Genomic DNA, 235,400 nt, shown 5'->3' with positions numbered 1-235,400 from the left:
ACTCTTTTTCCTCCACTCCTCCAACACCTCTGTACTTTGGTAAGAAAACAGGAAACACATTTAATTTTTAAATGACCTGGACAGATAGGACAGTGTTAGGATTTCCAGAGTTAAACTCCATGGAACTTCAGAACAAGCAGGACAATACATCAATCTTCTTCGCAAATAACCATTTATGATCCCAAAATGCGGAAGAAATAATATGCAGCCTTCAAACGTAGTAGCTACCAACCAGGTAATCAAACTGCTAGGAACAGTACTGTGAATACGGCAGATACACATATATTTGCATGAGTGCAGTATGTCTGCTTTACAGTCATCTACAGTAAAAGCAAAAACGTCAAAATTGGGACACAAAGTTGGGTTGTCAAAGAATAGCCATTAACACAATAATGGTGGAAGAGACTAAAAGCTCTGCCCTTTACATGTTTAGGGGTGCTTTTTGATGGTGTTTTGACATGGTATTAGTGGAGCAGCTTTGCCATCCTGATAAGTCTCTACCTGCTTGATATGTCATAAAAAAAAGTTTTAGTCCGCATTCGAACAGTGCCTCACTGAGGACTTCTTTCACCTGAGCACCAAATGCACCTGCACTTTCCAGCATACGGCATAATGTCTTAGTGTCTTCCAGCTCACATAATGTCTTAATCTCCCAAGACACACAGTTCTAATGTCAAATTAGGCACACTCAGCAAACAGTGCTGTCACCACACTGAAATGAGAATTTGCAACTGTGAAGTGAAAGAATAATGGGTTTGGTATCATTTTCAGAACTATTTTCTAGGTTTTAAAATTCTCAAAATATTGTAAGATCACATTAGCTCATTTTCTGAGGGGAGAATGTGAGTTATTTAGCTAATTCAATACCAACACAGACTAGCTCAACGTTATGACTGAATATAGCACTCTGCTGCATACAGAGTTTAATTGCATGATGTGTATTCATGGTTGGAGGCACACAAGGAAGGAAAGGCTTTCAAATAGAACAGAAGGCAGAGAAACCAGGAAGGAATGCATGTTGTCTGTATGCGTGTGTTTGCAAGTAAATTCAGTGCCAATTACAAGAATTACTATTAAACTGATGTAAAGAGCTAGTTGTAGCAAATACGTCTGTAGTGCAAGACATAAATCAAGAGCATACAATGCCTAACAGGTGAACACAGTTCACAGTTTGTATAAGCTACTTCCTTGGCAAGAAGCTTCTCTGGATTTCTGCCCAGGGGCCAGGTGCTCCTCACTGATTGACAGGGCTAACCTCACAGCACTTCCCCCACTGGCATATTCCTACATATTTTGCATTAGGAAGGAAACCTCACCCTAAAAAAAGATGCAGAATGGACAGGAAAATTCTTGGGAAAACAGCACTGGTCTGTACAGCAGCTCAGTTCCCAGTCCAGCATAAGCAGAAGTTCCTTGTAGATCGTCTTTTCCCTTCTGCTGTCCATTTTTAATAATTTCCATAGGGACTGGTTATATTTATTCTGCTTGGCTTCCAGCTGTTTTCTTTGCTGTCTAGTAATGTACTTACTAGTGGATTTCCCAGGGGATTCCACATTTGATTCACTATCTCAGCTCTTTAAATTTTTTCAAGTTCAACACTGCATGCCCTAAAATCAATAAATCCAGATGGTAAAAAGTTCTCCCACTGCTAACAGAAAATTGAGGTAACAGAAGGATTACTAAAAGAAATTATTAAGTGGGTATTTATATGAGTATTCAGGTGGTATTAGCAAGACATTTCATCATGATGTTTATATACAATTCTCTCCCTCTCATTCCCACTATTTTCTTCAAATCCAGATCTCAGACCTTCTGTATCTTTCTGACCAACTTACTACCAGCAGCGTCACATGAACTTGCATCCCTACCCAAGAACGCTCTGTAATCTGAGAAAAGGACACTGACAATATGTATAAACAGCACTGGGCAATGCCGTGATACGAAAAAAAATCCTTTGGCAGGAGAGGCAATATAGCTGTATTTACACAGTGCTGTGCCAGGGAAATCAGGCCAGCTGTTTCTGTAATAAGTCCACATACAGCACTCCCCTAATGCAATGACACTCTTCTACCTCCACAGTCTGGCCTCTGAAAATTACATCCGTATTTCTGTACAGTGCTGATATTTTACCTTTTACCTTAATATTTTACCTTGAGGTAATTTACCAAGGATATTAGCAATGTATGGAATATGTGAGATTTATACAATTCTAAGTCAATAAAAATTAAATTCTTCCTTCCTTATAAAGCCAACAGGACTGCACAGATTTTCAGCTGTCTCTCTCACAAGGGAACTTGGACTTTTTAATAAAAAGATCTGAAAAACTAATACTTTGGCTAAACCCAAACCCTGCAGTTTTCATATTTTTCACATTTCAAAGGATCAGCAACACGTCCAAAGAAAGTAGACACTTCTCCCACAGAACAATTTTGTTAAAATCACACATTTCAATCAAAACAAAGTTAGAGATATATAATTTTTTTTTAACAGTAGTCCTGGCAGAAGGAGCTCCTTACTGAAATCAGTAGTGGTTTGGTACCTATTGAGTGGAATACAAGACTCACGTGACTTAGTATTGTAAACTACGTCTTCAGGTGTGATATACAGAAGCAGATAAAGACCCCTCAGTCCTGAACTGCAGTCTCTTTTCATTACATATAGCAATAACATATTGTTATTTGGCTCAATAACATATTTGTTATTATGCTATAATAACAAATAATACATAACAACAATAGCATCTGCTAGGAACATAACAGTGTTCAGACAACCAGAGATGCAATAGAATCTGAATATCAGATTTTAAATCTAATTTTTCACGTATCCAAATACGATTATCTTCATGACCTGTTTTACTGAACACCCACTGCTCCCACTGACCGACGTCAGTATGTGCTATCAGAGATAGCAGCCTTAAAACCAGTCATTTTAGGAAGCTTAACATACTCAGGCTTGAAAATTTGAGACTGTTTTCCTTTTATAGTCTTTAGAACCATATCTAGGCCAGAAAAGCCTACAATTACATAAATATATATAAACATTAGAAATCACTTGTCTTTAAAAAAAAAAAAAGGAAAAGAAAAAAAAAAAGAGCGTATTTATTTTTAAAAACCAGCAGCCAAAGTGAGAGATCAGATGGGAAAAATATTTTTGGCAGTCACTGCTTTTGACTACAGAGTGAGAAGTCTAATTGAGTGGAAAGACGCAAATGAAATTGAGTAGCTCCCACAGCCTGACGTGCCTGAGAGGTGGAAGACACAGGGCTGGGTAATCACTCGCAATTTTTCCTGTCTGAGAGGTGATAATGAGACTTTATTTGCCACGGAAGCGCTAGTTAGGCTTGCATGTATCTGAATGCCACAGGCTGACTCGTTACGCATTTTATCTTGTGCACAGAAAAGCCCCTTTTGCATTGTATTTTGCTCTTCACATAGGTAATAGTGTAACTATTCAGATGTTGTTAGCAGAAACCTTGTATTCAGTAAAAATGAAGGAAACAGAAAGCTAAGCTACCTAAGATCCTGGTTTACCATGTAACAAAATCCTGTCAGAATTTCTTAAACTGAAAGGGCTTGGACAATGCAGGTTTATAGGGTTTTAGCAATTGCTCTCCACCTCTGACACACACGCCTGTGTATCAGCCCTGATTTTTCTTACTAGTGGGGTGACTTCAGTCACACTGAGAGCTATTAGTAGTGCCAGGAATTAAGTTGATAAATTACCTTCTCTCTGACCTTTTATCTGACCTTTATATCTCATAATTTCTTGTAAGAAACTCAGAGTCATCAAGAAATGTCCCTGGCTTTTAGCATACAGTATGGCTTTTATTCATGCATGTGCAGAACTCTTCATGTTTTCCACAAAGCCAGTTCAAGACAGTTCCTTGGCTCCTTGATTCAGATTTAAGAAGACTTGTTTCCTTTCTCTCAGCAGGAAAGACTTCCCCTCTCTGCTCATTACTGTATTCATTTATTCTCAATTTGCTTTTAGGTATTCTTTAGAGGAATCTTCATTTAGACAAAAGGAGCTTTGTTCTGGTTTCCTCTCTCGTATCTTCTGCCTCCTGGGCCAGAATTAACACGTGTAGTAACCCAACAGGTCTAGGGAGCTCTCCAGTGACCCTTAATTATTTAAGCTTCATTTGCTCTGTCCTTTCAGTGTTTCCCAAATACTTTATGAGACTAAATATTACTGGAACAAAAGAAACATATTGACAAAACTGAAGAGAGTGTGTGTGTAGAAACTGGGGGTATGGGACTGATTCTTTCACTTTCCTGCCGGACTGGTTCCGTTATAAAGTGCAAAATAATTTTTCTGTGCTGTTGTCACTGGAAACTTTTCCACAACCTTCTTGGAAGTCTCTGTCTCATCATTATGTTGGCTCTTTTGGCCTTCTTTTTAAAACCAGTATTTTAGTGCTCTAGTTTTCTCCTGTATCTCTGTGCTTCATTACTTAAATCATGGCTACCATTTTAAGGAAACTTCCTATACAGATTTTAGTTGCAATATGTTGTACTGACACAGAAGAGAGAAGCTGTTAACTGTCTTGGTCTGGTGTTATTAGGAAGCATGCTCAAGTTGAAACTGAAATGGTTCTATAATTTTGTCAGCCAGTAGAGCGGAAAAATAATTTCCATATCAGAGGTCATTCAAATGACATGTGGAGACTCAGATTTACTGAACCCACCCTCCTCCACCCTTATGCATATGGGTGTTGTCAATGACTTCAGCTGGCCTATTTGTCTGATTACCTTGCACAAGCTTTGTTTGTTGCTGTAACCTGGTGCATACCAAACACAGATCTAGCCAAAGCCTAAAATTCACAAAAAAACCACTGACTTCTACCCCTCTAGAGGAGCACAAGAAAAATGGGGCTCTGCGGGGATTTTGGTGCTGGAACAATTACAATATAGCTCTAGTGCAAGCCATGCCCAAAGCACCAGCCATTGAAAGAGAAAGCTTTGTCTGCACACAAGGTGTTTCCTCTCCTTGTGCTTAGGAGAAAGCAAACATAAAAGGCGTTTTGCCTTCTTCCCCAGGGACTGGCAGAGCTCAGGGCTGCTGTCTGAAGACTGCAAGGACTTCCAGAAAAGCCTGGATTATGGATGTCCATTTCAGGGCTTGGTAGTACTTACATTAGTAAATCAAGGAGATCTGCAATGCGTGTAAAGGCGCAAAATTGGCTGCACAATCTAGTTCAAGTCAACATCCTGAGAAAGGGAAAGAGAAAACATGCGTAGCATTTTATACTTCATAGTCACTTAACACCAGGGTGCACCTATGAGAAGTAAAATCCAAACACCGTGCATGCTGAAGACAAACAGCGTAGACTTCGGTAAGTACTTTTTGTTTAAACAAAGCATTCTGTAGTACGTTAGCTACACTCAGTTCAAAATAACTTTTTTTTTCCCCTGAAAAGCAATTCCAGCATAGCATTATGTCTACATGGTGATATTTTTTCTTCAGTTTTGAGAAGGAAAGAGTATTTTTTCACTTCTGCTCCAGTCAAGCATTCTGAACAAAACTTTATATTTTTTACCTCTGAGCTTAGACTAGAAGGTTTAGGCCAAAATGAGGATTTCTCAAAAGTACCGAGCTTCTGAAAGCAAAGGAGTTATAACTGACACGTTTGCCATCATTAAAGCAATTTGGTTGTTAAGAAAAGCTGCAAGAAATACAGATCTACCTCATTTCCTTCCATCTTCAGCCTAAGACCTTCTGCATGCTGTGTTCTGGGCCATTAGTGTTTACACCAAGTTCCATCTTCTGTGGCAAAGCATATAGGCCTCCTCCTAACTTTAATCTGCTATCACTGGCTTCCTGTTATGACTTGTACAGCATTTACCCTGTAACTCAAATGAAAGCGTTCTGTGATTTCATGAGCGATATTGTCAGTTTAACAGCATTTTAATTGCTACACCTACTTCTAGTGTTTCTGCACAAAATCAGCAAGAGAAAAAAATGCCTCCTTTGAAAAGATCAATAAGGCAAAAAAAGTCCGTTCTCTAGTGGGACTGCTGTACTCAGCATTCTGTTAGAGCTGGGTGATGATTTCCCAGAATGTCTTTCTACTCCCACACTGTGAGCTCACAGCCCATGCACTGACCTTGTATAAGTGGTTATAACGCCATGGATTGCATCCGGCATTGATGCACGCAGCAGTGTAAGGCTATAGTTTCACAAAGAGCTTTAAACTGACCTACATGTGAGTTACTGCCAAAGGACGCAGTCCCATCTCCCAGCCCTGCCCTTACCACAAGACCTGATGCCTCCTCTCTTGCCAGCAGTAGCTCTTGGGGGTTGCACACTGCCCCACTCAGCGAGCAAATCTGACTAAAAAAGGACCTTTGTTTGCCTTCCGGTTAATTTTCAGCTGAAGCAGCTGATCAGTTCCTGATCCTGTTCACCACAGTGTCACAAAGGAGGTGGTGAAAACATGAAGCAATGTAGAAAGGGGAAAAAGGGTAGCTCACACTGACTGACTCAAGTCCAACCATAAATCCACAGCCTGAGCTACATACAGGACTAAGTTTTTCCCAATTATATTAATTCAGCCCTATGGATATAAAATTTGTGCACTACAATATCCATGGAGAGAGTTCTACCCCAAATACAAGATGGCCAGGAGACTGTAAATGGCAAAGTTATGTATTATGACAAAGCTATCTACTTTGTGCTAATGTGGTATCTAACTGGTTCAGCCCATCCTCAGTAAAAGATCTTAAGTTTATCAAATGCAGACCTCCCTTACCCTTAGTATTTACTGGAGAAGACTTCATACATCATCTCACAAAAGCATATTAGGTTACTCATGTCCCCCGGTATTAAAAAAAAAATTTCTACCTGACCAAAATTGCAGGTGCAGGCAAAAAAAACAGAAACCACATCTCTGTCCAAATACATCTGGAGCACTGAGTGCCAAAGAAGCAGCTGTTGCAGCATCATGTTATGTGATGTCTTGCTCTTTTCCCTCACACCAGCACAGGGAGTAGGCCCCAGCGGAGACAATCACTTAAGCATGATCTGAGTGATCCATCAAACGTCTTACACACATGTTGCAGCTGAAAGCCAGCAGACTAGAGATTGCTGAGCTATTGCCAATCCCTAGCCCCCAAAATCAAGATCTACATCCTCCAAACCAGTGAGGCACAGGAAAGAAAGCAGAGAATAGAACTGGAGAAGAGGATGGATGGATGGATGGACGGACAGATGCATGGATGGATGGATGGATGGATGGATGGACAGACAGATGCCTGCTGGATAGCATGTACTTCATAAAATATGTTTTCTCTGATCTTCAAATCTGTGTTGCATGAGGGAGACTGTTTCTGGCTCTAGTTATGAAAACCACATGAGTTTAGAAGTGGCTGCATAATTCTAGTCTCTCTACTTTTTTTTTTTATACACGTTGGTTGTGCTGACACGAAGGTAGGTGGCTTTTCCTGTAAGATGTAGATGTCAGAAAATAACACACATGCAGTTAGGAAGAATTTATAAAGAAAATTAAGCACCATCATTTGTGTTATTTTTTCTTCATGTACTTACAGGGGAAAAAAATACAAAATCTGACATTTGCTTGGTTGTGTTAGCTCAGGGCAGATACTTATTGCAATACAATCTGCAAAACTTCCAGCAGCTTCTCTCAGTACTCTTCCAAAACAATAAATTTCATAAGATTGTTAATTTGTCAGCAAAAAATGTAAGGAATTGCAAACTTGTCAATGGTCTCATATGGGGGGAAAAAAAAAATCACTTTGAACAACCCCAGTTTTATTGACTATTTCACCAAAATCTGACAAACTTCCAATTTGCAGAATTAAAAAAAAAAAAATCATCCTACTTCAAGCATACTGAATTTTGATGCATCTTCTTTTCCCCACCCCTAGTTCTGGTGCTTTAGATAAAAGTACCTAAGCCTGCTCTCAAGACAATGTTTCTCTATTGTTGACTTTAGAGGGTAAAGGGCATATCACATAACATTATATGTCTGGAGCTACAAAAATGCTTTCTGCATATTGCTTAAAACCAAAACTGCTTAAAAATACCCTGAATTGAGCAAGACCTTTGATTAATTTAAATAAAAATCTTCTCTCAGTTCAAGAGCCCAATGAGAACACTTAATTACATAATCAAAAATTATGTCAGGAAAGAGCACCATGAAAATCTAATTATGCACTTTTTAGTACATGATTAGCTTTAAGTGGGTGGGGATGATTGAGGAAGAGCAAAAGAGGAGAAATATGATAAAAGGTAAATCAGGCAGTGTAAAGAAAAGAGCTATCAGAGAAGCGAATAATAAATACAACCTCCTCCCAGTGTGTCTTCAAAAATTGTATGTCTTCACTTGATTATAGAATATATGAAGTAAGACATGCTTCTCCTCAATTATATGCATTTAGGATTTGACCAAAGCTCACTGAAAAGGGAATAGCCTGCATTTCCAATTAATTAGTGAGTTCATTAGCAGCATATGTTAAAAACGTTTTATCCATCTCACCTGACCTTATGATGGAAACAACTGTCCGCTCTCACTGCGCTGTCCCTCTGCTAAGTGAAACTGCGATACAACGTTTTACAAAATGCTGTGTGCAGGTCCCATGATAGAGTTTATAGTGTCTCCCTCTTTATTCTCAAATCCTGCATCCTTCTTGTCATAAAGTTGTGTTACTCTTCGGTTTTCTCTGCGGTATTAGAATTATCAAGTAAGTACGTACACTGGGAAGCCAATGAGAAGCACAAGCTTCAGGCACTGCTGTCTCATCGCACTCACCGATGGCCTGAATAATACCATGGTTAAAATCTGAGCTGTTGACTGGAAACCTGTCTGACATTGTGGGGGCCCCTTGGTGTGGGCTCTGTAAGTCAAAGCTGGGAACCGTGAATTCCTGAATTCCAGTTTTGCACACATTGATACTGTGTTCTTGGGCAGCCACTTCAGCTGTCTCTATCTCAGTTTCCCCATTTTCAAATGGACATAATAATACTTACCTCCTTCTGCCACACACCATGAGCCTAATTAAGTGCTTTCAGAGTTTAACTGAATGTGTGTACAATATTATCCTCTAATCAAAGAGAATTCTACCCAACCCTATCAAGCAATTCTGTTTCTTTGTTCTCCATGCTCACTCTAAGCCTCTCTGTATTTGCTCCAAGTCACTCTGCAGTCAAGTTACCTGAGCATTTTTATTCTAAAGTTATTTTTATGCTGAAGTTGAAAAGGAAATGCAAATGCTCCACTAGCAGTCTAGGTTCCCGCAGAGTAAGAACCTGAGAAATTATTTCTGCAAAGCTCACTGCGAACAATCGCTATCTATCTTGCTTGAAGATAAATTACTTGTAGAAATAAAAGGGATTAATTCTTAGCTAGAATAAATCAGTAGTGGCTTTAGTGAACCAGTAAGCTGCAATGCATTATATAGGGATAGGTGAAAGGTGATTCATGCCCACTACACACAAGCCCGAATCTGATTTCAGTTACGCTGATGGAAATCTCTATTAATGACACTATTTTGGCGGAAGTTTCTAGAATTACACTGCATATCTACAAGTAAAATGACAGGTTTTAAAATCAGCTACTGCCATTCACTGAACAGTTCCTGGAGTCGGGGTTTATTCTCTGCTCAGCAGCAGCCATGAAAACAAGCAGCATTTCAGAACCTTTATGGAAACAGCACACCGAACATCATGGTACCACTGAGCAAACCCCTGAGACACATACATCTTGGATGTATTACGTATTGCAGAAATCCACTACTACTATCTCTAAAAGGATATAGTAGAACAGCTATAGGTAGAGAGAAGGGCAATAAAGATGGTGAACCATCTTTATTTATAAAATGGCTTCAATATGAGAAGGGTCTGACAGATGAAGGCATTTTACCTTTATGTGGATACCACTGAAAGGAAATATACTCAAGGTCTACAAAATCTTAAATGGTGATTAAAGCGTGGACAGGGATTAAGCTCTATCTCTTGCAATACTAAAGTTAAGGTGCAACCAATTAAATTACCAGGTCTGAAGCTAAAGAAAAGACTATTTTCATACAGTGCATCATTAATGTGGAACCAGTTGCTAAAGAGTGCTGGAAAAGCCAAAAGTTTAAATGTGTGCAAAAGGCTTTAGGAGCATTCACTGGGAAATAGGCCTATTGGTGGTATTACAAACAACGGTCCAGGGACAACCTCTAGCTCAGGAAATCCTTAAACTGCCTCGAGCCAGGTATGTCATACACAGGGCATCAGTATCAAAATTGTTTTGAGGTACCACATTTCAACAGACCTATCGATTTCCCATGAGTCCTTGGGCATTTCTAGACTGCTCAGTGAAATGGGCTGTGGATTAGTAAATGCTGAACCGAGATGGTAAATTCAGGGTGCCCCATGAACATCACGTACCAGATCTGGAGACAGTGTAACTGTGATCATGTGAGCAACAGCTCTGTGGCACCTGCCTTTCTGCAGCGCTTACTTGCTCGTATGCAGCTCCACACAAAGCTCACTCCCAGCTTTAAGCTTCTCTTAAAGTTATCATCTTGCCATACGTGGACTGTTCGAGAGCCATATTCACTGAGAGACCCAGACAAACCACCTTGTACACTAACGTACAGGAACCTATAATTCAGTGGCTCTTTTAACACAACAATAAGAACATTCACTCAAAGACCCAGGGAGATCAATACGGGAAAGTAACGTTCAGATACCTCATGTCTTAGATGAACGCTGTACCCAACACTCCTTATTGTTCACATGCTTTTCACCACAGAGAGGTTCAATAAACTGTGAAATTGTGGTGTACTAAATTCCACTGAAAAGCTGTATAAACATTGTCATAAATCAAAGCATGTGAGGCTGGAGTTTATTTAGCACCACAGAAATAAATAAATAAATAAATCGGATTGGTTCATGTGAATTATCTACACAGTGTGTGCACAGACAAGGGGTCGTGCAGACCGTGTGATGTACTTGAGCATCTGCCTTTGTCATCAAGTCACTTTGACGCTAAGCATGTGTGGTGATTTTTTGATAAACCCAAAACAGGGATTCGATCCAAAATTTCCTAAAGTTAGGAAAAAGAACACCTGTTAACTTCATCAAACTTCAGAACGGCTTTTGGGAAGCCTGACAAACGGACGTTCCTTTCAGAAGGGAATAACAATGGTTAAAGGAAAATAATAATAATAATAACAAAAAAAAGACAGTGGGGAAGAGGCAGGTGGGTAGTTAATCACATCTCCCTTGCTGAGGCTAAAGTGTATACAAGTATATACTAACAAATTCTACAATCATTCTGCATTTCTAAATCTTATTCTACTGCAAATAGGACCCCAATCACATTCCACACAACTGCCTGGCAGCTTTCCTAGAGCCTTCTGCAGGCAACAGTGAATCACATTTTCTCCTATATGAGCGGATACAGCTAGTACGCAGACAAGCACGTAAGTGATGTCTATTTTCTTTGGTATTGTGATACCACGTAGAGACCTCACCACCTTGGTGTTACTGAGGTAGACAACGTACAAATATAACAGCTCCAAACAACTCACAAGCACGTGTAAATTAATTACATCTTCAGGAAAGATGGTGAATTTCATTGTAATTGATATGTCAGCCTCCTGATCATTGACTCCCTGACTGTTTTACAAAGTAGCAGCATATTTTGCTTTTGAAATACTCACTTGAAAAAATGGTGGCAGTGAAGATTCTCTTCAAAACTGAACAGTAGTTGTAAACTACATCCTTTTTAAAAATATAAAAAATGGAAAAGAAGCAAAAACAAAACAAGCTAGAAGGAACATATATTCAGCTGAAGCTTCATTCAGTTAACACAAAATATCCTTTCAAAATAAAAAAGCTTGCCGGCTAATTACAGATTTTTGCCTTTAAAGTGAAAAGACGTGCTAGCAACTAAGAAAATATCCATTCTGAAGTAAGATTATGTGTATGTCTGAGATAATTTGGAAGGACATAAATGGTAATTGAAAAAAAACCTCCACACTTCATCAAAATTATCCTACAGCTAAATGAAAACCATTTCTAAAAAGAGTGGAGACTCTCCCTTTAATTTTATTTTAAACTTTTTTCTTACCATTTCAATCTTTCCAGTTACAAGTAACATCCTTTTAAAAATCCTTACATAGCGATGCTTCTAATGCTGACAGTAAAGCTAGAAAAGTGTTTTGAAGTAATGCGCTCATACACAACGCCACGGAAAAGGCACGCACACCGCAGAGGTTCAGGCGTTGCTCAGCCAGCGTCCTACTGAGCCTGTGTTCTTCCCCCGCCTCAGCATTTGCTATGGAAATGAAATTAGTGTAAGACTTCTGAGCCAAACACAGCAGACAGAGTTAACAAATTAACAACTTTAAAGCTAACAACTTTCTCATTTGGCCACAGGGTGGGGGCATAGCTTTGGGGATGCTGATCTTTCCCTGCAGTGTATTGTTATTTAAACCGTTAGGATCTTTCAGAAGAGAGTTTTGCCACTTGCCCCAAACTGAAAAAAACGTTTGATGATTCTTAAAAAAACATCAGCTGGAGACATACTAACAAAATAAAGGAAAATGCCGTAGTGACTTTCAGAAGGAAACAAGAATTGAAACATAATCAGCTTGAAAGAAAACCAGTGAATTTAGAGTCTAACTTGACCTTCTGAAGACTCTGCTTCCCGGTCCTTGTCTCAGGCCTGCGCCGTGGTGCTCTTCCATCTCCCATAGCGCTCCTCAGTACAGCCGAGATCTGTATAAAACCCAGAATTACCCCTCGCCATTCCCTTCCCCTCGGTGCTTTTCCCTCAGACCCCCCATTTTTAGGGAGACAAGAGCTTTCCCACATTTTTCTTCCCATTTCGAGCAATCACGTTTCAGACTGATCTAAGAGCAAAGGAAACGTTTCTCATTGATGAGGTCGCAGAAAGTGGCATTACAGCATATCACGAGGGTCATGTCTGTGAAGGCGCATGCTGCACACCTTGACCCAAGGCTACATCAGGAGATATGACAAAGTAATATACTGTTGTTACTTGATAACGGCAATTCCCGCACCTAGCTCTGAAAGCATCTTAAGATATTTTCTTTATATTGCAGACCCGCAGCAACTGTATCTTGACTAAAAAGCTGTTTTCTCATTTCATATAGTATGATATCCATGAAGCCTCAATCAGATTTTAAGATGACAATCGTGTACGCTAGACTGCCATAATTTTCTCCTGAATAGAAAACTTAACAACTAGAATAAAGATCAGTCAAGACAGAAGAGTCACCGTTAAGGTAAAATATCCAAAGAGGTATTTTGGTTTAGCCTGAGGAATATGATGATTTATTACATTATTTGTGTGTTTAAGGTAATAGATTCAATAATTGTCTCTATCCTTATGCCACTTAAAAGCTCGCATTATTAATGTTTTTAGAATTTCCTCTTGAAACTTCTTTTCTTAAAATAAATAAATAAATACGTACTGGTAGTCTGACAAAAGCCTGGCAGCTTTCTTATCCCATAATGAAGATGTTTGGAAAGAATCTCCACTGGTACGAACCAAGTTAGCTCATTGGAAGTCAGTGGGAGCGGCGCGGAATTGCGGGACTCGGTCTGGTTTTGTGTGCAGTTTGCCCCGTTCACCCCTGCCCGTGTTTACGCCTGGACCCTCTTGGCACGAGCAGTTACAACCGACGTGAAGGACACCACATTGGAGGTTCACCGCCCCGAAGCACTTACGTTTGCCGTATATTATCCCCTGCTGCCACAGAAGCCTGCGGTAGTTTGTTTCTGCACATGGTCCGCACCGTGGCGCGCGCGGTCCCGCAGGTCCCTGCGGGTGCGAGCGGCGTCCGCGCGGCCCCCTGAGCACCGGGGGGGCAGGGCCGCGGGCCGGGGCGCGAGTCGCGTGGGTGCAGGGCGCCGCGGCGCGTGCACCTCCCCGTGCTGCGGCGGCGGGCGCGCGGGGTGCGCGCGGGGCCGTGCGAGGGAGCGGGGGGCGGGGGGGTGCGGGTGCGCGGCGTGGGACAGCGCGAGCGTGCAGACTGTGAGGTGTGGGGGGGGTGCGCGGAGGGTCGAGGCCGCGCCGCGCCCCGCCACGCCGCCGCCGCCGCCGCCTGCCCGCCACGCCCTGCCCTGCCCTGCCCTCCCCTCCCCGCGCCCTCCCGCCAGGCCGCTGCCCGCCGCCGGCCCGGCCAGACCCCCGGGGCCGGGCTCCGCCGCTTTCGCCCCTCCCCGTCCCGCCCCCTCCGCCCGCCTCTCGCTCCCCCCCGCCTCTTCCCCACTGCCGGGGCTTCCCTTCCCTCCCCTCCCCTCCTCATTCAGCGCCGCCCCCCTCCCGCGGCATGTCCCGCGGCCGGGCTCCCCTCAGCGACCGGCCCCTGTAGCGCCTCCAGCCGCGGGCGAAGCAGGGCCGAGGGGCGCCAGGCGGTGCCGTCGCCCAGCCGCGCCGGGCGCTGCGCGGCCATGGGGGGCTCCTGAGGCGGCCGGGGAGAGCGGCGGGGAAGCGGAACGCCTCGCCCCGTGGCCGCCACCATGGAGGCGCCGCCGCCGCCCGGCGCCCCGAGCGCCGCGGAGCCCGCCGGCTGCCCCAAGGACACCGACCGCCAACTGCGGCTCCGCCTCTGCGTCCTCAACGAGATCCTCAGCACCGAGCGGGACTATGTGGGGACCCTCCGCTTCCTGCAGTCGGTGAGCGGCGCCGGGGGCGCGAGCGAAGCCCCCTCAGGGGCACTGGTGGGGCCGAGCGGGCGGCGCGGAGCGGCTCCTCCCGGCGGGCCGGGGGCTGCGAGCGCGTCTCGGCGCCGCGGCAGCCCTTGGCACAACTTGTGGGAAGTGCGTGGGGCCGGGCCCGCTCCGCGGAGGGGGGTCTCCTGTGCCCGAGGGGCGGAGGGGGAGGATGGGCGAGGGTCCGCCGTGGTCAGAGCGGGCCCGCTCCGCGGAGGGGGGTCTCCTGTGCCCGAGGGGCGGAGGGGGAGGATGGGCGAGGGTCCGCCGTGGTCAGAGCGGGCCCGCTCCGCGGAGGGGGGTCTCCTGTGCCCGAGAGGCGGAGGGGGAGGATGGGCGAGGGTCCGCCGTGGTCAGAGCGGGCCCGCTCCGCGGAGGGGGGTCTCCTGTGCCCGAGAGGCGGAGGGGGAGGATGGGCGAGGGTCCGCCGTGGGCCCGTCAGCGACCGCGCTCTCGCCTCCGGGGCGGCGGAGGGCGGCTCTCGCTGCGCCCGGCCGTGCGGCGGCCGCCGGGGCGGGAACGCGAGTGTCTCCGGCTCGCCGGGAGGTGACGGGGACCGGTCCAGAAATGCCTCGTCCCTTCAGTTGTTGCCGTTCAGAAGTTGCTGTTCCGCCCACTTGGAAACTACCTTTACTGTCTGTTATTTATAAATAAATATTATATGTGTTTTGCTTTAGTGGTAAACATAAATATGTGATTGGGTCGGGTGTGTCTGTGCATGTGGAGACAATTATACCCGCCCTCTGAAATTATCCACGGGCTAGTTCAGAAGTAAAACTCCATCTGGATATTTCCTTTTTTCCTATAAGGCCTCTAGATGTGGAATTCATCAGCATACCACCACACTCCTGCGAATAACTAGAAGAGCCTGCAGTAAAAGTTACTAGATAACAGATATGCCATAAAAAAGAAGAAGAATAAACTGTTTGATCACACAGAGATCAAGAATCAAAGCAAGGGAAGTCTCTGCAGAGATTTCCAAAAGAGTGGACAGGGCAGAAGTTCCTTCTGGTGTTTTGCTAGATGAGTACTAAACCCTGATTTCATCTAAATTGACTTAGATTCTGGACTCTTTTTGACTTGTCTTTCTGGCAAAGTGTGTGTTTGTTTTTTAAAATCAGTTTGTCTTTAGTGTTTTTCAGATTCACCCAAGTGGCAAACTCTCTAGCATAAAAGATGAATGAAAAGGATGTGGTTTCCTTATGAACTTGTTTCTACTTAAATCTTCCTTTTCTCTCTCAATTAGTTGAACTCAGAGTCTTTAATTTCAGGCTTCTGACTGAAGTACCAGTTAGCTTACTTTAGAACCGGGATTCTGTCTCAGTGTGAGGAGATTCTTAAAAAAGCTGCAAGTGGTAGAAGTGCCCCACCCTACAGACAAAACAAAACAAAAAACCCTCAGAAAACTCCTCTGTCCTAAGTACTGAATTTGAGATTTTGTCAGCTGCAGGCTGGAATGTAGATTCAAGCTGCATTTATTTTTAGCTTCAGTTCTTACAGCTAAATACGTTCACAGTGTTAACTAATGGGAATTTCATATATTAAAAAAAACCCAAACAAATCTTTATTTGTATTCATTAGCTTGGCAGTTTTCATGAGAGCGGTAGAGAGTAATATGCTTTATGTAGTGGCAGGAGAAGATACTGACAGAGTACGCTTGGCTGTGGTCTCAGGATGGCACTGCAGCCAGTGAGAAAGCCCTTCTCAGTCAACTTTGTTACTAGATGCTAGGTGTAGATTGCCTGTAGTGTTATCTTCAGGGGTTGATTCTGACAGTGCAGCTTCCCCCCCACCCCGGAGTTTGTGTTTTGGTGATTACATTTGAATAAAGCACTGAGGGATAGGTAGGATCTTTCCTATCTCTAGGCTTTGGTCTAGAAGAGCATTCACACACAGGCTTAACTGTAAGCATGTGTCAAATGTTCAAGTGGTGTCCTAACATAATGACAGTTTCTGCAATTATTGACCTAGTTCTCATGGGCTGAACCTCTATACAACTGCATTCAGATAGCTGAATGGTGTTAGCACCAAAGAAAGGAGAATGAGGCTCTACTGCGGTATGTGAGAGTAAAAAGAGCAGTAGTGGGTTGAAATTTTTAAAAATAAAATTTGGAGTAAGAAATACTTTCTGCCTAAATTTGGTGGATGGCCATAACTTAATACCTTCTAATAAGATATCACAAAGGAAAGAATTCTGCCCTGCTTCCCACGTTGGACAGCTGACATGACATGCAAGGATAGTATCATCTATATGGTCATGGAATTACAGGCAGTCATAGGGTAAAAGCTTTGCCTTATGACACTAATAAAAGGAATGCTGTAGCACTGGGACCCTGAATTCTCAAATCTACTTGGGTCTCACAAGTGAAGTCCACTTCACTCCCATTAATCTGTTTTTGAGTGCTCTGATGTTACTGCGTAGGAGCTGCTCCTCCTGCCCCATGGGTCTCTTTCTTACCATCTCACGTTCTGTGTGAGTAGCACTTAGCCAGTGCAAAATAAATGAGAACTATTACACTTTCTGGGGTAAGGCAGCTAGTTAACACTCAAATGTGGTTGGGTGATGTTAGGGGGGTGGTTTTATATTGTGAATGGTACTGAAATTGATTATACATCCATATGTTGCAGAAGCAATTTTGACCGTAGTAGAGAAAAGACTGCAGTTCCTCTGTGCAGGGCAGCTGCAGTTGCCAGATCTTATGGAAACTTGTTCCTGTCAAACATGAGAGGAGAGATCTGCAGGGTACGAGTTCCTTTGCTTAAGAAATTTCAGTAGCTTTGGTAAATAAAGGAACGCTAAATCTCATCTCTATTGTCAGAGTGAGTTTTCTCGAAGAGGAATGGGACAGTTGTACTTTAGAAAAAGGTTAGGGAATTTGTGCTCTTTGTTAAATATTAGCCATTGAAGCCCTAGTCCTCATTAAGTATTCTCAATAAACAGTGTTATAAAAAGCAAACAACTGAATTCTATGGGTTTATTCACAGCACTGAGGTTGCTTGCTAGCAGCAGCTTCCTGTCTTGCCTGGTAAAGTAAAAGAATTCAGTATTTGGTGTTATAGATTTGCAAATAAATCAAACTAACTTTGATTTATTAAGAGTATTTTGGTCTTCTTTAGAAGGCTAAGAGGTGACCATGTTAAAGGAAAGGTTTCCTTTTCTTTACTGTATGCTTAGAAACCGTCTCTCATTAAGCTGCAGGGAAAGTAGGTTTGGTATAAACATAAGAACTCAATCCTAATTTGCTTTGCCTAAAAGATTGTGGTCCTTATTTTGCTTCCATAGATGAACAAAGTGGGTATCATTAAAGTTACAGAACGTGGAGTACTCTTTTCTCACAATAAAAACTGTGTTAGTCACCGTGAAGAACAACATCTGGCTGTGAGTTTTGTACTCATTTAATAAAAATGCTCCAGGTGTTTACCTATTTAAATAAAATTCAGTCTCCATAATCTGTTATGTTTCATACCTCAAGTAATTCTGACAACAAGAGTTATATCTGCAAATTTAACTTAGGTGTCCCGTGCCACTACAGCTCAATTAGTCTGTTAGGTTCAATACATACAGTTAATTTTTCACTGTGGATGTTTGTAACATTTTCATTCCATTGAATTTTGGACACAAGAAGGCATTCCTAGTCAGTTTTGCTCCTGTTTAGTTTCTGGTAATCTGGCTGATAGGTCGTGTTACAGTATTATGTGTCAGAACTGGGGAGAGAATGAAACCCAGTAGCTTTTCTGTGGTTTGTTCCAGGTCTCACAAGAAGAGATGATCAATTCCAAGGGATATAACCATTTATTTTTTTTTAACAGTCTGGATTTTATATTAAGTGGTAATACAATACAGATATGATACCCATATAATTATTTTGATAGTCATACTTTTCCTAGATTAAGACTCAAAATGAGGAGTTACCATGCTGAGAGAGGGCAAACTCTTTTCTACCAGCTCACAGCTGATGATGTGACGTTATTGATTTAATTATGAATATGCGCATGCTGTATTGTGTCCTATCTTATCTGACGTTTTATTAGGCAGGTATGATGTTGCAAAATATGGAATCCTCCTTGAAGAAATGCTGTGTAAATCAGGAGCATTAATAGAAAATACTGCAGTTATGCAGTTATATTAATAACTTTAGTAATAAAGGCTCACTACACCACCAAACCTTTTAAGCAGCACGGAAAACTACAGGGAATGGATGAAAATACACTGCTGCCAACGTCATTAAAGAACTACTGATCAAATAAGAAGCAAAGTGGAAAATTGTCAGAAGCTAATTGAACTTTACTAAAAGTTACTGATGGAGTAAGATAAACTTCAAAGAGATAAAGGCAGATAATTCTGTTCTAAGTCTCTGGTGAGATCATAAACCATAAGGATTTTCAGTCTCCAGACTTCAAGATTCAATTAATCCTTTGCCTGCCTTTGGCCTCTTTTAACTCTCTGCAACATATGCAGAAATGTTTACATTTTATATGTGATCTTGTAAATATTTCTTTTCTATGTGACAAAATTAAACCAGGTGATAATTTATTTTGAGTGACCAGTCAGGTAAATTCAAAGCATCTGTCTGGTGGCATGCGGTCTTGCACACGAACATGTGGCTGACAGCAGAGTCTTTGGGTACTGAGATGCAATACGTGCACGTTGCAGCCCTTAGGCTTACCCATTCTCTATGTATCTGTTCTTGCCTGTGTTGCCAACCTGTAAGGAAAAGTCACAGAGAATTCATTGAGAAAAACGTTGTGGTTGGTTTGAATGCTGCATGGTCATTCCACAGAATCCCAGTCAAATCTGTGATACTAATACTGCAGTAGGTGAAGACAACCCATCAGGTAAGGAGACACAGGAGCCCTGAGCAATTTCAGACATACTCATTCTAAAAATAGATGGACTGTTGGGTAGACAACAGTTAGATGTCAGTATTTAAAGGTTTGGTTTACCAGTTTGTAGATATAATCATACAAATTACATGTGAAAGTGTAGTAATTATCCAATATACTAGATTGCAAAGATATGTGTTTTCTTGCATGCGTGGGTTTTTTTTTGCCATCCTGATTTTGCATCCAGTTCATTTTACTGAATGCGTATCTCTAACCTGCACATGCTGCTCCCATAACTTAGGTAATGGCGAGTATATAAAGCCAAATTGTTCTCCGCATTGTGTTCCCATCTTTCCAAAGACAAACCACTAACTCGTAAATTTTAGCGTCAGAATGACAGGATGTACTTTTAGCTTGAGCAATTGCTGTGTTCTCTGTGTAGGCATGCAAACAGTATGGAAGTTGAACTGTCCTTATCAGATAGGTATCAAGTTGGATAAGTAGTTGTACCAGGACTATTTTTAGGTTTTAATATTATGCCATCCTTTATTTTTATATGAAGACATCAAATGTATAAATACATTACGTTAGGACACATGCCATCAGATAAATTAACCCACATCCTACAGACTGAAAATATTTATGTTATGCTCCCTTTTCTTGCTTGCTTTGTAGCTGTAATTGATCTAGTATCTCTGGATTTTGCACTCCACCCAACTTGAAATATGATAAGCATCACAGACCTTTTTTTTTTTCCTTTTCATATTTCACAATCTTGTTTGCATCTAAGATTAGGGCTCTGGTGCTCAGATAGAGTAGCAAACAGACCATTTGTCTCAGCTGTGAGGTGTGGTTTCCTGTCCTACCCTGTTTTCTGCATGTTTCATCTTCAGTAGATACAGATAAACTCTGATTCTGGAAGGTGAACCATATGGTTTGGGTAATGTTGCTCCTTTATTATGAGACAGCGAAAAGAGCAATTAGGGAGAGGAAGGAGATGGAAAAGGAAATTTGTTTGGAAGTAATCTAAATTAGCTTTGCTGTTCTGTTGTTTTGGTCAATTAGTCACATGCGCTCACCTATAGCCAGTTGTATGATTGCGAATGATCAAGATTTTCGACTGTTAAGTCTTAAAAACACGGGGCATTTTTCTTAAAAGCCAAGTTCCTGACACTGAGGAAGATCAAAGCTTTCATTTTAAATAGCATGTTTGTAGCCCTCCTGGTTGTAAAGCAAAGTTTGAAGATATAAGATGAGCAAAACATAAATGCTTATGAGTTCTTAGGGGCTTGTGTTATGACTCTTAAATATTTGGGGCTGGCAATTCTGCCAGTAGAGTTTTCTATTCCAACTAAATGTAGTGCAAAATTAGGTGCTAAAGGCTGAAATGCAAACAGATTAAAAAGTTCTTTTGCTCTGGATACAAAGAGAGAATGTGAAGAAAACAGTCTGGATGTAAAAAGTGAAGCAGAAGTGAAAAACAGTAAAGCAAAACAAAGTGAAGGCTCTGAAAATATGTATTCATATGAGCCTGTGGTCTGCAGAGCCCTGTTTACAAGCTACAGGTCTAAGAGCAGGGATGGAGGATACAGAATTGCCAGATTCTCTTCTGCTCTGAGATGCGTGTCTGAGCTTAATTTTTCACTTGGAAGATTGTGTGACCAGCCCATGCCTTTTGCAGTGAGGCTTTACAAATCAAAGGTATAGAGGAGTACAGCAGATTTTTCATATGAGTGAAGCTCTGTAGTTCTTTTTGCACTCTCACAGATTCTCCACAATGAGAAAATATCAATAAATCCCCTATGTAGTTTCACCAGTTTATTGCCACACAGGTGAGATCTAAAACTCCTTTCTCTATGCTTCCCTTAGCTTGTTCCAGCTTGGTGTGCATCCAACCCTTGTTATCCTTCATCTCAGACCTACTTTGGTCTTATTACACCCTTCAGGATGAGGTGTTTGACCTGACTCTGGCTCTGTATCTCTCCCTCCTCTCAATTGCACTGATATCATCAATCAGCCCTTTTGCCATTTGTCCCTCCCTCTCACTTCAGGGATGCCAGTTGTTGTCTGAGCATGTGTCATGATCTCTGGGGCGGGGGGAGAGGTTGGCTGCCCTGTGCTTTCCCAGAGCCACGCTGGTGCCTCTGCAACAAAACTCACTTGCAATAGCAGTCTGGGAGCTGAGTAAGTATACGGGAGGGGCAGAGACGCTGGGCTTCAGTGGGAAAGGGCAAGTGGATCAAAAAGTGAAATAAGTGTCACAGATAGCAGAAATTGAATGAGTTGCTCCACCCACAGCTGAATGGATGTTTGATATTACAATTTTTGGCTGTTTTTTGCAGGAATCAGACTGATACCCATTGCGGGAGCTCCTTCGTCCCTAAATATAGGAAGAGAAAAAGTTTGAAAGCTTTGCTAACTTTTCACTTCCTAGGTCGCACAGTGTTTGTGCCGTAGGCAGGAGTACTGCTTTGTAGGAATAGGAAGTGTGGTTCTGCAATTTTACATTGTATCATAGGATCATGAAAAATAGTCTTGGAGAGGATCTTGACAAACCGTCCCATCGTGTTCTGATCTGAAAGGAGTTAATTTCTGATGGTTTATCCTGATGTTTAGACGTCCTTATTATTGGAAGTGTCTTACTAATGCCTAACATAACATCTAATCTTTTTTGTGGCATGCACAGAGGTGATCTCTTTCTCTTTGCATCAGTCCCTTAAGTATTTTATGCATGTTTTCACATTTTGTTTCAGACTAAATTGTCAAATTAGTTAACTTTTTCCTCAAAAACTATTTAAGTTTACCTCTGATAATTCCTGTGCTATTATCTGAATTCTTAAATCTATCCGTTTCTTGAACCTTGTGCCCAAAACGCAGGCATGAGACACTCCCAAGGCTTTAGCAGGACAGTGAGGGAATGATTACTTCACCCTTTCTTCTTTTTTTTTTTTTTTGTTTTCTTACATTGTAAGAAGTGTTATCATAGCACGGGAGCCTTAAGAAAGCAACCTAGTATTTAGACTTCTGGGAGGCACCTTGGAAGGGCAACACTGAACCCTCCGTAAGGGGAAGAGTGACGTGTTTTCAAGCCAGCTTTCCTGTGTTCGGATCCTGGCAGTCCCAGAGGCATCCCGCTCTGAGAGGGTAGCTGAGCCCTGAAAAAGCAGCATCTCCCAAGTGCCGTGTCTGCCTGCAGGCATCCAGATGAGCCCATGCCAGATGAAGCTTTTGAGAAATTACTTATTTCTGTTGCCTGCCTATTGTTTCCTTCAGGCACCTGCAAGAAAATATAAGGGGCTATGTGTGGAATTCCCTCTTCTTTCCAGCTGTAGAATCCCTTCTCTGTTGTTTTTGTTTTCAGCCTGCAATGGGTGTTTTCTCGGTAAAGGCCTTGCACAGTTGTAGTGTGTTTTAGGATGTAAATGGTAATGTATGTTTTAACTTTGGTGATGCTTGAAATTACTGTGCAATGGTAGTCTATACTGGTCACCACCAGAGAAAGTACTGCTGACCAGCATATATCTGCTTATCCCCTAGGCCTTCATTATCTGCAAAGACTACTGTCAGTTTTCTTGCACAAAATGGGGATTTAATGATAAAGCTTTGCAGAAACCTTCTTTGACCTCTCAGATCATGTTGGACCAGGCCTTCCGTGTGGCAAGATTTTCAAGTCTCTTGCATTTAATCTCCTTTTTTGAGATACTCTTGAAATTAGGAAATAGAAATATATTCTGTAGACTCAGCTAGTTTGTGGACATTTTTCTTCATTTGCAAATAGCAATTTCCATGATTGCAGAAACCTGTTTGTGGATGAAATCTTCGAAATGGTCCTGAATGGTTATCTCCCCATTTGTCTGGCTACATGGCAAGGTTTCTTTGCAGATGTCTTGCAGCCAGGCCCTTTTGTTTTGTGCTTTAGACGGCATGAAACCGTGTGTTGTTCACTAATGCTGCTGCTTATTACCATTGTCTTTGTATTGTGGTGGAACACTTAATCCATGTTTACGCAGCAGTATTTCCATTAAATGCTCTGAATTGACAGATGATCCCTTGATTAGTGCAACCAAAGGTGATGCTGTTTCAAAGTGCATTAAGGCTGTTTGAATTAAGGACATAAAAAGTAGGGTCGGACTTGTGGCGTAGGGAGGCTGCTGTTTCCTCCTTTGTTAGGGTGGCTTCAATCCACTCCTCCCTTGCCTCCCTTTTTGTCTCCGTTTCTGTCTCAATATTTTGCGTTCTGTTTTCAACTTGTGCTGAAGCGGCTGGTTCTGTCTCTTTGAAGGATGGACTGGAAGCATCACTATCTTATCAAAATTACCTATTTTGAAGAGTTCCCGTTTAGCAGTGGGAATGACTGCAGCATTCTCAGCCTTTAACAGCTAGAGGCAAGAGAAAGATTTGAAATATGCAACAATGTAATTTCTTAGTCAGCTACAGAGACTTCATTGCGGAGCAACGCAATTCATGCAAAGCCATCTCTCATACAGAGATTGAATGCTACCTTTCACTGCTTTTCCCTGCTGGATCACAAACTGCGCCTTGGACTGAGGTTTGCACTAACAGAGTGCCTGAGACCTGAGCAAAGTCTTAGATTTAAATGTTGTTGTAGATGAAGACTTCTGTTTGATTGCCTAGCCAAACCTGGTTAAAGCTTTAACACTGCTTTCTGCACATACGATTGAGTCAAGCTGTAGCAGATATTCAGAACTGAAGTAGATCTGTACTGGAAGAGAACCTCAGGGTAGTTATCTGGACTGAAATGCCTGACTCCTGTATATGCGCTCTCCTTCACCCTTCTGTAGAAGCCACTCGTCTGAACATCTGAAGAGGCCTTGGCTCCCTTTGAACTGCAGATCTCGAGACCAGAGTAAGAAAAACCAGCTCTGTGGTGAGAAAACAATTCCTTCACTCTTCCTAATGAGCCCTCCTCCTTAGAAGAATAACTCTTTGCTTACACAGCTGATAGCCATATGTCAAGCCATGAGATAGTGATTGCCCAAAGCTGAATGGGAGCTCTGAGTGGCTCCTTGAAACCTAGTGACAGAAAGACAGGTATTGACCATTATGGGTATCATGGTGCTTATGTATGAAAGCCCACCTGCTTTTTCACCCAGTGCTGTTAGCATGAGAATTTGTCACAAACTGGCTGGAAATATGACTTCCTACAGTTCTGGTAAGAGCTGCAATTTCATGTCAGATATCTCTGAGTTGCAGAGAGGGCAATAGATTTTGACACCTTCATTATTTAAAGATTAGGGTGATTACTGAGGTGATGGGACTGCGGAACTGAGATAAGGGTACCTTTATGTTCATGTAAAGATATTGGATAAATCTCATTACTATTCCATTGCCATAATTATTTTTATTGAAGCATATCAGCCATACAATAATACCTTGCTGCAACTTATCTGATGTTTCATGACTCATGGGGTAAATTTTGTGACCATTCTCAGCCTGACTTTCATTTCATACTTCTGGTTTTGCTTGTGGTCAGTTCTTGTGCCAACAGGTTAATCTGTTGGTTCCCAAACCACTTTTTTTTTTAACAAGCACTGTCTTTTAGTCAGTAAAAATCTTTGTGGACTAGTCATAATTTAGTTGGTCCAGTAATACACTTCCAGGTTTTTTTTCTTAAAAAAAAAAAAGTAGCAAACACACTAAGATGCAGGATGCTGATTATATATTCCCTGTGGATTTGTCAGTTGTTTAGTTGTCATTGCCTAAGTGTTAGGGCCAACATTTTCAGGGTTCCTTCAAGCATATATTAGGAACTGCTTGGCTCTGTTTTGGGTGTGAAACTTGATTTGATTGGGCTAGGAGTTCAACTTGCACAAATTAGGCTGCTGATTTAATTGTGAAGCAGTGTCACTACCAGTGATAACCAGAACCACGTTCTTTCTGCTAATGTGTCTTTTCCTGATGTGTCAGAATGAGCAAATATTGATTGCGGAAAGGTCATACTGCTCACCCCTGAGTGGACCACTTTTAAAGAGAGAGGCTAGCCTAGTCCTTTGCAACTGGTGACCCTGGCTGCTGAGGTTGCCACCAAGGAGTGCTGCTTGTCTTTGTGATCTGAGCAATTTATTAAACAGCTTTGAACCCGGGAGACTCATTTTACTGGATAGCTGTCAGATGTTAACCGCCTTTGTATGTGATAGAATGGGCTTAGATTTTAAAAAGCCTAACAACATCATCCACATCTTATGCATTTTCTTATCTACAGTAAATCACTTCAGTGATAACACTTTTGTCTTGAAAGTTTTGCCTGCTCATGCTTCTGGCATCCTAGCGTGGTTTGAGTAACTTGGGTCAACCCAGCATGGGATACATGGGGGAAATACATGTCAGGAAAGAGGGGAGGACATAAAAGGTTGTGTTTGGGGATTATTCTGGAGGCTGAGGAAGCTGACGATGAGACGAGGTCCCTGATATTCAGTGTCCTGTGTCACTGGTGGAGGGCTCTGCTTTGGGGACAGACTCCTGATAAGAACTTGCATTTTAGTGAGTTCTTATCTCAGATAGGTGGGCGGGTTTTAGCTACACAGCAAAGTTTCTGGTCCCATGGGACTTTCTGTCTAATCTGATGACTGCTTTGAATTCATCACCTCGCAGGGAGCCATTTGCTGTTAACCTCATCACTAGGTGGCTAAAGAAGCCCCTTTCATTTTGTTTGAAGGGGCAATAACAGAAGGTTGTAAAACTTTTGACCTGTTAAAATGTTTGACTCTGAAACCTGATTCTTAAACAGAATCCAGGTGGTTGTGGGAACAATGGAGAAGCCTAATGTAGGTATATATGAGTAGGCTGTGTGCTATTTAATATGTAGGTCACAGAGGAGAAGGCATGGAGGCAAAAGTTTGTCTTTTTAGATCTGATCAGTGTTTAATGCCCTGTATTGCTAAGCAAGAGGCTTAGGCTACAAATGCTGTAAGCAAAACAGTGCCAGGCTTCATTCTCTGGCCCCGCGGCCAATTGGCATGAGCTGGTCTTGTCTTGTGCCGCTGAACTCTTGAGTCTCAGAATAGGATGGCTGCGTTGTGGCTGCCTGTTGGGAACGGTCCTTGGCCCATCCTAACTCTGCCACCTTGTCTAAGAATAGTTTAGGAGAATGGTAGTAGGCCTGGGCCAAGGGGTGCCAGGCAATATTCTAACAGTTCTCTAACAGACTTGCAAGGCTCAGGCCTGTGTCCTGGCACTGTTAGCTTACTAATGTAGGCATAGCCTGAGGTCGCACCCCAGGCTGTGGCACACGCCAGGATCTGGCTCTGGTAGAACAGCGATGCCTGTGGCAGAGCGGGCACCCAGACCCAGTGCTAGCTTTCCTGTGTTGGTGGCTGGTGCAGATGGGTTTCTTTGCGATGCTTTATGTGAAATTTCTAGGTGCCAGGCCAGACTGTTGGAAACATGTTTTGTCAGCCTTCCTTCAATTTTTTGTTATTACTGACTCTGTTGTCCTCATTACTTGAAGTTGTCTAGTTTCTTGATCTGTGGAGGAGGAGACAGAAAGGAAACACAGTTTGAATGGGTGGGGACTATTTGATGACAGTGTGAAAGGAACCGGATGTTAATTACCTAATTCTGAGTGTCATTGCTAACAGTTGTGAGCTGAGATATTGTAGACTGAAAGCCCTTTGGTCCTTTACATGAAGTGCTGCTTGCTCATTTCTGTTTTACTTCTCTTTTTATTGTGGAAAATCAAAGGCTTCAAATGATAATCACTGGACACTTGCATGTAATTTTTTAGCTCGTATCCCTCTGGGTGCTGGAGGTTCTGTGTCTGTTGTGTTGCTGGCTTAGATGGGAAGCATCTGTTTGTGAGGAGAAGGTGTTGACAAGACACAGAAAAGGGGAGAACAGCGGGGGAAGACTTCCAAAGGGAGGTGCAGAAGTGAGTTGGCTATGAGCATTCACTTATCAGAGGCATGATCCCCCAACAGGAAAAAAAGAGAGATATTGGGAAGACACATTTCCCAGAGTTTGGCTCCTTTGTCAGCTCTTAAAGCTTTACATGTGAAACTATCCCTGTTGAAAATGCATGCCTCCTTCTTTGCATTGGCACAAGTGTTTCGCTCACATGGGAGGAGAATGTGTTCTGAGAACTTGTCAGTAAAGAATAATCTTCAGGCTACATGGACCAAAGAGTATTGTTTTGCGTGGTACAGTTGAAAAGTGAGATTTACCAATTAAGCTATTTATACAAGACAAAAGTACCACTGGAGTTTTTAACTGAGTCATTAAATGTTACAGGGCGCACAAAATCCAGTGCATCTAGTGTTGTGGTCTGTTTTGCTGGGCTTTTTGCCGAGTCAGACCTCCAGCTTTGCCACTGCTGAATTTCTAGAATTCTGCTGCATTCAGTCCTCTGGCCTTTGCATTGCACCCACATTCTTGATTTACCATTGCTTTCCCTTGCAGTGGATGGCAAAGCCATTGCACAAGGACAGAATCCTACTGCATGCATGGCTTGTTGTTTTTTTTTTTTTTTTACTTCTGTGCATTCCTCTTCCTCTGTTCAGTACTTACAAGTAGTATTTGCCAGAGTAACTGCACTTAAAAGTTAGGGAACAAGAGTAAAAAGCATTTAGAAATAAAAACGTACCAATAAATTTAAGGTATAGTCAAGGCTTTTGAACTAGATGCAATTGGAAAGAGTGTTGGTTCTAGATGAATGGAAGAAGTAAAAAAGAATGACATATCAGTACTCCTGGAATTAGAACAGGTCATTGCAGACATACTACATTGCTACATAGTCTTTCACTATTTACCAACTATGGTGGTTCTCTGAAAAAATCAGCTGGGGGCAGTTCCTGTTATAGATGAAAAACTGCACCGCTTTTATTACTTTGCTTTGGTTTTCATTGTTGATTGGGTTTGGGTTTTTTGTATGTTTGCCAAATGGGGCAAAGCTTTCTTACTTTTTACTCAGTGAGCAAAACATTCCCTGGAGAAATTCATATTTCCCTCTTTATTTCAAGTGGTAAGCCTCTCTTTCTTTAAATATTTAATGTACTCAGCTGCATTTTGATTCTGATGTGGTGAGCAGATCAAGCTGATTAAACTTTGCTTTATGGATGTATTGGCTGGTGAAGGGTGCTGGAAGTTTTTTTATAGTTACACTGGGTAGCAGAGGAAAAGGGAAAATGAAAAATTACTTGGGATGACATTCTGTTTTGCATTACGTCTGCTAGAGTGCTTTGTGAGGATTCTGCTGTATCTATGGACTTTATCCTGTGGGCTGTTGAAACCAGGAGGAGCTGGGAAAGTTCAGCCTGTTCTAGCAGGTGCCTATCACCTTGCAGTATCAGCATTTTCTCTGTATAGAACATGAACATCATAAACAGTAAGGTACATCTGGGAATTTTACTCTGACCTCTGTTTCCTTCCCCATTTAAAAACAGCTTAATATGCATTTTGACATAAAATAAAGCTAGGAGGAACAGCCAGCCTCTTGATTGGTTTCATCTGTTATACTGTGTCTGCAGTGTATATGCATGTGTCATAAGAAATCCTTTTGCACAATAGAGGCCAATGCATCTTTCCTAAGCAGTTGCACAAGAAAAGCCACAATATTTGGAAAGTAAAGTATGAATCAAAATTTTGACAGCACACAACCAGAGGAACTGAAATTTGCAATCAGCAAGCAAGAATTAAATTGCAGTGGCAGCAGTTGCTATGTCCAGGTGGTGTGTGTTTGGAGGCAAGGCTGCATGACATCAGTTCTCTTTTAATGTGGTTCTGGGTGAGCTGCTGGAGTAGCACAGTAACAAAAACCATCTTAACCCAGTGGAAAGAAAAGTGTCAGGCTGTTTTACTTAGAAAATACAATTTTGCTTTGAAGTGCATTAAGAATAAAGGTACTAGTCTGTGTTTATGCAGCACTTGTTTTGGTTGTATTATCTCAAAACAAACTTTTATCTATATTTAGCAGATGAAGAAACTGAGGCAAAGAAAGGCAAAATGACTTGTCCAAACATTGCAGGGGAAGTAACTAATAGAGCCAGCAACTGAAGCTAAATATCTGCTCTTCCTTCCTTACCTCTTTTAGGAGAAAAAGCAGAATAAAAGATGTCATACAAGCGCTACATCTTTTTTTGTGGAGAAAGTGCAACAAAAAATTTAATTTAGTTCAGTCTCTGGAAGCCAGCTGATAGATGCTTGGCAGTGAGTGCTTGATGAATTGGTGGTCTTAGATCAGTTCCAGGGGGACTCCTGGGCATAGCCAGAAGCAGTATTGACAATCTCTGTGCACAGACCAAGAATCAATGGGGATGGGAGGCATTAACACCTTTCCATTCTGGGAGTACCTCTACTGGATGCAAGAGCCTACGGTATGAGAGTTTTTTCCTGCTGTAGTCCTATATGAACATACGATGTAGCATCTAAGTCTTGGCTCTTCGGGAATTGCTAGTCAGCAGCTTCCCATTTCTCTCAGTGAGTAATAAAAATGTAAATAAAGAAGCTATGTTATGTCTCGGAATTACTCAGTGTCAGTTGTCTGAACAGTTGTGCTTATGCTAGAATCTCAGCAAGTGCAAGTGCAAACACTCAGACATCTGGTTGTTTCACACTTGCCTAGTCTGCTTGTGTATGTGTTAGCTGCTGAAACTAACTCTTCTCAACACTATGCAGAAGTACTTTTTAAAGCAGCAAGTACAAGCCTGAGTTCCGCAATCAAGCACACATTGAACACAAAGGGTGTAAAAGACAGAAATGAAAATGCCAGTGGTTTGAACCTACTGCTGGTGCTGCCCCTGTGTTCACTAGGAAAAGCCAGTCTGTTGCAGTGACATAAAACTAAGGCCAAACTGAATCCAAGGAATGATTTAGAAAAAGTTTGGTTACAAAAGTCAGTATATAGAACGTGTCACTTGTGTGGCTTCCCTGCACTTCTTGATTTTTTGGTGAGGAGCTGGAACTTTGGAGGTGACACAGAAGGGAAGTTTATTCCTCTGTAATTTTTTAGCTCCAAGATTCAGACTTGAAGTTTGAAGGCAAATTAAGGAAGTAGTTGAATCCTGAAATTCACTGCACAAACCTGTCCTTTGGGACAGGAGGGTTTATTTTTGTTTTCCACCTCTCGGCACACTTCCGATCTTCCAAGGCTTCAGCTGCCTGCTCATCATTAATTTTGAAGATGTATCTCCAGTCAGCACCCTTGTTGGGTGTTGTCCTTATTCTCCTTATTTTCACATAAAAACTTTTGTTCACTAGTTTTGACTGTCAGAGACCGCTACTGACTTGTTCAAACTAACACAGTATCGAAATAAGAACAGTAGCATATCTCTGCAAATCATGATACTGTTGAACCTTTTGAATAAGAGATTGGTGAGATTTTGAGGGAGAGTGGTTTGGGGAGAGGTGGAGTAATGCCCTCATAGGAACACTACTTTCCTTTTCTCTTTCCCCCTTTCTACTTTCCCCAGCTGATGTGATCTTTCTAGAAAGCCAAGACTTATGCTTGAGACACCTAGAATGATGGGTACTGTAGTCCAAGGTGGTGTTAGACTGTTTTTTTCCATTCCACTCATTTCAGTGTCCCTTCACCTCCTGCACCTCCTGTTTCCCACATCACAAATTCTTGGTTGTCCCCACATATATTTCTATTCTGCCCCACTCCAGCAGTTTGAGATGGGGTGGAGGTACATATGTCCAAGGGGAAGGAGAGGAAAGAACGTAGTGTTTTCAGCCTCCTTAGACCTCCTGCTGGAGCAGGGAAGTGACACTGTTGCATCGCTCAAAGGAGGTGGACACACGAAGGTTCACTGGCACTGGCTGATGCAGAGCAGAACACAACATTAATACTGTGGATACTTTGGGATTATAATTTCAGTATTTTCTGGCCATTGGAAACAATTTGAAACACCACTGTATATGATATGCCATTGTCTTGGAATCCCTGCTTCATAATCCTCCAATTGGTGGAAATCAGTCAGATTTGCTGCTCTTAGGGCTTTGATTTATGTTTGTAAGCATGTTTAAGTGGGGTGACCTTGACAGTTATCACCATGTCTGTTCACTCTGTCACATTGGTAGAAGTTGAAGCCCCATGGTATGAATGGATGTCTGGGGTTTCTGTCCTCAGCTGCTATAGTTTACAGCTTAATGTATAGATGCAGACAAAAGGCTGCAGTGGCTTGTTAAAATGCTTAAATGCTGAGTTGTGGAAGGCAGTGCTTAAGCAAGAAATGCACATTCTGTGTGGCCTTGTCTCAGATAGAGGTGTAAACTTCAGGAGAGGAAGGAACAGAGTGTAGAGGACAATAATTGCTTCGGCTGTCTCATTTAAATCAGTTTGCAAATGAGAGTCATGGTCCTTAGCTCAAATGCATGTTAATTAACAGTTTATAGATGGCAGCTAGAGTGGCTGAGGATTAGGCATTTGCCTGTTTTGCCACATATGCTTTAGACATAGTGAACACTAGGAAAGTGGTGGGGGAGATACCTGGGTGCTTTCAAACACAGTATTTGCCAGAGCTCTGTTGGAGGTATGAGCTGGTGCTGTGTACCTGGGCTGGCTGACAGTATGCTATGGATATTGGTTTTATTTGAACTGTGTGAGGGTAGAAGAGCTCAGGCATGGCCTTGCTGTGTAGAACTGCTTGCATCTAGACTGATCTCTGATGGCTCTTCCAACCCTTTGCTGGTCACCTAAGTCATCTGCAATAAACCTCCACCATAAGACTAGAGTTTGATTTTTGGAGTAAAGAAGTGTTAAATACAGATGATATCCAAGTGACAGTTTCAGAGGAGGAAGAGAAACATGTGCTGTCTTAATCTGCTTCTGTTTTCTAGGCTTAGGTTATTTTCTTATATTTGCTGTGTAAGCAAGTTTCAGCTGAGCTGGTGGAATTGGACAAAAGGATTGAGACTTTCAGTTGAAGTGAAAACAAATTCCCTAGGGGTTGGGTTTTTCCTTTTTTGTATGTGGGGAGTAATTTGGGCTTGAGTGTACTTCTTTCTGACTAACAATACACCAGCTGTGGCACTAGTGACAGAAACCTCACGATCTTTTCATTGCAAAGCTTCTCATTTAGAGATGTATGACCTGTCTGTTCTAATGTGCATTTAAGTGGAATTTGGCTAAATTAATAATTTCTGTCTTCACTCATCATTATAAAAATCTTTTTGTAAAGGAAAAAAAGTCTCTCTTTCCCAGCAGTCTAAACACCAGGCAGTGACATGAACTACTTACAAATCTCCCTGTATGTTGTGTGTCTTGGTAACATGATGTTCTGTTGTCAAACCTCCCTGTTTTTCTGGGGCAACTCTGCTGCCCTAAGAAGCTTTTGGATAGGATGCACAACACCATCCACCAGGAATGTCCCTCCGATTTAGAGACATCCAGCGTTATTTCTAGCACAAACTACTTCATATGAGGTTCTGTGATGCTGTCAGGATTCTGGGATGCCTCTCCACAGGGGTGACTGACTTAGGAGTACCTGGAAGAAAAAGGTTTGATGCTTCATGATATGTGGATCTCCTTAACAGCACTCTTCTAAAAATGGGACTTTGTACCCAGTGAGGCAATCCTTTTCTCACACTTTGCCCTTGGTGGTGGAGTTTGCAGGAGTGTATATCAATTTCAGATTAGTTTCAAATGTAGAGCGAAGTCCCAATATGCAATGAAATCGTATAGCAAGTTCTCTCTCCGTGTCTTCCTTTAATCAGCACTGAAGTGAGGTCTATGTGAGGAGCGCATGTTGTGCGTACCAGAATTTCATATCCAATGAAGAAGTTCTCATTGGTTTCAGGCAGAACATATTTCAGGAGAGAGATGGAGAGTAACCATGCCATGCCAGTTCTTCATGTGTTCTATCTCTTCTTGTAGAGATATGGGTATGGGCAGGGAAGGCTTAGTATGAGACAAAGATAGAAAAGTTTTCAATCTCAGATACCATCAATTAGGAAAGTTTTCATGGGTCCAGAACTTGAGGAAAGTAACTGTATAGAGGTCTCCTGATTCAAGATCATGGGATAATGCTGAAAAGTTAACTTAATTTTCAGAGCTATGGGGCAGGTATTTTGTTATTTTTGGTGTTATTTGCACAAACCCCTGCTTTTTCTTGGGTTCTTCTGCCTTTATTGTTCACTTGCCAGCTCTCCTTGGAGGTGTCCTTATGGCGATGATAGTACAAAATAATTATTTTCAAAGTGACTTTAGTACTTTACATTAACCTTCAAGATGATATACAGAAGGGTGTGAACTGCTGAGAAATAAAGTATCATTTTTCTTCCTTCATGTAAAGGTTCTCAGTCATTTTACTCATAAAGGAACTACATATGCAAAAATGTAAAGATGGTAAGAGAACAGATTAGAAAAATGTCTCTGACGTATTTCAGATTCAGCTGAATTCATAGTCTGTGTGTATGTGTAAAAACTTAATTTCGCAGGCAGTATTACAAAAATAGGAGTGGTAATATTTATAAAACACCTCTGAAATTGGTTTTCTGTGCAGTAAGCAGTGAATACACAACAGAAGAGGGAAGAGATTGTTAGGTTCAGTAAGGTTTGTACCTGCACAAAATGAGGTGTTGTGTGCAAGTCCCAGGGCCTGGGGTTTGCACACCCGGCAGCATGAAGGTACTGCAACCTGCTTACTACCTAGGAAGAGTGAAAGATGGGATCTGGCTGGAATACTAGTACCATCCCGCCTAAACATCTCATTTGGCAGTAAACTGCTGCTAGTTTGGAGCAGTTTCCTACTTCCTATATGGTTTTGGTTTTAGTTTCTAAAACGTGTGTCAGGATAGTTCCTCCCACACCACATACACACTTTGCCTATTTGTTATGGGATGTACCTTCTAGACTATAGCAGAATTATGGAATTCTTGTTTCTTGGTGGTGAATTCTTGGCTATTACTGTTTCAAGTGGAGTCTTGATGAGTTTACGCAGCAGTCATAACTCCAAATGTATAACCTATTGATGTGTGGTACCAACTGTTAAAGCATGCATGAGCTGGCAATCTTGGCAGAGTCTGGAGTGAGTTATGGAGGATATTCATGCATAAAGAGTGTGGTGCTAAATATTAGATGATGATGCTTCTCCTCAGCAGCTCATATCTTCTTTCCAGGTCTTGAATTCTCCAGTTGCAGTGGCTGTTTCTTCAACAAAACAAATGAAAATTAAAAAAAAAAAAGATTTGCTATTCTTTCATATATGACTATGTAAATCTTCCATTAAATAAAAGGTCAGAGAGGTACAGAATCACTTCAATCCCTGCTGCTCTGAATTTTAAAATGAAAAAATGGAATCTACAAATGGGTGGAGGAAACGGAGGCCAGCAGTTCTTCAGAGGCAGAAATAACTCAAACAGAATAACATGATTGCTCCAAGGGCTGGGTATGAGGGAGCAACAAGAAAGCATTTCTCTTCATTTCTGGGTGATAGCTTGCTTTGTTGAAGAACAGATGAGCTTACAGCAAAGCCAAGAGTAGGCATGCCCTGGAAGAGAAGTAGAAGAAAGGATTTTTTTTAAAAGGGACGGAAAAGACTAAAAAATCTGATCAGAAGACTCAGGAACTGAGATCTACTTTTTTCCTTAAAAAGCAACTGAAGAGCCGTTAGCATGAGAAGAAACTGAAATGCCATTTGTCCGACATACTAATTCATACCCTTTCCTGTGTGCAAACCCCAAGTGTTCGTATACAAGAGCAGGGAGCCAATCTGTGTTTCCCTGTCTGGATTTGCCACCCAGAATGTACTGCTTGGACATTGTGCTAGTTGGGGTATGCAGCCTTGGCTCTGCTCCTTAGAAAATTAGCATGGTGATCATAATGTTTACTGAATAAACAGCTGAGTAACATACTCTTCTTTTTTTGTTTATCTGTATTCGTGACAGTCATCGTCATATGAGGATGAGGAAGGCTATGAGGGGCAGTGTGGACATGGGAAAAAGATTAATGGGCTATAAAGCAAGAATGACCAAATTCTTGAAAGCTCTTTGAATTAATCTGGTACTGTTAAAAATCAGGCATAACTAATAAATGTATGGCTAAAATTGAAAGAAATTTTAAATTATTCATTTTATTATTGAAGTTCTTTCCTTAACAGGACAATGTCTAGTTTTGTGTACAAGCTTCCCAAGTTGTTGTTATCCAGAAAAGAACAACAGGAATGTTCTAAATCAAAATTTGAATGAATTTGGATTGCTCGGGCTGAAATGGTTGCTGAGAAGAAAGGAGTAAACTCTTCTCTGTATCCATAGTTGATAGGAGAAATAGTAACAGGTTTAAATTGCAGCAACTGAGAAAATTAGGGGACGCTTTCAAAAAGTCAGGATAATGAAGCAGTGGAATAGATAAAGGGAATGTTGTGAAATGTCTGAAACTAGTTCTTGTTGAGAATGAATGAGACAGCTGTCAGAGGTGTAAAAGATACTGTGCGCCTGCCTTGGTGTGCAGGATGGAATTCCGGTCTCTCGTAGTCCTGATTTCCTTCATGCTTTGACTTTAAGTAGTGGAGAAGAATTAGTCAAAGGCTTTTTAAGTTGCTTTGGGGCAACTTTCCTGTCTGATTATTTCCTCTAACCTTACTTTGTCTATTCATAACCCTTATCCTTTTGGTTTTACTGAAATTTGTGAGGGCTCTTTAATATATCTTAGTGAAAAGTTAGGGAGTTTAGTTTGAAGTGTTCGTTTGGTGCCTCGAATGAACCTGGCTGACGCTATGCTGAATCGAAGGGGTACCTCCCACTGGCTAAGAGCAGGCACAGTAACTTCCAGCAGCGAAGTGGTAACCAAGCAGAAGGGGTAGTGCAGTCCTAAATCACTCCAGTCCTTTGCAAGGTAAATGTGACTTAGGGTAACTTGTTTAGAGTGGCTTACTAAGCTAACGTCTCCAAAAGCCAACCATACTTAAAAGCGGAACAAATCCCAAAAGACACATAAAAAGTGTGGATTTTTTTAAAAATAGTAAAACAAGTGAAACAAAAGTAATCTCGGAACTGCAAATTTACCCAAAGTCAGAACGTGGAATCCAGTTCTATGATGCTGTTACCAGGGGTATGAAGGGGTACCGTAGACGACATCCTGTGACACTGGGTGGATGTTTCACATTCGGCTAGATTAATCATGTGGAATTATTGCCTAGATCATCCATTTTGCCAGGTAATTTTTTTTCTTTCTGATTTCAAATATGTCCTGCAAATACGGTGACCAGAAGATGTTGTGGCAACCCATATATCATGTTTTGAAGCTCTCACCTTGTATATCATTAGCCAAAATCTCTTTAATTGAGCTGGCTTACATATTAAATTCAGAATGTTTCCTAAAACTCCCTCCCTTTTTCTATTTCATTCTTACCTGAAAAAAACCCAGCTGGATTTAAACCATCTTAGTATCCAAAAGACAGCAACATAAATTTGTGACATGACTGTCAGACTACTGATACCTGATATATACGAGGAACACAGGGGTTTTTTCACCTCTTTGTATATTGTAGATATGCAAAATCACCTAACTTGATTAAGAATTTTCTCCTTCTACTGAGAACAATGTGCAAAACCCTCATGTTTCTGGCTAGTCACTTGGGTCAAAAGAATAACAGCATGTTTTTTCTGCCTGGATTCTCAAAGGTATAAATCACCAGACCATTTTCAATTGTACGCTGAAATTCTCTTTCCAGGTTCTCCTGGGGGAACTAGGCACTGCCTGTCAGCTTTCCCTACACGCCTGGCTCGGCTATCTCTGCACAGAGGAGCACCATAGTAGAATGGAGGTTGGCTGTGCAGATGAAAGAATTCTGCCCATTGTTCCTAAGTCACAGTTTAGCGCCGGAACCTGGCTGGTTTCACCTCTTTTGAATGTTCTTGGCATCCAGCTGCCTCATTTCCAGTCATCTTTGTCCTGCCTAGTTTTGTGTTCCTGTGTAGTGGCTTCCTCACACCACTTCCTTAGTGGTACAGCTGCATTTTTCACTCTTGTAGACAGCATTTTGCCCTTAGCACTCTTGCCTCTCAGCCCAGTATTCCCACACTTTATAAATATGCTTGCAGTGGTCCTATAAGCTGTCCCTCCTTATTTATGGGTAGAATTGCAAATTTGATCCAGACGGTGGTGTTTCTAAAGTCTGCTTCTGAAATCTGTTCGCAGGATACGATCTGCCTGAGCATCTGCATGATTGGCTGGTTTCAAGAGATCTCCCTTCAAGACTCCTGGTTATTTTTGCAGCTGCAAAGTTGTGCTTCCTTAAATGCTTGAGTCAGTGGGATTGGATCCCTTTTTTTTTTTTGCCACAGCAGTACAGGTGGTGTCTAAAAGCCGCTTAGACCTAATTGTTATTTTGTTTTAATAATTTCCAAGAGACTTTGTGCTCTTTGAACTTAGAGAACAAAATATTATTTTGATATGTAGTAAAATGATGATTAATGATACTGTTAGTAATAATTACTAACTCTGTATCAAGAGACATTTGACAGTAGCTCTAGCTATATAATAGGGCTTCTCAGAATGCGTAGCAGAGTGCCAGTCACACTTAATGGTGCATTGACTGGGTGTGCCCAAGCTACCCAAGACTATTCAGGGCTTGCACACTGTCCTTCTTGGTTTCTCTTGTGGACTTAATCTCATACAATTCATGTTGCCTCTTTTTCTTTTCTCTCCTTCTGTTATCTCTTTATGTGCTTACATTCCTTTGTTCTCAAAACTGGAAAAAAAAAAACACCCAAACAACACCAACAAAAAAACCTACCACCCAACCCCAAACCCATCTTTGGAATGTAGTGTGCCTTAGCATTTATTGTTAAGTACGCAAATTATCACAAAAGGCCTCGAGGCCCGATAGCTTTAGTTTTACAAAGCTGTATCTCTGGAGAACAGAATAAAAAAAAACCCCACAGCTGTACAGCAGAGGTGTATAATGAAGTATGGTAAAGTCTGTGCTTCAGTCAAATTGAGACCAGCTTGTGGAATAAGAGTGTACCAGCACTGAAAGGCTCAGAACTCAATAGGCAAAGAATTAAAATACAACTCTCCCCACCCCCTACTCCAAGAAAAAAAAAAAACCCTACCAAAAAACCCTTTTGATTTTAAAGTTGTCTAAACTTTTGTGGTTGGTTAGCCTCTGCTCTGTATCATTTGCCATGTAGTTCTTTTGCAGGTCAGTAATTGTCAGTTTACACATTCAGCTCCTTGTTCCTCTAGGTAGAAATCACGTTGGCAGTTCAGCAGGAAGAGCGTGGGTGGCATTGTCTTCTTCCATGGTAGGCCTGAACTGCGCCTCTTCATGGGACAAAGCTCTGGTTTGTCCACATGTTTAAGTTCATTAGTAGCTGGTTTGTGAGGAGACTGAATAACTAATGATGGGACGGGGGGGAGGGGGTGTGTGTGCGGGGAATAATGCAAATGGCTTTTGTCCTGAGCTTTCAGATCACAGTGGTTGCATTGTGGAAAAAGAGACTTGCAAAACGGAAATGTTCTACCATCACCTTCCACAAATTCAGGGTCAGGGAACTTGGCAAAACCTGCTTTTGAGTGTTAGTGTCACATGCGCAAAACATGTAAGACGGTGACACAAAGCCTCTTTCAGGGCAACCTCTAGCTGCTGTTGACAACTACGGAACAGATACATGCTTTGATGTGTAGAATTGTTGAAGCAATTTGACTTCTCTGTTTCAATGGATATAAAACCTCAACAGTGTGTTAAGTGCTTGATAAAAGAGAGGCTGGAGGTCTCTCCTGCAGCAGAAGGGCAGTTGTTCTGTTGCCTGGCATTGGCATTGCAGTTTTTTGATAGATCTGTTTCCATAACCTTCCAAAACAGAAACAATGCATAGATCCTTACACAACATGTTAAAAAGACTAGCCTCTGGAAGAAGTAGTGACACCAGAAACCATTGGTGTTTGGACCGCCACTTGATTATTTGGCAAAATTGGTATGTAGGACTGGGAGAAGAGTTACTTCTCCCTCCTCTATCTTACCAAGAGTCACCATCCCAGCAGTAACAAACTGTAAAATTCACTCTTCCAACAGGAAAATAATGTTAACTGAGGACAGTCTTGAAGTTTGTTACTTAGAGTAGTTTGACTTCGCTGTTGTCACTGCCCCTCTGTGTGCACCTCTGGAAGCATTACGAAGAGTCGTACACACATCATGAACACTCCCAGTCAGAGAGGTGAGTGTATAGCACAGGGAGAGAGAGGATATGAACAAAGATGCAAACTGGTTAGGCTGCCTTCTGGTGTTACCCTGTTATTCTTGCAGCTCTGCAAAGAGACCCCTCTACTGCTCCAAGTCATCTTCATGTTAGTGGAGTGCTGAGGCAGCTTGTTTGGAATATGGACTTGTCTTTTCTTTACACCTCGTACAGTGTGCTGCAGAGCAAACTTTGTAAATGCTTGTTTTAAATCACATAGATCACCAAAACTGGGGAGAGTTTTCTAATTCCACGTCAATATTGGCTCAAATAGCCACATTAAAAATATAGACAGCTATGTTTTCTCACTGCAGAATGCTTAGTATTGTGTTAACCCCTGCTGAGAAGGCCCCCTTCCTTCTGCACTGCTTTTTGCCTAATTGGAATAAAATACAACTTTTTGTTATGTCCTCAAATCAGATTTGCATATAGCTTGTATAATTTTTGTTGCTATTACCAGGGAAGTCCATAACCAGCTTCCACATGCTGTGTCTTTTCTTATCAAGCTGCTTGGGCAAGGGCTGGGTTTCTGGGGTCTTGAGGACATGAAAGAAGGAAGGGGGTCAGAGAGAGGTGCCCAGCTTGCCCTATTTTAGCTGATTTGAAAGGATAAGTTGTCTTGATTTCATTAATATTTTTAAAAACTTTCTGAAGGTCCTGAAAGAAAAAATGGATTAATTTTCTCTGCTTCCCTTCCCTCCCTCCCCCCTTTAGATTTTCTTTTGGGCAAATATTCATCCATATGCCCATGAAGTGGATTCTTCAGTTGTTCCTTCCAAGTAAGATATTTGAAAGGAAACATCCTTTCATCATATGTATAGCTTGGTTGAAAACTAAGTTGTTTCCTGAATTTTTATTTTTTTTTTCCCTGCAGATCATAACATTCCTTTCTTTATATGAAAATTTTCATCCAAACCCCAGGAATTTCCTACAACACAATTCATTTAATTTCAGACTTCTGGTTCAAAGCTTTGGTTTTTTACATTTTTGTGTTGAAAGTATATTGTGAGTAGAAGACAGCATATTCTTGGTGAATTTTTAAACTTCAGTAAATCCAGTGTTCTCAGTGGGGAAAGTGTTTAATCCCAAATTTGTGAGACAACTCTTGTGTCAAGTGACTGTCTCGAACACTGGCAGGTGATGATTTGGAAGTCCTTTCCAATAGCTGATGCTGCTGTTGAATGTCCTCTCAACAACAGCTGAGGCAGGAGCCTAGAGTTTCAGATGCTGGGAGCTAGGGTGGGCGGGCTGTGCCTCCTGATCTTATAGAGGTTAAAAGCAGTTTTGTCACTGACTTAGCAGACTGAGTTTCATGATCAGATTCTCTTCCTGCCCTTGCAGTGGTTCAGTGGATTAATTAGGCTAGGCAGCTTACTCTTCTGTGCCTGCTTCTGTAAAACTAGATAATAACTATTATACAGAGTGGTTATGAAGCCTACTTAACCATTATCTGTAATATACTTTTGTATCTTTGGAACTCCTGCAGGAGGGTAAGTTTCAACATTAGTGTTGAGTTTTGTGAGCCAGAGATGCAGTGAACAAGGATCATTGTGAGCAGAATGACAGTAGATAAGAGCACTACAATGGTAAATGTATGTACACCATGAATTTGCCTTTTATGATGTTTTTGGGTGGATCCTTTAGTAAGGATTTCCATTTTCACATAAAATCATGGCATTGTAGGTGTTTGGAGAACTTGGAAAGAGGGGAGATGGAAGAAGTAAAATTTTGGTTATTGTACGGCACAATTAACAAATTATTTCTGGGGGTTTGTGTCTCGGGTTTCACTGGACAATGGTTGTTTTACTATGGCTCTTCATTTCAGCACCAGATTTTCTCCTTTTTGACGTAGCAACTGTCAAAAAAGTCCAGTGTGGACTCTAGGTCCTTTCAAGCTGACACCTGTTGCCATATTAACTTCCTGTTTTTCATTTTTGTTACACACTACAGACAGTGTTAATAAACTAGTTTTGTACAGTGAGAGAGCAGAAAGTGACATCACTGCAGTCAGAATTCATGTTGCAATAGGGATTTGCAGCGCGTTGTTTATCCTTACTGCTACTTCTCCATAGTTAACTGTTGCAGAAATTACAACTTCAGTTTATATATTTTTCTTTGAAACTTGCTGTACAACACAAAGGCTATCCCACCTTCGCAAAGGTTTAGTTACCAGTGAACTGTTGTTCGGATGTGTTAACGCAAAGCAGTGTGCCCACACGTTTAGCATGAGGGATAGCAGTGGGTTGTTTTGTTGTGTTCTGGCACGGACTTTGATGCAGAGTAGAAATTTCTGTGGAAGCCTGGGAGCCATTTTAAGAACAGGTGCCAGCATTTGAGAGCTTTGCCTTCCCTTCCCTACACACATCTTAACCTCTGAGAAGTGTGGATTTGATTTGTAGGAGACAGAGAAAGAAATGCAAGATGGGAAAGGGAACAGGAAAGAGAAAAATTGGAGAGGAGGGGAGGGCAAAGGGGAGAAGTGGCCAAGGAAAGGGAAATGGAGAGAGACAGACAGAAAGACAGAGAAAGAACTGTTTCCCCTTTTATGAGGAAAGGGAGCCTTCAGATCAGGATGACTTAGTTCAGCTGTGCAGGCCTCTTAATACCCATGAACTCGCAATTAAATGCGGAAGTGGCAGACAAGAGGCAAGCTGAAAGAAGATATTGTTTAATACTGGGCATTGGAAGATGCAGGGAAAACTCAGAAGATGGGCAGAGCCCAAGTCATGAATAAGCACTCGGTTTCCTGGGTTTCTGTTGCTGGTGGGAGGAGTGCTGGAGGCCTCTGTCATTCAGAAACACTGCAGTGGCAGAGGCCCTTTGTCCTTCTCCCCTGGATGCTGCCACAAAAAGAGGTTTTATTCAATTTCATGGTGCTGAGTCGACAGGCCTCTTTCTACTAAGCGAAGGGTTTCTTCCCCAGGCCAAGATCTGAGGGCTTTGCAGAAAGGCTTTGCAAACCTCGATTGTTGTTTGGCTTGGAAGTACATTGTTTGCTGATTGAATTTTTCTTGATCATTTGCCCAGATAACCTCAACTGGTTCCTATTTTGCTTTGGAAAATTACATGTGCCTGATCAGTTTTTCCTGGATTATTTTACAGTATGGAGACGCCCAAAAGGAGTCAGGACTTGTTACTTTGTGGGCTGGCCATAAGGTTCTAAAGTGTTTCTGTTTTCTTTTGGGTTACAGGGTAAAAGCTTACCTACTCTCCCAGTGACAGTTTGCACGTAATTGTGTGTTTCTAGTAACCTCTGCTGGCTGTGGAAAGGTAATCCCCAATCATTCCTGTAAGCCCATTTTACCTGTTGATTCTGGCCAGAAGGTAAATTATTTTAGTCGAAACATCAGTTAAAGCTTTGAAAGCATTTTGGAATTCTTTAGGCTGGAAGATGCTGTGTGTGTGAGGTTCCTGGGAACCAGGGGCAGAGTGTGTTTTGACAGGATAGGATAAAGCGATCACATTTATTCCCATCGCATACCTTTTGAGTACTGGAATGGGAAAAGGTTTTCTTAATGTTTATGAAGACCTTAGTGGAACACAGAGGATGCTTTGCTGACTTTAACAACATCTAATCTACAAAATTCGTAACCTGTGAGAGCAGAGTGAGGCTTCTCATGCTATGATCTGCTAAACTCACCGAAGTAAAGGAGATTTAAGTTCAATAAGGACTCAACAGAAAGTGCACGCATTCCTTGGGATCAAACCTTATCTCACGAATCTGTGGCAGGCATCTGAAATGCTCATGTATTAAAGATGTTTCTGTAAACTATATTTCTGGGGTTTTTTATTACTCTAAGGATTAAAGCAATATTCAGATTATAGCATGATTTAAACAGAAGTGTGTGTATTATTAATGGGGACTAGGATGAGTCCCAGCTTGCAGAGTGTGAAAGTAGGTCGTTCTGACTCCGCTGTAGCATTACAGCTCCAACTCCAATTTGCCTGAGCATCTAAAACTGGGCTGAGGAGAGCTCTTGAATGGGGTGGTTATTTTGATAGCCTCTCTGACTGGTACTGTCATAACATTCTGCCAGTTCCTTTTAACTTGGTTCTCTTCCCAAGGTTGTATCTGTTTGGTGGTTTGGAATTGTTTAGAAGGTTATTTTATTTCTTTCACGTGTACAGGGTTGGATTCGAGAGGCTGACCTGTGTTGGTCCTGCTGTGGAAGGGACCACAAGCAGTTTTTCCTGCTATCATTTGGCAGGGAAGAGATCCAGAAAGCTGGTGCAAAGCTAGTAGTTCTTTCTGTTACTACAGTGATGTGTGGATTAGGCATTGTTGTAAAGGAGATATTTGGCTGCCTGACACCAGTTGTCTGCAAATTGTCTCTACAATGTGAATGGAGCTGGTAACTCTGCATTTATAACTTCTCCCAGTCAAGTATACTGGCACTGGATAACACACTGCACTACGCACTATCACATATAGATTCCTAGTAATTTCAAACGTTTGGTGGGACCAGCTTTTTTGAGTTTCTGATTATGTGCCCAACATACCTTGCTGTGCATTATAACATGCTCTCTCACACCAGCAAGGTACACGCAGGCATGACTGGGAAAACCTGTTGAAAACTTCACCTCTTGGATCAATATGAGCTTTAATCGCAAACTATGAAATGATTTGAAGCCTGGGAATGATGTGCAGTATTAAGCGTGACATTTTCTTTGGATTGGAGGTGCCCCTAAAAGTTTTATGGAACATTTCAGGTCTGCAGAACTGGATCAGTAATCACAGAACACTGTGTTTTAAATCATTATTGCTATCAATATATGCCTATTGCTTGTAGTCAACACTGTTAGACTTGGATGGAATGTGAAATAAAGCAGCTCCTGACATTGAGACTGCTTGTGTCTCCCAAATTTTTGTTTCTGGTTAGGGGAAGCATTGCTGGGAATCTTAGAGCAGTTCATCTCTCCCATCATTTCCAGCTCTCAGTACTCCTGGATAATTTGGTGATTTGGCCCTTGTGCAAAGATTCCTGTTCAAGGGAAGAAGCGTCTGTTTATAATGTTTATTCCTTTTTTTGTTTTCAAGCATATGGAAAGAATGTGGAATAAATAATGTTGAATAAATTTACTCTGCACTGTCATCTCTATGATTTAATCATGAACTACTGGGGCTGCATTGTGCTTTGCTGGCACGAATGTTTTATCCCATGAGGCCTTTCAGGCTCCTGCATGAGTTTGCTGCCTAAACCAAATCCCTGGAAAGGATTATTGCCCCATGGTATGCAGCCATTTTACTGTTTCTCGAAACATTCAATTCCAGTGGCTAGTTCTAGTTCTGGTACTGTGACCAACTGGCCAGCACGTAACCTGTGATTCTCTGAGCAGAAAGAGACTGGTGGGAACAGACAGCAGATTCATGTGAGGACAGGACAAAATGGGAAAAAGGACAAGACTTTAGATTCAGGTGGGAATCAAAGACAGGTAGAGGAAAAACCCATTTTTTTTTCCTAGCAAGATTGATTGCACATTGGCAACTGGAGTTGACATGTGACAAAGATCTGTCTTGTGGCAGTCCTGCACCAACAGCCACATGGTAGCACGGTAAAGGAGTTACAAATCAGACAAATTCCAGCTCTCCTACCTTCAGTTGGACTCTGTCTTTTACACTAATGTAAACAGATGCCCTTTCCTCTTTTATTATTGTTTCACTGGGATGTCAAAATAAGGAGACAGGAATTCTTTTCTTGGTTTGGGTAATATTTCTTTTTCTTTGTAGACAATAAAGCTGGTAAGAGCCCAGTGTAAAGAAAAATAGTATCACAGTAACGACGTGCATTGTGTCCTAGCAGGACTGAGTAGCATAGTGTAGAATACAAACAGATGCATTATCTAAAACGCCCCTGGTAACAGCACCAGCATTTTAAAAACATATACACGTAGGCATGTTTAAATGGGGAAGTAGGGAAAGATGGCAAGGAAAGCTGATTAGTATCAGCTGACATCTTGGTAGAGGCTAGGGCAAGCTCTCAGAGTTGGGCTGAGTGAAGTGGTGTAATGGATACAGATTGTCCTCTACTGTAAATTGGCTGAATTCTCTGTTGGATTCAGTGCAGAGAGATGATTCTGGCCCACACTTTTCAGGAAGGAACTATTTCTGTCAGAGGCCAAAGCACAGTCATAGTATACAAGGAGAGAGATCCAGCACTGCAAGTTAGTGGGACTGAGTGTTCTGTAGCCTGGACAGGCAGTGTTAAAGAGGAAATGTTGCCTGTTCATGGAACACTGAGTAAGGGGCGCATCTGCATCCTAACTCCGCGTATCTAGGTGGGATAGGGTACGTGATAGACTTTGCGTGTAGCTCAAGTGCAGATTCAGTGGAGCTTAGTAATGTCGCACCATAGTGCACGTTATCTTTCCTGCATTCTTTGTTTCATGACTGTAGCAACTCCCTCATTTTCTCCTGGGAGTTTGCATCCTTTTGAATATGTAGACCTGACCAGCCTCACGTATATGGGATGTGTGAATAAAATCTTCCAGTTGAAACACCTTACCCCAATTCTCTCTGGAAAGGTGATCGCCTTCAGTGATTCCTCAAAATGGCCCTGACTTAGTAGTCCTGTTGGCATTTGTACAAAAAATTCAGGCTACTGTGAGAACAGATACATCCATCTTTATCTCTGCCTGAAGAATACAGGGCTGCTGTGTATTGGATGGGTAGTCGTGAGATCTCAGGTGTAAGTGGAATGAATCTTGTGTTCCCCTTTTGATGGATTTAATTTTCTAAAGTGTGAATGATCTTTTTTATCAACATTTGAATCCTCTCAAAAAAAAATTTAATAAATCTATGAAATCTGTTGCCGAACAGACTTTTCTCTAAGGATTAAGTAACTAGGGCAGTAGAGTGGGATATAAAGGGTCAAGAAAACACATTTTTCACTTTGTAATGTCTGGTACAAGTTCTGGAGTCACCTGGGTTTTAGCTGGGAAAACTCTGAGCAGAATGTGATTTGGTAATTTTGTTTAAGTCCTGAGCGAACTATCAGGTGTTCTTTGTTCTTGTGGCACATGTATTTTTTAACAATCTGATTCTTTCTTGATTAAATCTGTGTTGTTTTGATACCCCTATAATGCCTTTGAAAGCTGAAGCACAGCAATGGGCTCACTTAGCTGCTGTTGGCTGGAGCTCCCTTGGCATTCACTGTCGCTCATCTGTTGTCGTACATTATTCAGAGGCAGTCGAGTGGAGACAGTTTTATACAAGTTCACAGGAAGAAAATGAGGGCAAATCTCCAGGAGATGGTTCTGGCTGATACTAAGTTCTCCCAGATGAGACCACTGCAGAGAAGAGCTGCTCAAAATGATTGCATTTCCTTCTCATAAGTTACTTGTTAAAGGACACCAAATCAAAGTTAGCTCAAGAATAATGCAGAGAAGTTTTTAAACCCTCATATATTCCTTGCATCTTAAAGACTTTTTGTCATTGTTCTAATGCAGTATTTACAAGGTTTAAAATTGTGTCTGCAAAGGTAATGATAAATAATAAAAATACTTAGCAAGACCCCAGGGTTTGGAACTGAATCACAGCTGCTCACAGGATTTATCTATCTAAAGTCTAAAGAAGTGTCTAAGTCTAGAGAAGAAAGGGAAAAACTAGAGAGTTAACCCTGATCACAACCTGAGATAGATCACCATGAAGTTTTGGCACTGATTCTAAGGGCAGCCAGAGGAAGTCTTAAGGTGATATGTAAGTTACAACCTGGTCTAAAAACATCACGGGTGGAATGTATCTCCTTATGTGATGTTGTTTCAGTATTTTTTTAGTGCATTGTCTTTGCTAATACTTTTGGGTTGTGGGGGGTTTTTTGGCAAGGTGCCACAGCCTCGCCAGCAACTATTTTTCCGGGGGAAAAAAAGAGATAATTTTGGCTTAGTAGTCTTCCTGAAGAAGCTTTGTCAAGTATTGAATTAAATAAAATTTCATAATTAGCCCTGTCTGTAAAAGGAATATGGCACCTGAGTCGAGTCAGTGACCTAAAGATCTCATCTAACAGCCACTAGTACTGATGGGGATATTTTGCATAATAGACTGGCTCTGACCTTTAGCTAACATTCCCCAGGTATACTGCTTTCTCTTGGAGTCACTTGGGCTGGAGGATGGTTTCATATCTGCAGCCTTGTTCTGCATCCAAGACAGCATAGGTGCTGAGTATTTAATGATAACATTGGCATATGCAAACAGATCTAACCTGTATCATTGTTATTTTATTATGTAGCCCTATATTTTACATTTTTATTGCTTGCAATTGAATTAATTCCAGTGAATGTCATTTCACTGGGTCAAATGAAATCAAACAAATAGGATGCTGCCCACAGACATTTTGGAGCCTTCTTCAGTCTTCCCTTATTCCCTTTTCCTCCATCCATGTATCTTGCTAGAATAACTTCTGGATCAACTGTGTGTTTCCAGGGGAAAAATTAAAAAAGGTGTTTTGAATTCTAAATCATATTGTGGCCAGCAGGCTGCTTTTGTTAGATAGCTTTGATTTCACGTGTGGTGATGTTCAGCACTCAGTTGACCGCTGTATGTTGCTGCTAGAGATGAGTAAGAGGTGTTCTTTGCAGCCTAGTAGCCAGGAGAGAGGGAGACAGACACAGGCCCTTCTCATCTGTGATCTTTAGCAGAGAGCTATCAGTTACTGGAAAGGGGATGTGATCTTGTAGTTACTGCAACAGAAGAAGCTGGACTTCCTGTGCTCTGTAGTTCAGCAAGAGAATTATGCTGTAGTTTGGATCACTTTTCTGTGCAGAAAAGGGTTTTTTGCACTCCTTGGGGTTTCATAATTTCTGCATAAAAGCTTATTTTTTCCCATTTTTCTATATTCTTTTCATTGGATCAGAGTGGGTTCCCAGGAAGACTGCAAGTAATTCCTTTAGAAGGAGCTTCGAGCAGCAGTCTTGAGGGAAAATTCAGCACATTGTGTGTAACCAAATGGTCTGCTTTATAGTACTGACTGACTTTCAATGTTCCCCTCTGCAGCACAGATACGTGCTTGCAAAGGGCTGGAATGATGGTGAAACTGCACTGAGGTATTAGGAGAAAGAAGCAAGTCAGGAATGAAGCAATAGAGAAGGCAAACCAGTGGGAAATGGAGTGGGAACACTCTCCCCTTTTCATACACACTGTTAGGAATACTGGAAGTGACAGAAAAGGAAAGGAGCTGAAGGGAATACACACACAGCCTTGACTTTTGCTCATGGTCTACATATTTTTGCCTTTTCTTCTGAACTAGCCTTTCTTAACGTGCAAGCCAAGAAATGTGGCTACCCAGAAGCATCAGGTTTTCTGTACACAGGCAACATAGTCACTACTTCCCAGGAAGTAAAACTCTTATATGCTATTCCAATTTGGCTTTGTAAAGGAAATCATATGCTTCCAAACACAGAAAGAAGATATTCAACCTGATGGATAGGTAGGCTATGTCTGGCTTAGGGCATCAAAAAGTGCAAGACTTTTCCAGCCAACCCCCTCAGGACCTGCTCCCAGCTACTGACCAGCTGGAGGTCTTTCTGTTGTCACAACAGTCTTGGAACCGGTTTCTCATACCGTTTCCTCCTGTTTTGTATGACTGATTACTGTGGTAAATCTAAATCCTCTCACCCTGAAGGGTTAAAAGGGATTTCTCAAGAAGTGCTTTGTACCGCATCTCTGCTTGGAGGAGTCCTTCCTAGTGATTTCTTACAACTAGTAACTCAATTCAAATGGAAAGAGGTCTGAAATCCGGGGCCCCCACACCTATCAGGTAAGTACTAGGTCTCCCCCACTGAGCTCTGTATCTGAAATTATTCACAGCTTGGCCAGACTCTGCATACAGCGAATAACATTATCTCTGAATTGGTGTCTAGGCAGTGTCTCGCAGTCTAGCTCTCTCTTTGTCACCTCTGCTGGTAGATTCAAACGTCCTTGTAAATACTTATCACTTCATTGGCATTGCAGATTTGCTACTGAGGCTTGTACATCACTTCAGCAGGGGGAGGAGTAGGTGGGGGGTGGGTGTGTGTGTGGTCCAACGACAGGAGGAGTGCCCATCAGACGGCTTGGTACCTTTGCCTCTTTTTCCTTCTGTTATCCTGTAGGAGATATCACAGCACCTAATTGCTGAAGCAGATGTCTGGGTGGAACTGGCCTCTGAGTGCCAGCCTTTAGACCTACATGCGTAGGTTCAAAGCCACATCGTAGACTGTGGTGTAAATAAGAGTTGTGATGCTGGAGTATCCTGAGAAGCTAACCCTAAATTAGAGGTGTGGTTCTGAAGCTGTTCCCGTGGATGGAAAAGATAGGGGGAGGAGAGACTCGCATAACATGTACATTCCTGTTTAACCCCAACACTACTGGTTACTGTGTTACACTGGAGGAACTAGAGTGCAGAGTTAAAGTAATTTAGTAACCTCAGTGAGGAGGAAAAGAGAAAGACTTAGATGACATTGATCAGTGGTCTATAGATCACAGCTATCTGTAGTCTCCACTTACGAAGGTGAAAGGAACAGCACAGTGCTATCTCCTGGGGTGTACAACTGACTGCATGGCTTGGGCATCTTTGAAAGGAGTCAGACTGAAGCAATGCTGTATCCTTTTGCGAAAGAAGCTAAACTTTAAAGAGCCCAGATCAATTCCTCTAGTGTGTTGTGGAAAAATCCAGAGTAGTTATACTGACTGGGTAGAAATTATCTTCAGGGAAGTCAAGAGCAGAAGTTAGCTCAATGTTTTGCCCAGAGAGATTTGATCCCCCCCCCCGCCCCCCTGTAGGGGCAAATCCAGGTTACTATTGCATTCTGTACTTTGGCAAAAGAGAAGCTGACATGACTGCCATTTGTTTGTGTCTGTGCCGGCAGATGCACACACAGTGGGCAGGATAGACCATACATTTTTTCCTGTGGAACCCCCTTGGGATCCTTGAAGACTCCATGGGCAGAATGGAGTGACATAGAAGAATCAGGCCTTGTGATTTGCTGAATATTATGTGAAAATTGAATGCTCCCTGTCTTGCTTGGTTCAGAGGAACGATTGTGGCTGCAGTGAAGAAAGTTGAGGCGTGTTGCAGTGAGTGCAGGCATGTTACTCATTTTGGGAGGCCTTTAGACTCTCTGTTCTCTGCTAATGCATTTAGGGCTGTGATGCATTACAGGCTGAACATCTGGCTTGGTTTTTACAGGCATCACTGGAGTGTCATCTTCTCCTGAAGTGTTAAATTCCACAAAATACTGTAATCCAAGCCAAGCCAAGAACATTAACCTCTACAGCATCATGAAGCTTGAGCTTCACATGGCTGCTTGTGTAAGTCTGGAAAGCAAACACCACATTGTGATGCCATTAGGAATTGTAGAGGACTTAATAAGTCAGGTAGATAGTAACTCTCTCACTTCCTTCCATAGTAATGTTTTAGAAGTGTCTGAAAAGTACACCTCCAATCAGACGTTGTTGTTGGTATCTTATTTGTTTCGCTTCCATGCAGTTTTAGTGAGGCTGATGAGCTTTAACCTTGAGTGAGTACACCTGCATTTGAAAGGAAAGTTAAATTTCTCTCTACTTTGACCACCAACAAGATTGCAGATGAGTGCCTACAGCAGTAGTGGTTTTGGAAGAACTAATTTGTGATCCATGAAACTTCTTTCACGCAGTTGCCAAATGAGAAAAACATTAGGGCATTAATAGAGTGAGCTAAATTCAACTTGATGAGCAAATTTTTATATAATAATATAAAAATATGTAGACGAACAGATTTTAAATATTCTTTGCCTGCTCCAAGCCCTTGAAGTACCCAGTCTTCTCTTCCCTGTATTGTATTTGATTAACAGCCATACACAGCAGCAGGATGTAGCAGCTTGTGTCTTCTATTCACACGTGTCTTGTCCCAGGTGAGAACTACAACTGGTTTGCTGCTGAGATGGTAAATAACCAAATTACAGAACGAGTCCCCTATTCCAAAAGGAGTAGGGAGATCAAAGTAAAATGTTGGACAAATGATCCTAAAAAGTATCACTGAAGGTTTACTGTACTCGGATAATGCTGAGGTGATCAGCTCATTGTTCTGGTACAAAGCTTCTTGTCTTGGCTACCAGAACGTGGCAGTCATTGAGAAAAGATGGCACTTCTGAGGTATGAAGGCCATTAGTTTTACAGGAAAATCTTGAAATTATTTTGCCCACGGTATTAATGGAATTCTAATCCTCACTGAGGCAACTCATGATGTCATCTTACTTTTTCATAGATAACCTTGATTTTTTTTCCTCCCAGCTAAAGAAAAGGGAAGTCTCATTTTCTTAGGAGTATGAAGTCAGTTTGAGCAGTTCTGTATGTGCAGCCCTTGCGAATGTGTGATTATGTACATAATAGGATCTCTGGGCCTCTCTAATTTCCTCTGGAAGTGATTTCCCATGAGCTGAGATGGATTTTAGTAAAGCAGAGAGAATGCTTGCAACAGGGAGCCTCTTGAATGGGAGCTTTTGTACAGGTACAACATGAACAAAGGAAAATGGTAAATTGACATAAGCATGTCTCTCTTCATCAAAGGATGATTTGGTGTTGTATTTACCAACAGATTCTGAGGTCAATTCTTTGCTAGAAACAATGGATCTGTTACTCAAAAGCCAATTCTATAAACAAAATTTAATTAGCAGCTACAAATGACAGAAAGATGTTAAATAGATATATGTTTAAACCAGTGAATTAAGGAACTTAAAGCTGATCACAAGAAACGCATGGATCCTTCACTTGTAAGCCAGAGGAGCCATCTGAAGAGAAAAGACAAGCAAAGAAAGAAGGAGGTTTAGCTCAGTCAGTCAGACCCCAAGGGCCCTTCTAAGAACTAACGTAACATTGGATGAAGCCGTATGAATCTGTACTGGCTGCGAGAGTCTGGATCTCGCCACAGCCCTCACCGTTCTGTCCTGTCCAAGGCAGCATCTGCTTCCATTTTGTTTAAAAATAAGCCACAACTTGTCTTCTGTAGGACGAAAAAAAAAAGAACATCACAGCATATAGTTTGGAGATGTCTGTATGAGAGTCTGCCTAGAGCGTGATCAACTTGAGTAGCGCAAAAAATAGTTTATAAGCTATTATATATTGCAACTAGACTGCTGATGATTGCACTAGTTAGTTCAGCTTGCACAGGTACTCATACATTGCTAAACGCAGCATAGATGTACTACTGAGTCTGCAGAGAGCCTGAAAGGGTAGATCTGAGGATGAGAAGTGCTGCACTAACTGTGGGGACGCTGTTGATAATGGCAACTGCGTTAACATGTTCCCTGAGATGTGAAAGAAGGGGAGGACTAATCTGCAAAGTTTTTTGTGAGCAACATCTCCTTGGTACCATGAGTAGATGACATGTGGAGATGCCACTATTTGTTTCTAAACAAAGTATGGTCCAGTTATTTGGATGGTGTATTCCAATGTAGCCCTTTAAGAGAGAGAGGCATGCTTTCACTCCCCAGGCAGTAGGAGGTGGTGAAGGTAGCTTATGTTTTGCACTGGTTTCCTCGCCCTCCCAGCAAACATGTCCCTAGAGCCACAGCTGTTCAGGAGGCAGTGGACAGTGGGGATAGATCGTATAACCAAGGTCATTGAAAGCAGTCATACAAAGTGTTCTGTATTAGAAAGGAAAAACATCCAAGTAGCTACCTGAGTTTCAGAGCAGTTTGGTGTCCAGCAGGTATCGCTGGTGTCACTGAGCAAATGCATACTCAGGGTGTTGGAAAATTAGATGGATTTCTGAAGTTGATTGGAGCAAGTGAAAGTTAGTTTTCTATTTTGGAAACTGCTGGCTGGCCTAAACCCTTGCTTCTATGTTATTATTTGTTTCTTTATTAGTACAACTTTTTATTCTTTAATACTCAATTTACAGGTCATCATTAATACTGACTTTCAGTATTTTTGTTACCATGGGAAAAAGGTTTGCATCTTGAAAACAGTCTTCACTTCCTAAGTGTGTAGTGAATATGTATCTATTGAAGAGCGGAGTCTCATTGTTGTCCAGTGAAGTCCCTCTTAGTGTAAAAAATATGTAATAGAAAAGTCTGTACCAGTTTCATATTTATTAAAAAATGTATCATCTTGTGAAACGTGTATACATTAGGGCCTGACAATGTTTTTAATTATGAAAGCAATACTATAGAATATAGTATTTACTGAGAGATGAGAGACTGTATATGCTTTCATGCGGATCCTCTACAAAACGCTGTGTCCTCCACTGCTTGTTTTACAGAATTCAAGTTTAATTCTACACTAACCTCATTAACTTCATTATGCAATGCTCATCTCTTCCCGAGAGACCTGTCCATTGTCAAGGGCAGCTGCATTTGCTTATTACAAGAACCTCTGTCATTAGTAGTATCAATCCAAAGCAAAGCTCTTAACAGAACCCCAGTTTACAATCATAAATCAATCCAAGTTTCTTTTGTAAGTGCAGTAGCAATATATAGCTTTGGATGCCGTGGTGGGCGGGACTATATGGGAGACAGTCCTCCACGAACTTCCCCAACGTGAGTCCTTCCCACGGGCTGCAGCTCCTCACGAACTGCTCCAGAGTGGGCCCCTTCCAGTGGGTGCAGCCCTTCAACAGCGGGCTGCTCCGGCGCGGGTCCCCGCGGGGTCGGAGCCCTGCCGGCAGCCTGCCCCGGCGTGGGCTCCTCTCTGCGCGGGGCCGCAGGTCCTGCCAGGAGCCTGCTCCGGCGCGGGTCCCCGCGGGGTCACAGCCTCCTTCAGGGACACCTGCCTGCTCCGGCGTGGGGTCCCCCACGGGCTGCCGGGGGATACCTGCTCCACCGCCGACCTCCCTGGGCTGCAGGGGCACAGCCTGCCTCACCGTGGGCTTCCCCGCGGGCTGCAGGGGAACCTCCGCTCCGGCGCCTGGAGCACCTCCTCCCCTCCCTCGCTGACCTTGGTGTCTGCAGGGCTGTTTCTTTCACACGTTCTCGCTCGTCTTCGGCTCCAGTTGTGCGGGGTTTTGTTTTTGTTTTCCCTTCTTAAATATGCTGTCCCGGAGGCGCTACCGCCGTCGCTGACGGGCTGGGCCTTGGCCAGCAGCGGGTCCCTCTTGGAGCCGGCTGGCACTGGCTGTGTCGGGCACGGGGGAAGCTGCTCGCAGAAGCCGCCCCTGTAGCCCCACTGCTTGCCAAGCAATCTTGCCATGCAAACACAATACAGATGCTTTTACCCTAAGGGCTGCTACTTATATATATTTTAAATTGGTTTTCCCCCACAATTGGCTTCTCTACTAGGTGGAACAATACATAGAGTTTTGACTTGACAAATCAGATCTTATTTATATTCAAGATGAATGGATAAAACTGAGAATCCTACCTCTGTGGAAATTTGCGTGTGTCTCAAATATTCTAGTACATTGCTATGAAGCAGACTGAGTGTCCTACATGCAGAGCTAGTTGAAACTCAGATCCTGCAATTCAGATAGATCCTTTTATGTTAATTTCTAATATTTCAGAAATATTAGAAGTCCCAAATCAGGACTAACTGGCTAGCTCTAATTATGAGAGTAGTGGGTTCTAACATGGAGGATGAACCCACATTTCTTTTGCTTGTTGTGGAGATGGGTTACAAGTTGCAGCTGTACAGGAGCTACAGCTCTTAATGACAGACTGGCTTTTGCAACATGATTCCATATCTGTCTAGGCCACGGCTTCTTTTTTAATCATAGAATTTATATTTTGCCAAATCAGAGTTATTGCTACAGGTAATTGATGGACAGAACTAATACCTTTTAATGCTTACGTAGTAACTAGGACAACAGAATGTGAGAAGTAAGCAATGCAACGTAAGACCTTGGTCTCAGTCCGGGACAGTTAATTGTTGTGTTGAGGGGAAAGCCTAAAGTGTCTTGCTATTACACCATCCTTCTGGGTCAAAGGAACTTTGCTTCTTGCCCGCTGCGGAGAGGGGTGATATAATTTCACCAGTCCTCTCCTTCTGGTACCATATACTACCAGTGCACTGGAATTTCTCACGTACAAGCCAATCTAAAATCTCTGGGGAAGGAGACCCCTCACATCAGAGATGGATTCAACTTTCTAGGCATGTTTCCAAGACTCAAGTGTTACTGAATGCTTTGGTAAGAACTCAGAGCTGACATTTCTCTGGGAGATGGTAATGAAAGGAAGGGGGTGAGAGGCGGCTGGTTTCCTTAGGAACACAAAGGCTTTAATCATTCCCATTCTGCATTCTTGTCTTGGTTGCCTGTAACATTTTATATTGATTTCAGGATTCTTTTGCATTCACTGTACTGCGATAAAGAGATTTGTGAGCATTTGACTAATGTTCTGTCATCTGATGTATGTTATGATTAAAAATCCCTGGATTGTTTTGAACGTCTCAGTTTGATTATCAGAACAATTTATAACGCTGCTTCTTGAAAGTAGAATTGATTTTTCTAGGGACATCTGTGCTGATCTTACTTATAACAAAATTTAAATAGTATGCACACTTCTCCTTTTAAGTACTCTGAGCACTGTTAATTTTGCTTGCATTTAATAGTCAGATTTCCTGTGGCTTCTTTTGTGGGTACTGAAGTTGTAAGTGCATTTTTGTTGATAAGACTTCAGAAATAGCAAGAAATGCAACCCATCAGTGAAAAAGTCTGCTGTGGAATATCTATTAATTCCTACTACTAGGAATATCACTGGCAATTGGGAGACTTACCTCAGTTTTCTGTAGTTACTGCAATGTAAAACTGATGCTTCTGGGTCAGTGACAGCTTATGTTGCCATGTGACACTTTGGTAACTGAGCCTGTCTTTCTTTGTGAGGGAGGCTTTCAGCTCCTCATATTTCTTCTTAGTGGGTGAATACTGAAGAGAGCACTGAGGAAGTAAGTTTTCATCGCGCTGTTTAATGTGGCAACAACTTTGGAGACTCTAGGGAATCCTGAAGTTACAGTCTGATCATGTCACAATTCTTCTAGCTCCCAGAAGGGAGAGTTGCTGAACTACCAAGTGCACTGTCGAGACGTTAACTTCGGTATATTCTGCTGCCAGATAAATGTCCAAAGCCAGTCAGGCATGTCTGATGCTTTCATTTTTGTTAGTTACATGCCCCGAATCCTGGGAGTGCCGGAGATTCACGAGGGAGAGCTTAATGAACTTCACGAATCCTCAAATTTTAGAAATAACATCCTTTTTCACCATCTGTATATGTGGTCCTTAATGAATAACAGAAGAGCTTTGGAACAAGAGATGTATCTTTTGTGAGAGGGTTTGTAGGTAGCGTAGATTATGGTTGCTATGTGAGAGTGAGGGCTGGAATCCATCTCTGTGTTGCTATGTGACAAGTGTCACACTACACCCGAGCAGTAAAGTCGCATATCCTATTCAAAACGGCTTTCCAGATTCCACCCCATAAATAGAACCTTTATGGAGCCTTTCATAACTGGAACTCCTCAGGAGCCAGCACCATTGCAATCAGCACATGCTAGTAGGTTACCTCAAGCTATGCAACTGGGCCTTGAGCAGGACCTTGAATCAAAGGAACGGTTGGCAGTGTTATGCAAATGTCAGCCGGACAGAGGCTCATGCTTTTTGGTGCTCTCATTGTGACTTGAAGCGGATATTGAAAGGCTGAATAGAGCTGAACTGTGACTTCTTGTATTATTTTCACATAACCCTTATGAAAAAGTATTAATTTCTTCCTTTTTCTCCCAACCTCTGCCACTCTTTCTCCTTACGTACAGACTGTCACTTTAATCCTTGTTTGCACAAGCAGATGTGTTCCTGTAACATGAGAAGTGATTTTAAACCAAACCACTACTCTTATGCAAACCTCTTTTAGCAGCGGTTGTTTGCAGTTTAGCTTAGACCAACTGGGAATGGTTTAATCTGATGTAAGATACTTCCACAGAAATCAAAGCATCTACGTAGATGTTTGCACCTGCTTAACTAAATTCCTTTAAATCAACAAGAACAAAATACTGGCCTTTCTCCACATTTGAAAAATATCATACTACTTCATTGCCATTTAATGTCTAGGTATGAGTGAATGCTTCAGCTCAGTTATTGTAGCTGCCTCATTTCTGGCCTCAGTGATAACTATGTTATTTTCTGTCAATTGTCCAGTATTTGCCAAAGTCAGGTCAATGTATCAGTTGATTGTTGCATCTTTGCCAACCATTAGCCTTAGCTTCCTCAGCAACCCTAGCAGTGAAACGCTAGTTTTGGCTCTGTGAAGGACTCTTACTAATTTAATTAAACCAGTGTAGACTTGTGTACATACAATTCTTTACAGGTACTGGATGAGCTAAGGAGGTTTAGGGTTTTGATAAGTACGCAAGAGTTCAGTGGCTTCTAGCTAAAGCCTCTTTGGACGTTTCTCAGTTGCAAAATTTGGCTAGAAGTTGCATGAATTATTATTTGGCTTTTTGTGATGTTGCCATGTTTCTGTAGTTACATTTTCAGCACTGGAGCTCAGATATGTGAACTTAAGGAGTAAAGAGGGAAAAAATAACTGAACATCATGCAATCAAAAATAATATTGACCACAGTCTCCATCTTGAAGATTACGTCTGGTGGCTTTTTTGGTCATCAGGCCTTAAATTAATTCTCTCACTGCTTTTGGCTCCTGAGCAAGCTGTCCTGTATCTGCTTGTTGAAGGTGCAGCTGTTCACAAAACTGGCTTCACTGGGATGCAAGTTCCTCTCTGGCATTGTTAGTGTAATTTTTTCTGGATTTGTATACTTAAAAACCTTATTCACAGAGATACTATGAAAATTCACTGCTGGAGGAAAATACACTGCAGAGGGTGCAAAATTGTGTTCTGTGTCTGATTCTTCTTTCTTTTTAAAAAGTAACTTCTATTTAGAACTTTTGTTGGCGATTTTATCTGTCCATCAGATCTTCCTACAGGAGATGCATTTCTCTGAGCAGAATTTTGATCAAATCATTTCAGCTACTTTTGCTTCATTCTGGAAATGCTAAAGTTCATGTTCACCCCCTTCTCTCCCTTTCTGCCTGAAGGGACATTTGATACTTTCCTTGAAGTTTTGTTTTTGTCAAATAACTAAGCATTTTGCTGTATTTGATTTAAAGGGAAATGTTAGTAAGCTGCAAGGCTGGTGGTGGTGGACCAGAATTCATACAGATATCTACATAAGCTTAATAATAAATGTTAAATTTATTTACATAATAAAGAATTGTAATAAATGCTGAATCAGGATTCTGCCAATTTATTGAGGAGCAAAATAAATCTCTCTTAGAAGAATCATTTCCCCTTAACACGAACACATAATGCCAGGTATACCAGAGTATTGTGTTGCAGAACATCGTACTGAGGATAGATTTCACCATTGGAGAGCAGTCCCTGTGTTTTCCCGTAACAAACTTAGTATGGAACCACTTGCAGCAAAAAAACCCAACTCCTATAGTAGAGCCATGAAGGATGAATAACAGAAATAGCAGCCCAGAAGAGCTGATAGTTCAGTGATGTGCTAACCAATAAAATGTCTTGCAACTATTCAGACTAGAGGGTCTGAGTTCTTAACAAAGAAAATAGTTTCACTGGTTTTCTGCACAGGACCAATTATGGAAAGAATAGGCTAGGAGGTTATCGCTTATTCGTCTTACATATTTTGTAATTGTCAGGCCAATAGTGTCCATGCTGATCTCTGTAATTGACTTAATCGTGTTCATGTTGGCAAACTGTTTTAATTTTCTATACCTTATGTGAAGAGCAACATGTTTCTATTGTTATTATTTTGTTTTTATTATTGTGTTTTTGCTTTGAAAACTCTTTGCAGAGGGCTGGGGGCTGTAAAAAATATGATCACTGCTTTTATAAAATGCTATGAGTACCTCTGAGGACAGACTCAAAAGAAAAGGAACATTTTTGTTTTTTCCTATTGTCATGGAATTTAATTCCATACAAATTCAATACAAAGCACAGAATCATTCCAGCAGCTGGTATTACTTCTGAGTAATAATACCTGTTTTTATCTCTTCTGTTCATAGATAAATATTTCCATCTTCATTACAGTGGAACAAGACGCGAACGCAGCTCAGTACTGCATTATCCTACCACTGGTACACTTTATGGAGAAAAGAATATAGTTGGCTCATGGTTTTAGCAACCAGCACGTTGATTGTATCAATAAGAGCCCAGAGATATTGTAGGACAAGGGATTTTAAGAGCACCTGCTTTATACAGAGAAGCTGTAAATCTCTGCGAGAGGCTTATCATTTCTGGTGTACATTGTGTAGAGGGTTTGGCTGTTCCGCAGGAAAAAATGCCACTTCCTTGTCCATGCAGCCAGTTCAGAAGCAACCTGTCATTCCTGAAGGATGATTTACAAGAGCCAATTGTGAGTGCATGTCCTACAAAAACTATCAAAACCACACCATGATAGAGTACAGGACATGGAAGGAATAACTTGTGAGATACTCAGCCAGTCACAGAATTGTCTCTGGCACATGCTTAGATGGGACAGGAGATTCCATGGTAATTGAAGTTTTATCTGGTGAGCCTGAGCATTTAAAACATCCTTGCATGACTCACTGGTACTGCCTGCCATAAACCTTCCGATAGTTAATGGTCACTGTAATGAGCCTTTGGACAACAGAGTATGTCTTTTAACCATTTATTCTGTGGTATATGTGATTGAGGCTAGTATATGTGAATGAATCTTATAAATTATGTTAACATTAAGGTTTTTTTGAAGGAAAAGGGCTGAAAAATGTTATTCCTACATTACTACTTTTTTGCTGAATTTGAACGGTATCAGTAGCTGCTGTGATGACTCAAAAGAAAGTGGCACATGGGAGATTTTTTTTGTATAAACTGTCCTTTTAGTTCTTGAATGCCAGGTGCGAGTCAGCAAAGGTTCCCCTTAAGGAAAGCAGCGTTTCCCTGCACATTTTGGGCAGATAACTTCCATTGCCTTGCAGTTCAGCCAGAGCAGCTTCTAACTCTATCTTGTTCAGTCATATCATTTTTACCTTTAAGAGCTTTGCTTTCCAGCCTGAAGATACTACAATGGAAAAATTATAATGCACTTAACTTAATTGTTCTTGGTGAGCAGAATGAGAAGAAGAAAGTATTTAAGTGTATTTGCCAGTGTCTTCAGATGCTTCTGTGGTATATACCTCAGTGATATATCATAAGGGATAAGCTGATTGATTTAATCTTCCGCTGATTGTGGAAGAGTTTTGAGGAGCTCAACTTCCACATTGTGATCAAGCAGCTTTCTGGAACCTGCTTTCTTAAGGACTACTTAAGCTACTCCATGAAAAATTGATGGTGACTGTCATGAATAGAAGGTACTTCATGTGCAAGACAGCTTCATTAGTAGGGGATGTATATTTTTGTGTCCATTTGTGAAGTGAAGAGTAGCTCTGTTTTGCCCTTGATTTGGTTCCCTTGTGTTATCCTGGAAGCACATTTTTTGAACCCCACCCCCTAACTCAAAGCTGATGCTTGATCCATTGCTAGGATGTGAGTTTTCTATTCTTTCTTCTTGGATCCTGTTTTCGTGTTCTCTTACTGGGTTTCCTTTATGCCTGGGTGCCGGAAGATATTAAAACTAGAGGGACCTCTATTTATATCTACTCCAAAATCTGTGTCTTAAACCAGTCCCTTAAGAATATAAGTAACTGAAAACAAAAGCTACTAACTGGAGACTGGAATGGCTCTGTGATTAGAGTGGCTGGACTGTAATTCCAGTCTTGCTGCTTGATTGTAGTTTGACTTTGTAATCCTGTCAGTGGCCTGCATTCCATGACAAGCTTGCTTCTAGTTTTAATTGTCCAGCCTTTATAGCCAGTGTCCAGTTTTCACAGGTGGTCACTGTTATGGCTTGTGTTCAAGGCAGTATGACTTTTGTCACAAGATTGGTGTCTCTTCTGCTTTGTTTCCCTATTGATCATGATTTAAGGGCAGCTCTGCACAAGGATGTTTCTGTCAGGATGGTTTCTGTGAAGGCTTTACCTTATTCATATCCTGTTTCTCTAATGACTCTCAGCTTACCATATAGTGTAGTTCCTACAACTTTGACATAGTTTAAAAGCAGATATCCAAGTATGTGTTCTTTTAAAATTTGTATATACAAAATGGGTCAAATGTGGAAAAACAAGATGGTAATGCAGTAAATAGATTTCCATGGACACTTTTCTAATATTTATTAGAAAAGAAAACATGTAAAGACCCCAATGGGGACCAGGACATAGATGCAATGGGTAATGGAAACAGAATAATAGAGACTTAGAGTTTAGGCTTTCTTTGGATTAATTTTTCACTTCAGTAACATATCAAGTCAATGGAGCACTAGGTAGGATTTCACCTATATTTCACACATGAAAGCAACTACCCTACCACCCAAAATTGGATGCTGAGTACATGGAGAAGAGGCGCCCTGGTGTTTGTTAAACATTACGATGTGAATGTCATATCTGGAAATTACCAGAAACTAGGAGAGTATACTGGTGGAATGAGCAGTTTGTACTTCCTGTCTTATACTTCTTCCTTCAGCAATTGCTCCTTGCTACTGTAAGAGATAGGATGGATAGGCTTTGTCTAAATCTGTGTAACGTGTATATGCTGTCACTGTGGGTGCAGAGAAATTATGCCATTTCCATTTTAGAAATGAGGAAATACAAATGGAGTAGTTGAAGTGATTTACTGCAGGTTGTAGGTGGCTTTTTCCACGTTATAAGTGGCAACGTTTTATTGGTGAGATTTAAATTTAGGCATTACTAGTTTGTCATTCTGTATTTAAATTTAACAGTACTGAACAGATTGTGACTAGAGAACAGTAAAAATTAACCCTTGACACTGAAGGACGGTGACTTTTTCGTCCGTGCAAAAATATTTTTCTCTGAACAATCGTATGTATTCTGGCAGAGGGTGAAGTAATTCCCTTCTATTGTGCTAGTCATGTTGATTTAAGAAGCTGAAGTAAAAACAAAGGGTAAGAATAAGCTGGACTCTCAGGAGAGAAGCAAATGAGAAAAAAGTCTCTTGAGACTTCCTGTGAAATTCTATACCCGAACAACAGTCTCGGACAACTGGAGAGAGGGAAAGTGTAGAGTGGGTTAGAGGAACTGAAGATGTATATCTGTTTATATACTTGTTAGTACAAAAACCCGTAAGCCTTCATACAAGCCATAAGTATTCTGGTTTCTGTTAAGTCAACATCCTTTTTAACCAGTTGTAAGTTGCATTGATGGTCTGACATGCAAGTCGTGTCTCATGATGTCTTACTGACAGGGAGTTCCCATGTTAAATGTCCTTCTGGGAAAGAGGTAGGTGGTGAATGCTTAGCTTGAAATTTGGAGATTCAAATGCAGAGAATGAAGCAAGAGGAACACATCCTGCCAGATCTTAAACCCAAGAGCATATCTTGGAGTAATGTGAACCAAAAGGCATAGAGCAGTCAAGTGCGTCTGCTGTCTTTAAAGAGACCTCCATGAACTGACCACATGGAGCCAGTGTGGGTTGTGTTTCCCGTCGTCATGAGGCCTGGGAGGAGACTGTCCCATCAGGAGAGCAGCTACCTTCTGATATAGAAGTGATGCATTTGCTTTCCTCTTGCCACTAAACTAGAACAAAACATCCTATCACATATTGTAAACCCAAAAGTAAGGATGTTATAACTGGGTTTATCAAAGAGCGAGAAAAGAAACAATGGAGCATAGAAATCTTGGCAGGGTATGTGAGTATGTTCCTGGACAGTGCTCATATTGCCACCATAACTTTTTTATCATGTCAAAGACAGCATTTAATTATGGCTTAGGACAAAATTAATTAATAATTTCTAGGAAAACGTTTAGGCATGTTCAAAATTTTAAGCAAAGGTTCTCTGGAGTCACCCTCTGAGATGTGGACTCAGTAGTTCAAACTCCAGTGCTGTCTCATGCCGGGGCAGTATGTGAAACTTTCAGGAAGAGTTGGCCTTCTATTCATGTCCCTCACTTCCTTACAGGTCTGCCTTTCTCCTTCACCCATATTCTCTATTGTTCCTTCTGCTGTTTCTAGAAAAGGCTGAAGGAAAGAAGTTTGAATTCTGGGAAGGAAATTGTCACTTGTGCTGTACCTCCTTTTAACAGGCCCTTCTGGATAATTGTGATTTCAGTGTGAAACACATACAGGTATCATGAAGCTATTTTGATGAGAACAGTGGGCTTCAGTATCTATAACATGTCTGTGTACATGCTGTGCTATGATTTTTTTTTTTTCTTTTACCTTTATCTACTTTTGGATGAAAGTTCCTCTCAATTACCTGAAAAGATTTAGTGTCTACCTATTTTAATATGATCAATGTTCTATTTGTTTTACAGATGCTTTGCATAGAGTTTGCTTGAAGCACACTATCCCTCACTTGCAAATTAATGGTGATTTATTAAGCTTTTGTAGGAAAGATGATAAAACCAAGAAGCACTTAAAAACAGATTTTCCTATAATAACCCTGTGGTTGTTTTGTGGCTTCAGCATTCAGATCTCAAAAATTAAATCGTTGAACTAAATGGAAATGTTTATTAAATAAAATACTTAGAAAATAAATGTCAGCATCTTCTGTGATGGAAGAAAGGCATTTCCTAGAAATTCATCTACTTCATTTGGGGAATAAGGCTTAATAATATTTGTTATAATGCTACCCTTAAAGTTATAATGTTATTTAATTAAAAGCAATGGATTTTGAAGGGAATACTAGGATAATGGGGAGATTTTTAAAGTATGGGACTATAATTAATCGTCTCAATTCTGAACAGTCATTAGCTTCCTGCCTTCTTTATAAAGTGCCAGCAGCACTATAATGCACAGGAGGACCTTGGATCCAGGGCCATGGGTTACATCTCAGAAGATTTCTAGCATCCTCACATGCATGGTTCATTCCTTTGAGTTCTGCCCTGAAGATAAAGTTTGGCTTGTGACAGTTCTTCTGTAATTAGAAGCATTGCTGGCAGCTCCAGGGCAAGGTGTAAGATAAAGGTGAGGTACCAGCCTGCCTCTCATTCAGTAATTGACAAGGCATCAGGAGTGATATGATGAAGGTGCTAGGTAAACTAGCACTAGGATAACGAGCCAGAAATCCCATCAGTAGGAAAGGGCTTGTCACCTTTAAGGCTGAGGTCAACACTTCTTAATTCTGTAGAATTATGCAAGTTCAGTCAGCGTGTGCATTTGAAACAGACTGATCCTTTGCTACGCGGTGCCAAGGAGGGAAGAGCAACCAATTAAGTGAGAGTCAATACAGTGAGCGTAGAGTAATTCACCTTGTCTGTGGTGTCTCACTCTGTGTGTCTGTATTGAAAATTACCCTTAATGTGTCCTTCCATGTGACCAATGCAGCTTTTCAAACTAACAAATAGTTAGTTTGAAAATATTTTGGTGACACTTTTGCATGCCCAAATGGCATTTCAGACTTGTGTTTTTGTGCTACTGGCATTTAGACACAGCAGAGTTAGGAGAGCACCAAGCCCTTTGTCAGAACAGGGAGAGGAAGTAAACCAGAAGGGGAAGGAGAGGGAAGCTGCAAGACTCTTCCTCTTAAGAATGTCTTAGGATCTCTCGAATATGTACATCACAGGCTGAGCCTTGTTTTTATGTTACTGGAGAGAAATGCCCATGTAGGAAGTGATGCGCTGCCCTCTTAATCTGTTTGTAGTGCTGAAGGGCTCAAGCAGCATGGCTGAGATACAGTGCTGGCATGCTGAGGAATTATAGAGTCTTTCTTTGAGGGAGAGTTCACTTTTGACCAATATGATGGGTGACCTCTCCTTGTCTTTCACTCAGGAAGGTCTCTCATTCTGATGGAGTTACGTGGAAGTAACAGTGTCTTCTTCATGTCACCCAGTTTTCTTGTTTGTAGCTCACCCAAACTTGTGGGATGGACACTTGCTGAAGATCCCCCAGTGCAACCAGTCCACCCGCACTGACCTTTGAAACTATATGGTAATGCATATATTTACAGTAGTATTTAATAAAGAGGCTCTGTACAGTTTCTATATCTAGCAAGCAATAGCAAAATCCTTTGCTTTTACTGTTTTCTGCTCCAGTTGCTAGAAGTCATAACACAAGAAATAACCATATAGACTTTTGTGGGTAGTCACATCTTGCCTTATGTTGCTTTCCAGAGCAGTAAGTGATTCCTAGCTGGACCGAGCCTAGAGTCACTGGAAAAGTATGAGAGCAGGCAGCAGCCTTTTCCTGTTGAGGTGTCTTGCATGGCCTTGAGGACAGTACTACTGGGCTGGAGGGGAAGTCAAAGGGAAAAAAACCAGCCACCTTGCCAGGTGTATACAAAGCAATTGCAATGCTGACTTCTTATGGGTTCCACTCAAATCTAGAGGCACTCATAGCATGACAGGCCATATTTTCCATCAAAACTGAAAAGATAGCAAGGATCAGAATCAGATTGTACTGAGGCAACTAGCTATAATGGTGATGTGTTTCCAGTTGTGAGACTTTTTCAGTACAGCATCCAGGCATGTGCATTGCCCTGAAGGAGGTTTTAGGTTTTTTGGAGGGGAATTAAAGAATAAGTAAAATAAATATCAAGACTTCGTGTAACATCCTATGCTTCTTACTTCCTGCTGTGGTTTCTTGGTGTTTTACACAGGTGTTTTCTATCACCTACTTTCTGTCTTTAGTTGGTGGCTGACAGCAAGGGCAAGCCCCTGTTCTTTGGCATGGCTGTTTTTATGTTGTCAGAAGTGTTGGTGTCAGAGCTGTGCATTGGTTTTTCAAGGTTCAGTTGAGAGCCCTGAAGATTATTTTGGTTATTTCTTGATTTGTTTCCCTTCTGCTTTCTATCTGGGAGACTAGCAGGGAATATTTTCCCTCTGGCTGAGCTTTCCTCCAAAGATATCCAGCAGAAGTTATGCCTTTGGCCACACCAAGGCCCTGACTTTGCCTGGCTCATAGCCCTTGTTGAGCAGACACAAAGCTGCATAAGTGCAAACCTTTTGCAGAGTGGGACAAGTTTATATCTGCACTGGCTTCCCTAACAAAACCAGCATAAGCAGCTCCAGTGCCAACTGGGGCTGCCAGCAGTTTGTCGTGTACATGTTAGGATAAAGCAAGAGGAATGACTTGGGTCTCACTGCTGATGGTCATGATCAAAACCAATCCCTCAGCGTAGGCAAGACCTGAGTTATGTCTCCAAGTCTTTCCTGTGCTTAATTGTGGAAAGCAGGAGCCATGCATCAGGAGTTGTGGGGCAGTTCCCTCCTGTCTCTGCTCTTTGCCCCTTGTTTTGTGCTCCAGTTTAACAAAGTGAGGAATGTCCCAAAGTTGAGAAGCCTAATGTACTATTGGGGGAGGGGGGGGGAACCCAAACCAAAAAACAACAGGGAAAATGAAACAGCGCTTTATAAAATAAAATGGAGAAATTTTATTAAGTACAGGGAAGGTCCTTAGATTGCTGAGAGGCAGATACTGTGTTTTGTTTGTAGCTTCATCACTGCTGAACTGCCTGTTACTTGTTTTAGTTTAAGGACAAGCAGGCTGCCATTTTAACAGGAAGAAAGCCACAGTGCTGAAATGAAAGGTGCTCCCTGTACTTGAGTGGATGGATGGAGAAGGCTTGACACTGAAGGCACGCATCTTTGCTTTTGAAAATTTTTGAGAAAACCCTGTGCCCTCCCCCTGCCTGAATGTCAAGCCATGCTGCTCTCTTACATGTACTTGCCACTGAATTACCATTTCTTCTTACGTACACACAAGCAGAGGGTTAGCCACAGGATGTTACAGTGAAACCCTTAAGCCTCTGTAATTTACTCTATAGTCTGAAAGTGTACACAATAGTAGAATAGTGTAGCAAATTCTCCTGTCAATTTGGGCTTGATGCATGCAGAACGGTCAACTGTCCTGCTCTACTGGGCTTCAAAGACAAAATGCAAATCTAAACTCCAGTTTAGACCAAGCATTGCAGCCGTGTCCTCACTGTCTCCCCAGTTTAACTTGAGTAGCTTAGTATGTCCTGGTGGAAGATGGGTGTGCTCTCCAGGGTTAGTAGTAGAACACATGAAGAGAGCTGTGGGTGCAGTAGCTTAAACAGCTCTAATTTGTGTCTAACTTGCTTATGTATATTAGCAGTAATGCTCAGGTGAGTGGGCGACAAGGCAGTTCAGGAAGCTAAGGTGGCTGTAAGGGACTGACTTAATTTTTGTGTGGTTAATGTTTGGCTGTTTGAGTTACCTCAGCCGCTGCAGTCAGGCTCCAATTGCCTAATTGCATAAACAGCAATGTTGGTACAAGGCAGAGGATAGGAACGTGCAGCCAAGGGCTGGTTGCAAAGCGGGGTTGTTTGTTGTAATTGCCTGTGGAATCACACCCTTTTTCCATCTTGCATTGCTTCTTTAATACCTAGGCTGGAGAAAACCACAGGACAGCTTTCAGTGTCAGTAGATTGAAATGGGAAGATGGGCTCTTTCCACGTCAGAGAAGAGTGATTTCCCCAGAGTACAGAGAGCAGGCAACTCTGCTTGGGCTGTTAGCAGAGAAGGAAGAATTGCAGTCCCACTTTTCCTCCTGTCTCTGCTTTATCCACCTTCTGTAGTGCATTTAAACACAGTTCCTTAACTTGCTACGTGGCTCAAATAAAAACAAAGAAGGTTTTAATAAAGGATCCTGTATTGAGGTGTTAGCTGTGGAGCATCCAGAACTCTTTTCATGGGGTCTTCACTGACAAAGAGGCTGAAACAAACCCTCTAGAAAAGATGTTGCCTTTCTAAGCTTTCAGGGTAATTTTTATATAGACTTATTCCTAAAAAGGTTTTATATCTATTGTATTTTCTTTGGGAGTGACCAACACTTTAAAACTCAAATGTCTAGATGCAATTTTGTATGTGCGTTTTGCCTTTAAGTTGGCTTATGCAGTTGTGCTTAGGTATGCAAATTGGATGTGTTTTTTCCTCTGAACAGTCAGCTATTTAGGCAAAGTGACTGTGTGAAAATACATCCACAAATGGAGCCTATTTGCAATTCAGGACCTCACACTTTATTTTGTATAAGTAAAATTGGTTACTGTTTTAATACAAAACTGAGTTAAAACAGGCATTTGTTTAATTGGCAGAACTTGAAAGTCCAGCTTTATTTATGTAGGGAATTCTGAGCATCTGAATAGATACACCACAAGTCATTGGCAATCTGAGACTGTTGCTTTTATTAAATTCTGGGGTGTTTTTCCACTCTAAATATTTTATTACAAATAAAAGCCTTGCTATATGTGAGCACTCAGTAACTGGCAATCAGTTGGGCTCACAGATGCAGTTAGGACTCTTGCAAAGGCTAAATTCAATCCAGTGTGTAAACATGGTGGATGAAGTGTTAAATAAGCTATTTGCTTTGGCCCAGCATGGACCTGAGCTTTGGCAGCATATTTAGAGGTTTGTTCTTTGGACTGGTAGAGATGGGTCACTGGGGGAAGTAGTGCCAGAGGTGACTGACGATGGACTTGGATGGGGAGCCACTGCACTGATGGATAGGATGAATGGCTGGAATCTCGGCTCCAAAGGGAACTCCTTGTGTGAATTTCTTGGCTAGACAGTAGGTGCTACTATTAAGCCTCTAATGAAAATGCAGCTGAGGGGAAAATATTTGGGAAGAGAAAATGGCAGCCTGAATGAATGGACTGCTAAATGCACCAGTCAGCGCACTGGTGCGTAGGTGGTGTGGTCAATGTCCTTTTCTTAGCAGGGACAATTCCTATGGCTGGATGGGAGTGGTGGGCAAAGCTGTATCTAATCCTAGCTCCAGGTCTGCAGCTATGAAGTACCTGCATTAATAATGGTTGCTCCAATTTTCAGAGGACTTTCCTGGTGATATGTCCCTGAGCTGCTTTAATCATTCTTTTTACAATGCAAGGGAGAAACCTGTGGTGTTATTGAGAAAAGGGCAGGCTGCAGAAACATAAGTTGGATTGGAGAGGTGTGCTTCTCATCTGCCACCAATGTAACTTGTTCCCTTCATCTGAAGTCAACCTCAAATTTTATGTTTTTCATTTAGAAACACCAGAATACTTTGAACAAACAGGTTTTTGATCACAAAGCTACTTATAGTAAAATTAAAATTTTCATAATTCCTTTTAAGTTATTCCATCTATTTGCACCTCTGTAAAGAAAGAGCAAATGGATACCAAAGCTACATTTTTAGCTTTGCTCTAGAATATACATAAACTAGAAACATGACTGCTACCTTACTTTCGACACCGCCCTCCTAACACAGCATAAAATATTTGACCTGTCACTTCTAAATAGTTGCAAGTGAAGATGACCTTTTAATATAGCCTATGGTTAAGGGAGCCCTGAGCATCCTCATAGTACCCAGGCAGTACCAGTATGTCCTTGCAATGTTTCAAAACAAATCAGAAGCCATGGGAATGCTGGGGAGGGCAGTCTGCTTGCTGGAGCCATTCAGTTCAGGGTCTGCTAGCAAGCTGCTCGCTCTCTCTCTCAACTTCCCGTTTATGTTTAAAATATAATGGTCTAATTCTTTGCTCTGATTCAGAGGAAGCTGGGTTTTAAGACTGTGTGTGACATGATTTTTGTTCTGCAAGAACATGTGTGCAGAGAAGAAATGCCACAATGAGAAGGAGCTTTTCTTTAGTCTGTCACAGCAAAATAAGTGTACATGAAAGGGAACTATGAAACCCAGCTCTTTGGCTGGCTTGGGGCAGTAGAACAGGCTATAGTTTTAGACTGTGCTCTTGCCTAGCTCTTTGACCTGGCAAAATGGCATAATTTTTCCCTTGTTTGAGAAGGAATGGGACAGGTTACTGTTGAATATTGGATGCAGTGAGGAATTTAGGTCTGCCTAGGCACCCCAGAATGGTGCTTTCTTGAATAGCCTACATATTTTAAGTCTGTAGAGCTGGGCAAGAACCCCGACATGAATAAGCACTCTGAGGATGTTTCTGAGGTGCTCTGTGGACAGAGGTTGGCTCCAGACCACTCTGCAGTGGGCTTGTGCCTCTCTGTAGAGGTTAGGGGTGTAGTGATATTTGGGAAAGAGAAGGGGAAAAAAAAAAAAAAGAGCAAGGCCCATAAATGAGATTGTGTGCCTTCAGGGAGATATCTGGTTTGGTTAAAATTTTGGCATCATATTTAATGACTAATTGAGGATTTTCTCCTGCGTGTTCAGTTCAGTCTTTGCTTACTACTTTACTCCAGCATAGGAAAGATAGCTGGAAAACACTGTGTGCAATCACCATGAAGAGCTGCAGTCAGATGGTGCACACTTGAAAACCATGCAGACATTGTTAGATTGGGCTCAGTTAGGAAAACTAGCTCAGATCAGCTACTGTACTTTCAGCAAGCAGCTTGTCATCAGCTAAACTGTTTGTTCCTGCTCAGGGCTAGTGATGAAAAATGTGCTTGTGAGGTTAATTTTTTTAATTCCTCTTTTAAACCAACATGTGAAACATTCTTTCTCTTTTTTCCTCTTTTTTTTCTAATGTGTAAATAATTGCAAATATATCAAAGCAGATTTTGCAAGGTGCTGTTCCGTGTGCAACCCATATTTCTCTGGTGCAAACATAATCAGCAGTTGTGTGTGAGCACCGACTGAGGGTGAAGCACATGCAAAGCGGCAGCTCTGAAGCTATGTTTGTTTCTTTTCTGTGGTAGGAAGTATAACTGCATTGTGTTTCTTTAAAAAAAAACACAAAACAACCAACCCCTAACTCTAAATTAACAGCTTTTTTGACTAGTTAGATTTAGTCAAATGTTGAAACATTTCCTGCCATGTTGCCTGGAAATACCTCTCCTGAGGTGAAATCATGGTGTAGCTGAAACCAGACAAAACTCCCTGTGGTGTGGTTTTTTTTTTTTGTTTGGTTTTTGGGTTGCTTTTTGATTAAAAAAAAGTTACAAAGCCTGAGTGCTTGGATAGAAAAGGTGTGTTAAGTTTGCAAAAACTACCCAGCACTTTGTACCTACTTACAGAGGGGTTGGTGGTCTGATCAGAGACCAAGCACCTTTCATTGTTATTTACAACATTATTCTTTACTGCATTATGAAATTGTAATACAGACAAGCATTTACTATGTAGTCAAAATAGAGAAATTGATATCTTTGTAAACACTTTCTTTTCTCAGAAGATACATAGCAGGGCCTAACCAGCAGTTTGTATAAAGACAATAAACTGGAGACTAAACTTTGCTTTCATTGATTTTGGGGGGTGTGATGTGTCACATTGCCTTGTGGCCTTTGCGTGGGGAAGATGAAAATTCAGATCAGCATCCTTCTTGAGATTGATTTTCCTTTCCATTTACCTGCAGAAGGTTAATCCTTTAGCTCACAAACACCCCCCCCCCCCAACTACTGTTTTTATGAGGTGGGAGAATTCATAGCAGAGCTTGACATGCTGTTAGCTTCTTGAAAGCAGCCCAAGCTACGTGAACCACACATTATCTGGTGTGCTCTGGTTGGAGGGGAGAGAGCCAAACCCATCCCGCCTTTAACAGAAGAGGCTTGGGGCAGTCTGAGTTCTGTCTTTTTTTCCCCTTCTGGGATTCTACTCCTTTTCACCAGATCACATATTTTTCCATGCATTAAAGTTCTTGGAAACCTTTCACAGGCTACAGAGAAACAGCCGCTCTCCTTAGGCTCCAGTGGTGAGAATCCCAGAATGTCGTGGCCTTTTCTGGAGTTTGTACTGCCTCCACAGAAAGCTGTGTTCCTCATTGTCACACCACAGGCACTTAAGCAGATTTTTCCCAGCAGGAAATTTCAAGCTCCAAGGGCCAGGAATGCTAACGCTTGTGTGCTGCACCAGAGCCCCAGTTGCTGGTTATGAAGGAGGAAAAGTTCCAGAAGGATTCACAGCCCCAGCCAGGAAGCCCATAAGGACACGGCTGCTTGTAAGAAGCCGGAGGGGAGCTGACTGCAGTTGCTGCACCAGCAAATACCAAGAGAGTCTCCTAAACTAGAAATAACTCTGGAATTTAAGTGCCTTGACCCATGACTTCACCTGTGTCTAGTATACCTGTGTGGAGATTCTCAAACATAGTTGCTGCCTAAAATCTGCTGACCAATATACCTGAAATCAGGACAGTTTCACTGCGATTTCTCATAGTTGCTGCCAATTCCAATACTAGTTTTCTGGATGAGGCACCTACAGATTTCAATGCTTCCCATTTTACTTCAGCTATGAAGACTGATTAATAGGAAACCTGTGAGTGCATGAACGTATTTGCATCAGATCTTTCTGAGGACCTCTCTAAGGTGAAATATCTAGCTTTGACATTTTGATTGGTTCATTTGTAGCTCTGAGTTTTATCAGTTGAGAAGATACAGTTCTGTTCAGTCAGCTTGCACTCTTGGGTCCTTTTAAACTTAAGAATGAAGCACAAATACTTATACATTATACGTGCGCTTGAGAGTTTGATTCAATACGCAACCTCATAGAAATGCAGCATGTATAAGTCAGTGCATGGAATACTCTTCCTTCAGCTTGTTAGCCACTTGTATACACATGGAATGAGGTCAGATAGACAAGTCCTTGAGAAGATACACGTAGAAGCAATCTCAATATTTAGATTCAAAGTCTGATGCTAAACTGGCTTACAAGACTCTAAGTACATATCAGCTGGACATAGACAAAATGTTCCTAGTGAAAAAGAATCCTGGGATTTTGTTATACGTTTGCAGATCAAGTCTGTGGGTCACCTGAGATCATGGTACTTGGACTCAGTGTAGCTCCACAATGTAATTTAGAACAAGTGTCAGCAAATCTGATGGCAGTAGGCTGAACTGGGCTGCTTCAGTTAGCTCAAAGATTCAGTCTAAGCTTGAAAATGGACATTATTCAATATCATCACATAAACTTAGGTGGAAGACTAAGGGCCAGGTTGTCAGGTGGGTCTACTCACATGCAAATTGGTGAAATTGTCAGGAATACTAATTAAGTTTGCTGATGACATAAAATTGGGAGGACCTGTTGACACTCTCAAGGCCAGAGAGGCCCTGCAGAGAGATCTGGACAGACTGGAGAGCTGGGCAATCACCAACCATATGAAGTTTAACAATGGCAAGTGCCAGATTTTGCCCCTGGGCCACAGCAACCCTGGCTGTACGGACAGCCTGGGGAGCAGCTCTGCAGAGGGACCTGGGGGTTCTGGCCAATGGCACGTTGAACACAAGCCAACAGCATGCCCTGGCAGCCAAGAGGGCCAACCGTGCCCTGGGGGGCATCAAGCCCTGCATCGCAGCCGGGCGAGGGAGGGGATTGTCCCGCTCTGCCCCACGCTGGGGCAGTCTCACCTCGAGCGCTGTGGGCAGCGTTGGGTGCCACAGGATATTGAGGGTATAAAGCTACTGGAGAGTGTCTAGAGGAGGGCCATGGAGTTGGTGAAGGGTTTAGAGGAGAAACTGTATTGGGAGGGACTGAAGTCACTTGGTTTGTTCAGCCTGGAGAAGAGGAGGCTGAGAGGAGATCTCATTATGGTCTGTAGCTTCCTCACAAGGGGAGGAGGAGAGGCAGGCGCTGATCTCTTTTCTCTGGTGACCAATGCCAGGATTCGAGGGAATGGCAGGGACATGTGCCAGGGGAGGTTTAGGTTGGATAATAGAAAAAGTTTCTTCCCCCAGAGGGTGGTGGAGAACTGGAACAGGCTCCCCAGGGAGGCATTGCGGCACCAGCCTGGCGATATTCAAGAAGCACTTGGACAAAGCCCTCAGAGACATGGTGAGAATTTTAGGGTTGTCCTGTGCAGGGATGGGAGTTGGACTCGATGCTTGTGGGTCCCTTCCAGCTCAGGACATTCTGTGATTCTAAGTTTATGTGGATTTCACTAGGGGCAAGTCCTGCCTGAGCAACCTAGTGGCCTTCTCTGATAGAGTGACTGCCATCAGTGGACAAGGGAAGAGCAACGGATATCATCTGTCTGGAATTCTGTAAACTCTTTGACACGGTCCCCCACAGCATCCTTCTCTCTAAACTGGGGAGATACGGATTTGATGAGTGGACTGTTTGGTGGATAAGGAATTGGTTGGATGGTTGCTTCCAGAGGGTAGTGGTCAACGGCTCGATGTCCAGATGGAGACTAACCGGTGACGAGTAGTGTCCCTCAGGGGTCCCATACTGGGACCAGTGCTGTTTAATATCTTCATCAATGACATAGGCAGCGGGATCAAGTGCACCCTCAGCAAGTTTGCAGATGACACCAAGCTGAGCAGTGCAGCTGATGCACCAGAAGGACGGGATGTCATCCAAAGAGACCTGGACAAGCTGGAGAGGCGGGCCTGTGAGAACCTCATGAGGTTCAACAAGGCCAAGCGCAAGGTCCTACACGTGGGTCGGGGCAACCCCCAACATCAATACAGGCTGGGGGATAAAGGGATTGAGAACAGCCCTGCTGAGAAGGACTTGGGCATACCGGTGGACAAAATGCTACACATGAGCCAACAATGTGCGCTGGCAGCCCAGAAAGCCAACAATGCCCTGGGCTGCATCCCCAGCAGCGCGGGCAGCAGGGCGAGGGAGGGGATCCTGCCCCTCTGCTCTGCTCTGTGAGACCCCCCTGCAGCGCCCACCGTGTCCAGCTCGGGGCTCCTCAGCACGGGACAGACACGGGGCTGTTGGAGCGGGGCCAGAGGGGGCACAGAAATGCTCCGAGGGCTGGAGCCCCTCTGCTGTGAGGCCGGGCTGGGAGAGTTGGGGTTGTTCAGCCTGGGGAAGAGAAGGCTGCGGGGGACCTTCTTGCAGCCTTTCAGTGCTTAAAGGGGGACAAGAGAAAAGATGGGGGCAACCTCTTTAGCCAGGCCTGTTGTGACAGGACAAGGGGTGATGGTTTTAAACTAAAGGAGGGCAGATTTAGACTGGATATAAGGAAAAAAGTTTTTACTATGAGGGTGGTGAAACCCTGGCACAGGTTGCCCAGAGAGGTGGTAGATGCCCCATCCCTAGGACCATTCAAGGCCAGGCTGGACGGGGCTCTGAGGCACCTGATCTAGTTGAAGATGTCCCTGCTCACTGGAGGAGGGTTGGACTAGATGGCCTCTAAAGATCCCTTCCAACCCAAACCATTCTATGATTCACTTGAAGTAAAATTGCTAACACTGTGGCTCTGAAATTACTAGCTTGTTACACATATTCAGAAACTGAGTATGCAAGAGAATATTCAAAGCTTTTTTCTATTCTCTATGATTCTTACCTGCTGAGGGGGTAACACTGGTGAAGTCCTGGACCATGTTGCCACTAATGTGAAACATTCCATGGATTTTAATGCTCCTGGGTTTCATTTTAAAGTTTTTCTCTGTCTTGTCTAGTGTATTACACACCATCTAATGTAATTAGACACCATCTAATGTATTAAGACACCATTACTGGAAGGAGAAAGAATAGAAAAGGGAGGTAATTTCTTTCTGATATCAAAGTCCTTTCATTTAAATTGGAATCTTGGAATATTAATTGAAGACATTCCTATTTTTGCTACAATTACATTCAACATATAGACTTTACTGTGTTGGGGGTATACTTGGTATTTCTAGTCACTCTGATGCTTCTCTCCCTCTTGAAAAAGGAATAGCTGTGTAGAGCCTGAAACGTAATTAAACACTCCCTGGTACTGGTAAGATGTTAATAGTTGGAGACATCACTAATCTAGACCTGGTGTAGTCTGCTGGCTTCTCTCTGTTATGGGCATAGTGAATGTAGGTATTACTGCAGGATTTGACCCATATTTTTGGGCCCTTATTCCTTGTTACAGTACATAAAGGTTAAGCAGACACAGACTTGTCAGGATTTATTCCTCTACATAAAAGAGGAATGAAGTAAAACACACCATTCAAACAAACTACGTCCTGAAAGCATTTTGAAGAGTTCCATATTGCAGTAAGATGTTCAAAATGATCTTACGATTGTACAACAGGGAGAAAGACATGAAGAGGCCAATTAAAGGGAGAATATTGCAAAGGCTTGATAGAATTAGTCACATAACTTTCTTAAGCTCCTTTAAAAATCCAAACAAATACATTTTCTGTTGGTATTAATAATGGGCTGGAGTCACATAGGGATAGATATACACAGAAGGGCGTGCTTAAACTGTGCGTCTGCAAAGGAGAAGAGGTGTTTTTTAAACATCTGCAGTAATGGGAATATTCAAAGGGATTTAGGGGTAGTGTTGGAGAGGAGGGAGAGCATGAAAAGGAGTCGAGAGACAGGGTTTGGGAGATATGAAGAAATTGGTAGGAATGAGTCCTGAAGGATTTCAAAGGTGAAAAAAATGCAGCTTTTGCTAGGTCCTGAAATGAACTGGGATCTTCTGACCAGCCTGAGGATGACAATATTAGTAACTGAGGGGAGGAGGGGATAGCAGAGGTCAGGGAAATGGTAGAGAAGAGTCAATGGGCCCCTCTGCAGCACCAGCCTCTCTCTCACTTCACAAAAAGTTTTTTGTAATTCAAATGAAAACAACCCTCCCTTAAGAAAGGGATCTCTCTTTGGAGTGAGAAAGACTGCAACATATTTCACTCTCACTTCCCTTTGGTTTCACCTTCCTTCATCAGTCAATGCATGAGTGAATTTGGTCTGACCGTTTGTTGTTGCAGAATTCTGGTGTAAACATCAGTACACTGGAAATACAGATATAGTCTGGGATCTTTTTGGAGCTTTCCTTGTGAATTACTTTTTTTGGGAAGTGCTGCTAGACTAATTCACTTGTTACGAGTCCCAGAACACTACTGTGCTTAGAATGTCTGCGTACACTAATTCTGCATGTGTCAACTTGCAATGCCCCCATGATTGTAGCATCCATGTTGAGAGACATAGTCACTGGTTCACTTTTAGAAACGACTCAGTAACACTCATTGCCCTGGAACTTTGTACTTGCAGATGCTGTGAAACTGTTACAGGCAAGGAGGGTGGTCTAATGTAGACTTGTCACCCAGGTACTCTCTTGATGGAAAGTGAAAGGCATTTCTAGAGCTGTAACTCAGCCTTTCTTCTTAAACATCACTCCTAGAGTGCAGTGACTCATCCTCTGAAGTTGCCTGCCCATTGCTTTCTTTTGTAGAGGGAATGTGTATCACTAACTTAGGGTAGGCTTCAACTTTTAGGTGGGTGCAGTTAGAGGGATTGAATCCTAGCCACAGTGGTTTGCTCACAGAAACCATTTTGTGGTGGACCCATGTCAAGAGATTCAAAGTAAGTAAAAAGGAATTGGAATGTCTGACTCCCTCAAGCACCACTGAAAATCCCATTGCAAATCCCAATGCCAGTATTTTGCAGCTGATCATTATTTCTGATGTTATAGACAGTATAACACTCAATGGCAAGACAGATATAAGATGAACCAGCCAAGTGTGCTCATAACTACATGGGACTTAATGCAGGCTTGGTTAAAGACAAATCAGTTTGAGTTTTTGGAAATATCTCAGCCATATAGCTTACATAAGCAGTGGTTATTTCTCTTATATAGTATATAAAGAAATAATCCAGTTTATTCAAGTATTTTATTCATACATACACTTGCATAATTTTAAACAGCTGAGTTTGAGTGGTTCCCTGTATTTCATTTGGTATTTGTAAGGATTCACCATATGTTAGACTAAGTAGTAGGGAAGAGGTTGCAGATTGCCATGATCAGTGCTTAGTTGATGTTTATTAAATTGTCGGTACCAGTGGAGGTTTTGTAATGTATTTATTGTTTGCATATCTATACAATTATAAAAAAATATCTGTTGAAAAGTATGCTTCAGGTAAAAAGATCTCTCCCCTGTGATACATCTGGATTTTTCAACTGAAGCTGCATTTGTTTTCTGATGGTCTTTGCAGTTTCACCTGAGATGGAGTCTACTTTTTTTGCAAATGGTCATGCAGTCTTCTGTGGGAAGAGATGATTCATGCTGTAACGTCCATGCTTTTGTGTGTGAAATGATTCTTATTCTAAATGACAACACTGGAATGAAAAATATGTTCTTAAAAGAAGGAAGTGTGAGTGTGGGGGGTACAGCTGGGACATTTGAGCAAGAAAGACGTTGTCCCCAGGGATATGGGAGTAATAGTTCTGAAGACAGAGATCTCCATATTTGCTTTCAAAAATAGTGAAATGAGTATTGTAGAGCATAGGTGACTCAGTATAAGAAGTTTACCTCATTTTATGTCTAACATAATCCAAGATTACACACGGGCTGTAACCTTTGGAAAAGAAGTGTCATTTTAAAAGCTGCACAGAAGATTCTTATTTGACCTTCTGCTTAGCAGTAGACAATGATGCAAGCTTACAGCTCAGACTGCCTGAAGTGTTTGCAGAGAATGTGTTTTGATATTCCATAATATACATGACATTTTTTTAAATAATCTTTGTTAGCTAATAGTTTAGTTCCTTTTCAGGGGATAGATCAAAAAATAAGTATGTACCAATAAGCTTTGAGGCTTTAAAGCCAATTTGATACACAGGAAGCCTGAAATTAGGGCAATAAGAGACATTTCTGATGCTATTTCCTCTTACTAAACACCTCTGCCTACCCGGGAAGTCCCTGTTCAGCTGTTTGCTGGTGAATTAATTTGGCAGTAGTTCTGAGCTACTCTTTGCAGAGTTGCTCTGTCTCACAGCTATGGCTCTTTATTGTTTTAAGAGGATCTGGAGAAAAATATTCTTCATAGGTGAAATACTATGCAGGAATTTCAGTATAATGCACTCACCTGATGCTTAAGTTTTTTTCTTCCTTTACCAGACACCGATAACTTAATGTGTTTTTATAGAAATCTTAATATAGCAGCAGGTAATTGAGCAATGGGTGAATACGTGATTGCCAGTTTACAGTGTAAGAGGTATAGTAATACTCCTTAAAAGTACTAGAGTTGCTTCAGTCTTGCTCCATTTTACATGTGTAATGCTAGTGATGTCAAAGGAGTTGCTTCTGATTTCCAATATTCTATCTGAAATTTCACAACTGAAAAACCTGAATCAGGCCCAGTATTCCACATGTATATGCTGGCTTTTGTCCAGGAAGGTGAGAGATGTTTGAAAACCAATTGCCTGAATTTACACAAGAATGACTTAATCTGTCTTAAAAATCCAGCTCTCTGTAGGATAGAAGTCAGATGATCTTGGTTAACAGTGCACAGTGCTGCAGACCACTCTAGGAACAGTAGAACTGAAGTAAGTTCACCTCCAATTGAAATTACTTGATTCCCCATTTGTTGGTAAACCTAAGCTATGCTAGCATTCAGGTATTTACGGTATGCTTAAAGGCAAATGCTGAAAGACTTAGTTTTTCATAGAAATGCATGCTTAGTTGTTATGGGGGGGGAAATAGTTGTAATGGGATTTATTTTGTATAAATATCCCTGTGCAGTCACTGTTACATTATTTTGAGTCTATTTGTCTTTCATACTTCAGTGCAGGTGAGAACTGCAGTTCACATGTAGGATGCAGGATGTTTCCTGTCATCTGTGTGGAGCTTTAGCTTATAAACTGCATATCTGATAGAAAGCCAAAAAACGTGATCGGGATGACAAGGTTCAAAGCTAACAATTGAGTAACATGAGCAAGGATGCACCTGCTCTTAAAACACAAACTTCAGCAAACATTCATTTTAAATCATAGAACTATTTCAGTAGAGCCGTGTTCCCACAGGACTTTAAGTGGCTTTGCTAAGGACAATGGAGTTTTTTGGTATCTCACTTGTACTGCAGTGGAGGCAAAGGCTTATCTGACAGCCACACTTAGTGGCAATGCTTATTCGAGTAATGGGAAAAAAAAGTTACACCTGCAAGTTCTTGGTCAAATCTTTATGACAAGTTTTACTGTGTATTGTCAGAGACAGATTAATGCATAGGTCCTGTGCTGTAGTCTCAAGGTGAATGTGCTAGTGATGGTCAAATGATGAAATTCATTGTCCATGTCACCTATTCCTTTTTCACTGTGAGCATATTTTCTTGGAATCAAAATGTCTGCACTTGCGAGAAGCTTTAAACAATTTATTGCACACGTGTAAAGCAGTTTAACACCAAAAATGGTAGGCTCATCTGCGTCTCTGCATTGTTCTGAATCAGTCCTGATCACTGATGAGTTTAACCAAATTGTCTCACTTGTCTCTTAAGCATAATATGAAATTCCAATCACCTGTTCAGAAAACAGGTTTCACAGGATTGTGCTTTCAGATATTGCCCCTTCTGGAGAAGGTAGCCAGTTGCCTCATGGTTGTTTATCTGTTTCTGTTCTCCCTTTCGTTTCCCTCAGGGTTATGCACAGTTTGTCTGCCTTGCTGTTTAATCAGAAACCTCTTGCTATTTCTGAACATTTGAGGAAGTATCTGCCTTAGATGTGAATTTTGAGAAGGGGCATGAGCCAACTATCACTGCCTTGTCCCTAGTATTTGCCATGTATTACTTATGCTGCATGGAAGGTGGTAAACACTGATTTTCCCTAATGAAATTAAGGCTACAAGTCAAAGTTCAACAAGGTCCATTTGAAAAGCAATTGAGAGAAATCCCCGTTGCTTCAGTCTGTTTCATGTGAGAAAAACTCAACGTTAGCAGATCTTTTCCTTAAAGCGTGCTTCGTGCTTTTGTGGTTCAGAGGTGCAGCAAAGACACTCAAGGCAACAAGGTTTCATTGCAACAGTAGATTGTAAGGATAGTGAACTGTAGAACAAAGCATCTTCATGAAAAAGGAGCCATTAAAAGATACTTTTTACTGAAATGAACTTTATACCTAAATTGCATTCTAGATTTGTAACGTGTTTGTCTTAGTGTTTATTGGAAGAAACTCACCCAGTGTGACATGGTGCAGAAAGGAAGCATTTCATTCTGCTCATTGTAATTTGTCATAGATTTTTCTTGAATCCTGCAAGTCATTTGTACCATAAGACAAACTATAAACTGAGTTTATGCGTATCACGAGCATCAGGCATGGCATGTGGCCTGCTGAGTTTGGAAGAGGCAGACCTCTAAGGCAACAAATCACAGTGCACAAATAAATGTTATGTTGATGCAGCAGCAGAATTCTGAACAAAAGCAAATCCTTTGTGGGCTGTTTTCCTAATGACTAGTGCACACGCATGGAAGACGAGACCTTCGCAGACCTTTATGAGGAGAATGAAAATTTATTGGTCTGGTTTCAGGTATTTTCCCTACATTGTGCTGTGACCTGTTTAGGTTCCGGACCCATGGATTCTACCAGTCCCTCTCCCCTCTTCTATTGTGCAAGCAGTAGTCCACCATACAGCCTGGGTTGCTCAGAGGCTTGGCCCAGTGTGAGCACAGCAAAATATGGTGAATGGCAAGAAAGCAAACGCAGCATCTGTGGGGATAAGAATGAAAGATGTCATGTCATTTGCCATCTTTTTATCTCTGTTTCTAGTGACATTTTTAACCTTGTATTGGTCCTGACCAGCATATAACAAGCAGATAGAAGGGAACAGAGTCTACTTCTGTTGTCTGGTCATATCTCTCTAGCTCTTCAACAGTGTCTCTCTGATCTGATGTGTGATTGCTGTTTCAGTATAGCGTGTATCATAAGCTTCTGTTCTTCCCTGAATCCCCTGATAGTTTTTAAGTGTAGGAAAAAAACAACATGCCACAGTAGAGAGTTACACTTTTGATTGTGGTGGAGAGGTGATCATGATTATTCTCTTGTGTCCTAGAAATTATTTTCAGAGTCCCTAAGTCCTAGGAATGTTTTTCAAGAGCTCCCAAGGAAGGTGACCCCTACGCTTCCACGTATTCCTGCAGAATAGTGAGTTCATTTTTGCAGACATTGAAAGTGTGGCAGGTAAAGAAGGTTATACTGAGGGGTCCCTGAAGTTCCTCATGGAAAACGTCAAGGACTAGACCCCTTGAATTCATATGAGTTATGTAGAGTATGAAGAGGTTGGAGCAGCCAGAGAGAGCATTTGCCTCAGTAAGTTTTTAGGTGGCCACAAAACCTATGACCACTTCAGCGGCTTCCTCTTTAACAGTATGTTTTGGAATATTAAAAGATGTGGGCATGGCAGGTTTTCCAATATTCACCACCGCCACCACTGTCTCTCTTTTCGTCACATTTGTCATGTCCTGGCCCAAATACATGTCTGATTTTCCAGGTAAATCAATTGGTCTAATAAAAGACCATATCACTCCCTGTAGCTATGTTTCCCTAAGAGAGTTGCATTCCACTCCTGTAATGGATCTTAGAGTCTGTGTCACCAGGTGAATAGAGAGATGGTGTTGCTACAGATGCGCGTAGAGCCTCATAAAACCGGTAGCACAAAAACTCACTTGAGAAGGTTGGAAAACACTGGCATGAATGTCTGAACAACGTCTCTGGGAAAAGGGCTGCCTTTTCCAGGCTAAAAGTGGTTTGGAAGGAAAGTGGTGTCATGTGAACAGAGCATGCAAAGGTAGCTCTATGAGCTGCTGTTTAATAGCTTGTGTTTATCATGCTTTTTAATTTGAACGACTGTTGCAAAAGATTCTGCTTGCACATGAGAAGATACTGAAAAGTGGGGAACAAGTAGTACTGAATCCACTAGGTTTTGATATTTTGGGGGGTTGCATTTTGGAAAGTAGACTACTGAATTTCTAAGACCAAAATCTCTTGTAACTGTCTTGTTTTATTATTATTGGAGAGACTGCTGTTCATGCGCATCAAGACAAATCAGAGGCTGTAGGAGATTTGACAAACTATCTACAAAGTTGACTGCCTCTTTCCCTCTTAGGTCTTTCATCCTTTCTACTCTCTCCCTGCTTCTGTGCCTTTCTCATTCTTTGGTTTTTTTCTCCTTTTTTTTTCTGCCTTTCTCATGCTTACATTAAATTGTCTTTTCAGACAGGTGTCACAGAAAAGCTGGTTTTTTAGATTAACACAGACTCTGCCTTTTTACTGACTAGCCTGTAACAGCTAATGTGATTTGCACTTCTGTTTACCAGCTTTCTAATATTAGACCCGCCACACTTGGCTTAATATGCTGGTAACTGTTAGTCACCAGTGGAGCTGCTAATTGTGTAGATTAATTAATTGTTCCAATTGGATTTGTTGTCTCCAAACAGAGGTGTGATTAAAGTAAGGAAAAGTCTCTGCCAGGCTTATCTTTTGGGAATGAGTGACTTTAATATGATGTGCTACTTCATATAAACCATATGACTGATTATTAATGCTCAGATATCACACCCAGCATTGAAGTAGGAGGGCAACATCTATTCCTGTCAATCCTCCTGCCGTTAGTCATCATGCTGAACACTTCATCTCAGACAGTTCCCTGACTGTTGCCAAGGTGCTGGGCAGTACATTAACATTGCAGCAGTTTCTGGCCAGATTATTGGCAAGGTGGACTGGCTGGTTCTTATAAAATGCCTCTTCTGCTGCTGGCACACATGTCCCCTTTCTTTAACGCAGGAGTCTGTTCTTCAGGCTTCTTAGTCCACGCAACCTGCTCCAAGCTCTCCAAGTCTAGCTGGAATCTAGCCAGGATCGCCTTCCTGTTCAGCAATACAAGAGGAGCAATGTGGTTATAGTCCTTGAAATTTGTTCAAAAGCAGGTTGAGAATCCAAGGGCCAAAAACAAGTGTAGGGTCTGTGTGCCTCATTAATTATTTTTTTTTTTTTTATTGGTGTCTGTCCTGTAAAGTGTGACTGGCTGACAAGTGACAGAGAGTCATGGCTAAGCAGAAATAGAGATGTGCCCCTTTTAGTGCTGGAAGTCAGAGAAAGGGACATGTTCACTGTCTTCCAACCAAAATACCAAAAGCAAAGGCATTCTATAAGCTCTGAGTTTGGTTCAGTGACATTGCTTCTGATCACATTGTAAGCTGCTGCCAATCCCAACAGGCAAAAGGGAAAAAAGAAAAAGCTGAATGTGCATCAGCTGACATGGGCATTCCTCAGGAACAGTTCACCTTTTTAAAGCCTTATTATCAAGCTGTAACAAAGCTGCTTTTACCATAAATACAAAGAAATGACCTGCTTCCCCTCTCTGTCTCAGGTGGGTAAGTAAAGCTCCATTCTTCCCTGTGCGCTCCCCAGGGCTCACTCCTTTGTGTAGGTGGCAAGTTAGATACCACTAAGAAGGGCAGAGAGGAAAGCTCTCTACCCTTCTGTGCATGGGTCATGTAGTTTATCATAGCAGATTCTGTCCTCACTAGCTTCCCCTCAGTCTCACCTGTGGGTATTTGCATCTCTCTTTGCTGATGCCTGTGGAAGGTAAAATTCCCTACTCTTAGTTCAGAAGTGCTCTTTAGCCAATAGTTGCTAAAACAGTGGAGATTTGAGGTAGAAATCCCACACAGTGCGTTTTGCTAAACCCTTCCCACTGGATCAAATATGTTGTAGGTATGTTCAGTCCAAATGCAAGTCGGTCTTGACTCCCAGTAGCCAGAATTACGCTTTGAAGGCTGATACTTGGATCTCACTGTCCATTTGTCTCTGGTCTGGAGCTTTTTGTTGATGTGCCTGTTGAAGCCAAAGTTTTGCAGAGCTGAGGGAAGGGGAAACCTGGCTAGGTGTAAAGTTCCAGCATTGTTTTGTCTGGTTTTAACCCAATGAAATACAGTGAAGAGGATAGTGTGTCCCAGGGGCTGTCTGGTGATTTCCATTTCCCTTTCCCAAGCATTGAGTCTGTTGAGCTTGTCCATAACCCTAGCTCATATCTCTGACATGCCTCAGCTTCAGCAGCATGAATGTCCTTTTGTAATTTCTTACAGTCCTTTCTACTGACCTATATATTGATGTGCATCAGGCATGCTGTCTTCCAAAGTCAAAACAGCGGCATCTTGGAGAGAGAGAAAATCTTCAAATTAAAAACAAACAGACCCTCGCTGTGGTCTATTGGTAGTAACAGATAATTAAGTCTAAAAGTTTCAACAGAGGGAAGACATTTATGGCCAGGCAAAACCCAGCAACATTGTAGGAAATGTCTTTTGTGTTACCCTGAATGCAACTCTGAGCCTAAGAACTGTGGTGGTGACTTGGTAAATGTTTACATTCTTTCAGTCTTAAAGGTGATCTGCTGCACTGTGTTGATGGGAAATAAAAGATACAAAAGAGCGAAATCAAACTGCATCAACCCATTTGAACATTATCTTTTTTATCTCTGCAGGCATTTCTTCACCGGATCCGCCAGAATGCTGTGGACAAAGCTGAGAAGTATATAACAGAGGAGAATGTTAAGGTATTTCTTCAATCTTTCTCATTTTCTTGGTAGGGAAAATTATATGTAATGAAAGGTTAGATTCAGGGATATGGATATCAAATATCTTCATGTCATATTGATGCTTATGATTAAACTGCTTCCCTAAGGAAAAGAGGCTCATGTTGACAGTTTATCTGTCAATCTGTTTGCCCATTCATATAGCTGTCATCTTCCAGCAAATTTTCATCCTGCCAGATAATTGCAGTAAAACTTGACAACAGTGTAGTGTTGTCAGACATACAAACTTGTGGCAAGATCTGTGAAATGGTGGGTAGAGGACAGAGAGGCCTTTTCAGTGTCTTTGAGAGGAAAGGCAGGGAATGCGCAGCCCTTGTCTATTTTGCTTGACAGTATTCAGTCAGCCAGTTTGCATCTGCTGACTTTTACAAATCTGAAATTTACAGGGCTTCTGAGAAGGAAGCAGGAATATTTCTTTGTGTTATAGTGGGAGGGAATTTGGGTTCTTGTGGAGGACTAAGTAATGGGAAACCCTTGCATGAGGAGGTTCCTGAATGAATTGTGCACTGGATAGAGATATGGGACATAGAACACAGATCTGTGAGGTACTAGCTTCTCTAGTGCCTATGGTTGCAGGAGGTCTCGCTGGCTATTTTCATAGATATAAGCAACACTTTCTTGTAGTAATTTGGCTTTAAAACCCTCCTTGTACACATACGCACATGAAACCAAACCCCTCTTTGTACACGTACACAAGTGAAACCTGGTGATTAGTGGGACAGGGTGCAGCTTGTTTGCCATTAGAGGCTTACTTATTTGGCTTGCGTTTGATCCTGCAGCTCCTAAATCAGCAGAAACTTTGCCCTTCACACTTGTGGGAGAAGGACACAGCAATAATACGTGTATCGCACCAGTTGGTGCTACTGCAGCTGGCATGTGTTTCCCCAAGGCTGGTTCCTTCATTTCACATGCTAGTACTAACTGAATGTGTAGAGATCCTATCAGGGCTCAGCCCCTGTTTCGCTATTCATTCTACGGGCTAGCAGTACTGTAGTATTGACTAACGTCAGCAAGACAGCTTGGGAGCTTTGTGGCACTAAGCCTCTTGTTAGCTTCAAATTTGGAAGTCCCTGTTTCCTAGAAGCTCACCGTCTAGACTCTAAAGTAAGTTTGGGGGTGGCTGAAGAAAAAGAAGTAGACAAGTGATTAGTGACAATAGATCTACTGTGCAGAGAAGTGTGCAAAAAGTAAGCTCTGTGTGGGAAATAAACCTACGCAACCATTTGTCAATTTGATGAACAGCCACAGATGTTGGCAAAAGTTATTATTCCATCATTATTCATCAAATGAATATTAATTATGACTGCCAGATAATCAGATGCAGTGTCCACAAAGGCTGTGCAGGAGAATCTGTATTTTTCTCTGCTGATTTAAATGTATTTGTATTTGAAGTTTCATCACATTCCTTTAGGGAAATACCACTTCATTTTTGTGTCATTCTTGAAGTGCCTGGGGGGGTGTGTCTTTTTGAGGCCGCAGTTGAGACCTCATTTATTCTTATTATTACAGTACCCAGCTTTCAATAACAGAGCTTCTCTTCAGTAATAAAGGGCCTACGCCTATTGCTGGTGAAATAGAATCACAAAGGCACAGTTTTCCTGATCAGAGTCAACATTACCTCCCCTGTCCCCCTCCTGCCCCCCTTTCTCTCCTACCCCAAATAATTTCATTGTCTTTCCTGCAGTTGAAAGGTATTTGTTCTTTCTTTCCCTCTCCTTTCTCCCTCCTTGCTGGTAGAGGCAGGACAAGCAAGGTCGTGTTGGGACTTCTGATAACCCTCCTTGCTAATATTATGTACCTTGAGTCACCGGTCACCAGAGAGCTGTGAGGTAGCTGGCAGTAGCAAGGATGGTAGCAGAGACTGTATAAATGGTTTGGCAGTTTATGTAAGGAGAAGCCTGCCTTTTCCTCTCTGTCTTCATGCAGCAGAAATGTCTAGAGGAAAATACAGGGTATTCTGGCAGTCACTCGCCTCTGAGCAAAAGGAGAAAGTGCTTTTTAGGATAATCTGCATTATTGCTCCCAGTATTATTGTTGCAGGTTTCTCCTACAGCTGGCACGAAGCACTGGAGATTGCAGTAACCTTTGGCCACTGTATCCCCTTCCAGAAAGGCCACATGGGGTTCTGTGCCAGGCCCAGAGTTTACAAGTACTCCAGTGACTAACAGCTGCAACAACATCATGAAAAATGTTTTCAGTTTATTCACTGCCTCATGTGGTAGTAACTCCATTGATATGTTAGTATTATGCTAACAGCAGGGCACTGATGTCATTTGACTGATACGGTAAATTGAAGGCAGTACAACTTGAGGGTGTACACAAACTGCCAGACATAGATACTCACATGGGGACTGTAAACGGTAACTGTGTCTTAGATATGGAAGTCTGTGCAGTCAAGGTCTATCTGCTGCCTTGATGCAAGCAGAGCTCTACTGACCACCATGGAATTCATTAGATTACACAGATATTCCTTGGATCAAAAAGTACCCCCTGAAGACTGCTTCTGAAGGATAAAACCATCCCTGACAGGTGTTTCTCTCTTCCTTGTTAATCCCCTTTTGGCACAGCTTTTGGCCAAGCCATGCAGACAGAGACTACCATGCCGTCACATCATTGTCAGCCATGTCACAGAACCATCGTATGCTCTGCTTAACTAGCACGGGAAGTTTTCTGGGAGCAATCAAGTGGTCCTAGATCCCTGTCCTTTATTTTGGTTCAGAGCCCATACTTGCAAATTCAGTGTGCTTGAATCTTCTAGTTTATTCAGAGCTAGAAAAGAGCTATGAGGCACAAGTATGCATTGATGATGGGACATGCTACCATATCTCAGTATTTCTGAAGTGTGAGGGGAGCAAAGACAAGGAAGATGCAACAGGCTCTGCTCTGCACACACAGCCAGCTTGCAGGAGGAGTTTGAGAGAAATACTCTGCCCGTCCTTGAGTAACAGAAGGTATAGAGTTGAACCTGGCTACATGCAGAGAGGAAGGCTCTTTGAATTCCTGATCTTGTCTACTCCTGCAAAACCAGAGAAACTGGTTTTAAACCAGGAATTGAGATTTCATTCCTGTCTTTAATGACTAGACTTAATTTACAGATTATTGTTTTCCTGAATTACTGCCACGTCACCAGCCACCAGTCTGAATCAGTGTCACATCTGGTGAATTAATTCTACTGCATGAAGTTGAAAAGCTTAGTGTTACGATCAGGTGCTTTGGGAAGTGTTGGAAGATGTTAGGCTTGGCCGCTTCCCACACCGAATACCAGGAAGATGAGGGCTGGCTCTGTCAGGCTGTACACTTTGGGGTTCAGAGGAGTGTCACCCACTCACGGTGCAAGACCTGGGAGGTTGCTTGCAGTATGAAAACTGTTTTGACTGCACTGCAGGTCTTCTCTTTGCAAGTGGCATAGTTAAACCAAAGTGATAGAAAATGTTGTCTGTGATATGTATGTCACTGCAGACTCCGGCATTTACTCTGCCCATTCAGGCTTTCCTCTGGTGGCTCTCAATACTGATAGCTGTGTCACCATGCATCAGGACTTCTCCCCCTGTGTAGGTAACATTCCATGTCCTATATTTGTATTCACACTTTATTATCATGTTTTATATGAAAATGATTAAGACTTACAAAGCTGTGTTGGGTTGACCCTGGCTGGATGCCAGGTGCCCACCAAAGCTGCTCTATCATTCCCACAGCTGGACAGGGGAGAGAAAATATAACAAAAGGCTCATGGCTTTGAGATAAGGACAGGGAGAGATCGCTCACCAATTACTGTCACAGGTGACACAGACTCGACTTGAGGAAATTAGTTTACAAACAAAAAGGACTGGTGGGAGATGTGGTGGTTGGACGCCTTCTTGGGTTTAGCAACCATGATATGATAGAGTTCTCGGTTCTTGGCGAAGAAAGAAGCGGGGGGCCAGGAAAACCACTACCGTGGACTTCCAGAGGGCAGACTTTGGCCTGTTTAGGTCACTGGTTGGGAGAGTCTGTTGGGATGCAGTCCTGAAGGGCAAAGGTGCCCAGGAAGGCTGGGCTTTCTTCAAGAAGGAAGTCTTAAAGGTGCAGGAGCAGGCTGTCCCCAAGTGCCGCAAGACGAGCTGACAGGGAAGATGACCAGCCTGGCTGAACAGGGAGCTTTTGCTGGCATTCAGGAAAAAACCAAGATGTTGCCACTTTTGGAAGAAGGCACAGGCAACTCAAGAAGAATACAGGGATCTCGTTAGGTCATGCTGAGAGAAAATTAGGCAAAAGCCCAGCTAGAACTCAGTCTGGCCACTGTTGTACGGGATAATAAAAAACGTATTTACAAATACATTAACAACAAAAAGAGAGCCAAGTTGAATCTCCATCCTCTATTGGAAGGAGAGGGGAACATTGCCACTGAGGATGAGGAAAAGGCAGAGGTACTAAATGCCGTCTTTGCCTCAGTCTTTAATAGTCAGACCAGTTATCCCCAGGGTATTCACCCCCCTGAGCTGGAAGGCAGGGACAGAGCAGAACAAACACCCCAAAATCCAGGAGGAAGCAGTTTACAAGCTGCTGCTCCACCTGGACACTCATAAATCTATGGGGCCTGATGGGATCCACCTAAGACCACTGAGGGAGCTGGCAGAGGAGTTCGTCAAGCCACTCTCCATCATTTATCAGCAGTCTTGGTTAACGGGGGAGGGCCCACATGACTGGAGGCTAGCCAATGTGATGCCCATCTACAAGAAGGGCTGTAAAGAGGATCTAGGGAACTACAGGGCTATCTGCCTGACCTCGGTACTGGGGAAGATTATGGAGCGGCTCATCTTGAGTGAGCTCACCAAGCACATGCAGGACAACCAGGGGGTCAGGCCCAGTCAGCATGGCTTCATGAAAGACAGGTCCTGCCTGACCAACCTGATCTCCTTCTATGACAGGGTGACCCACCTGGTGGGTGAGGGAAAGGCTGTGGTCTTTGTCTACCTGGACTTTAGCACAGCCTTTGACACTGTCTCCCACAGAATCCTCCTAGAGAAGCTGGAGGCACATGGCTTAAACAGGTGTACTCTTCACTGGGAAAAAAATGGCTGGATGGGTGAACCCAAGAGTTGTGGTGAGTGGAGCTAAACGCAGTTGGTGGCCAGTCACAAGTGGGATTCTCCAGGGCTCAGTTTTAGGGCCAGTCTTGTTTAATATCTTTATCAATGATCTGGATGAGAGGATTGAGTGCACCCTCAGTAAGTTGCAGATGACACCAAATTGGGCAGGAGTGTCTATTTGCTTGAGGGCAGGAAGGCTCTGCAGAGGGACCTAGACAGGCTGGACCTATAGCCTGAGGTCAGCTGTGTGGGGGTTAACAAAGCCAGGTGCCAGGTCCTGCACAACAACCCCAGGCAACGCTCCAGACTTGGGGCAGAGGGGCTGGAAAGTGCCCGGCGGAGAAGGCCCTGGGGGTGCTGGCTGACAGCCGGCTGGGCATGAGCCAGCAGTGCCCGGGTGGCCAAGGAGGCCACCAGCCCCCGGGCTTGTGTCAGCACTGGTGTGGCCAGCAGGAGCCGGGCAGGGATGGGGCCCCTGTGCTCGGCACTGGTGAGGCCCCACCTCGAATGCTGGGCTCAGGTTTGGGCCCCTCGGGACAAGAAGGCCCCTGAGGGGCTGGAGCGTGTCCAGAGAAGGGCAGCGGGGCTGGGGCAGGGTCTGGAGCACAAGTGTGCTGGGGGGCGGCTGAGGGAGCTGGGGGAGGTTTAGCCTGGAGAAGAGGAGACTGAGGGGGGACCTTTATTGCTCTCTACAGCTTCCTAAAAGGAGGTTGTAGTGAGGTGGGGGTTGGTCTCTTCTCCGTAGTTACTAGCGATAGGATGAGATGAAATGGCCTCAAGCTGCATCAGGGGAGGTTTAGATTGGATGTTAGGAAAAATATCTTCATTGAAAGTGTGGTCGGGCATTGGAACAGGCTGCGCAGAGAGGTGGTGGAGTCACCACCCCCGGAGGTGTTAAAAAAACATGTAGACATGGCACTAAAGGCATGGTTTAGGAGGCATGGTGGTGTTGGGTTGACGTTTGGACTTGATGATCTTAGAGGTCTTTTTCAGCCTTAATGATTCTATGATTCTGTAATTTACTACCAATCAAATCAGAGTAGAATAATGAGAAATAAAGCCAAATCTTAAAAACACCTTTCTCCCACCTCTCCCTTCTTCCCAGGCTCAGCTTTACTCTTGAGTTGTCTATCTCCTCCTCCCCAGTGGCGCAGGGGCACGGGGATTGGGGGTTGCAGCCAGTTCATCGCACGTTGTCTCTGCTGCTCTTTCCTTCGCAGTGGGAGGACTCCTCACATTCTTCCCTGGCTCCAGCATGGGTTTCCTCCCATAGGAGACAGTTCTCCACTAACTTCTCTAATGTGAGTCCTTCCCATAGGCTACAGTTCTTTATGAACTTCTCTTGTGTGGGCCCTTTCTACCAGGTGCAGTCCTTCAGGAACAGACTGCTCCAGCTTGGGTCCCCACGGCCTGCAGGGCAATCTCTGCTTCGGCACCTGGAGCACTTCCTCCTTTACTGACCCTAGTGTCCACAGATTTGTTTCTTTCACGTATTCTCACTCCTCTCTCTGGCAGCAGTTGCCATTGCTCCATTTCCCCCTCCCCTCCTTCTTAATACGCTGTCCCGGAGGCGCTACCGCCGTCGCTGACGGGCTGGGCCTTGGCCAGCAGCGGGTCCCTCTCGGAGCCGGCTGGCACTGGCTGTGTCGGGCACGGGGGAAGCTTCTCGCAGAAGCCGCCCCTGCGGCATCCCCAGTACCAAAACCTTGGCACGCAATCCCAGAACAAATGCTTATGTGTTTATAGCAGCTTTCACCCCGGCAGTTTATTCCCCTTAGCACGCGTATATTCAATTCACTAGGGATCATTTAGCTGTGAGATTGCACAATTACCTTTTAGCACACATCTAAACTAGGGGCATCTATCCCATTACATACGCCTTTTAGAACCACTGAAAGGGAACTAAAATACTGCTTTTGTGGTCTGTAAGCATTTTACACTATTCTGTACTCCTGTCAGTGAAATGCTAGATCCCACGTGGCAGAGATTTGGTCTCTTGTTTACAGGTACATCTTTGTGTGTGATAGCTTCAACTCCCTTTCTTCTAGAAAGTGATTTCTAATGCATGGGAAGGAAAGGCAAATGACTTCCTGCTTTTATCTCTTGCCAAGTGAGTTTGGTCCTTGTGATTCCATTCACCTGGTTGGTCTCAGAGGAAATCTTTTCTAGACTGGAAAGAGGTTGCGCACTTTCATCACGCTCAGGTATCTGGAAAGATAACTTTCATTTACAGCAGGTACTTCAGTAGCAATAAAGGTTTCTATAGGGGGCCCGGAAAGGGGTAAATAAAGTATAATTAATTCTGTATGAGTCCCTGTCTGTGCTTTAGATCCTATCATAGCAAGTCTAGAGCCACAATATTTTGGTGCTACTACTTTAACAAAATGCTCTCAGATATATTCACAGCTAGCAATGTTTTTCTCTATATTTCAGATCTTATTTTCTAACATCGAAGACATTCTTGGTGTTCACAAGGAGTTCCTGGCTGCCCTGGAATTTTGTTTACAACCAGAACCTCAGTCTCAGCATGAACTGGGAAATGTTTTCTTAAAATTTGTAAGTACAATGACTTAACACTATCTGAAAACGCAGTTTCCTGTCATAAGCTCCCATGCCCCCTAGCTAGCCCTAATCTCTAAGGCTTGTGACAATACTATGTCAATGTGTCTTGTATGAAAGTTGTAGGTAGGGTGGGAAAAAACTTGTGAATGAGGTTAGAACAATGGAAACCACATAAAATTCAGCTAAACAATGAGGTATTTTTAGAAACTCTTTCTTTTCCCATTGAATTTTTTTTTTTCATTTTTTCCCCTTGTCGTGATTTAGCCCCGGTCAGCAACTAAGTACCATGCAGCGGCTCACTCACTGCCCCCACCCCTGTGGGATGGGGAGAGAATTGGAAAGGCAAAAGTAAGAAAACTTGTGGCTTGAGATAAGAACAATTTAATAAATAAAATAAAGCAGCAATAGTTATAATAATAATTATAGTAATATAATGAAAAGGAAAATAGAGATAGAGAGATATGAAACCTTGGGAGGGGGGGAAAGAACCAAACAAACAAGTGATGCAACCCCTCACCACCCGCCAACTGATGCTGCTAGTCCCCAAGCTGCGATTGCTGCTTCCCCCGGCCAACTCCCCACTGTTAATATACAGGGCATGACATCATATGATATGGAATATCCCTTTGGCCAGTTTGGATCAGCTGTCTTGGCTGTGCCCCCTCCCCTCCCAGACCCTTGTGCACCTGGCAGAGCATGGGAAGCTGGAAAAGTCCTTGACTAGCGTACGCACTACTTAACACACTGATGTTTTAGTTGTTGCTATCAACCTTGTTTTCATACTAAACCCAAAACACAACACTGTACCAGCTACAGTGAAGAAAATTAAATCTAGCCTAGCTAAAACCATGGCAGCCTCTACCCAGATGATCACATTTTATTGCTGAGAATTTGCCTGCTTTGGTTCCAAATGTTTCAAAAAAGCAGCATAATGTCACGTAAATGAATAATATGTGTGTGTTTTAAAATTTAAAAAACTTGAAACCCTCAAAGACCAAACTTAAAAACAAAGGGCAATGCATCATTTAGAGTAGTTAGCATCTGTGCATACATTTTTCCTTCAGTAAATGAAGGGTAGCGTGAGACAGCTTATCTTGCTGAAATACAGCACAAGTTACAACATGCAGCCTTTTACCACAGAATAAATGAGTACCTGCATTCTGTAGCTCAAAAGTAAATAAAATTTGGCTTTTGGACTCATAATGCTTGCTCAAGAATGCCAGAGATATGAAATGCATGGTTGTCATATGATGCAAATTTACTCTGCCAGTTCCAGGTGGTTTAGAACATTTTGACTAGTTACTTTTGTGTCATCTAACTTTATGCCTGATAGCTGTATTATTTGTTCTCCTACTCCATTCATAATATGATCATATGTGCCAACCTGATCCAGTCAGATTGGTCTGCTAGGTGATTCAGGAAAGCACAGACCCATGCTTAAGGACCATGTAATTACAGCTTTTGATTATCTTCCTGTGGTAGATTTTTGTTTCTTTTTGTCTTTAACTTGGCCCAATTTTCAGTCACATATGTGTACTATCCTCTGACTAAGATTTTATATATATATGTAGAGAGAGAGAGAGACAGCATACTGTATAGGCAAGATCAGTTATTATGTACACCTAGTTACAAGCTGGAGTAATTTAAATGCAAACTTACCTAATTTACATGTATAATATTTTGAAGCTGCACATCTTTTTCACTTGGAGCAGCCCTCTGGAGATGTTTGAAAATTAGAAAGCACATATATAATAACCATTTCTTCAAATTCTTATTAACTGCATTAAGCCACAGGCCAACTTCCTATAAAAATGTGTTCTATTATGCTTTCATAATCAAAATTCTTGCTTTCACAGTTCATCAGGTTTGAATGGACAGCAATTATACAGCCATTTGTTACTCATGGAGCCTTACCAGCTACTGCACCTTGTTTAGTTTTTATTTGACATGACCATTGCTAAAATAGTGTCAAAAAAGTGTTATATTGAGACCATGCCCAAAAATTCTATCAGATGTGAGAACTGACTGTCAGCTGCTGAAAAACATATTGTTGCCTACCAACAAGATGTGCTGTACTAATATATTAGTATTCATTAGCAAGGGTATTGAAATTAGAGGGCTTTTGAGTGATGCTGTCAAATTGTCTACTGTGTTTGAGTGGCGCTGTGTAACCAGAAATGTTAACCTGTCGTGTGACTGAATTCAAGCCTGGTATATGTAGTCATTGGTAGTGTTCTCTTGTATATGAACGTATAATTCTGTAACTTTATTGCTGTTGAATTTAATAATTGTGTCCCTTATTTATCAAACATGCAACAATACAGGAATTATGAAATTGTAAAGCACAGGGATGAGTGTTGGTGAGAATTTGCCTTCTCATAGACAGTTTGACCGAGAGTAGCTTACATTGCTCTCTGTGAAGTGCACTGCAAATAATGTATACATCAACAGTTTCATGATCCCCTAGGGAAGAAGCAGCTTTTGCAGAGGGAAGTAAAACATATATTTGATTCAAAATATATAGAAAAAGCTGATCTCATCCATAATTACCTTAGTGAAGTGTAGGAATACCATTAGGAGCATTGTTGTACCTCAAGCCTGAGTAAGGAATAGTGAACATAAGATTATCAAGAGAGAAGAAAATAAGGTGCCTGCATGCTGATAGTGCCTAGGTTTTAGAAGAAAAGCTTCAGTGTGGGCGTTTGGGAGTGAGGGAGTTGGGAATTGTGCCCTGTCAGAGTAAAGGCTTCCATAGTGAGTCTCCAGCAAGTGACAGGGAGATGCCAGTGGCAACTGTGGTTCAGGCTGAGTCCTCTGTTCCCTTCTGCTCAGGCTTTCAAAGCTCCATTTTCCTAAATGAAATTGTTCTGATGAGACAGAAGCACTCATGAAGAACCCTGTGCCTCAGAAACAGTACTCCTGAAAGTGTTTCCATGGTGCTGAAACCAGTTGTTTGGTTTTTGGTTTTTTGTTGTTTTTTTTTTATTTTTTAAATGGTGTACATTATTTTGCCACCACAAGAAGCCCTTGCAGGACTTTAGGTTTCCTGGAGAAAAAGGCAGCCGTTCTCTTCCAGTGATGCACTCCTGCAGCATGGCTGAAGAGGTTTTTTTTAGAGTTCATGTTGCTAGCCAGTTTACCCAGGGAAAACAGGGGTAACATATTTCTTTGGTCTTTCATTCTGGGTAAGGTTCTCTTGTGGTTGCAATACACAGAAGTGCTAGGAAGAACATCCTTAGTGCTGCCTTTTCATTATCATCAAATCACGGTGTATCCTCAGGGGAGTTTGCAGTGAGGAAGTGACATAAAGCCTGTGAATCTTGACAGTATCATTGTATCTTCTATCATGATCACCTGGCAAGTTCGTTCTTAGTCCTGGTTATGAACCCAGTCCCTGTCAGCAGCCACATGTTAGCACAGGTGCTTTTCTTCAGAAGCTCAGTGTTAAAAATGCTCATAAATTTGGTGAATAGCTTGAGAATTCTTGAAGCACTGTTTCTTCCAGATACTGCGTTTCTTAGTGGTGCATGTTTTCCGTAAGTTTCCCTGTGTCATATATCCTTGATAGAGATCCCCAGATTCCCCACGTGGAGTTCCACCAGACCATAGTGTTTTTCGTCCTCTTCATGAGACCTATGGATCCTCAATTTCCTCTAATCTATGTAGGCCTGACTCTTTTCCTGGTTTACCTTGGCCAAGAAGAGCCTCACTCAATAGCAGTTCACTGATCTTCAGAAACAGGATGCTGCTTTCAGTTGTTATGAGCCTCTAGGATCAATTATAATTATGCTAGGACATTCTTACCTGGAACTCCAGTCCAGAAGGCTTCAGATCTTGAGTAACACCTGAAGCAAGCAAGTAGATTTTGCAAGGGTTCCAAAAGAGCAATTATTGCACATTGACTTTTGGAAGTATTTTAACAGATGATGAAATACACTTGCTCTGATATTTAGGTGTGAAAATTTGTTTGACTTCAGGATACAGATATTGTTTCCCCTAGTGTACTCCTTTTGATCAGATGATCATGAGAAGTTCATTGTCTCATGCTAGGTGCTAAAATTTCTTCAGGAGTTGTAGTTCAGTATGACTATAACAGACAGTAAAGAACATACTTAAACATTCATTCAAAATCAAATCTGCAGCCTTAAAAAAACACGGCATGTAGAACAAGTCTTTAACATCAAAGAGAACACATACACTGCACTTGGAGTAATCACACCTCATCAGCATAGGCTCTTTTGTGCAGGTCATGAAAACATGTCTGTGGAGCAGAAGGGCAGAGAATGGACAGATGCTTCATTTCTGATATTGCTTATTGCTAGAGGTTTGGTGACATCATGGCTAGAAACTTGTTTGAGGGAAATGTGGTGGTGGTCTCATTTTTAGGAGCAATGTTGCATGAGTGATTAGTTTTACTGTCTAAGTCATCAGGGACCTTGATTTATTGAGAATTACCTCTTTTGTTTTGTTTAGGTTTTTCATGTTAACATAATTGGTTTAAGTCTGCTTTGAAACAAGAAAATGCTATGCCTTGTTAAAAATATGTCCAAATAAATAAGTTTCCAAATTTCTTACTTGCTTTTTCTAGTCAAAAATATTTTCAAATTTGCACTAATTTGTGGCCAGTTCTAACAGACCCAGAATAACATATTTGAAGAATAGACTATTGGTTAAAGATTTATTTTCACAAAACTAAGAGTAGTGTAGACTTATTTCTGTCACCAAAACCAGAAGGTCTAGCTGTGTATCCAGCAGATTTGCTGAGTAAGAAGGTGCCACTTTTACGTGGACCATAATTGCACTTTAATATAGAGTAACTGCAGGCTCAGAATTCCTGGGCTAACATCTGTAATTACATAACTGATGATTTCCTCACCAGGAGATGGGAGAGTCCAGGACTGAATGTCACCCAGAGAGGAAATTAAACACTTCAGACACCGAGTAATTTAAAGCATAGTTCTCATATTTGTGGGTCTCATGCATGAAGGACAGCTGGAAAAGACTTGATGAAAGTACTCTGGTGTGTGTATAATTATTGTACTGACTTGAGCTTTAGCAAAGGGATCTTGTCATGATCTAAATATAACCTCCAAAACTCTAGGCACTCAAAGCTGCAGTCAGAAACCTGACTAATTGCATTTTGTGTGCTCTGATGTAACAGATGCTGTTGTGTTAATGGTTACTATTTTTAGTTTCAAGCATGCTGCTTGTGTGCATCCAGGTAGTTGAGGAGAGGTGAGAGGAGGAAGTGTAGGAGAAACTCATATATGTCTTCTCATTCTGTGACTCTCTAGTTTTTATGGTTGAAAACAATCCCAAGCCTCTCAATTGCCTCTTTTCTATTGTGCTATGGACCCAGCCCTGCCTTTTCCTGCATCTGGTGGTCAAAAGCCTTTGTTTCTTTTCAGCTTCCCAGTATTAAACCCCAGTACTAATATGAACAGCTGTAGATGAAGGATAAAAGTCTCAAACATCTGCATTCCAGCTCTTTGCACCATACTCTCTGTGGCTTTTGTTTTATTTGCTTCATACCATTGTTGTTGTGTTTGGGCATGCATCTCTTTATTCGGACCTCTTCCTCTGGAAGTACAAGGAGGGGGAATTTCATCAGGTTAGTGACAAACCAAACCCAAAAGCATTTTACAGTCTCTGAGCATGTACATCTAGCCATTCAGCATCTGACCAGAATGTCAAATTCTCCTAAAGAAATATTAACACAAGTTCTTTTCCATGTGACAGTAGTGAAGGGAATGCATAGTGAGTGCAGCTGTATTCCCATGGATTCATGTTATTTAACTCCTTCAGTTGGCAGTAGTTTTTTATTTAGGTCTCTATGAACTGTCTTAAAAGCAGCTAGATGCGGCAGAAATCTTCAGCCAACACAGGAAGCTCTACAACTCTGAAGAGTGCTAGGAGCCCAATCAAGACTCAAAAAAAAATTTAACTTCCTAGTTCTGGGGAGATGAAAAAGTTCAGATGGAATGTTTTCAGGCCAGGATCCTAAACAGAAAATTAGTGATGTGAATGCCACAACAAACTCTGGAGGGCATTGTCTGCCTGGCGTGGTGCCCTGAGATGCCAGCTCTGGAAGGCCTCACATATTACCCCTGGCAGAGTGCCATGCTAATGCATCTAAATCCCTTCCGATATGCGAAGTAGGTTGTCTGAGTACCTCTGCATGGCACTGTGTTGTGGCATAGAAGCCAACCTGAACCCAGGAAAGAACATACTATTGTGAGAAGCACAGAAAAAATGATGGGTCTTTCTGGCTTCTGAATAATTTAACCTGACTAATAACTAATACAGTCTCTTGATCCCCCTTGATCGTAACATAGCAGAGGAAAGTTCAGCCCTTCCCAACAGCCTTGAAAGGATCAACTCGCTCCTTGCCTGACCTGCTCAGGCATGGAAATAGTTGTTACTGCCTCTTCTGTGAATCATTTCAGTGTTTCCAGATGTCCAATGTTTGCAACGGGTTCAGCATCTCTGGTCATTTTAGTTAGAAGAAGTTGCACTGTCTGATTCTGGAGATGAGTAAAGCAGAACTTGTTGGTACCAGCTGACCCTTGTTTCTTAACAGGGGATTTCATTCCACTGCATGTGCCGGTGGGTGTGACATGTTCTGGTGTAAGTACCTTAATCTAGTTGTGAACCTACCTTTCCCTTCCTCTAATTTCGGTAATATGTTGGTTATTTTGTGTGTATTTGATGAAATTCTTCCATTTAGGGAAACAGTTAGGGACAGCTGACCCCCTGTTTAGTGTTGCATCAAAAGAGTGAAGTCTGCTGCTTGTTTCAGAACATAAAATGAACCAGTCAACTCACTGGGGGTTCCCCCTCAGCCCTGAAAGACAGGGGATTTCCAGCTAGTTGCTTTGTGTTATAGTTCCCCTGAGCTTTTTCAAGGCCTTGGTTCTTCCCAGCCACCTCTGTTTCTTCCTCCTTCAAGAGAGGTCAGCACAGCTCAGACGTGTCAGCCCACTTGCTCCTGGCTTTTCTCTCTCCTGGCTACTCTGCTGGAATATCCTGACACACATGCAACTATCCCTGAGACAGCAAAATCCATTCTTTCACCAAAAAATACATTATTTCAGTGATGCATTAAGACAAAAAGTTCTGGAAGTCTCTGTGCTCAGAAGGCTGATGTTAACTTACAACAGAGTAAATTAGGAATTAGTGGAGCATCTCTAGACATTCTTCACATTAGAGTAGTATCATGCACTTCATGCAAACTGCAACCCTAACGCCACTCCTTTGGAGTGCACACCCCTTTGTAAATAATTTGGTATCAGACTGTGACAGAATACTCACTCCAGTTTTGTCTGAGTCAGTAAGTTACTATTTTTTCCTTGCAGAAAGACAAATTCTTTGTGTATGAAGAGTACTGTAGCAACCACGAGAAAGCACTCAGACTGCTGATGGAATTGAACAAGATCCCAACAGTGAGAGCATTCCTTCTGGTAAGCACTTTTCCTAGCACTCTTGACTTGATGATCTAACTTTGCACTATACTTGTAATAACCTTTTGGTATCCCAGGAACACTGGACATTTTGCAGATATTACCCATTCAGGTATGCAGCACTCAGGATGGATAGGTATTGAAATTCTGAAATCACTGATGAGGTCAGGCACAGAACTAAGCACAGCTCTGGTATGAGTGATTTCAGTGGAAACAGGCAAGACATTTTTTCTTTTTTTATTAAAGAAGCAACAGAAGACTTGGGCAAAGATTTTGAAAGGAGTAATGCCACAGCTCAGCAGCAGGGATGTGATTATTTCCCAGAGGATCTGATTCCCTGCTTAGTTTTCTGACCAATTCACCATCTGCAGACCCACCAGAAAAACATGGCCTGCTTCTGACACCCTTTTCCCCATGAGTCCAGTTGTGGGCAAGAAATGTAGTCTGGATGAATTGTTTTGGCTGCGTCATTGCTGCCTGCATCAAAAATGACCCAACTCCCCATCCAACCTGTCATGTATTAGTATCTATGCTGGGAGAGTCTGCGGCATACATCCTTCAAACGCCTCTATAGAGGCTGGGCTGGTGAGGAGCAACAACCTGTAGACAGTGCCCCCTGCCCAACATTCCTTATTTTTCTTGGATGTTTCTCCTCCTATCTGTCACCCAAATTCTGCTTGATTTTTGGGTGTCTTTTTTTCCTGGCCAAGGATGCATGGCATTTGGAATGGGGTTGGCATGTAGGTGAGGGACTAAATCAGCACATTAGGGTTTTTTTCATAGTAAGTGCTATGAGGTAAAAGAAAGGCTGTCTTCTTGCAAAGGACCTGCTCTTCTTTCTGCTCTTATTTTTTCCCTTCTGCCAAAGGTCTGCCCTTTCCCAATATAGTACAGCAAAAGAAAACTTCTGCATAAATATTTGTCACAAGCAGGGCCAGAGCATTCTTTTAGCCACAAAATATAGGCCTCGGAGGAAGCAGCAGGGACAAGCACTCATGCTGTTGGGTAGTCAGAATCTCTTTGTCATGTCTGAATTTTAATGAACGTTGTTAAACCATTACTTTGAGTCACCAAAGGAACTTTCCTTGTTTGTGAGTTCCTCTGGGTGCTTCTGTTGAGGGACACTAATGTGAAAAAGGAGAGACAAAAGTGCATGTGAACACACCATCTTTCCCAACATTGAGTGTTCTCCACTTCCACCAAATTGGCAAAAGCCTGTCTGTGTTACCGGCAGCAGCTGGCAAACTGATTAAGAGGCACATAAAAGATGTCACACTGCTGTGGCTTGCTGCGGCACCTGAATCCGAGAGAATCTTAAAATAGCATTAAATATGGGAAGAGAGGCTACACTGAAGTGCCTACTTTGTTGTGGCTGCTGTAATGTCTTCCAGGCCTCTCTTCTCCACTGCCTCCTAAAGTCAATGCTATTGTGCCATCGTGCAGAGAAAGCTGCATTAAAATACAAAGCTTTGCTTGTGAGGATGGATTTGGCCCGATTGCCCCCTCACAGCTGCTGGAATACAGAATGTGGGAATGTGTTTGAAAATCAGTAAGTGTTAAAGGGCAGTTTTCAGCCCAGAGCTAGAGAGAGAGCTGAAAGAAGAGATGGAAGGACTGAATCACTCGAGACTTGGAAAATTGGACAGGGAGCATTGTGAGCTGGTAGCCAACACCACAGATCTAGAATAGCCTGGGGAAGGGTTATTTTACAGACGTTTGTCTGTAAAAATACCAGTTAGGACTAATGAGATCTATGTATGATGTCCGTGAACATTCCTTGAAGAGGAGGATTGTTGAACTTCAGTCAAAACACCACTAAATTTCAGTGTGTCCTAGTCACAGCACGCATTCTACAGGGGAAAATGTTATCAGTGATACCCCAAAGCAAACATGTCTTGGCTGAGCTGAATTTAAACTTCAGCTTCTGTTGACAGGACAGGTTTGCAACTGGGGTGATTTTTGGAACAAAGTTGTCCAGATTCATGGTCAAATATAGGAATGTAGACTAGTTTATCTGAAATAGATTTTAAGTTCACCTGAGCCCACTACCTGTCTCTTGCAGCAGCCAATAACAGAGTCTGTAATGTATAAAAATGTATATGAAATGTATAAAAAGCTTACAGTAAGTCACTATGTGTTTGTCACACAGATTACAGATTCTTGTGGCAAAATAAGGACAGGTCAAGGTCTGTAGATTGGTTGGTTGTTTTTTTTTCAATACCATATTCAATTCTTTTACACCCCTTTCATGTCAATCATGAGAAATAAGTTTCCGTAATCTACTGAGAAGTTGAGCATCACTTGTTTTGAGGTAGTGTGTGCAAATCTATCTGAAATGATTCTTCTGGAATGCAGGGCCCCTCCAAATTTGTGTGAACTTACTGTGTGAGTATTGCAAAGGTTGATCAGTTGCTGCTTCTGTTCGTCAGCCTAAAATCTATTTGGACTTTGACTGCTTTGGTGTATTGGTCCAATACTTGTCTCCTTCCTTACTGTATTTAAACAACACTGGGACAGTAGTAATTTTTCTAGGTAAAGATATGCCCTTCACCTTCTTTCTGTTTGGAAGTCACACAGCTTCACAAAACTAATGCTGACACGCATTTTTTTAAAATTTTTTTTCCTTTGTTGTTGCTAATGAGCATCAGAATTAATGAAACCTGATTTCCCTAAATTTCATTGCCTCTTGCACCTCCTACCTACAAGGTAGCCTTGCTTGCATGTCCCTTAGCTTTTTTTTGCTGGGCAAGCAGCAACGTGTGCTGTGACTGGTTGAGAGCTACATGTGTGCTGGTTAGCCAGCCAGTGTGCCCATGCTGTTTGTCCAGCTGTGCTTAGACATAATGTTTTGCCAGAGAATTGGTGGATGTTATGCAGATGACTCATATTTCAATCCCACTTCGATTTGCTTCAGACATAAGGATTGGACTAGAGTTAATTACATGATTCCTAGGTAGTAGGCTTTGTTTTAGCCTTCAGTAGTTTTCTGGACCAACAGTGCAAACTTTCTGTAATGAACGAAGACAAATGGTCATATCAACTGTGGGAGTAGGCTGGATTCTCTTAGGTAATGGTACACCTAGGTTTGCTGATTTTCATCCTATTGTTACGACATTTTTTGAGTTACCAGCTGTATAATATTTCTTTGGAGAATTTTCTACACAGCCAGTTATCCACAGCAGACTTTCTTTTGCTGATGCACAAAGAACTTTGCAGGCTTGATGGCTGTATTTCAGTGGTGATTGAAGTCCCATTTCCGCTATTTTAAGTGTGGCAAAGTGCTTTCTGACCTTTATACGTGGTATGGGAATACAACATATTGTATACAATGTCAAAGAGCATCGGAAAGCTTTGCGTCTGAGGTAACATTTGTTTCATTTTTTTGATTATAGGGTTGCATGCTTTTGGGAGGCAGAAAAACGACAGACATTCCACTAGAGGGTTATCTGCTGACTCCAATTCAGAGAATTTGCAAATATCCACTTCTGCTTAAGGTAAACCAAAGAAGGTATTTCTCCAGATGGTTGTTTTATTCTTGGAGTGATTCTGCAGGTTTTTTTAGCCCTGATTTTTGTTGTTGCTACTACCTTCCTGGTTTGCACTTCTAAAAGTTGGATCCTGAAGAAAATGGCTCTTTATGGGTACAGTCAAAAAGCTGGCTGATGCTGAAAGGCTGCTAAATCTTGTGATGGTGTGGGTAGACCAGACAGGGTAACTTACTGACTAACAAATGCCTTTTGACTTCAGTTCTCTTCACAAATTTACCAAGGCTTGTGGGTGCTATTTCAGCCGCTTCCTGAAAAGCTGTGTTCAGATAGAATTGTGTCAGTGTTCTGAGGGAGAGGGTGGCTCTGGGGACAGAAAGGGGATACGTCTTTCATCATGAGGTGTCTAGTTTGAGTGTGTTCAGGTCAGTAATGATCAAAATCCTGTATCGTCTGGCAGCTGTTTGATAGCTTGTTTGAAAATGGTTGTTTCAGATGAGTTCCCAATGGACAGGTGTCGTTGCAGAAATGACTACTGCAGTTGGCACTAATTGGCCCCCTTGCTAGTATTCTTACTGTAGGAGCTAAAGAATAAAAGGCCTCTCATCCCTCCAGGTCAGGGCTGGGTCACATGCCTGGTGGGGACAAAGAGAGGGGAAAAAAAGGAAGCCGTTTCTGGGAGAGCTTGTGTTGCCGGTGGCCTTGTAGCTACTCTGTGGCTAACAGCCATCAATCTTCAGCGATGTCAGTCTCTTTCTCAATCAGAGTAACGTTATATTTACTAAAAGAAAATTAATAAAAAATATATTAAGAAATTGCCTCATATTTTGAAAGAAAGGTCCCTTCCTGAGTTGTGGAAGAAAGTATGAATTCTGTGATGAACTGATGCTCTTGGCCACAGGCTGACCACATGAATTGGATATATGTCATGTAAGACTGTTGCAGGGCTGTGGCCATACATTCAGCATGAATAAGGGTTTTCATAGGTACAAGCTGGTTACCCCAATACTGATCTGTTGTTCCATTTTAAACATGGTTGTTTCTTCTGATAAATCTTTAAATTATTTCTTTCCATTCAACTGGAGCTTTCAGAGCTGAATTTCCAAAATATATCTTTCCTACAGGTGGAATCATTCTGTTCTCTATGGAGCTGTGCACAAACCCATCTTACAGCAGGTGTTCATGCACTGTTCCTTATGGACTTAGCTACTCGGAGTTACGTGTATGCAGCCAGTTTGTCAGTCCAGTCAATCTGTCCATGATTCCACTTACAGTTTGAACAAACAAAAGCGCACACAGTTTAGGTGCATAACAGGAGAAGCTAATGTGTGATACTGCTACAAACATTTCTTCCGCAATATTAATAGTAGTCAAGAAAGACAGGGCAAGGATGCCTAGATCAGGAAAGAATGTAAATGAGTCCAGCTCTGATTTGTCTTTGGAGAGGACTAGTTGTGTAGAGATAATTGAAAACCTAATGATGCCTCAGTTTAAGTCCACTGTGTTTATTTGGGCTTAGCTTGGAGAGAATTTGGTGCCTATTCAGTCTGTGGATCTGCATGATGGCTGTGAGCAGCATCCATGCGCAGAGGAAGGAAGTTCCTATGGCATCCAGTGTGGTAAACAGACCAGGAGATGTGGGGACCTTAAAATGTGCATTCCTGAGCAAGTATTTCGATAGTGTTTATGTTCTCTTGTTTTCACTCTGTGGTGTGTTGTGTGATTGTTACCTAGCTGTGTGTTCAAGACTGAAAATCATGGATTGTTTTGATTCTTTAGAGAGATTCCTTTTCTATTTTCCAAGAAACTTCAACCTGAGGAAATAGTGGCTTGGTTCTTACTTTTGAACTGATCTCTATGTTTGTGCTGTTACTAAAAGATGAAGCGTTAATCTCCTGCAGATTTCCTGTCATGGTAACCCTTTGTACGAATGGAGTCATTAACTGGTACAGAGCCTGAAGCCGAGGTTCCTTCATCTATTTGTTCCATGCTGGAAACATCTTAATCCAGCCAGAGTGGTCAATATCTGGTGTACCCTTGCTATGCTTACCTAAAAGTGATCTTTAACCAGTTTTACCCCAGTGTTTTCCAAACTTTCCGGACCAAAAGATCCCTGTGCTAGCACTCTGTATTTCTCTATTTTTCTCTGTGTCCTTGATAAGGTTGAAGTAACTCTGAAGTCAGTGTGGTTTCATGTATCAGATCTGGCCACTCAATATGTGGACCACCAGTAATCTCTGGAGCACAGTTGGGGGTTCTCAGCTCTAAACCACGCGCATGACTGTCTTAGGGAAGTCCCTACATTTCTTCTGCACCTCAGTGCCTCTTCTTTTTCTTTTTAGTATGAATTGGTTGCTGAATCACCCATTACTAATCAGAGCTCCTTAATTTCTAAGCCTTTTGGAAGACATAATTATGAGTGGTAGATTCCTATCAGTTTGGATAACCTGTAGACTTTTTATTTACTGACAGGAGCTTGACTTTCAAATCAAAATGTCTATTCTGTTTTAAAAGTTCTTCAAAATATTAGAATGGCAGCACCTGCCAATACTACAAAACTTCCTGAAATCTCAGGGCTTTTACTCAAATGCCATGAGGATGCTGGCTACAGAGACACACCTAAAAGAAACGCAGACCTTTGATTACGAGGTAGTAGCATCATCAATGCAATGGCATTTTGGCATTCTTCAGCTTAAATTTTCCCCCTCCTCTGTACCATTCTAGGGTGGGTCATGCGGAAAGTAAGGGGTTCTGTGTCAGGGATTGGAAGAGCTATGAATGGACCAGTTTATCTTGGTTTTCTTTAAGTATTTGTTTTGCAAAGGGTAGTAAACAAAAGGGTAGAACAAAATAAATATGCCTAAACCATAATTCAAATCTTTTCGGGTTAATTGGCAACTGAAGGCATTGTGCTTTCGTCATCAAATATTGGCTTGTGGAAATAAACTGGTGGTTTCCGCTTTCTCACAAGTACATGGTTGCGTATGTCAAAAGGCCTGCTGGCACAAGCCTTCCTTCTCTGAAAGCCAAACCCAGGACTAGCAAGGCTAAGACTGAAACAGTGTTTTTTGGCTTTAAGCCACAGTGGAGTAGAATAAAGATAAATTTGTCCTCTACGCCAACAACTGTGCCCGTCTTCTGGGATGAGGATTCTGGTGTTTGGCTTTGGCGTGGTTCACCCAGACCCATGCTTACTTACTGAATAAATAGCCCTGAAGGGAACGAATGGGGGGAGCTGTGATGAGGCACTTTGTGATGTTACATTTCATTTTTTCTATGGATTTCTTTTTGTATACAGGCTGATACAAATCACCCGCAGTTCACTACTTGAAATTTCCTAGACAGGAAATAAGTTTTAAGAAAAAGCTGAGGGGAATTTCATTTTGGTTAGGCAACAGATCTGCCTTAGTCTGTGAGATTATGCCACTACTAGGGGTTGTTCAGCTCAGAAAATTCCTGTGATCATTAGAAAGTGTACTTCATGGTGATTCTCAAAGGTAGTGAATTCATAGTGAATAAATAGTATCCCATTCAAGACTTGTTTGATACTTGCTAGCACAAAATTACTCGAGTGGACACAACTGTCACACATCAGAACGGCTGAGGGAAAAATGCAGGCTGATTCTGTTAGTGTGGACTAGCAAAATCACACTCTCTTAGCAAGCAAAGAAAAAAAGTAGATTTAAAAATAACACAACTCTCAAATGTTTGGTCTCCCTTTGCTGCTGAACTGCAGTTATGGCTCCTGAAATAGCTGGTTCGTATTAATGGAGATTGGATCTTATTTTACTTAATTCCCAGGGCAAATGGATATAATTCTGATGGGAAAAGTCACAGACTAGAGCTATCCTACTTTCCTCTTTTACTTTGTTTTTAGCAAGAGTTTGTGACCAGATTTTCTGATAATTTTTATATGACCTTGTTACAGAATAAGTATTTAGTATAGCTAAGTAGTTAGGTGTGATAAAGATAGAATGAACACAGTAATTCAGACTTGGCTGTGTTTGAAAGTCAACCTAAATAGTATGGTAAGGCAAGTATTTAAAATACTATAACTGTTTTTTATATACCATATGTCAGTATTCTTCTTCAGAATAATAGTATCCATCATGGAGTTAATTTGGGTTGGTTACTTAATTAGGAATAGTATACTGCAATATATCCAAGTGCAGATACACCTTAAGCATACATTACCAATATTTTCCGATATAACGTATGGCATCCAGCAATTGGTGATCTTATGTTTTCTCATCCTCTGATGAAACTATTTGGGGGATTGATAAATTTCCATTTCAAAATTTCGAGAACCAAACATTGCAGCTTTGGAGCAGCTGATTGTAAACAGGGTTTTGGGTTGGGTTTGGGTTATTGTGAGGTTTTTTCTTTGGTTGGTTGGTTGCTTTCTCTGGAAGTCTGTCTAATTTGCAAGCCTTACATATGTTTTGAAGGGTGAGACTCAAACCTAACCATGGTCTTTCATAATCTCTGTGCAAATAGAGCAGCAATGATATTAATATATTTGTCCCGGATAGTTTTTTGTCTGCTTCAGACAGCATGCAAGAAAATTAACACAGAATTTGTTGTTCAGTAAATTAGTTTTATCCCCAGACCAAAACCTTCCTAATGTGACTTCCACTTCTTTTCCTTGCTGTCAAATTTCATCAAATGATTTGAAGTCTGTTTGGGGATTTAGGAGTTCTGAATATTTGTTAGCAATGAGCTTCATTACAAAATTTCCTTAAAAGTGAGAAAGGGGCTTGGACTAGGCTCAAACAAAACAAACCTGTGCTTTCTGTGATGGGCGTTATGATTTGGTAAGAAGAAAAAGCAAAGGCAAACAGATGCACAGACCTTCAGAGCAAAAACTGTGTGAGTGACCTAAAACTCCAGTGCGTGTATGTACACTGGAAAGCTTGCCAAGTAAATATTTCTAGCAGAACGTTTTGGATTAAGGCATCTCTGTCTCACTGATAAAGATTGTATGATTCTGTATTAATTAGTGTGAACTATACTACTTAAGAGTAGACGCAGCTGTTGTGTAAACCAATCTCTGAACAAGAATAGCCTTTTTCCCTTTATAAAGAGCATTTATGTCAGCAAGAAGAAAACCCTAGGGGAGTGGTGATCATGAGATAATCACGCCATTGTGGGTGGGGATTAGGAGCACTCATTTCTGTCCCCTTCCTCCCAACCCAGGAGGAATGCTTAGCACATGATAGCCATAGCCCTTACAGGCTCCTGATAGCCCACTGCATGTCATAGAGATTGTTTCTTGTTTGATGTCTGTTATCTTAAGGAATTGCTCAGACTCCAGCCAGAAATGCACATTCCACCTCTGATCCTTTAAAAATATCTCATAACGTATGCAACTCCATGGACGATTTAGGGCAGTAATTATGTATTGCTTCATGTGATGGAGGACTTCTTGGTCCTAGGAGGGAAAGAAAAACCTGGGTGCAAAATACTGAGTGACCAGATCAAGAATCCTCTTGAAAGGGAAAGCCCAAGAGTGAGGCAGAGATACAGGCCTTAATAACTGTAGTGCCTGGACTTTGAAAGGGAACGATGGGAAGCTAGTGGTGCGGATACAGAACAGGATGAAGAAAGGGTAACTCACTGTCTCCCCTCTTCTCCCTCTCCATTTTTCTCAGAGCTGTTTAAGGAACAAAACCTTCTGATTGGCCATAATGGAATATATGTAATCTTTGGGGGTTTGTTTTTGTGGTTGAGGTTTTTTTTTCTTCCTTTTTTTCCCCAAAGAAAAGTGATATTGCACTTAGATTCATGACATTGTCTGGTTGAAATCCAACTCTATGTAGCACAACATTAAGAATTATATATACCCTACAGAGCTGCAAGGAATGCTGCCAATTTATAAATCATACTTCTGTCTTCCACACTTTTTATATATAATCACAAATAACTGGTAATATTTATAAAACTGGAAACATGTTTTTAATTACATTTTAAGTTAGCATGTGTCGTAAATTTGATGGCACATTGAATATAATCAGTTTTAATGATTTATCATTGCTTGTCTGGTCTTTACCCTGCAGAAATGTTGACATCAATTACAAATTCTTAAAAAATACAGAATAAAAAAACCTGCTTGGCAGGTACACAGATGGAACCTCGTGTAACATTTATTTGCTGGTTAGTTCAAGCGGAAAATGTGTTTTAATACAAGCAAATATTAAAAACTGACATACAAATATAAAACTCCTGGAAACATTTATATTCCCAGAAAGGTGTTTGGTGGTTGTTTGGTTTTCTTTGTTTGGGTGGGGTTTTTTTGGTTGTTTTTTTTTGTTTGGGTGGGGTTTTTTGGTTGGTTTTTTGGTTGTTTTTTTTAAGCACATTTTGAAGCTGAACTCTTTATTAACACAACATTTTGAACTGATAAGCAAAGAAATATGTTGTCTTTGTTATCTCTGTAATCCTGTGATGTTCAGTAAGTAACCAATGGATGTATCTCTGAAACCGTATGCTATGTATGCACTGATTTGTAGTGCAAAGCACGACAGCCTGGCAAGCAATGATTTACACCAGTCAATGCACAGTGTTAACATTCATTACGCAAAATCCATGTTAAGCCACGTCTGAGTGTCCTCAAGAGTATAAAGATAGGAGGGAGGAATTTTTAAAAAATAGACACTTGTAAGTGTCAGATGTAAAACGTGTTTGGTTGTCAGTGTAAAGTACATAAACATTTTTGTGTGGCAAGGGATGACATGGGGAAGGATGACAGAGGCTTCTTTTTTTAAAAAAAGGTCAGTTAAGCTGAATAACATCCTTTTTTCTAGGAAATATTAAAACTGCATTTACATTTTAAAAACCCTCTAGTTTCCTCTGCGTTGCTTGCTCATCGTCCCTCCTGCCACCTCTTTGCATCTTCCTGTGTAATGTTCTTTGTGCTGAGTTATCTCCTTGTAGATTTTTTTGGTTGATTGCAGGTTTTTTTGGGGGGGTATGTTTAAGCACAATTAATGAATAAACAAACATATGAGCAGCTGATATGTATTCTTTTGTGATTTCATTCTTATATTTAGATTCTATCAAGTTTAGGACTCTTTCAGCTTTAAGCTATTTAAAGCTGCATCTGAGATTGAAATACTTAAGATGGAAATCCTTTTACTCCATTGCATTTGGAGTAGGACATTTCTGAGTAGATCAGATGTAGACATTCTTTCCTTCCTTTCTGTGTACTGTTCAGGAGGACACTGCAGCTGGATGTAGATGTCTTGGAGTGCTCTGTTACTCCCTTTGTAAAATGAGTTGTGTTCTATGTGTAGGTGTTATGTGAGTGGATCAACCTCAACCTTTGCAGCTATGAAAGAGTGAAATAAAAGGAAAATTGTGCACCCAGAGGATGCGGTTCCCATTTCTGTCTTAGTTCTTTAGAGAATGGGGGGGGGGGGGCATGAGGAGGGTCCCAGCTTATGATATGGAATACTGTTGCAATGCCCCCCCTCCCCCCCAACCCCTCCCCCCCCCCCCAAAAAAAAAAAAAAAAAAAAGAAAAAAAAGAGGAAGGTCAGAGGATAATGGTGAAGATGATAAAGGCTGTGAAAAATACCATTTTTTTTTCTGTTCTCTACTGCTGGTTAGTCTGAAGGATTAACAAGTCTGTAATGAGAAAGTAGATGTGTTTTATGAATTAGTTTAAGATACTCCTTGCAAGGAATAGTTTTCTGCAAGTGGCAGCAACCTCATTTCCTGGGCCTATTAGTGCACAAGTTGTAATACGTAAGATAGTAATTCCAGACAATAATATATATGAGCTTTATGGAGGACAAGACAGTCATACCCAAGGTTTGCCATCTGGTCTGTCTCTCAGCTGCCTTTCAAAATGTTGTCAAATGCTCTCAGAGTTTACACATCATAAATCTGCCACTAAAATAAATGAGGACGCATAGCTCCCTGTCTGTATTTCAGAAGTGCTAGGCTTTGCTCTTTTGGGGAATGACAGTGTCAGAGCAGCATGGCTCTTCCTCAGATGGTTTAAGATTAGGCAGCGGTGGGACAAGTTCTCCCACTGTCTATGCTGCTTATGCCATTGAAGCAACTGACTGCCCCAGCCCGCACCCTCCCTGCCTCTTCCAGCCTTCTCTCCTGCTCCTTGAGCAGAACTGCAGGCAGGTAGCAGGAGTGGGGAAATTGCAGCAGAGGCCTGCTGGGGATGAAGGGTTCTTTCTCTGTGTCTTGCTGATATTTCCGAAGGGGATGTTTAGGCAGTGCTAGTGTATACATATCTGTTTCCAAAGCAGTGTGGGTGACACTTGAGCTGCAGAACTTCACTGATTTTTAGGAAGAGTCACAGCAAAATTCTATACTCTTTTGGAAGCATGGAACAGAGGCTAGTGTCACCAAGGTGCAACACCTCTCTCTTGCCTTTTCTTTTTGAACACTTACTTTCCTTGGCCTTATCTTCAGCAAAAGTTGGGTAGAAACTTCCATAGGGATTTTCATTTATGATATCAGCTGACATTTGTAGCAGCCAACCTCTTTTTCCTGTGCATGTGTTACTTTTTCTCTGTAAATCATCCAAGAGTTTAAGATCATTAACTCCTCTCTCTCAATGGGATTCCCAGCTGTCAGCATATTACCCATCTCTGTCATCCATCTGACAAGAGCCATTGTCAATTTCCATTTATAATTTTCTGAAAAAAGAAAATGTAGCTATGAGTTAAATCTCAAAATACCAAATCTATGCAAAGAACTGTATAGTTATAATTCATTGGACAAACATCTGACATTCCCATCCATTCAGTTGGGCCTTTCTGTCTCCAGCATCTGTCTATGTGGAAGTGAGAGCACCTCCCATTGCCATATTTTGATTCTCACGAGATCTGTCTCTTGCATTACTCAAAGGAGTCTCAGTGGCCAAGCAGTTTAATTTCAAGATGCAGATTTCACTTTAAAAGGCTCTGCAAACTGAGACACTAATAAATAAATAACTTTGCACTTCCGTAACACTGGGTCTCAAGGTAGTTTACTAGTGCTAGTGAATTAAGTCTTGTTCCAACCACTGTGGGGAAGCAGAGAGGAAGCACTGAGAGGGTCTGTGTAAAGGCAGAAACAAACCTGTACTACTTTGAACTCTAGCTTCCTCCTTTCAAATACGCCTTCCAAATTTGCTGGTATCTGACCACCTCAGTCTGTCTATTCTACAGTTACCTCCTGCTAGTAGAAAAGTCCAGCTAGGTATGCACAGACCTTTTACATGCTAAAGGTGAATCCTTTTTAAAGAACTTTGTAGAGCAGCTCTATGAATCAACAATAGCACAGGAAAGCTTCCTTGATTTAGCAGCTCAGAGTGTCTGGGTTATCAAAATGGTTGGATTAGCAGCTATTATAGTTACTAGAAGTTAATGCAAGCTTCAGCAGAACTTGAACTTCAGCCCACATCCCTCCACTCTCTGACAGGCTTTGTACCAATTAATTTCATCTAGAGGTTGCATGTGTCAGTTTAGGAGCAGTGCTTGTGTTACAGGTTGCGTCACCAACTCAGGCAAGGCAAGCCCCAGTAATACTCAGGATCATACCTGAAATCAGGGTATGTCAGTGCCAAGCAAGACAGCGTGGCACAAAGGTCTTAATGCCATATTAATTTCCATATTAATGCCAATATGGAAAAATTTTGTATGGTGAAGAGACACTCGCTTAGGTTAAGATGTTGATGTGGAGAAGCAAAAGACAAATCAAACGACAGATTAAGCCTAGTTGGTGCCCATGACAGGCATTTGGGGTTTGCAATCAGTTATTTTGCATGAACAACAACTGTAATGGGCTGTCTTTGCCCTTAGCTGTGGGAACTATGGATTGTAGCAGTTTAGCTATGTTCAGACCACAGTGCTGTGCAGGCTCTCTGGCTATATTCAAACTCATTCCTGTGTCATGCCAAATGATGCAATTCAGTAGCAGTTTGCCATTTAGACACAGGACTTTAAAACAACCAAATAACATATTGAGGCAAAACAAAACATAGTGAGAAAGTTAAATATTCCAGGCAATCTAAAAAAGTGGGTCTTAAACATCATATTATATATCAAGTTGAAATTACCAGTCTTAGTTGAGGTTTCTTTAATGTATTTTTATCCAATTGTGGCTGAATATAAAATACTATTGGTCTAAAAAATGTTTAGTTGTGGATTGACAGTGCTTACCCCTTCTGCCAAACTGGTTGATATTGTTAGGCCCCAAGTCTTCCCACTGCTGTTTTTCAGTGGGTAGTGTTTAACTAGGCTGTTGTGCATTTAATCAAGTGAAGCAGTGCCTCTTAAACTCCTTCAGAGCAGACATGTTGTTCATCTCTATGTTAATCTCTCCAGTCAAAACATGTACCCTAACCTCCTAAACATAATCTGGGGAAGAGTCTCTGCTAAACTCCTGCTGCTCTCTTGGCCTCTCTCCTTCCAACTCCAACACTTTTTCCCACTTTGCCTTTCGGGCACCCCTCTCCATTGCCATGGGCCTGTCTTGGAGGTTAAAACACTGAACTGAGTGCCAGAAAGTGTTTGTTTTGCAAGTGGTTTACCATTGGACAAGTTACTCTCCTGTAAATGAACTTCCTCCTTCATAAAATTATAATTATACTTTCTGATACACAAAAACGTGGGACAGCTGTGGCTAGTATGTTTCCCTGCAATTTCTGAATACACAGACTCGTCATGCACGGAGCTGTAGGTGCTTATCCACATGTGATGGGTTGACCTTGGCCAGCTGCTGTTTGCCTATGTAGGCGCTCTCTCACTCTTACTATTTGACGGGGTAGGGGAGCAAATAAGATTAAAAAATACTTGTGGATCAAGATAAAGATAGGGAGATCACTTATTACCATCACAGGCAAAACAGACTCAACTTGATTTATTGCCAGTTAAAATACATTTGGATGGTGGGAAACAACACTTCCTCTCTGCTGCTCCTTCATCCTCACGCTTTCCTCTCCTGGGGCTGCTGTTCTTCAGGATAAATGTGGTCCTGCGTGGGTCCTTTATGGGCTGCGGTTCCTGTCAGGAGAACCTGCTCCTGTGTGGGGTCTCCACCTGCCACAGTTCCTTCAGGGAATATCCACCTGCTGTACCATGGCATCCTCCACAGGCTGCAGCATGGATATCTGCTCCATCCGTGGGCTGCAGGGGAGATACAGATACCTGCTCCAGCCTGGTCTCTCCAGGGGCTGCAGGGAAATCTCTGGCCTGGCACCTGGAGCACCTCCTCTTCCTGCCTTTCTGCAGGCCTTGGTGCTCACAGGGCTGCTTTTCATGTGTTTTTCCTCTCTGCCCTGCCATGTTTTGCCCTTTCTTGAACATGTTTTTCACGGAGGCACCACTAGCTTCTCTGATGGACTCAGCTGGGTCCTGCTGTGGGTCTGTTGTGGAGACGGCTGGAACCAGCATGGGGCAGCCCCTTACCTGTCCTCAGGGAGGCCCCTGCAGCCTCCGCTGCCAGCACCTGGGTACAGATACCCAATACACTGAGGTATCTGAGTTAGGAGAGGTGTCTCACTGGTATCCCTCTTTGGTCAGTGGAAAGAGACAGGCTTCTCATGGGGTCAGTTCCACTCTTAGGTAAAGCTGATATGCACTTTGGTTGCATTTTTCTACTGGTTATAGATCTAAACAACCTAGGTCCTAGAGCTTCAAGTGGGTTGGGATTAATCTACACATCTGATCATTTCTGTAAGTACTGTGGGTGGACTATACAGCCTAGCGTTATTCCTGTGAGGCCATAGTTCATGGAAAATGCCAATTCTATAGCTCTAGTGGTTCCTGATAAGACCTCCTAGGGGCATAAATTTTATGTGATTGAAGGGGCCCAATCAGTGTCACTGAAATACTAGATGCACATCACTGGGGCTGGTGTAGCATGGTACACCGTGGCTAGATCAACAGTCCATTGCATGTCTTTGAAGCAGACAGTGTGTTTTTTATGTAATCTTTTAACTTATTTGGCTTTGGTTCACACTAGAAGCAAACATATGTGACATAGCAAAACATTTGGCTTGAGCTCTCTTAATTTGGCATATTTAACGTGAGTGATTGTTTCATTTATTTAGCAGCATTCATATAAAATGGAAGCCCTGCACAGGTGAAGAACAGAGAACACCTACAGTAATGTACCCAGAACTTCTGTTTAATATTACAGTGGTTCTGGCATTTTCCTGTGGGATTTGCACACTAATGCTTGTGCCTTTCCATGAGCCACTTCTAAGTTTACATTGGATGTTTTCTTTCCTTTTATTTGAAGGAATTAGCTAAGAGGACCCCCTCTAAGCATCCTGATCACCCAGCTGTCCAGAACGCATTGCAGGCAATGAAGACAGTCTGCACAAATATCAACGAGACCAAGAGGCAGATGGAGAAACTGGAAGCCCTTGAACAGTTGCAGTCCCACATTGAAGGATGGGAGGTATGATGTAGGACTAGCAAGCTTCCTGGAGGCAGTTTGCTACACAGTTTAATGGGCTGAAATTTAGTGAGCCCTACTGTGTACAGGGATTTTTGTTTCTTACATGATGCATACATTCTCTTGAAGGTGTGGGAGGCATTACTTTGAGTTTAGAATTTAGTGTTTATTTTGGGTGTTCAGGTTGCTGCTAAATGGTAGCAAAACAAGCAGGGAAGGAAGGAAGGGAAATTTCAAATGGGCAGAACTCATTTGAAAGACAAATAGTTCTGGAAGATGAAATCAGGAGTGGTATAAATAACAGAAGTCTCTCTTTCCATTCCTACAAGCCTTTAATTTTGCCAGGAGCTTTGAAAGATAGCTCACTTAGCTTCATACAGATTTTCTGTATAAAGGATAAAAGTTAGATTAGCAAGCATTAGATAAGAAAGCAACTGGTATATTTGTCTTTGCTCTAGTTAAGTTACTCATGGATGCATTTCTAGGGATGTGTTTATCAGTAGGTGGATCTGTGTAGCTAGAAGCATTTACTGTGGAAGGGAGAAAAATAAGAGAGAGAGAAAACCTGAATGTAAAGCCTGGGGGAAGAGGAAATCTGGAAGAAGAGGCACTCAGTAGAAATACTAGATAGTTAGGATGGTGTGCAAAGGTTTGGCAGTTTATCTTGTGATTACTTTAGTTGAGGTCCTTGAATCAGTGGAGTTAGAAGCCTCTGGGAGGTGCACCACAGGGAGTCAGTGGTGTTAAATGGTCTCATGGAGAGAATGGCGTCGGCATTTAGTGAGGCTGACATTTTAAATGTCAAAGCTAATCATTGCCAGCTGAGGATTTCTTAGCTGAGCACATTTTGTTAGAGGTCGTGTAAACTTCCTCATGGTCAGACTCTTGGGTGCTCTCCATGACTCTCTTTTGGGTTGTTTTTTATCTCTTGTGTATGTTTTAAACCTTGTTCATTTTTTTCCCCGAAGGATGTTCTTGGCATCCAGCTAAAGATGTGAGAACAACCCCGATATCCAGCTGTGTATTTTTTGGATAGCAAGCTCAGCAAACAAAGTCATATAATGTTCTATACAGCAAGACTTCTAGCAACAGTTAAAACCATTTCAAGTTCAATGCAACTCATGGGTCATCTAGGCAAGAGGTCTGAACTCTGGAGCCTGAGGCACGACTATTGAAGTGTCCGTGATGCCATAAGTGAAGTGGTATCCAAAGTTACTGCTTTACTTTTTTTTTTTAAGGGTTTAACTTATCTACAGCAACATTCTGGGGCTGAAAACCCTTTCAGATTTGTTTATATGCACTGTTTGGTAACTTAGCTCAATTTCAAAAATGAAGAAGTGTTTTTCCCTCCCAGGAAGCTGTGGAACGTTTCTGAATAATTTTAGCGGCATATTTAAAAGGAGGAAAACTAGCTTTATACGTCATATGTACATGCCAATGCTCAACATGATGGCATTTTCTTCCTCTGTTTATGTAAAGAAGTTTGAAACTGATTGACAGTTTCCTATCTCGGGTTTCCACAGTGCTAGAGGTCTTACAAATTATGACTCTAGAGCAAAGTGCTATGTTTGTAAATAACTGGTTTTATTTTTTCAGATGTATTTCACAGTTTATTCTTAATGAAAAGGGCTCCTAACTTCTTTCTATGGAAAGCTGCAATTGCTGAGTTAAATATTTTTTTTAGCTTAACAATGCAGTGATATAAGCCACAGAGCTGGCTGTAGGAGGAAGTCTATATGGCAAATTTATGCCTAATTTTATTTTATCTGATGGCAATCTCCCCTATCAAATAGAAAATTTCCCTTTTCCATTAGCATGGATATGGATTCTGAAGCACTGGTACCCTGTATGTATGGTTACATACCATACACACTAATTTGACAAGGCCTACAGCTTCCAACTGTTTTAATCCAAGACATGTAAATTGTCAAAAAGAAGTGAGGATCAGCTTACCAAGTATTTTACAATGATAAGGGATGCAGCCTGAATGTGGGGAGTGTGTGAGCAGCCCAACATGAAGTTTGACATTAATTTGTTCACATAATTTGGAACAGGCTCTTCCTCCCTCGTCTAATGTTTCTGTTTAACCAAACAAGCAATTTCACTGGTTTCTGTGACTTTGCACTTCCTTCTAGTTGTGCTAATGGGCCATACCTGATCTGATCTTCATCCTGTAGTTGTCAGTGCCACCCTCAATATCTCCAACATGAAGAACAATGGAACATCGTTTTCCTTCTGCAGTGTCTCTTCTTGCTCTTGAGAGTCATCTGTAACTTCACTATGAGCAGTAGTTGTTTTTTAGAGCATTTTCCATAGTTCAACATTTTTCTTCAACATCTGCACCCACCAATCTGCGTCTCCCTCTGAAATACAACTATCACTATCATACACAGAGCGTATACTGGCATCGTCCTGTCAGTCTCTTTTGGAGACAGATTATAACGAGGGGACATGTTAAAGTAGGCCAAGTCCGGGAAGCCGCTGAAGGCCTGCAGCTTAATCAGAGGTCTGTTTGTCAAAATGAACTCTGCTCAGATTCATTCTTTCGGAATGCACAGAATCCTTGTAGATGTATGTTATGGATTAGCCTCAGGCAGGTCAATTTGGTTCTGGTTAATCCTGGGAAACAAAGATTAGTTTAAAAAAGGGGGAAAGAAAAGTAGAGAATGCATGAGAAGACTGACTTTTGTATACAGTGTTTTTGTTTGCTTAGTGAAGAACAAGTTAATATGCTGTCTGTATTCTATATCGATTTTTCTGTGGGAAGAGCTCCTCCTCGTGAGTACTTGCAAATTATTTTTACTGAACAATTGCTACATATCCCCAGATTCTCCCAGTCTGAAATGCATAGGGAAGCAAAACTCCATCACAGAATAGCATGAGTGGTAAGATACATGTTAGTGCTCAGGCAGATCACTGATTTTATAAATGGCTGTAATTTGCAGTTCCACCAGCTATGATGTTTTCTTTATCCTTCCCCATCCCTGCAGCTTAAACCCACTTGGGTGAGAAATCTCGTGTTGTCTCTGAAAACATCAAGTAAATATTCTTCCTCTGTTTCTTACTATTGAAAAACCTCCCAAATCGGTATAAATGGAAAGTGGCTAGGTTAACAGCAAACAGGAAATGCATCGACAGTGTTTAGATACCATCACGATGAGTCTGATGGAAAAATAAAGATTCTTAGATTTTAGGGTGAGAAGCAACAGTTGCAATCATTTGCTTTCACTTCCTGCACAAAACAGGCCAGATAATTTTATCCAGTGATTTCTGTGTTCATAGAAGATTGACCCCCAATTATTGACGTCACTGTGTTCATAACTTTTGCTGTCTTTGGGTGTCTTTTGGAAAATTAAGTACTTGACATTGAGGTGCTCTGAAGCCTTGATTTCTCCATGGGCAAAGCACATGAGGAGTATGCTTTTATGTGATACAGTCAGTTGGTTTCTGTTCCTATTTGTGTATGTGCTAGTAGGCCCCTGGGGTCATAATTCTGACATGCAGTGATTTCTCCTGTAGGTGGTAATTGGTCATTTTCAAAATCACAAGTGCTCATTTCTGGACATGTATTAACTCTTTCTATAGAATGATTAAGAAAATAAAAACATACCAGGACAGCAGATGGAACTATTGCATCTAGCTAGTTCTAGCATCATTCTATCCAGAATGTATAGAAACATATATGTGGAACACACGAATCAGTGCTGCATACTTGGCAGCTTTCAAAGAATAGCTGCTTCCTTGTTAACTAAAAGCAAGACATGGAAAGCACAGCTGGCAACACTTGATTTAGAAAATGGTGTAATCAGAGCTTCATTCACAACTTCCCTCCAACTCAAAGAGAAATGCAAAAACTAATATGTGATCCAGAACTGGGTGGTAATGTTCCCAGTGTCTCAGATAAAGTGGTGTTTTTCTGAAAAGGGACCTTTATTGATAGGATGCTCTTGTACCTTTGAAGTAATATGACATCAAGGAATTTAAGGCTAGTGCCTAAGATTTAGCCAAACCATCTTGCTTGGTCAATGGAACAGTTGAGGAGCAGATTCCCAACTGTGTGCATTCAGAATGTGGGGATACTTGGAGTCTGCCTGTCCTGAGAGCAACCTGGGACAGGCCTATACTTCTTTTTCATTTGGGACCAACCGCTTTGGTCCTAAAGGGCCCCATTTAAAGGACTATGTGATTGCTTTTCCTAGGAATAATCTGAGTACCAGTTTGGGGAGTGAATGGTTTAGAGCGACCTACTGTGGTTTTCAGCTTCTGGACATCCTCATAGGCTAAAGTGTCTTGAGAATCTCTGTCTAGTGCATATAATGGCTTGCACATAGCACAGTGTACAGGACCCAATCTCTGATTTTCACAGCTATGTTTCTAACTTGCATGTGTTTATTAGATCTCCAGAAGGGAGAGCACCTGCATATACTCTACCAAAAGAGTTGGAGAGACATCACCACTAAGATGACTTTGCAGAGAGGGAGATGGTTAATAATGACATAAGTCAGTATCAGAGCTACAATATTCAGGAAATATCATTCTTTTCTAAGGTATTCCTAAAACTATCAGTTGTCATATTTGCAATGATAGCCTAGGGTATGAAGGGAAGACTAATGGTCTTGAGAGACTCACAATATAGCTGTTTTGAGAGTGAAAGACTCCTTCAGGACAAGTCTCCTGGAGCTTAACAGGGAAGATTGATTGTAGTGCATGAGGACTCCAAAAAAATTTTGTAATCAGAAAAAACATGATGTGTTTAGCCATGTTAAGAAATAGAGGACTTCTTCCTTACGAGTGCATCACTTATTTCAAAGTTTAATGACAAGAAGATAAAATAAGTGTTTTAGTAAAAATCCTTCATTTGCACACACAGAGGAAGTAAAAAATAAAGAATATATCTTTTCTGTGTTTCAGGGGTCAAATCTGACAGATATCTGCACACAGCTCTTGCTCCAAGGGACTTTGTTAAAAATCTCAGCAGGAAATATCCAGGAGAGAATGTTCTTTCTATTTGATAATCTACTTGTCTATTGCAAGAGGAAATCCAGGTAAGTCCCTCTGTCTTTACGGTTTTATAATGGGACCATTCCGAAGTTCTGTAAGTAGAAACTCTGATCAATTACTGATCACTCACTGTATTTGCTGTTGCTCTGTAGGGCTGAGTCACATGTGTGACTTTCCTTTGTTCTTGACTGTTGCTATTAGACTATATGAGAAAGAAATCACTATATATGGTAGGGCAAATATGCTAGACAGTAACAGGCTCCCCGCCCTGAGAACTGCACAATCCAAAGACTGAAGTTGATACAGTGCAGAAAAAAAACACAGTGAGGTCTTACAGCTGGAAAGCTTCCCAGAGCAGATGGGTCTCCAGGAGTGATGTGAAGAAGGAGGCCTCGCCAATTTTCATTGTGAGGTTATTCCAAGCAGAAGAGGGTGATGTGAAAAATGATATCAAGCCAAGAAAGGGGAAAGTGGAAGACTAACAAAACATTAAATAGATGGGGGCACAAAGGAGTGAGGAAGAGATGAAGATTAGCAAGTTGCTGCTCACCATTTGCAGCACATGTGTTCTGTGTGTTGTCTTCCTTTCTTATCCTAGTAACAATTTTTGCATCATTCCACCTTACAAAACTTAAGCATTAGTAACACCGACTGCTTATTATTAAAATAGCATTGGCAGTATAGAGGGCAATTTGCTTCTGCAGCAGTTATACTGTATTTCAGTTCTTAAGCTTTTCACCCTCACAGCTCCAGTATCATTCTCATGTCTTGGTCTTTTCTGAATTTACAATGCATTCTCTATGCTCCAGATTCAACTTCTACTCCCTTTCTTGTAATAGCCTCCCCCTTCTTCAAGTTATACTACTTTACTGGTAATGGCCAACCCAATTAGAACTTCTCAAACACCAGAGTGTTCTCTCCAAAGGAAATTCTCATATCTCAAAATCTGGGTTTATTTGCCATTTTTTGTTCAATGGAATTTTTGGAACCATGAAGCTGGGGAAAGAATAATGTCAGTAATGTTCAGACTTTCTGTATGGATAATGCTGATACTATACAACATATGTACAAATTATTCAGTGAAATCTACATTAGAAATTATTAGAATGTAATATAAACCTTTAAATTGAAAAAATTTACAGAATTCAATCATGTATGGCTTTTAAAATTATCTAACTGAAGCATTTTGACTCTGCTGAAATGAAGCAAGAAAGATTAAACATTTCGACTTCCATAATTTGTGTATCTTCTAACAGAAGACTGTTCCTTATGAAAACAACAACAAAAAAATCGATTTGATATCTAACCTTTTACTTCTTCAGACCTCTTAGAAACTGTAGAAACTGTTTTGTAGTTCAGGTTAGCCTAGCCCCTCCCGTTCTGTCCAGGCATTTTTCCCGGAATACTAAGATTTAGAAAACAAAATGTTCTACTGCCTTTTAAGCAACTCTCTGTTTTTTTACAGGAGGTCTTACTGAGCTACCCTGTAGTTTGGCTTGATTTTGGAGGAGACTGCTGTAACACTTTGATTTTCCCAAAGGATCAATATTGTTTATCTTTGTCTAATAATGTAGCTTGAACTGATGAAATGTCCAGAATCTGATTTCCATTAAAAAGTAGAATATTTTAATAAGTCTGCTGGGAATTGCCTAATATAAAAGATATATTTAGGGATTGCTGAGTGACTTGAATTTTGGATATTTCTCCCAATTAGCTGCTATTTATAATTAGTCTAGGATGGAGATAAATGTCTATCCAGTTGTGCTGGTGTGATCATTGGGCCGGCTGCTTGACAAACAACTGACATGTTACTGGGACACAAATTTGTGGGGGGGGACACCAACAACAAAACAAACCAATGCCAAAACTGCCTTGGTCTGCTCCTAATTTGAAACTGCATTACTTGGTTCTCATCTCAGTTATGCTATGCTTATCTTGTAGAAATGACTGGAATTTTTCTTGATTGAAAAGTGCAATCAGAATTCAGGCCTCAATCTCTGCTGAGTAGTCAACAATGCATCCATCTGAATTTGGGCATCATATCTTTTCACAATAGCATACATTAGGAGTAGTATTCTTGAGACCAATTTAAGATTTGTTTAGAATCAGAATTAGATCTGTGATTTTTAGATCTAAGACTGCAATCTCATCTGTTGCAGAAACTTAGGGAAGTCTGACAAACTGATGACACAGATTTTCAGGGCTGAGTATTGTTTCGTGTTTTAGCAGGATCATAGACTGCTGTTTAAATTGAATCCTGATGTCAGGAACAATATGTTTCATGTGGGGAAATGGGCTGAGTATTTAAAGGGTTTCACTAAGGCTGCCAGGACGGCTTTTCCTTTGACTCCAACAGTCGTCTTTAGGAAATGACCTGATAGCTCCAAGAGCTCAGTCCCTGTCAGTCTGATTGGATTTAAATATATATTGGATGTAAATATATGGTCATCGCTAAAGGTATATATGTCACTAAAGCTAGTTGTAAAAGGAAAAATTGTTCAGAAAAAATTTGGTGATTCTCCTCTCACCTCAGTTTATCACTGATGTTTCACTTTGACAGAAATTTTCTCCCCAGCTGTTTTTATTGCAATATTCCTTGAATCTTATGAGCTCCGGGCAAGTTGCCACAGCAATCCCTTCACTGTACAGAGTTTGAGCACCTGCCATCTCAAATGATGATCATTTGACCAGTTGTGTTATGGTTCACTTATCAGGGTTGCTTTTAGATATTAAAGCTCAGCAGATGTCAGTTGCATAGATTTAAACCTATTCTGGACACAAAAATAAGAACATAACTAGCAATAAAAAGTGCTTTCCAGAATTTTGTAAGACACTTTAACAGAGACACTATAAGGCTTATGGATAAGGATGTAAACTTTGGTGCAAAATTGCCATACAAAGACATTTAACACACATACGACAGACCACGTGACACTACCCTCTTTACATGTTTCATTTCATATTTGAAACTTGGTACATGTACCACAAATTTATCAAAGCTTTAGGCAAACAAAGGAGGCAAATGTAACACTGTCAGGTGAGATTGCAGTTTTCATTCCAAAGCTGTGTGCAGTTCAGTTGTACTGGCATTTTAATCAGTTATTCATCAAAAATGTAAATCTTGAAGGCATCCCAATCTTCCCACAATCTTGCAAAATAAGCTCTTTGTTGCTGTACTGATGCTGTTGTATGCTTATCTTTGTGAGTTGATTGAGTATTCTGGTTATGTAAAATCAGACACACGGTGAAATACCAGAAAAGACTATATTGGAATCCTTCTTTAACAGTGATATCTCAGATTGATACATGCATATAGATGTTACGCTCTTTGCTTATGTGTTGCTAACAGTCTAAATCTTAATGGCAGAGTTACTGGGAAAAAAACATCTAAACGGACAAAGTCAATCAACGGGTCCCTGTATATCTTCAGGGGCCGAATAAATACAGAAGTCATGGAGGTGGAGAATGTGGAAGATGGAACAGGTAAGAGATCAAATACTGTCTTTTAACAACACAGTAACTCCAGATCTTGTGTTGGAAGTTGGTACAAAATTGCTCGTCCATCTCCTTTTAGTGAAATCTTAAGTAAGCAATGTAAATTCTGATTCCTTCATTATTAGACCAACTTATAAAGTGGAAAGGCTGGACATGCTTTCAGGCACTAGTCCCTCACTCTGCAATGACCTTATGAAGAGTTTGTGTACCCTGAAGCTTGTCTATTTTTTTCTTCTAATCCAAGTTAATTTAGTGAAAGATACTTTATCTTCTTTCATCCTTTCATTTCTTACATCTTAAGCCATTACAGCTATAATAACAGAACTTCTGGATCTTCTTCTCATTTAGAATACTACCAAATATTAGTCTTAGCATCAGATCAGTAGCATGGAATGTGGCCATGAACGAAATATGGGAATGCAGTTGTGTTACGATTCTTGTGTTCTGACACAGGCAGGAAGACTGAATGGGTTTCTGATTTCGTCCACAAAGGCCACACCAGCCCCTGCTTCTATTGTAATAAATCAGGAATTAATGTTATGTCCTTTAAACAGTTGACATTTAAAGTGTTCCCATGTCCGGTGGACAAAAATCCTTACAGTGCAAGAAGTTAGCATGTGCCCAGAAAGTTCAGAACAAATAACCTGAACAAACATTGTAGAAATTTTCACTGATGTCATTGTATTTAAAATATTTCAAGTGTTCTTATGAGGTGAAATTACAAAGTGTCACTTTTAGGAGTGAAACATTCAGTCAGTTGAACAGTCTAGCCATGGATACTCCTATTAATATTTGTGCTTCCAGAGTGGTAAGTAACAACCTGTCACACGGACAGCCAATAAGACTGATGCATGAGGAACACCTCCAGCAATCAAGCTCTTCAAAGAAACAACCTTTAATTAAGGTGTTCCACACTGATTTGATTAAAGTAGCAGGCCTTCTATTCACTGTGTCCATTGTGCTTTGGGATTTTACAGCAGATTACCACAGCAATGGCTACCCTGTGACAAATGGCTGGAAGATACACAACACAGCCAAAAACAAATGGTTTGTCTGTATGGCCAAGACTGCAGAGGACAAGCAGAAATGGCTGGACGCTATAATCAAGGAAAGGGAGCAGAGGGAGAGTAAGTGGATAATGTATTTTCTAATGCACTGAATGAACTTGTGTACAAAGGAGAAATGCATATGCATGTATAAGCATCTGAAAGGAAAAGGTTGACATTCTCCCTCCATAGGCAGAATTAAAATCTAACCTTAATGACAAAGAAAATCAAGTGATGAAACCAAATATTTCTGAATGCATACCTTGGGGTCTTTATGGAGTCATGTCGGTCTATTTATCAAATATTTTTATTTGCCGGAGTCTGTTTCTTTGATACATTGAAATAGTGTGAAAAAACTACATTTAAATTTAAACAATTTCATTTATTGGTAAAATAATTTGTAAATAAGATAAAATCGTATTTGTACTATTTGGTAAAAGGAAAGAAGAAAATCCACCGTGCGTTCTTTTTCCAGAAGCAATGGCACAAGCTTGTTCTCACAAGCTCAGCCTCCATGATCTTGAAATAAACAGAACAGTTCATGGATAAAAACTGTAGAAATATTACCCTTAGACTGAGAACAGTGACAAATGCATGCAGATGCTTGTCACTTTTATCTTCTTTGTGGAAAGAAACAAAAACTAAGCTTCTCTTGAAACGGTGTTGTACAATAGAAGCAAGCTCGCAAAGCCATGAATAGGGGTGGGTGATAGAAGTTCTGAGCTCCTTTAAAAGTCAGAACTGGCTTTCACAAGTGAACCTGCTTTCCTGTTTGTTTAATGGGAAAAATAATAGCTCATTGCCAGAGAAAATGACACTATTTTAAAACATTCTGTGCCGGACTTTTAGAAGTGGTTCCCCTCTCTGCACACACAACCCCAGTAAAGAGTAATCACTCATCTATGCTAATATTGAAGGAGGTCAGTCTGAAAACCTTTTTAGTAGTGTGTTTGCACAACTTGTACTTGCTAAGTAATAATGCTTTAGATTTTTAAAGTATTTTAAGACAGTACAGATCTGTCACTGAAGTTTAATGAAAGCAGGGAATTTTAATCCTTCAATGTCCTTTGAAATCCAAACCTTATTTTTTATGTTACAATGCTTTGCATCTAATCCGCTAAACGTAATGCACATTGCAGTGTTATTTGCTATCATAGAATATAAAACATTTCTAACATACCTTATCATATATGAACCCCAATATACTTTTTGATAATAGCAAGCATACTACCTTCAAAATGTAGATCAGGCACGGTGTAAATTCAGAAGAACTACCTGAAGGCAACAGAGGGAATCAGTTTTGATATTTTGTTTTGGTCTGTTTTGGGGTTGGTTTTTTGTTTGGTTGGTTTGTTTTGTTAAAAGGAAATGTTTTACCATTCTGACCTGGCGATCTGTGCTCATTGGTCCGTTCTGCATCCCACTCTACTGTAAGGATCCTGATCTTCCCCATGATATATTGTTTTAATAAAATACATTTCTTGGCTCTTACTAAATCATATCTCTAAAAGATCCAGTTAGTCTCCACTTCATAGTGAGTTTTCACTTTGTGAGGTCACTAGCACTCCGCGGAATTTCCTGTGCATCAGGTAAAATGTGAGGAGAGGGAAGCTTCAATAATAAGTAGTAAAAAGACAGGACTAGAAAAACAGACCATACAGGGACCAACAGGGAGCTTGAGAATATGGGGAGATGACGGAAATAAATATTGGGAACGAAAAAGAACTGTTACTTCATAGAAAGTTTCTCAAAGTTTTCCATGCAGCATTGGCTAGTAAGAGTGGTTTTTTTCTGATGCTTTTTGTCATATAGTTTTATGATGTGGCAGCTGATGACAGGCACTTGGGATGAGCATAGATATTCTGGCAGACATTCCAGGCTTTATTGGAAAATCTCCTTTGAATCAGAGTACTTGCAAAGTCACAGAGATATCAGTGTTTGGATTAGAAAGCTTGGTGAGATTCCCACTTCGGTAGGATGAGTTAGGTAGAATGTGCATTCCAGTCTGCCATTTACATCAGAGGCTGGGGAATTCAGTGATGTAAGACCGGCAGAAAACATGTATACTATTACACAGGCTGTTTTCTATCACAAGTTCACGTTGCAGATTAGCCTCAGCTACACGTGTCACTATTCGCATTGAATTGGATCACAGTATTGGGGGGAGAGGAGGATGGAAGAACAACAGCAATAAGCCAGGGGACTTGCAAAGCAAAAACATTTAGCCAGATATTGGAGACATGAAAGAAATACTGTATTTGAAAGACAAAATATTGTGCAAGTCTAATTTCTGGATCGTGTGTTTCAAGCCTCTAAAATAAATGCATTAAGGGTTGTCAAAAAGCTAGAAAGCTTTTTCAAAAAGCTCTGATGACACAGAAGACTACTAATCCATTTCAGTGTCTTAGCGTAAAACAACAGATTTATGTCCAGTTAGGGTGAACTGCTTTTCCCAAAGAATGTACAGTTTTCATTTCTAGCCTTACCCTTAAATTCTGCCTAATGTCAATCTCTGTAAAACTTAGGCAGGTAAGTACAGGACCAATTCAGACTGCCTGTCTTCAAGCTAGTCTTAGAGATGTCTAAAATCTGTGCCTTTGTTTTGGACTCCAGGGTTGCCTAGATTTGCAAGCTCTAGAATAACATAGACAGAAACCTAAATTATTTATTCAGACTAGAAGACACAAAACGTCTACAGCAGCAAAAAAGCTTTTCTTATGTGCTGTCTTAAAATAATTTGGAAATCTGAAGGGAAGAGTGCGAGAAAATGCCAATTATGACGATAGTTGTAACATAGACACCTATTTTTTTCAGAGATCATCCTCCTGACTATAGCAATTTTCAAGTTAACATGAGCTATGTGGAAACTCATACAAAGCATATGTGACATTTTCTCTATATCCAATTATCTATCATTCCTTAAATCATTCAGTATTTCCTTCATTGACTGGATAATACCATTGTCAAACTGTGGTTTTAGCCTACGGGTATTAGTAATTAGGCTAATTAAGAAAAGATAAGAAAATAATGTTTGATTTATTTAAGGATGTGAATTTGATTTCAGCAGTTTTGTATTTTTTGCTTCAAGTAATAGAACTCTTAAAAAGTCATCTGCTCTGTCAAGCATTTAGCTGCCTTGAACAAGTCTTATGCCAGCAGTTTTTTCAGGGTCAAAAGTGAAATTGCAACAGGAAACCAGTTTCAGAATGTATATGTTTTATCTTGCTTTGTTTGGAACTTCTCCATGTTCTGTAAACCATTCTACTTTTTGTGATGTGATGTAACCGTAAGTTTAAAGCTACTCGTAAAAATGGAGAAGAAAAGCTGCAAGCATTTTGTTGGTGCTAAACTCACTAATGACAGTTTCGTACTCAGATAAATAAATGACCCAATTTCCCCCTTATTCAGAAAATAAGTGAGTTAATTTTTGTGTTTCTACCACTTTGTCTGTTTGGCCTCAGCTTTTGATTAGAGCAAGCACTTTATTTGATGTTAGAAGGAATTTCTGCTTTGTATTCCAGGTTTGAAACTGGGAATGGAGAGGGATGCGTATGTCATGATTGCAGAGAAAGGAGAGAAGCTGTACCAAATGATGATGAGCAAGAAAGTGAACCTTATCAAAGACAGGAGGAGAAAATTAAGTACTGTTCCCAAATGCTTTCTTGGCAAGTAAGTGGCATTTGAATTGAAAATTAAATTCATACCAATTAAAAGAACAGACTCTGGCTTTTCTGGGCATGGCATTGTGAGGTCAGATCAGATGTGCTTTGATGCAGCTTAATTGAAAAGGCCATAACCCCCATTACAGTTGTGATTTATTAAAATTAATCATTGATTTCAATGTTTTGCCATACACAGGCTGTACAGCGACAGCTCATTGTATTGTACAGTAACTCGTAACAGCTGTTTCAAATCAACAAAAGTAATAAGAAAAAATACCTTAACACCCACAAGCTCAGGGCTGTTGGTGGCCTAACCTGTATCCTCTTTTGTATACAAGCAAATGCTTACCAGGTGATGTTTAAATTCAGCAGAACTGTCCAAATCTCATGATTGAATTTAGAAGTCTTCTGTTTGTGAATGTAACAGACACAAATGAAATTTTGTGCATCAGGAGACCTGATGCATTTTTTAGAAGTATAGGGCTTTATTGGCTGGGAAAAAAACCTCTTTCACTCAGGCTAAATATTACAAAATAATTCATAAGAATTACGTATATGAGGCAGTAGAAGAGAGACCCCATGGACGAATCAGATCAGAGATCAGATATAGAAGCAGTGAGATTGTTGCGGGGAAATGTCCTGGATGGCATGCAGGGAGACACTTTAGTTGGCCTCAGAAGACCTTTCCGCCCCAGCTGTTTATGATTGAAATGATCAGCTGTGGGAGGAAAGCAGTTCTGAGAGGCAAATTAGCCATTCATTTCCCTTCCCCTGATCTCTGTAAGGGCAGTTTGCAGGCAGCATTCCTTGTGTGTACAGCGTGTGGAAACCATAAATTGTCTTTCTGCCTGACAGAAGGCAGTCTGGTGGCATAGGCTGGTGATATTTCAGCTATGAAAAAAAATTATTGGTTTTTGGAAATTTGGTTGCTTTTTTCTACCCCCCTCCCCCCTCCGATCTTGCTGGATTCAAATTGAAACCTTTAAGCTCTGGTTTTGGAGGCATGATGTAGCATTTCCTATTTTCCATGCAACAAGAAGTACCAGATCAGAAATTTATGTTATTCCAATGCTGATGTGTATGAGTTGGTTGTGGATTCCCTGATATTTTGCTTAGTCTCAAGTATTACCTGGGATTTCCTGCTACTCCTTTTTCTGTTAAAATGTCTGTTTTCTTACATGCTCCACAATCTGTCCTGCTCATTGCCCTCAGTTTACTTGACAGCCACCTGACGCTCCAGCCGTGAGGACTTGACCTAACTTTGCCAATGGGTAACTGAGCCCAGACTGAGATACCTACAGGTATCCTGATCTCTGACAAAAGCATTATTTCTGCTGATGTTCCAGCCTTCCCCATAGAAAATAATGCTGCTGATATCTTTTCAACAGTCGCTTGTTGGTACAGCCCTAGGAAACTCAGTACAATCGAGTCATGACTTGCAGAATTTCCGTATCATTCCTGGGGCTTCCCTGAACAATGCATATTGCCTGTGACCTATCCATTTGTTCAGATATTCCTGCCTAAGGGAGTCACTAATAACTGTGCTGAGACGTACTTAGTGGTTTTCTGTTACATGCAGCTGAGAGTAACTCTAAGGCCGCAAAAAATATTTTTTCTGTTGGCCTCTGGATATCAGATAGCATCTAATAATTCAAGAGATAAAATGTGTTTGCAGAAAAAAGTATGAACTAATGCTAATATCTTCAGAAATATCCCATGCATTTATTTATACAGCTGTATAATGAACTTGAAGTTATTGAGTTTATATTCTATTTCAGCTTTTAAATACTTCTAGAAACAGGTCAGAACCACTGAGAAATTGAGAATGAGCTTTTCTTAGGAGACAGAGAGTTTGGCTCATCACTACAGTACTCTGGCTTTAGGACTTTTACAAAACTGCTGGTTTCCATGGGATCCCCCGGCATAGTTGAATAGATTCTTTTTCTACACCATGACGGGTACAGAGTTGCCTCTCGGCAAACCGAAGTTTTCAGTATTGAAGTTGTTCTAAAGGCAAAATGCAAATACTACCTACAGCTTGGATGAGTCATCTCTGATAAACATGAAGAGACTAAAAATATTTCATTTAGAGCCCACAAGTGGAGGCATGGATACTGGTTTTGATAAGCAGCAGCCTTCTGCACATTGGCAAGCACCCAAGTGGTTTATTGAACTCAGATTTCCCAAATGTTGCTCTACTTTCATATATTCCTTTTGTTCTTTGCTGTGAACTTAACACATTTCTAGTATAATCGCTAATTAACCTGGCAAACAACTCAGCCCCCTAGGGCTTTGGCAGTGCTGTATTCATGAGGCTTGCAATGTCCATTTTTCTGTACTGTTTCTGATTGAGTAACATCCTACATATCTATCCATTTTTGGCTTTTATGCTGCCCATATGTGCAGCTCTGCCCCTCACCACAGAGACGTTTGTATTCTGTGCTGCATGAGCAGGCACACTTAGCACCTTTTGTCTGTAAATTAGAAGCATCACTTATGTATCTGCCAGGTGTCAACTCCAGTAAATGACCTTAAATTAACCTGTCAGTGGGACTTGTGCTCCCTCTTACTGCTCTGTGCTTGAATTCAGTAGGTTGAATCTTCTGTCCCGTGTCTTACTGCGATTCCATTAAAGCCAATGCAATTACACCACTGGGGGGGGCGGGTGAGCAGAAATCAGACCCAGTGAAGAAAGGTGAGCATATGTAACTAAGTCAGACCATGAACACTGCTTGGAGGGATAGCTTGGGTAGAAGTAGCTGTTTTCTCTGCTATCTAGCTTGTTGTTTTTAAGGTCATAAATTAATCTTGCTTTCCTTTTCTCCCTTAGATGTCTGGATTGCTCAATAACATAAGGATTTCTATTGTCTTTATAGATAAGCCAAGTCTTCTTTCCTTTTGTGTGCATGCTAATTACGTAAAACTAAGGGGGACGGTGGGAAAAGTAATGGATAGGAGACCTAGATCTTTTGGAGAGCGTTTCCTCCAGAAATGTAGGAAATGGAGCAACCTAGTAGGGGTATCATCACTTACAACAGTTTTCACACTTGGTTCAAGGAGAGTCTCCTGTGAATGGCTGGTGACTTGCAGAGGCATACGTCTGCTTATATTCAGAGTGCAAAAGCTAATTCTTTCTGTTCTGCTTCCCTTTGCAGTGAGTTTGTATCATGGCTCACAGAGATTGGAGAGATAAGCAAACCAGAGGAAGGGGTCAACCTGGGACAGGCACTATTGGAAAATGGAATTATTCATCATGGTGAGTGAGCCATGCCATAAAGAAATGTCAGATTCAATTCAGATTCAGAGATTGAAGGCTCCACAGAGGGATCTGGACAGGCTGAGGTCATTTGTATGAGATTTAACAAGGCCAAGTGCTGGGTCCAACGACGCCAGGCAACGCTCCAGACTTGGGGCAGAGGGGCTGGAAAGTGCCCGGCGGAGAAGGCCCTGGGGGTGCTGGCTGACAGCCGGCTGGGCATGAGCCAGCAGTGCCCGGGTGGCCAAGGAGGCCACCAGCCCCCGGGCTTGTGTCAGCACTGGGGTGGCCAGCAGGGGCCGGGCAGGGATGGGGCCCCTGTGCTCGGCCCTGGGGAGGCCCCACCTCGAATGCTGGGCTCAGGTTTGGGCCCCTCAGGACAAGAAGGGCCTGGAGGGGCTGGAGCGTGTCCAGAGAAGGGCAGCGGGGCTGGGGCAGGGTCTGGAGCACAAGTGTGCTGGGGGGCAGCTGGGGGGGCTGGGGGGGTTTAGCCTGGAGAAGAGGAGGCTGAGGGGGGACCTTTATTGCTCTCTACAGCTACCTAAAAGGAGGTTGTAGTGAGGTGGGGGTTGGTCTCTTCTCCGTAGTTACTAGCGATAGGAAGAGATGAAATGGCCTCAAGCTGCATCAGGGGAGGTTTAGATTGGATGTTAGGAAAAATATCTTCATTGAAAGTGTGGTCGGGCATTGGAACAGGCTGCGCAGAGAGGTGGTGGAGTCACCACCCCCGGAGGTGTTAAAAAAACATGTAGACGCGGCACTTCAGGGCATGGTTTAGGAGGCATGGTGGTGTTGGGTTGATGTTTGGACTTGATGATCCTAGAGGTCTTTTTCCAACGTTAATGGTTCTATGATTCTATGATTTCAGTAATGGCCTGGAAATGAGGGTGGAAAACTGACTGCAGCTGTTCACATGATATTAAAATACTTTCCTGTACCATACCTGTCAAATCCTCAAAATGTTTAATGACTTTGGGAATAATGAGTAGGCAAATTTATGTCATGAAAACAGGACTTTTTGTGATCCTGAAAGTGTTTGTGCCTGCAGTTGATCGATTTTTCCACATCATCTTTGTTGTGGACTGTATCAGGCATATATTCCTTTGTACTTTGTTTGTTTGAAAATCTGTAGTCGTCAATAAATATAGCTTTCTATATGAAACGTCAGCAATGCAGAGAATAATTGAGCAGCGCTCTTTTAGAATGGAACACAGATATAAACAGAGTGAGGGTTTCCAGATGATGAGTCATTCCTTCTAATGTGACTGCTTGTCGTAAAGAAAAGAGGCGATGGAGTGTTTGTTGTGGAATTTGTTCTTTCCAGCTCCCTTGGCAAGAATGACTCTCTTTAAAATAGTGATGCACCATATTCCTTCATCATACCCAGCAGATGACCTTGAAGTGTTGTGATGAGGGGTATTTTAGAGAGAAAGATAGTGCATACAAAAGTGCTGCATGACAAGATGCTTGCTTGAAAATTTTCCATGCTATCTGTGTTTCAACTAAAATAAGGTCTTTCTCCAGATTATGTTCTTCAAATCCGGAGTTGTCTTGCTGTTTCCTATTATTTTCATATTACGTTATGCAGACAGAGGAACATAGTCATATTCTAGTTAAACAGCAAATACCCCAATTTCCACTTTCAGGTGAGTTTAGCTGCAGAATGCGCATCAGAGGAATAAGGCATATAGGCCTTCAGTCACAGATGGTCTACATTTCTGTACAATCTCTTGGAAACTAATTTAAATAGGGGAGCCATTTAATTAGGCTAGTCTTGCTTTAATCTCTTGGTAACTCAGCTCCACAAACTTGTCTTCAGGTGACAATGACACTGTTAAGAAATGATGTCTGTTATCTTCTTTTAATTAACACATAGAGAAATCTAATATGTGCCTTACTATGATCCTTCATGCACATATACTTCCACCCCCAGGTACCAAGACGTACTTTCAGGCACATTCAGGCTTTGAAAGGCTTTGAGCATGAGCTCAAAAGCATTGAATGCTTTTGAGTACTTGGCCCTAACTGTGGCTTTGGAGAACTGAAACACTCTGGCTTCAGTGTGTAGGGATCCAGCTTTGGATGAAGAATGCTCTTTTGCACTCACACCCTTACTTGCCTAGGTTCTGAATGTGTACGCTTGCACTGTTGGTGCAAAAAGCTCTCCTGAGACTTGTTACGTCATGATGACTGTTTACCTTGCCATAACTTTATACTTGGACACTTTCAGCAGTGTCCTTTTTCTGCAAATACAAATTTGCAGCTCAAAAAATGTTGTGTTGTTGTAGCTACTGCTCCCCTTCTTCAAACACCCTGAGTGAGATGCGTCCGGTTTGGTTTTAATGTTACCTTTAGTTAGAGTTCCTGGTGTTAGTGTCTCTAATGACAGTTATCGCTAGACATTGGAAGGTATTTGCAGCGCTGCATTTACTTAAGGAAATATCCCTTGAGATTTTGATAAATCATTAGAAATGAAAGTATCCCATCATGTGTCTCCTGATGTAGCAAGAACTTAAGCACCGTAATGAAGCCCTTACCCCTGTTCTGCATTAGGCAATATCTTTTATCTTTTGTTTTCACTTGGCATAACATGACTGTCAGGTGAAAACTGCTTATGTCTCAGCCTGCCTAAGAAGCAGGGGCACAGAATATTGCTAAATGCTGAGCTCTGTGTGTTTTATCACTCAATTTCCTCTATATCTCCTTTAATTCTGGCTATTTTATCTGAGACTGCTGATGTGGAAGTTCTGGTACCTGTCACAGAGAGCAGAACCTGATCTGCTGTGTGCCAGACACAAAAGATGCTTTCTGCAGACTCAGTTCTCAAATGAATTTTTAAATACAAAATCCAGAGAATGCAGACACTCAAAGAAGTCAATAGCTTACACAGCTTAGACATTCCACTGTATACAAAAAGGATATACATCAGATCCTGCAAATTTTGTTTTACTCTGTGAAATTAAGGAAAAATATCGCCAATAGCAGGATCTTAATTACATATTCATAGACCAGGATGTCCTATGTAATGAGGGAAGGCTGTACGTATTTCTGATCTCTGCCTTCTAAACAATTATCCTGTCCACTCTGCAAGGAGCAGACTAAATCTCAAACTGAGTCCTGATACTTCTGAGTCTGCCTGACCCAGTTTAATTGTCTTTAGTCATCCAGTGCAATAAGTTTTTCAGGTTAATGAAACTCATGCTAAGATGCATCTTAAGTAGTGTAAATCAATTTTTTTCTCTCAGTTCATCAAATGCTGTGTCTGCACTGTGAAATACTGCATCCAAAATACTCAGTGGTGCCTGAGCACAAAGATCTGGCCATGGTTTTGTTACATTGGCAAAGGCAGGAAAGGTGAAAGTGACTAAGCTACGCCCCCTTATCTGCTCTCTGCTGTGCTTGCTGTTCTCCAGATTTCCTCCTTCTCCTCTGCATAGTTTTAAATGGCCTCCATTAAATTAAGCTGTGAACAATGGCATTTCTATACTACACACTGTAAAATCTGGACGATACTTTATTACTTATTTTGAATTAGAACACTTAAACACTGAAATTTGGCACTTTTTAGTTATAATTACCACTTATTTACTAACCAATGAGACAAATAATTTCGACTACTTACTACTTTGTTACCTTCAGTATGAGGGTTCCCTACCTCCGTGTTCTATTGAAATAGTTTATCTTAGAGCAGAGACAGGATAAACCTACATATAATTGGATATAGACTTCAACCCTCTTCCAGTCTGGTGCATTGGATAGATCTGCTTGAAACTGGATATGTTTTTTTAACTCTTTTCTGATTTTGGCCAACACTTCTTTTGATAAGGTTCCTTATCACAGTGAAACATCTTTTGTGTCCTTGCCTTTAAAGCCTATCAGTATGTATCACTACCTAATAAGATTTTAACTGCCTTACTGTAGAATGGCTATTCTGGGTGAAAGAGCAGTCTGTCAAAAGTGCTCTTTAATTTTTAGAGGGAACTCACTAGTAATTACAAGAACCATGGTAGAAGAATACCTCTACCAGTTGTAGTTCCTCCCACCAGCACGCTTCTGCAGAACTTTGGGCAACTGCAAAAATTACTTGAGTGCTATGACAACTCTTGTGGGAATTTGCAGGCACTTTGTTCAAAACTCATTGAAAAAAGTCAGACGGTCCCAATCACCTTCACAAGGACTGTTTCCAAAGCCTTACATAAATTCGATCTCGTGTACAAGGAAGATATTTCAATTTTATTGGACCTGCAGTATTTTAGAAAACTGCTTTTCTGGGTGGAGCTATTCAGAACTTAACATAAGCATTTATGTACACAATAAGGGGAAATTTGAAGAGCTGGGTCCCCTCTTCAGAAAATGATAGATACCAGCAAATACTTAGATTTAGAGGTACCAACTGGCCTATGAAGAACATGGAAGGAGAGAAAAGACGAATTTTAATTTTCATACTGATGTTTTAGTTTCAGATAAGCACCAGTTTAAGAATGAGCAGGTGATGTACAGATTTCGCTATGATGATGGAACGTACAAGCCAAGAAGTGAATTGGAAGACATCATGTCCAAGGTTTGTACTGTCATTCTTAGTTGGAACCTTGTGATTTGCATCAAAAGAGTTTGCTCTAGCTCTGAATGTTGTTGACCTGTTCTATATGAGATACCTAATGCTGTTTATCTTTGTTGTATTAAGCTATCCATCACTATAAGGAGAGGAAGCAAAGCTTTCAATAAATAACAATACAGTTGTAATCAAATCCAAGACTGCTGATTACAATCCTAATATAGTAACAAAAGGTCTTGAAAGAAAACAGTAGGCCATAATACAGCATGTCTGCTGAAAATCTGGGCATTATGGTTCATGGAGATAGAAGAGATCAATATTTAACTGCCGTTCCTGATAATTGTATGTTAAGTGATTTCTGTTGATCCCATATCTGCCCATATACCTTTCAATAAATTAGATTTCCTCTTATGGAGATCAGTTCATGGGTTAATTGGGAGGAAGGATTAACAGAGAAAATGTTGGAATGGAGGTCATTAGAGATAAAAGAACAGATTTTTTAATTTTCTGGAGGCAGGGAAAGAGGAAAGAATGTTTGACAGAGAGGATAATGGAACTGGTTTGAAAAAAAGTTCATCAATAGATAATTCCAGCTGAGTAGAGACATCAGTGTCCAGGTTTTGCTAGCTTTAGCTAGCCAGTATTTCTTTGAAAAGGGAAAAAATGGTAATACCATTTGTCTTTCCTTCTTCAGGGTGTGAGGCTCTACTGCCGACTACACTGCCTGTATACTCCAGTGGTAAAGTAAGTTCACCTTCATAATCCCCTTGTATTTATTACCTGGCTTTGTTATAAGGATGACATGTTACTATTAATCTTTCTTCTTTCTTATGATAAACAGTAATTTTTTTGCGTTTTCTTGGCTCTTTTACTGCACTTCTATCTCCACAGTTTAGATCTGTAGTTGTACTTCTGCTGGAGGACGTTGGAACTGGGTTCAGGGAGGAGAGTTGGAGTTAGAGTGAGAGAGAGAGTTAGAGCGAGAGCGAGCAGTGTTATTGGGTTCCTGACATTTGCTTCCTCTATCAGTTCATAAGAGCTGTTAGCGACACAAGTTCATTTGCGTACTCTGGCATTTTCTGTGAGTTAAAGTGGGTGTGATTAATTACCGGCTACTGATTCAGGGCAGATTGTGCAATGTGATTGTAGCTGCGGTATTATTTGGGCTGTAGAAAATCTAAACAGATGCTAAAGTAATGTAAACAGATTCCAGCGTGGTGCTAGGATTCTTCCATTCAAAGCATCATAAACAAACAAAATCCAGTCTGAAGTGGAATAAAACCTGAATCTGTAAATTGCAAAAACCCTGAAAATTTTTGGGGAAATCTTTGGAACTTAGCTCTGTATAAATAAATGCTAAAGAACTGAGATAATCTGCAAGTGCTGATTAACTCTCTTCCCAGATCCCAGGAGATGATTTTCAGATGTTGTTGCCTTACTGTGACGTCAGATGAACATTTCTGGCCTATGATGGAAACGACCCTGAGCCATATAGGTGTTCTGTTTACGCGTTTATAATTGGAAATCAGGCATTTTCACTTAGGAGGACTTCATTTATATATACAAAAAACTGACGAGGAAGAAGAAAAACCTCTGGTGGCTGTGGCTGGAGCCCCAAGTTCAATGAAACTGACCTCTTGCTCCTGAATCGTACAACAGATGTTTCACTGAGAGATGTTATTGTCATGCTAAAAGGAGCAGCAAAGATACAGTTCATCAGTCATAAATTTGCCTAACTAGATTTCTGGGTTTTTTTCCAGAATAGCCATTCTGCAGCAGTACAGAATTTAGTTAGCCTGAAGGGTGCAGAGAGAGCAGGAAAGCACGATGTACCCCTTGGTAGGCAAAACAGCTTCATCTATGCATGTGTGTATTTGCACATACACATTTCACCCCTTAGGATGGCGGTTCACATGCAGAGTAGGAAAAGTTATAAGTGAAGCTGAAAAAATTTCACTGACCTCAGGGTACTCACAAACTGAAAGAGATGTAGTCTTGTGATTTAGGGAACCAACAAGGACAAAATAACTACCATAGGCCTGTCTTGTGGTGTTTTATCAGTGTGCTATTTTTGTAATAGAATCTGAGCTGGAGAATCTTCTCATGTCAAGATTAATCTGTGTTAGTGACAGCATGAATCTAAACTGTGTATGACCAGTGGAAAATAGCAGACCGTCAGAAGTTTTAGGATCCTTTTGGACAGACTTAACATTCTCAGTATGTTCAGGCTCTTCTTCCTGCCATTCTCTTTCGTACTCGCTCTTCCTTTTATCTCCCTGTTAGAAAACTGAATCTCCTAGGCTGTCATCCTTTCATATCTTATTATCCTGTCTTTTTGCCTCTGACAAGCCTAATGTTAGCCTAAAGGAGGTAGCTTTTAGCCAGGTTAGTTGTGCAAAGCCTGTTACTTTCTGCTGTGTCTTTGGACCACTGCTTTAACTGGCACCTTCAGACTGCTGATCCCGGCAGTCATGCTAGCATACCTCACTGGAAGCAAAGCATGCTGCTTTGGGAGATGATACATAAAAAGTGAAACATTTTGAAAAATCTTAGATGTAGAGAAGGTTCTGAATATTGATCTGATCTACTTTGGGGAATTTGGGAAGGTGGGAGAATTTGCTTACACTTACACACGTGATGGACAATACTTAAGTGCGTAGATGGGCTAGACCCTGTGAGGAACATTATATTCCTCTTGTTTCTCTGAGGCAGCAAGGTTCTGCAAAATTTCAGATACATCTATATTTGAGTGTTCACCTACAGCTCATGGATAGCATTCTATGATTCATGCTTTACTCTTTTTCAGGCTAGATTGAAATGGGGGGAAAAGTCAGTGAACTAATATTGAAATATTCATCCTGACAAGCATTTAACTACAAGCAGTGAAAGCCTGGGCCTTGGACCAAGACCCTGATGCCAGCTTACTCAAAACTCTAGCTCTGTCAGCATCTGTATTAAAATGTTGGGAGTTGCTTCTCACAATCTGGAAACCCCGCTCATTAGTACTCAATATTTTAATACTTTGCTTTGTTGTTCTGACGTTTCAAAAGCACATTTTCTCAAGATAAAAGTGTACCCAGAAAACTCCCACAGTTTTGTGCTGGTTTTAGCACATTACTGGAAGACAAGTTGAAAAATGTGTAAGCACTATGAAGAAAGCTTTTGTTCTGAGGACGAGTATTTCTGGAAATGCTGTCATTTTTTGTTGTTGTTTTGTTTGGGGGTTGGTTTTTTTGTTTGCTTGGTTGGTTGGTCCTGTTTCCCTTTCTAATTTCTCACACCTTGCATTCTGGAAACACACAGGCGTTTCTGCTGCATCTATTTACAAAAGCCAGTCACAAGATATTGGTATCTGTAGATGATTAGTAAAAGGAAAACATCAGTAGGATGAGTTCTAGATGGCGGTTTGACTTTAGATTTTTAGAAAAAAGGAAATATCAAAAGTTGTGCTGCTAATGAAAGAGATTGATTTGACAGAACTGAAGAATAAAGTCTCTCTTGAGCTGCTGTATAGATCCAGCTGGACTGTAAAACAGTCACAGGGGCTGTGAAAGTTTCCTTCCACAGTCATGCCAGTGGACCTCAAGCTTGAAACAGAAGGACCACCTCCAAGAGTGAGAAAGGCATTAATTCTTCATAGCCATTCAGCATTTGGCCTCTCTACTGAGACTCTCAACAAGAGGGAGCCAATTAATGCAAATTAATTGTGGTAATGGCTTTTGTGATGTGGAGCTAGGAACTGGATCAAGACCACAAAACTTATTTCACACAGGCCAGTAAACAGCCTTAAAATGGAAAGAGCTTTTCATTTTCTCATGAGCTGGATTAAATCCAGTGACCTGGAGGTGAAGGGTGTTAGAGCCCAATGTCCTGAGCCGCATAGTCCTCTTATATTTGTATCAAAATTCCATAGAAATATTTTATTAAATACTTAAAACATCAATTATCTCCATGGCTCTGAGAAGAGGAATGGAAGAAAACTGCTAAATGCAGCAAATTACAATAGGGTTTCTTTTCCTTATTTCAGTGCTGCTCTCTATAAGGACTGTGTGTGAGATGGTGCAAGTTGTGTTACAAGACCTAAATACAACACTTTTTTTTTTAAATTTACAATGGCTGAAATTATCTAATGCCATGAAAGAACACTGTGTACTCTATTTGTATCTGGCTACTCTGTGGTATTTTGCTGAAGGAAGTAAAGCCTGAACAGATGGGAAGAATCAGGAAAATCTCTCTTGACAGAGTAGGCTAAAAGGTGGTTAATTCAGTGAGCCTAAGAGAAAGGGGGCACAGAGGGAGTATGTAGGGTCACTGTAAATGAATACATTATGGGTAAAGACTAGGGAAGAACTATTTAAGTGTATAGATGGGGCTGGCACTGAGCCAATAAAAGTAAACAATGTGAGTGGATTGAGGATGGAAACTAGAAGACGACTTCCAGCCAGAGGAATGTGATTTTCAGCAGGACTGGTGGTGGTAATATTCTAGCCTGAGTTAAAGATGCAACTCAGTACATCTATCCTGGTTGCCTCTGGCAGGAGTATGAGCTCTCTGAAGATGGCTTGAAACAACATTTAGAGACATTTCAGATAACACTGCTCAGTATTGATCTGAAATATATCTTCCTAATTAAAGTTGTTAGAAAAGTTTGAAAATCAGTCCTTTCTTCTAGAGAAAAAGGGTATCTGCTTCCTATTCTTTCTCTCATTTATTTGTGGCTGGGAGTCTCGTATTTTTTCCACCTATAATTCTTCTTTTCTCAACTTCATAATAGTAGGTCACAGTAGTATATGTAGGTTTAGAGTGTAAAAGAAATGTTTTCCTTTTTGTCCTGCTTTTCCCTGTATTCTATTTCTTATTTAGAGACCGTGACTACCACCTAAAGACCTACAAATCAGTCATCCCTGCAAATAAACTAGTGGATTGGCTTATTGCACAGGTAAGAAAATTTTAAGATACTGCTGTCTTTGACAAGTAGCTTAATTTTTCAGTTCCATTTACAAGGAAATAAAGCACGTTTATCTAGAGAACACAATTGATCATATTCTGAGTACTTGTACTTAAAATCTTACGCTTTCTTTTATTGTTCATTTGGTGAAAACTTATTATTTGGCAGCATAAAGAGGAAGAAGGTCCTTTGTAAGCCCTAAGAGTGGTGAACTGGCTGTTCTTGGGGATCTTTTCTGTTTCTCGTGGTTTTCTGAGACATTTAAAGCAATGTTGATCGCATTTAATCTTGTACAGATGTGGTACAATTTTATTGAAAAATGAATCTAGAGTTTTACACCAACAACTACACCGTTGTCTTCAGAAATGGTAGTTGCCCCACATTTACCTTGTAATTACAGAGAAGAGCCTGCAGCTTAGGAAAATAAATATTTACCTTTGATAGTCTAAAGGGAGAGCATGCCATTTTGCTCACCATCATAGACTCAAATGCGCATTCTGGTTTCGTCATGAATGATGGTCTGATTCACGATCACAATAAGTGCTACACTGCCAAAATAACATAAAGGGAGGCTAGTTTGAATGAGAATCAGGCCTCTGACAAGCAGGGATGTTGTCCTTCAGAAATGTTTCCTGCAATTGCATTTGACATCTTCCTATGTTAATAAGATTGATACGATTTAAGGTTGCTCTGTGCCAAATAATTGGATGAGAATGAAGTAGTCAATTGTTTTCCTGTTAAGAGCATAGAAGAGTGCGAGGATATTAGTACTGAGGTTGTCATATCAGATATATGTGATTTAATGGGGTCTTACTCATGGAAAGATATGGGGGGGGGGGAGGGAGTCTGCTTTGGCCAAAGAAGAGAGATGTAATCAGGCTAATCTGGCCAATATAATAGTTAATCATAGAGCTGTAGGCAGCAGAAAGACTCAGATAGCAAGGTAAAACATCATCTCTTGGTCTGGAAAAGGTAGCTCATTTCCTTCCCCATTTCTCTTCATTCTGGGAGGTTAATCATGCTGTTAGTTCTCCTGTTTACTGAATTTGACGTTAAGATTGAACCAGAATGTACTAAAGCCAGATATGGAGATATAGAAGAGACTGCAATTTATATTGTGTACATGTGTGCCAGTAGGCTGAGAACAAAGAGGAACACCGGCCTCACTTATAAACGTCAGAGCTCTTGTACTTCACAGAATCTTAGGTGCTACTGAGGGTGCGCTAAAAGACTGCACTGCCACAAAAACAGTACTTTTCTCATTTGGCGGAAGATGTATATCCAGACCCCCAGAAATTCTGTGATGACACACTACCAGTTGAATCCCTGGTTCTAAGTCTAAAAATCTTAAAATGGCAATTTCATGAAAGGTAGAATGAAAGTAAAGGGACAAATGCAAAGTAGAAACCTACTGGTAAAGTTCTTTTGCTCCAGTTGCTCTCTTATTTCTTTCAATTCATCCATCCCTCCCGCTATCCCTTTCTTCTTCGTACTGCAGTATATATTGCACCTCTGTGCATTGTATTACTTTAGGCTTCCTTCCCTCTTCATAATCTTAAAACTCTCCTTTTCCATTACATTAACAAAATATTTAAATGCGCTGTGGTTGCTGTTCTTACCTGTGTTTATCTGCTTTCTTTTCTCCTGCATGTGGGTTGTAAACAATCTAGGTCAGAGACCATCTTAATTACTGGGCTTACGCATCTCAAAACAATCAGCCATGGACCATGATGCAGGCTTTAGACATCATATCGTTACCAGAACTAGGCAACAACAACAATAATAATAATGGTGGCAGTAGTGATAGTCATAGTGTGCTCTGGACATGATTCGTCACTATGGTACTGACTGTAAACTGTTTCTATAATTCTGCCTATTCAAATTCAGTGATTGTATTTGAATAAACCTAAATTATCTTGTCAAAACTACTGTATCTAGTTTCACATCTAATTTCTGTATGAAAAGTTATGAGACAAGTTCTGTCAAGATTGTTGATTGTAAGTGGTTCTTTTTTCTTAAGATTTTTGTTACTGCTTTCATTGTATTTGTACAAATTGCTATATAACATCTAGAAGTACTTACAGGTGAGCTGAAGTGATCTATTCTAAGTTATATTTTATAATTAGGGAAAGCTGATTTGCTAGGGGAATGTTTTGAGGCCAAGTTAACATCATCAGGAGTAGCCAAGTCTGCTTTAGAGCCTTCCTACACAAAGGTTTTGTTGCCTAAAACAAAAGTAGATTACTAAAGGCTAAGAGAGTAACATTAGAAGGCATTTCTCCTCCAGTTTATTTACATTTGAAAGCATGAATTAGATTTTTAAGTCCCAGCCTCTGTAAAACACACTACCCATTTATCTCATAAATTAACACAAAGTGAATGTTGAGAATTGTTGCATGACAGGATGTTGAAAATGAGGCAAGATGTATGAAGACTTGAAATTAGTTTATAATAAAAGCTAAGCTTCAGGTTTATTAAAGCTTTTTTCTAGGCTTTCCTTGTGTGATTACATAATCATGCAGTTCCTCCAGAATTGCCTTGGCCTTTTTCCTACCAAGACAACAGAATTCAGGTCTTAATTTGTAAATGTCAGGCCTTTTTTTCCTCTGAGAGAGTCTCTTCAACAAGATCCAGTAGTGCTGCTGATTGGCAAGAGCTGATCCCATTTTATCCTGTATTTAAATAGCATCTTTACACCATAACAATGTTCTTTGCCGATATTTGCCTGGCAAATAGCTACGGCTCTCCTTAACAACTTAACAGCTTTCCTTAACTTGAAGCAGGACTGATGATCTGCTGACAAGATCAGAGCGCTCTTGGTCTGCAAGCTGATTTGATTAAAACAAAGTCAGTATGCTATTCTGCAGTTGCTGCCTGAGCCTCAGGATATCTAGTTTTCCAGATGGAGGGGAAAAAAGAAGGTGTAATACTTGTGTAGCATACAGCTTCTAACCCAGTAGGACTAAAAGTAATACACTGAAATTGCTCCTCTGCCAGAGCAGCAGGTCCTCTACCTGATGGAATGAGCTGACCGACTGCTCTTAGTGAGATATCAGACCTCAGGTTCTTTTGTGCCCATTTGGGTACTGAGAAGCAGGTAATCTTGCGTCAAGTGACCAGCGTTAACAATGTTTTTCATCTGGGTAAGACCAATAGTGCTTGATGATTTTTACCAGCACTATTTAGAACTTATATGTCTGCCTAAAAAGTATAACCAGCATGTTTGTAAAGTCATGCAAATTAGCAGATACATAGAGAAAACTAGGCATTTATTTTATTTAGCTGAATTGTAGATGCAAAACTTAATGCTGTCGTTTTAGGTAAATTTGCAAGTCACCTTTGGTACCTGTTTTGAAATACTACACTCAAGGCTTCAGGTAGTGAGAAACTGAAGTCTGTTCATAGGTCTGCTGTGTAAGAGAAGAATGCCACTGCAGTTTTAATCATTCTGACCTTTGGAGATCACATACACTGGGTTTACTCAGGTTTTTCTCCCTTTGGTTGAACATAGATAAGATCTTTCAACTTCTCTCTCTGAGTCTTATTGTCTGTGGCTAATGGGTTTGACACTATGACTACAAATAAAGAGTCTTTACATTGAGATAATATTATGTCCCTTTGTGGGTTAAACAGCTGCTTTCCAGAATCCTGGTCTTTGTCCTCCTAGTTCCTGTAGGAGGCAAGAGATGCTATATATAGGAATGAATGGGATTTGGACAACAGGGTAGCTATTTTAATTTCTTGCTATTGTTCCTTACCAAAAGCATCCTGCTAATTTCAGAGCCCCAGGCTATGTGGTGGGGAAGGAGAATAATTCAACTTAGGAAGTTGTCTGAGGTGTAATATTTATCCTCTTGTTTCTAGGGAGACTGTCAGACTCGGGAGGAAGGTGTCGCACTGGGTGTTGGACTCTGCAATAACGGCTTCATGCATCATGGTAATGCATCAATATTACTTCCCACAGCCAATTAAAGGAGCTCTTACTTAAGTCAGATTAGCTGACTGACTGAAAAATGCCTTTTCTGTAGGCTGTGCCATACATACTTGCATGTATACAATTGCAGGCATCCCTGCAGGTCCTTCTAAAAAGTAGTCTTCAAGCTTATACAAAATGTCTAACCCTAATACCTTCCCAAGTGAATCCCCTTGCCAATAGTTATGATGAGCCGTGAAGTGATTAGACAAGCTAGAAGGGGAATGTTTTTTCACTGCATCTCTCTCAGAGCCATCAGACCAATGCACAAGCCAAGTACTGTCCTGAAATATCACCAAGAAATGTCAGCTACAATGTAAAATTGCTTAGTTCTTGCCACTTGGACAACAAGCACAATCTCCGAAGTGTCCAAATCTGAAGTGCCAAATTGCCAAGTTAGACATCATCCATCCTCAGTGATGCTGGTGCTAAACTGGGAAAGTAAACAAATCACATCTGTATCAGTATCAAAGAGCACATAAAAAAATCCTAGGAGTAGAACGTATTTTGTCCAATGGAAGATCCAGTTGTAGTCATAAATAACATTTGCTCTTCATATTTTGAGTAGGGTTTTTGAGAGCAGATTATTATAAATAACTGATAGAGAATTTGCATAGTACTTGGTAAGACTGTAAGAATAATTGTTTCTCTATAATGGTTTTGATCTGTTTTCAGCCCATGTAAACTTCTGGCCTCTGTAGCGTGCTTTGGCAAGGAGTTCCTTTGCATAAGTAGATGTCGAATGATGAAATTCTTCAGGTTTTAAAATTGTCACTTGCTGCTTTTATTTGAAGCCCCAGGTCTCGTATTTGAAAACATGGTAAAGAACTTTGTCACACCTTCCAGAATTTTATAGATCTTATTTCCTTCTCAGTTCCTTTTTACGTTGAAAAGCCTTAGTTTATTTAGCCATCTCACTTACCTTTAAACAGCCATTTTACCCCTCTTTGCTCCTTTTATAGTTTTACCATATTAATTTTGACATGGGAAAGGAACATAAGATATTGAGTAGTGTCTTTCTTCTGAGAGGATCTTCTGCATTTTATATGCATTCTACGTGCCAGGGAGGTCAAATATATCATGAGCATTATGCACTGTGAAGAAAAGTATATCCCTAAAACACGTTGGAGCTTAAAATTAGATCGCTGAACAACTGACTGATAGGGATGCATCTGGTCTTTGTTCTGTAGAGACTGGGGAAATGTTTAGGGTTTCCTTTAACTTTCTTTTTTGTTTCTCTCTCTTTGTCTGTGTAAATGTATGTATGTATTTCATATATATTGTTTCCAGTCCTGGAGAAAAGTGAATTTAAGGATGAATCCTTGTATTTCCGCTTTTATGCTGATGAGGAGATGGAAGGCACCAGTTCCAAGAGCAAACAATTACGTAATGATTTCAAGCTCGTGGAGAACATCCTGGGAAAGAGTCTTCTGGTAAGAAATATGTTAATTTAAACCTTGATGTTTCTATGAAACTGGTGTGGTTTTATACCAGAGAACGAGAAGGAAAATTATAATAGAGCAGAATTGAAATAGGGAATTGCACCTGTAGCTAGACTTTTCTTCACTGCATAAATACTAATTCTTGAGCTACTTTGCTGTAGAGCTCCAACTTCTGTAGCTCAACTTTTCTAGCTGGGCAAACCACATAGCTTATTCTAGTAGCAAGGGAAAACTGTTGCAGGGTCCCTTCTCTAGCATGTGACTGTCCTGCCCTACCTGGGAGCTTAGACTTCACAACCCACACATATACACACATGTGCAAATACAAGTAAATTTCTGCCTATTTCTGCTTGGTCTCGAGAAAAGAGGAGACTCATATGACTCTTTCATCCAGTTCACAGCCCAACCTCTTTCTATTCCCATGAAGCCCTTGAGAGAGTCTGGAAGTGAGCTTGGAGCTGAGATGTTGTCTTTGCAGGCACCATATGTTTCTCGAGTTTGCTGAGCGGGCACCACAGTGATGGTATGGTGGAGGGAGAAAGTAATGGGCACTCCTATCTTGGGAGAGGTCTGCCATCAAGTTCGAACACAGTTTAAACACAGTTTAAACACCCTTATATGTGAGGTAGGTTCAGATGCAAGTTAAAAGACTGATAAGAACACAGATATTTCAGGACATCATTGTCTATAGTGATATGAATATGCCCTGCATTACTGGCTCAAGTATCAGCTTTACTTTGTTTATGGAAATAATTTTCAAATATATTTGTGCTTTTGCAACATTGCTGTTATCTCCACATTCCCACATCACTAAATGCCATCACAGTCCTTACTGTTCTGGCATTATTCTAATGCTGTTTGCACTTGATAGTTGGATTGATGCAAACTCTTTGTTCCGAGATCTTTGTTTACTGCCAGTGGTTCCAGGTCCATCTTTTTCTCTCTTTGAACACTGGCAGAATGTAGGGCCAGGATAAAAACTTGGGTCAGAAACTACAAAAGCAGATTTGCTGGAAAAGAACCAGAGGTCCATTCCCATTATATGGGAAAATTTTTCCAGTGGTTCACACAAACTTCACTGTCTCACTGTTGTCTTGTCTCCCAGGAGACCAATCTGTGTCTGAATGGCCAGAGTTAATATTTAAAGCACCATGGCCCCTCAAAATTATTCTTCTCTGTGTCCAGTGTGAGAGACTGGAGTGTCAGGCTAATATGATTCTCCTCATGGAGAGTTGTTGGATAAAGGGAAGCGGCTAAAAGTGGCACACACTGTGGGCTTTTTTAATTGTGATTTGCAAAGCACTCGGAGATCAGTATCACGTAAGTTGGTGGGAACTGCCATTGTTCGGGTATTTTTAATTTTCTACATTATCAAGACAAAATATATTTTAATAGTAGTATTATTGTAGTTCTGAAGTGTATCAGCCTCTGTCAAAATACAGTCCCATTTCAAAAAGTAAACAATCTGAAAGTAACAGCACACGCTGAATAAGAAACCTCCTACTTAAGAGGGCACAGATTTTTGTCAAATTAGTAGTACTCAGGCTGAAGTTAGGAGTTGCCCTTGTTTTCACAAATAAATTAGCAGTCCCCTGAATGTTTGTAAAGATGATCCCACAAATAGCAGTACAGTAAACGCATTACACTTATGTAAAAAAAAAAAGTGCCTGACTTCTGTGTTATTCTGTGTTTAGCAATTATGAGCAGCTGGAATCCAGAGGCTTTGCTGTCTGTGGAATGTCTCTACTTGCCTCTTCACACTCATGATAGAGCATTGATCCTTCCCATCCCCTGATCCCACCATAGGAAGTTGAATGGGATTTCCTCAGCACTGGCTTTTGAAATGTTTTCTACGGCCATGAAACCCTAGCTGTATAATGCACTGCTTCCCCTACCCCCTTCATCTAAGTTTGCTCTATCACAGGAGAGCTTGCCCTTGAAAACAGAAAAGAACAGAAGCTTTTACAAATACATCATTAGAAATGCCAGAGAAAAAAGTGCTTTCACTCTGAAAAAAAGTGCTCCAAACAAAATTTAATACTCATGTATTTGTGCAATTGTTCCTCATTGAAGGACATAAATCTTGACAAACTGAAAAAATACACAACATTCCATGCGTAGTTGAAGAGAATTTGGATTTTGGATTGACTCCAAGCATTGTGACTTGGTTACTGCAGTCTGCTGTTAACTTCTGATAAGCACCTCTACTTGCTGGCCCAAGCCAACCACAACACAAATTAAAGCTGGTAGCTTGGAGCTGAATATCAGACAAGGTTAGTTGCCTGTAGAGATGGACCTCCATCAAAGTTGCCTAAGAGGTTTAATGCACACACAGTGCTAGAGTCCCCAGAAGGCTCTAGTGCATCACTTAACCGATCTCAAAAGAAAAGCATTTCCAGCGATTTCTGAAGATGATGCCTGTGTACGTTTTACATAGCATTCTCAAAAGAGTTGTGCTGGATTGGAGATCTGGACCCTAAGTCTAAACCTTTCCAGACCTCTGATATCTCCTGCATTCTTCCAGAGTATCCCATATTTCTTACTCTCAGTAGTGTTGCGGTGGTTACAGGAGACAGTAGTTGCCATGTCCCAGTGCAGTTCACAGCCAGGGCTGTGGCATGTCCTGGAATTCAACTCATACAGGGGCCTGAGTACTGTAGCATATTCAGTGAAAGCCAATGGTTTGACCACAGAAGTCAGGGCTACCTGGGTTTTAATTGAACTTCTCGCATGAACTCACTGTGTGGTCTGAGCAAGAGCTTAAGTCACTCCATACCTCAGTTTACCATCTGAAAACTAGAATGCTAAATATCATCTATTCACAGGGCTTTGCTACTGCTGTTTCACCTAGAATAAATACATCTACAACTATGAATAAATAATAGTAATTTGTATTACTCAAATAAAGCCATGCTTGGTGCTTAATAAAAATCTCTTCTATCTTCAATCATTCCAGGAGAATGATTTGTTGTGCTTATATAAAACAACCTAATTCTGCAAAATTTCAGCAGAGAGAGAGCAAAAAAGATATTTCCCTTTGTTCTTCATTATACTAGTGTACCAGTCTGTTGTAGCTTAAGGATTCAAATCATTGAAAACACTGCTGGGAAGAGAGCCACTTATAAGAGCCCATCCTCTAAGGATTTATCTCATCTCCCAAGGAGACAGGCTGGCAAGCCAGTAACAAGAGGCATCTATCATCCAGGTGTATCTGGCCAGATAAGGGCTTTGAGTGGATTTGGGTACTAAAAATTACAGTGAACTCTGAAGTGAAAAAACATCTTTTAGGCTGTAAATCTTTCACTGTTCAGAATGAACAGTTCCATTTCAGTGCTCAATTGCAAAGCTCACAAACCAGAAGAAACCTTGAGTCATATTGTATATATTAAGCCTGTTTTGCTAACATGGAAAAAGATACCTTTAAAGATAATAGTGGTGGGGTGGCTTAGATTCTGGAGCTTCCCACGGGAAAGAAATTTTGTCTTTTCAAATCTGGTTTTAGTGCCCCAGAGCTTTGGACTTTGAAAGGCTGGGGAGACTGGAACAACCTAAGAGATGAGGTGGCAGAAAGATAGCTCTCTTCAAATGAATGCTGCTAAGGGCCACAGAAACCTCATCAGTTTTGTGAAGCATTCAGACTTGACATTATTGGAGAAGTCACTGCTCCTTAAGAAATTCCTAACCAAATCAGACTGTTAAAGTGTGTCGAACAGAGGAGAGTTTATGATGGGGAGCTGTAGGGAAGGCTGTGAGAGAAGGATGCGAATCCTGGACCCTAGTTTAGGAAATGGTGGTTGATCTGCTATGCTGCCTCTTCTGCTGCTGATGTCCCCAGGAGTTTCGGCTGAGAGTTCCTGCTTCTGCGTGAACAACAGGAGCAGCCTGGGGAGGCTGCCAAGAGTAAAATGGATCCAGTTCCTTCACCACCTTCACTGGGGGACTCTTAGTGCCCATCCCAATGCCCTTTGTTTGTATGGAGTTTGAGGGATCAGCAAGTGTGGTGGGTAAACCAGACTCTATACTCTGTGCATTAAAGTCATGCTCTCATGACATTAGCATGATGCAATGCTGGAAGCTACCCCATAGCTGAGCATCAAGCTGCTTCACATCTGTCATCTTCATTCTGCTGGAAATCTGTCAAATCTCCCTTCATAGGCACTGAGCATCCGTACGCCACGAGCGTTTCCTGACTCCATAATCCTCCTCATAGAGAAAGGGGGAGAAATGGAGAGGTACCACATGCGCGTTGTGACCCACATGCCAGAAATGCTTCATTAATGTAACAGGTACAGGTGTAATAGACAATTCTGTGCAGAGCTTTTCTTCTTCACGCTCTCTGCCCCCATCTCTGCCAAAATTCTTTTTGCATATGTTCCGACTACATCTGCCCTCTGGTTTTGGTTAAACATGCTTATTTCTCATACGATCTCATTTTCTTAACATGGTTGTCCTTCAATATTAAACAGCTGCTGCCTTACATTAAAAAAACTGATTGGATTTCAAGGGCACAGAAATAATTCTTGTAGGTGGCAGGTTAGTTAATTGCATTGGACTCCTTAGGGAAGAATGGTGTTCAGCAGTGGAATTGCAAGGTATTGCTACTTTGTAATAAAGAATGAATCATAGCCTTCAAGTATTGCATATGGAGTATTATCCATAGCCTACCTTTTCATAAGCGAGTATCTCCAGTACAGGAGCGTCAGTATTCAGAATGTGAGATTTCTTTCTTTACAATGTGGTGATAAAGTTCTTAATGTTGATGCACTTGGGGCTTCTTAAAAGTATTTTGGTTCTTTCCTTTCAAACAATGCATTTTTGCAGTACTAATGAACAGAGAAAGGTAGGTTATTAAAAATTATAGCATATAAAAGATCTTCATACGTAGTAGTGGTGGCTGCACCCAAGAGGTCATGTAAGTTTGTGTAGCTGCTAGCTTCTTAAGTTTGGCAAATCAAAGCCTCCAGATTTTTAAATATCTTTTCACATACGATTTCAAAAACCAACAAAAGAAACTGAACAGTCTCCTCAAATGTAAAATGAGAATAGGATGGGAGAGCTATCCTAGAAATTTTCTATTTAATCCCAAATGTGAAGTGATAAAAGTACATAATGTGTTGGGCTGAAACACTTGCAACGCTAAAAATTTAACCAGCAATATACCCATTTTTCTAATCTGTCCTTTTATTAAACGTGCATAAATAGAGTTGCTTTTGAAGATATTTTGTTAGAAATGTCTAAGAATGGCAAACTTACCTTTCAGTCTTTTTACTTTCCTGTCCATCGTTTAATCTGAATGTCATCTGATGAGGATTTTTCCCTGAAGGTATATTATGTCATGCATTATTTTAACATGGTTGTATGGCTCCTGCAGGAAAGGATGGTTCTATTTCTTTAATATATTTCTGAGGTGAACAGCTGTAAAAGGTCAAAGTGCATGGGCTGATGACATTGACTTCAATCAAAAAAGGACAGTATTTTAAAATAGCGCAGGAATCATCAGAATCAAGGACCTAATTCTCAGTAATTTATCAGGTGGTTCTTAAATGTGTAGTGTTTGCTCAAATGTGAGATGTTCATCTAGTAGAATTTCCAGTTGTCCATTTACCAGTGGCCAGGCTTGCTTTACTTTTTTGAAATGGGAAGTGAGTTGTTATGCTTTTTTTTTCATTGTGAATAAACCACTAGAAAAGGATGAGTGAAACATATATTTGCCATGATTGATATGATTTTTAAAAATATTTATAAGGCAGGTCTGTGTGACCTCAATGCAGATAAGAGGAAGCAGATTCTCAGAAGCAAGAACTACCAAGTCTTCTGTCAACCACGAAAGGTGCAAACTGAGCACATGTATTTTTTTCCTAACACAAGGCTTACATGCCTGTTGTCTAAGAGGAAGGACCTATGGATGTCAGAAACTGTTCTCTCGCTGGTCATCCATAATTTGAGCCAGCAGACCAGCTATTATGATGTAGCATGTAGTATTATTTATAAGAAATAGGCCTGGGATCCCCAAATTATCTGAAACTGATAGCTAAGACGGACTCAGATTGTTCATTATTGGGTATGTGGGATGTATTTAAGTAAGTACATTCACCAATGGAAAATACTGAATATTGATGAATTCCGTAACCTGAAAGTGAAAGATCTAATGAAGAATGAAGGGCTAGACGTTAAAACCAAATGCAGTTTCTAATAGAAGAGTTGATTAACCATTGGAACAAACTTGCAAGGGTTGGAAGTAGATTCTTCACTTCTTAAACACTGCAGATCATAACTGGACAACTGTCTGGAAATTCTGCTATAGTGTAGTAAGGGCTCAATGCAGAAATAACTAGATTAAATTTTATGGCTTATGTTATGTAGGAGATCAGACCAAATGACTTAATAGTCCCTTTCCCTAAGATGTACACGTCTATGTCAACAGTGGCTTGCAATGAAAAGTCCAATTTCTCATCTCCATCCTTTGGCTTTTCAGCTAAGTCCATATTTGTGAGGCATTACCTTGTGCTCTTTTTAAGATTTTACCAGAAGAGGATGACTATGGATTTGACATGGAAGAAAAGAACAAAGCAATCGTGGTCAAGTCAGTTCGACGAGGGTCTTCTGCAGAGGTACGACCTGACATTCATAAATATTTTTGTTTTGGTACCTAAGAATATTTTGGTGCTTTGAAAAGGTACAAAACCATCCTTTTAAGGTCTGTTTCATTTTAAAGGCAGCTAGCAGAAAACGGGGTATCTTCTACAATTCCTGTGGCAATAAACTGTTTCCATATATTACTAAGTGTTTTTGCACCTTTGGGTGACTTGCTGAATATTTTTGATAAGTGATGGGACAACAGCAGTATCTCTGCGTGACGATAGTGTACCTCAGGTTCATTACCAACATAAATTTGAGAAGGGAGGAAAAGTAACATTGTTGAGGGATAGCAAAGATGTTCAATGAGAAACAGGTTTATTTGAGTGAAATCTATATTTTTAGATTTGTATTTTTTCCTTAAAGAGCATGCACTCATTTTTCTCCCTGGTATTTTTCAAGAGCTCTACAGAATATATTTGCTTTTTTTCTCTGAGGCACACAGATGGCCCAAATGTCATAGGATCTGGGTATTTAATAATTATTTGTTTATCCATACAAAACCCTTGAGTAGATAACACAGTGTGATCCTCTATTTACAGAATTAAGGCACAGACAGACTGAAAGACGAGTTTTTTAAAAGCTACTTAGGTGCCTGTTAGCACCTATGGAGATAAGAGAGCGCTAAATGACTTGTCTAGGGTTTCACAGTAAATTGTGGCCGCACAAAGACAGTACTTCTAATTAAAAGTCCAGGACAACCATCACAGAATTTTTTAATGTCCACGTTCATTTGTTGGTCACCATGTTAGGCTACAGATACCTACTGGGTGATTGGCCCAGTGCAAGCAGCTGAAGTGGACAGACTGATTTTGGCAAGTTGAGAAAGTCAAATGGGAAGGAATTTTTAACTCAAGATTTAGAATTAAATTATTTCAGTATTGCTGATTCTCATTTGTTTCATGGTCACCAAAGAAACCAATCCTGTGCTCTACCTCATGCTCAAAATCAAGATTCTAGATTGGCAAAAAGTTTTATTAAGCTAAACCTCTGCTGTAAACCATTGCCTGACAGATAATCCTTCTGTCCTTTCTTTGCCTGGATGCCTGTGGAACATCCTGCAAATTCGTTGTGTTTTAAGGCAACGGAGGCACACAATTTTATACGGAATCTTTTTCTTGATCTTCTAAGACAAACTATCTGTGACCACGAGCCTGTCTTTTCAACTTGATCTTAAAATATTGCTCCAGAAAAAAAAAACCGAAATGTGCATCTCTGAACCAGAGGGCTGTCAGCTCATTCTGGAAAGACCTGAGGACCAACAGTACTACGTTTCATTACGTTTTAGGCTGGTTTTAATTGCTTTGTGGTACTAGAAAGGTATCCCGCATGTAGTTCTGTGTGGCTTAGCAGATGTAGGCCATTTAGAGACCCTATGCCTGCTGTCACACTCTTTAGGGGCAAAAATTCAGACATGCAGCTTTGCTTCACAGTGCCTACCTACCACAGAGCATTGCATTCATAAGGATTGTCAGACTTTAGGCCAGAGTAAGATTCCAGGTTCACCAGTGAAGTGGAAACAAATCTATTACTTGCATGGATTTATTCAAGAATAACACATTCTGTCTGAGTTTGGGATTGTGATCTCTTTTTTCCTAGTATACCTGGAAAAAAATTGTCACGCGTAGGTTGTGGCAGCACACAGCATTGAACTTCGCGCATGCGCAACAACGGTCTTTGGGGTCTTCATTCAAAATCAGAGTTGCCAAGCATTGTTCTTTCTGTTATTAGTGTCTTTTTTCTTCTCAAGGTTTTTTAGCAACTGTTTTGTGAGCTGTTAGATTTGCCTATGCCAGAAGGAGCTCCCAAATGTGTTTAAAAGTTGTTAAGAAAAGAATTGCTGGAACATCAAATTCCTGTACTGTTGGGGTACTTGAACTGCAGTTCGGGAACTCTTTGCCTGGTGTGTGTGCGTTCATCTTCTCCATTTTGGCCCTTAGATAGAATAGTGCCCTAGAGGGCACTACTCATGCGCTTCCTTTTCTGATCCTGAATGACGAGCAGCGCTCAGCCTGAGACTCTTGCATCTGCAAATTTTGCCCCCATGCTCCTGGCAGCAGCTGCCTGTGACTATTAACGCTTGCTCAGCTCACCTAGACGGAGGGTCACCAAAAAATCATACAGCAGCAGTTGGTCTGTGGCACATCCCATGCCTGTTCCAAGTTTGCATGCCTTCAGAAGGACAATCAGAAAGTCAATGTTCCTTTCTAACCCAGCTCACTTGCAGGTTAATTGTAGCTGGGTTTATTCCCACAAGTTTTAAACCTGGAGCTGGTGGTTGAATGATACTCTTCCAGAAGGAAGCAACAGTCAGAAAAATTATCCATTTGGGAGGTGTGGTTGCTGTCTTACTCTGAACAGCCAACTGACAAGCCGAGATCTAGTGTTTGAACAGGGCGCGTTCAACAAGCAGCCAGTCTGCCAACGACCATGCAGATGAACAGCAAATAGCAAGCTGCTGGCGTTTCAGAAAAAACATGGCCTGAATCCAGACAACTGCATTGAATTGTCATAAGGAGCATCCGTTATTCAGAAGCTCAGTGACACTGTAGGTCTTTACTCAGACACATGCTGTCTAATCTTCTTTGGTCTGGTTAGTTATATCCCAGTAGAGTAGCAGATTTTTGTTTGAAAATTGCTAGTTTGTAGAGTTTAGTATGTGACTTTGTACCTCAAACATTCATGGATTTGCTATGATTATGTGTGCAGGTAGGTGTCCCGTATGCACAAGCAGTAAGTTAGGAATATAAAGAGGTCACCCCCAGGTAGAATGATATCTGGTATGCAAAGAGTTTAGCTAATTGCACATATATTAAGTGCATGAGTTACTTTGAGAGAATCAGGCCTAAAACATGATGACTTCATAAATTTAGACATTTTTATAATTTATATAATAATTATTCATTTTTAATAAATTCATCAGTATAAGTAAGTGCAAATAGTGGAAACATTTCCATTGAATTATAAACCAAAGTTTGTCAAGTTCTACCTTAAAATATCTATTGCTATTTACCCCTATTATCCATTTTAGAGATTTTTTTTTTTTAAAAAAGATGAAAAATGTTATTTCCAGGTACACAGGAGGATGTTGTCAACTCTAGCGAGCTTGGGAATTTAAATCAAGGAGAGCACTTTGTAGTTTTTCCTTTTAATAGCTTTGATTTGAGCAAAAAAAGTATAGGTTTTTGTAGGTAAACTGATCTCTGACTTTCAGACCACTAAATATATTTAAGAAAAGCCAAGCCAGGCGTAGACACAGTCAGCAGGGTTTTCCAGTCCTACGTTTCCAGAATCATTTTTGCAACAGGTCAGATTTCATATGTGGGAGTAGTACTGTTTAGATCTCCTTTTTCCAAGTCTAGAAATTTGTCAATGGATTCCAGGCAGAATAGGAAAACAGTTTGTCACATTTAGAAGAAAGCCCATCTGCTGTAACTTGCAGCGCTAGGAAGTAATTCTAGCCTGGAAGGGTTAATAATGGAGGTGGGGTTTTTTTTTCTTTTTACTCCATTAAAGGGAATTTTGTATTTCCTTGATATCCTAACACCTAGTCTAAATGCTGCTATGTCACCTTTTAACTGGTACAGATCATCAAGAGGTACGTTTATGATTATTGTCCAGTGGGCGGAATAGGGGATCTCAAGTCTGTCATCAGATCGGTCTCTGACTTCCTCTGTGGCCATGACCAAATAACTAAAGTTACATGCAAAAGCTAGGAATTAAAATTAAAATCTTGTGGCTTTTTAGGCTGATGAAGGGCAGTACTTCGCTTAAAGCAGGAATAGATTTTTAACACTACTTAAAAACAGGTTACATTTACTTACATGACTAGGTGTAGATGGGTTTTGCATGGCTAGTGGTTGAAAACTGTTCTTGGCTCCCTGTGCCTGAGCTGTAAGTTGTGGGAAGTCACACTTCCTTATCTCACTGGATATCGTAGCCAGTCTATAACAGTCCCCTATTTTTTTTTAGCTCTGCCCACCCCTTTTTTTATATAGTCTCCTTTTTCAGTAGTCTCCTATTAAAAAATAATGGAGCAGAAAAGTACAAAGATATATCCGTTGCAAAATAATGTGGCATATTTATACAGATATTGGTGAAATCTTTGTTTTCTGTAAATGCAGACAGCTTTAAGGGTGGCTGCCAAAAGATTTGATGAACAAACACTGTATATACAATGTTCCATATGACAGTAATCCTAGGAACGTCCGTAAGTAGAGAACAGTTGAACCTTGGTGCCTGAACTGTCAGAGATGCTGCCAATGATCCTAAGTATTCAGTGGTGTTAATTTAATTTGCAGATGGCTGGCCTGCAGACAGGAAGAAAAATCTATTCCATCAATGAGGACTTAATATTTCTACGCCCATTTTCGGAAGTGGAAACCATCTTAAACCAGTCCTTCTGCTCACGAAGGCCACTTAGGCTTCTGGTAGCCACCAAATCAAAAGAGTAAGTGCCAAGATGGTCAGACAGAGAAGATTATCTAGAAATGTCAATTACTAAGCATTTCTTCTACAATTTGTAGCGAAAACTCTAAACACTTTGCTATGCAGAAGCTGTTCAATAGGAAAACAAATTACATAAATGAGTGATACAAGAGTCACAGGTTGCATTCAGTGATGAACCTTGTGCTTCTAGAATAAGTTAGGATGTATACTCTTTATACTGCAGTTAACTTTTGGCTTCCTTGTTTACAAACAGAATTGAATCAAAGGATTGTCAGTCTCAGGTGTGAAGCTTCTCAGACTATTATATGTCCAAGGGAGAGCAATTTCCACCCCTTGAAAGCTTGGCTTATTTTTGGACTACTCTAACAATATCAGCCCTTACAGTTTTTCGGTCCGTTGTATCTTATGGTGAAGCTTGGCTCTCTTAATGTCTTAGGCATTATTAGATTGTGTAATCCCAGAATTTGCCATACAATTGAATGTCTCAGTGAGCACTTGATGCTAACTTCTAGTCCAGGATGTCTTGTGCAGCCTATTTTTTTTTTTAATGGAAAAGATCCTCAACTGGTATAAGTCAGCAGAGCTGCGCTGAAGTTTGCCTAGAAATGAAAGGGAATATGAATACCATAGAAAGTTTCTGTCCTGTGTTATTCACTTAAAGATGTAATAAATTTGGAAGTGCCAAACTTTAATTCTCTGCCTTGGAGAATGAAGATGCAGTGGATGATTTCTTCAGGTCTACTTATTTGTTATTTATTTATAAACTATGTGGGTGTTATCTTTAATCCAAAACACAGTTGTGAATGTCAGGGAAAGATGCTGTTAGAACTGCCCAGAGTTCTGGCAGCCTAACGTAGAATGCTGGTTTCTCTTCTCCTTGATTTTCCTGCAGGATTATTAAAATCCCAGATTGTCCTGAAGCACTTTGCTTCCAGATACGGGGAGCAGCACCACCATATGTTCATGCAGTAGGAAGAGGTAGGTAGAAAGGCTGTGGTATAGGTAAACTTGGAGTACGGCTAAATAGATATACGTGTATGTAAAGGGGGAGTGTGTGTGTGTATGTATATATATCTCTCAGTCAAGAAAGATCCACGTTTCATTGTCAAACTTGTCCTAAACAGGTTCTAACAAATTATTCTAATAACCATAATGACTAGGAACGCCTGTCATAAAGAAGGATCGCACTCATATGTAAAACCATAGAACAATGAGATTGTTCCTGTCTCAAAGTGCTTATAATCTAAATATGGTCTAAGAAAATGGTATCATTTTTGTGAGCTGAGTGTTGGGTTACTAATCCCATCAACACAAATCAAGGAATAACTTAATACTATAGTAGAAGAAACCTGGGGATACTGCAGTCCACAGTACTGTGGAAAGCCTTGTCAGAAAGCATCATCTGAGCTCTTAGAAGCTACAACTGTGCTCGCATAGTCATATCCTAACCTTGTTTTTTCTAAGACTCCTAAGATACAGCTCTACAGTCACAGGCAATAAAAATTAAAAACCAAGGTGGCTGAGAAGAAGTTGAAGTATAATGCTCTCTGTTGCTTCCTAAATATTTTTGCCTGTGGTCAGCCACAGTTTGGATCACTGCAATTGTGAATGTGCTGTGGGATCTGCAGGGTGGTAGACAGACCATGTTTCTTAATGGACATCACAAAGTACGATATAAGACTTGAAGACTACTTCTGCCTTTCCATTGGCTTATACTGCTATAAATTACCAATATAAGATAGAGGCAAACTGCTTTCCTTGGTCTTTTTAAAAAGAGGAAACACAGTTTGACAGAGATATTTACTACTTCCGTAACTGAAATGTGAACTGAGCTGCAAATAAAGCACAGCTCTAACCTTTATTTTCAGCAGATGCAGAAAATATGACCTTTCAGACATGCACCACTTCCTTCAGAACAAATACATATATCCAATATGTGCAGTTAGTATATGGACAACAGGCAGCACTCAAATGCAACAATGGTCTCAGGGAGACACATTTATTACACTCCCATAACAGCACCTATAACCACTTTGAAGCAGTCTGTAAGTGCCAGCTAGAAAGATTCTCCTTTTTCAGGAACTTGTTAGCAAAAGACAAATTACATTTGGAATAAAACTGTAGGAATTTGTCAGTGAAATTGTCAATGCCAATGTCAATACACTGACAAATAATAAAGTTATTAACTTAAAGAAGTTAACCACCCTAACAGTAGATTTCTAGGAGCTGGATCTGGGTCTGACTCTTGTTCACATGAACCTGGAATACAACCATTGAAGTTAGTTATTGCACTCTAGACTTACTGTAGTTTTAAATACTTCATAGTCTTTCTCTTAGACCATAACAAATTGTGTAACATGCAAGCGTTCTGTATCTTTCAAGTGCAACAAGCTGAAACAAATATAACTGTTTACATTTAAGCAAGACCTCAGCTAATGTAATCATAAGGCTAGAAGACCCATGTAAGAATCCCAAATTATTTCCAACAGGAATTTCAGTTTCTAGCATGAACACATTTAGGTCTAGGAGATCTCAGTTTTACCCAGCACCACTGAAAATATGAAGGATAGATGCATGATGTTTGCCTTATACGATGAAGCTCTCAGAATACTTAGTAGCAGAAGCATGACAACGTTCAACTAGCTTTTTCTAGTTCTCCCACTCTGCTCAGCGCTTGTCAGGCCACACCTGGAGTGCTGTGTCCAGTTCTGGTCCCCTCTATACAAGAAACATGTGGACAGGCTGGAAGGGGCCCAGAGAAGGGCCACCAAGATGGTCCAAGGACTGGGCAGCTGCTGTACAAGGATAGGCTGGAAGAACTGTGGTTGTTTAGCCTTGAGAAGAGGAGGCTCAGAGGGGATCTCATCCCCACATACCAGTACTTAAGGGGCAGCTATAGAGAAGATGGAGACTCCCTTTTTACAAGGAGTCCCATGGAGAGGACAAGGGGGGATGGACACAAGTTGCTCTTGGGGAGACTCTGGTTGGACACAAGAGGAAAATTTTTCACAGTGAGGACAGTCACCATTGGAATAATCTCCCCGGGGAAGGAGTTGACTCGGCCACATTGGACACCTTCAAGAGGCGTCTGGACAGGGTGCTGGGCCGTCTTGTCTAGGCTGGGCTCTTCCCAGAAAGGTTGGGCCCGATGATCCCTGAGGTCCCTTCCAACCTGTGATTTGGTGATTCTTCTTACTCTTCTTAACCAGAAACCCTTTGCAAACTTTCCAATTTTCTCTTCCACAGCCAGATGGCTTTACTGTCTAACTCCTCTCCTGTTGATTTTTCAGGTTCTGAGGCTGCAGCTGTAGGCCTTCATCCAGGGCAGTGTATTTTGAAAGTTAATGGGAATAATGCAACACATGGAAATTATATGGAAGTTCTGGAGCACTTTACAGCCTACAGGACTAGACAGCAGGAAGCACTGGTATGAATACAAAACCTCAAAGGAAGTACATTAATTCCTGCCCTCCCTCTCTCCTCCCCTTCTTCTGTGCTTTTATGCTTTACTAAATACTCAGAAAATCAACTTACACATGTGTGTGTCTTGACTTATTTACTCCCATGCCAAGGTCCTAGTATAACTGAGAGCTGATTACAGTTGCGTATAGTTGCAAAACATCTACAAATAGTACGTATGCCAATTCATACATTGCATATAGTACTAAATATTATTAACTATTGCTAAAACTAGAGCTTTGCCCAGATATTGATCTAGATTTTATGTTCTCTGAAGTTCAGAGGAAAGCTGGGGGAATGTTGATATTTCAGCCAACTTATAATATATGAAATTGATAGCTAGATTCACCTTTGTGGTCTAAACATACAGAGATCGGGCATTTTTACTGAGGTCATAGCTGAAGCCTATATCTCTTGAAAAAGGGATTGTACCAGTGGGTGTACAGAACACATGAAGATGCTGAGGAGGACAGAGTTCAGCAAGCAGCATCCACTGCATATCTGAATGGCAGTCATTCTGGCAAAGAAGACTCTTCACTGGAAGGAGGTGCAGAACTGGATCCCTTTCAAAATAGCCAACAGGAATCAGGTAAAGATTCTCGTGGGGGATGGAAACCTAGGGAAGATTCAGGGGCTTCTGGAAGGAAAATTGCAGTCAAAATATAAAGTGTAACTATTATTGAAGAATATATCTTGTCTTTGTAAAGCTTTATAATAGGATGAGGTCTGCCAGAGGAAGGACTCGTATGCTGCGGTTTATTCAGGAGAAGAAAAGATTGAGATACACAGGGAAATCATATCCCTGTGGCTCTCTGATCTTTACAAGAGAGACAGTTTCTGGAATGAAAAGGCTTAGCATTTTTTTAATCATTTGGTAGCCCCGACAAACCAGGAACTTACGGGCAGTAGCAGCTGGAGAGGGAAGGTCTGCAAGTAACTCCACCTAGACTAATCTATGTTTTCTGTGATTTAAGAATAAAGATGAAGATTTTAAATTACTTTGATCTGGAGCAAGTTTTCAGAGCATGTCATCACTGTGTCAGCAAAAGCTGTGGATGTATTTCCTCCAACTAAGAGAAGTGGAACTCAGAAAAACCACTGCTTTACCTTCCTGTTGAGAATTTATTTGGGAAAGCATATGTTAGAGGAGAGCACTGAAGCCAGATTCAATCCAAAGGACTGAGCCTGGACTCTCTGAATGCCATTGGCAACTTCTCCAGGAACAGGTGCACATTGCTGTAGATCCCATCTAAGGTCTGGTGAGCCTGGTAATCTAACGGTCAAACAGTGCAGCTCTGCGGTGGAACAGCTGGACCAGTGCCTTGGTAGAGGCATGTGAGCAATTCCCTGGCAACTCTCAATCTGACAATAACTTAAATTTGTTCTCTGGTGACAAGACCATTGCTGTGTGTAAAAAATGTTATCTCCTCACCGTGCCCCTGCTCTGCCATCTCAGTCTTATAGCTGCACAGAAAAATACATCTGGAGCATTTCCCAAAATTGGACGGGAAAATGGCAGTCTTCTAGAGGGTCATTTCAAACAGGACTTTGAGATAACATATAATCATTAAGGTTGGCAAAGACCAATAACAATAAACACATACTTCGCTTCCCTTTGAAAGCTTCTCCTGGGGTCTGTCTGAATGCTGAACAGAACTAAGAAGTAGTGTCCTGTGCATAGATGTGTGCACGCACACAGGAAGAACATCGGAATGTGGTTTGGAGCATGTGGATTGTCTAAACCTCTAGCACTGTCTCCAGTAGTGGTCAGCAGCAAATGTTTTCCTCAGAATATTCTCCCAGCCTCTAGCAGTGTATGGTTCAGAGACTCCTTGAGCCACAGGTTGTGTCTTTGTGTCTTTGCATTTGATAATACCGCTCAACGGGTTTCTTTTCCCTAAGCATGCCTGTATTCATGTGTGCTGCCAAACACCTCTAATGAGTTATTTTGGTTCCAGCCCAGACACCACAGGCCATCAGCTCTCCACTGATCATTGGTGAAGAAACACCTCTAATTAGCCTGACTGTGGATAACACCCACCTGGAGCATGGAGTGGTATACGAATATGTCAGCAGCGCAGGAATCAAATCCTTAGTCCTGGAGAAAATTGTGGAACCAAAAGGTTGCTTCAGTCTCACTGCAAAGGTACCAGAAAACACACACGACCAGCTTTGTTCCTAAAAAACAGAACAGGGAAGCTGATAATATATGCATTTCTCTGGTAGCTTGGCTTGGCTTTTCGGATGAGGTAGCACATGGGGAGTTTTCTTCATTAGAATGCACCAAGTTGTAATAGGTTGTTTGGTATGAGCAAGTGAGCAAATGCTTCCATGATTTCAGCTGTTGAGGTAGTGGGAGGGGAGCCCTCAGCTGTGGAATTCTTGCTTTTATCTGTCTGGTAACATACTCTTTGCTGATACTCAAGATTAATCTTTTCAGGCAAGAATTTGTTTTACCTTGGAAGAAAATCAAGCAGCTTTTTGCCATCTGATAGGCTGGATGGGTCACTAAAGGAAGCAAGTAGAACTGCTGCTATTGGGAAGCAGCAGTGCTCTTAGTATTTTGGTCGTCTGTCACAATAATGAGCTAATAGTAAATGTTTCTGTCACGTCCCAGTAACATTATTTTTGTGTCCCATGAAAATATGCCAGAGCAGGTAAATTTGACAGTGCACAGTGGATGTTTTGATCCATTTCAGTTACTCTAAAAATTTGTGAGAAATGTTTTATGACTCTGTGGATTAGACATGGTAGTGAGCCATGGGTAGTACTAAAGGCAGCTTGTTCTGAAGGCAGCTTTATGCAACCATGACAACATGGGGGCTTTACCACTTATTCAATGGAAGAAAACTGTATTCTCCCTCACTGTCAAGTCTCATAGCATTGACATCCTCTTTTTGTTTAGATTTTAGAGGCCTTTGCTGCAGAGGACTATCACTTTGTAAGGAATTGCAAAAGACTTATATCCCTAAGCAGTGCTGTGGCCACCATGCCCCAGTATGAATTCCGGCAAATCTGTGACACTAAGTTGGAAAGCATTAGCAGAAGGCTTACGAACTACCAAGAGGTACAACACTACTAGTAATCGGTGAAGTCTCAAGACAATACATCATTGTGATAACTGTGTCTTAGTATTCTTTATTAATGAATCCAAACTGCTTTAGAGGTAGCTGTCCTAGAGGCATGAAAACAGCTCCGCAAGTTATTGAAATTGCAAGTTTTGAGGAAAAAGGACCTTATCTATAAATGACTCCTTTCAGATTGTCAGAGCTGTGGCTTAAAACATGTTATTGCAAGTTCTTTTCCACCATATCAGTGAATAAATATGACAACAGAATGATCAGTGTCTGATTTAACATGAATGTAAGTACAGTGTATCGTAGTGCAGACAAACTATGTGTGCTTTTTTGTGCAGTTACCTGAGCTCTTTGGAAAAGGAGTCCTAGAAGGCACAGCTAATCACTTTAATTTGTTGTTGTATGGGCTTTTTTTTTTTTTAAAAAATGGGTTATTCCAGCTGCAGCAGAAATCGTAATTCTGGAACAGCAGGCAGGAAAAGAAAAAGATTGCCTGTACTGCATCATAAATTTTTTGCAAGGGAAGTAGCACATGCTTGCTTTATTTCTCCCAGTTTGCAGATGAGTTGAAAACAAAGGTGAGCCCAGCCTTCAAACAAGCCATCATGGAACCACATTCCGTCAACAGCATGGATTTCTGCCCCACCAACTGCCATGTTAACCTCATGGAGGTATCATACCCCAAAAATACTACCTCAGCAGGGAGGTCGTTCAGCATCCGCATTGGACGGAAACCCTCTATCATTGGTCTTGATCCAGAGCAAGGTGATAATTAACCTTCAAATCATACTGATTTTATCTGCATAAAAAATTGTGTCTTTTCACTGCTTAGCAAGGACAAAATAAGTTCCAAAGAAACACAATGTTGCTAGTACCTTTTTTTCCTCCTTAAAATTTTACAGTAAAATGACAACCTCCTTGTGTTGTAAAATAGTAATGCCTTTAAGCATAGAAAGGCTTCAGGTCAGATGTTTTTACTAGCTAAGCAGTGTGGTCATCTCATGATAATTAAGCATCCTGGAATATTGTTTGCACTTAGTAGACGCGACTGAGTAAAAGAAAAGTGAATGGGGGCTAATATTAGTGATAGTACTGTGAACAGAGGCTACATTCAGAGGAAAACAAGAGTCAATCAGATAGTAGTGCTTTTTTCTTTTGTCTTTACTAAATAAATTCTATGCATTGGAGCTGAAAGCCTCTACTCTGTCAAGGGCATCTATTTTCTGCTAAATGTCTGCTACATAGCATTTGTCCTACAGTCTGATTATCTGAGTTCCAACATTTCTTCATCATGATCTCACCTAATATGCTTCTGATTCGTTGTCTTGTGAAGGTCAGAGTGCAGGAACGTTTGGAAGAGACAGAGGGAAGTGTAGACTTAACCAGTCTTCTGAAGAATGGCATTGAGTATTCAAAATGAGGTCAATAAAGAAGCCCTGCTTGCTTGAAGATACTAGAATTCCATAGTATTTTTAATGCAAGCTAAGGTGGTTAGCAAAGTACCATACCAAAACGTCAGCATTTTTAAATGAAAAGGAATTTTATTTGTCTTCTGTGAGGACATAATCCTATTTCTATTATACATATATATGTGTGTGTGTGTAAATGTTTGTAAAGCTGGAATAGTAACAAAGACCAACTCCTGAGAACCTGAATTCATTAACATTTCAACAAATGCTTTTAGCATCTTACCAAGTTGTCTATACGAGTATATGTGTGGTCACTTGCTGTCTTTACGTCCATAATTTAGCCTGTTTCTGGACTGCAGTAAATTCAAAACATCTAGTTGGCATACCAGGGGGAAAAAAACCAACAACCTTCTCTGGTTTTGGGGTTTTTTAAAGAATGTTTTTATCATAGAATGTAATTATAGAAAATAATTACATGAAATTTAATTTTTTCATGTTAAAGTTCCATCTATCCTAAACTATCATTACTTGGGATGGAGTAGGGAAAGTCATGAGAGCTGTACTAACCACACCCCTCAATGTTTGGTAGGTACCTTAAATCCAGTCTCATACACTCAACATTGCATCACCACTATGGCTGCACCATCCTGGAGATGTCTGACCCCAGAAGATGGAGACCTTAATGGTAGCTTTGGCCAGCAGAATGGAGGAACAATTCAGGAAGAAAGGGGACTCAGTTTTCTGCTGAAACAGGAAGATCGGGAGATACAGGACTCATATTTGCACCTTTTTAACAAACTTGACATTGCAGTGAAGGAAATGAAGCAATATGTCATTCAGATAAATAAGTGAGTAAAGAATCCCATATGCACTGCAGAGAGCAATTCTCATTAAAAGGAGGCATTAACCTCAGAAAACACATTGTGCCTACCCGCCCCAACTGTCATACTCATACTCACCTATTCACACCTGCATTTGCATTACAGCTCCTTGCTGGTTGTGTCAAACCTACTCCTGTGCAGATCCACCAATGTGTTATGTTATTGTCCTTTGCTGCAATAAGTTTACCTGAATTCAACAGCCACTGTTTTGTTTACTATATATTCCAATATAAGAATCTATCTGGTGCCAACAGCAGTTTTGGAATTCCATATAGATAGAGTCCCTACCCTTGAGATTTTGTCTGTCATAAAACAGATTAAGCAACACTTGTGTTTTCAGGCAGCTTTCTCTACAGCACCTATGTTTTCCTTTCCTTTTTTTGTCTTTTTCGTTTTTTCATCATGGGTCTCCTAGTAGTAGTAATGAAGGATTTGAGTAATGTGTCTGTGTATTGTGCGTAACTGGGTTTTGGTAGCAGGGAGAAGGCCATAAGCTGCCATAAGCCGCTCACAGCCACTTCCAGGAATCCCAGTAACAAAAAACAACAGCCAAGTACACTAAAACTTCAACTGACTGTAAAGCACATGGAGGCTTGGCTCAAACATATTTAAGAAAGGGTGGTACCTGCTGGGTAGAACCAGCAAGCTGAGACAGTGCCCCAGAGGAGAAACCCAGTGCCTTGGATGGAAAAAGTGAGGACTTCAGTGAATCAAAACCAGAGCCCTTTCAGGCCACCATAGTTATAGTGATTAAGCTGTACCTTATGTTGGTAGGGTACCTGTGTAAACAGGACCTTTTGTGAGCTGAAATTCATGGATTTCAGTGAACCACTTTCAGAGCTTGCGATTTTAGATAGCTGTAGTCCATGTAAAATACTGGCAGGGTTGCTTTTGATTTCACGTGGCTGAATTCCAACCTTAGTCATTATATTTAATTTGTGAGACCACCCACCAGTCCCTGAGAGCTGTATGTTTTACTTTTGCAGACTTCTGTCCACCATAACAGAACCTACAGAAGGTGGTGCCTGTGAGCCACCATCTACTGAGGAGACATCTCCACCTTCCCTGGGAACAGAAGAGAGTGATCCTGACAAAGCCGAGCATGGTGGAATCAAGAAGGTCTGTTTCAAAGTTTCTGAGGAGGACCAGGAAGACTCTGGACATGACACAATGAGTTTCAGAGACTCCTACAGGTTAGCCTGAAGCTTGTGCCGCTTTTACCTTATTAACAGAATGTTTCAAAGCTCTAATCCAGGTATGGACTTAATAAGGAGGAGGACCTTGTGTGGGTTTTCTTGCCCCATGAACCCTTGCTAAAATTATGATGTAGTACCTGCAGCTTTTCTCCTCATCTTTGTCTCATTTTCTCTCAATATTGTAGTAGTAGATGACAAATTGATAGATCAGGATTCTTTTCTAGATCAGATTATCCACTATTTATATATGCCAGTGGGTACATCTTGCATGATTAAAATGGCCAGGTATCAATCTCAATTTTCCAAAGTGTGGTATATGTGAATGAACATGGTGCGTTTCTCCATGGTTCACCAGAAGGACTTCATGTGATCTTAATCTGAACAGTGTCCGTGGAGTAAGATCTATGAAAAGGAAGCAATCGAAGAGTACTAGATTGTAAGTCTTGACACAAGTGTGCATCTTTTGCTGTTCCATGAGGATAACCACTCTTTGTGTGGCTCTGTGATGAGGAGTGATGAATTGCCATGTGAGTCCTCCTAGCAGAGTGGAGGTCCAGATTTCCCCAGGGTGTATCTTCATTCCTGTTACAAGTGTTTTCTTGGACCTTTTCTGTTCTCAAGAATTCTTCTGTTCTTGGGGTTATGTGAACAGAATTATAGATCAAATAAGAGGTTGCTGCACTTGCTTTATTTAACTACAACATCTAGAATTCTCTATCTGGGCTGAGGTTTGCCTGGTTCTGAACTGTGCTGCTCACATCACAACGAGCAGTATAGTAGTAGAAAGCACCAAAACCCAGCAGACCTGACAGACTTTCAGTAGACACTGGATTTTTGCTGATCTGATGACCATCAGAACAATCTTAAGATCTCCTGATTGGCTTTTTGACAGTTGTTGGAAGTCTCAGTTGAGGTTTTCCAGATAGACTACATCCAGTATCAGTCATGGTGTCAGCTCTGCATCCCCTAAGTTTATTTTCCAAAGAAACATACAGGAATTAAACATCTAACTCCCACAGTCCCTTGAAAATACCACCCCAGCCCTAACCCTCTTAATGGTTAGAACTAGTTTATGCTGAGTTTGATTATTTGAAATAACATTATTTTCCAGTCAGTCAATTATTCTGTATTCATTAGTAAAGTATTCACTAGTTATTTCATTACATTTATTACCATGGACGCTCACAGCAGAAAACCTTTTCTCGTAAAAATGCCAAAATACCTTTGCTTATAGAAAATAGGATAAAATTTAAAAAAAAAAAAAATAGGTCTAGCGTGAGTTTCCCTTTCCATATCGTATAGCTGGAAATTACAGAAGCTCAGCAGAGTTTGCAGACTGCTTGGTCTTATAACAGCTGCTATTATAAGGGAATGTTTCCATTCAGTTCTGCAAACAAGTTCCCCAAATGTCTAAGACACTGAGAAACAGAAATAGACTTTGAGGTATTTATTCTTAATGGGCCTTTGAAACCACAAATGCAAATGTTTATTCAGGTGTCTCAAAACCTTGTTTTTGGGACATGATTGACTGCTGCTTCTCCGGGAATATTTGCTACCAAAGGAAATATCACACACTCCAAATCTGTCTTTCCTGGGAGGAAATACTTGGAAACTCAGCTTTAGAAGAATTGGGACAACAAGTTGCAGTCATGTCTGACCATTGCAATTTTACATCCTTAATAGGCCATTTTTACATTTATAGTAAGGCCATAGGGCTTTGCCTATACGAAGGAGTAAAGACACTTTACAGTGAGTTGGGAGGATTAGAGAAACCAGAATGAATGACATGTCTTTGAAACTTCTACACTACAGGCCTGATTCTTTATTTGCTCTTGGTTTTGTACTAGTGGAAGGAGTAATATATTACATTCATGCAGCACTGCAGAAATGACAGCCAGAACAGTTTACATTGGAAGGGATCTCTGGAGTCCACATGGTCCAATCTCTCCCTCAGAACAAATCCAACAAGATTGGTGGCTTAGGGTCTTGTCCAGTTGAGTATTGAACTACTCCAAGGACGGCAAATATGAAGTCAGTAAAGAAACAGAACCAGGACTCAGTGTTGAGATCTGTGCCATCTATTTATTGTGCTAGATTTAAATCTGCGCATGTTCTCTGAAGCTTTTTTTATGGAAGTGTGCTGGATTTCTTTCATTGTTAATAGGAATCCCATTTATGAACGCTGTTTAGTTTTAACTGTTTCTATTATTGAGACTAATCTATTCTGGGTAACCGAGTGACATCACAAGCAGTCTCTGTGGGTCTGTCACTTGTACCAAAATTCTATACATAAATGTAAGATGAGAAAGATTATTCTGTCTTCTCTTTATTAGACAGAGGTAGAGAGTTAAGCATGTGCAGATATATATATATTAAAATATATATATATAAATAATTCTTCACTATGAAGGCGATGGGGCACTGGAACAGGTTTTTGATCTGAAATACTACTGAGGAGCTACAAAAATAAGCAAATTACACATAAGAAATTATTTTGTTTGCATTAGCCATGCTTCTTTCTCCAGGACCATTTATGTAATTCAAATTTCATAAGGGTTTGTACAGCAGAGTAGTTGCCATAAGTATTGATCTTCTTCAGAAAAAATAGATTTCTGTAATAATAAGTTTAACAAAGGACAGGCAAAAACCCCGATTAGGGTTCTTCCAATTGGTCTTATATTTTTCTCTCATCTCAGTCTAAACTAAGAACAGAGGAAGAGACAACATGGAGAATTTTGTAGGCTTTGTTTTGGGGTTGTACCATTAAAAACACTGCGTCACTTAATTGGATGGGGACAGACTGAGATCCATAGCATTTTTGATTACTTTTATTAAGTTATGGTTAGTATAAAGTGACCTTTAAACTGAGGAGATTCATGCTAGAATTCTTCAGGTGTGCATGAGCCAACATTGGTGTGAAGCCAACTGTAGCGACTCCTCTGCTTCCTGAGATAGTTTTAGGATCTGCAGTGCCTGTTTCTCTGATGGATTCGGTTCCTTATATTTCCTCTCCCATCTCCATTATCTGTGCTACTGCAGCTTCAGTATATGCTGGAGTTGGATGCTGTAATATCCTGAGAATTGGCAACAAATGTTGAGTTTAGTGGAGATTCAATCTCATAGATTTTTATTAATTCTCCCCTACTTGATGCTCATAGAGCATGTTTAATGATGCAACCCAGATGAGGTCCATTTTCATTATTTATAGTATCCAGGCTATATATTAAGCACTGAGGGGTCACTACAAATGGAAGAAGACATCCTCTTACAGTGCCTTCTTTGCTTTTCTTTCTAGTGAGTGTAACAGTAACCGGGACTCGGTGTTGTCGTACACCAGTGTACGGAGTAATAGCTCTTACTTGGGCAGCGATGAGATGGGATCAGGTGAGTATATGCATAGGTTATGCGCATATTTCTCATACCAGACCCCTTAGTAGAGATGATAAGTCTTTGCTGATTATAAGCACTTGCATGTTTGAGATACAAATGTGGTTTCTTCCAAACTAATCACAAGAACATAAAGATAGAGATTTGGTTTCTTTTTTTCCTAATGAACACAGTAAATTTGGAATATGGAAGAGGTATTAGGCAGGGATAAGCTGCTTTGGTTATTGGACCTTTTGCATCATATGAAAGTCATGAGTGTTTTGATCTGTGAGTTAGAGAGAAAGCAGCAATCATTTTTCACCCACTCCAGTGTGAAGGTGTGCTTGTGTCATCTGTGGCCTCACCACAAATTACGTTTGTAAGACAGTTATAAGCTTTTCATCTTTCTTTTATTAGGAGATGAGCTTCCCAATGATATGAGGATTCCTTTAGACAAGCAAGACAAACTTCATGGCTGTCTGGAACATCTTTTTAACCAGGTATGTAAAGCATTACTCTTACACAGAATTGCTTTATCTTTATCAGTGTCAATACAAGAAATTGGAAGTATCAAATTGTTGAATGAAATAGTATTTTGAGCAAAGGCAAACTATCGAGATTTTGGGGTACAGTGTAAGCAAGTATATTACAGGACAGTTTGAGGAATCAATTCTGTCAAAATTCAAGTTGCCTTGTGTCATTTAAGCAAGGTTGACCTGCCTTATCTCAGGCATCAGACTAATGGAAAAAAAGCTTTCATGAAAAAAAATGAAGAGGTGAACAAAATTCTAATGCTTTGTATGCTCTAAATGGATCACATTTACAGATCCCAGGAGAGTCCTAGCAACTTGAGCTAACAGATATCTTTATAGGTGTATAGCACCAGAGAACTGTTTTGTATTATCTTATAGGTCATCAGCATGTAGGTCATCATTGTGCAAAATGCTGTATTCAGTGTGAGAGGCTGTTGAGGCCAGTTTGTGGTTAGAAAGTCTTCATGCTATTTGTCCATGAGAAATCAGTCCAAAATACAAGTAGTGTAATGCCTTTTGCGTTTTCCCACAAGAGTTCTGTTCAGATTTTCTTCTGCAGGTCTTACTAACAGTGATTGAAAACATTCCAATTGTAGGTTGACGCAATCAATGCACTTCTAAAAGGACCAGTAATAACTAAGGCCTTTGAAGAAACCAAGCACTTTCCAATGGACCACAGCTTGCAAGGTAAAGAAAAAAGGATTATTGTATTTAATAATGTGATTTGCTAGGACTTAAGAGCCTAACATGAATATACGTATGCTATACAGCCACACAGAGTTACCTAACTACGCAGCCTACCCAGTCATACATTAATGGTAGGTACTGTGTATGGCCATCAAAATTTTGCATCCTTGAAAGGTCATTTTCACATTAATTCCTTCTGAAACAGATGGAACACTTTTCTGTTACACGCTGCTGAATCCTCAAAGCTCTTTCACAATTCTTCAAATCTATCCTTTGATGCGAACACAGATACGTCTCTCAAAATGTGTGAGGTAGAGATAGGTCAGATACAAGGTAAATGAGCACTCTGATAAGCTGATGAGGGGCTGGTCACTGTAGATCTGAGGCACCAAAAGGTTCTGCCTGAGTTTGCTTTTCTTCAGATGGATAATTGCCAGAGTAAATTCATCCTCACATGACACTTATTTTGAAAACTGATTCCCACAGAGAGCAAACAAATGATACTGTGTTTTCTTTTTCCTCAGGGAGCATGATGAGACTTCAGTCTTAATGGGTTTGGGGCTCAGGATGTGGTTTCTTCTCTCACTGAAATACACAGAACTCTATTTTCTGAACATTTGCTGCATTTCCTTTCCCATTTGAAATCTGAAATGTTTGCTACTATTCCTACTATACTTCAGGTGCTGCAGTCATGCCATTCCCCTCCAACCTTTGACAAGCTCTATTTTTAAGTTACAGACACAAACTCTAGAAGAGAGCTTTTTCTGGCTTGTTTGTTTTCTGTTGTTCCCCCACCCCCCACCCCACTCCAGAAATAACTCCTATGAAGTTCTCTTACGTGAACTCATCTGTACAAACGCATTCACATTTATGTAGAATACATTAGTCTTTCCATGTGCTGTTTGAATGAAGAAATAACAGACACCCTGTGTTCGCTTCCTTTACTTTATTTTGCCTAAACAGAGTCTCATTTATTGAAACTAGATTATTTACACTGAGAGAGTTTTTTAGTTAACTGATGTTCCCACATTCATTATACTAAGGAACAGACAAGCCCTGCTTACATTCAGCTGGAATCCTGGACCAAAGTGTCTGTTTAATAGCTACCATAGACATCTTTCAGTGATGGATGTAAATTTGAACGCTATCTCATTTCTGTTCATGAGCAGTTTTTTTGGCACAGTTTTTCTGTGTTTCTCTGCCTATGCATTTTATCACCAGCAATGGGGTATTTGGCTTAGCTACATAGCTAAGTCATGGAAAATAAATCTTCTACTTTGTAATTAAAAAATTAGCTTCTGTCATGTGAAAAAAAGCAGAATATTTTATAACTTATCATCAGTATTATGGGATGTGATAGCTGCAGTCAAAAAGTTGATCTGATTCCGCACAGCCAGAGACTCTAGATCTACCCAACAGAGCTGCCTGCACATTATGGAAGGCAGAGAGAACAGAAGGGAATTCTGTGCTTTCTGAGTAGTGCAAAGCTTCCTTCACTGTGCATGTCACCCAAGTACACGATTTTTAGTCCACAATCCTGAAAACAATGCTAGTAGACTGCTGATCAAGAGATTATAGGAATAGCCTTTTTTCCTTCTGTATTAGATCTCTGCTTTCATCTGTATACACAATATAACACACAAGCCACTCTCAGCTCTGTAGCATTTCCTTAATGGCTAACAAACTCCATTTTTTTCTAGAATTTAAACAGAAAGAAGAAACCACAGTTAGGTGCCGGAATAATATTCAAGCCAGCATTCAAGAAGATCCATGGAACCTTCCACTGCGCATCAAGAACCTTGTTGAAATCATACAAAAACATGTGGAAGGTCTGTAAATAAGGAAAGCTATGTTATTAGCCTCAGGGAGAAAAGATCTTGATCTAATCAAGTCTAGCAGTTCATTTTATCTCAGTTTGTAACAGGGCTGTACTGGGCACTGGAGAAGAACAGGTAACAGGTTATTGTTTGCAGAGTCCCAGTGCTGTATGTTAAAATCTCACCTGTGCAGCAATTCCAAAGAACTTTCTCTCCCTTATTTCATTTCTTGAGCCCATTCAGACAGATTGATATCAGACTGATCTATTTCCCTGTGCTTTTCACAGCCCTTTTGGAAAAGGAAGAGACAGATGCTTGGTATATTCCAATATAATAGTCTAATCAGATACTACAAGATCTTAAACCATTGCAGTCCAGTTGAGCTGAATCTGATGTTTACTGAGCAGCAATCACCTCCTTAGGCGTTCACCTACATGTGCAATTTGTTTCAAATAATTCCTGATAGTTAAAAGAGCATTTAGCCTGTAAAACTCTTTGATTTACACCTTGTTTCTTTTTCAGTCATTAACGTGTCTGTATGAGTAAGGACTACTAGAGTAAATAGAAATGGCCACGTAGGGGTCAGGGATTACGGGAACGAGGAGACTGTTAACCAAATGTAATCAAATCTACCTTGGTATCATGGTGACTAAAGCATTCCTTTTCTTCGCTGTTCTAGATGGGAAGAATCAGCTGCTTTTGGCCTTGTTAAAATGCACAGGTAAGGGAGGTTGATTTTTTGCAAAACATCATTTATACAGAAGTCCGTAACACTTGCAGTTTTATGTGCATGCATGTGCATACATCAGAATGTTATGTTTTTCCTTAGCATTTAGGTTTTTCCCTGGCATTTGATGCTAACATTTCTCATGCTCTGCATGTAGGGCAACTTTTTTCCATGCATCTAACACCTGTTCTTCAGTTTACATTATTTCAATTCACTGTAGGCTTCTTGCATTACCTGGCTGGTTGCTGATGTTTCACAAGCACTGTTTTTTCTTTTTTTACTGTCTTCATTTTTTCCTTTGTACAATCCTCCTTCCCAGATGGCCTTTACTGTTTCCTGCTGTGGTGAGAACATGCAGCAAAAATGAGACCTATTGCACAACTTTCTGTGAGACCATGGACTCTGTCATCTTTCCAAACAGAGCAGGCATGTTAGGAGTTAGGATTGTGAATACTGAAATTATAGCCAGGAGCAGACTAAGAGCCTTAATGTGCAGGCAGAACCTAAATACACTGTGGACATCATTAATTATTCCATTACCATGCACAAAATATTGTGCTCACAGATCAAGGGACAGGCCTTTCCCAGAAGGGCACATGCAGTCTTTTTGTAATTGAAACACTGACTTGGTGTACTTTTGTTTGAAAATGAGGTAATGAATAGCTGGAATAGACTGTTGTTATTTCACGGTCCCAGATTTGATTCTCAAGTCTTCATAGAATGAAGATGAGATATTTATATGGCTCTAAGTCAATTCTCAGCTCCTGCCAAGGCTGGTCCATGAGTCTGTCCAAACCAGCCTGTGGCATCAGTCTAGTGCCCATAAAGGCTGTTTTTACTGATAGCAGACATAGTGACTCCCTAAGTCTCTCCTGCGCCCCATCCCCTGCAGCATTTCCATGAACATCCTCTGGAAAGGATGGAGGAACAGATGGCACTGAACTGGCTAAGGCAGCTTTATGACACCAGGGATTCCCTTGCCTTGAGGGCAGTCCTAAGCTCTCTTTGCCTTACTTCCAGCAGTACACCTCTGTACTGCTAGGAAGAGTGGTTGCCCTTAAGTTGAGAATATGGCCCAGGGCCTGGAGTGTATTAGTCGGTCTGTTGTGTTCAGTGCTTTATAAAAATAATCCAGGTCTTCATAGCCTCTTGGTGATGTCTTCTGCTTCTTTCTCTGGGTAACGGTGCCTTGATAATGAGAGGCTGCTGTACTGCAGTGCCTGCTGAGGGAACCTCGGGTGCCTAGGAAGTAGCTCTTCACTTATTCATGTGCCTCTTTGGCCTGCAATCCCCTTAAGTGTGACGAGGCTGATTTGACCAGCATGTGGCTGCCTGGCAGGTGGACTGGAAGCAAAGTTAACACAGGGGAAATTCTCCCAGGAAACGTAAACCAATTGGTCCCGTATGGGCAGGCCCAGTTAATGCATTAAGCATATGGGAAGACCACAAAATACAGACAGATGGGGGAAGATGAATCTCTAATAAAGCCCAGGAGAGAAGTAATGGCAGATACCTTCTTTCAAGAATTCTGTTGCGTTTGTAAACACCAAAAGAAGGGAACCGGTCCGGATATGGCACTAAGGAGTTACAGCTCTTCCCAGTCAGAAGAATGAGCAGGCAGATGGCAGAGGTAGTAATAAAGAGTCAAGTGGACTAGAAAATTTTCAAACATGCGTGTACTCCAGCTATGCTGTCTGCTGAGTATGCTGGGTGTATGCCATATACCCAGGTCACACGGCAAATAGAGGTTATCTGTTAAGTCTGTGCAAAGCTACAGCAGAAACCAATTGTCATGCACACAGACGCGCGTGCGAACTGCTTCTTTGGCAGTGAGATTAAATATAAGTATACTCATGACTTCTTCATGCTTCTCTCCCCTTCTCTGGCAGATACTGAGCTACAGCTGAGACGTGATTCCATCTTCTGTCAGTCTCTTGTGGCTGCTATTTGCACCTTTTCAGAGCAGTTACTGGCTGCTCTCAACTATCGATACAACAACAACGGGGAATACGAAGAGAGCAGCAGAGACGCCAGCAGAAAGTGGCTGGAGCAGATAGCAGCCACTGGTGTTTTACTAAACTACCAGTCTCTTCTCTCCCCCGCTGTGGTAAGATGAAGAGTTGTGGCACCCTTGGGTCTGCTCACACTTCCCTGTATGCTTCTCTGCCACTCGCAGCACAGTCAGGGCCCTTCTTTCTAGCAGCATGTTTAGACTCTCACTACAGCAATCTCTGGGGATTCCCGCTGCTGACAACCATGTGTCAATATTCCATATCCCATCATTTTCATCTCCTCACAAATACCGGCCCCGCTGTCACACTAGAACACTAGAGGAATCTGTCTTTGTATTTGGAGTAATGCTGCTGCATTTAGGGAGGTTTTTAACCACTCAGTTGTTGGTAACACGTGCGTGGCCTGCCATCTTCTGGTGAAAACACACATTTCAACAAATAGGTGAAAAAGTTCTGAGTATTTCAAGAGTTTGGACAACATGAAAATCTAGGCTTTTGTTCATAACACCAGATGCTTTTACAGACTCGATAGACTGCAGGTCTCACTTCCGTGGTGCTGGTATTTGAGGGACCATGTCTAAGGAGGAGAGGAGCTGGTCTTGCACAGTTCATCTGCACCTAATGAACAGAAAAGCCACAGCTACAGTAGATAAGCTACCTTAACTCTAAAAATATTAAGAAAAAAGGAGCATAAACAAAGACAAGTAGCTCTGACACTGTAGAGGAATTACTTTTTTTTGGACTTTGTAAGCATTGTGGATTGAGTGTGGGGTGGTTTTTTTTAAATACAATCCAAACTGTATGCATATGTAACTACTATGTCTTCACATTGTATGGAATGAATGCACATCTATTTCGCAGCAACCGAGAGGCTGTTCTTCACATTTGTAGGTATAACGTTTGGAGAAAGAGATCCTTTCAATTTTATTCACTCCTTAATCCTCTCTACTCACTGTGACTCCCATCAAATGACATCTAAGCAAAGGGTAGCTAAACTTGTATCACAAAGTTAAAGAGCCATTAGTAATTACCTGGCTGGGATGGAGTTACTGGAAAGCTCCGCATTCTGTTCTAGGTCTCTTGAACCAAAGCATGCCTGTAACAACTATACCTTCCTGACACTGATCTTTTTCTGGCAGATTATAACCTATTTATATCTGGTCCTTTCCTCTACAGAAGGAGGAGCGTACCATGCTGGAAGATATCCAGGTCACTCTGACTGAACTGGACAAAGTTGCTGTCTATTTCAAGCAGCTGGATGAAAGTCTCGTAGCAAGTGAGTATTCTCTTTCTTTGAAGCTCCTTTTTTCTTGTTTGTTTTATGGGTTAATATCCTCCATGATTATGAATATAGCACACCATGTCACACCTGCAGACCAGTGAGCAGCTTCTCTGAAGCACTGTTGCATTCCCTCAGCTACCACTGCAAACCCACAGCATAAAAAGCAGGACTGATGTAGTGGGATGCTGTTGGCACGTTCTGTGATTTGTAACTATGGTCTGTGACAGCATACCTTACCAGTGTGATTTCGCATGCAGGTAGATATGACAGATGATGAACAGTTCCTGAGAGATGTTTGCACATTACCTAAAGTAGAAGGACTGTCTCTCCCCAGCTCTTCTGTGTCCTGTGTTCCACCCTGCCAGATCTCTCTCCATGTTTACTGACTATAAGATGCCGTGAAATAAGATGGGATTTTAATTATTAACCATGTTTATTGTATTAGCATCAAACGTAATGCTAGGTTATGTTAACTGTATATCTTTTTAAGTATAATATTTCAGAGCCTGCATTCTCTCAGTAAAGGCTCTCCCTCGTTCATCTAATGGAGATACGAAATCTCATTAGATAATCTAACAAACTCAGAGAGCAATGGTTTCACATTTCTTCTACTGTGGTAAAGCAGCAAGTGTTTTATCTTTGTTTCTCCAGATGCTCATGTTTTCTACCACATTGAAGGAAGTCGTCAGGCCTTGAAGGTTATCTTTTATCTTGACAGCTACTACTTCTCCAAGCTGCCTTCTCGGTTTCAGAATGGGGGAAGCTTGAAACTGCACACAGTGCTCTTTTCAAAAGGTGTCTATAAAAAGCTTTCTTGAGCGAAATAAGCTAACTTGATGATGTTAAAAGATTGAAAATAAAGAATGACCATGAAGCTCTTAACATAATGCTGTTGAGAACTACAGATATATTTAAGAAGCAGATGTTTCTATTCTAGGAGGACCTGGGGAGTGCTAGATTTTGGAATAAGACACAGTCATGAGAACAAGATATGCCCATTTGGAGCTTTTTTATGCCTTCCTGTAAAGGCCATAGAGGCATCATATTGGACTAAATGGACAATCTGATCTAGTATGGTATCAGGAAGTGTTCCCAGGCTACAGATAAGTGCATTTAAAAGCATACACATGACAGAATCACCTGGGCTGGATATTGGCTTGATAAGCAGATATTCACACCAAAATGCAATACAGGAAATTTCCTTCAAGGGGATATTAGTGGGCAGTAATCACTGTTAGATAGAACTGCTTTCTGTGAAGCTAGCTTTTATGATATTACCACTATACTCCCATACTGGGAAATGCATTAAATTTATGCAGTAACAGAGTCAGCCTTGCCGTGATCGCACGGTCATTTGCTAGGCAGTGAGATGATAGACAGATAAATAAATGAATAAAAAGAAAACTACTAAGTTTAGTAAAATGTTTTCTTCTTCAGCTCTGGAGAGTATGGAGGGGCAATCACAACCAGGTGGCTCATCTCTAGAAGAACTTCCACAGCAAATGAACAGTATTTCACTTGAAAAAGTGCAGCAATACTACCGTAAACTCAGGTACTTCATGCTTCTCCTTTGCCTTAAACGACATTGAAAAGAGCGCTCCTTGCAAAGGACCTTAACGTTTAATGAAAAAGATACTTTTTTAATGAAAAAGAGACTCCGTTCCTTGTACAAATATGATTTTTGGAGATCCTCATTGTGTGGGAAACTTGTTAATTTTCTTCCCATAGTTAAGCTCGTTCTGAAGTAGCGCTCTGTACAGGATGAAATTCCCATCTAATTTGACTTTAGAATTTTGTGCAGAGCTAAAATTACATTAAAAGGGGGATTTGGACTATTTTAGTACAGACTCTTTAAATTACTGCAGTCAAAATGGTTCGATAAGAAAGCAGATCTTGAAGTACAAGATTTTTAGCATAGACTTCTCAAATGTTTTATACAAGATAGTATACATACATGTGCCTGAAATGAGACACACCAACTAATGTAGTCCTTCCTTGCCTTTTTGCAGGACATTTTACCTAGAGAGATCAAACTTGCCCACTGATTCCAATACTACTGCAGTGAAGATTGACCAGGTATTGTTGCTGTGTTTATTTCTACAATTAATTGTCTCACAGAAATACTATTTCTACATCTCTAAATTCCCAGCTGTGGGATACCCATACGGTATACCTGTACAAACCCAAACATAATTTTTAAAATGCTTCCTACCCTAAAGAAGTGATATGAATTTCTCTGAAGTTTGGCTACAGTTCTTTCGTTTAGAAGAAAATGTGCAGAACTGGGGTAGTGACAGAACCCTTAATTTAGGCACTAATAAGACTCCATATCACCCTGACTGCCCCTGCTAAATACAGTATCTGATAGACAGGATGAATTAAATTTCCTCTCCCACAGATGCATGAAAATGAACAAACATTCAATTTGCAAGTTATGCTTTGTTCACAGTTATAGAAGAAAACAACAGGAAAATAGTGCTTCCCAGCATCTCATATAAAGACAGTCTGTCTAACTGGAGCCAGTGACATATGTGAATATATGCATATAAGGCATTAAATACTGCTGGAGGGAAGACAAAATCAGATACTATCTTTGCAATTGTAATATACATTATAAGCAATCTATGTGACTTGTGGTAGTTGCAAAAAAATTGCCCCAAGCCCAAGTAATTATTTGTATTTTTCCACTTCCAAAGTTCATATATATTTTAAATAGTTGTTACTGTGTGGCAGTTACTCTTGTGTAGATTACTGTGCTTTGACATAGGACAAAGAATTGTAAATGTCTTTATTACTGAAGGTACAAGTGTGCCACTGATGCTTGCTTTTTTTATTTTTTTTTTTAATTGCTTTGTTTAGCTTATTCGCCCCATTAATGCAATGGATGAGCTTTGCAGGCTGATGAAGTCTTTCATTAATGCAAAACCAGCCCAGGCAGGATATTCTAGCAGTAACACATCAGGAGCTGGCCTGCTGCCCATATCCTCTGAGCTCTGTTATCGACTTGGAGCCTGTCAGATTACTATGTGCGGCACTGGGATGCAGAGGTGAGCTTTAAGAAACCTGTGTGATGAGAACTTTTGCCCTTTCCAGAAATATGAGCAATATATTTGGTTCTTTTCAAAGCAATAGAAAGGTAGATGGCAAGGGAATATGAGAAGGACCTAAATCTACTGCCATCTTTATTTTAGGGAAGGTTGTGACTTTTAATACTTTTGTTAATGAGTATTGACACGACACACAAACTTTTTTATGTTTCAGTGCAACTGACTGAGTGATCTCATTGCATATAACTTTTAGTCAACGTTGTCTTCTGTCACAGACTGAAAATGTAGGAAGTTGCTCAAAAATAGCTTTAGAATCTTGGTGTGTGCAAGCAGATTCTAAACACAACACTGTTCTTCCAGTGTCTCAAAATCAGTGACTAAAGAAAAGATTCATTTGTGGATAACTTTATATGAATCAGTGCAGAAGAGCACTGAAACACGGCCTTGTAGTAATGATGCTGGAGATTCAAACAATCACAGTATCTAGGTGTAACGAGACTGTAACTGCAGGACTGAAGTAATTTTATAGTTTTTTAAGTTAAAAAAGAACCCCAAAACTAAATATAAGAACACTAACAGAAGTCATACTTAACAGGTAAGTGTGCTGTACGTACCCATTTATACATTTTTAAATATGGCCTGTGATTTCATATCTCTTCTTCCCATGTTCAGAAGTACACTGAGTGTGTCTCTGGAGCAAGCAGCCATACTGGCTCGAAGTCATGGGCTTTTGCCCAAGTGTATCATGCAAGCTACAGACATCATGCGAAAGCAAGTAAGTGGATGTGTGTCTGCTACATGCCACTGTTTCCATTCCAGTAACATCATTGTACAAACACCAGTTTATTTTGATGTGGCACTGTATTTTGTGCAGTACAAACCCATAGAGCCAAATTTCTATTAATGTCTGAGTAGTTACAGATATATTTGACAGGAACTAATTTACTTTTGCATGTACAGCCATTACAGCAATTAAAATATATGCCTTAGTGTACATTATTTAAAGAGTGTACCTTGATGGTTAGAAAGTAGAGACTATCCAGTATATTTTAGACAATTTCTGTATACAAAAAACCAAGTCTCAATCACAGTGTTAAATAGTAGAAATTCCCTAGTGGTAGGCAGCAGTGCTTGTAAAGTGCTTTGGGACTAATTCCATCTTTTAAGTAAACACAGATGACTAACGTATCCCCCTAGTGGATTCCAAATCTTCTAAAAGTAGTTAATGGATTCTCAGATAGAAACCATACTCCTATTATAATACTTTCCCCTAAGGATCAGGTGCTTTATCGATACTGTCAGTACCATAAATTCTCTGTTTCCTTAGGGACCAAGGGTTGAAATCTCTGCCAAGAATCTGAAAGTGATGGACCAAATGCCACAGTGTGCACCTCGGTAGGTTATTATGTATTATGCACTTCATCTGAGTGCTGGTTTTATGCCTCTGTAACAATTGTGGAGTTCCTGTTATAACCAAAGTTCTCCTTAGTAGTAATAGTGGAAAAAAAGAAAAAATTCCTTTTTTTCATTCTCACTGTGCTAAACTAAGTGCACTGTAGATTCATCAGCTTTGCTGCTTACAGTTTGCACATCATTAACTTCAAAGGTTTCTGCATTTTCTGAATAAAAAATAACTGCTCAGAAAGAAAGGTCTTTTTTGGACTGTTGCTGAGAGGTGGCAAAGCTTGTGATTGACAGCCATCTGTGGAATGCTTAGAAAGAAAATTTCCTGAATGGCAAATCTGACTGCAGATGTGCAAAGATAATTCCTAGGCTAATGCTATTGTGTGCTTAGAAGAGCTTGACTCTTTAGTTATGGCAGAGCAGGTTTAAGAGCAAGCACTTCAAGTAACGCAGCTCTAAGGAAGATCGGTTGCCCAGCAGACATGTATGTTTTTGTCTAGAAGACAGCTTTGGAAAGCACTGTACATCAGTGAACGCTACTGCACCTAATGGTAGCTAGAGACATTCATCATCTCTCTACACGATAAGAATACCTTTATTTTTAAGGAAAGTATCTCTTTCTGGTCAATTTCCTCCAATTTAATATATTGGTGAGAAGATAATATTCTTTAATCAACTGTAACACAGCCTTTTCCCTCAATGGTAGTAACAAATGATCATGATTAGATAACAAGATGTACATAATCAGTCTCTACAAATATCAGAGAAACTTCTGTTTCTACTCTTGTTAGTGGCATTGTTTACATGAGGGCAAAACAGTTCTAGCATGAAGGAATCTGCATCAGAAAATATCTAGTAAAGTCTGTGCCAACCCTTCAGATAGAGTGAGTGTATTTGCTAGTGCTAGTGTCCTACAAAGAACATATTTGTTCAGTGTCAAGAAGACTTCCTTAAAACACTGATATCTTATACACCCATTAAGACTTCTGAGTTAGTCTAAGTAAGCCCCACCTCTTTTTAATTTTTTTTTCTCCTATCTGCTTCTCCTCAAAATGTTTATAGGAAATCATTTTAAACTTTAGAGACTGTGATGATGCTTACTGTAACAGTCTGGCCTTGGTTTATTTTCTCAGAGACCTTATAAAGAATGATAATTCGCATTTAGAACCTTATCCTTCTGTTGGATTGTAATTATTATCTCAAAAGGAATAAAATAATAGTCTGTGTTGGCTCCTGTACCGTGTCCCTAGTGCCATAAATCAGTGTCTTAGCAGCATGGTTATTTTGCCTCATTAATGGCCGTACATTACTTTGGTTCCATTTTTATGACCTTAACAGCATGCTGTGTTCAAAGAGAAACAGCTTTACAAAGAAATCATAAGCTGAGGCATTTCTCTTCTTTCGTATGCGCTCTGAATCACAATGACAAATTCCAGGACTATTTACTTAGCTTATTTCATGGCAATAAAGCTCAGATACATGTGTTCCTATTGGGTTCCACCATCATAATGTGAAATGAAACTGAGCCAAGTTAAAAGGAGATCTGGTGAATTAATGTTAATTCTACAAGACTATATTTGCTAGCGTTGAGGTTTCTCAATCACTGTAGTAGCAGGCTTGAAAGAGAAGTTATAAAAGACTTGAGTTTATTCAAATGTAAAGTAGAAAAAGACACCACAAGCAGTCATATATGAATGACAGACAAGATGCACCTAGGGGTAACCACTGGTCTCAATTTGCTAATCTTGTGATGCAAAAAATTTATCCAAAGACATTCTTACTAATTTTCAAGTTTGTTCAACCATGGCAACAAGTAAATATGTTCTTTTATCTGTTTGGTATCCCAATTTGTATGAGGGGTGAACTTGTATGTTCAGGAAAAACGCTGAACTGGGTTTAAAACAAAAGAAATTGAGAGAAGGGACTGTTGAAGACCCAAGTTGGGCTAAAGTTAAGAGAGTGATGGAAAGTCTCAAATAGTATTTATACAATGATTGTATATACTGTAGTTAGTAAGTCACTAGTAGCACTTCTGATTTTGCAATTAGTAAAATTAAAAATAGCGGTATTCTTGATATCAGATTACCTCTAAAGCTTGCAGAATGATAAAGAAGTTGACTCTCATATACTATACCAGTAACTTTATGTTATCATCCTTATGATATTTAATACCGTACTCTTTATCTGCCGTAAAGGCTCTATAGGTTGTGCCAGCCACCTACAGATGGGGATTTATAAAAGTGAGAGAGGCACCTACATTGCAGCATCGTTAAAGCATTCAACTATGAGCAGCTCTGAGGACCCATCCTAACTGACACTGATGGCGCTGAATCAAGAGAGGAAGAGACATTGCTCTGGTTTAGTAGGAGATGAACCTGCTGGACCCAGGCACCAAGAATCTGCCTCTGAACTCCTGCAGCACGTGCAGGGATCCTTGTATTTCTTTGAATTCTTGAAGAAATTCTCACAACGAACACCACAGAGCTAAGATGGGTGTTACTGCCATTTGCTAGATATCTGGAAAAGTGACAATATTTCAAGAAAGGGCAGTTTTACCAATGACTTGTCTGTGCTGCCACCTAAAAGTTGTGGAATTCAAGATACAGATTGGTTAAGAAAACCTAGAATGATGCATCTCTCTCTCCCTGTACTGCATCTGGCATCCATTTAATTGCCAGCATAATTTTGGTCAGTGTCCTTGAGCAGTAGCTTCATAAACACCACTATTTCATGAACTGACCTGCACTTTTGAACAACAAATAGCACAATCTATGGTTTATTCAAATATAAACATGAAGAACTTCTTCTGGAGTAAATTTCCACTTCAGCCCAGTGAGAACCAATCTCTCTATGCTGCAGAGTATACATTCCATAATACTTCTTAACATGACTTCGTTTTACCTACTGTAGCTTTCGGGTTTTTGATTAACTCTTTTTATTAATGCTCTATTATGTACTCTGGATATACAGTACTATTTAAGAGATTGGGATTGAAGGATTTTAAAGGAAACTTTACAAAGGAAAAATACAGTCTTATAATCTGATTGTTTGAACAGATGTAGTTTTTAAAACAGGTCAGAAGAACTATAGTTATTTATGTGGAGTGGAATATGTGTTTTCAATCACGCTATTATATATTCAAGATTTAAATAAAAATTATATTGTTTAAAATGGGACCAATATGCTGGCAATTACACAGCTACTCCCAGTTTACTGAAAAAAATCTGCATTATTTAAAATCTTTCAATATTTAAGTAGTCTTTAATACAGTTATTAAGATATATTAGGGATGCTTTTAAGTTAAAAGAGAAGAGGAATCAGGTATATAATGTACTTTATTTTTTCTTGTTTGAAATATTGTCCTCCATTCTGTCAGTATTATTCTAAGCACAGTAATTTTTTCCCAAATTACTGGTTGAAACTAACTGAAACATGTCGGCAGTCTCAGGACAGAAATAATATTCTTTTGGAGTGAGTGCCTTAACATGACGACCTAATCACTAACGAATTTCAGTTGTAGCAGGTGTCAGTAGAAGGATGTATAGGAAACTTACCATTCCTCTGTTTCTCCACAGTCTTGTTTAAAACAGTTCACAGTTAGGAGATCCAGAAGTGCTTTGCAGTGATGTATATTCCAGGAAATAAAGGTTTGGGTTTTTTATTTGTGAGGTTGTTCATTTTTTACCTGGCTTAATTTTATTTTACTAACACCCGAACCAACTCAAAAACTGAAATTAGACTTTTTCCATTTGGATATGATGGTCTCGTAAATTCAACACTTCAACACAAACTGGCTTATGACAAATTTGAGGATGCAGATTGTTCTGAACCTTGTCTCTTAATTTTTTTTTTCTTCACTCACAGACTGAAATAATTTTGGGGAAGGAACGTGTGTTTTTTAATCTCTTACTTTTAACTGTTTCCTCCGACCTACAGCAACCTGTTGCAGGGAACCCAGACAATCCATCATCTGCCAGCTGTCAGGTACAGGAGTTTGTTACTGAGGATCCATTTTGTATTGCAGCCAGAGGAGCAGATCTTTTTTTTTTAATGCACTTCTTTTTAATTTTAGAAGAGCTATTCTTGCCCTGTGCTGTTTCAAGAAGAAATGGATGTTTCTTTACTGAATCTGCAGCATAAAATATGCTTAATATTATAAGAACTGTAGGAATTACCCAAAAATAGAAAGAACACTTAGGCCAAGATCTTCGCTTTGTCTTACATCAGCTCTGTTCAGCGGAACTGCAGCAATTTAGACAACCTGTTGAGGATCCTGGCCCACACTTAGGCAGCCACTGTAAACATTAAAGATGCGTGGAAGAGTATCTAAGGGCATTTACACTGTGCACTGTTTTACATTGAAATGCATGTGTTATTCTCCTTGAAAAAGCGATAGAAGTTTTTATTATTAAAAGATGGTTTATATTATAAGGAAAGAAGGTATGATCTGATTTTTCTGTTTTACCCTTTAGTTCCGTAGCTCTAAGTTCTGTTGAACAGTTTAAATTCTGATATTTGTATGGAGCGATGAGGAGTCGGAAATTTAAACTGTAATGGAAAAGTTGGTTTTGATATCAGCCTAAACTGGTAGCATAGAGCTAAAGTCTTCCTGCTTGGGCAGTGTCAGCTGCAAGATGTGGTTTCACTGCAGGCTTCCTATTAAAGTAGAAGAGGAAACAACTGTTTTGATGGTGTAAAATTACAAGGTTTGAATCCAGTGCTGGAAAGAACAGGTTCAAGTGGAAAACAAGAGGGCAATGCACAAGCCAAACCTGCAAGTAAAGAGAGTAGGTCTGCAGAATTTCCATGGCTAAAAGCAAAGTAAGAATCAGGCCTGCCACAACCAAGAGAGTGCAGATTTCATAGATCTGGAGCATCTGATACACTGGAAGTGTAGGAAATATGGAAAACACAGTCACGATGGAGAAGTTGGAAACTAGCAACATGCTGATGAGGTATGTAAGCAGCTGGCTAAAGGAAAGAAGGCAACACTGAAAAGGAAGTGGGGGTTGGGTGGCATCTGCAAGTGGAATTTCTTACGTATTGTAACTGAATTGCCTTAGCATTTTCATTAATCACTGAAGCACAAATACTATGAGGCTGGGGTTGAAGTTGGGAGGCACTAATCTAAAGGAGGACCAAGGTACAGACCAAAAAAAACCCAGAAGACTTTGAACACTGAAGAGGATGAAATGAATGGGATGAAATTTTACAGTACAAATATTAGCTCATGCATTTGAAGGTTAAACAAAGTATTTTGCTATATTTCTTGTTAATTGATAATAAAAGGACCTTGGTTATAGAGTTTGTGACATGACGACTCAGATACAATTTGATGGAATCACAAAAGCTCAGCCTGCACTAGGAGGCAAATTTCCTGTGGGGATGGAGAACTATTCGAGTTACTGTGCAGAGGCCAAATAATTAAGTGACATTGCAGTGGCTAGATATTGAGGAAAAATATTAAAATGGTATCAATAAAGTGGATACAATTCTGCAAGATAAGACTGGGAGAGCTTGCTTTATTTAGTCTAAGACACAATTACAACTGATGTCTTTATAAGACGACAATAATTAGAAAGGTAAAGAAAGTTCCATCTAAATACAAATACAGCCATAAGGAGAAAAAGGCGTACAAGCAATCAAGGATAACTATTGGCTGCAAATTGCTCTGGACCCTAGAAACTTTTTCCCAATCAGGCTCTGGCGAACAAGAAATCACTTTTACAAAGGGGCTTCTAAAAGACGAAGCAGGGGTGCATAGAGTCACAGGAGAGCCTCTCTGAGTGGGACAAGGCAGCCCTTCCCAGTCCAGCCCCATTTGGCTGCAGAAGCTGTATTTGGCCGTGACAGGAGATAGTGTGAACAGTTCCTGCTTTGTCCAGTTTTGTCCAGGGCATTTGCAAAGGTGTGAACTGCTTTTCAAATCCAGGCCTTGGCTCTCTGTTAGCACTACACAATTTTGTATTCCAGTATTCATTTGCAGACTGAAATTTAGATGAGTTTTTAGATGAGAAACCACAGTTTAGACAAATATGCATCTCATTTCCATTTAGAATAAAAAACATTGAAGGGAAAAGTCCACTTGGACTCTGGCAAATCCTTTTTCCTCTGTCATATTTTGTTATCGGCAAATAGTGCTACTTTGGGAATATTTTGAGCAGAAATTATTCCATGTTTCTAAAGCAATTTGAAGATGCAAAACATTAAGGTCTAGCACTCAGAATTTCAAAATAAAAACAATTTGAAATGCTCCTTGGTCCATAACAGCATGTATAGTATTTCATCTGCCATAACACTTGGCATTATACATGTCTGACACAGCTTCTAAGTACGTGGTCATTGTTCATTGGTAAAAGGGCAAAAAAACCCCCACCCTAACCCAACAGACAGCTCATGAAACCAGCTTATTCACAAAAGGACATAGCACATAGACTTACTGATAAGATACTGATTAATTAAATTACCCAGTACAATCTGTATCTAAAACTAGTATTTGTGTAGTACTAGGGTGCTCAAATACAAAGTTCAAATTTGCCATTCAGAGAAGCCTGCAGTAGCTGTTTGTCTTAACAGGGAAGAAAAGCTTTCAAACAGCATAAGGTATTTTTCCCACATTTTATAATGAGAGTCCTGGCTTTGATTAGCACCAAGAAACCATTGTGGTGCCATTGGGTTCTGATCCTTCTGTTCCTTGCCATGCAAAAATAATCCATTCTGTTTCGTGTTAAACAGCATAATGCAATAGCAGTTTTGATGGTGCTGTTGTAGCATCACTACACTACATCACTAAAAGAGCCTTTGTTTAATATATACTGAAAAAATTCTAGTGTCCTTAAGACACGAATTTCTGAGCACTCAGTCTCGCCATGCCCAACTGCCTTTGCTATACTGAGTCCCTGCTGCCGTTTGGGGAGGGAACTGGGAAACTATTTTCTTACCACTGGTATTGTGAAGATTCAAGAGAGAAAAATTGTAAACTGTTTTGAAAAGTGACAGTGCTTTACATACATAAGTAGTACTAATGACTTGAACAACAGGAAACTAGATGGAAAAAAGGATAAACATCGCAGAGAGACATATAAAAATCTCTGCTTTTAATCCCCATAACTGTATTATTCGAGAGCACTTAGTATAAGGAAAGATGACCAAGTATATTTTTTTATGTACTTGCTCTGCCCCATTTCAGGATTGAGAAGTACTATGCATCAATACCATCAAGGAAACAAATTTAACACATCTGGTTTTGTTAGGGAAATGGAACAAACCCATATTTATGAGTGAAGTTTCTTCAGATTCCCTTACCTTCAGCAGTTCCTCTCCTTGATTTTAAGAATATCAGAATTCATAACATAAGTAAATGGTAGGTGAATAATATTTTTAAAGTATGGTCTTGGCGAGAGGTTATTCAATTTAGACTTCAGAGTTGCACCTTTTAGTTTGTTAAAGAATTGAAAATTCTTTTATCACACAGTTTGGCATGAAGATAATACTGCTTATTTAAGATCCTTCTAATTGCCAGCAGATATACCCTGAGAATCAGGCTCTGATGCACTGTTGCAATCAAGTGTACCAGAAGAAAGATTTGCTGGTACCTGGACCCCGATCAGTTAAACGGGTTACGCCTTTGTATTCTGAAGCCTGTGCTGGCTTCAGTGCTGGATTAAAGATGAAGAACCTGATTATCTTAGAACAATAGGTTTGCTTTTTTGTAGTTAACCTTTCACAGGTGTTTCTAGGTGAGCTAATTCCACAAGATGAAAATCACTGCACTAGTGCGATGCCATAGAACAAACAACTCCTTGAAGAGGACGGAGGACTTTTAAAAGACCTTCATTTTTGCCCTTTTTACAAAGAGCAGGAATGGCCACAGCAGCCTGATCATAGGTTAGGCCAAATCTAAAAGGCCTTTAAAAGTTAACTGATGATCAGCTATAGGAGCATAAGTAAGATTGCTATAGCATCACTGCATTTACAGCTCATTTTGCACCTAACGTCAATTACCTCATCTGGGCAGGGGGGGCAATTCTGATATGACACAAGTCATGTAGTATGTTTTTGCATGACACAGAACTTTTCATGGTTTTAGGAGAATGTTCCAGAGACGATATTTTTGTATCAGTTTTTAGGACTCGCATTTTCACGTTTTGTAAAAAGAAAAAATGTACCTAATATTTGAGAGGGTTTTTCCACTTAAGTTTGAGGGAATCTAGTGTACTACTGGTATTATATTTTATTTTATGTTTCTGTACTTTTAACTAAGCATGTGTATTGTGCATTAAGATAAAAGTCTTGATATAATTTGTTCAACTTTTTGTGTTGTATCGTCTAATCCATGTTGTCATTTTAGCATTACTGATGTGTGGGTTTGGTATGCTGTATGCTCTGTGTCTGTCAGAGCTGAAATCGAGTCAATCAGAAATCACTGCCCAGATGGCCATAACGATGCATCTTCTTTCAGACTGGATTCTGAAACAGGGAACATTTCTATTGGGTTATTAAAAATACTCGGGCTATCGCTTAAAGCAGAACCTTTTGAACTTCAAGAAGATTGAGAAAGTAAAAAGAAAACCTTATTTGATGATCAAGTCCTTTTTTGTTTTGTGGGACAAGGGACAATTAAAAGATCTCTTTCCTGCTATGTGGAAACTGCATTCTGTCTTTATAGGGTGTGAATTAAGGAACTAGATCTTTCTCCCCTGCTCTGCAAAAAGAAAGAGAAAAACTGGAGCCAGGAAAATGCATTGCTGCCTTTGATTGCCCCAACTGTGCATTTAAAATTTCCCTTGACCCTGAAACTGAGTTCTCCTTCAGGGTATTAAACTCTGCTTTTTATGTTCTGACACTTATTCAGAATACCAAAACTGGTTACAACATTTATTACTTCCGTGGTGTCTGTGTTGCATAAAGTGTGCAGCAGTCCAGCAGTTAGAACGAGGAAGTTCTGGACAGCCAGCCAGACTTACCTAATCACCTTACTCTACTCATAAATGCCTCTTGCCTTTGATGACACACTCATGTTGTCAGTGCTCTCAGCTGTCTTTAAAATTGGAACTCTTCATTTTCCTGTCCAGCCAAGAGCTTGTATTTGGGGAGACTTTCCATTCACTGAAGTAATCCACTGAAGAGATTAAATCTGCATACCTGAAAGGGTCCAATAGGTTTCCAGGAAAGAAGAGAATAACATAAGAGTTGAATCCCTTCATCCGTGCCTCTGATCAAGATACTACGATCTGGGCTTCCTTCTCTTTGTAGCTATAGAGAGAAACATGTCAAAGGAGAGATTCAAGAACAGTGTTTTTTGTGGCTTCCTGTGTGGTGAAAACTGAACTTCTGTTCTGTCCCATTTTTGCATGTTGAGATATGTTAGGTTTTGGTTCTTAGCCAAAATCACCCTGTCAAATTCCCTAAGTCCTCAAAGTCTATTAGCCTGAACATTATTATAAGGCAAGGACAAGCCTCTAGTTTTTGACAGTGGTTTAATTTCCACTTCCCTTCCAAGAAACCTAAAGAGGCGCTACTGGTTTGACAGCTCCTGACCAAGAGACCTGTTTCAGGCCCAGAAGAGTTGAATGTACAACACTGGGACAGAAACCAAAGAGAAGCAAACTCAACCAACGTGCCATAGATAGTAGCGATAATGGGCTAGTCTCCAAGCAATATTTTGTGCTGGAGAAAATGACAGAAATCAGAATGAGGCAGTTGTGTGTAGCAACTGCCTCACAAGTTATGCAGAGCTGTGTGGTCACACCTCAAGTTTTAGGAGATGCTGTTCTGTTTCAGAAGCTACTTCTCCTACATAGGAGGAAGAGGACAATCAGAAAAATAAGGTAAATAGGCATAAGAAATTTAAATTAAAAAACAGAGACCTCAACTAGTAAGCTTTCCTTCTGAGGGTAGTGCAGATCATGAAAGGGTCACTGAAGTAGTCTTACAGAGTGCATTAGGATCCCTAGCTTGATGTTTCTCAATCCACCAAGAGCCCAACATTTCCCACTTTATCAGTATTGGTTTCTATCAAGTTCCTGTCCTTTTCACTGGCAAATTCAACTGGCTTGCTTTCCAGCCTGCTTTTTCCTTTGATCCTAACACCTGGGCAATCAGCTAGTCCCTGGAAAAGGAATTAACTGCTTGCTTATTGGAAATCAATTGAGATATCTGCCTTTTTTTTTTTTTTTTTTTTTTCATTTTACTGTTGAGGCAAGATGAGGGGTGCAGACTGTGTCCGTGTCAGTTCTTTGTCTTAGAGTCTTAACAGTGTGTTCAATAGACTGGGCTCATAAGCTGTCTTAAACAAAGAACAAATAGCACCAGGGAATCTTCAAAATGAGAACTTTTACTAGGACTCCCAGTATTAACACCATCCATGGCTTACATAGAAGTGATGTGAAGTAAAATTCTGCCACCTTAGAACAATAGGGCAAAAGAGTAAGTAATCCCAGTTCAGAGCAATAGGAACTATTTTTAGAAGGTCTCTGACAACTCTTTTTCCTTGTACAGCTACCAGTAACAGTGGCTCACCACTGTTATGCTGCTGCTGCTGTTGAGTGTGCCAAGGGACAATGCTGAAGACCTGCTGACAAATGCTGCATGCTGCGCTTGCTGTCTGCTCTCAGCTCACCAGCTGCTGTGATCATCTGCAGGGAGACAGCTGCAGCCCAACCAAACCAGGACCAGGGTACCCCAGAGACCATCTGCTTCCAAATTTTCCCTGTAAGGAGACCTAGACTTTAAATCTGCCAGGAGCTGCACCGCCCACCTCCTGCAAGCACAAGTATACAGGAGGAAATTTTGAGGGGAAGACACAGTATTTATCCTCTTTGCCCAGTCTCCACCTGTGCACTACATTATGCTAGGCAGTTTTTTGCTACAGCTGACACACGGCCTTAATCTTCAGTGTTATTTCCAACCTTCTTTCTTTTTTTATTGTTGTCCTGTGCTCATTAAAAGGCTGAGAGTACTCTTCAGTGATGGTTTTTATCTTACAGATAGCTTTCTGTTACAGTAAACGTCTTTCTCTCTTGTATGGATTGTTCTGTTTTACACTGACAATTTACCTAATACATCATGATTCCCCCCCCCCTCCATATTAAGCAGCAAATAACAGTAACTCCAGGCTTATCCATTGGTATCCATACCACTTCAATAAATTACCTCCCCTTCCCCCCACCCATTGCAGGTCATTACATTTCTGCTGCAAAAGATGATGTTCGGACAATGTGTTTGCTGCATTGAACATCTCAGTTTCTAGTTTCAGTTGTGTTCTCTGTATCCCAAGGTATAGCAAATGGGTGACAGCATGTTGAGTCAGTACAAAATAATACCTTCTCTATGGAGCAAAAAATGCACAGATTACCTTTTTGCTGTTTTTTCTTCACAATTGAAATGATTCCTTGTCAAAACTGTAGCTCTGTTGATTTTTTTCCATCACAGAAGTTGTGTCCAGTTCTGCCTGTGATTAAGATGGATTCTCTGAGGAGCAAAAAGATGAGAAGGGTGAAACTGGTAAGTGTAAAAATGCAGGCTGAACAGGAAATCTTCTAAAAGTATGATAGTACAATCCCTTAGATGGAGTCCTGATCACCTGGGACTTACAAAGCACACAATTAGTAAAATCAAGCTGTTGAACTACCTGCAGGAATAAGAAGTAGAATCCATGGGTTGGTTGTACTAGTCAGTATGTTACATGATGGTTATAATAATCCTATTGGGGCTTAAGATCTACTCAGAAAAATTACTGATATATTACTATAATTTTTCTTAATATATCATATAGGACCACTTAGCCATCGGGTTAAACTCTTTATAGTTACATACTAAAAAGGTAGCCCTTTCCCCAAGGAATTTACAATCCAAAAGTTTGGCAAGTTTTTGGAGGGCATTGGTAGTCTCCTAACAAAGCAGGCTAGCTAGTATTGGCAAGCTAGACAAAAAAAAAAAAAAAAAAAGAAAGAAAGAAAGAAAAAAAGAGAAAAAAAAATAACAAAACCACCCAAAACAAAAACCAAAACCAGTCCTATTGTTGTAAGGCTATACATCCCAGAACCAAATCCAGAACAAATTGCTCACATTCTCTATCCATTTCCAACTTGATTGGAAATGAAGCAATAAACCTCCCAATCCTTAACACTTCTAAAGTGACTTAAACTGTTCCCTATTCTGCTCCAGTTTGTCTCAATAAAGCTGTTTGCTTTAGGATACGTTTTCTTCAGCTCACTCTCCAATTACCAGTAATTAAAGGTAAAGCAGCTCCCTGGCTAGTGTCAATAGCAAAGAGTTACAACTACTTTTCCAGTCAACCTGGAGATGCTGAACTGCCAGTAAACAGGGCCGCTTTTTCTAAGAGGTGAAAGCTCCCTCAGAGCTCTTTAACAATCCCTTCTGGTAGTCATGAGTCACTGTTTTAAAAATACTTCTCCACACCAAAATAATGACTCATTTTGCAAAATGTCAATTTATGCCCTGCTGAGTCTGCAAAAAAAATAGGTCTGTTTTTAATGAATTAGGATTAAAATCAGTAATTAATGTTTGAAACAAGTGACTATTTTCTTGATCCTCCTTGAAATTAAATTTGGTTATAATCACTTTGAAGGCAATCAGCTTGAAATTACTTACATAATTACTTACATGAGTGATGTATTTTCATCCTGAGATAGTTAAAAAATAATTAATATGGCTTTGTCAGAGTTTTAATGTGCAAAAGTCAAATTCATAGTATTAGTGGTGCTTGAATACTTGGTTTTTTGATGGCATTTATCTGCAAATTATTGCACGAAAGTTAATGAAGCTATCGCCTGAATGCATTGGTTAGAGGGCTTTGGAAAGGACGCATCATTTGCCTCTGATCCCATGTGAACTCCGCTCTGTTTATTTTTCAGGAGGTTTTATTAAAGTTTGCTGAATTAATAAGTAGTTTTATAGCCAGTGCAACACATAGTGTGACTGGCTTCAAGAAATAACAAACCTTGGGCCTTATTTCTTTTGCCTACTCTGACGCGAATCAAACATAGATTCCATAAATTCAGTGGAGTCACAATGGAATAGGGTGTGTAGAACCCAAACCCAGCAACAACAGGCAGGTTTGAGTATATATCTCAAACCCTAGACAGGTTTTCACCTTTAGAAACAGTGTGGACCAAACATTCACCTAATTCCTGCCTATCTGGATACTATTTCACAAATTATCATGCATTCCCGTACTAATAGCATATCATCATTTCAACTATCTAAAAGACTTTGACTGAATAGAAAGGCAAGAAAATAGTTGAAGTATTTTTACCTTTTAAAGCAACCTAACTTTAAAAGGCAATTGCCTTTTAAAGCAGTTTAACAGATGGAGATAAAAAGGAGGAGCTGGTATCATGTCATTAGCCATCATTGCTTTATGGACCACATTTATTAATATTTCTCATTAGAGAATTACACTAGGGTTTTGAGAAACAGTCTAGACCAATGCTGTAGGTTTTTTATTTTTATAAAAAGGAGATAATTACAAAGTATGTCCCCAATTTAGAGAGGAGGACTGTGTCGAAGGCTTTACAGAAGTCCAGATAGGTTATATCTGTTGCTCTTCTTTTGTCTACTTATGTAGTCACTCTATCAGAGAAGGCCACTAGGTTGCTCAGGCAGGACTTGCCCTTGGTGAAGCCGTGCTCTCGAACCACCTCCCTGTCCTCCATGTGCCTTAGCATAGTTTCTAGGAGGATCTGTTCCATGATCTTCCCCGGCACAGGGGCGAGGCTGACGGGACAGTAGTTCCCCAGTTCCTCCCTTCTACCCTTTTTAAAGACGGGCATAATCTTTCCCTTCTTCCAGTCCCCAGGGACTTCACCTGACTGCCACGACTTTTCCAATATCCTGGAGAGTGGTTTAGCGACTACATCAGCCAATTCCCTCAGGACTCTTGGATGCATCTCATCAGGTCCCGTAGACTTGTGTATATCCAGGTTCCTCAGGTGGTCATGAACCTGATCTTCCCTTACAGTGGGTGCTTTTGGTAATAATACTGTTATCGCATGTATAATGAGCTGCTTCTCTATGTGGCTTATTACAACATCTGGCTGTTTCTATGTACGTCCCAGGAAAATGAAGTTTAATTCCCTACCCGGCCATGTTGCTGATGCAATAAATGTGGTTGTAGCAGAGGAGCTGGTATTGTCATTTCCAGTAAGGGTTGCTGTTTCTGTTCAGTGCTTTACATACTGTAAACTTAAGTGAGATGATAAGACTCCCTGCTCTTCCTCCTCTGGTCGCTTTTATGCTTTCTGGTGGTTCACCCCACCCCTTTCCCAGGGCACTGGGGGAAGGGCGGTGAGTGGGCCCGGTGTATATGAGCCACAGCCTCAGCTTAGGAAGCTTTTGGCCTTTTTGTAGGGAATGGGGCTCAAGGGTCTGGAGCCGCTTCTGTGGCAGACCTCTCATCCTCACAGCTTCATCTGTCAGGCAGTCTCAGTTGCTGCGTGGTACAATGTCCTGTCTCTTTGAGTTTCCTAGGTTTTTATGTTTTCTGGGTTTCAGTTAGAATTTTTTTTGGCAGGATTTCTTTTGTGTATTCCTGCAGATAAAGTCAGGTCTTCTTTTAACATTCAGGTCCCTGCGGCTCTTTCCTCTTTTTTTTCCCAGATATCCCCACCAGTGTTTTCCCATGACAGGGGGGCAGAGCAGGAGCAGGGCACTGGGGCATCTGAGGAGGTAGGATCAGGCTTCCTCCTGTCTTTGCAGGGCTGACCCTGAGGAAGTGTGGCACGTGGGTCGATAGCATGAATGTATATATTTTGTGGGTGCACTAGTCCCTTTCAGAGGGTGAGGATTTTGTTCTGTTTGGTGTATTTTTTGAAGATGCGAGTTTTGGGATAAGGTGGTGTATACTTGTTTTTATGTCATATCTTACTTGCCAAATGTTTTGAACTAGTCGGATCTGGTTTTCCTAATGACTCTATGAAGGGGTTTGGGGCTCCCCAATGGCAGGTGCTGTTGCCAGAAGGCAAAGCAGGATCATAGCAGAGCTTTCCATTTGTGGGGATGGGCTCAGCCATCTCCTGCACAGACCTCTTTGATATAGCGATCAGGATGACAGCTTTCTTTTGATTTCTTGACAAACGAGAGGATGATGGAGCACGTTATAAGAGCGTAATAATTTTCTCTTCCTTTGGCAGTACAGGCACCCAAGGGCCAGCCTGCATTTGAGGAACAGCATGAGGATAGCTGTGTTGGCTGTCAGCAGAGGAAGAAAGCGTCTTCCAGAGGTCAAGGAGAGGAAGTTGAGTCCTTATTTGTTGTATGATTTTCATCAAGGGGGCTGGGGAGGGGCTGGAACATGCAGAACACGGTCCAGGACAGGGGAGCTGTCTATGACATGGGAGGCTGTGTGAGAGACCTTGGACACAACTGGACAGGCAATAGAACCACGTACTGTGGTCAGACTGACCTGACAGAGCCATCCTGACACCTGAAGTAAAGCATACTTCTGTACTGTGATGTTGATAGTTCAGTCCACATCACCTTTGGCTCTTCCTCATCGAGCTTGTATTTTGGCAAGAAGGGTCTCTCATTAAGCATTTGGGTCTGAGGGGTCTCTATGAGTGGTACCCATCTCCATGAGATTTTGTGACCATCAAGTGATATGTAGGTAGTATCGTCCCCCTGTACTTGGCACTGGTGAGGCCACACCTCAAATACCATGTTCGCTTTTGGGACCCTCAGTGCAAGAAGGACACTGAGGTGCTGGAACGTGTCCAGAGAAGGGTAACAAAGCTGGGGAAGGGTCTAGAGCACAAGTCTGTTGAGGAGCAGCTGAGGGAGCTGGGGGTGTTTAGCCTGGAGAAGAGGAGGCTGAGGGGGGACCTTATTGCTCTCTACAGCTACCTGAAAGGAGGTTGTAGTGAGGTGGGGGTTGGGCTCTTCTCCCAAGTTACTAGCGATAGGATGAGACGAAGTGGCCTCAAGCTGCATCAGGGGAGGTTTAGATTGGATGTTAGGAAAAATATCTTCATTGAAAGTGTGGTCAGGCATTGGAACAGGCTGTGCAGAGAGGTGGTAGAGACACCATCCCCAGAGCTGTTCGAAAAGCATGTAGACGCGGCACTTCAGGGCATGGTTTAGGAGGCATGGTGGTGTTGGGTTGACATTTGGACTTGATGATCTTAGAGGTCTTTTTCAACCTTAACAATTCTATGAATCTATATTCAGCATCTGTCTGCACTCATCTCCTGTAACTACTGTGCAGTTTTGGCTTAAGACTTTATAGTGTGGTGTTAGCTAATAGCAGCATTCTGTAGGCAAGCAACTTCCAGCAGCCCAGTCTCACGTCCTGTTTATGTTGGTGCTCTTGTTTGAGCTTGCTGTCTACCAAGGGGTTCTCAGTGCCATCCATGGAGTAGTTCAGGAGTTAGTTATTCATAAAGAAAGAGTCTGTTGTTATACCAGCCACAGTCATTTGCTACCCATATATCTTTTTGGAGTTTGCTGGCCTGACTTTCTGAGCCTTATCGGTCTCTGCCTATATTTGAGTCATCCGGCAGTAACTGTAATTTTTGTGTGTCTGTGGGTGGTTTGACTTATTCTTGCAGTTCAGGTACTAAGTCTAGGCTAAACATGACAGTTGAGCATGCAATGGTAGTTTTCTGTCTTTTGGTATCTCTGTGCCACAAGTGGTCGTGGCTGCAGTATGTGATGCCAGAATCTGTTTGGAACAGGTGAGCAGAAGGCCACAGTGCTTTTGAGCAGGGGGTTGTTGTGGAAGAGATCTGTGTTGACCCATGTGATAGTTATTGCTGGTGCTGTGTTTTTTTTTTTCAGATGAGGAAGAGCAACCTGGCAAGGAACATCCTAGTTTGCAAGGAACATCCTAGTTTGCTTATGTGTAGTTTTGCTGGCAAAGGATTCAGAATCTGAGCCCTTTGAAAGTCCCACAGTGTGTAACTTTAACTTCAGTTGGAAAGATATTTTTAAAAATTGAATTATTTCTCATTCAGATAAGTTACATTCTATGAACTTCCCATCAAATTGGGTCTTCAGAGATGATGTATTTGGCAGAAGTCGTCATCGGTACATGACGTTTTGCTTTTTTTAAGGGGGGAAAAATCATCTTCGTTCCAAAGATCCAGGCACAGCACAGCACATCTGCCAAAAGAAGATGGCATGGCTGGTCTTTGGGTTCTCAGATGTAATAGTTGAGATACCGTGAAACGGTGTTCCTCTGCATGCTTCAGTACAGCCAAATAATTTAGCAAATCTGCCAGTCCTCTTTGATAACCTTAAGTATTGCAGCACTGGGGATTTTTACACACACACACACACACACACACCCCCACACACACACCCCCAAGTAAAACTGTGTGTGTGATCTTTTATCTCATCGATTTTTTCTAACATAAAAGAAACTTTGAAAAATGCTGAAATTGTATTATTTACAAACTGACTTGCAGTGTTTAAACTGTAACTGCCAAATAGCTGTAGCATAGGATTTATTAGTTGTATTTATTAGGTGTATTTAAGCCTTCTAACCTTAAGCCTTATAAATAACCTTAAGTCTTAAAAAAACCCAAAACAAACCCTTAATAATAAGGTGTATTTCAGATCCTTGTTCTGAATGTTTAACAAGAGAGGCAACTGAATGTTATCGGGTTTTTTCCCAGTATTTTGAGGTACCGCTCTTAAGTATTTTATTTCCATCTTGCTTTCGATGAGCGTTTCCCTGGCAGTTCAGCAGCATCTCTTGGGCAGGGCAGCTGGGCAGATGTCCCTCCCGACTCCATAACACGCAAAAACCCCCCAGTCACGTTACTACTGTGTATTTTGGAGATAGATAATCTAATGGTGCGCATGAACAGCTGTGCGAGTTGAACGCAGAAAGAAAATGGAACGCTTTGATAGCTTAGGTAGTTGTATTGGATGTGCATAAACACACGCACACCTTTTTAGCATGAAGTGAATTACTGAGATTTGTTCCTTAGTTTTTATTTTGCTCTTAGTTTGACACTTCACGTTGGGCTTCATTGAGCAAGCAAGCAAGTTGTGCAGCAGCAGGGAAAGGGCTGTAGCTGTTGTGGTGGGTCTGTAAGCATAGGTGGTGATTATGGTGTAACCTTGCCCTGCAGCCTCGCAGGGTTATCTTCTTGCAGCAGTGCCACAAGGAAGTGATGAGGCACTTCCCAACACCAGCAAGTGTTTAGATTTATGGGAAGAATCTGTTCAAAATGGTATCAATTAGTCTAAACACTGTTTTTAAGTGTTCAAATCACTCTAGCTTTTAAAAGATGTGTTGTATTTCAAGCTGTTTCCTCATAAACGGAGTTGACCCTCTCACACAAAGCAGATTGCCTTCAGCAGGGCAGCTGTGTTGCCTTTTTTTTTCCCCCAAAACGGTCTCTCCAGCATCTCTTGACTTGCTGCTGCCACTGTCAAAATCCTGATGCCACATGCATTCAGCAGTTCTTGGGGCTTACTCGGGGACAGGGAACCCACGCTTGTGCCACAGGGTCTGTTTGCTGCTTCTCCCTAGGGAAAGGCCAGGGGGGAGGAGGAGGGCACGGACAGAAACAACCACCAGACTTCTAAAGCAGTCGAGAGCAAAGGATGAAAATGCTCGAGCCGCTTTGATGGTGTTTGGTACAGAGGTAAAGAATGTTACTGCTGGGGCTGAGAGTGGGGGAAAAAGGCAGAGAAATATAAGCTCTGTGCACTCAGTGAGTAGTTACAGTCCTCGGATGGTATAAACGGGGCTGACATGCCGGTCCTGTCTCATCCTAGTAAATACTCAGCAAAGAAAAATTAAGATCATGCTGCTACCGAGCGACCGAAACCGGTACCGCCGCCGGGAGCCGCGCATGCGCGCTGGCGACTTATTGCCCGGCTAGTTTCTGCCACCAAGTCACGTCTCGACAGGCCTCGCCCCTGGCGACGGCCCAGGGGGCGGTGCCTGCTCCCATCCGTAGCGACAGCCCCGCCCACAAGCGATGGGGGGATGCCAGCTCGACACCGTAGCGACGTGCCCCGCCCCTTGGCAACGACCCGGGGAGGGCGGTGCCAGCACCCCCTCTTAGGAAAACGCCCCGCCCCCGGTGACGGCCGGCGGGGCTGCCAGCGTCCCTTTGGCCACACTGCCCCTTAGCGACAGGTCCCGGCCCCCGGTGACAGGATGTGGGGACCGCATCGGACACCTCTGGCCCCACTCCGCTTAAGGTCAGGCTCCGCCGCCGGCAACGGCACCGCGGGGGCGGTGCCGGCGCCCCTCCTAGCGACAGGCCCCGCCCCCTGGCCTCGGGCAGTGGTGCCGGTTCCGCCTCGGACCCCCACCGTAGCAACAGGCCCCACCCCCTGGCAGCAGCTAGGGGAGGGAGGTTCAGTATGCTCTGGTCCGTCTCCCCCCAGCCTTAGCAACAGACCGGAGGGGCGGTGCCGGCTCCCTCCCCTTAGCGACAGGCCCCGCCCCCCGGCAACAGCCCAAGCCTTTGTTTTGTTTCCTTGGGGTGCTCGGTGTGGGTGTTTTCTCTCCCCCCCCCTCCCGCGCCGGGAACTCCAGGCGGCTCCCGTACGGCTCCCGGGGCCTTCCCCCCTCGGGGGGCTCGGCCCGCCCCTTTCGCGGGGCGCTGTGGGAAGGGCGGGGGCGGGGCCCGGGGGTCGAAGAGCCCCAGCCGGGGCTCGGGCAGCTCTCGCTGCCCCCGGGCTCCTCTGGCGCCGGGGCTCCCGTGTTCCCTCGGGCGGTCGCAGCTCTGGGGCTGTCTCAGCCCCCCGGGCAGGCGTGCTCTGGCGTTTAGAGAAGCGGAGGCGTTGCCTGAGGTAAGGCTTCCAGAGCTTGGCACTCTTTGGCAGCAGCTGTACTAGAAAGGTCCCTTGTGGCCTGCTTTGCTTTTTTTCTCCCGGGATGCTGTTTTGGGCGCTGAGGGGGCGGTGAGGCGGTTTAGTGGTATGGTGTTCTGTTTGGGGTTTGGTTTTTGCTTTGCTGGTTTTCTTCCCCCTTGTGAGATCATTTTATTCGTTTATCATTTCACATTATCATTTACCCCGCGCCATTTCCGTCCCCTCTGGGCAGCAGCGGATCCGCCGCTCGAGGGCGAGGAGCTGGGCCGACAACGGGCCGCTGCAGACTCTGGTCAGGGTACGAGGCTGCTCCCTGGGGAGCCGGCGCAGGGGGCGCGGAGGTACGCGCGGGCACTTGTCGGTGCCCCTGACCGGTGAAGGGGAGGTTAAATTGTAGGAGTGCAAATAAATACATATTATTTAGGGAGGAGTCGTGACTAAATTTAATCGCAGCTATTACTGAACAAACCAGGCAGTCATTATTCCTAATCTGTAATAAAAAAAAAATAAAGGGAGTCCTTTTTTATGCCATAAATAGAGTTGCGAGTCATTAATAGCTCAATCTAAATACAGCCGTTATTAAATCAACTGCAGGCATTAATGACTCCTGATCGGGAACAAAATAAGGAAATTTTTAGAATCTACAATGAAAATTGAACTGGAAAGCTAAATTGGGAGCGGGTAGTACTGAAATTGTAACAGGGCTGTTAGAAAGTTCAGAGGCAGCGACAGCTCCTGCTTCCAACCCAAGCAGTAAACAAAGCTTTAGATTCTTAAATGAAGAGAAATAAAGGTGAGCTGTTAAACAGTGGCTGGGTTCAAGCGTAGGCATTAAGAAAATTTGCAGGTGCGGGTGATTCCTGATCAGAACTAACAATTCCAGAAGATTTAGATTTAAAACTCAAAGCTAATGGAGTGCCACAACCGCCCGGCTGTAACTGCAGCTGCTTTGGGGGAATGCCCCAGCCCCCCCAGCCACCGCTATTAATTACTGCCAAGGAGAGCGAAAGTGAATGTAGAAGCGGTGCAGGTGAAATGCGAGCAGTACGCTTTTTCCTAAGTCATCTCTTCGTGTCAGGAGAGGAAAGAAAATGGAAAGAAGATGTTTGCAGGGGGTCTGTGCTGGGTTACCTGCACGTCTCTTCCGTGCATCCTTGAGGAGACATTTAGCTCCTGTTGGGCGCTCGCAGGTGGAGACAGGGCGAGCTGGAGGCAGGATCAGTGCCGGCACTGATAAAGGGATGGGCAACGAGCTGAGAGAAGAGGGGGCAAGGGCTGAAAAAGGGTCTCCAGTTCTGCAGGGAAGGCAGCGGGATGTGACTCGGCAACCGCTCTGACGAGTGCAGGGTCATTCGCTGCGATGAAGTCGGGGTCTGTGGCTGGCCCGGAGAGGCAGCAGAAATCCCAAACTCTTTGCGGGGGTACCGGCCAGATTAGGGCAACACCTGAACAGTAAAACCATTTAGGGGAAGCAGAGCTGGGCTGCACCGCGTGGCCAACATCCCTCTTCTCCATGAGTCCCAAAAGGGCAGCTCCAAGAATGTGCTGAGAATTCATCCCTTGTGCTAAAAATGAGACGTAAGTAGCACCCACCCGTGAATTTTATTTTCTCTCTCGCTCTGCGGCTCCTGCCTGCTTGTCTCTCCTCAGTGCGCACCTGCACCTGTGCTCGGATGGGGCAGCTGAGGGAAGGTGCTGCCATCTCCCCAGCCCCGGCGGACCGCCCCTCAGCTGTGTCCTCTGTCAGGGAGCGTCGTCATCTCTCCTGCCCCCCAGAGCGGGTCCTGTAGTGGCAGACGCGCGGGCTTTTCCCTGCACGCGCATACGGGAAGGGAAGGGAAGCACAGTGAGAGCTGGGCTTGTCAAAGCGTAATGGGGGTGGTGGGAATCGTAGCTAGAACCGGAGAGCTACAACGCAAAAGCAAAGCGGACGGGACACAAAAGTAAAACGGTGCACAGGAATGCTGAGGAGAGAACTCCTGCAGCACACAGGAAATCAGTGTCAGAATCTATTTTCTTCTGACTGCCGAATTAAAAATAATGGCACGCTTTGCAACGCTAAGCTCGCTCTAATCGTCTGAACTGTTTCTTTCCAACCCCCCACTGCCCCCAGCACACCGTTCAGTCTCCTCAGCCTGAAATGCCTTGTTTTCCTCCTTTTTTTTTTTTTTTTTTATGACAGGGCAACTTCTGTTCCCGAGGTGGTGCCTACAGTACAGCTATCTCTTTGAAGACAGTTTGGTTTAGGTCAGAGAATGTTTAGCCTGGACTGAATCAGCTTCTGTTTCTATTTCTGGAAATCATCGGTCCTGTGCATAAAGCCCAGGAAAAAGGAAATATGAACCAACGTACGTGGGGCCTGCAGGGGTAGGAAAATATTTGAGAAGAGGTTCAGTGGGGAAATGATTGTTTGTCTGTGGGGCGTCCAGGCAAGCAACCCAGCTGCTAGAAAGCGGCGCTGTCCCCAGGATGGCCTCGGCGGTCCTGTCAGAGTCGGGGGAACAGGGACAAGGCAGGGTGAAGAATCTGGCCTGCCGTGTGGAACGTGACTGTACAAAGCACGTGTGATGCACTGCAAGTTCATTTGTTTAAACTGTGAGCTAAAGAAGGTGTGCAGTTGCTTTGTAAACAGCCGATGCTCTAAAGCTACACCCATCTAATTGCTAGCTGTATTAAATCATTCGTATTGCTGTTTCTGCATTAAAAAAAAAAAAAAAACAACCCAAAACACCCATGTAAGCACTTCTAAGTACAATGGAAAACCACTGTTTAACGCATGGCATGTGTGGGTTGATTTTTTTTGGGGTGGGGGGGTGGGGTGTATGACAAAAACCTGCGAGAGACACACGCACATACGCACATGTAATGTTTAGCGCTCACCTAAACCCAAAAAAGAAAATCCACTCTTTATTTTGCAGCATTAGCATTAGCTTCCAGTGCACAGCCTGAGCACGCACCTCTGCTCTCACCGTCTGCTCCCTCTTCAACCGTGTGTGGCTGTCATCAGCTTGCACAGGCTTTGCTCGTGCAAGTTTCTGCGACAGCTTACGAGAAGGCAGGGAAACAAACCCAGCAAGACGCGTAGTGCCTTCCTCTATGGGCTCTGTCCAGCCTTTGTTAAAATGAGCAGAAAAAAAATCTTTTACTGCCTTTACCCTGACTGACTCTTACAGAGAGCATCTGACTTGACCCGCAGCAAAGCGATGCCCCAGGCAGCAGCACGTATTGGCGCGGACCGCGGTTTCACCCGCCTGTTTTAACTGTGCTGGTCCTTTCCCATGGCCGATGCCGCAGATGTGGCGCGACCCACCCCCAGACCTCTTTACGAGGGTTCCCTGGGCTCTGCAAGTCGCCTGCTGGACGTGTTGCTGATTCAGGCACGGGCAAAGTCAGCTTCTTTGCTGGCCTCGGGCCAGGGCAGCCCCGTACTTGAGGGAAACTGAGAATATCTCCAGCGAGATCTCACCGGGAGGCTGGGACCTCATCAGTAGGGGAGAAGGCCAAGCGACTGACACTGAAAGGGAACTCTTTGCTAGGCTGTAGATCGTAAAGTTAAAAAAAGAAAACAAACCTGCCTTTTTAAAAATGCCCCCTTTTGAGTCTGCCACATTTGATAGAGATTTTTAAAATTGCAGGGTCTATCTCCTACAGGCCTCATGCAAAGGGAAGTGAGTACCTCTGGCTCTCAGGACAAGGGGGTCCCTCAGGAGCCCAGGTGCTCACGCCAGCCGGCATCTGGCACAGCACAGGGCAGGAGCTTTGGCAGTAGTACGTGAGCTGAGAATGAGAGTCCAGCAGCGCTGCACGCTTCTCCTGTGAGCCGCCGAGGCTCGCGCGCTGTGCCTTCCGCAAATAAAAGGCCAGAAGAGTCAGCATTTCTGCTAGTTCCAGCCTCATCCGCACCCTCGTCGGTGTAGCTGTAAGCAAGCGTCCCGTAGCGACTGGGAGCGTGGCAGCTGGGCTTCCTGCGCTGCCTTAGGTTGTGCCCTTGGAGAGACCCTTCTCCGAGCCCCGTGAGCCCCGGGGTGGGTGGGCTGAGGTGCCGTTCAACGCTGAATAGGCACGAAGGCCTGTAAACAAAATGTATTTATATCGCACCCATACCCGGCAGCCAACCGCCGCTTTATTATGTATTCTGCACCTCCTGCCGACGCTTTTAAACTTAGCCGATATTGCCGCAGTTTTCACTGACGGGGCAGGGGACTGCCACGCTGCAGGGGCAGTGTCTGGGTGTCTGCCACGGACACAGACGTCCTCAGCTGGGTAGGGACAGGGTGAGAGCTGGAACAACTCTGCTGACATGTAAGGGCCGTCCCAGGGCAAGGCTCCTGGGTCTGGGGGCTGAAAGGCGAGCCGCGCTGGGTGGTTGGTGTGGGAGCTGTGGAGCAAGTAGGGGGGAAGAAATCAACAAGAAAAAACCATCCAAATGTTTCACAGCAGGTAGAAAGCTTGGCAGAAAGCAAACTGAATGCTGTAAAGACAAAAGCCGAAAGCCGGCTATGGACTGTACGAAAAGAGTCAGTGCCACGGAAAGGTTATTTCTTCAACTGACCATAGGAGGCTTTTTTGTGAGAAAACACAACACCTCTTCTTTCTGCTACGGCGCGGTACCGCAGCAGTAACGGGCCAGAGCGTGCGAGCACCTCTGGCAGTATCGGTAACGGCCGGGGCACGGCCGAACGGCCAGCCCACCTTCCGCACAAGGAGAACACCGTTCCCCTGGAACGCCACGCAGACCCAGGACGGGTACGGCGGAGGCCGAGCCCAGGCGCCCCCATTGCCAAGGACCACCTTGGCCTTGCAGCGTCTCACGCTTCGGGGTGTTTTGCAGGCCGTGGCTAAGCTCAGGCCCCCTGCTCGTGGCTGCCCCCGGTCCCCCGGCGCCGGTCGGGCCCCAGCCCCCAGCGCGGTGCGGCGCAGGGCAGCGGCCCAGCAGGGCGGCCCCACGGGCCCCAGCCCGCACCCCCCCCCGTGCCTGCGGGCAGGGCCCCGCGGCCGCCGGCCCCTTCCTCCTCTGCTCGCTCCCGTCGCGGACGGCTCGGTACGTGTCACGAGCGGCAGCCCCGTTCAGCCGCTCCCGGAGGGCGCGCGGCTCTGCCCGGCCGTGACCGGGGCCCGCAGGGGTCTCTCGCTCGCCCGCTCGCCCCGAAAGGAGCCGGCCCCGAGCCGGCGCGTCCCGCCCCGCCCGGCCCTCGGCGCCCTCGCGAGCTGAGCGCGGCCCGGCCAGCAGGGGGCGCTGGCGCTCACCGGCTGGGCGCGGGGGCGGTCCGGCGCGGGGGCGGGGCCGGTGGGGGCCGGTCCTTCCGGCCGCCCTTTAAGGGCCGCCCCGCGGGGCCCGGGCTTCCGGTGGCGCGGCGCGGCGGAGCGGAGGTGGGAGAGGTGCGTGGGGCGGCCGGGTCGCGAGGGGTCTCTTTGCGGTGCCGGGGCCCCTCTGCGGCCCGGCGTGGGAAGCCCGTGGCCGGCGGAGACTGCTCGGAGCTGGGCGGGGAGCGCCGCGGCAGTCCGGCCGCAGGCAGCCATCCCCTGCGGTGGCCGGCATCCCCTCGGGACTCCTGGAGGCCTGGCGGCTCCCGATCCTCGTCTGCGGCAGCCGCCTGAGAGAGCAGCGCGGCCGTGGCCGGGGGCCGGAGAGCGCAGTTGGGTGAGTTCGGGCAGCGGGGGGGGGGCGGCTCCTTGCGGGCCGGGTCCGGGCAGCGGGGCGGGGGGGGCCTCCCTTGCGGGCCGGGTCCGGGCAGCGGGGCGGGGGGGGCCTCCCTTGCGGGCCGGGTCCGGGCAGCGGGGCGGGGGGGCCTCCCTTGCGGGCCGGGTCCGGGCAGCGGGGCGGGGGGGCCTCCCTTGCGGGCCGGGTCCGGGCAGCGGGGGGGGGGCCTCCCTTGCGGGCCGGGTCCGGGCAGCGGGGCGGGGGGGGCCTCCCTTGCGGGCCGGGTCCGGGCAGCGGGGGGGGGGGGCCTCCCTTGCGGGCCGGGTCCGGGCAGCGGGGGGGGGGGGGGCCTCCCTTGCGGGCCGGGTCCGGGCAGCGGGGGGGGGGGGGGCCTCCCTTGCGGGCCGGGTCCGGGCAGCGGGGGGGGGGGGGGGCCTCCCTTGCGGGCCGGGTCCGGGCAGCGGGGGGGGGGGGGGCCTCCCTTGCGGGCCGGGTCCGGGCAGCGGGGCTCCCTTGCGGGCTGTCTCTTGTTCCCCGCTCTCGATATTGCCCCAGCAGGGCTGCGATATTTAGGCCTAAGGGATGGGTTTAGGAATGGAAGGAGAGAGAATGCCTGTGTTCTGTAAGGGCTGTGAATGCTGACCCTTTGTCTCCGTCTGCCGCTTTTCTTGTGTGGGTGATGAAGCCATTTTACTTTTCTCTGTTGTTCCTGGTCTAAATAGCTGCGAAGCTGTTGCCGCTGTGGGTGTGCAATTTGTGTTGCTGTGTTTCTGTGGAGTCCTAGCCACGGCTCGCTTCTAGTGTGGCCAAGGGTCAAGGTAGGGCTTTCAGCTTAAAGCTTCAGAAGCGCTGCGCGCTGAGATGGGTGTAGGTGAAACTGCTGTTGCGCCTGCAGCTGTGCTCGCAGGGATGCTGGGCGGCTCCGCATCAGACCGGCGAGGTGCCCGTGGACCTCCGTCGGGCTGCGCCCTGGGTGCGCGAGCGTGCCGTGTGTTTGCTGTTCCGGCTTGTACGTGCGAGGGCTTAACGTTTGATTTAACGCATTTCCTTTAACGGCAGGCTGTAGTTGGGCTCTAGATGGTATTCCTACGGGGGTGCAAGAGCTGTGGAATGGTTAAGCTGTTGCTGTGCCTCCAGGTGACTTGTTCAGTAACACTGTTTTTCCAGGTGCAGATGGATGAGTCGTGCAGGGCAATGGAGGAGAGCCCAGGGGAGCACTGTAAGCAGGTGAGTCTGTGTAGTACTGGAGGGAAGATGTGACTGATGGCTATAGGGCTCCATTATGGGTTTTACTCTTTTTTTTTTTTGTAAACGAGGGTGCTAAGCGATGAGCCGAGCATGATCTGGGCCCTGGAGGTGAGTCAGGCAAGGTGACCGGTGCTTGGTGGGCTGGAGTAGGTGTTCTTTTTCAGGTTATTCAGGGTTTTTTCTCCTTCTCTTCACTTTCCCATCCCAATTTGGGGCCAATTCCCTCAAACGGGGACTTCCCCCTGTGGGGCTGCTTATGCAGCCTGGGAGCTGCTGTCTGGGCACAAAAATACCTCAAACCCCCTGAGTCTGGGCCTGCAATGGGGGGTGAAAAAACAGAAAGAATTCTGGTGGAAAGAAAACAACTTGGGGCTTCTGGGAAAGCCAACTCCAGCTGGATTTGTGCAGCTGGAAAGGAGAAAAAAAAGGGTGGTGGTGAAGGAACAACAGCCTAAAACCACCCACCAACCATTCTCATGCACAAAACCGAAAGTGAAAATGACCATTTAGGGCAAAAGCACAAAAAATCCCCACAGAACTCAGTATTTTGGAAAAGCAACCCCAATTATTACATTATGTAAAGAAGGCGGGGGAAAAAAAGAAAACCAAAACAAAACCCTATCGCAACCCTGATGCCACATGCCTACAAGTAATTCCTGGGGCTTATTCTGCGGGGGTGGGGGACCCAACCTTGTTCCCCAGGTTAGCTGTGCTGTGCTGCTTCTCCCTAGGGCGTGGGGGCGGGCAGTGGCATGGACAGTAGCAAGCACCAGATATTTTTAAGCAGTCGAGAGGAAAGGACTGAAATGCTCGAGACACTTGGCTGTTTGGTGCAGAGGCAATGAAGGGTGCTGCTGGGGCTGCGAGGGGGAAAGGTGCAGAAGAGTAGAAGCTCTGTGCACACAGCCAAGTTACGGTCTCTGGATGGTATTAATGGAGAGAGTAATTCAGATAATGCTGCTGCCCAGCGACCAGAATTGGGTACTGAGCCCGGGAGCCGCGCACGCGCGGTGGCGTCCCTGTGATCCGCATTGCTCTCTCAGCAGGTGACAGCCCTGCGATGCTGCGGTGCCTGCGAGGTGATACCGCCGTGCTCGTTGCTGCTTCCTGGTAAGGAAAGGCCTCCTCCGCTCCTGCTGCAGCGTGGTGGTGTGTCGGACACGATTCCCTGTGTCGGGTGAGGCCTAGGGCTGCCGGCGAGGTGAGCGAGCCCCTTTGGTGGGTGCCGGGGTGTCTCCTTGTGTGCCTGCACTACTGGGGCTGGTGGGATGGGAAGCTTCAAACGACCTGCCGAGGCAGGCTTCTGGTATGCTAAAGGTGAGCGGGTGAGGGCAGCCCCAGGAGTTACCCGGGAGCTGATAGAAGGGAAGAGGGAAAGGAGGATGATGACCTTTTCCCCCTGCCCAGGGCGCAGAAGATGGCCGACTCCCCAGCTCACCAGAGCTCCCCCTCAGCCTCCCCTGGCCCCCCTTGCCCCGTGCTCCTGCCCCCAGCTCCGGCATGAGCGAGCTAGGCTACGTGCCTAGGAAGCCTCATCTCGTAAGAGCTGTGAGACACCCATGTATTCTCGTCAGGTGGAGGACGGCCTAGAGTCTGGAGCTGCAGAAGAGGCAGGGAGGAGAGGAGGGGAAAGAAGCATCTGAACGGCTAAATTGTGCCAGCAGCACTGAGAGCGAGAGTCGCGGTGAGTCCTGGGCCACTGGGGCCCCGTTGCCTCTCTTGTGCGTCCTGGGCCCTCCCTGTCTCTCCCTTGGCCCCCTCTGTTTTTTCCTTAGCTGCTGCAAAAGATTCCCCCCCTGCCCTGCCCTGCCCTTTCTTTCTCTATCTCGCTCTGAGTGGCTCCCTGCCTCCCCGTCTTTTCAGTCCTCCCTCTCTCTGTCCTGTAGCCTGTGGCTACTTTTTCTTTCTCAGCCTCTCCATGCCTGGCTCTTGCTTTGTTTTTCATTCCTCCTGCTCTGTCCTGTAGCCTGTCGGTATTTTGTCTTTCTCTGGCTCTCTTGGTCTGACTCCCTGTGTTACCGAAAAACGCGGTAAAATCGGAAACAACTCTTCAACACCAATTCAGTATTAAAGAGCAGGCGTTCTTTATTCACAGCGGTGGATGCACGGGGGATTGCTCCTCCTGGCGTGCGTACCTCACACACCTTTCCCGTACAATTTATAGATCAAAATTTTGAAGTATTCATACATAATCATTATTGTCCTGTCTACTGATTGGTACAAACTTGCTCGTTCCATATGTCAATTACTGCGCAGGCTCGGTGATGGTCCGTGAGTCGGTGGTCGCAATCTCCCCCTGCCAGAATTACCTTTTACCTTCTTGGCTCTTAATCTTGGCAGTCTTGGCTAGTTTTCTCAGTCCGCTACACGAAACTGCGTTTTGTCATCCTTTTCTGACAGAAGCACATTGTTGTTCTGTTGACATTAACGATCGCCTAGGGACTAAAATGCAGATCAACAGATACACTGATTCGTATGCTCCGTGTTCCCATAATGTAACACCGTCTCTGGTTGTTTGATTTCATTGCTTTGGTTACACCTGTTCCTGTTGTTCAGTTTCTTTTTTTGGCTTTGTTTGATGCTCTCTGTGATTCTGTTTTTCTCTGCCTCGCTTTTCCGAGCTCCCCGTCCCTCACTTTTAATGCCTGTTATCCTTCACCAGCTCACTCTCCCTTGGTTCCCATCCCCGTTGCTGAATTCCTCCTGCTTTGCCATGTAGCCCGTGACTTTTCTTAATCTCTCTCTGTCTGCCTCAACGCTCCCGCCATGCTTTTTAATTTGTCTGCTCTGCTCTGTACCCTGCTACTGTTCTTGCCTTTCTGAGTTCTTCTCTGTCCAGCTCCCTTTCCCTATTCCTGAATTCCTGTTCTTCCTGCAGCCACCGCTGTTCCCTGTGATCTCCATCTCTCGCTGTCCAGCTCCCTGTCCCTAGGTTTTAATTCCTGCCTCTGCCTGCTGTAGCCCGTCTAGATTTTTCTCTCGGCCTCTCTCTCTGTCCGGCTCCCTCTCTCTGTGTTCTAATTCCACATTCTCTGTCACATAGACCCGTGCTATTTGTTTGTCCTCATCTCTCTCTCCAGCTCCTTGCTGCGATGTTTTATTTCTTCCCTCTCTGTCTTTGTAGCCCATGGCTGTTGTTGGTTTTTTTTTTCACTTGTTTCTCCATGTGTCTCTTGTCTGCCTCCCAGTCCCTGATCTTTAATTCCTCCTTCCCTGTTAGGCCGCTGTTCCTTTTTTCCATTCTACATTGTGTTCTCTTTGGTCTCCTGTTCTTATTCATCGATTCCCTCCTCACCGCCCTGTGGCTTGTCCCCATTTTATGGTTGCCTCTCCCTCCCTCTCTCTGGCTTCTTGCCCCTGTGTTTAAAATTCCTCCCTCTCTTCTCTCTTCCCTGTTGGCCGTGTGATCTTCAGCCTTTCTCCATCTCTTTCTGCCCAGCTCTCTGTGTCTATTCATGAATTCTTCCCTCTCTGCCCTGTAGCCTGTAGGTTTTGTCCTTTCTCCATCTTGCCATCTCTGGCTTCCCCATGACCCTATTCTAGAATTGTTTCTCTCTTCTCTCTGAACGCATTGCGATTGCTTTTGCTCTCCATCTCCCTTTGTTTTTTGTTTTTCTGGCTCCCTGTCCCTAATTCTTAATTCTCTCCCTTCTCATGCTCTGTACCATGTAGCCCCATGGTTTGTTTTGTGGTGTTCCCTCCCCGGCCCCTTCCCTCCATCGTTGGCTGTCTCAGCTCCCTGTCCCTGTGGCTTCATTCTTCCCTTTTCTGCCCTGTTCTTGCCGCTTATCTTGTCTTTCTCCATTGCGCTCGGTCCAGCTTCCTGCCCCTATTCTTCTTTCCTCCCTCGCTGTCGTGCTGCCTGCCCCAGGTTCTTTGTGCGTCTCCAGCCTGCTCCTCATCCTTCTTTGTTGGTCTGTGTCCTGCTCTTCCCTCTTTCTGCTGCCTCTCTTCCCCTCTCTCTGCTGCTTCTTTCTCCACCTCCGTCAGGCTCCCTGTCCTCCTCTGGCCGTCCTGTTCCCTGCCTCGTGCCTTCTCACTACACGCACACACGCCCCCCCCGCCCCTGTCCAGCCAGATGCCGCTCTTCTCTTCTCTCCTCCTACTGTCCTGTGCTCGCCCTGGGCCCTGCTATCTTTCTCCTTTTCTTGCTTCTCGTCCTCATCTGCCTGCCCTTGGGCCTCCTCCTTGTCCTCATCGGCCCACCCTCTGGCCCCTCCCCCTCCTCCTCAGCCTGTCCTTGGGCCTGCTCTGGGGCCCTCTATCTTCCTCCTCCTCGGGCCCCTCCTCCTCCTCCTCTGCCTGCCCTTGGGCCCCTGCTCGTTGTCCTCCTCCTCCTCCTCTGGCCCTCCCTTTTGTCTGACCTGTGCAGTGTGATAGAGCAGAGCTGAGTAGAGCACACTAAGGCAGCAGGTCCCTGTGCAGGATTAAAGGGAAGATGCAACTGAAGGGTATTTGAGGAGCATTTCAGGTGAGTTGGGTTGCAGTGAGGAGGAGCATGGGGCTGGTGACTTCTTGCAAGGAGAGCGGTGATTTTGTGTCTTACGGTATCTCTAGGGGCTGCAAGTGATGACAACTGTCTAAGTCTGGAAGGGGCACAGAGCAGCTGAGCGGAACCCCGGGCTACATGTGAGGTGGGGATGATATGGGAAAGGTCCGTGTTGACTGATGTGTTGCTGACTGACAGCACTGTTTGTTGTCTGTGGGTTGGGAGTTTGGTTTTTTCTTTTCTCTGATAATGAAGAGGCACCTGGCAACTGCAGGATTGATCTAGTGGGCTGCTGGTGTTTTTCTTGTTGAGGATGGATTGAGTGTCCAGGCCCTCTAAAAGCAGTGGTGGCCTTTTCTGGACTTGCTGTAGAGTAAGGAGGGGAATGCTGTGGGAAGTGTCTGTGATGTGATGCTGATTGACAGCACTCTCCAGCCTTTTTTTTGGTTGTGTGTGTGGGTTTTTTTTGGACGATGAAGAGGCACCTGGGAACTGCAGGACAAATCCAGTGGTCTGACTGTGCTCTTCCTTCTTGAGGATGGATTGAGCTTCCTGGCCCTCTGAAAGCTAGGTTGAGGCAGGGGTGCTGGGGAAGGGGTTGGTGTAGGGTGGGGACAAGGTTGGCCACAGCAGGAAGGGGTTTTAAAGGTAGCCTAGGGGCGAGGGCTGTCCAGGAAGCAGTCCCCTTTGGGCAGGTAAGGTGAGCGAGTTCCTCTTCAGCATGGTGCTAGTTTGTGCTGGGCAGGGCTGTTGCGGGCTGCGTGTGTTGTGTAGTTTGTGTGGTGTGTGTTCGGTGTCTTAGACCTTTCTCAGGTCACGATGTTCTCTTTACTCTCAGGAGCACAGCACTATCCCGAGGGGCTGGCAAGGTTCTAATTGTGGGGCCGGCGCCCTTCTGGTGCTTCTTTTTTTGCATTACAGTTTGAAGTGTGGATCGCTCTGTTGTTTGAGGAGTTTCTGGGCAGTTGTTGTCTGCGGCGTCATTCCCAGATGCGTGAACAGCTCTGCTCTGTCATTGTCCGTTTTCAAGGAGTGTAATTTCTTCCCTGCATCCTTACGTTCCTAGGTCTTGTAGCCGGGCTTCTTGTGCACCCTTCGTCTCAGTTTTGAGAGGAACTTCTTGTCACGGGCCCTGACACTCTTCTAATCTTTTTGGATCACGTTAGGGCCTCCTTGTGTCACTGTCAGGGTTCCGCAGTTCTTGTTGCTGGATGAGCTCTTCCGTCCAGTTGTCTCTGTGTTTGCCGAGAGCATTCTCTTGTCTCGGAGGCGCGCAGTTTGTAGTGTTTCTCATAGCATTGGTGTGTGCGTTTTGTGAGTTTGGCTTGGAGCCGCCTTGCTGGCCCTGTAGAGTCGGGTAGGTGGCACAGCGATGAGAGCTTAGGGTTCATCTGTTGCTATGCTAAGGCTGTTGGGGGAAAGGTTGTACCATCATCTCGGATTGAGTGGCCCTCCTCAGCGGGCAAGGACTGTAATCACCGTGACATTTTGTGGGCTCGGAGGCTGTGACCGTAGCTATCTGGGAGAGGCAGCTAGAGTTCAGCTGAGCAGATTACCTCTGCAGGGTGTTCAAGCTTGTATGTGCGTAGGGCTTCATGTTTGATGTCATATGTTTGTTTTAATGGCAGGTTATAGTCGGTCTTCAGGAACCATTAAGGTACTGCTGTGCAACCAGGTGACTTGTTCAGTGTCGGTTTTGGAGATGTCGAGGGATGAGTCATGCAGGGCAACGGAGGGGAACCGAGGGGACCGATGTAAGCGGGTGAGGTGGTGCGTGGTGTATATAGAGGGAAGATGTGACCGATGCCTCTATGACTCTGTTGCTCCTTGTGTTTCTTTTGTTTTGGGTTTGAAGTAGCGTAGCAATGAGCAAAGCGTGATCGGGGCACCGGAGGCAAGTCGAGCAAGGCAAGTGGTGACTGGTGGGGCTGAAGTAGCAGTTCTTTTCTGAGGTGTTGTGTTGCTGGTGAAGTTATAAGCAACGCGCGTCGTTTGGGTGTTACGGACGGCGGGCGAGCTGAACACGGCACCTGGAAGTGATGTAGGCCGGGTGGGAGGCTGTCGATAGAAAGGAGTGCAAGACGGGGATTGGTGCGGGCAGGCTGTGGCATCAGGCAGCATCTCAGGAGGTGCCTTTTCACTTGGCTTTTTGCAGGTGCTGCATGCCTATGAGAGGTCTCAGAAGGTGGGGCAGTAGCCAGCATCTAAGATCAGAGAATGCTGTGGTCCACTGTTGAGCTCTTCAGTTTTGTAGGTAACACGTGGGCCATCCTTGGAACGGTGTGTGAGCATTAGAAGTGAGCTTGGTAGTAATGAGGAAGTCACGGGGCGGTGATTGCTCACGAGCGTAACGGTAGTTTACTTTGTGTTGATACATTTGGTGCCACAAGCGATGACGGAAGCGGGGTGTGATGCTGGAATCTGTGCAGAGCAGGGGAGCCGATGGGCATGTTCATTTTGATGAGGGGGGTGCTCTGGAAGAGATCTGTGTTGACCTGTGTGATACTTATTGCTGGCTCTGGGTGTTTTCTTTTTTACATGATGAAGAGGCACCTGGCCACTGCAAGAATATCCTGGTTAGCTGGTGTGTTTCTTGTTGTGAAAGGATTCATAATCTGACCCATCTGAAAGCCCCACAGTGTGACTTTGGTTAGAAAGAGATTTTGAAAAATTGAGATTTCTTATTCAGTGAGGTTGCATTCTATGAACTTGCCATCAGAGTGCATCTTAGAGACAATGTCTTTGTCAGTAGAACTCATCAGCACAAGACTTGCAAAGTATTGCTTTTTTTTTAAGATAAAAAAATCAGTGGTCCTTGCGGAGATCCAAGCACAGCACATACTCCAAAGGTTGATGGCATTGGTAGTGCTTGGGTTCTCAGTTGTAACAGTCGAGATCCCATAAAAATACGGTTCCCCTGCATGCTTTGGTACAGCCAAACGCATTAGCATATCTGCCGGTCCTTCTTGGTAGCCCTATGTATTGAAACACTGGGGATTTGATTTGTGTGGTTTTTTGTTGTGGTATTATTTTTTTTCCCCAAAAAAGTAAAACTGTATCAGGGATCTCTTCACTCACTGATTCTTCTATCATAAATGAAAGTTAAAAAAAAACCTAACATTGTCTGATTCACGATGTGACTTGCGCTGTTTCAGCTGTAACTGCCAAGCAGATGTAGCGTACGATTTATTAGGTGTACTTAAGCAGGTAGGTATTTGTTGTAAATATTTAATGAGGGGCAACTGAATGTTGGGGGGGGGTTTTCCGCCGGTATTTTGAGGGAGCCCTCTTAAGTATTTTATTTCAGTCTCGCTTTCGATGTGTGTTTCCCTGGCAGTTCAGCAGCATCTCTTGGGCGGGGCGGCTGGGCGGACGTCCCTCCCGACTCCATAACACGCCAAAACCCCCCAGTCATGTTACTACTGTGTATTTTGGAGATAGATAATCTTATGGCGGGTGTGAACGGCTGTGCGAGTTAAATGAATGCAGAAGGAAAACGGAAAGCTTTTATAGCCTAGACGCTCATATTGGATGTGCGTAAACACGCACACGCCTTCTCAGCACAAAGTGAATTACTGAGACTTATTCTTAATTTTTTACGTTACTCTTTCAAGTTTGACATGCTTCACTTTAGGCTTCATTGAGCCAGGCAGCAAGACGTGCGGTGGCAGGGCGAGGGCTGTAGCTGCTGCGGTGGATCTGTAAGTGGAGGTTCTGGTTACGGTACAACTTTGCCCCGCAGCCTCACGGGGTTATCTCCCCGCAGCGGTGCCGTAAGGAAGGGATGAGACATTTTCCAACACCAGCCAGAGCGGTCAGTGTTATGCGAAGAATCTGTTCAAAATGGTATTGTTAGTCTTAATACTGTTTTCAAGTGTTCCAATCACTCTAGCTTTTAAAGGATGTGTTGTGTTTTGACATGACCCATTTACCTAGAATCTTGCTGCGGCTCAATTTCCTTCCTATCCCTTATGCTGACTGAGCTCCTCCATTTTCTTCTGTGCTATTTTATTAACGTGCTGAAATATAGTTTGGGATTTCTGTTTTTCAGATGTCTAAGTGTCTCATGATGCTCAAGAGATGCCCCCCGGCCCGGGTTTGCCTGCTGGTCGTTAAGCGTGGTGAAGGTAAGGGGCCATCCCTCTGCCTGGAGGCTCCTGGCTCTGTCTCCAGCGGGTGCCCCGCAGGTGCGGCCGCGAGGGCTGCCTGGTGGGGAGAGTCGGGGCCCCCAGGGACCGGGGCTGTTTGTCGCCCCGGGGAGCCCGTCCCAGCGCGGGAGCATGGCCAAGCAGAGCCCGAGAGAGATGTGATACCGTCCTCTGGCACGCTCCTGCTTTGCCGTGGGGTGGCCGCTAGCCTGTGGACAGGGGCTGGGGGGGCTGCCCCACCTTTTAGATTTTAGCAGAGCTCCCCTTTTTTTGGGGGGGTGGGTGTGTGTACCTTTGTAAATGACACTATTAATGAGCTGCAGGTTGGAGCAGATTCCCTTCTTGGGGGTGAATCACAGAATCTCAGGTTGGAAGGGACCTCAGGGATCACCTAGTCCAACCTTACTATAATAAAATAGGGGGAGTCCTGGGGGGGTGATGATGGCATGCAGGGCACCCCAGTGTCACTGGGGAAGCTGAAAATGCATCAGAGGAGCAGGTTAGTGTGTGTGTGGGTCATCTAGGGGTTCCCCCCCTCAAAAAGGGGGGTTGCAGCCCAAAAATGCCTGAAAATTCAGGGGGCTATTAAGAAAAATATTTTAAGAAGCCAATGTGGGTGTGAGGCACTGAATTAGAGAAAACCTCTTATTTTATATATATTGAAAAGTATTATGACTTTATAGATGTATAAAGGGATTTTAGGATAGAAAGAATTCCACATTGAGATACAGGATTTTAAAATACAAAAGTAACTCGCCTGTCTACATATATTTAAAATAAAAAATAAAGGAGTTTAAAATGAAGAAAAAGGATTTATGAAGGAATTCAAAATAGAAGGAAGTCTGACTAGAGTGAGCATCTACACCTACTGTGTGTTACATAGTTGAAGTAGATGTCTAATCTAAACAGAGATTATATATAGTAAAATAAAGTCTAAATACATGTAATTGTAAGTAGATCTCTAAATAGAGAAGTTGAAAAAGATGAAAGTGTCAGAAAAGTATAAGTAAGCAGATAGCTAGTCTAAATAGGTGTTCTATATATGTATTGATATGTAAGTCTAAACAGGTATGTGTAAATAGCTATTCTGTGTAAGTGTAAATATAGCCAAGTCTAAACAGATCTAAATAGATATGTGTAAAATATGTATTCCATAAGCATATGGATGTGTAAGTAGACACATAAGTGTAAATGTCTATGCTATATAAGGTTTTTAAAATGCAAAGAAGCCCTATTTATACACAGGATTTATAAATTTGACAAGCCCCCTCGACTCCCCCCATCAATTGAAGATACAAATGTGCTTTCAAATGCTGCCCCTCTCGCCTTCTCCTTTTCCTATCCCAGTGTGGGCCTGATTCCCCCAAATGGGGATTTTCCCCTATGGGGCTGCATATGCAGAGTGGGAGCTGCTGCCAGGGCACAAAAGAACCCCAAACCTTTTGAGTCTGGGTCTGCAGTGGTTGGGGGTGGTAGAACCAAAGCAAACAGAAAAAACTAAACAAAAACCCAAACAGTTTTGGGGGAAAGAAAACTGGGAGAGTCAACTCCAGGTGGATTTGTGCAGCTGGAAAGAAAGAAAATGGCTGGGGGGTATGAAAGGGGGAAGGGGCTCTTAAGATGCAAAACCAGAATGTTAACTGTTCCATCTCTGAATGCTTATCCAGCTGAAAGTTAATTGTTGTGGAATGCTTATCTAGCCGCTGTGTAAAATAATTAGCAAGGAGGCCTGGAATCCACTTGCGAAGGACAAATTCCTGATAAGGATAGAAAATTGTCTAAAGAACCAGCTAAAACAGGTAAAACAGTAGTTTGGACAAGTGTCAAGAGATAACTGAGTCTGCGCAAAACCAAAAGGTTACTAGCGGTGATGAAGAGGAGCCAGCAGCCTTCATCTTTACTACCCCCAATCACCACCACGAGGAGGCACTGTGCAAGCTCAGTTGGGAAAGATTTATGGAAACTACTTTTTTGGCTAATTTTAATACGACGTGGGGAAAGGTCATGCATATCTATAGGCATATTGGGAAATTGTATGTATCTGTAATGCTTTACTATATAAATGGAAGACAAACTATCACACAGGCGTGCATGACTTTCGTGGGACTACCCCCCGTGCTGCCCAGCGCTGAATAAACATACCTACTTTACAATCTTACAGATTGTGGAGTCCGCTTTCCGCGCATCAGGTAGGTGGGCTGGGGAGTGACAAAACAAACACACACCACAAAAAAAAAACCCAAATGAAGAAACCCATGGACCAGCCACTCTCATCCACAAAACAAACTGAAAATCACCAATTTTTGTGGTTCAAAAACACACACACCCCCACTTTATACAATATTTTTGAAGAACAACCCCAATTTTTATATTATGGGGGAAAAAAAAAGGACCCAAAACACAAATCCCCAAGAAACCCAGCAAAATGGAAAGATAACAAAAAAAAAAAAACCCCCAAGGCAATAATTGACCAACCCAACCCTATAAAAAAAAAAACACCATGAAAATCCTAATTTGGGGATTACTAGGTGTGAAACACCTGCATTTGGAAGGGCATTTCTGGGGCTTGTCTGGAATGGGTTTCCTGCAGTGCATCAGTTATCTGGAGTGCATCATCATCTGCTGCAGGTTATCCCAGGTGAGTTGCCTGTTGTGGATTATCCTGGGGGGACCCCCTGGTGTCAGTCATCCCCATGCATGTTCCCCATGGCATGTCTGGGCAGACATGCTCCTGTCCAGCAGTATCTGTCTCCTCCCCCACCCTTCCTCTGCATGTGTCTGTGCCCTCCCTTCCACTGAAATGGGCCTCCTGCATGAGGTTTTCTCCTGTGTGGGTTTTTTCTTGGTGACATGCCCTCACTTACCCTGCTGTCCTGTTGTGTGCTCGCTGAAGCCTTGTGCTTATATGCTGGATGAGCAGAGCAGGGTCCTGGCAGTGCAGAGGCAAGGTGCTGCCAAGCCAACGAAGCCCAAGGCTCAGCAGCGCACAACTCCTTTGCAGGGCAGCCGCTGGCATCTGGTCTGCCTGGCTGCCCTGTGCCCCGACGCACAGCTGCCCCCTCACCCCAGGCAGCCTGCCTTCAGAGGGGCAGCTGTGTTCCCCTGATTTTATTCCTTTAGGTTTGACACTTTGGGCTTCATTGAGTAAGCATGATGTGCAGCAGCAGCGAAAGAGCTGTAGCTGTGGTGGTGAATCGGTAAGCATAGATTCTTGTTACGCTATAGCATTGCCCTGCAGTCTCATAGGGTTATCTCCCTGCAGCAGTGCCGTAAGGAAGGGATGAGGCTTTTTCTAACACCAGCAAGAATGTATAGTGTGGTACCATTTTGATCAGATTTTTAGTATCAATAGCTGTTAATAGTGTTTTTAAGTGTTCTACTCACTTAAGCTGTAAAGGATATGTTGTGTTTCAAGCTGATCCATTTACTTAGAAACCTCCTTTGACTGAACTGATATACTATGCCTTAGACTGACAACAGTTTGTATTTTCATCTGCTCCAATTTTTTTAATATGGTGACATATAGTTAGATTTTTGTTTTTCCAACATCTTGATGAAAGCATCTCGGTATGCTCAGTAAATACGTCCCCACCCATGCTTGCTTCCTGTTACTTGGGGCACACTAATGTCAACTATGTGTGGGGGAAATGATGCAGCAGAGGAGCAGGTGAGGGGGGATGGTGCGTGAGGGATTTTAGATGGTGGTCAGTGTAGGGCCACAGTGGAAGAATCACAAGCTGAACACAGCTGTGAGAACGCAACCTCGAAGGGGGGAAGCGGAGGATTGTCATTGCACAATCTGTTGTTGCAACCCCAGAACCGCCGTTAGCTGGCAGAGCACGTACCCGGCAGGCCTTGTTGCATGCGCCGGCCACGCGTGCGGCAACGTCTAGGCAGTTCTTTTGCCCTGAATATGCTGAGGGTATAAAAAGGGGTGGCTCAAAGCAGAGAGGGGGGGAGACAGAGCACACTCTGGGAACCACAGGGGACACCCTGAAGGTGCCACGCCTACCTCCCTTCTCCGCGATGACCTTGCTCACGGTCACCCTCCTGCTCGGCGGTGTCTCGGGCATAGTCGGGTTGGTCAGACTCTGATGAGGGGAAAACAATATGCTAGTAACTGCTTCTGCAAGGCTCCAACAGAGCAATAAATACTGTTGTGCTTTTGAAATGTCATGTGTTGGGTGAATTTTGTGCGTAGGAATCCTGCTAACCTGTTACAGATGGGGGTGTAATGGGGGGTCCCTCCCCAAAGAGTCATGGGGGGATTATTAAATATTATAAACTATAAGTATGGGTGTGTGACATTGCAATAAAGGAAAAGGTGTTTTTTTTCCTATTTTGAATTCCTTCCTCTATATAGAGTTTAAAATGCACAAAAAAATTATTTTATGTCTATACAAGTTTTTTATATTTTAAGAGCCTGTACATGTTTCTAATTGGAATATAAAAAATTTAAAGTTCTTTGTACTATACAGTAGGTAAAAGGTTTTTTTTAAAGTTTTTTCTTTATTTATAAGTTTATATTGGTTTTCAAAATATATAAGAAGTCATCTGCCTGGATAAAGCTATCTGAATTTAGTGTGTGTTCTATAATAAGCCTACCGCAGGGTCACAGGTTGGAAGGTTCTCAGGGATCATCTAGTCCAACCCTTCTGTTAGATATCCTATGTAATCTAAATAAAGATAATAAAATAAGTGTAAACAGGTGTAGAGATAAGTAGATATCTCAGTCTAAATAGAGAAGTGTAAAATTAGTGACAATATATGTAAGTTTAAACAGATAGCTAAATAGAAGTTCTGGTAAAAGTGTTGATCGGTATGTCTAAATAGATAGATGCATAAATATTCTATAGATGTATATAGATATAGTCACAATAGATAGTGTAAACAGATTAGGTTATAAAACATCTATGTATTCCCTAAATATACATATATTTAAGTAGATACTTCAGTGTAAATATCTCTGCTATATAGGGTTTTTACAACACTAAGAAAAACACTATTTATAGAACGGTTTCAGAAGCTCAACCCCCCCTTCATACGTACTGAAGTTATAAAAGCGCTTTCTAAAGCTGCCCCTTATCCCTTTTCCTCTCCAAGTCAGGGCCCATCCTCCCAGTTGGTGACTTGCTCCTGCAGGGCTGCGCTTGCAGAGCGAGAGCTGCTGCCACAGCACTAATGCACCCCCAAATCCCCGATTCTGGTCCACCTACCTCTCTGGTGCCCCAAAAGGTGTTGCTCTTTTGCCAATTCTGCCCTGTACGCTTCACCTCTTCGTTTCTTGTTCCCATGTGCCTTGTTCCAGCTCTTTCCGCTGTCCTTCCTCCCTATTTATTCTTTTTCCTCTGTCACACTGCTTTTGGGTGCTGACCCTGGTAGCCAGCTCACTGCAGCCATATCTGACGCGCGTGAAGGGACGAGGCTTCGCTGCCTCCTGCGCATTCCCAGATGCGTTTGCAGCCCCTGGGCTTCGGGGTGAGTGGCTGCAGCTGGGTCCAAGGGAGAAGGTGATGTGCTGTTGGATGCAGCCGGTGAGTCCGAGGACAGGGCTGGCCCTGCTGTGCCAAGGGGCTCTAGCTGGGGAGAGGGCTGCCTGGACACTCCTGCCTGCAGGAGCTGGCTGAGGAGTGAAAGGAAGGGGGTTCCACAGGCAGCTGCCTCCAGCAAGGAACAGCGTGTCGTTGAGCAAGGAAGGATCCGTCCCGGCCAGAGCACGCCACCAGCACAAGGTAACAGGATATCAGCAGCTCTGTTGGCTATGTGCGTTGGCCCCCGTGTGCCCAGGAAACATGGTCGGAGAGGAGTGTCGGGGCACCCGCCTCCTGCTCCGGGAGGGGCATGGTTTGGGCAGCCAGCACTGTGGGGGGGGAAGGGGCAGAGGGAGAGAGAAACCTCAGGGCTGTGAAGGTGTCCTGCCCACGACAGGAGCTGCAGTGAGTCGCACAGCTCCTCCCATGCACCTGGGCCTATCCCTGCTATGCTTTTCCCAGTGTCTGTCTGCCTCCTTGCCTGTCCCTGCCTCTGTCTCCTTCTCAGGCTGCACAGCTCACCAAAGCTTTTTGGTCTTCTGCCAACACTGCCCTGCACCCCATCACCTTCTACGTGTCCTTTCTATACCTCTCCTTTTCTGGCTCCACACCTGCTATTATTTCTTTCTTCCCTATTACTTGTAAAAATTGCATTTCTAGGTCTGCCTCTACCCAGTGACCTATCTCCATTTCAGTGACTCCCTCTGCTCTGCCCTGGCTTGCTCTTCCTACATCCTTTCTCTGTGGCCATCTGTCTCCCTCTCTTGATATTTAACTTCTACCCACATGGCCAGAACCCCGTTGATTTTTACATTTGCGCTGTCTGTCTACGTTCAGTTCCACATCCACGTTTGTTTCTTCCTGCCTGTCCTCAACTAAATCACTTTTTCAATTTCGTTTGTCTTCATTGATTTAGTTTGCGGACCCTATTTCTTACTTTTTCCTGTCTGACCCTTACTCCATTGCTTTTAAAATTCTCTTTCTAGGTTTAGTTTTACGAAGCTGCCAATCCCTAATTTTAAGGGTTATTTGTTGGTTGTGCACCCCATTGCTTTTAAAATATTTTATCAAGGTGACTTTTTTTTTATAGAGTTAATAAGGTTGGAAAAGGCCTGTGGTATCATTGAGTCCAATCATCAACCCAACACTACCGTGCCTCCTAAAGCACGTCCTAAAGTGCCACGTATATTCATCTTTTGAACGCCTCCAGGGAGGGCAACTGCCCCACCTCTCTGGACAGCCTGTTCCAATACCTGACGACTCTTCGGGTAAAGAAATTTTTCCTAATACCCTATCTGATCATTCCCTGATGGAACTCGACACCATTTCCTCTTGTCCAATTGCTAGCTCTTTGGGAAAAGGAACCTACACCCAGTTCACTACAACCTCCTCTGAGCCTCCTCTTCTGCAGACTTAAACCACCCCAGTTCCCTCAGCCGCTCTTCATAAGACTTGTTTTCCAGACCCTTCCCCAAGCTTTGTTGCCCTTCTCTGGACATACTCCAACTACTCAATGTCCTTTTTGTACTGAAGGGCCCAAAAGGGAACACGATACTCAAGGTACAGCCTCACCAGTGCCAAGTCAGGGGTACGATCACTTCCCTACTCCTGCTGGCCACACTGTTTCTGATACAAGGCAGGACCCCATCGGCCTCCTTGCCAACCCAGGCAGACTGCTGCCTCACGTTCAGCCAGCTGTCAACTGGCACCCCCGGGTCCTTCTCTGCCACACAGTTTTCCAGCCGCTCTTCCCCAAGCCTGTAGCATTGCATGGGGTTGTTGTGACCCAAGCACAGGACCCGGCCCTCAGCCTTGTTAATTCTCATAGAGTTGATGTCAGGCCATGGGTCCAGCCTGTCCAGATCCCTCTGCAGAGCCTTCCTACCCTCAAGCAGATGAACACTCCCACCCAACTTGGTATCATCTGCAAACTTACTGAAGGCACACTGTCCCCTCATTCAGGTCATTGATATAGACATGGAACAAGTCTAGTCCTAAAGTTGACCCCTGGGGAACAGCGCTCATGACCAGCCACAAATTTTATTTAACCTCTGTCACCACTACTCTTTGGGCTCAGCCATTCAGCTAGTTTTGTACTCAAAGAGTACACCTGTCCAAGCTAGGAACCACCAGCTTCTCCAGGAGAATGCTGTGGGAGACAGTGTCAAAGGCTTTACTGAAGTACAGGTAGATAACATCCACGGCCCTTCCCTCATCCACTGGGTGGGTCACCTGGTCATAGAAGGAGACTGGGTTGGTCAGGCAGAACCTGCGGTGTCTGGGCCTGATCCCCTGGTCATCCTGTACATGCCTGGTGAGCACACTGAAGGTGAACCATTACTACCCTGGTGATAAACAGCCAGTCTACTAGAGACTGAGGCCAAGAAGGCATCAAGTACCTCAGTCTAGTCCTCAGTGGCAGCATTCCCCACCCCGGCCCCCAGTAGAGGCTCTCTTTGGCTCTCTTTCTGTTAGCATATATGTAAAAGCATGTTTTGTCATCTCTAACAACAGTGGCCAGTTGAGTTCTAGCTGGGCTTTTGCCTTCCTGGTTTGCTCTCCAATTGGCATAACAAGCTCTGTGGTCTGTTCCTGACTTGCCTACCCATTCTTCAAAAGCAGTAAACTCTCCTCCCCCCCGCCCCGAGCCACCGCAAAAGCTCTCTGTTCAGCCAGGCCTGTCATCTTCCTGCCTGTTTGTCTTACTGCACACAGGGACAACCTGGTTCTGCACCTTCCAGATTTCCTCCTTGAACATCCAGCCTTCCAGGACCCCTTAGCCCTTCAGGACTTCCTCCCAAGGAACCCTTTCAACCAGTGTCCCGAAGAGTCCAAAGCCTGCCCTCCGCAAGTCCACGGTATAGATTTTGCCAGCCCCCCCTTCCTTATTTTGCCAGGCATCAGGAATACTATCAGGGTGCAGTCGCTAGGCACAAAATGGCTTCCAACCCCCACATCTCCCACCAGTCCTTCTGTTTCTAAAGAGCAGGTCAGTCGAGGCACCTCCCCAGTAGGCTCATTTACTAGCTGCATCAGGAAGTTACCTTCCACGCCATGAACCTCCTAGACAGTTTCCTCTGCTGCGTTTTCTTTCCAGCAGACATCTGGTAAGGTCAAGTGCCCCATGAGAATAAGGGGTAGCAACTGGAAGAGTTCTGCCAGCTGCCTGTAGAATTCTTCAGCTACTTCTTCATTGCAGTCAGGTGGTCTACAGCAGACCCCCCAGCTGGATATCTGCCTCGTTGGCCTTTCCCCTCATCCTTACCCATAAGCCATCAACCTCATCCTCCCAATCATTGAGCTCTCTACAACCAAAACACTACCTAATGTACAGCACCACCCCACCACATCTCCTTCCTTGCCTAACCCTTCGTAAGAGATTAGAGCCATCCATCACAGCACTTGAATTGTACGAGGCATCCCACCACATCTGGTGAGAAACTGTACTAGGAGCAGCTAAAGTTCACTTGGTTTATTAAGCCTAGAAACAGGGAGACCTCATCTCCACCTGCAGCTTCCTCACAAGGGGTGGAGGAGGCGCAGGTGCCGATCATTCTTCTCCGGTGACCAACAATAGGACCTGAGGGAACAGCAGGAGGATGGGCCAGGGGAGGTTTAGGGTGGGTATTAGGAAAAGTTTTTTCACTCAGAGGGCCACGGAACACGGAACAGGCTCTCCAGGGAAGCAGGCACAGCGCCAAGCCTGACAGTAATCAAGTAGCACTAGGGCAACACCATCAGAGGCATGGGGTGAATTTGGGGTTGTCCTGTGCAGGGAAAGGAGTTGGACTTTAATCCTCGTGGGTCCCTTCTGACCCAGGACGTTCTATGATTCTGCGATGTCTGCAATGGCAAGAAAATCAAAGCTATCCCGCTGCACAACAGCTTCTATCTCCTGCCTTACGGCATCTGTGCTGCGTGCATCGGGGTAGACCTGCTCAAGCTGGGATATTGATTTCACCCTCGAGCTCGGCACACCACCCATAGGCTCTTCTTTAGCGAGCCTGGCTATATCCCTTCCCCTCCAAGTCTCCCCTTAAAGCCGCCTCCCCGAGACCTGCAAATTCCCAAGGAAGAATGCTTTTCCCCCTTTGAGATAGCTGAACTCCTTATTCAATCCCTTTTAATTTTTTTCCAGTGGTACCCTAACCACCCTTGCATTTATAGTGTTCCTTTTGTGTACTATTATCACCTTTACTGTGGTCATTTGTTCATTTTCAGCTCTTTCCTTAGCACCATCGCTTTTAAAATTTTATGTCTGTGTTTTATTTCTATTACTAATTTTTTAGTTGTTATTGTCTCTTAATCCCTTGGCTTTTAAACTTTCCTACTTTTGTCTCATTCGCCGGTGTTACTTCTCAATTATTTTTCATAGCACTCTCGCTTTTTACATTTCCTTTTTACGTCTGTTTTGGGTCACTGTCCTTATTGCATAAGATTGTCTTTATTTCCTAATACGCACTGCTGGCTAGGCTTTCTTTCTACAGCAACCTCAGTTCTCTTTGCTGTCTTTGCAAAATTATTTCTCGTCTCTCTTTAGCGCCCTCGCTTTTTCCATTTTCTTTCTACCTCCCTTCTAGGTTACTGTCTCTGTTTTAATTTTAATTTTTTCTTATTTCCCTATAAGCCCTTCCTTTTTAAATGTTATTTATAAGTTAACTCTCATTCTTTTGGAAGTTCAAAAAAAGTTATTTCTTCTATTTCACTAATGACCTTGCTTTTTCCACTTTCTTTCTACATTTCCATTTTACTTGACCTTTGCTATTTTTAATTTTTTTTCCTCATTTCTTGAATCGTATTTGCCTCTAAAATTTTGTACAATTTTATCTGGTGTCTTTATGTGTTAGTTATTTCTTGTCCTTAGTAGCAGTACCTTTGCTTTTATAATATTTTTCTATTTTCCATCCCTATTATTAATAGTTTGCGCTCAGTTTCCCTAATCCATGTCACTTTTTAGATTTCTTCCTTTAGCCCGTTTCCTGTGCTTATTTTGCTCTGTTTTCTTTCAAGTATATGTCTTCCCTTATCACCATCACTTCACCAGTTTTCTTCATCCATCTGTTTGCTGTCCCTATGTTTTAAATTTTACCTTTATTTCCATAATCCCCCTTGCTTTTTAAACCTTTTCTATGCCAATTTTTTCTCCCTTTGATGTCTTTTTAAAATTATTTCTTCTCTTCCCTTAGTGTCAGAGCTTTTAAAATTTGCTGTCTCTTTTAGCTGGCTGTCCCTATCTATTTTTGCCCTTCCTTTTCCTAATCTCTTGCTTCCTAAATGTTCTGTCTACTTTTATTCCCTTTGCTGTTTCTCAGAATTATTTCTTGTCTTTCATTAGTACCACTGCATTTTAACTTTCTTTCCGCTCCCGTTTCAGTTTCCTGTCCGTCTTTTCATTTTTCTCTTTGTTTTTCTAACATCCCGCACTTGTTTTTTTTTTCCCCTACATCTCCAAGTCACTTGGCCTTTGGTATTTATGTTTTTCCCTATCGGTTTTTAACTCCTCTGCCTAATGTTATCCATTGGCTGTATTCGCACTTGAATCATTTCTTGTCTTTTGTTAGCATTGCAGCTTTTAAAATTTCTTCTTTTACCTCATCGTCCTTTTACCTCACCGTCTTAGACGTTCCCCAGCAGCACATTGTTGTTGCAATCGCACCTCTCCGAGACATCTGTTCCCAAAAAAGAGCAATCTTTTTCTTTTCTATGCCATCTAGGATGCCTCCCAAGACCTTCCCTGTGCTCCACAGCATTTTGGTAGCATTTACTCTCCTTTTCAATCTCTTATCCCGCGAGCATTTCGTGACCCCTCCGCTCCCAGTCACCGTGTGTCCAGAGAGCCCCTTTGCGTCCCACAACCCTGTTTTAGCTCAGTAGCAGACTTTGGTCTTCCCTTGTTATCTCTGAACCCAGTCGTCGGGTTTGCTTGTGCCTCGGAGCACTCTTAGCATACCATCTGCTGACTACGGTACCTCCAGCCGGTCCCCGGCTCCTGAGGAGATCTGTAATCTGGTCACATCCCTCCAGACCGTATCCTCGTTTCCCAGAGCATTCTTTTGTCTCTGCGCCTCATCCAGGACCCCTCAGGGCACTGCAACACCTACCGGCCCCTTTGAGGTTGCATTCTGCGCACTTTTAGCTTTGCTGTGGCACTCGCACCCCTCTCTCACCATCTGAAGATTTCCTGAGTCTGTACATGCTGCGCACAGCAGTCATTCTGTCCTTTCTTCCTTCTGTTTATGCCCCCATTTGTTCCCTGGCTTTCTCATGTTGCGTTTACTGAACTCAGATGCCCTCTGGATGTAATTGTCACATCCCCAAATACTTTTCTGTCTCTCTGCCTTCCTCAGGACATCTATCCTAGTCACAGTCCTTTCCTAGACTCTCCTCAGGCTCCAGCTCCAAGGCTGCTTTGGTGTCTTGGGCTCCCTCGGGACTCCTGTGCTCCCTTTGCTGAGTTCCCATGAGACATCCCCTCATAGAGATAGCCCAGGACCCTGTTCTAGCTCAGAAGGGCACTTTTCACCCCTCTTTACTCTCCAGCTCTGTTCCTGAGTCGGTATCTGTTACCCCGATCACTTTTTTCTTTCCTCAATTCTTTGCCGCCCCCCTGTTCCAGCTCCCCCGAGAATATCTGTTAGTTTGGTCAATTCCCTTTTGAGCTTCCTGCATTCTCACCACTGCTTTAGTTTCTCTGGTCCATTTGGAACTATTCCTATCCCTGTGACAACGCCTCTTGTTCTGCCAGAACCTTTCCTAAAGCCATCTTTGTACTCTGCAGTAATTAATTTGTTTTCTGTTTTATAGTATGTTTCTCTTTGCTATCTGGTACCCCAAAAATGTCTACAGGTGGCTTTGATCTTCTCTTGAGATGCTTGGAGAATCAATAGCCTGGATCTATTTTTAGCAACACACATCTCGATGAGTTTTTATTGCACTTCCCCATTTATTCTTTATTTAGCTGCTTATATGCTCATTAGGACTCTTCATATAACTTTTGATACCATTCCTGTATTTCCCTTTTGTAATTTTTGTCCTTTGAGACTGCTATCAATCTCTTAAGGAAATCAGTCAGAGAGTGTCAAAATTACTCTGAATTATCAGTGATTAATAATTTCATTTGAACCAGAGATTTAATTCACTTTGCCATTCAGTCATAGCTAGACTATAGCTCTGCTAGTATGTAGATAGTATGTGTGGTTTTGCTAGAAATGAACCATAATTGTATAACTCTTCTGTTTTACAGAAAAGTAAAACATACAACTAATGGTCATAACAGTGCTATTATAATCTAGGAGCTGCTCTTCTATATGAATTAGTAAGACATGGTTTTTCCCTGTATACATCCCAGGAAAATGAAGTTTAATTTCTTACCTGGCCACATTGCTGATGCAATACATGTAGGTGAAGAAAAACAAATGGTAGTACAATTACAGTAATAACCACTCTTTTTGTCTTCTTCCACGCTGTTAACATAAAGCACTTGAGAAAACTCCCTGCTGTTCCTTCAGCTGCCTTTATACCGTGTGGTGGTTCACCCCTCCCCTTTCCCAGGTGATTGTGGGAAGGGTGGTGGGCAGGGCCCGGGGTATATGAGCCACAGCCTCTGGGGAGGGAGCTCACTTCCCTCCTGGGTTTCTCTAGTGTGGGTGCTTTGGTGTTCCTGTACTTAATTGTAAGTTTTGAGGTGTTTAAATATTTTGAATAGGTATGTTTTAATATTTAAAGAAATGCAGATGCTTGTGGGAGGTAAGGCTTTTAGAACTCAATAAGGGTTGGTGGCATTTAAATTTGAAAGATCATTTGTGTCTAAGCTTATGTTTTTTTCCTTATCTAATACTGTATTGGAGGTTCAGGTGTGGTAAGATGGCTTGATAGTATGTTGTTCTGTTATTTTTTTCTTTTTAGTTTTGAGTATGCTTCTTTTTATTATTGGAATTCTCACCTTTATTGAATCTAAAAATTATTTTCATAAACTCTTGTGTAATCTAGAAGGTGTTGACATTAACTGTTAAGGGTATTGATAAGATGTGGTAGGGGTTAGGGTGAGTGTTCTGTATGCATTTATGTATGGGAATCTATATATGCTGTTTGTTTAGGAAAAGAAGAGCAATACAAGTGTATAGTTAATATCAATAGACTTCTATTAAAACCCTGTGTAGCCTTGTGCAGAGCTAATAGCCAAAAGCAATGGGAAAGGTCAGTAACTTTAGTATTATTTTGTAGATGTTAAGGGGATGACTGTAGCTGGCAGCTAGAGTGCTAGCTGAGAGTACATCCTAACGGTCTTCAGGCTTGTACGTGTATAGGGTGTAATGCTTGAGTTAACATATGTCTTTTAACGGGAGGTGGTAGCTGGGCTCTACGTGGTGTTCCTACATGGGAGCAAGGCCTATGGATCGGTTAAGCTATTGCTGTGCATCCAGGTGACTTCCACCATGTCCTTTTTTTCCAGAGGCAGAGGAGGAGTTGTTCAGGGTGACAGAGGAAATCCGGGGAAATGCTGTAAGAAGGTAGGACGGCGTGTGGTATACAGAATGAAGATGGGACTGATGGCTGAATGACTCTGCAGTGTGTTTTGGGGGGTTAGAAGGCAGTAAGGAATGAGCCAAGTGTGAGCTGGACACAGGAGGGGAGTTGAGAAGGTGATAGGTGATTGGTGTGCTGAAGTAGCGGTTCTTTCTGAGGTGCTGTGTTGATAGCGAAGGTAAAAGTGACCTGTGTTACTTGTGTGTTACAGGTGATGGGTGAGCCTCAAAGTGGCAGCTGGAACTGACAGAGGCTGGAAAGGCAAGCTGTCAAAGACAAGATGTGTGAGAATGGGATTCGGCGTGGGTAGGTTGCTGTTCTGGGTAATATCGTAGCATGTATCTTCTTCCTTAAGGTTTTGCACATGTTCCATGTAGGCTTTGTGGGAGAGACACAGTGTGGTGATGAGACCGCAGAGAAGGCTATGGTGAGCGGTGATGGGTGGGCTGAAGTGTAGCGATTTGTCCTGAGGTGTCGCATTGCAGGTGGTCGTGAGCAACATGCGTTTGGCTCTTGCAGGTGGTGGGCGAGCCTCAAGGTGGCAACTGGATCTGATGGAGGCCAGGCAGGTGAGCTGTCGAGGAAAAGGTGCGTGTCTGAGATGGGGGGGTTGGTGCGGGTGTCCTGAGACTCCCGCAGCACCTGAGTGGGTCCTTTCTTGCTTGGGTTCTTGCAGGTGCCGCACGTGGGCTTCAGAGGGGAGACGCCGCATGCCGACGAGAGGTCTGAGAGGTGAGGGGGTTGAAGGCCAGGCTGTTGTTTGAGAGCGAGGTGTCGTATGGCCACTCAATTGAAGCGTTAGTCTTGGGTTTTGCAGGTTGTGCGCCGGCTGCCTTTGGGCCCGGATGCACGTTTGAGGTGAGCTGGGTCGCAGAGGGTAGGGGCGTGGGGCTGGTGTGGTTCGTTCTTCCTTCTTTGGCAGAGCGACGGTAACTTTGTGTATCCTGTGGTATCTTTAGGGGCCACAGGGGATGGCGTTCGTCCTCGTCCGGAATGGGCACGGAGCAGCTGGGTGAGCGGAGCAGCCGGGTGTGCGTGAGGTGGGGGACGTTGCGGGGTAGGTCCTTTTTGAGTGATGGGATGCTGACAGCACTGCTGTGTGTGTGTTTTTGTTGTTTTTGTTTAGATGATGAAAAGGCACCTGGCACTTGGAGGACGGATGCAGTGGGCTGACTGTGCGCTTGGTCTTCTGAAGGATGGGTGGACTGAGACTCTCGGCCCCTTGAAAGCTAAGTTGAGGCAACGGTGCTGAGGAAGGGGTTGCAGGAGGGAGGGGTTTTAAAGATGATGCAGCGGAGCGGGCTGTCCGGGAAGCGGTCCCCTTTGAGAGCAGGGAAAAAGGAGCAGGTTCCTCTTCAACGTGACAGGAACGTGTGCCGGGCAGGACGGTTCCAGGCTGTGTGTGTTCTCGTGCAGGGTGTGTGTTTTGTGTTGGGTGTCTCCGACCTTCCTCGGGTCTCGGTTGTTCTCTTTGTTCTTTAGGAGCCAGGCAGGTGCTTCGGCAGTGTTACTAGGGCCCGGCGAGGCCCTAGTCGTGGGCTCGGCGCCCATCGGGCGCTTCTCTTTTGGCGTCGCAAGCTTCCAGCGTGGATCGGTCTGGCGTCTTGGACGGTCGTTTTGCGCGGCGTCGTTCCCGGCTGCGTGAGCAGCACTGCTGTGTCACTGTGAGGTTTTTTGGGACTGGCATTTCTTCCTTGCATCCTTAGGTGGTTAGGTCTTGAAGCCGGGCTGGTCGCGCATCTGTCGTCTCGGTTGTGAGAGGAAGCGCTTGTCACGGGCCACGAAGCTGTCGGCGTTCTCTGGCGTTGCCGTAGGGCCTGCCGACGTCACCGTCGGGGTCCCTCGGGCGGTCTTGCCGGACGGGGGTTTCTGTCTGGGTGTCGTCGTTCTCTCCAAGAGCTGCCTCTCATCCTTCGGGGTGCATTGCTTGTAGCGTTGTTCTGTG

At 42.4% G+C, this 235,400-nt stretch overlaps 1 protein-coding gene and 1 long non-coding RNA gene across 3 annotated transcripts; both read left to right on the top strand.

The window, feature by feature from the left end:
• The first annotated feature begins 14,300 nt into the window (after positions 1-14,300).
• PREX1 (phosphatidylinositol-3,4,5-trisphosphate dependent Rac exchange factor 1) lies at positions 14,301-192,382 on the top strand. Of its 2 annotated transcripts, none has more exons than XM_064465159.1 (40): positions 14,301-14,661; positions 85,618-85,689; positions 93,231-93,353; positions 100,715-100,819; positions 104,212-104,313; positions 116,554-116,715; positions 121,624-121,757; positions 125,081-125,196; positions 126,186-126,335; positions 129,776-129,923; positions 133,072-133,172; positions 137,630-137,733; positions 138,422-138,471; positions 142,591-142,666; positions 146,540-146,612; positions 147,939-148,081; positions 154,609-154,701; positions 159,028-159,176; positions 160,068-160,153; positions 162,466-162,602; positions 163,058-163,223; positions 164,593-164,780; positions 165,540-165,701; positions 166,266-166,476; positions 167,710-167,968; positions 168,988-169,194; positions 172,493-172,581; positions 172,981-173,063; positions 173,693-173,783; positions 175,484-175,612; positions 176,280-176,321; positions 178,217-178,434; positions 179,516-179,615; positions 180,273-180,416; positions 181,059-181,173; positions 181,631-181,697; positions 182,481-182,668; positions 183,341-183,443; positions 183,996-184,063; positions 186,268-192,382. In XM_064465159.1, the coding sequence occupies exons 1-40, from the start codon at positions 14,506-14,508 to the stop codon at positions 186,308-186,310; spliced, it is 4,953 nt and encodes a 1,650-aa protein (XP_064321229.1). In that variant the 5' UTR covers positions 14,301-14,505; the 3' UTR covers positions 186,311-192,382. The 2 variants fall into 2 exon arrangements, with proteins under 2 accessions (XP_064321229.1, XP_064321228.1); XM_064465158.1 differs by having other exon boundaries at positions 125,063-125,196.
• Positions 192,383-203,861: 11,479 nt separating this feature from the next.
• Positions 203,862-206,606, top strand: LOC135315678 (uncharacterized). Its single transcript, XR_010375150.1, has 2 exons — positions 203,862-204,170; positions 206,055-206,606. It is a non-coding gene; the product is annotated as an uncharacterized LOC135315678 (long non-coding RNA).
• The last annotated feature ends 28,794 nt before the right edge of the window (positions 206,607-235,400 follow it).

Source organism: Phalacrocorax carbo, chromosome 14 (genome assembly GCF_963921805.1).
Source record: "Phalacrocorax carbo chromosome 14, bPhaCar2.1, whole genome shotgun sequence".
NCBI lineage: Eukaryota > Metazoa > Chordata > Aves > Suliformes > Phalacrocoracidae > Phalacrocorax > Phalacrocorax carbo.
This window is presented reverse-complemented; position numbering and strand designations above follow the sequence as displayed.

Coding starts and splice junctions, on each gene's coding strand:
- PREX1 (XM_064465158.1), top strand. CDS start 14,506: ATGGAGGCGCCGCCGCCGCCCGGCGCCCCGAGCGCCGCGGAGCCCGCC. Junction 85,690..93,230: donor TAACAGAGGAGAATGTTAAG/GTATTTCTTCAA, acceptor TCTATATTTCAG/ATCTTATTTTCTAACATCGA. Junction 167,969..168,987: donor TATGTCATTCAGATAAATAA/GTGAGTAAAGAA, acceptor TTACTTTTGCAG/ACTTCTGTCCACCATAACAG.